The 235067-nt window shown below is 41.2% G+C and overlaps 3 protein-coding genes and 1 non-coding gene across 5 annotated transcripts; 1 reads left to right on the forward strand and 3 right to left on the reverse strand.

Annotated features, from left to right (window-relative positions):
• Positions 1-67688: 67688 nt before the first annotated feature.
• Positions 67689-118035, reverse strand: fbxw10 (F-box and WD repeat domain containing 10; the record flags this gene model as incomplete). The annotated part of the gene is given in 14 exon segments (XM_060938885.1): positions 67689-67717; positions 67720-68412; positions 70277-70509; positions 70663-70821; positions 73331-73473; positions 85075-85229; positions 85361-85482; positions 89739-89942; positions 94326-94435; positions 94568-94678; positions 97771-97898; positions 109018-109218; positions 113018-113131; positions 117519-118035. Coding segments are annotated over 14 exon segments (2919 nt in total), but the record flags the coding sequence as incomplete, so codon positions are not given.
• A 3174-nt stretch (positions 118036-121209) lies between these two features.
• Positions 121210-121280, reverse strand: trnag-ccc (transfer RNA glycine (anticodon CCC)). The gene has a single exon. It is a non-coding gene; the product is annotated as a tRNA-Gly (tRNA).
• A 3454-nt stretch (positions 121281-124734) lies between these two features.
• Positions 124735-193494, forward strand: unc13d (unc-13 homolog D (C. elegans)). Its single transcript, XM_060940310.1, has 34 exons — positions 124735-125129; positions 132429-132473; positions 132648-132698; positions 134447-134494; positions 134862-134969; positions 136241-136300; positions 136423-136489; positions 136678-136846; positions 138216-138260; positions 138372-138443; positions 138594-138663; positions 140507-140611; positions 146835-146927; positions 148940-149040; positions 149266-149383; positions 158285-158406; positions 158933-159023; positions 159137-159193; positions 160143-160240; positions 164301-164352; positions 164475-164605; positions 167421-167541; positions 172876-173028; positions 174136-174231; positions 174415-174621; positions 177519-177593; positions 177783-177862; positions 179686-179791; positions 184652-184723; positions 186995-187078; positions 187698-187818; positions 188240-188363; positions 188607-188809; positions 192818-193494. Exons 1-34 carry the CDS (start codon positions 125073-125075, stop codon positions 192919-192921), a joined length of 3306 nt encoding a protein of 1101 aa, XP_060796293.1. The 5' UTR covers positions 124735-125072; the 3' UTR covers positions 192922-193494.
• A 5220-nt stretch (positions 193495-198714) lies between these two features.
• On the reverse strand, positions 198715-232414 carry unk (unk zinc finger). Of its 2 annotated transcripts, XM_060940311.1 has the most exons (15): positions 232089-232414; positions 231041-231250; positions 226769-226945; positions 223782-223912; positions 223273-223408; positions 222031-222148; positions 221434-221518; positions 221071-221276; positions 218089-218151; positions 215485-215644; positions 209726-209824; positions 209361-209546; positions 207847-208028; positions 206164-206424; positions 198715-202760 (listed from the first exon to the last, which is right to left on the reverse strand). In XM_060940311.1, exons 1-15 carry the CDS (start codon positions 232226-232228, stop codon positions 202599-202601), a joined length of 2316 nt encoding a protein of 771 aa, XP_060796294.1. In that variant the 5' UTR covers positions 232229-232414; the 3' UTR covers positions 198715-202598. The 2 variants fall into 2 exon arrangements, with proteins under 2 accessions (XP_060796294.1, XP_060796295.1); XM_060940312.1 differs by lacking the exon at positions 209726-209824.
• Between the last annotated feature and the right edge of the window lie 2653 nt (positions 232415-235067).

Below are 235067 nucleotides of genomic sequence, written 5' to 3' on the forward strand. Positions count from 1 at the left end.
TGTGCCTATAACTTTTTCTGTGGTTTACTCAGTGTCCTCAAGACATGCTGCTGAGCATTTCTTTTGCTTTCCAGATCCTTTTCCACTCCATCCTGTGTGGTTAATAATCCTGTGTTTAACACTGACCCCCTCTTCCAACATTTCTATAACTGGCAACTTAGTAAAGTGAAGGAGTAATTAATGTTGGCGCTGTTGATGACAGAATCAATCCTCTAGCCATTACAGGAGCTGGTTTTGGATAACGTGTTCTGCTGTACACAGTTGCTGCCAAAATGGTTTGGTGAACAGAACTAAGTGCTAAATTCAGTTTGAAACATTTGACACTTAAAATAACTAATAAAAAGAGACCACTTATTTTTTAAAGAGTTCTCAGTGTAGAACTTTTGTTCTCCCTCCTTATATGCCTTGGCTAAATGATTTATCATCTGAACTGGTCCTGAACCACTGACGCTTTTGTTTCCTCTCGGTATGAAACTTAAGAGAATCACTTCATTAAGATTCCTCTCTACGACTCCACGAAACTTCTCCTCCTGCTGTTTGTTGAGTCTAGCTCTGCTGCCTTTATTGCTGTGTTCACATTTTGCTCTGTGTTTATTGTCATTTCACACTTTGCTTTCTGTGGATGTGGAGACGCTGAATTCCTCTTACTATCATAAGCAGAGCCAGCTGGTAGAAATGTGCTAGCAGAGGCTAAGCCGCCCTGTCTTTAAAAGACAAAGATTGTTTGTTATCCACATGAGATTATTTGCTGCTATTATAATGCACAAGTTACTTCTGGTAAAATCGTGTGCTCTGATTGGTTCCTTGGCAGGAAAAATTTTCCCCTAATGCCCGTGGACAATTGTAGATTTTCTTTCCAAGCTTTCAACGTTGCAAAATAAATAAATAATAAAAATAAATAAAATGACAAAAAAGATGATTTGGAAATCAAAACGAAATAAAAAATGGCCAAAAGACAAACAAGAGTCACCAAGTTATTCAAGAAATGAGCAACAAAGAGCATTCAGAAACTGCTAACCGCTAACAGAAATTCAGTTTTGAAACCGCTAGCCATTTATTCTGCATGCGTGACTCAACTATGTTACAAATATCACGTGACTGACTGAAAGCAGCATCACGCCTCATTATAATGACCGTCTATTTTAATCTCAGAAAAAAAAAAATCCATACAGTATAATAAACTCAACTTTGCTTGCTTGGTCCTTACAGGAAAATATCAGACCAAGGTCTTTTTGTTCGTACTGTCAAGACCTCAGTCTGACATTTTCATGTAAAGACCTCATGCTCAGTTAATAAGCCATTCTTAACAAATATTTTAAGTTGATTTTTTTTTGGTGGAATCAAGATGCTGGGGCTGATTTCTTTTTAGCCCAGACTGTGCTTTGAACCAAAAGCCTACCATGATTTGTTTTCAGAGGAAACACTTAAAAATTAATAACGTGTGTGTGTGTGATAAATTGCCACACATCATTCTTATTAATGCCATTGATAAGACCTCCTTCCTAGTACAGTATAATGCATTGCTCATTCCTAATAGGTTCATTTTCAACTTATTGATTGATATTAATATTTTAATAATTTCTTCACATCTAAGACCATGGGCAGCCATCCCTTGTCATTAATATATTAGAGTCAAATAAATGTCTTGTGATTAGCTAAGCGCTGGTGCTGATCAACAAGACTTTTACTAAGGTATTCAGTGTCTTCTTGTCTGTTATTTTTCAGCTAATAAATTGATAATATTACATTGGTTGCATGTCATTTTAATACCTTTCAAAGCAATTTAAAAAGATCACTTTGGTTTATTAGCATTTCCAAAGTGCCGATAAAGCTTCTCATCCCCAAATTATGATAAAATCCTAAATGAGGATTTTGTGTTGATTGAATTTACCCAGGTAGACCACACTCACTGCTGTGGCTTACACTCAAAGTCCATGACCTGCACTCAAACCAAAATATTAGGCCTGAACATTTGCGGCCCTTGTTCCATGCCAGAGCTAGCGTTAACAGCCTTTCCATCATTCAAGGCATGTTTACATGACAAGGTTGCAGCCACTGGACCACTGCCTGGAGTTTATATGTCATAAATGCCGAACGTAAATGGTTTCATGCATGACCTTGGGCTTGTGTACTCACTGATTGTAATAAACACTCATGCAGTCCTCAGCTTTCGGCCAAACACGTTGAAATTTATGGCTTGAATGGAAAATATTTTAGAGGAATTATAAATTGGGATTGATTTTACTGAAAATTATTTTCAGAGTTTTTCTTATTCAGGATATGTATAAAAAAGTAACAAAAAAGAAAAAAAAAGAAATGTAATGTTGTGTTTGAACACAAATCTTAATTATCTTTTTAATAATAATAATAATAATAATAATAATAATAATAATAATGCAAAAAAGAGTCCAGGAAATTCTGTGTAATTGCTCTTTTTAACTAGGATTATTCACAAAATTTCCTCAAGTTCAATTTTCACAGCAACATGAATATCCAGTGCCAATTATTCTACTTCTTTTTTTTTAATTCTTAATCTAAAACTTTGTAGCACCATTCTTTTTTTTTTTTTTTACCTGAAATGTTCAAGGCCTGTGAATAGTGGTGAATTAATTTGCATGGTTAAGACCAAACATATGCTGAGGGCTTCTGTGGGAAAGTTATGACTTGGACAGGAAAAAAAAAAAATTAAAAAACAGACATTTTTCCCCCCTGAATTTACACCACCTGGATTTTTACAATACAAGCTTTCAAAATCAAATCCATGCCATATACAACATATTAAAATATAATGTAAAACCTCAAGTATGAATCTTTAATAGCATCACAATGCATTTCTTTTCTTTCAAGTATAATAATAATAATAATAATAATAATAATGAGACTGTCAATGACGGTGTAGCTCACTCTAGTCCAGAAGGAACTATCTAAAGTGGGCCACCTTGCACAATAAAGGTTGCAAGCTATATACACTATATAAAAGATATATAGAAGCGATATCCACCCTAGGAATCCCGACCTATTTACCAGAAAGAATCCAAAACGGCAAGGAATTGACCAAGAAGAAGCATTTTTTGTTGAACTGCTCATTAACCCTTTGATGCAAAACATGGGTCAAAAGTGACCTGGCTGAGTTTTTATCTTCTATATCTTTGCAATAAATTAATTCCATCGTTCAGTATTCAAGGTATTCCTCAATTAACTTGTTTTTGATCATCATGCATCCTTATTTTATTTTTTCCTTTCTTACTTTTTGAATAAAAACCCTTTTTGTATCACTACCCTTCTAATGCACAACATGGGTCAAAAACGACCTGCGTTCATTTTCCAGGTTATTTCATGTTTGGCTGAGTGTTTCTATGATATACTTTTGAAATAAATTCATTTTGTCATTTACTTTTCCAAATATGCAGTAAATATCTTGTTTTTGTTTAGCACAAATCATCATTTTTATTTTTCCTTTCTTAAGTTATGAACAAGCACAGCTTTTGTAATTCTACATCAAGTTTACACACATGGGTCAGAACCGACCCGCATGCATTTACTCCAGCATTTGGTGGGAACTGTGAATTGTGCTTGTGTCAGACATTTCACAGCTCAGCACAGCGCCCTTTGCCCATCTAATACATGGAAGTAATGTTTTTCAATTGTTCTAACATTACCTTAGAAAAAAATGGATGATGTTTAGGTTACCTTGAGAGTGAGTAGATTACTTGTCAGAAAGTTACAGGTAATTACTATTAGCTACCGAGCTGTTGACATATTCTACTTTAGTTAGCTAATTTTATTGTAGTTGGCTTAGCTAATGACATAGTTAATAAATAGAAAGAATCAAAATAAGTGAAGAATTGAAGGAGAATAAGCGATTTGTGTGGAAACTGCTCTTTAGGGATTGATTGATTAATTACTCCATATCTTCATTATTAATTGCAATTATGCAAATTTGGGTAGAAGCTATATGCACCCCAGGCAGACCTACCTTCCTACCAAAAAGAATAAAAATCATTGAAGAATTGAGACAGAAGAAGCAATTTTTGTGAAATGTGGACGACACCGGACGGACGATGGACAACACATGATGGCATAAACTCATCACCTGTTGGCCGGATGAGCTAATAATAATTTATTACATTTATATAGTGCTATATATGTACACTTCAGAGTGCAAGTCAGAATCTAAGAAGCATGAACTGAGTTAGATAGAAAGGTTTTCAATTGTTTCTTGAAATTGTTAAGGTTTTTGTTGTTTGTTTTCTCCAAGCATCATGAATTCATGCTCAGGTCTCGGTGAATCAGTTTTATCTGATCTAACAGTTACCGTATATCCTAGAATGATCCTGCAGAATCAGATGCCTAAAGTTAGCTGGCCACACTTTTAGAGATAAAACCTCACCTGCTCATCATGCAATAACACGGGACCCACCCCACAGCCATCTCAGCAGACACTGACCAGCTGCTACTTTTGTTGATACACTGCTGGGAGACACTGGGTTCGAAAACAGTGCCAATTTGGAAGCATGTACACTACCGTTCAAAAGTTTGGGGTCACTTTGAAATGTCCTTATTTTTGAAAGAAAAGCACTGTTCTTTTCAATGAAGATCACTTTAAACTAATCAGAAATCCACTCTATACATTGCTAATGTGGTAAATGACTATTCTAGCTGCAAATGTCTGGTTTTTGGTGCAATATCTCCATAGGTGTATAGAGGCCCATTTCCAGCAACTCTCACTCCAGTGTTCTAATGGTACAATGTGTTTGCTCATTGCCTCAGAAGGCTAATGGATGATTAGAAAACCCTTGTACAATCATGTTAGCACAGCTGAAAACAGTTGAGCTCTTTAGAGAAGCTATAAAACTGACCTTCCTTTGAGCAGATTGAGTTTCTGGAGCATCACATTTGTGGGGTCGATTAAATGCTCAAAATGGCCAGAAAAATGTCTTGACTATATTTTCTATTCATTTTACTACTTACCGTATGGTGGTAAATAAAAGTGTGACTTTTCATGGAAAACACAAAATTGTCTGGGTGACCCCAAACTTTTGAACGGTAGTGTATGTCTGATAGAGGAGCATGGCATTATTTATCATCCTGTTGCCACACTGGCATCAACCGGAAGTAAGTAAGTAATCCTCAAACGATTTTTGTCAGCTGTGCAAGAATCAAAAGTAACCACTGCATTGAAATATGAAGCAAACTGACTTGTCTCCCATGGGACGAGTTTGTATTTTATTTACTTATTGACTTATTTTAATTGTTATTATTATTTTGAATGAGGATTTTTGCACAGCTCTACACAGATGAAGGTGTATGTTGATTGTGGAAAGGCCAGAGGATGTTGGCAGGGCTGTACCTCCTTTCCAAAAAGCTGTTCAAATAAATGGAGATCACGTAGACAAGATGAGAGGAAGTAAGTTTGGCACCGCATTTCAACACTTTCCAGATATAAACATAAAGAGAGAGAGAGAACCAATGGGCATGCTAACCACCAGACCACAGTGTGTTATTGCTGCAGAGGGAGGTAAGGGTGTTAAAGAGGTCTGCAATGGCGTTCGACTTTTTCTCACCAATATATTCACAGTGGGGAAAAACACTTTGCAATTCACTGAAGTGGTATTGTGTTGAATACATCACTCTGCTCTGCTGATGTGTGTGTGTGTGTGTGTGTGTGTGTGTGTGTGTGTGTATAGGTTAATGTCAGAGTACATAACAATTACGCATGACACAGTGCAACAGGCATATTATAAGCAAAGTGTATTTATATAAAGGCTAGACCATGAAAAATGATAGAAAAAGAATAAAAAATAAAGATAAGCCAATGTCAGATCAGGCTTTGAGGTCATTGCCTTCAAGTCGAACATATCGGCGTCTCAAATCTCTGGCACTGCACTCGAAATCATTCACATGTGGGAAAGCTTTCAAGACAGTTGGGATTCATTTTGTGAGGCCAAGCAGGCGATCAGGGCTTATGGCTTGAAAACATGGTGAGGTGATGGCCATTGGACCACAGCGCTGTTGAATTCCCAATTCTGATTGGTCAGAAAGTGTTGACTGATTTGCTCTGAGAGTAGTTACAGCTGCAAGGTTTATATCAATACACTGTTGTTTCTATAGTAACAACTTACTGTGTACATGCTTCACATAAACTGAATAGAAAAATGTAATTTTTGGCATGGTGGAGTTTTTGTAAGGAGATATTTCTGTTGATCGAGCTTTTTTTTTTTTTTAAGGAATCTTGAAGTTTTCCACCACTGGAAAGTCTTCACAGCAAAGGACTTGGTGCTTTGTGGTTTCTTTGTAACATGACCAACCGTGTTGCTGGTTTTTTTTTTTTTTGTCTTATTAACGGTGTAGTGGTGCAGTGGTTAGTACTTGCACTGTTGCCTCACAGCAAGAAGGTTCCGGGTTCAAACCTCATGGCCTGTGTGGAGTTTGTATGTTCTCCTCATGTCTGTGTGGGTTTTCTCCAGGTGCTCTGGTTTCTTCCTACAGTTCAAAGACATGCAAAGGAGGTAAAATACCCAGCCATTGGGGTTGCACAAGCCAGTGCATACTTAGTGCCAGTCCCAAGGCTGGATAGATTGGGGAGGGTTGCGTCAGGAAAGGCATCTGGTGTAAAACCTATGCCAAATCAAAGATGTGGATCAGGATGATTTGCTGTGGCGACCCCGAATGGGTGCAGCTGAAAGAAGAACTTTGAAAGAGAAAGAAAGAGCAGCTGCTTACAGTTATAGTGACTGTCTTTATATTATATTCCATAACACTAACTGTAACTATAAATGGATAAAAAGTAATATCTACTGGGCACCACTATGATGTAGTGGTTAGCACTGTCGCCTCACAGCAAGAAGGTTCTTGGTTTAAGCCCAGTGACCGATGGGGGTCATGCTGTTTGGAGTTTGCATGTTCTCCCCGTGTCCGTGTGGGTTTCCTCCGGGTGCTCCGGTTTCCCCCACAGTCCAAAGACATGCAGGTTAGGCTAATTGGTGGCTCTAAATTGAGCGTAGGTGTGAATGTGAGTGTGAATGGTTGTTTGTCTCTGTGTCAGCCCTGTGATGACCTGGCGACTTGTCCAGGGTGTACCCCGCCTTTCGCCCGTAGTCAGCTGGGATAGGCTCCAGCTCGTCTGCGACCCTGCACAGATAAGTGATTATGGATAATGGATGGATGGGAACATATACTGTATGTCATTCTTTAATTAAGAGTAATTGTACTTCTTGCTGTGGTATAAGAGGGATAAAACACTTTGGGCCAGAAAGCAGTTTAATAGCATGAGGCCACAATTAAAAGAAAAATACCGATGGGTGTGGCCAGTTCTGTGGGTGATCTACTAACAATGAACAAATTAATGAATATAGACACAACAAATTCATGTTAATAATGACCAGTGCAGTGGACCAAAAGCAGCACAAATTAGCACTGGGTCGCAAACAGGTGTGTGACTCCTTCTAGTTAGAGGTTCCAGGTCATCTTTGATTTCCTCCAGCAAATTAAGAATAATGTGCCTTAGCAATCGATATGTTCTGATAATTTCTTCCTCTTGCGTTCAAAATAAATTAACACCAGTGGAGAAATTTCTCTCCCTCCCACCACACGGTCTCTGTTCTCGACACCGCTGCCTCCTAGTGGCAACTATTGCAGCCATGTCAAGCACAAAATGAATTAAGACTTTTTCGGCATTAAATAATGATGCAATTAGCAGTAAATTGAGTATTGAAAACCTTACTAAATCATGTTGCATGATTTATTTAAATGCTCTCCTTCCCCCAATTTTGCAGTCTGAATGGGAAACTCCTACAAGTATGGCACAATGGTGTAGTGGTTAGCACTGTCACCTCACAATAAGAAGGTTCTGGGTTTGAGCTCAGCGGCCGACGGGGGCTTTTCTGTGTGGAGTTTGCATGTTTTCCCCATGTCTGTCTGGGTTTCCTCCATCAAAGTGAATCATGCCAGAATCTGGTCTTCCCAGGCAGTTTCCTGTCCCAGTACTAACCAACTCTTTTATGGGTATGGCACTGATCTCTGTTTTGATAGCCCTTGGCCTCTCGCCTATACAGCTAGGGTTACGGGGGGGGGCTAGTCCTCTGGTAACCGCGAGAATTTAACTTCCCCACTTGCATCTGTATTGCAGCATGCCTTGCCAGATGGTAGTTGGTACCATTTTTATGATGGTCTTTGGTATGACCTGACCACAAGTAGAACTCGCGATCTCCCGGTTGAGAGGTGGACATGCTAACCACTAGGCCAACTCACGGTGGGTTTCCTCTGGGTGCTCTGGTTTCCCCCGTAATTCAAAGACATGTGCTGCAGTTAGGGCTGAAGTGCTCTTGAGCAAGGTTCCTAACCCCCAACTGCTCCCCGGGTGCTGTAGCATAGCTGCCCACTGCTCTGGGTATGTGTATGTGCTCATTGCTCACTTGCGTGTGCATGTGTGTGTTCACTGCTTCAGATGTGTTAAATGCAGAAGATGAATTTCACTGTACTTGAGTGTACATGTGACAAATAAAGGCTTCTGCTTATTATTATTCTTTTTCTTCTACTGTGTATATATGCAATGAAGCCAGATGCAAAAATAGCTGTCTGCACCTTTCCATCACTAAGGCTACTGTCACACTACAGCTCATGATGGGTTTGCAAATACTTGTTGATGAAAAATTGGTAGCATTGGCACCAATCGTGCGATGTATGGCAAATGTTCTCTGAGTTTCGCAAGTTGATTGTGATGTATCTCCACCTCGTGAGTGGCCAAAAACATCATGAAAAATTCCAGTTCATGCATTGAAATTTGGTGGTGATGTTTTTGTCAGCAAACTATGCAGCAAATACTCACAGATGGGTTTGGGAATACTTCCCAAAGATCAGGGAAGCTTTGCCACCAAACACCTCATTTTCATCAATGACCCATCGCAAAGCATCACAAGCTGTAGTGTGACCATAGCCTAACTTTTCACTGTGTATCTTTAGTAAATCTCGACAGTAGTTTTTTTTTTTTTTGGTTGCCTTTTTTAAATGCCAAAAGAAGATTTGTGCTGGGGCAAAACATTAGTAAATCTGGAAGTGTTTTATTCCTTACTCAGCATACCATACTATGGCTTAAGAAAGTATGCCATAGAGATTCTACTTAATTCCTACACTTTATCACTTTTACAGTATGTCCCGGGATTTATACAAAAGCTGGAGACAGTAACCAGGCCTGTGTCACATGTTAACCACTCACTTTAACTAAGCGTCCATACCACCAGCAAAGAAAGTGAGATTATACAGAAGGCTGAGTGGACAGATGTCATGCTAGCTGACGGGGAATGAAAAAGAAGTCCAGACATCTCCGGAGATCAAAACCACTCTGTATTTACATTTTTGTCCCCAGCAGAGATCTGTCTGAGAAAAGGCCCACGTGTGCTTGGGTTTATTCCCAAGTGGACTGGATTTTCCCACTCTGGTATTGTTTATAAAACACTGTGGGCCCAAACACACTGTGCCCAGGTTGGGTTTCAAGTCCTGTAAACTCTCTATGTGGAGAACTTTGAACACTTTGCTTAACTTTGTTTAGAGAAGGACGTACAGAACATCTAGCATCCAATTAAATATGTGCATTCCTATAGTTTCTGAATTGAGAATGCTGTATGTTGGCAGTTGTGTTGCATGTAAGGAAGGAACAACGTTGGTGCCTTCACTCTGCTTTCACTGGCTGACCACAGACATCCAAAGGAGGTGATAAATTCTAATGCAAACATTTTTGTCCTGTGATGTGAAAGGGTCTCTGCTATCAGTGCCTGTTTATTCTTTAAAATTTCTCACATGTGATCTGTATCAGTTTCATTAAACCGTTTGATCTGATGAATAAACACAGTTTGAGAGGTTGGTTTTGGCCAGCGCAGCTTCAGAACGTCCACAGGCTTGGTATGCGAAGACCTCTCTGTTTCACGGACCCTGGGGAAAAATGGGAAATATTTCTTTAATGACCAGCCTCATGCTGATTACAGCTAACATTTAGGGAGATCACATTCTTCCCAATTCTTCCACAAAAAAAAGCCATCAGTTACAAAGCAAGAAATATGAAATAACGCAAATCATATTTGAGAGTGAGAGACTGAATTTGAGCTGAAATTATTACATTGTAAAAATCACAGAAGGGTCCACCAGGAATAGTGTCAATAGTTTTATTGTTCCTTCCATCACAGATCAAGTGGAAATAATATGAAATTTAACAAAAAACATTGTGATCACAGCAAGTGTGTCAAATGTCTAAGAAAACAAGGGCTAAAACCATTGTTTGCATCCTTCCTGTCAGTTATTGTAATGATGTCAAAATAAATAAATCAGGATTGAATTTGAGTGGTGCTTTTACCATGTATTACATTTCATAGCAAATTTAAAATTTATATATATAATTTAAAATTTGCTATCAAATATATATATAAAGTAGTAGGCATCCATTTGTCTTGGAGGACAATGGTGTAGCACTAGGTGCTGCTGCACTTTCTAGAGTGACTGAAGAGGTCGACTCTGGAGTGGCAGTCTCTCGCGCATCCCTTTCAGCTTTCTGCAAGCCATTTCTCACGCAAGCCCTCCAAGACTCCCATGAGGCTGTGATGTTCTCCTAGGTGTTAGGGTTGATACCTGCCAATTTCAGGTCCCTTTTGCACACATCCTTGAAGCAGAGGTGAGGTCTTTCAACAGGACGAGTCCCTTTGCACAATTCCCCGTACAAGATGTCCTTGGGAATGCGCCCTGAGTCCATACGGTGCATGTGTCCTAGCCACCTGAGACACCTTTGGATCAGCATGTTCGAGGACCTCTGTGTTGGTCAGTCTGTCCTGCCAAGAGATGTTTTAGATGCACCTGAGGCAGCGGAGTTGGAAGCTGTTAAGCCATTTTTCTTGTCTGGCATATGGTGCCCAAGACTCGCTGTCATACAGTAGAGTGGAAAGAACACAGGCATGGTACATGCAAAGTTTGGTGTTTGAAGATAACTGGTGGTTGAACCAAACTCTCTTGTTCAGTCTTGCCATGATACTTGCAGCTTTACCGATTCTTGCACCAACTTCGGCATCCAAGGAGATGGAACTAGTGATCGCTGAACCCAGATACGTAAAGCTCTCAACTGCCTCTACATTGCTGTCATCAATGGCAGTGGCTGGAGGAGAGTCAGCACCCTGCGCGAGAATGTTAGTTTTCTTGATGCTAATCGTTAGCCCGAACTCTTTACAGGCGTAGGAGAAGCAATCCACCAATTGTTGGAGGCCAGCCTCAATGTGAGACAACAGTGCCGCATTGTCAGCAAACAACAGCTCATGAATGAGGACCTCCTTAACTTTCATCTTAGCGCAGAGCCTGGCAAGGTTAAAGAGCCTACTGTCTGTTCTGGTGTGGAGATAGGCGCCCTCATCACAGTCACAAAATGCGAAATCAAGGAGCATGGAGAAGAATATCCCAAAGAGTGTTGGTGCCAGAATGCAGCCCTGCTTTATTCCACTGCCCACTGGGAATGAATCAGAAGTTGCTCCATTGAAGTGGACTGTGCTTTGCATGCCATCGTGGAAAGATATAACCATGTTGTAAAGTTTCGGGGGACAGACGATTTTCTTGAGGATTGCAAAAAGACCACTTCTACTGACTAAATCAAAGGCCTTTGTAAGGCCGATGAAGGCGATGTAGAGAGACTGCTGCTGTTCCCAGCACTTCTCCTGAAGCTGGCATAGTGAGAAGATCATTTCCACTGTAGATCTACCACCTCTAAATCCACATTGTGACTCTGGATAGACACGCATAGCAAGAGGTTGCAGGTGTCCCAAGATGACATGAGCAAATACTTTCACGACGATGACAAGGAGTGAGATTCCGCGGAAGTAGTTGCAGTCAATGCAGTCACCTTTGTTGTTGTAGAGGGTGACAAGAAGTGAATCATGCATGTCTTGTGGGATGCAGCCCTCCTCCCAGCAGAGACATAGCAACTCGTAGAGGTATGGCAATAGGGTCAGCATACCAGACTTCAGTACTTCAGGTGGAATGCCATCATTCCCTGCAGCCTTCCTGCTAGTGAGATGGTTGATAGCTTTACTAAGCTCATCCATAGTTGGCAGTTGGTCAAGTTCCTCCATGACGGTGAAGTTTGGTAGGGAAGATAGGGCAGTAACAGTGACCACGTAATGTGTGCTGTACAGCCTGAGGTTGTGCTCAACCCAATGTTGAAGTTGCTTGTGTGGGTCTGTAATAATATTCCCTGCTTTAGACTTGGGGGGGGGGTTAGTGGGCATAGGACCTGTCGCTGCTTTGATGCCCTCATACATTCCCCTTGCATTCCTGTTTGCAGCTGCTGTCTCAATTTTACAACACAACCTAAGCCAGTAGTCATTTGTGCAGCGGTGTGTAGTCTGCTGTGCAACACTCCGTGCAGTCCTGAGAGCATTGCATGTGGTGGGGCAGGGGTTTTGTTCGTAGGCCAGCAGTAATTTCCTTTTCACTTCAGTTACTGGTTGCATAACTTGCCAAGAAACTGCATACCAGTCTGCATTTCTGTGCTCCTTTTGCCCGTATGCTGTAAGAGCCAAGCTATAGATGGCATCGCAGAGCTTGGACCACTTAGAATCAACAGCAACATCACTGGCCATGGTGTTCTCCATAGTTGTGTTGAAAGAATCTATGAACTTCTGCTTTTTCATGGGATCAGCGATGCAGCAGGTGTTGATGTGAGCTAGGCCTTTGACTTTGACATGATGGATCTTTTTTGGCCTCAACTTCACTTTGCTGGCAACAAGGGGATGGCCTGTGTTGCAATCGGCGCTGTGATAAGCGTGGGTGAGGAGGACATTGCATAGGTCACGCCGCCTAGTGATGACAAGGTCTAGCTGGTGCCAATGGTGGGACCAGGGATGGCACCAGGAAGCCTTGTGGCTCTCCTTGCACTTGAAATATGTGTTGGTGACACACAGGCTAGGGAAAGAGCACAGTTTGAGTAATCACTGCCCATTTTCATTCATCTTGCCAATGCCATGGACACCTAAGCGCACAGGCCAAGATTGATTGTCGGCTCCCACCAGGGCATTGAAGTCACCTAGGAGAAACAGGCTTTCAGCAGTGGGTATCCTGGATATGGCAGCATCTAGTGCTTCATAAAACTGATCTTTGGCCTCTGGAGTTGAGTAGAGAGTCAGAGCATAAGCACTGATGATGGTTACAGGGCCTGATGATGTGGACATGCAAAGTGTGAGGAGTCTCTCTGTACTGCCGGATGGACTTTCAATAGAGGCAGTAAGTGGGTTCTTCACAGCGAAGCCAACACCGTGATGCCTTGGCTGATCTAGTGGCAGACCTTGCCAAAAGAAGGTGTAGCTGGACTCTCTGATGGAACCGCTATCGGGGAGGTGGGTTTCTTGCAAGCATGCGATGTCGATGTTCAGTCATGCCAGCTCCCTGTCAATGACCGCAGTCTTGCTCGCATTGTTTATGTGCTCAAGGTCTTCAGTCAGTTCCTGGGACATAGTATGAACATTCCAGCTTGCAAAGAGAAGAGCTGGAATCTTCTTATATCTTTCATTGTTGCCTGATGCGGATTTGCAGCCTGCTTGTCAAGGGTTGCTCTAAGCCCCATGCATCCAGTGGAGCAGGCAAGCCATGGCGGAACAGCACCTTACTGGCTGGGGACTGCCCAGCTTGAGGCAGGTGGTAGCTGTTCAATGAGATGCGATGACCTCTCCCACCATCAGAAATGACCCCAGCGCTTTGTTCCTATGCCAATTGGATAGAAGCTTATCACCGGTAACTGCCACATCCTGTGTTTTGCTGATATCTTGCGACATCGATGTAGTGTCCTCTCCATGTGTGCTACATTGCTTGGGCAAGGTTAGGGAAATCTTGGGCTGCCCACATGTCAAGATTCCCCTCTCGGCATTGCTGATATAATCCAAAGGAAAGAGTGAACCAATACATTTTGGTACCAGCTCAGCTGCAAGAGTTGTCAGAAGGGGATGCACTACATCGTCCAACTGCCTTAGGGGCTCCACTCTGGATTTTTTTCACCCTACCAGGAGCATGGAGCTCCAGCCGACATAGCTCTAGGGGTCACAGGGACATGCAAACCTCCCCACCATGTTAAGGTGGTGATCCCAAGCAAGGCAGATTTTTATATATATATAAACGTACATCATATGTGCAAGATGATTTACAGGACAGTCTCAACCTGTTTGCCATCGTGTTCAACATACAAAAACCAGCGAGCAACAGTACCATTTAAAGCCCGGACACACATTTCAAGGGGAATAGATGAGACCACAGTCCTTATTCTGTCCTTGAGGTCATTGATATCACAAACTTTCCTGCTACACATGTTCTCCTTCACCATACCCATAACCAGAAATCACAGGGTGTCAAATCAGGGGAGTGTGGCCATGGCAATGGTCCACCGCGACCTATCCATTGACCTGGAAATGTGTGGTCAAGATAAGCACGAACAGTATGGCCAAAATCCGGCAGTACGTGATCATGTTGGAAATACCCCGCCAATCGGATCTGTAGTGGAAGTTCATCAATGGCGTATTGCTGCACCATCTGTAAGTAGACGTCTGACATCACTGTAGGGGTGTCAAAAAAGTAGGGCCCAATTATGCCAGCAGCGGTCATGGCGCACCACACATTCAGGAGAAAAATAATCCATTAGTGTTAACATAATTTTGACTAACCCTGTGTGTGTGTGTGTGTGTGTGTATATATATATATATATATATATATATATATATATATATATATATATATATATATATACAGTGTTGCTTGAAAGTTTGTGAACCCTTTAGAATTTTCTATATTTCTGCATAAATATGACCTAAAACATCATCAGATTTTCACACAAGTCCTAAAAGTAGATAAAGAAAACCCAGTTAAACAAATGAAACAAAAATATTATACTTGGCCATTTATTTATTGAGGAAAATGATCCAATATTACATATCTGTGAGTGGCAAAAGTATGTGAACCTTTGCTTTCAGTATCTGGTGTGACCCCCTTGTGCAGCAATAACTGCAACTAAACGTTTGTGGTAACTGTTGATCAGTCCTGCACACCGGCTTGGAGGAATTTTAGCCCATTCCTCCATACAGAACAGCTTCAACTCTGGGATGTTGGTGGGTTTCTTCACATGAACTGCTCGCTTCAGGTCCTTGGATTAAGGTCAGGACTTTGACTTGGCCATTCCAAAACATTAACTTTATTCTTCTTTAACCATTCTTTAGTAGAACGACTTGTGTGCTTAGGGTCGTTGTCTTGCTGCATGACCCACTTTCTCTTGAGATTCAGTTCATGGACAGATGTCCTGACATTTTCCTTTAGAATTTGCTGGAATAATTCAGAATTCATTGTTCCATCAATGATGGCAAGCCGTCCTGGCCCAGATGCAGCAAAACAGGCCCAAACCATGATACTACCACCACCATGTTTCACAGATGGGATAAGGTTCTTATGCTGGAATGCAGTGTTTTCCTTTCTCCAAACATAACGCTTCTCATTTAAACCAAAAAGTTCTATTTTGGTCTCATCTGGCCACAAAACATTTTTCTAATAGCCATCTGGCTTGTCCATGTGATCTTTAGCAAACTGCAGACGAGCAGTAATGTTCTTTTTGGTGAGCAGTGGTTTTCTCCTTGCAACCCTGCCATGCACACCATTGTTGTTCAACATTAGCCAATGTGAGAGAGGCCTTCAGTTGCTTAGAAGTTACCTTGGGGTCCTTAGTGACCTCGCCGACTATTACACGCCTTGCTCTTGGAGTGATCTTTGTTGATCGACCACTCCTGCGGAGGGTAACAATGGTCTTGAATTTCCTCCATTTGTACACAATCTGTCTGACTGTGGATTGGTGGAGTCCAAACTCTTTAGAGGTGGTTTTGTAATCTTTTCCAGCCTGATGAGCATCAACAACGCTTTTTCTGAGGTCCTCAGAAAGCTCCTTTGTTTGTGCCATGATACACTTCCACAAACATGTGTTGTGAAGATCAGACTTTGATAGATCCCTGTTCTTTAAATAAAACAGGGTGCCCACTCACACCTGATTGTCATCCCATTGATTGAAAACACCTGACTCTAATTTCACCTTCAAATTAACTGCTAATCCTAGAGGTTCATATACTTTTGCCACTCACAGATATGTAATATTGGATCATTTTCCTCAATAAATAAATGACCAAGTATAATATTTTTGTCTCATTTGTTTAACTGGGTTCTCTTTATCTACTTTTAGGACTTGTGTGAAAATCTGATGATGCTTTAGGTCATATTTATGCAGAAATATAGAAAATTCTAAAGTGTTCACAAACTTTCAAGCACCACTGTGTGTATATATATATATATATATATATATATATATATATATATATATATATATATATATATATATATATATATATATATATATAATCCATGTACGACGAGATTGAGTGGAATAACTGTTTTATTCTATCCACATTTACTGGATTTTGAGAAACAGAACATTTTTATTTTTTGCAAACTTGATAAATAAAAACTTTATACAAAATGTTCAACAAAATAATTTCTGCTTAGAATGTAAACAAACCGGCGAAATGACAGGAGCAGTTTGTGAAAAATGCTATAATAATAATTCTTGAAAAAAAAATACATCCTTACCATCAAATATTTTTAGTCCATATTTTGTTGCTATTTTTGTATTTTTGGGGCCTTCTTCTTCTTCTTTAGGGTTTTTTTGGTGATTGGCAAACCAACTTAAAGGTGCATTACCGCCACCGACTGGGCTGGAGTGTGGAATGGGCGATATGGGGGGGGGGGGGGGGGGGTCACTATATTCTTTTAGATAATTCTGTTTCTTTTAAATACTTGATAACAATTTTGGGGTTTTGTTTTCGAGTATAGTTTTTATTTTGTCCTCGGTTGGTTCAGCAGGATGTGCCACCATTTTTTGTTTTTCTCTACTCATATGAGTTGATAGCCTAGTAGTAAAGTCGCCAATCAGAGCACACGATTGCTGAGATACAGTGATTGTGGGGATTTATATATATATATATATATATATATATATATATATATATATATATATATATATATATATATATATATATATATATATATGTGTGTGTGTGTGTGTGTGTGTGTGTGTGTGTGTGTATCAAGGTCAAGACACTATTGAAAAATCCTTCTCATATGCTTTTACCTAAAAAAAAAAATCTGGCAACCTTAGAGTGATAAACTCTACACAGGTACTGTAATTGTCATATTTTCAATGAAATTGACTTCATGTGTGTAACCTGATTCTGAATATACGCAACTTTCCCCATCTAAATACTGATGTAACCTTTCATGTCCCTGAATACAGCCCTAGACAAGCAAAATATCAAAACATCTCATCTGGCATCATGCTAGGACAGCAAAGAACTGTCTGGATCAGCTTCAGGTACACAAACTGGATTTGATTGTTGTTTTATGGAGCACAAGTCGACCATGAAATTTTAGTTACTTGTGGGTTCTGAATCAGTTAATCTTTTTTCCCCCTTCAAGAATAAACTTGACACTACTGGTTCAACATTGGTCCAATTATCATTGCATTTTACAGTTGGTGCAGCTTTGTATGTGTTTTAGAAAGTTAAAGAAGAAATTAGTAATATGTAATGGATTGCTCAGCAGTTACAGTCATATATTCAAAAATATTAAAGCAGGTTTAACAAATTATTTCTGTTTGATTCATTATCCCATCTGATACCGATCTGGTGAGATCATTGGCTTTCCTTAGCCTTCTCTGGAGATTTAAAACCCAAAAATATATTCTGGCAATCAGATAAGTCTTAGAGGTACTGACCTGTGGAAAGGATTTGGCTCCAGATCTAAGCCTCCTCAACACATTGTGTTTTTATAACACCTACAAAAGTCTGGCTTCAGTCACATGAAGTGAGACGATGGTTTGCGTCATGCGAGAACCATCAAAATGTGGACATGTCGCAGTATCACAGACATATCACATTATTCCCATTAAATAAACATATATACAGACAATCCAGTACAACTCCGAATCAGAAAAAAGTTGGGACGGGATGGAAAATGCAAATAAAAAGAAAGCAGTGATTTCTAAATCTACTTTGACATGTATTTCATTTCAAACAGGATGAACCCAAGAAATTTCATGTTTTGTCTAGTCATTTGTTATTATACATTCATTCCTGCATTTCAGTCCTGCAACACATTCCAAAAAATTTGGGACAGGGGAAATTTAGGTCTAGTCATGAGGTAAAACAATTAAATAATGATGTGATTTGAAACAGGTGATGTCAACAGGTGATTATAATCATGATTTGGGACAAAATCAGTATCCAGGAAAGGCTGAGTCTTTGAGGAGCAAAGATGGGCCAAGGATCTCCAGTTTGTCAACAAATGTGTGAGAAAATTATTGAAATGTTTAAAACCAATGTTCCTCAAAGAAAGATAGAAAGGGATTTGGATATTTCACTCTCTATGGTGCATAATATCATTAAACAATTCACAGAATCTGGAGGAATTTCAGTGTGTAAAGGGCAAAGGGCTCAAGCCTAATCTGAACCCCCATGATCCCTCACTGCATCAAGAACCGTCATTCATCTATAGCTGAGAGAACCACATGGGCTCGGGATTACTTTGGCAAACCTTTATCAAGCTGCAATACGGAGTTACATCCACAAACACCAGTTAAAACTTTACTGTGCAAAATGGAAGCCTTATGTTAACTGTGTCCAGAAGTGCCATCAACTTCTCTGGGCTCGGAGGCATCTCGGATGGACCATCACACAGTAGAAATGTGTATTGTGGTCAGACAAATCAGTATTCCAGGTCATTTTTGGAAGAAATTGACACAGTGTGTTGTTTTAGTTGCTTTTATGCAGCATCCTATTATATTTGACAACAAATAAGCAAACAGATGAATCTTCTCCAGTCTGTATTTTCTATCCCATTTTCTTTTTTGGGCTTAAAAGCATGCATAGATGTCGCTAACACCTCTACTCAAGAATAATCTGGCAAAATTGGTAAAAGGTGTGAACTATATAGCTACAAATCTATACTATAATAAAAATGTTTCATAATGTGAATGGGGAGGTCAGAAAATTGACTTTAGCAGCTGCATAATTATCAACTCTGAATACAGTCCAATCTGATTTAACTAATTGGATTTGCTCTGTCTCGGGAGAAAATAAAAGTAAGATGTAGGAATCAGCAAGTATGAGAATGTCGAATTATGCTCCTCCACCTGTTAACACAAGCAATAGAGAAGAAATTTAAGCCCTGGAGAAGCATTCTTTCTCAGCTGAGTGGATGTTTTAAGGTTTTTACAATTACCGTGCACATATTGACCTTCACAGCTCCATTTAAGAAGATTCAAAAAGAAATGTCATGTTCACAGGTATTTTCCTGAGGTAGAAAAAGCAAGGACATTTTACAACATTATACTTTTACCAGAAAAAAAAGGTTCCTTAAGAGTTTCTTGGATGGATGTTTCACTTCCTAAAGGGTTTCAGTGCGAAATTATTTTCCAAAGCATAGAAGACAAAGTGAAGAAGCTTTAAACGTTTTTGATTTTAGTTCTTTCACCTGGGAACTGAAGCTAAACATTTTTTCAAAGGTCTTGTATGACAGTTTTATACTAGAGCTAATTCAATAAACTCTCCACAGTCAGTGGATAACTTTCTAAATGCCCGGTCCCACAACAGTGATAACTACAGTATAACTATACCTGTAATAACTACAACTCTGACTCTCCCTCTGCCTGAGTTTAGTTCCAGTCTGGAGCAGAAACACCACAACTATAATCCCCACTATAATATCACTTGGTCCTGACACTCAGGGAAATAAACGCATACAATTTAGGAATAGTCATGGAAGTTTTTTCCAAGTAGTAGCACATTATTCCGGGTCATACTGTACAGCTTGGACTTCAAAACAACCCATGCACACACTCCGGTGGTTGATAAAATATGGATACCGTAGGTCACGGATTACGGAAATATAATAAAAATGGATACAAAATACAGAGTGGTTATGGATTTTAATACGGATGCATCACGGATGCTAATAATTTACGGATTGGTCACAGACATTTTGATAGATTGGTTACAAATTTCATATGGATGATGCATCAGGAATAAAAATTAAGACGTCTAAAACAATTAAATGTTTGAACTGACAAAGTTCATAATTAAAATATCTTACCTGCTGTAAAAATATGTTTACTTTATTAATTTACTCTTGATAGTTCATGGAAAATCACATATCCGTGAATAAAAGATCCGTGGTTTGTATTATTTTTTTTTATTTTCTGTGAATCCATATTCCGTGACTTCATGATGCAACAAGGATGTACAAAGATGCCCAGGGAAAAATATCATGTGCCCAGACAACATCACATGTAAACAATTACCTGATTGGTCAGATGTTTTATCGGATCAGGTCCAGGCCTGGAAAAATCGCTTCAGAAGCGATCTCACCGTTACGGATAACCCCAGGCCTGGGCTATAGGGATCATTATCGGTCTGGTGTGAGCACCAACCACATAAACTGCAGGGGACTCATTTATTTATAGTTATCATTATAATTGTAGTTATCGTTCTAGTTATTGGTATTGTGGGACTGGGCTTTAATGTGCTCTACAGCAGGGGTTCTCAACCTTTTCTACTTTAAGGCCCACCTGTTCATACTTGTAACAAGTCGGGGCCCATTAAACAGTGATGCAACATCACTCCCTGTTACAGATCTGAGCCCAGGAATTAAATAAGCGCAGTAAAAACAAGCTGTTTTTAATTGTAGGTATGATGATGATGATGATGATGATGATAGTTTATTTCAAACATGTAAACAAACAATGAATAAATAAGCAGATAACAAGAAAAGCAAAACAGCATTTGCAACAAGAACACGTAAAAAGCCACTAAATTAGAAAATAAACCTTAAATAATATAGGTAATAATAATATATCAAAATCAAAACAAAAGAAACAAGACAAAAATACAAACAAGGATGCACTAAGCAGTTTTGAGTTTACATGTCCGAAAAGGAGTGGGCTGAAGTAAAAACTTATTTAATCCTACCCTTCTACTTAAGTCAATATAAATTGATTATCAAGCTTCCTTATATATATATACACACACATATATACATACACTGTATATTACTCATTACTTCAACTATTCAGATATCAATTCTCTATGACTATATCATCTCATCTCATTATCTCTAGCCGCTTTATCCTGTTCTACAGGGTCACAGGCGAGCTGGAGCCTATCCCAGCTGACTACAGGCGAAAGGCGGGGTACACCCTGGACAAGTCGCCAGATCATCACAGGGCTGACACATAGACACAGACAACCATTCACACTCACATTCACACCTACGCTCAATTTAGAGTCACCAGTTAACCTAACCTGCATGTCTTTGGACTGTGGGGGAAACCGGAGCACCCGGAGGAAACCCACGCGGACACGGGGAGAACATGCAAACTCCACACAGAAAGGCCCTCGCCGGCCACGGGGCTCGAACCCAGAACCTTCTTGCTGTGAGGCGACAGCGCTAACCACTACACCACTGTGCCGCCCCTATGACTATATCATATAATTAATTAATTATATATGTATATTCATATGTCTACACACAAGTTTACTACAAATGCCACACTCACAATGGAGAACAAAATAAAAACAAAACAAATGGACAAAGACTCAAAAAAGAAAAAAAAAGAAAATTTACACAATAAACAGCCAGTTATGATTAATCCCCTTCATCCTTATACCTTGTGAAAATCAAATTTTTGTACATCTTTTTAAACCGCTTCATGTCTGGACATCCCTTGAGGTCCTCATTTAAACTGTTCCACCGCTTTACTCCACAAACAGAAATACAAAAACTTTTCTTGGTTGTGCGTACCCTATAATTTTTTTAATTTAAATAAACCACTTAAATTATAACTCCAATCTCTTTCAGTGAACAGTTTTTGAATATTATGTGGTAGTTGATTATTGTTTGCTTTGAATAATATTTGTGCTGTTTGATAATCCACCAGATCTGCAAATTTCAGTATTTCTGACTGTAAGAATAATCTATTTGTATGATCCCGATAACCATGTATGGATAGGTATGGTATTTAAAACTGTATGGATGTCCCAGAAGCCAACATAAACCCATGCATGCAGGTCATTCTCAGTCAAAAGGGATTAATGATCCTAAAGAGGAGTCTGGTCCATCAACACAAGAACTTACTGCCTTGTTTGTGTTCAGCAAACAAGCAAGTTATTAAAACCAAGAAGTACTCAAAAGAAGTGGATATAGAAACCACTCAATGGGATTAGATCCTTACACATATTAGTAAAGAAGGATTTTTCCTATGATTTGGAAAATTACCCCTCCATTCAGTTCCCCGAGATTTCAAACTACCTGGTGCTGCAGACATCGTTCTACACGACACACAAATGCAGGTGTGATATTTACAAAAGCAAAACACAAAGCAGAGTATTTAAACAGCATTATAAACATGGCTAGTAACAAACATGACAGTGATAATGATAATACTTCGCAAAGCCTCTGTGAAAACAGCTTCCGTATCTGTCCGTGCTTGTTGTGCTCAAATCAGTATCAGGTGTTTCCTATAACGACTGGGTCCCAAGCGCACGTATAACACGCTCTGTGAGCGTGTGCGACCGGTTGAGCTGCGCCAGGCTCAAGCGAACAAAGGCATAACAGTCAAGTATTCACCTACCGTGTGACCACAACTTTTAGCTCACATATATCGCCACCAAAATGCCTCATTTTCATCAATAACCCATCGCAAAGCATCGCAAGCTGTAGTGTGACCATAGCTCAATGAGGCGGATGTGACGTCAGATGCAGCACAGCAATTGTACCCTACTCCAAGTAAAAAATTAACCTCAACTTGGAAAAAAAAATTCATGGCCCACTGGATGGCGCTTCATGGCCCACTAATGGGCCACTGCCCAGTGGTTGAGAAACACTGTTCTACAGTATTTATGAAAGAAAAACTGTCTTTTGTAAAGTAATACACGTTAACCCTTTAAGGTGAATTTGAAGAATGCTTGAGGTGAGCCTAGTGTTGTAGTCAAGACCACCTAAACCGAGACCAAGTCATGACCAAGACCAGAGTGTATCGAGACTGAGACAAGACCAAGACTTTGAGGGGTTGAGATCAAGTCAAGGCCAAGACCAAAGCAGGGCGAGACCAAGTCAAGACCAGGACCAGACTGAAGTGTGTGAAGGGGGTGGGGGAGGGGTGACAGCCATTAACAGGAAGAAAAATTTTGAATTAGGAATGAGTCACGTTATTGGTCGCATTTAAAGCAGGAAGTTTTACATCCAATCACCGTAATGATGTTAACAAATAAATCAGACAATACACAGGCAATTTAGTGAAATCCACACAGTTGTGGTCTTGAAATAAAATCCTGAGTCTCTATATCTGAGACCGAGACAAGACCGAGTAAAAATTTGGTCGATTCCAAGACGAGACCAAGACCTCCAAAAAAGTGGTCTCAAGTACTACAACATGATGTGTCTGGTGAATGTTCTTATTTCTGACGAGTCATATCCTCTAATTAATAGTCGACTGATCATAAAATAAGAAACTTTCTGACACCTGATATATCACAGCATCTCTGATTAAACCCTCCTTTTCCTTTTCCACTCCTTTTCCTGAACACCTTTAGCAATAAACCTATTTGAAGGAAGTAAAACGTTCTTCCTGCTCGTCATGGTTTCCTCGGATCACTTTCAGCTTCTCCATGTCACACGTGTCAACACGTACACCTCAGCACTTCAGGCATGAGGAGCCTGACATTTTTAACTTATCAAGATCAGATCAGGTTACCAGCTCCGCTTTATGAATAGGCTGTTTTTTTTTCTTTAACGGCTGCACATACAGAGTAGTCATGGACGAATTATGAGAAGCCAGTGTCTGAAACACTTCCATTAGATTGCAAGTCATTTATCTGGACCCCTTTCATATTCCTTTTCCAGATTTTTCCATCAGGTGGCCTTCTCTGGTTTGCTGCATGGAAGAATTTCAAGATTCTCCACTCTTTGTCTCTTTCCAAACAGCACTTTGGCCAGTAATGTCTTCATTTAAGCTCTAATTGATAAAACTGACCATGAGTGTTGATGAGTGCTGAGGGATCAATTATTCGTTTTGCAATCAGGACTGAATAAATGCTACTGTTTATGTGAGGAAATGGTGATCTGTAATGTGTTTTTCCAACTCTCTCGCCTTTTACCTCGCTCACTCACTTTCTTAATTAATTTCTGTTCAGCTGTTAACAGATGTTGTGAGACAAAGGCCATGAAATCTGTTTCATTAAAAGTGTTATGGGTGACGAGGGAGAACACTATAAACCAGAAAAGCGTGAAGTAGCTCACGGCCAAAAGGACACAGCCATGAGAACATTTGCACAGAACAGCGAGACGAGAGGGCAGGTCTTCGGTGATTTGCGGGATTTGGGAAAGTTCCGTTTACTGGGTTCCTCTAACCAAGATAAATAACTCTAAAATAGATATGAATCTGCAAACGAGCTTTTAAAATCATCGGGATGGAAAATCTGACGTCCAGAAATGTGGTCAGAGTGTTATATTAATATATAATCTCTGATTCTTATATAAATGTCTGGCTAATAGAGAGGGGAAAGGTTAATACTATTCTAAATTCTTCCCTAAAATAATGTTATGGAAAATAAATATTGAAAATCCACTAACTGGGGCAGAGCTAGGGCATGCCCTTTGAGGAAATGAATCAGTGATCAGGTGGGATTATGTGGCCTGACGGGAAGCAGAATTGCTATCACTCTGACATTGATTTTCCCAAAACAATACTGTTTTATTCCTATTAAAAATTATTAGTAATTATTAATGACCATTTTAATTATAGGGTGGCACGGTGGTGTAGTGGTTAGCGCTGTCGCCTCACAGCAAGAAGGTTCTAGGTTCAAACCCAATGGCTGACGAGGGCCTTTCTGTGCGGAGTTTGCATGTTCTCCCCGTGTCCGCGTGGGTTTCCTCCGGGTGCTCCGGTTTCCCCCACAGTCCAAAGACATGCAGGTTAGGTTAACTGGTGACTCTAAATTGAGCATAGGTGTGAATGTGAGTGTGAATGGTTGTGTATCTCTACACTGTAAAAACGATAACTATTAATTGTTGATCTCATAAAAGTTTTCAAATTCATCTGACTCAGAAATAAAGCCTTGACATCTTCAACTACCAAAAACTCGCCTCTCCAACAAACTTCTCACTATTGTTAGCTTAACACGCATTTTAATAACAGGTAAACAGCGATTTCTGAGTTGAGATAGGTTTCGTTTAGGCCCTTGATGGAAACCCCGTAGTGGCCCACATGAGCTGTGTGGGTCACTTGCTGGTCGGACATTTTGAACTCCGACTCAACTTGTGGGACAACGTGGATGCGAGTTTCTTAAAATACTTCAAGCATTTACGTTTGGCTAAGCAGGTAAGTGTTGTTTTACTAGACTAGGAATTTTAACAGTTAAGCACAATCAACTGTTTCAAACAAAATATGGGTTCATTTTGTCCGACCACCAAAGTTAGCATTGTTAGCTAGGCTACAGATGGCACTCCAAGCTTAGTTACCCTAAAAAGAATTCTTCCACAAGCACAACTTTATGTTAACTTTAATATGTTAATACAGTGGCATGCAAAAGTTTGGGCACCCTTGCTGAAAATGTCTGTTACTGTGAATAGTTACATGAGCAGAAGATGAACTGATCACCAAAAGGCATAAAGGTAAAGATGAGACATTTCTTTTCAGCGTTTTATGCAGGATGTGTATTATTTTTGTTTTGTACAATTGGAGAGGGCGGCATGGTGGTGTAGCGGTTAGCGCTGTCGCCTCACAGCAAGAAGGTCTGGGTTCGAGCCCCGTGGCCGGCGAGGGCCTTTCTGTGCGGAGTTTGCATGTTCTCCCCGTGTCCGTGTGGGTTTCCTCCGGGTGCTCCGGTTTCCGCCACAGTCCAAAGACATGCAGGTTAGGTTAACTGGTGACTCTAAATTGACCGTTGGTGTGCATGTAAGTGTGAATGGTTGTCTGTGTCTATGTGTCAGCCCTGTGATGACCTGGCGACTTGTCCAGGGTGTACCCCGCCTTTCGCCCGTACTCAGCTGGGATAGACTCCAGCTTGCCTGCGACCCTGTAGAACAGGATAAAGTGGCTAGAGATAATGAGATGAGATGAGACAATTGGAGAGTGAAAAAAGAAAGGGAACACCATGTGAAAGTTTGGGCACCCCAACACATTTGAGTTCTCAGGTAACTTTTACCAAGGTTCCAGACCATAATTAGCTTATTGAGCTGTGGCTTGTTCAAATTCTTTGTTAGGAAAGGTCAGATGATGCAGATTTCAAAGCTGTATAAATTCTCTGACTCCTCAAACTTGTCCCTAAAATCAACAGCCATGGGCTCCTCTAAGCAACTCCCTCGCATTCTGAATAATAAAATAATTGATGCTCACAAAGCAGGAGAAGGCTACAAGAATGTAGCAAAGTGTTTTCAGGTAGCTGTTTCCTCAGATCATAATGTTATTAAGAAATGGCAGTTAACAGAAACAGTGGAGATCAAGGTGAGGTCTGGAAGATGAAGAAAACTTTCTGAAATAACTGCTCATTGGATTGCTAGAAAGGCAAATAAAAACCCTTGTTTGACTGCAAAAGACCTTCAGAAAGATTTAGCAGACCCTGGAGTGTTGGTGCACTGTTCTACTATGCAGAAACACCTGAACAAATATGACCTTCATGAGAGAGTCATCAGAAGAAAACCTTTCCTGCGTCCTAGCCACAAAATTCAGCGTCTGAAGTTTCCAAATGAACATCTAAGCAAGCCTGATGCATTTTGGAAACAAGTCCTGTGGACTGATGAAATCAAAATGGAACTTTCTGGCCACAATGTGCAAAGGCATGTTTGGAGAAAAAAGGGTTCCAAATTCCAGGAAAAGAACACCTCTCCAACTCTGAAGCATGGGTGTGGATCGATCATGCTTTGGGGTTGTGTTGCAGCCAGTGGCACAGGGCACATTTCATTGGTCGAGGGAAGCATGGATTCGAATAAATACCAGCAAACTCTGGAAGCAAACATCACACCATCTGTAAAAAAGTTGAAGTTAAAAAGAGGATGGGTCCTACAATAAGATGATGATCCAAAACACACCTCAAAATCTACAATGGAATACCTCATGAGGCCCAAGCTGAAGGTTTTGCCCGGGCCCTCACAGTCCCCTGACCTAAACATCATTGAAAATCTGTGGATAGATCTCTAAAGAGCAGTGCATGCAAGACAGCCCAAGAAAATTGTACAACCCCGATTCCAAAAAAGTTGGGACAAAGTACAAATTGTAAATAAAAACGGAATGCAGTAATTTAAAAATCTCAAAAACTGATATTGTATTCACAATAGAACATAGACAACATATCAAATGTCAAAAGTGAGACATTTTGAAATTTCATGCCAAATATTGGCTCATTTGAAATTTCATGACAGCAACACATCTCAAAAAAGTTGGGACAGGGGCAATAAGAGGCTGGAAAAGTTAAAGGTACAAAAAAGGAACAGCTGGAGGACCAAATTGCAACTCATTAGGTCAATTGGCAATAGGTCATTAACATGACTGGGTATAAAAAGAGCATCTTGGAGTGGCAGCGGCTCTCAGAAGTAAAGATGGGTAGAGGATCACCAATCCCCCTAATTCTGCGCCGACAAATAGTGGAGCAATATCAGAAAGGAGTTCAACAGTATAAAATTGCAAAGAATTAGAACATATCATCATCTACAGTGCATAATATCATCAAAAGATTCAGAGAATCTGGAAGAATCTCTGTGCGTAAGGGTCAAGACCGGAAAACCATTCTGGGTGCCCGTGATCTTCAGGCCCTTAGACGACACTGCATCACATACAAGCATGCTTCTGTATTGGAAATCACAAAATGGGCTCAGGAATATTTCCAGAGAACATTATCTGTGAACACAATTCACCATGCTATCCACCGTTGCCAGCTAAAACTCTGTAGTTCAAAGAAGAAGCCGTATCTAAACATGAGCCAGAAGCGCAGACGTCTTCTCTGGGCCAAGGCTCATTTAAAATGGACTGTGGAAAAGTGGAAAACTGTTCTGTGGTCAGACGAATCAAAATTTGAAGTTCTTTATGGAAATCAGAGACGCCGTGTCATTTGGACTAAAGAGAAGGACGACCAAAGTTGTTATCAGCGCTCAGTTCAGAAGCCTGCATCTCTGATGGTATGGGGTTGCATTAGTGCATGTGGCATGGGCAGCTTTCACATCTGGAAAGACACCATCAATGCTGAAAAGTACATCCATGTTCTAGAGCAACATATGCTCCCATCCAGATGACGTCTCTTTCAGGGAAGACCTTGCATTTTCCAACATGACAATGCCAAACGGGCGGCACGGTGGTGTAGTGGTTAGCGCTGTCGCCTCACAGCAAGAAGGTCCTGGGTTCGAGCCCCGGGGCTGGCGAGGGCCTTTCTGTGTGGAGTTTGCATGTTCTCCCCGTGTCCGCGTGGGTTTCCTCCGGGTGCTCCGGTTTCCCCCACAGTCCAAAGACATGCAGGTTAGGTTAACTGGTGACTCTAAATTGACCGTAGGTGTGAATGTGAGTGTGAATGGTTGTCTGTGTCTATGTGTCAGCCCTGTGATGACCTGGCGACTTGTCCAGGGTGTACCCCGCCTTTCGCCCATAGTCAGCTGGGATAGGCTCCAGCTTGCCTGCGACCCTGTAGAAGGATAAAGCGGCTAGAGATAATGAGATGAGATGAGATGAGATGAGACAATGCCAAACCACATACTGCATCAATTACAACATCATGGCTGCGTAGAAGAAGGGTCCGGGTACTGAACTGGCCAGCCTGCAGTCCAGATCTTTCACCCATAGAAAACATTTGGCACATCATAAAACGGAAGATACGACAAAAAAGACCTAAGACAGTTGAGCAACTAGAATCCTACATTAGACAAGAATGGGTTAACATTCCTATCCCTATTCCTATCCCTATTCCTATCCCTCAGTCCCCAGACGTTTACAGACTGTTGTAAAGAGAAAAGGGGATGTCTCACAGTGGGAAACATGGCCTTGTCCCAACTTTTTTGAGATGTGTTGTTGTCATGAAATTTAAAATCACTTAATTTTTCTCTTTAAATGATACATTTTCTCAGTTTAAACATTTGATATGTCATCTATGTTCTATTCTGAATAAAATATGGAATTTTGAAACTTCCACATCATTGCATTCCGTTTTTATTTACAATTTGTACTTTGTCCCAACTTTTTTGGAATCGGGGTTGTAGAACTGGAAGCCTTTTGCAAGGATGAATGTGTGAAAATCCCCCAGGTAAGAACTGAAAGATTATTAGCTGGCTACAAAAAGTGTTTACAAGCTGTGATACTTGCCAAAGGGGGTGTTACTAAGTACTGACCATGTCAGGTGCCCAAACTTTTGCTTCAGGTCCTTTTCATTTTTTCGTATTTTACGCCTGTAAATGATGGAAATAAAAATTTAATCTTGCAGAAAATATTCAAGAAATGTCATCTTTACCCTTATGCCTTTTGGTGATCAGTTCATCTTCTACTCACTTAACTATTCACAGTAACAGACATTTTCAGCAAGGGTGCCCAAACTTTTGCATGCCACTGTATGTTGTAATGCACTGTGTGTATTTAGGATGCATTTTTTAATTGAATTATGGTGTACTTTTGTTTGAGGAGAAAATGATCCACATGAGCACTTGGGTAAGGTGGCAGGTGGGAGGGGAGGGGGGTAAGGTGGTGGGGTAGAGGGGAGGGGAGGGGGGTAATGTGGCGGGGTAGAGGGGAAGGGGTTAAGGTGGCGGGGGGCAGGGAGGGTAAGGTGGCGGGGTAGAGGGGAGGGGAGGGGGTAGTTGTTGCATGAGCAGGGATTGTGTGGTGGAAGGAGAGGCAGGTGACCTGGTTATGCAGTTAGCAGTAGCTGCGCAGTGAATGCAAACGCTGGGCTATTTGTCAGTCAGAAATGTTACAATTCTGCAAGATCCAAGCCAGTGTATAGTGTCATGCGTGAAACTTGCTGATTAAAGCGAAGGGGTATCTGTAATTGCTTGATTATTTGAGATTAAACTAATGTATTCTTTTGAAAATTGATTAAAATTATCAAGTTAAAATACTAAACAGGCGGCACGGTGGTGTAGTGGTTAGCGCTGTCGCCTCACAGCAAGAAGGTCCGGGTTCGAGCCCCGGGGCCGGCGAGGGCCTTTCTGTGCGGAGTTTGCATGTTCTCCCCCTGTCCGCGTGGGTTTCCTCCGGGTGCTCCGGTTTCCCCCACAGTCCAAAGACATGCAGGTTAGGTTAACTGGTGACTCTAAATTGACCGTAGGTGTGAGTGTGAATGGTTGTCTATGTGTCAGCCCTGTGATGACCTGGCGACTTGTCCAGGGTGTACCCCGCCTTTCGCCCGTAGTCAGCTGGGATAGGCTCCAGCTTGCCTGCGACCCTGTAGAAGGATAAAGCGGCTAGAGATAATGAGATGAGATGAGAAATACTAAACATTTTCTTATACTAGTTTCACTGAGATGTCAAGGTTCTTTTCCTTTTATTACAAAATTAATACTTTGGCTGCTGCTCAGCTTAAGAAAGCAATTTGAAGACATCACTCTGGGCTGTGATCACCTAAGACTTTGACTTTATTTTGTCAAATGTTTTTGAACCAAGTCTGACTATTTCCCGCTCTTTATTTCACTCTTATTTTCAGACTTTGTTACTTCGGGTGGTTGTCTCCTCCGAAGAAGCCAGACAAACACAGCTTGCTGTACCAGAATCTGTCAGTGGACTGATTGATGTACTGAAAGACAGACTTGGACTTGAAGGTGATTTCTCACTACAGTTTGAGGATCCAGATTTTGGAAATGCATTATGCAACTTGACAATAATGTCTGAATTACCAGCTGAGCGTGCAGTTCTGCATATTATGTGTGACTGTAATTCATCTCTACTTAACTAATCCACTGACCATTCGACTGGTTCAGTCTCCGCTCTTGACACAGCCAGTGTTCACTCTGAGCATTTCAGACTCTATCCAGAGCAATTTAAGGCATGTTGCTGAGCGGCCCTCTCCATTCCCGATCCCTAAGTTCTCATATGATGTTGAACTGAAATTGCGTAAGGGTAATGAGATGTATGAAAAGTCAAAGAAGGGCCTTGACGTGACAAGAGACATTAAAATGGACATTTTGGATAAAATTGCACAGGCAATTTTTGAAATCAAAAGCTACCCTGGCAAAGATGAACTTCAATCAGTTGCCTCTTCCCTGATTCTTAAAGAGCTAGGTAGCATCACAGGCTACGAAGGATGGAAAACAAGCATCTAGTACAAGCTTGGAAACTACAGGTCAAAGCTGCACCAGGCAGGCTTCAACGAGGTGGATGTGAACAGGAAAAGAAAAGGTGGAGATGAGGATGACCGCCTGTTCACCCTGAAAAAGCCCAAATATGGAGAGGTCAACCATGTTCCAGATTATCCACAACACCATGATGATTCTACTCTTGAAGAAGAGAGTTGCTCTGGTTGATGAAATGAAGAAGAAGAAAACGAACCTGACAATGATGCGGCACAAGATGGAGCTGACATTTTCCCTTAGGCGGAGAGCGGTGGTAGAGGGGCAGCCTATGGTATCCGAGGTCCAGGAGAGATGGCCTGCGCTGTTTTCCTTTGAGGAGGCAAGATTGTGCTCATTTATTTAGTAATTTTATTATTCAAATGCTCAATGCAGTGTGTGTAATTGGGTAGGTCTAATTTTACCACATTGACTATAACTGACGAAATGCGCAATCTGTTATAAGTTATATTGGCAAGCTATACTATACCCTGCCCTACCACTCCACTACAGGCCACTCCACACACTCCAACTCACTACACTATCAGCCCCACAATTCATCATAGAATTTGTCCTCCCAAGGAGTATGTCCCCTAATCCAACTTTTAAACTGGAAACAACTGATGTGTCATAGTCAGATTAATTGTTAGTCCTTAGGATTTGTCTTTACAGATGCCAGTGAAACTTAATGAAACTTTTTTGCCAAAACTTAATCTCATCTCATTATCTCTAGCCGCTTTATCCTTCTACAGGGTCGCAGGCAAGCTGGAGCCTATCCCAGCTGACTACGGGCGAAAGGCGGGGTACACCCTGGACAAGTCGCCAGGTCATCACAGGGCTGACACATAGACACAGACAACCATTCACACTCACATTCACACCTACGCTCAATTTAGAGTCACCAGTTAACCTAACCTGCATGTCTTTGGACTGTGGGGGAAACCGGAGCACCCGGAGGAAACCCACGCGGACACGGGGAGAACATGCAAACTCCGCACAGAAAGGCCCTCGCCGGCCCCGGGGCTCGAACCCAGGACCTTCTTGCTGTGAGGCGACAGCGCTAACCACAACACCACCGTGCCGCCCCAAAACTTAATGATATACATTTTTATAGAGTAATTGTATTATAGCTTCCTAGGAATTTTCTGTTAAGAAAAAAACCCTAACAGAATCATTATTGTCCAATTATATTATTTTATTGTTTGTGTTCATATATCTGAAGAATTTAATAGAATCACCAGCAAAGACCTCCTGGGGACTTTCACTTCATCCCTTGACAAATATGCACCTCGCCTGCTTAGACTGTACCGGGCTAGGGAAGGCAGGCTTTGGTCAGAAGATGGAACACCTCCTTGATAACCTTGATGAACAGGTAAGTGATGTGCCTGAAGCTAAAAGCATTCATAAGTTGAGGGAAAATAACCTGTCATGCTTTTCAACTGCCAAACCTTGAGCACTTGCAGTGTTCAATAGCCAAAGAAGACGTGACCGCCCATGCCTCTTTCCTTTGCTGAAAATATGAAATATTTGCCCGGGATTATGAAGAAAGCATGAATATACTTTTTTTCATTCCAGAGACAGAAAAGCTAAAAAATGCTTTGATGGACATGCATCAGTAAAAACTGATGGGACCATTGCTTTGGTGTTCTGAATTGAAGCAGAAAATAATCACAATATTTTTTATTTGTAAAAGTATAAATTAATGCAGGATTGCAGTGGAATTTCTTTCCCTCTTTTCTTTTGCATTTTGTATAAATTCACTTTGGCACTATACTAATTGATATGCTTGTGTGCTTTCCACTGGGTACTGTTAGACATCGGACATTGTGTCTCACCGAAAGACAGCAGCACTGAGGGGCCTGCCTATTATTGTTCGGGATGACACCACTAAATTATTCTTGAAATGTTTGGTGAGTAATAGCAAGTTTATTTATATAGCACATTTCCTACACAGGTAATTCAATGTGCTTTTTTTTAAACTTCCACAAGCTGAATGGCAAGGGCCATTTAGCATGTTACTAAAATTTAGGTTGGAATAAGAAGAAATGCATTTTGTCTTTCAGTTTTCTTTAACACTCAATCATGTGTTTGTTACTTCTCTTCAGGACACTGGCCCTGAAGAACGAGTGCTCAGAGGCGTGTCTGTTGCCATCCTCCCTGTCCTCTAAGGCCCTGTCCACACGGCAACGGATTCAGGTGAATCTGATAAAATTGTTTATCGTTTCAGCCTGGCGTCCACACGGCACCGGCGTTTTGGGTGCCCCAAAACGAAATCTTTTGAGAACGGGTTCCAGAGTGGAAAAATCTGGCAACGACCCCGTTGCGAAGTCGTCTGGATGAGTAGAACGGATTTGTTTACGATGTCGTCACAACCACATGACTGTCAGTGCTTCACGCCGGGTAGAAGTGTAACAAACTCGATGCGAGTTGTCAACAAATCCTATAACTTGGTTCATGAAACGCGCTTACAAAATATTTTCACTGTGAATATTTATTGTGTAATGGTGCAAAGTGAGAGAGAGAGAGATAGAGAGTGAGAGAATAGCCCTTAGGGCAGAGTCTTTAGTCCAAACACTGCGGAAGCAGTACCAAACCGCGCACCGCCCGTGTGCTTTCTAAAAACAAAAACAATCCCGCCAGCAAAAATAGGGAAAAAAAAGGAGCGATCTCACCTCTTCAGATGTTGGTTTAAGTCCGACAATACATTCCTCAAAAAGGGCGTAGAAGAACAAAGTAATCCATCAACGTGTAGCATTCAATTTATTCTGGACCATTAAAGAATTCTGGAGGATCTCAGAATGTTGGCGTACCGGCTTCCATCTACCCCCGTTCATTCCTCTTTCCGCGTCTTTCGTTTTACGCTACTGATTAATAATCAAAACTTTATGTGGCTGATGCTACAGAAGAAGGGGTTTATGCGCATGCGTCTACTTCTTCTATTGTTCTGGTGTCTCTGATGGGACCATCTTACAGCGCACGTAGTGGTGTGGCATGTGTATTGCATTGTTTTCAGCAAGCATTACGTTGCCATATGAACCTGATATTTTACTGATCCGTTGCCCATGTGGACGCGATATTTAAAAAAAAAAAAATCTCGTTGCCGTTGTCATGTGGATGTAGCCTAAGACACTGATGCTGCCATTTCACCAAATGTGCGAGATATGGCTATTGTGTTGGAAGGGGCCATTGTGCTACATGACCTACCAGACCTCAGTACTGTCTTTGCATAGCTCTTTGGCCTTTTGTATGCCATGAACATTGATTATCCAAAGGAGATGAGGTATACCTTTGAAGCACTTCAGACTTTTTTTTTTTAGCTTGGCTCTCGATGTTCACAGCACATAAGGGGTCTCAAACCAAAGCTATTGCTGTGAGCTAGTCATTTTAAGCATGCAAATCTCTGCCTCTGAAACAAAGATTCATGAAACTTTTGGAGATGTCAGCTGCCAGTTCACAAGAGGTTCATATAGCGTGTTTCCACTGTTCATGTTTGTTGGTGGTGCTCAAGTAAAACTTTGGTGTATGCACTATCTTGCATGTGCAGTCATTTTAAGCATGCAACTCCAGTTTGCCTGTGAAATATACATTTTTGGTATTGTTGGATGTCAGTTAACAAGAGGCGATGGAGTTTTATAATTTTGTTTTATTCTTAAATTCTTTGATTCAAAGACCTTTAAATGCATTTGAAAAATACACATGCTGTGCGACATAATCCAAATTCAAGACGTTTTTGGATGCGTTTGTCACAATCATTTTACAAGATTTGTAAGAGGCACATCACCAGTGTTTTGCCTGTTCAAGTTTGTTACTAAAATTTCAATCTATGTGCAATTTTAAATTGTCTAGTTCATTGTGATTAGTGCTCATTTACAACTTCAAGATACATTTGGACAGGCAATTATTTTATTTATGCATGTCCTGTTCACTACGATGTTTACCAAGAGGAATAAACATAGTGTCAGGTAACTTAATGCTTTGTGCTCTTCATTTTATTTAAATATTAATTTATTTATTACAGCAACATGAATTTTTATCGATTTATAAAGCAACATTTCTATCTCACTGAATCAAGAATTGTGTGTTTATTCAGCAGGAATTTCTGTATTTGTTGAAGATAGAAATACATGTTATTGAAGCAAGAATTTCATGGTTAGCCTCACAAGAATATCAAAATTATGTGAACAAGAAAATTAAAGTCTGCAGAACTCTTGTCTCAACTTGAAAACTAGTCAAAGTCAACAACGGTAGTCAAAAGTTGAGACAATTCAAAAATCTATTGCATCATGTTGCCTTGATAATTCGAGTTTTCTCAACATTTCTGTTTTTACAGTGTGTGTGTGTCAGCCCTGTGATGATCTGGTGACTTGTCCAGGGTGTACCCCGCCTCTCACCCATAGTCAGCTGGGATAGGCTCCAGATCACCCCACAACCCTGTACAGGATAAGCAGCTATGGATAATGGATGGATTTTAATCATATTTTTATCCATTCATAGTTACATTTAATGTTGTGGAATGTCTGTAAAACAGGTTCCTGTTCTCATGTGCAGTGCATTATAAACAGCCATCTCTCACAAGCTTCTCTTTTTTTACAGTGTTATCGCTACCTGTTACAAAACAGGAGATTAGAAAAATAACACTTTCTGACCAATCAGAATTGAGGATTCAAGAATGCATATTCAACAAATGGGAGAAAAGTCTCGAAAGGTAAATTTAAAACAATGCAGGTTCAATTTATGCCAAAAGTGTCAAGGTTACAAAGTCCAATTTGTTTTATTTAACTCATTTGATAATTGAGTCTACATCTTCCAAATTCTGCATACGGTTCATAAAAATATTTATATTATTTATATAAAAAGGGAGTGATATTTAAATAATATTGGCTGACTTTTAGGCAGCAAGATGGTGTAGTGGTTAGCAATGTTGGCTCACAGCAAGAAGGTCCGGGTTCGAGCCCAGCAGCCGACAGGGGCCTTTCTGTGTGGAGTTTGCGTGCTCTCCGTGTGGGTTTCCTCCGGGTGCTCCGGTTTCCCCCACAGTCCAAAGACATGCAGGTTAGGTTAACTGGTGACTCTAAATTGAGCGTAGGTGTGAATGTGAGTGTGAATGGTTGTCTGTGTCTATGTGTCAGCCCTGTGATGACCTGGCGACTTGTCCAGGATGTACCCCGCCTTTCGCCCGTAGTCAGCTGGGATAGGCTCCAGCTTGCCTGCGACCCTGTAGAACAGGATAAAGTGGCTAGAGATAATGAGATGAGATGTTCTTAGAAATTGTGCGAAAGGACTTTAGATTTGTGCTAAAAGACTGTTGTGCTAAATTACCAGATACCATATTGAATATTCTATACTTTTTCATCTCACTGATTATCACCCTGATTGTGCTTTATGGTGTTAAAGGGGAACTGAAGTCATTTTTAAACTTGCTTTATTTCTTAATTAACGCGTTATTCAATTATGTGACTCTAAATTGAGTGTAGGTGTGAATGTGAGTGTGAATGGTTGTCTGTGTCTATGTGTCAGCCCTGTGATGACCTGGCGACTTGTCCAGGGTGTACCCCGCCTTTCGCCCGTAGTCAGCTGGGATAGGCTCCAGCTCGCCTGCGACCCTGTAGAAGGATAAAGCAGCTAGAGATAATGAGATGAGATGAGATTCAATTATGTTTTCGGTTTCAGTAACCTTATATCGTGACTCATATTGGCAACTAATTGCAATTAAATATTATACTTATCGGCCTATTCGGTTTTTATCCATGTTGAATTTAGTTCGTTCGGTCCACGGCAGGCGTCGCTTATCCGCGCGATCTTCACGAGACTTGTGCGAGACTTCGAAACGTGAAGTGTCAGCCAGGTGTCAGTGCCGCCATTTTGAAAACTGTTTTCCAAATGAAATATTGCACAAAAACGAGTTTAAATGACGATTACTGCCGACTTTTTTCAAACTTTCCTGATTGCTATCAAAACAAACAAAACTTCCGGCTTGATTACATCAGCATTCGAAAGAGGGCGCGCGCGTCTTTTAACAGCGTTGGCAGATGTTGGTCACTTTGATTTGCGCTGTACGTTTTACTTCCGTCCTACAATGTCTCGCACAGGTCTCAACGAATCTCGTTTACGCCCATTGCTTTGACATATGGACTGATATATTACAGAGTATATTTCAAACACTCATAACTTGCTATAGCAGCGACAAAATAGCGATCAAACATGCATTCCGATATTTAATAAAATGAGATAAATAGAGGTGGCATGGTGGTGTAGTGGTTAGCGCTGTCGCCTCACAGCAAGAAGGTCCGGGTTCGAGCCCCGTGGCCGGCGAGGGCCTTTCTGTGTGGAGTTTGCATGTTCTCCCTGTGTCCGCGTGGGTTTCCTCCGGGTGCTCCGGTTTCCCCCACAGTCCAAAGACATGCAGGTTAGGTTAACTGGTGACTCTAAATTGACCGTAGGTGTGAATGTGAGTGTGAATGGTTGTCTGTGTCTATGTGTCAGCCCTGTGATGACCTGGCGACTTGTCCAGGGTGAACCCCACCTTTCGCCCGTAGTCAGCTGGGATAGGCTCCAGCTTGCCTGCGACCCTGTAGAACAGGATAAAGCGGCTACAGATAATGAGATGAGATGAGATAAACAGAATTTTGATCATAAAAAATTTGCCTTCAGTTCTCCTTTATGCATAAATGCTGCATACGTATTACATACTCTAATCTCTGTCTTCGGTAAAGTTCTTTGGTTTCCTTCATGAACATGAATCACACAGCAATTTTACAACCACAACAACAAAATAAGTAACAACTCAATGGATCATTCAATATTGTTTATTTTATCCAATCATTTGCCCCTTGTTCTCTTTAAGGGTGCCAACAATTCTAAAGTTGACCATCTAGCGAACCAAAGAATTACATCCTCACAGTGGGGATTATTCACATTTAAAAAGAAAAGTGTATGTGTCGGGACATGACATGAAATCAGAGTCTTCAGACTGACGAGAGAAACTCAGTATGATTGGGTTTGGGATGATTTTGCTATTTGCTCCTGATACACAAGTCCCAGGGCCTGCGTTGACCTGTAAGGGTTGAGGAATAAAAGGAAAAGGGTGAAGAGTGTTAGGAAGAGCAGGATGGACTGGACTGTGTATATGAGTAAGTAAAAAAAAACAAAACCACAAAATGAAACAAAATGAGAATGTTAAGGTTTTCCAGTCCTGAAGGTTTTTCCTGTGGCTTCACTGCATTCCTTCCTTTATTTTAGTGAATAATTCCAAATGAACTGCAAACTCCATTTAATTTAAAATGTCAAAGAAGACACTTCATCTCGAAAACTCATCCCCAAAAGATTTATATTTTCCGACAGCAAAAGAACTGCAGTCTTTACTGAATACCTCTGCAAGAACCACACGAATGTCTGTAAACTTACAGGCCTGTAAAACCTCTTTATATTCTATGAACTTTCACTGGGTAGAACATTGTATCCATCAAAGGCGCCTGGTTAACAAGTCTCCTCAGATAGGACGAGTGAACTCAGGCACGTTTTACTGAGACACAGAGACTCTGCAGCTGTGGAAAGACCGGACTCTTCGGCGTCTATAAGTCCATGTAAATAAATATTAAAAACACGAGTCTCAGGCCACATTAAAACTGAGATGATCGGTGAAGATGAGATGAGGATCCGTGTCATGGATTTGCTCCACATTGGCTCAACTACAAGCTATTTTACAAAACAGACAATAGAGGATGTGTCTTATTGCACGGCATACCATAGAGTCAAATGAAGAGCTGTTTTTTAAAATGGTGTTTTGCAACTTGGTACTGTCCCAACTGCCACTGACAGAAACATGCGTTTGGATGTTTTTTTTTCCTTACTCTTTTTGTTTTCCACAAAGACTCTGTATTAGAGTGTCATCTTTGCATCTGATACTATAATTACAGTAAAAGAAGATATCGCACAACTAAATTCGTGGCTATTGGCACTGGCTATAAACCCAATACCAGACACTGAAATCATTATATTTTAGTGGTCTGATTTGATTTGATTTTTGCTGTAAGCCTTTTACAATGACTTTACTAGAATTTAACTTTTTTATTACTTTTATATTATTTTAATTGTTTGTTCTTATGTTTTTATGTATTATATATATATATATATATATATATATATATATATATATATATATATATATATATATATAAAATTTTCCTCCTCTTTTACTGCAGTCATTTAATGCATTACTATTATTTGAAAATTTCTTTGTTTGAAGTTCATTTTATATATTTTACTCATATTTTATGACATTATGTTTCTTTATTACATCGTACTGTAAAGCTCCTTGAGTTATATTTAAATGTAATTTTTTTTACATATACTTGTATATTACATGTACATGTTTTGTTTTTAAATGTAATATTATTTTTTCTGTCATTGCCATAATTTATTTAGGCATATGTGCATTTATTGCATTTTATATATATATATATATATATATATATATATATATATATATATATATATATATATACACACTACCGTTCAAAAGTTTGGGGTCACCCAGACAATTTTGTGTTTTCCATGAAAAGTCACACTTTTATTTACCACCATAAGTTGTAAAATGAATAGAAAATATAGTCAAGACATTTTTCTGGCCATTTTGAGCATTTAATCGACCCCACAAATGTGATGCTCCAGAAACTGAATCTGCTCAAAGGAAGGTCAGTTTTATAGCTTCTCTAAAGAGCTCAACTGTTTTCAGCTGTGCTAACATGATTGTACAAGGGTTTTCTAATCATCCATTAGCCTTCTGAGGCAATGAGCAAACACATTGTACCATTAGAACACTGGAGTGAGAGTTGCTGGAAATGGGCCTCTATACACCTATGGAGATATTGCACCAAAAACCAGACATTTGCAGCTAGAATAGTCATTTACCACATTAGCAATGTATAGAGTGGATTTCTGATTAGTTTAAAGTGATCTTCATTGAAAAGAACAGTGCTTTTCTTTCAAAAATAAGGACATTTCAAAGTGACCCCAAACTTTTGAACGGTAGTGTGTGTGTATGTATATATATATATATATATATATATATATATATATATATATATATAGGACATGGAAAATCAAAACCGTGACACATACACACACACATCGTGAGGAAATCGATGAACTGTTTTCATAAATTTGGGGACTTTTTGTTTGTGAATGTGTCGATATAATAAAAATAATATCACACATTGACATGAAGATATGAAGTTTATCTTCTTGTGTTGAAAATATTTTCACTCATTCGTATCGCTCACTTGTGAATATGTTCATCGCTTGAAGATAAACTTCAGATCTTTGCGCAACCGTGTAATATCCTCGATATTTGTTCCCAGGATAAAGTTTTGGCTCATTAGGATCTGAGAGTAGCAGGGTAAATGAATACTATTTGTAGATCTGAAGTAAAAAGTTAGCATTTCTGCCATCTTATTAAAGGAAAAGTCCACCCTGAAATGCACACTGAAATACGTTTGTGATGTGTTTAGTGTATCTGGTACTAATTTGTTGGCTGATACTGTATTTTCCTTGCTCCTATGAGAAGTTAGTGGTTCTCAAACATTAAGGACAACGGTCAGGTTTCGGTGTTAGTGCCTAAAAACAAAAGAGTAAGAGTTTCTTTTCTCACTTGCCATTTTCTCAAGAAGTTCAGTGTCACATAAATGAGAAATCCATTGTTGAGGCAGTTGAGACATTGGACTCAAACTCCCAGAATGTAATGCAGTTACAGTATACAACACATTTGCAGAGTTACAGCAGAGACTCGTCTTGAGTAAGATTGTTCCGATGATGGTATTATCATGAAAGTTGAAGGTTTGCAAGTTGATCTGTTTGAGTAGAAGATTAGATTAGATTAGATTAGATTAGATTAGATTAGATTAGATTAGATTAGATTAGATTAGATTAGATTAGATTATTCACTTTATTCATCCCACATCGGGGAAATTCACGTGTTACAGTAGCAAGAAAATGTCATACAGATAACAAATAAAACTGAAATAAAAAATTGACAAACGAAAGATTAAATACAGAGGGCTATTTGCATTATCTACCATGAAAAAGTATAGAAAAATTGCCTTAAAGTATAGAAAAATTGCACATTACAGGTAGACTCTGTATATACCGTATACACACATATATACATAAATTATATATATATATATATATATATATATATATATATATATATATATATATATATATATATATATATAAGTATGCATAAAAATAGTTTAAGGCCTATATTATTGCACATAATTGCATCAATGAGAGATGGCAGAGGTAGTAGTGGTGAAGTAGTGCAAATATAACGACAAACAGGTTATTGGTGCTACATTACAAGTTGTGGGTGTTATACAGTCTGACAGCAGCAGGTATGAATGACCTGCGGTATCTCTCCTTCTTACACTGTGGGTGTAGCAGTCTACTACTAAAAGAGCTGCTTAAAGCCCCCACAGCCTCATGTAGGGGGTGAGAGGGGTTATCCATGATACAGAGGAGACGGGGAGGTGAGATACTGCATCACTCTTTTTCTGTAGACATGAAATGAGGGCTAAATCTCACTGCACCACTATCAGGAAGTAGATGAACGGCATTGTGGGTCATGTAGGAAAACTTTACTCAGGCCCTTAGCTCCTCCTGGAGCATAGGCCATCGATGATCTCCCTCCTCCATCTCATCCTGTCTTGGGCTAGCCTCTCAAGCGTGTTCCAGGTGTGGCCCCAGCTCTTCATCACAGCCTCAACATCAAACCTCCAGGTGTTTTTGGGACGTCCTCTTTTCCGCTTGCCCTGGGGATTCCATTTTAAAGCTTGCCTTGTAACACTGTCTAGATGTTTCTTCAAGGTGTGGCCAATCCATTTCCATTTACGCTGACAGATTTGTATTTGAATGTGTTCCTGACCTGATCGTTCCCAAAGATCTTTGTTTGTTACTCTGTCTGTCCATCTTATCTTCAGAATTCTCAAACAGTTGTTAATAAAGGTTTGTAGCTTGTTGCTAGATTTCTTTGTAGTTCTCCATGTCTCTGATCCATACAAGAGGACACTTTTCACATTGGAGTTGAAGATCCTGAGCTTTGTTTTGTGGAAGATGACACAGGAACGCCCCACTTTCTTTAACAAGTTAAAAACCACTCATGCCTTGTTGATCCTGACTCTGATATCTTCGTCAGTTCCTCCATTCACACTAACTGTGCTACCCAAATACACAAATGATGACACTTCTTCTAGGTGTCTATCATTGATCTTAATTGGCCTATTGGAGGTGCAGTTAATTTTCATGATCTTGGTTTTATCAACATTCTGTCTTAGCCCTAGTTTAAGGAAAACCTTAACCAAAGTGAAAATAGACCAACATGCCACCAATGAACAGATTTCATTAGAAAGTAATGGATCTTGGTTGCTGTGGAAGATCACATACTAATTATAAAGATTAGTATTCTAGTCATTCCAGGTGGATTTTTTTTTTTTTTTAACCACAAGAGCATTTCTTAGGAGTGGGTTAAGATCATAAAAAGCCACCTTTCTAAATATTAGTATGTTCTACCACTTTGACCACAATGGGCAAATGTGTTTCTTTTCCTTTTGTAGAAACACATGAAAAGAAAAGTCCTAAGGTTCCGATTTGAGCTTCCCATCAGCTATTTACTAAATTAAACATTTTTAGCATTGACGCTAAAGTGAAAATTTACCTCAGCAATGTATTTCTTCTGCCTTACACCTCAGGATTTTGCAAGTCGTTCAGAAATACCCAAGTTCCTAAAACGAACGATGAGTAAAAAAGGTGGAGCACAAGTATTAAACCAACCAATGTTCATAAAAATGAGCTAAAATGGTGATTTTGGTGGCTGTTACATTCATCACAACCATCTCTTTTCATTTCTTTCCACTCTTACTTGCACACATATCAATGTTCAGGAGCTTCTGAAGCATGGAAATGGCGTCTGGGTTTCTATTTCCATCAATATTGTTTCCATATTGTTTGTACTGGTATTTTTTAAGATGAGAAGAGCACAGGTTGGTTATTTTAAAATAAATGTATTCATGTACTGCTCTAAAATTAATAAAAGAAATGGGTTAATAAAAGTAGGAAAAAACAGAACACAAATGTTAAGACATGACAAATGAATGCCTGTTTGTTTAGTGTTTGTGATGTTAACTACAGGACTGGTCCATTAAAGAATGTATAGCTTTGTAGATAGCTATAGCGCTCCAAATATATATATATATATATATATATTTCCCTTTATGTACACAATAGCAATGCATGAGACATATAAAATGCCTTTACTTTTTTGCTAATGTGTGATAATCTAGAGCTCGGCTATTGAGGGGTGCAGACTCATTAAGAACAGATGTGAAAAGACTTCCTGTTTTGAAATGAGATACCTGGACTTTCACCTCCAGTGAAGATCTTCAGCCGGCTGGATCAGTTTAAGCAGAATTTATAGATGCCTGCTACAATGAAGAAGTAAAAGTCAGTATATACAGGTACTAGTCTACTGGTTTAATGCCCTGTAGGCCTTCTCCTGACATCTATGAGTATTAATCTAATTTAATGGGCTGCTGTATGACATAGCCTGGTGCGGTTAGATCCTTTGAAGATGGTCCAAAAGTGCACAGACAGTAACAGATAAAAATAAGAGGGCTCTATTCATGCCATATGCAGAGCTGAACACAGAAGACTGATATTCATGCTTCAGTAGTTTAACCCTGCACCTCACAGACAGGCCATCAGTTATGTGCGAAGTAGAGGGAAAAGATTATATGTGCCAGTGTTAGCTTACCACAATGTAGCAGGATAATTTATACTACTACTATGATTAGTACAACCAATAATAATAATAATAATTATGTATATATACATATACAGTACCAGTCAAAAGTTTGGAAACACCTTCAAATTCAATGTTTTTTCTTTATTTTAATTAACTAAAAGACACTTTGTGTCTTAAAGTAATGACTGACTGTTATTTCTCTTTACTTAGTTGAGTGGTTCTTGACATAATATAGATTACTACAGTTGTCGAACAGGGCTATTTACTGTATTTTTATTATTTACTCTTTACTGGTTGATGGCGTCAAATGCATTAAGAAGGCAAGAAATTCCATTTTTGACAAGACACACCTGCTAACTGAGAAGCATTCCAGGTGACTCCCTCATGAAGCTGGTTCAGATAATGCAATAGTGTGCAAAGCTATTATCAAGGTAAATAGTGACGACTTTGAAGAATCTAAAAGATGAAACGTTGGTTTTTTTAACACTTTTTTGTTTACCATATAATTCCATATGTTATTTCATAGTTTTGATGAGTTCAGTATTGTTCTACAATGTAGGAAAAAAAATAAATAAATAAAAACATTGAAGGTGTTTCCAAACTTTTGACTGGTACTATATATATATATATATATATATATATATATATATATATATATATATATATATATATATATAAAATATATGAGAGAGAGAGAGAGAGAGAGAGAGAGGATATTACGCAGTTGCACGAAGATATGAAGTTTATCTCCGAGTGGTGGTGAATGTATATATCACGAGTGAGTGAAAATATTTTCAACATGAGAAAATAAACTTAACAGCTTTGTGCCATTGTGTAATGTTCTTTATATTATATGGACATATCCACAAAATAATACGCAAGTTAATCGAAATAATTTTAATTTTGAACTGGCTCGCCATTTTGACAACACACATCTAGTCAGCAGTAAAACACTGGGAGTGACGTCATCGGAGTGAAATATCAGGAAATATTATACATACAGGACATTTTTTTGATGTAATATAAACATCAGTTCTATTCCCGGGCGGCACGGTGGTGTAGTGGTTAGCGCTGTCGCCTCACAGCAAGAAGGTCCTGGGTTCGAGCCCCGGGGCCGGCGAGGGCCTTTCTGTGTGGAGTTTGCATGTTCTCCCTGTGTCCGTGTGGGTTTCCTCCGGGTGCTCCGGTTTCCCCCACAGTCCAAAGACATGCAGGTTAGGTTAACTGGTGACTCTAAATTGGCCATAGGTGTGAGTGTGAATGGTTGTCTGTGTCTATGTGTCAGCCCTGTGATGACCTGGCGACTTGTCCAGGGTGTACCCCGCCTTTTGCCCGTAGTCAGCTGGGATAGGCTCCAGCTTGCCTGCGACCCTGTAGAAGGATAAAGCGGCTACAGATAATGAGATGAGATAATGACTGACAAGTTCTATTCCCTTCTAGCAGGTTTCATTCATTTGGTTTGATAGCATGCAATATTGTAAGCATATTGCTTATCCTTCGTGTATTACATCACTCTACCTAATAGAGAATGAGCATTAAATATGGTTTATGATATTGCATGGTTGTCCAGACAATATGATGTCACACATCAGACCTGATATGAATATCCAATGAGAAAGTTTTCTGCTGCACATGCAAAGAAGCATTTCTTTGTTTACCAGGAAAGAGAAAGACGCGTTGAACACCCAAAAGGCTACCAAAACTTCATTAGATATTCTTCACGCATATTTACAAGAGAAAAACATACCAACGGACATCAAAAACTGGAAAAGAGACACATAAGAGACGTAAAACTTCTGCGCTAGTGAGCGACTGACAATTTGTAAACAAACATGGCCGCCAGGTTTGCTTCATTAAATATGGAAGATTTTGAGAGAATTTTGAAAGTCACATTGAACATCTGAAAGGAATGTGTATGTGTAATAATAATAATAATAATAATAATAATAATAGGCTTTTTTTTTCATTGTCTATCAGATATATTCCATTCAGCGACTCATCTTTGACTTGTTCAGTATCATGCTCGCTGAATGGAATATATCTGATAGACCACTAAACACCAGCCAATATTATTTAAATATGTCACTCAGATCCGCCATGTATTTTGTATGAAAAATGTGAGTTTTTCAACACAAGAAGATAAACTTCATATCTTCAAGCCAACATGTGATTTTCTTTTTATTATATCGACACATTAACAAACAAAAAGTCCCCAAATTTTTCAAAATAATTCATTGATCTCCTCATGAGTGACAGAGAGATTTATGTCACAGGTTTGGTTCTTCATGTCCCGGATGCAGTTAGTATGAAAAATACTGTACAAGTGGTGTATTTCCCAGTAAAACGCTCATGTCTATGTAATATATTTGTATATCCTGTATATTCATGCTGATTAGAGAAACTGAGAGTTGGAAAAATCAGTTTTAGTCAGGGCCGGAGTGGGCCCTGTTTTCAGCCCGGGAGTTTAATTCACATTCAGGCCACTTTGAAATGGAGGAGGAATTTGAGTACATTAAAAAAGATAAAACAAATAACTGTTCTTTCACAATGCTTTTTATTTGGTTTAAATTCAGGTAGTGACAATGTATGTTGTTCGTCATTCTCTGCATTACTTTAGGGTTAATAAAACTTCCATTACACGGTAGTTTAATGACCACAAACGTAATGCAGAGACCGACGAACGATTTCATCTAGTATGAGACGGGGCGCCACTTAAAATTGGATGGTGTGTGGCCGCATATACATTTATCTGTGTCACCAACATGTCCCAAAGTTCCTTAGTGAAAATATTTGAAAACACATCCAAAGGACATGCATCTTCAGAAATCGGCATCTTCGGCCCGGGTGTGGGAATGAACTTTTACGTCGGGGGCGAAATCCAGCTGACTGCCACTCCAAATAACAAAGCAGCGAGTATGGCTGATTGTTTTGCGTTATTTAAGACGAATTACACAACACATTTTTAGTCACATAGTCTTAAAATAACGAAAGCACCCATCTCGCGTGCATTTGAACCAATGCTTGTGCATTACATGCCGCATACGCCTCGAAAATAATGGCAAATCAACAATGCTGGGTACTCAGCAACCGGCAGATAAAGCATGAGGGCGGCATTAGGCAACTCAAAAATGGTTAAATGAAATGTAGGCTAAAGCAAGTGTTCGATTCTGCTTAGAATATTGGCATACGCATACACCTCTTCTAAGTTATATATTTAACAACAATTATTTAACATCAAATATGACTTCGAGGCCTATGTGCTCATAACCACAATGTGCGCACGCCTGTGGAAATGCACGGTGTGACAGCGAGATGAAATAGGCTGGATGAGGAAATAACGCCCAACAGCACATTTGGGACCTGTTCATCTAAAATTGTTAATAACTGGGATGTAAAGCAATGTCCGGTTCTTCTTAGAATTAAGACATACACCACATCTATACCGTGTAAATTGCGAGATTTCACATGACATCAAAAAGCTGAATTGACATCGCAAACTATCGACACATTATAGGCCTAGCATAGACTGATAAAATCGACAAACAGGGCTATCATACTCCATATCTTTCGTAACCTACCAGCTGGTCTTGAGAACATATCTGTCAATTTGGCACCTTTTGCTGCCACCTCCTTCCTTTTTTTAAGCTTCGCCCTTTCGGTTCCACCTGGCCTCTTTCTGCCCTCCATCACTGACGCGCGCTGTTTCGCGCCAATGTTGTTTAAGTTCCCCACAATACAGAGGAGGAGTCTTGGACCAAACCAACTGCAATAGAGGGGAGGGGAGAATTTCCTTATTTGGTAGCGCCTATTTAATCTGCTGCGATGCTGTCGGCGTCTGGGCTGCCATGTGAAAATGCAGAGTGCAGTTGAATTGATGATTAATGCAAGAATAAGATCAGTGACCAAAATTAGTGAAAATTATTTTCCCCATGCTCCAAGCAGGCCACCATTGATGGTTTGGGCCGGGGATGGTCCCGGCTAAATATAGGGCCACCCCGGCATTGGTTTTAGTTACGAATGTCATTGTAATGGTCATTTAAATCCAAGCACGAATGCAAAAAGTGTGTCTTCCAGAGAAATTTCGACTTTCCAGAAAATGACAAAGTGCAGCTCGTAGTTTCAGATCACTGACTGGCAGTACATGCGTATAAAAAGTATGAAATGATTCCTAATAAAGGAATGAGAAATGATAAAGTGGGCAATTAGGGATGTGGAAGTTTCACTTGGTGCTCACATTAAAGGAGAGCAGAATATTTATCTTTTTCTCAGTGGTCGTGGCTGATTGCTGTTTAATGAGGTAGAAGTTGGGGCCTCTGACCGCATGTATCTTTCTGGTTGTTTCTTTCACTCTGAGGTATGGCTCCATTGAACCCCAGCCAAGTCGCCTCTGGACCAGGTCAGGCCTAGTTTAAGATCACAACCCGGAGTTAAATCCTCCCTCTCAGTCCTGGAGATACTCAAGATGCAGTGCTTTTTTAGCTGATAGCACACAAGGGCAGGAAATTTGACTTTGAATTGCAGCCTGAGAGTGTGTTTTAGTTAAGCCTGTATTACGACATGCTATCTTTGTGTGTTATGTTGATGCATTTTTAACTCCTACACACCAGCTTTGCTTTAGGATTAAGTGTGTGTGTGTATGTGTGTGAGAGAGAGAGCGCGCGAGTTTGAGCTTGAATACATGCTTTCTAAACCATGAACTGTGCTTTTCTTATCAGATGCAGCTCCTTTCCACCTCTCCTTAGCCAAAGCAATCATCAGCGGCTAAAGTGCTCATGGCTAATTGCTGGTTAAAGCAGGATTAAGAGCTGGACTGAGGCCCTGAGGAGAAGCTGATAAGACTTTCTATTACTCCCCTCTCCATCACCACAAATCATGTACTAGCAGACTTGTACTGTACCTCCTCAGTATTCACACCTTCGTATTATGGCTATTCTCAAATCTATTGCAGTGCACTGGTGATATATTATGACTGCACAGGATATTTATTCTTTACTTTTGGAAAGGGTGCCAAAACATATGGACAGACTGATCTAACTCACTATACTGAAGCATACATTACAAAAAAGTGAATGCTCTAGTAGGTTCTGTCTGCGGAATTCTTTGTAGTTGTGCCTTTTGTTGTTTTTTTTCCACAGATTTTCCGTTAGCCAGCTAGCAAACATGAGCAAAGCTGACAGGATTTCTGTCAGAATTTATGAATAAATTTTCATAAATTCTTCACTGTTGTCATGTTCACTTGGTTTACAAGTTTAAATTCAGGAAACAGAATTCCTGCAAGGATTTTAAATCATTCAGAAATATTTATAAACTTCACTTGATAGTGCTCGCCAGCTAACTAACATGAAAACCTGACAGGATTTCTGTACGATACAGTTTATTCATAAACTTTCATAATTTTGCGACTGTAATAAGCTAACTGGAAAGGATTCCTGAGAGTGCTGTAAGTCATATTCATAAACACTTATGATCTTCTATGATGATGCTAATCAGCTAGCGATAATGAGCTAATTGAGTTTTGAATTTATAAATACAGTTTCATAATCCTTGCTGCTAATATTTACACATCTTACATTATTTAACATGAATTATATTGGGAAAAGAACGCTGGAGATGGAGTTGCCAGGTAGAAGGAAAAGAGGAAGAGCAAAGATGAGATTTATGGATGTGGTGAAGGAGGACATGAGGACGGTTGGTGTGGCAGAAAAAGATATGGAGGACAGGAGGAGATGGAGGGACGTGAGCTGCTGTGGTGACCCCTAACAGGAACAGCCAAAAGAAGAAAACACTAACATGAATATGAGAGGAATTTTAAGTCATAGTGATAATTATTCTATCCACATTCACTGGATATGAGCAATCGTGCACTCTGATTGGCTACTCTACTACTAGGATAGCACCTCATATACCGTGACTAGAGAAAAACAAAATGGCGGCGTGTGTTGCTGAACCAACCGAGGGCAAAATAAAAACTACTCGAAAACAACCCCCCCCCCAAAAAAATATATAGAATAAAAGTATTTGATGGTGAGAATCTATCTTTTTTTTTTATTTTTCAAGAATTATTATTATCGCATTTTTCACAAATTGCTCCTGTCATGTCACCGGTTTGTTTACATTCTAAGTGGAAATGATTGTGTTGGACGTTTTGTATAAAGTTTTTATTTATTGAATTTGCAAAAAATAAAAATGCTCCGTTTCTCAAAATCCAGTGAATGTGGATAGAATAAAAGTTATTCCACTCAATCTCGTCATATATGGTTTATTGCTGGGTTTCAGTCACGTGACTTTTCTTAGCGGTTTTACCGGAAGTGAAATAGCTGGTGGTCTAAATGGCTGCCGTAGTGCAAACAACTAGCGATAACTTATCAGAGGACGCTTATAATCTAGAAGCCACTGCTGGATTTAGATATATTCAGAAGATTGCTATGTGCAATGGAATCGACCCTGACAGTCTGGGAAAGAAGGATTTGTCATACGATCTTGAAAACTACCTTTCAGCCGAGTTCCCCGACATCTCCAACTATCTGGTGTTGCAGACGTCCTTCTACACCGCAAAACAGGTGGAAGAGTATGGAAGCTTACAACTTTTTTGTATGTGGCTGGGTAAAGGACCTCGGGATCAAGTCGCTGCCCAATGAATCCTGTATTGTTTTTGCCCGTGTAAGTATGTTTTTTTTAAGCTTTTCGTTCGCGTCTTTACAACGAAGCACTGCAAGTTGAAGTGTAAACAAACAACAGTTCACTTGATTCTCATTTGTGTTGGCTCTTATCTCTCAGCTAAATCATTCACAAAGATCATCAGAAACCCCTTTAAAGACCTGGATCTTAGTTAAACAAGACGGAGAAGTGATCACGGCGCATTGTAACTGTACGGCTGGGGAAGAATTTTGTTGCGACCTTCATGCATATGGACATTGTGAGGAGTAAACAAACGGCTGGGGACTTTAGCGCTTCATGACTAAAAAAAGTACCGTAAAATAACAATGCATAGCAAGAAAAGTACTTGGAAAACACTAAGGACAGAGCTGAGAGGGAGATACAAACCTTTCACCAAGTGATCACTGCAAACTCGAGCATACGTTGACTCGGCTCCCTTCGATTTCAGCGAGAGGTTCAAAAGCCACCTTTCTCCACGTCTTTTTGTGAAATCCTGTGTTCGTTCATCCTTTTTTATTAGTTCACAGGGAACCCTGAAGAAACCTTTATCAGGTTCACAGTTTGATCGATTCAAACAACCTAAACAATGCAAGCGTAAGGCATTTTTCATGCAAGCAATGCACCTTCTCCGTACAAACGCTTTGTCAACTGAGCTTTGGTAGACCACCAGCTAAAGCTTTGAATAACTAATGAGGTGGATATGACGTCATGTGAAACCCAGCAACAGCCAACTCGGTGCTATGCACCGCATACTGAGTAAACTCCTCTCAACTCTGAGGTGATGCATTTGAGATGACTACCAACGGGACTGAAAGGATTCTGCTGACTGACAGATAACGCCGACACTGAATTCCCAAAAACATTTACCATAATTAAACAATGTCCATGACTTTTGCTCCTATGTCAGAATGGTGCTATTCTTTAAGATCATCACTGAGTTGGCCAAAATTGATCCCCAAAGTCCTGCCATCTGCTGTTAGTTCCACTAAAGCGACAAGAAATCGTAAGAACAGTACAGCTGGAGTCATGTACAAACAACTGTTCTGCAGGACCTCCACATCTCAAAGATCATTCCTGATAAAAACAATGAGAATTTGGAACACACTACTACAAGAAACTCACCAACTCAAACTCACACTGTCCTCCTACAAGTCCCTCCTCCTGCAGTATCACACCTTATGCTTACAGTCTGCTTCCAACCCTGACGATCCACGGACATGGAGAACAAGATGTATTAAGTGCAATTCTACACGTAGCCTTATTAGGCCTTTAACTTGTTGTTTATAAATATTTATATGTTGTTACTAGGCGGCACGGTGGTGTAGTGGTTAGCGCTGTCGCCTCACAGCAAGAAGGTCCGGGTTCGAGCCCCGTGGCCGGCGAGGGCCTTTCTGTGTGGAGTTTGCATGTTCTCCCCGTGTCCGCGTGGGTTTCCTCCGGGTGCTCCGGTTTCCCCCACAGTCCAAAGACATGCAGGTTAGGTTAACTGGTGACTCTAAATTGACCGTAGGTGTGAATGTGAGTGTGAATGGTTGTCTGTGTCTATGTGTCAGCCCTGTGATGACCTGGCGACTTGTCCAGGGTGTACCCCGCCTTCCGCCCGTAGTCAGCTGGGATAAGCTCCAGCTTGCCTGCGACCCTGTAGAACAGGATAAAGCGGCTAGAGATAATGAGATGAGATGTTGTTACTAAGTCAGTCATCATCGTTATGTAATCTTAGTTTTATGTACGGGTCCACAGTAATTGGCTTTAGCTGTTGCGGTTTCCCCGCCTTATTTTTATCATTATGGTAAAATTATTTAAAATTTGTTGACCTTAAGGCGTGGGCGGCACGGTGGTGTAGTGGTTAGCGCTGTCGCCTCACAGTAAGAAGGTCCAGGTTCGAGCCCAGTGGCTGACGAGGGCCTTTCTGTGTGGAGTTTGCATGTTCTCCCCGTGTCTGCGTGGGTTTCCTCCGGGTGCTCCGGTTTCCCCCACAGTCCAAAGACATGCAGGTTAGGTTAACTGGTGACTCTAAATTGAGCGTAGGTGTGAATGTGAGTGTGAATGGTTGTCTGTGTCTATGTGTCAGCCCTGTGATGACCTGGCGACTTGTCCAGGGTGTACCCCGCCTTTCGCCCGTAGTCAGCTGGGATAGGCTCCAGCTCGCCTGTGACCCTGTAGAACAGGATAAAGCGGCTAGAGATAATGAGATGAGATGAGATGACCTTAAGGCAAAGCTAAATAAAATAAAATGATGCACCAGAGTTGCAATGAAATCACTTTGCCACATGATGTAATTTATAAGCATTGATCTCCTGCCAGAACAGGATTATTTATCACACCAAGATTTCTAAAGATTGACCTGAGTTTTGATCGGAAGGATCTTGCTGCAAGGCAAGTGATATAGCCAGCCATTGTGCTAACAGGATATCTCAACAGCTAACTTAGCAGACAGCACAAATGTGCCTTAATAAATTGTTACTGAAACCAGAAAAATGTAAAGCTCGATCTGTGAACTAAAATAAATTAAACATGAGGGAACTGTCACTGTTGAAGCGTAGCTCTGTCCATATGTATACGCTAGCGATATATTTATGGTCTTGTAGCTAACTAGCCAAGTAATGCTCGTTTCACTCTGAAAAATTTTGAGGTGGGAAATATACAAGAGGGTTACCACAGGAACCAGAACCTGGAATGTCCAGGTGATGAGCAAATCGCTTATATATAAACGGCCCTAGCCGTTCACATATAAGCGACAAAGCGATGGACGATAAGCGAATCGCTTCCTGTGTATACACTACTTAACTCTTATTCATGTGATATTGCTTATTATTATACATACAGGACACTTTTTTAATGGAATAAAAACATGTGTTCTATTCCCTTCTAGCAGGTTTCATTCATTTGGTTTGATAGTATGCAATATTGTAAGCATATCGCTTATCCTACGTGTATTACTTCACTCTACCAAATGGAGAATAAGCGTTGAATATGGGTTACGATATTGCATGGTTGTCCAGACAACATGACGTCACACATCGGAGACATAAAACCTCCGCGCTAGTAAGCAACTGTGACGATTTATAAACAAACATGGCCGCCAGGTTTACTTTGTTAAAAACGGAAGATTTTGATAGAATTTTGAAAGAGAAGACGTGTTGAACATTCAGAAGGAATGTATAATAATAATAATAATAATAATGGCTTTTTTTTTCCATGGTCTATCAGATATATTCCATTCAGCTACTCGTCTTCGACTTGTTCAATATCATGCTAGCTGAATGGAATATATCTGATATAACATGAAAAAAAAGCCAGCCAATATTATTTGAATATTAAATTTCACTGCAGTTTATTTGTGTTTATTATAAATGAAGCTAAATTTACAATGAGAAAAAGATTTGGTTTTGGAACTAAAATTGCTTCTTTTCTATTGTATCACATTACTCAGTACTAAACATATCTTTCCTTGGGTTATGCAGTCAACTTTATGTGGGGTCACACAAACTCTTGTTTGCAGAAACAGTATAAATTTATGAGATTTTTCTTATCCACTTCTTTGCATTGTGCTTTTTATGTGCACATTTAAGAGGATATTAAAATGTTTCCTTTTCCTAAATGAAGCGCTCAGTTCAAACTATAAACTGTATTATAGATCCATGTGAATGTCGGATAACAAGCAAACCCTGTATGTTAAACATGAGGGACATTATTTCAGATTGCTTGCCTGGCACTCTGACAAGCTGTCAAGAGAAAGAAAGAGTTGTGTCTCATTGTGTTAGCATTAAATTTTCAGCTCTGTTTGGGGGCAGGAAACAGGGGCACGTTCTGCTTACCGTAACCTTTCCTGTGTGAATCGGCCGCTTGTTCCTGCTTGCCTTCTACCACTGCTCCCTTAAATCAGGACGTTTTATACTGGTCACCTTTGACCCCTCCATCTCCCTACCTACATCTCTGAGAACGGTCGTGTTACGCCGCCCGCCGTGGCCACCTGAGCAAGTCTGGGTCAGGACGACGACGCAGGACTGAGAGCTATTGTACAGAGCTGTCCAAATCACTTACTATGTACAGAAGAGCATGCTAATATTGCTGTTCCACTTCAGGGTGGATTTTTGTCTCAAATTAAGCTCACTAATATGATCAGCTCGGGCTGTGTTTAATTTTGAAAATTTAAAGTCAGGTTTTGTTTCTGATGCAAATGTAATATTTCTCGCAGGATGAGGTCGGGAGTTGGCCATAATTTATCTACTTGTAAATGGGACAACCTAGACAGCATGTCTGATTAGATTAGATAGATTAGACAGAGTTAGTTCAGAACTGAAAAGAAGTGCATTAACAGCAACCACGTATTTAAAAAAAATGCTTCAGTGCTACTTCATGTTGTAATGACACTAATTAAAAATTACACTATTCAGCCATCAAGACCAAAATGAATGCAAAGCAAAATGAGTGGATACTCATATTTCTAAAAGCTAAAATGAACTACTTGTTCATAATTAATGTGCGATTCTTTAAGCAATGTCGTCTATATGACTTCTGTAATCTGCATCTTTCGTCAAGGAAAGTGAATGTAGTGTATATTTAAAACCTGTTTTAGGTGTTCCTTAAACTCTCATTATGTGCCATAAGTAAAGAATAAAACATTTGTGGGTGGGCCATCAGAGGGAAATAATCAACAATTATTATCTCCACTCTGTTGATCAACCAAATTAGCACAACTTGTCATGTTACAGAGAAACCTGAAAGCTCAAAGTCATTAAAAATTCACTGTCTATTAAAAGCACCAACACTGGAGACGCCTTCCATCCATTCGTTATCTGTAGCTGCTTATCCTGTCCTACAGGCGAGCTGGAGCCTATCCCAGCTGACTACGGGCGAAAGGCGGGGTACACCCTGGACAAGTCGCCAGGTCATCGCAGGGCTGACACATAGGCACAGACAACCATTCACACTCACATTCACACCTACGCTCAATCTAGAGCAGGGGTGGGCAATTATTTTTTCCACGGGGCCACATGAGAAACAGAAAATTTTGTGGAGGGCCGGACCAAAAGGCTGAACTAAATTCTGCAGAATATTAATTGTATTTCTTTATATAAAGCAGTAAATAACATTGTTTTTACAAGCTGCTAAGACTGGTAAGTGTATGGAAAAAACGAGGTTGCCTTACAAAAAAAATATAATTTATTCAATCAAATTTCCCAAAACGGGCGGCACGGTGGTGTAGTGGTTAGCGCTGTCGCCTCACAGCAAGAAGGTCCGGGTTCAAGCTCCGTGGTCGGCGAGGGCCTTTCTGTGCGGAGTTTGCATGTTCTCCCCGTGTCCGCGTGGGTTTCCTCCGGGTGCTCCGGTTTCCCCCACAGTCCAAAGACATGCAGGTTAGGTTAACTGGTGACTCTAAATTGAGCGTAGGTGTGAATGTGAGTGTGAATGGTTGTCTGTGTCTATGTGTCAGCCCTGTGATGACCTGGCGACTTGTCCAGGGTGGACCCCGCCTTTCGCCCATAGTCAGATGGGATAGGCTCCAGCTCGCCTGCGACCCTGTAGAAGGATAAAGCGGCTAGAGATAATGAGATGAGATGAAATTTCCCAAAACAATGGTTACAGCCACATTCACCCCAAAACACAATAAAGACATCACAATATTGTGTTTCTACTCCAAATATCAAGCAAGATACATCATATTATAATAATGATGCCCACATTTGTAGTCTAATCACCTCATTTGGTGTTTTTCATTTGGTAATGCCGACTCAAATTATAGTCTTTGAACACGGCGATCTGCTCTCCGCAAACTAAACACACGGCTTTATCTCTGACTTCAGTAAATAAATACTTAGCGGTCCATGTTTTGTTGAAAGCCCTGCATTCGGCATCTACCTTTCTTCTTTTTGGGGGCTAAAGTCTTCTTGTGACGTCGATTCGGTGTAGGAATCAGATCTACAGATCGGCTCGGGCTCCAGCGCCTGCTGGTGACGTCACACTATGTGATTGGCTGGACCGTTTGAAGGATGACGTACAAGTTTGTGGTTGGTCTGGACAAATTACAGAAGTAGTTATCGCGGGATTAGGTTTCGTGGGATTTCATGTCATGTTCATGTCGCGTGCATTGCGTTTTTGTTGAACACAACTTCAAAATAAAAGCAATGCACATTCAGTCCATGTATGAGGTAAAATTAGAAAATACATTTATTTTGTAATTTCTAATTAACCTTACGCGGGGGGCGGCACGGTGGTGTAGTGGTTAGCGCTGTCGCCTCACAGCAAGAAGGTCCTGGGTTCGAGCCCCGGGGCCGGCGAGGGCCTTTCTGTGTGGAGTTTGCATGTTCTCCCCGTGTCCGCATGGGTTTCCTCCGGGTGCTCCGGTTTCCCCCACAGTCCAAAGACATGCAGGTTAGGTTAACTGGTGACTCTAAATTGAGCGTAGGTGTGAATGTGAGTGTGAATGGTTGTCTGTGTCTATGTGTCAGCCCTGTGATGACCTGGCGACTTGTCCAGGGTGTACCCCGCCTTTCGCCCGTAGTCAGCTGGGATAGGCTCCAGCTTGCCTGTGACCCTGTCGAAGGATAAAGCGGCTAGAGATAATGTGATGTGACCTTACGCGGGCTGGTCAGAATGAACCAAAGGGCCGGATGTGGCCCGCAAAATGCCCAGGTCTGATCTAGAGTCACCAGTTAACCTAACCTGCATGTCTTTGGGGGAAACCGGAGCACCCGGAGGAAACCCACACAGACAGAACATGCAAACTCCACACAGAAAGGCTCTCGCCGGCCACGGGGCTCGAACCCGGACCTTCTTGCTGTGAGGCGACAGGACTAACCACTACACCACCGTGCCGCCAAGATTCCTTCCAGAAATATTAAATAAATATCTTTCTCTCTCATATATATATATATATATATGATGAGGTGCATAGCACCGAGTTGTCTATAATCCATGTACGATGAGATTGAGTGAAATAACTGTTTTATTCTCTCCACATTTACTGGATTTTGAGAAAGAATATTTTTATTTTTTGCAAATTCCATCAATAAAAACTTTATACAAAATGTCTAACAAAATAATTTCCGATTAGAATGTAAACAAACTGGTGAAATGACAGGAGCAATTTGTGAAAAATGCTTTCTTGAAAAAAAAAAAACTTTCTTACCATCAAATACTTTCACTCCATATTTTGTTGGGGTTTTTTTTGGTATTTTTTTGGGTTTTGTTTTTAAGTAGAGTTTTTATTTCGTCCTCGGTTGGTTCAGCAACACGCTCCACCATTTTGTTTTTCTCTACTCATGGTATATGAGCTGATAGCCTAATAAGAGAGTAGCCAATCAGAGAGTGTGATTGCTCATATCCAGTGAATGTGGATAGAATAAAAGTTATTCCACTCAGTCTCATCATACATGGCTTATAGCCAACTTGGTGCGATGCACCTCTTCAGCTATCAGCTCATGTATGACTCGATTTCGTGGAATAACTGCTATATATATGTAATACTGTTTATCTCATTACAACGGCACCTGTCGAGGGGTGGGAAATATTAGGCAGCAAGAGAACAGTCAGTTCTTGAAGCTGATGTGTTGGAAGCAGGAAAAATGAGCGAGCGTAAGGATCTGAGTGACTTTGACAAGGGCCAAATTGTGATGGTGAGATGATTGGGTCTGAACATCTCCAAAATGGGACATCGTGTGGGCTATTCCTGGTATGCAGTGGTTAGTGCCTAGTAAAAGTGGTCCAAGGATCCAAAGGACAACTGGTGAACTAGTGACAAGGTCATGGGTGTCAAAGGCTCATTGATTGGCATGGGGCAGGAAGGCTCGCCCGTATGGTTCAATCCCACAGAAGAGCTTCTGTAGCACAAATTGCTGAAAAAGTTAATGCTGACACCTTTCTGTTTTAGCTCACTGCATACCGGGAACATACCACAAGATGTCCCATTTTGGAGATGCTCAGACCCATTCATCTAGCCATCACAATTTGGCCCTTGTCAAAGTCACTCCTTATACTTGCCCATTTTTCCGGCTTCCAACACATCAACTTCAAGAACTGACTGTTCTCTTGCTGCCTAATATATCCCACCCCTCGACAGGTGCCATTGGAATGAGATAATCAATGTTAGTCACTTCTCCACCTGTCAGTGGTTTTAATGTTATGGCTGATCAGTGTATAAACAGACTCAAATCTGTTACGATTTAGTAAGTTTTAAAAAAAGACACAGTTTTTACAAGTCAGAAACTTGCCGTTATTAATGACCTGATTTGAATTTACTTTGCATTAAGGACAGGACAAAAAGTAAAAGTAACAATGAAAAGAGGAAAGAACAGTAGACTAATGGGAAATGGGCAAAATATCAATTGTGTGGTTTCAGAAATTGCAAAATGGCAGCCTGCTAAATAAAACTACTAAAGCGAGAAAGGGGTGACACAGGGAAATATAATGACATGTTACTGAATGAGCCTGGCAAATTATTTCTAAGTCGCAGGACTGATAATGCTGTTTTCATTTGAAAATGGCTCCGTGGGCTGTAAGTGGATCAACAGCTCCCCCTTTAGGCTGTTGTTGTAATGCAGAAGTAAATCTAGGCAATGTACATTATCACCACAAGAGGGCGCTCATTGACCATTAGAATGCATGGATATGTTTTTACTCCTATTGCCAGAAAGGGTTAAAACAGAAGAAGAGCTGTTCCGGAGGCATGTGTTAGTTCTCTCAGACACCGTAATGCATGTTTAATATTTAAATTCAGATAAAGGTGAAAACTCGGCATCTGTGTCCGTGGTCCTTTTATTTTACAAGTTACCACAGCTGTAATGATACATCACACAATCCATATCATGTTTACCAATATTATAATTAATTGCACTGGGAAACAATTTGAAAAAAAATATTCTGTTGAGTTAGATTTTTATGCTGATTAAAACTAAAATTGGCATGCTGATTCCAAAATTGCAGTCAGTTTTTTTCTAGCACGTCAAGTTTTTTCTCCACAGCTTACCCTCCAGATAAGCAAAATTCCACTGTCGTAAGACTATTTGAAGGTTATGGAAGAACGTTATCAGGGTAGATGGGATGTACATATGATGGCTGACTATTGTTGGAGCATCGAACGCGATAGTCCGCAAGTTGAACACTCCAGAAAGAGCTCATCTCATCTCATTATCTGTAGCCGCTTTATCCTGTTCTACAGGGTCGCAGGCAAGCTGGATCCTATCCCAGCTGACTACGGGCGAAAGGCGGGGTTCACCCTGGACAAGTCGCCAGGTCATCACAGGGCTGACACATAGACACAGACAACCATTCACACTCACATTCACACCTACGCTCAATTTAGAGTCACCAGTTAACCTAACCTGCATGTCTTTGGACTGTGGGGGAAACCGGAGCACCCGGAGGAAACCCACGCGGAGAACATGCAAACTCCACACAGAAAGGCCCTCGCCGGCCACGGGGCTCGAACCCAGGACCTTCTTGCTGTGAGGCGACAGCGCTAACCACTACACCACCGTGCCGCCTCCAGAAAGAGCTATAAACGTAATTTTTTACTTTAACTACTACACAGGTGGTGTAGTGGTTAGCACAGTTGCCTCACAGCAGGAAGGTTCCGGGTTCGAACCCAGCAGCCGGTGAGGGCCTTTCTGTGTGGAGTTTGCATGTTGTCCCCGTGTCTGTGTGGGGGTGCTCTGGTTTCCCCCACAATCCAAAGACATGCAGTAGGTTAACATGGGGTGGCCTTGGGCTGAGGTGCCCTTGAGCAAGGTACTGAACCCCTGACGGTGCTCTGGTGTGGCTGCCCACTGCTCTGGGTGTGCGCGTGTGTTTACTGCTTCAGATGGGTTAAATGCAGAGGATGAATTTCACTGTGCTTGAAGTGTGCATGTGACGAATAAAGGGTTCTTCTTCTTCTTGCACACAATTATAATTACAGTAGCCATAGCCTTTGTAAAAACATAGTGTTAAATAAATATTGCAGTCATGCCTGTTTCTTTCATATTTCATTGTATGTCAGTATTTGTAAATTTTTATAAAACAAGCATCTGTTAAGTACAGTATTTTTCATATTTTTTTAAGAAAACGGGGATCCTATAGTTCAAAAACTTGACGTGATAGAGAAAAACTGAGATCAGTTTTGGATTCTGCACCCAAAAATTAGTTAAAAACAGCTGTCAGACCTAACTCAACAAAAATTGTGTTCCCCAGTGTTGTTAATTTTCCAAAATAATAAACATCTATTTAAAAAAAAAAAACTTTTTGCCTCTTGATCTCAAAGCTGCCCTTGATTCAGTAAATTGTGACAGTTCCCATTTGTCAGCTATCAGGGCTACAGCTTTAGATCTCTACGTTTTAATACATTGGAGAGGAATTATCGATTATTTTAATTTTGTATCATTGCACGCCTTCCTAACATCAAGTCTGATTTCTACCTAAATGAATGGAACAATCACACATACAAAATACCGACTGATTACACCAACCCAGTGGAGCAATCCTGACTCTGAATCAAAACATGAGCTGCGTTCAAATTTAGGAAACTGCGGTTCATGGGTTTTCTTTAAACTTTGAAAATTTTTTGTGTAAGCATACCAAATTGTTCAATTTAAATACCTAATGCTTTAGCTGTATGTGATGTATGCTCTTCAAACAAGTTATTAGCAAGGATGTAAGGAGCAACTAGGAAGGTAAGGATGTGTAGTTATAAGTTACCATTATATACAGCTGACTTGTTGGTTAGCACGCTGTACATAGCTAGCAGCTAGCTAATCAGCTGCATATGGCAATTAAAATATTTGCAATGGAGCACCTTATATAGGCTGCAGTATGATTTAATAATTTAAAAAAGCATGGGTTTGCCTCCTTCCACACACTGACCCCCAGAATATAATATTATTATACATACAGGATATTTTTTTCCATGAAATAAAAACATGCATTCTATTCCCTTCTAGTGGGTTTATTGATGGCATGCAATATTATCATATTGTTTATCCTCCATGTATTATGTCACTCTTCCCAATGGAGAATGAGCGTGCAATATTGTTATAATATTACACGTTGTCAAGCCAACACGATGTCACGCGTCAGAGCTCATGTGAATATCCAGTGACAAAACTTTTCTTCTGCGCATGAGCACAATCATTTCTTTGTCAGACAGGAAAAATAAAAGACGAGGTTAATCCAGTGCTACTGCTAGGATTAAGCACTAAATAAATACACTGAAAACTGAAACTGAAGCCGCGCTGAACACCCGAAAGGCTACCAAAACTTAATTAGATATTCTTCACGCATATTTACAAGAGAAAAACATACCAACGGACATCGAAAAACTGGAAAAGAAGACATGTTGGAGAAGTAAAACACTTGCATAGAGCGTATTTGCACGCTGTAACTTTACGGCTTACCTTCACTTTAGCCAAGGAATAGGGACAAAACATGCATGACAGTGCTATTGTACATACTGTACATAAAGTGAGCTCCATGAAGAAAATGGTTTGCCAAAGTTGGAGTGGAAGAACTCAAGTGGCCTGCACAGAGCCCTGACCTCAACCCCACTGAACCCATTTGGGATGAAGTGAAACTCCGACTGCCTGCACCTCAGGCCTCCTTAACCAACCTGACCTTACTCATGCTCTTGTGGCTGAATGGACACAAATCCCTACAGCCATGCCCCACATCTAGTGGAAAGCCTTCTCTGAAGAGTGGAGTTTATTATAATAGTAAAGTGGGAATAAATCTGGAATGAGATGCTCAAAAAGCACATAACTGTGATGGCCAGGTGGCTACAAAAGTTATAGTTATATACTCATAGTATAGAAAACCATGGATTAACAAGATCAAGTGTGAGCTACTGCTCCCTTACGTATCCCCCCCCCCCCCCCCCCCCGCTCTCGCTTGCATCAGAATGCAAGCAATCGAAGGAATAGGACACGGATTATGAATGTTGACTTCAGCAAATAATGAACCCTGAAACAACTAAGTAAAGAGCCGTGTCTCTCCCCAGGGATTTCACATAGCATCCTGGTAAACTGTCATTCTGAAATAGCATTTTGCTTCTTGAAATAGCGTCAAAATCCACACTATGTTTCGTAAATACATTCAGTCGAGAACAGGAAGTCGATGTGCGACAGACCTGAAAACGGTAAACACGGTATAGAACCCCAAGCTGAAGTTTGATACCAAGTGGCTATGATTTGTGGTTGCTGAGAAAAAGAGTGTTTCAGATGGACGGAGATACGGATGGACGGACAGACAGACAGAGGTAAACCAGTATACCACACACACACACACACACACACCCAGAACGGGGGTATGAAAAAAAATATCTAATGAAAAGTGAAGATTTTAATTATTGGTCTAAATTTTGTAGTGTTTGGAAGTCTGGATCTTACCATCAGGCCATTATTAAAAAATGTTCTGTTTCCGGTCCACCGGCCGGGTGAGTGCCGTTTGTGCGGTTGAGATTTATTTTTTTTTAACGCCACTTTTTTGACATTTTTTTCGGGTTCGTAAATCTAAAATCGAACTTGACATTTCCGCATTCCCAGGGCTTTCCACTAAGCCCATGTTTACATTAGACCGTATCAGCGGATCATCAGATTAACGTTTTTAAAACGATTAGTGTGCACACAGCAACACCAATACACGATTCGCGTGCACACAACAATACCAATACACGGATACGCTCGGCTCCGCAGGCATCCTGCGCTCCAAATCACTCCGCCCTGAACAGCGAGTGCCCTCTGGAGGGTGCGCACTCCGGCCCTGCGCAGCTCACAGAGCGCGCGAGTATAGCGCACGAGCAGTGATTCGGGACTGAGCCGCTGTGTGTGTGATCCCAGCGCATATCACTTACCACTTGCAAGTGGAAGGATGGCAAGCCTAAAGACAATCATAACTACACAATGGGCAGTATTTGCATCAGTATTTGCAGTATTTTCATACTTTTATACTCTTTAATGAAAGGTGATACAAGGCGGAAGTCCGCGCCGTTTTTCAGCAGTTGCGTCACATGACCAACGCCAGCGAATCAGGAAGGTGGATGTCACAGTGACGTTGTCCAATGAGGACGCCAGCAAGAGCTCAGCACAGCGTATTCGCGTATCTCAATGTTTACACAGCACCGGACCAGATACGATCTAGATTGAATACGTGGACGCTGGCGGATTCCCGTTTCCCGGCGTTTCCAGGTGGTTTAATGTAAATGGACAGTGCATCCGCGAAGAAAACGAGACAGATACGGTCTAATGTAAACGTAGCCTAAGGCTCATACTAGCCAGCCATGACAAGTAAACACAAAATAAACTCCTGTGCACGCAGTTCCCAGGATTAAATGTATTTTCCACAGACCATTTATTTATTCACTTTACTCAAATACAAAGTAAAATAGCAGTAAATCTTCTTTCTTTTCTTGCGTATTGCATCATGAGGCGTTCCTGGCTTGTAAATCTCTTATTTTCGGTGCATGACACATTCACGCAGCTGAGCATGCTATGAATTAACAACGACAACGGTCTGCAGTGGGGCGACACAATTACACACTCAGCGAACATTTCTCCATTTGTGTATGAAAATACACTCCAACCACTCAGTTTGGGTTCATTTACAACCAACGGTGTCTTGTGATGCCAGCACGTAATTGAACGACAGAAGACTGGTTTACCGGAGACAAAATAAGCGTTATCTCTGCTTCTGTTCCCTCCAACACACTACTGCCTCCGCCGAGTGCGCGCACTCTGAACTGAATCAGCTCTGCGCATGCGCCGTGCAGCACAAAAAAAATGGCAGCCACCATGAAGGAAGGAGATCCGGAGTTTTCAAACATTTGCTTAAGTGTGAAATCGCAAAATGGTATTCTAGCGAAGAACAAAATAGTAAAGATTCAGAAAAACAAATCATTCAGTGATCATTTTAATAGTGTAATTTCATCCGAACTAGGCCTAACGGTCGATTTAGAACTACAAAAAGTCCGTGTGTCGGACATTTTAAGTACCTTTGTAAAAGTTTTGCAAATGTTGCAGTCAGCATTTAAAATGCTAACTTAAAGTTTTTGTACAAGTTTCAGTTGATTAAACTGTCATTTTATTAAATGTGCCTGCTTTTGTAATAAAATGTACTGAAAGAAAAAGCAAACACGGCATTGCGATTTCTTATCCATCCATAAATTAAAAAAAAAAAATCCCTCCCTCCCGACTGAAAATTTTTTTGCTCACCCGGTGGACAGGAAACGATTTTTTTTTTTTAAGGATGGCCCCAATGGTGTCATTATTATACCCTCATATAGTGCTAAGCCTGAGCATTTTTTAAAATATTTTATTTTTATATGCTTACTCACCTCCACCATTTGCTGAAAACAAACTTTTGTCCATCAATTCCAATGAAGTTTATTTATCATCGGGCCAGTATGTCAAGACACATGTACGTTGAAATATTTATGTCAAAGCTCAGATAAATCACCTACTCATGAAAATTTCTTATTCCAACTGTGAGACACATGGACAAAGACTTACTTCATCGTCATTGACTCGTTTATCATAAACGTAAATAGAGTTTCACTTTGTAGCCCCACAAAAAGAGCTGAAATTGCATCACTGCAAAGAGAAGCTGACGTTTAAGAATAACAGTCTGGAGCCTCAGCATCATCCAGCACCAATCGAAGCCCTACACCACATCCCTCCTGTCTTCTGGCTTAATCAAGGGCTCTCAGTTCAAATTAAAGTTATCCAAAGCAGACACAGTCAACAGTGCAACAAAACAATTATCAATCCCATTCCCTTTGTGCTATCTATTCAGATAAGCCAGGAGCTAATCATGATGGCTTCTGGCTTATTGCCCCACCTCATTATTGCTCATATCTACTTACATTTCTGATCTTTGTCAGTTGGTGAGGTCAGAACAGGAATTCTGGTTTAGTCTCCAGCCAGAAAGGAGGCCTCATGGTTTCAGATGATCAAAACAGATGTCACTTCTAATCTTGGGAAATTTTTGATATTGTTTTGGATTGAAAGAAGGAAATAGTTTGTCCATTCAGTCCAAGAATTCTGAGTGTTTACATGTGTGCAAATGTGTATTAGCACGATTCAGTCATGTCATGATGAGACAAAACACCATCCCATTAACTCAGCTTGATTAACCCTATCTGATGTTTCACTGGAATGGAAAACTTTTCACTCATGCGTGTCATTAAATCGTGCAGAAGCAGGTTACGGAGATCTGTGAGCTAAGCAGATGTGGTTGGATGCAAGTGTGAATTGGCTTTATTCAGACGTTTTCGTGAGACGTTGGTGTTACCAGCAGCCAGGATCTTTAAGTCAAACAAGCCAAACCAAGAAAATCCATACTCTGTTACAAAAACAGTCTAAGGAAAGAAAAAGAAAAAAACATGGTTTCGTGCATCTAAAATGCAAGGGTTCGAAGAGATCTGACAAGAACTGTTTCCAATTTTTTTTTTTTTTTTTTTGCCAAATGAAATGTTTGAATTCTTGGAATCTCTAGAAGCCAAGACTAGACCTGAGGTTGGGTTGCACCAATGATGATGGGATTCAACAGAGTTTAGAGCTACCGTAATCAAGGGTTTGTTTAGGATTTAGTTATAATTCAAGTTTAATTTTAAATCTCACGTTAAAACCTTAACCTCTGATTAAACCCTTGACATATCTTGTTATATTTGAAAGTGTATCTTTTCCCCTATATAATGCACTATTTAGTACCCCCCCCCCTTTTTTTTAGTAAACTGGAGAATACACATTGAACCCATGAATGATTAAAATGGAAATGCTGGGAGTGAGCAGAGACAGGGTGAAGCTAGTCCTGGTGTGGAAAACACCATCATACCAAAGAGGTTTTTAAGGCCAGTTCAACTATCCATCCATCCATTATCCATAACCACTTATCCTGTGCAGGGTTGCGGGCAAGTTGGAGCCTATCCCAGCTGACTACGGGCAAAAGGCGGGGTACACCCTGAACAAGTCACCAAGTCATTGCAGGGCTGACACAGAGACAAACAACCATTCACAATCACATTCACACCTACGCTCAATTTAGAGTCACCAGTTAACCTAACCTGCATGTCTTTGGACTGTGGGGGAAACCGGAGCACCCGGAGGAAACCCACGCGGACACGGGGAGAACATGCAAACTCCACACAGAAAGGCCCTCGTCGGCTGCTGGGCTTGAACTCAGGACCTTCTTGCTGTGAGGCAACAGTGCTAACCATACCACAGTGCCACCCAATAACAGTCAGTAGAATCAAAATAAAAATGTATGATAGCTCTTGACATGTGATATTGACCAAATAGATCAGCCAAAATAACAACTTTTAACTTAATCTTGGTGAATAAGAATGGTGTTTCCATTCAAAAGACATTAGGGAGGGTGAGACCACAGCACCTGCCAGACCATGACAAACACCAGCCTCCATCTTGCCCCTTCACTCAGTTGCATTGAATTGTGTAAGACTCATGTAGTGAATTTGTTAGTGAAAGTGACTTAAAGCAGTATATATAGATTAATGAACAGCTTGACTCATTTGCAGGTGAGCAGAATCAGGTGTATTTACAATATATTGAATTTGGAATCATTACATTACATTAGAGGCATTTAGCAGGCACTCTTATCCAGAGCGATGTACATCATACTGTATCCAGAGCAGCCTGGGGAGCAGTTGGGGGTTAGGTGCCTTGCTCAAGGGCACTTCAGCCATTCCTGCTGGTCCAGGGAATCAAACCAGCGACCTTTTGGTCCCAAATCTTCTTCTCTAACCATTAAGCCATGGCTTCCCCAATCACCAATATATTCTATTATACAAATACCTTGGTGTTGCTTCTATCAGGTGAATGTTTCCTCACCCAACTCCAGAGCTTTACTGGGAACAACTTTAGCTTTCTGTTTCCAGGATGTCCTGCCCTGCTTCTTCTTCTCTTCCACTGAGTGTGTAGAAGTGTTAGCCTGCATCTGCGCCTGCTTGTATTCCTCGAGCTGTGTGTCTGTCCTGAGCTGAAAGCCTCCGCTCTCTCGGAATGGATCCAGTAGATCCTGGGATTGCTTGGATATTCCTGGAATATCAAAATCAAAATGGTGGACTGCATGCTTCAATTTACTCCACATGAAGGGACTTCCACAACTCTGGATATCTTCCTGGGCATGGGTGGTGGTACAGGTGCTGACTTGGCACACTCCACAAACTGTCTGGAGTTGCTTGGGTTCAGGAAAAGTCTGGATTAATGATGAAGATGGGCTGCTGGGATGCAGGGAATGCTGGAGGTCGAGGTCTTGAGTGTGGTGTTTCAGAGGTGTGTGTATTTTCAGCATGGCTTTAAATGAGGGATGTTTAGGGGCTGAATGTGGCCGTTTCGAAGCTTTCGGAGCTAGAGGAGGAGATGAGGATCTGGTTAGAGGAGGACCCCAGGCGTCTCGTACTGCAGCGTTCAGCTCCATGTTGGAGGTGGCCAGGTCTTTGCACTCAGGCTGACTGCTAGGACGGACCTTTAGGAGAACCCGGGTGGTTGTGGTGGGGTGATGGGGGCCTCTCTTCTTCACACGCTCTTGCACAGCCCTCTCACTGGGGGTCATCACACACTTCTGGGCCGCGTATTGCTTTTCTGTGAAGTATTGTGCAACATATGGGTTTTGATGTTCTTTTTGATGTCTCACTGACTCAGTTTTATAATTGTAAATCAGTGATCATGATCTCAATTGCAAAGTTCTGTTGAGTTCTCAAATCTCATTAGTCAAAAGGTATTAGCAGTGATTTATAACAAGGTCTATGTAAATGATCAGTAGTGTCTTACAGCTGGTACTGCTCTCTGAGCTATTGTTATTTAACAGTTATTCCACAAAATCAAGTCGTACATGAGCTGATAGCTGAAGAGGCGTGTAACACCAAGTTGTCTATAAGCCATGTATGATGAGATTGAGTGGAATAACTGTTTTATTCTAGCGACGTTCACTGGATTTTGATAAACAGAGCATTTTTATTTTTTTGCAAATTCAATAAATAAAAGCTTTGTACAAAACGTCCGACAAAATCATTTCCGCTTAGAATGTAAACAAACAGGTGAAATGACAGGAGCTATTTGTGAAAAATGCGATAATAATATGTAATTCTTGAAAAATAAAAAAAGATGAGTTCTTACCATCAAATACTTTCGTTCCATATTTTGTTGCTTTTTTTTGTATTTTTTGGGGTTTTGTTTTCAAGTAGAGTTTTTATGCTGTCCTCAGTTGGTTCAGCAACACGTCCACCATTTTGTTTTTCTCTACTCAGGGTATATGAGCTGATATTCTAGTAGTAGAGCAGCCAATCAGAGTGTGAGACTACTCATATCCAGTGAATGTGGATAGAATAATTAACAACTATTTGCCGAAGGTGAAGTGAATATCGGTGAATAATAATCGAAATTAAGTTGAGGTTATTATTCACTGATATTCACTGAGCCTGAGGTGGATCATTGTTTTAGTGTAAATACACAGGTGATTATTTAAAAAGATATTAAAATATTATTTATTTCCCATTTCCAAAAAGGCATGCAGATGTAATAAGGGTGCAGTGCAGACTTGTGTCACTTATCTATGCCGAGTCACATAAAATACTTTGTTTTGAAATCGTCTCGTCTCGTCTCGTCTCGTCTTCTTCCGCTTTATCCGGGACCGGGTCGCAGAGGCAGCAGTCTAAGCAGGGAAGCCCAAACTTCCCTCTCCCCAGACACCTCGGCCAGCTCCTCGGGAAGAACACCGAGGCGTTCCCAGGCCAGCCGAGAGACATAGTCCCTCCAGCGTGTCCTGGGTCTTCCCCGGGGCCTCCTCCCGGGGGGACATGCCTGGAACACCTCCCGAGGGAGGCGTCCAGGAGGCATCCGATAAAGATGCCCGAGCCACCTCAGCTGATTCCTCTTGATGTGGAGCAGCAGCGGCTCTACTCCGAGCTCCTCCCGAGTGACTGTGCTTCTCACCCTATCTCTAAGGGAGCGCCCAGCCACCCTGCGAAGGAAACTCATTTCGGCCGCTTGTATCCGCGATCTTGTCCTTTCGGTCATTACCCAAAGCTCATGACCATAGGTCATGACCATAGGTTATTGTTTTGAAATCAATAAAATAAATCACAACTCCACCTTACCTTTGAATAGTTTTAGACCAAATTTTGTAGCATCTTTAGTGCTTTTAGGAACAGCATTTTCTTTCATAATCTGTAATTCTTCCTCACTTTCGGTGACGAAGCGATTGGCCACCATTTTGCTGAGTCACTCAAGATGATTGACCAATCAATGCGCGTGATTTTCTATAATCACCTGTGTATTTATTCTAAAGACAATTAGTCAACATCTTCTCTATGTACCAAATAAATAGAAGTGGTGCATTTACTGTAAAAGGTGGTGTCTCTTGAATATTCATCACATATGACAGATTTGGTTTAGCATAGAACAATCCAAGAACCTGTTGTAATTGATGGACAGGGACAGTACAGACCATAGGAGTGTTGCATGCTGGGAGCTGAGAGGCTCCTCATCTGTTGGGAGAGAGACGGTGTTCTGGGTCTCCTCTTATTCTTCTTTGATGTAGATGAGCTTGGTAAATCCGGGTACTGAGGATCAGGAGGTGTGGCATGAGTGACGTATTTCTGCTCCATCTGTGCACTGTAGTCCCACTGCTGCTCTGCAAACTGCAGAAGCAAAACATGACGGTTGCTGTTCACCACGATACTGAGAGAGAGAGAGAGAGAGAGAGAGAGAGAGATCATCATATACTGTATATGGCAGAGAATATGACAAAATGTCCCAATGATGGTTTTATGTGTATATTTATATGTTTATGCTCAGTATGTGTGTGTGTGTGAGATTTCTGGGCAAACTCACGTATTATGATGTGCGTGTAAAGAACGTATAGGGCTTTCATCAGTGTCAAGTCTGATGACTCTGAGACAATCCCCACTGAACAAGTTAAAGATCCGGATCCTTCCGTCCATACAGCCGGTGATGACTCGAAGGAAGAGGGAAGCCAGCGTTAGCACTTCCCTACAGCAACACAACACATAATATTGTATAAGCAACTATTCCACAGCGGTTTTAAATTCTCAATTCTGACTGGTCAGAAGGTGTTGATTCATTTTCTTGAACAGAAGTTCTGACAACAGATCTGCCTGCAGAGCAGATCTTACATGGGAACTTGTATGGCAGATGCTCAACATCAACAAATTAACAATCATGTGTGTTTGAAGTTTTCTGTAAGGAGACATCTAACATTTTATCTCCAGTGGCAGCACTGTGTCAGAGGTAGAGCTGGAAATTAAAACTTTCCAAAATGGGAGAGTCTTTAAACTGGTGGCGTTTAGGATTTACAGTTTCTTAGTGACATGACAAGTTGCATTATCTTATTCACCTTATTGACAAAGAAAAAAAAGGCTGGAGAGGAAAAGACTGTCGGTGTTTGTGATTAAATAGGTGATAATAGAAACAAATTGGTTTTGTGGATGTTATACAACATTAAACATAACTATAAATTGATAAAAAGTATGATGTGTTGCTATTTAATTAATAAAATATTGGTAGTGTTAGTATAAAGCAACTGGGGATATGCTGTTATAGGGAAATAATCAACGTTTGTGTGGGAACAGTAACCCAATGGGCCATATGCATATCCCATCTTTGACTGGACTCGGCAGACTGTGCGGAGGAGACCACCATCTGGTGGTTCAACAGGCAGGACGGCGGACCCAGCAAAGCATTTGTGGAACGCGATCAGGGCACAGTGCAACACCTAGAACACTGTTGGCCATCTACTGCTTCCCAACCTAGCTCCAGCCATCTTTATTCTGTCTTGCCTCTGGACCCAGTTAGGTTGGGATGAGAAAGTAAGACTGATGACTGCGCAACTCTCCCTTACTCTAATCTAAGTCATGCGCAAGTCATGATCCATCCATCCATTTTCTACCGCTTATCCGGGTCCAGGTCACAGGGGTAGCAGCCTAAGCAGAGCTGCCCAGACCTCCCTCTCCCCAGCCACCTCCATCAGCTCTTCCAGGGGAATACCGAGGTGTTCCCAGGCCAGCTGAGAGATGTAATCTCTTCAGCATGTTCTGGGGCTGCCCTGGGGCGTCCTCCCAGTGGGGCATACCCAGAGAACCTCTCTTGGGAGACGTCCAGGGGGCATCCTAACAAGGTGCCCGAACCACCTCAACTGATTCCTTTCGATGTGTAGGAGCAGCGGTTCTACTTTGAGCCTCTTCCGAATGACTGAGCTTCTCACCCTATCTCTAAGGGAGAGCCCAGCCACCCTGCAGAGAAAACTCATTTCTACCGCTTGTATCCGCGATCTCATTCTTTTGGTCGTGACTTCAAATTCAAATTCAAGTCCTGTGGCGATGGGGAAGTGGCAAAGCAGCAGTTGTGGAAACACTGGAAGCTAGAATCACGAACCTGCATACAGGCAGCCCAGGGCATAGGGTCACTCTCTGCTGGAATGAAGGTAGGGGTTTGGCAGCCCCCTGGGTGTTTGAGCAGCCCTGTTTAGGATTTGCTCTGCTCACCTCCATGGAGGAAGGGGCTAGAAAAGGTGTCCCAAACATAGCCTGCTTCACCTCACCCTGGCCAGCACACCGCAGCTGGTGGGGATCCCACTCAGCCATCGAAATACAGCAAAAAGATAGTGAAGGTATTCAACTTTGGCACATGGAATGTGCACACTCTACTGGGGGCTGGGATTCCCAGCATTAACACTCTTCTGCAGAAAGCCCAAGCCAGATGGACCGACAGTCAACTGCCCAAACAGTTGTTATATGGAGAGCTGTGCCAAGGCAAGCACTCATCTGGGGGGCAGAAGAACACTTCAAGGACAATCACAAAGTGTCCCTCAAAACCCTAGAAATCAATCTCGACTCCTGGGAGTCGCTTGCTCAGGATTGTCCAGCATGGTGAGCAAAGCTCACCAGTGGCATACATGCAGCAGAGATGAAACACATCGCTGGGGCCCAGCAGAAACAAGCTGCGTGGAAGGCTCGAACTATCACCATCCAGACTACAGCATCTACCCACCTGTGCCCAACATGTGGGCATACCTCCAAAGCTCGGACTGGCCTCATCAGTCACCTCCGGACTCACTACCGCCACCCACCAAATTTAAGTTATCTTTGACCCTGAATGATGAACCTTATCACATCCATCCATTATCTGTAGCCGCTTATCCTGTCCTACAGGGTCGCAGGCAAGATGGAGCCTATCCCAGCTGACTATGGGTGAGAGGCGGGCTACACCCTGGACAAGTCACCAGGTCATCGCAGGGCTAACACATAGACACAGACAACCATTCACACCTACGGTCACTGTACGGTGCTGTGAGGCGACAGTGCTAACCACTACACCACCGTGCCACCCCTCATCACATCCCATCTTTGATTATTTTCCAATATCAGCATGATCCCAAGTGTTTTATTCCTTACACATACAATATGAGTCAATCAGCTGATATTATTATTTGATATACTTGTTGAAAACCTATAAAACCTGGCGTTAATCAGACAGGACTCACTGTGGATGTTGGAAAGTGATAAGACACTTTTTGAATTCATGGTCGGTGCTCCATACCATTACCAAATTGTCTGATCCTCCGGACAAGATGTGAAACTGGTCAAAGAAGAGACACTTTACAGAGCCCTGGTGACCATGTATGACCTATAAACACAAACACACACACAACTGACAGATCTAAATACAGTGTATCTAAATACAGTACAGTGCATTTAGATCTGGATGGTGAAATCTGTGACATGCTGAATGTAGACAGTCCAGACTCCAGCACTTCAGGAAAATGGGATAGAATGTGAAATAAGATGTGAAACATTAAAATGCATATCTGAATATACAACCCCAATTCCAAAAAAGTTGGGACAAAGTACAAATTTTAAATAAAAACAGAATGCAATAATTTAGAAATCTCAAAAACTGATATTGTATTCACAATAGAACATAGACAACATATCAAATGTTGAAAGTGAGACATTTTGAAATTTCATGCCAAATATTGGCTCATTTGAAATTTCATGACAGCAACACATCTCAAAAAAGTTGGGACAGGGGCAATAAGAGGCTGGAAAAGTTAAAGGTACAAAAAAGGAACAGCTGGAGGACCAAATTGCAACTCATTAGGTCAATTGGCAATAGGTCATTAATATGACTGGGTATAAAAAGAGCATCTTGGAGTGGCAGCGGCTCTCAGAAGTAAAGATGGGAAGAGGATCACCAATCCCCCTAATTCTGCACCAACAAATAGTGGAGCAATATCAGAAAGGAGTTCGACAGTGTAAAATTGCAAAGAGTTTGAACATATCATCATCTATAGTGCATAATATCATCAAAAGATTCAGAAAATCTGGAAGAATCTCTGTGCGTAAGGGTGAAGGCCGGAAAACCATACTGGGTGCCCGTGATCTTCGGGCCCTTAGATGGCACTGCATCACATACAGGCATGCTTCTGTATTGGAAATCACAAAATGGGCTCAGGAATATTTCCAGAGAACATTATCTGTGAACACAATTCACCGTGCCATCCGCCGTTGCCAGCTAAAACTCGATAGTTCAAAGAAGAAGCCGTATCTAAACATGATCCAGAAGCGCAGACGTCTTCTCTGGGCCAAGGCTCATTTAAAATGGACTGTGGCAAAGTGGAAAACTGTTATGTGGTCAGACGAATCAAAATATGAAGTTCTTTATGGAAATCAGGGACGCCGTGTCATTCGGACTAAAGAGGAGAAGGACGACCCAAGTTGTTATCAGCGCTTAGTTCAGAAGCCTGCATCTCTGATGGTATGGGGTTGCATTAGTGCGTGTGGCATGGGCAGCTTACACATCTGGAAAGACACCATCAATGCTGAACGGTATATCCAGGTTCTAGAGCAACATATGCTCCCATCCAGACGACATCTCTTTCAGGGAAGACCTTGCATTTTCCAACATGACAATGCCAAACCACATACTGCATCAATTACAGCATCATGGCTGCGTAGAAGAAGGGTCCGGGTACTGAACTGGCCAGCCTGCAGTCCAGATCTTTCACCCATAGAAAACATTTGGCGCATCATAAAACGGAAGATACGACAAAAAAGACCTAAGACAGTTGAGCAACTAGAATCCTACATTAGACAAGAATGGGTTAACATTCCTATCCCTAAACTTGAGCAACTTGTCTCCTCAGTCCCCAGACGTTTACAGACTGTTGTAAAGAGAAAAGGGGATGTCTCACAGTGGTAAACATGGCCTTGTCCCAACTTTTTTGAGATGTGTTGTTGTCATGAAATTTAAAATCACCTAATTTTTCTCTTTAAATGATACATTTTCTCAGTTTAAACATTTGATATGTCATCTATGTTCTATTCTGAATAAAATATGGAATTTTGAAACTTCCACATCATTGCATTCCGTTTTTATTTACAATTTGTACTTTGTCCCAACTTTTTTGGAATCGGGGTTGTATTAGTGCATCTCAATTAATTAGAATATCATGAAAAAGTTCAAAATTTCCCATCAGTTATTTAACAAAGTAAAAATTTAATGCATTCTCATAACACATAAACTAAAATGTTTCAAGCATTTTTCTTTTTAATTTTGATAATAATGGCCTACAGTGCAAGAAGAAAATCTCAAAATATTCAAGTATGTCATTTTGAGTTTGAGCAAAACAGTATAAATACTGTGTATCTCTCAGTCTAGTTCAGTACATGCAACCACAATCATGGGGAAGACTGCTGACTTGACAGTTGTCCAGAAGACAATCATCGACACCCTCCACAAGGAGGGTAAGCCACAGAAGGCCATTGCTGAAAAGGCCGGCTGGAAAAGGTGCACAAGCAACAGTGATGAGCGCAGCCTTAAGAGGATTGTCAAGAAAAGTTGATTCAAGATCATGGGAGAGTGTCACGAGGAGTGGACTGAGGCTGGTGTCAGTGCATCAAGAGCCACCATGCACAGACATCTTCAGGAAAGGGGCTACAACTGTCACATTCCTAATTTAAGCCATTCCTGAACCAGAGACATCAGAAGTGTCTTACCTGGGCTAAGGAGAGAATGAACTGTTGCTCAGTGGTCCAATGTCCTCATCTCATCTCATCTCATTATCTCTAGCCGCTTTATCCTTCTACAGGGTCGCAGGCAAGCTGGAGCCTATCCCAGCTGACTACGGGCGAAAGGCGGGGTACACCCTGGACAAGTCGCCAGGTCATCACAGGGCTGACACATAGACACAGACAACCATTCACACCTACGGTCAATTTAGAGTCACCAGTTAACCTAACCTGCATGTCTTTGGACTGTGGGGGAAACCGGAGCACCCGGAGGAAACCCACGCGGACACGGGGAGAACATGCAAACTCCACATAGAAAGGCCCTCGCCGGCCCCGGGGCTCGAACCCAGGACCTTCTTGCTGTGAGGCGACAGCGCTAACCACTACACCACTGTGCCGCCCCGGTCCAATGTCCTCTTTTCAGAAAATGTTGCATTTCATTTGGAAATCAAGGTCCTTGAGTCTGAAGGAAGAGTGGAGTGGCACAGAATCCAAGGGGTTTGAAGTCCAGTGTGAAGTTTCCACAGTCTGTGATGATTTGGGGTGCCATGTCATCTGTTGGTGCTGGTCTACTGTATTTTATCAAGTCCAAAGTCAACACAGCGTCTACCAGGAGATTTTAGAACACTTTATGCTTCCATCTGCTGACAAGCTTTATGGAGATGCCGATTTCCTTTTCCAGCAAGACTAAGCACCTGCCCACAGTATCAAAACTACAACCAAATGGTTTGCTGACCATAATATTACTGTGCTTGATTGGCCAGCCAACTCGCCTGACCTGAACCCTATAGAGAATCTCTGTGGTATTGTCAAGAGGAAGATGAGAAACACCCAACCCAAAAATACAGATGAGCTGAAAGCCACGATCAAAGCAACATGGGCTTCAATAACACCTCAGCAGTGCCACAGGCTGATCCCCTCCATGCCACACCGCATTGATGCAGCAATTCACGGAAAAGCAGGCCTTTCAATTACATAATTTGGGCTACACCCTGTATTTCTGAATTTAGGCTTTTTCTATTGTGATGCAGGGTAATTTGGTCTTTTTTGCACGCACAAAGTGCTGTTTTCCCAGCGCTCTGTGTTTAAACCTGCTGCTGCTTTTTTTAGCTACAAAGTTCTGAATAAATAAAGAAATCTATGAATGTTATTTTTACCTTTATTGCAAAATGTCTACAGCATGAATCCCTCTTGATGTACATGTACATGACAAAAATAATTAGAATACGGTTAGTTAGTATTTAAAAGATGTGTTGGGGCCTGAGGAGAGCTTGGAGGAAAGGAGCCTGTGAATGAAAAAGCAAGTTATGCACTGTTGCCATCGAAGAGACATACCTGTTGCAGACCTGTGACACAAAAGGTTTTTTAGTCACATCACAAGAATTGGCAGTGCAATTCACAGTATGTAGTCCGGTAAAAGATCTTAGTTTAAATGAAAGGCCAGTGTCTAAGACTATCATCAACAAGAGGACCAAGCTCCAAGTCACTGATTCCACCCACACTTACACAACTGTGTGTATTTAAGATGCAAGCTGTATCTTACAGTGGTGCTTGAAAGTTTGTGAACCCTATAGAATTTTCTATATTTCTGCATAAACATGACCTAAAACATCATCAGATTTTCACACAAGTCGTAAAAGTAGATAAAGAGAACCCAGTTAAACAAATGAGACAAAAATATTATACTTGGTCATTTATTTATTGAGGAAAATGATCCAATATTACATATCTGTGAGTGGCAAAAGTATGTGAACCTCTAGGATTAGCAGTTAATTTGAAGGTGAAATTAGAGTCAGGTGTTTTCACTCAATGGGATGACAATCAGGTGTGAGTGGGCACCCTGTTTTATTTAAAGAACAGGGATCTACCAAAGTCTGATCTTCACAACACATGTTTGTGGAAGTGTATCATGGCACAAACAAAGGAGATTTCTGAGGACCTCAGAAAAAGCGTTGTTGATGCTCATCAGGCTGGAAAATGTTACAAAACCATCTGTAAAGAGTTTGGACTCCACCAATCCACAGTCAGACAGATTGTGTACAAATGGAGGAAATTCAAGACCATTGTTACCCTCCCCAGGAGTGGTTGACCAACAAAGATCACTCCAAGAGCAAGGCGTGTAATAGTCAGTGAGGTCACAAAGGACCCCAGGGTAACTTCTAAGCAACTGAAGGCCTCTCTCACATTGGCTAATGTTAATGCTCATGAGTCCATGTGGCAGCGGGGGCGTGGTGAAGCGACGGTCTGTGATAGGAGGGCGGAGCCAGGGAAGGTGAGTGGCAGAATCGCTACACCTGACGGTAGTTAACCTGTGTTTTGTGTGTGTTTTCCCAGTAACCGCTCCCTATTTAAGGAGGCAGAGGGAGAGCAGAGGGAGCGCAACCTGGGACCAGATGCAGAGTGTGTGTGTGTGTGTGTGTGTGTGTGTGTGTGTGTATGGACTTACTTAGACTGAAAAGTTGTGGAAATAAATAGCCTTCTCTGCCTCAAAGCGTTCTCCTGCCGTCCTCTGTGCTCCACCCACACCTTATTAGTGCTACAGTGGTGCCGAAACCTGGGAGAAGGTGGAGCACCAACTTTGCAGCCCCATGGAATCCTCCCCGTTCGCGGACTTGGTCCACGCCCTCGCCACGGCTCAGCAGAGCCAGCACCAGGCACTCGTCACGCTCCAAAAGGAGCAGGAGCGACGCTTTGAAGCCCTGGTGCTGGCCCAGCAGGAAGATCGAGAGGCGTTCTGGCATCTCCTTGCGTCGGCGGGGTCCACCAGCACCCCGGCCGCGGGCCCGTCTCCCCTCACCATGACCAAGATGGGCCCGCAGGACGACCCCGAGGCATTTATCACCTTGTTCAAGCAAGTCGCCGAAGCCTCGGGGTGGCCGATGGAGCAGCGCGCGGCGCGCCTCCTCCCCCTCCTCACAGAAGAGGCGCAGCTGGCCGCACTACAGCTCCCCGCCGACTGCCGGCTGGCCTACGCCGACCTTCGCTGGGCCGTCCTCCAGCACGTGGGGCGCACGGCCGAACAATAGCGCCAGCGCTTCCGTGCGCTGCGGATGGAGGAAGTCAGCCGGCCATTCGCGTTCGGCCAGCAGCTACGGGACGCCTGCTGGCGGTGGCTGAGGGCCAACGATCGCGACGCCGAGGGAATCATCAATCAGGTGGTGCTGGAGCAATTCATCACCCGCTTACCAGCCGGAACCGCGGAGTGGGTCCAGTGCCACCGCCTGGTGTCGCTGGATCAGGCCGTAGGACTGGCGGAGGATCATTTGGTGGCTGTTCCGGTGGCAGGACGGCCAACGACGCCGTCTCTTCTCCCCTCTTCTCTCTCTCTTTCTCCCCCCCCTCTGTGTCCCGTCCTCGCCCCATTCCCCCACCACGGAGGCGGGGGCCGGCTCCACCCCAGCTGGCCCGCCGCGCCCATGGTGCCCTCCCGTTTCTCCCTTCTGTGTCTGTCTCTCCCCCCCCTCAGGTGAGTGAGCCCCAGAACACAGCTGCAGAGGGAAGGCCCGGGCCGGTTTGCTGGCGCTGCGGGGAACTGGGCCACCTGCAGCAACAGTGTGCAGCTATGGAGGTGGGGGCGGTGGTGCGGATCCCCGACGCGCCAGAAGCTGCCCTCGATCGGGCCGGAGCATATCGCATACCGGTAAGTGTACAAGGGGCTACATATCAGGCATTGGTGGATTCGGGTTGTAATCAGACCTCGATCCGCCAAAGCCTGGTGCAAGACGAGGCATTGGGGGGAGCACAGGGGGTGAAGGTGTTGTGTGTGCACGGGGATGTTCACAGATACCCGTTGGTGTCGGTCCACATATATTTCAGAGGGGAAAAATCTATAGTGAAGGCGGCGGTTAATCCTCGCCTTACCCACTCTTTGATTTTGGGGACTGATTGGCCGGGATTTCAGGGTTTAATGGCATGCCTAGTAAAGAGTGGGTCCTGCCGGTTGACAGGGTAGGGTCCCGGTGTCGCTTTGGCTGGAGCTGCGGTCGCAGAGCCGTCTACGTCATCTCCGCGACAGAGTAAGGAGCCGCCGGCTCCTCCTCTTTCTATTGGGGAATCCCTTGCGGATTTCCCACTAGAACAATCGTGAGACGAGACTCTGTGACACGCATTTGACCAAGTGAGAGTAATCGATGGTCAAACGCTCCAGTCGAACGTCACCCCGTCCTTCCCCTATTTTTCCATTTTGAAGGATAGATTATACTGAGTGACGCAGGACACTCAGACGAAAGAGTGAGTCACCCAGTTATTAATTCCAAAGAGCCGCCGGGAATTGGTATTCCAGGCGGCTCACTTTAATCCCATGGCTGGACACCTCGGGCAGGATAAGACACTAGCCCGGATAATGGCCCGATTCTATTGGCCGGGGATTCGCGGCGACGTCCGTAAGTGGTGTACGGCGTGCCGCGAATGCCAGTTAGTAAACCCAGCGGCCATTCCAAAAGCGCCCTTGCGCCCCCTACCATTAATCGAGACCCCGTTCGAAAGAATTGGGATGGATCTCGTCGGGCCATTAGATCGGTCAACACGAGGGTACCGCTTTATATTGGTTCTGGTGGACTATGCAATGCGATACCCGGAAGCGGTGCCTCTTCGCAATATCTCAGCATGCAGTATTGCAGAGGCCCTCTTCCACGTCATCTCCTGGATTGGAATCCCGAAAGAGATTCTGACTGACCAAGGCACCTCGTTTATGTCACGAACACTGAGCGAACTGTATGGGCTACTGGGTATTAAGCCGATCCACACCAGCGTTTATCACCCACAGACGGACGGTTTAGTTGAACGGTTCAATCGCACCCTCAAAAATATTATCAAAAAATTCGTAAGTGAGGACGCATGTAACTGGGATAAGTGGCTCGAACCCTTGTTATTTGCAGTGCGAGAGGTCCCCCAAGCCTCCACGGGGTTCTCCCCGTTTGAATTATTATACAGGCGTAAGCCGCGCGGCATCTTAGATGTACTGCGGGAAAATTGGGAGGAGGGGCCTTCACAGAGCAAAAACGAGATTCAGTAAATTATGGATCTGCGCGCAAAACTCCACATGCTCACCCACCTAACTCAGGAGAATTTGCGGCAGGCCCAGGAACGGCAAGTCCACCTGTACAACAAGGGCACGCGCCTTAGAGAGTTCACTCCGGGAGATAAGGTACTCGTCCTGTTGCCCACATCGAGCTCCAAATTAATCGCCAAGTGGCAAGGACCCTTTGAAGTCACACGGCGAGTCGGGGACGTCGACTATGAGGTTAGGCGAACGGACAGGGAGGGGGCACTACAGATCTACCACCTCAATCTGCTAAAACTCTGGAACGAGGAGGTCCCCGTGGCGTTGGTGTCGGTAGTTCCGGAGAAGGCGGAGCTGGGGCCGGAGGTTCAAAAAGGGACATTGGCAGCACGTACCTCTCTGGTCCCCTGCGGAGACCACCTCTCCCCGACCCAACTCATGGAGGTCGCCCAGTTGCAGGCCGAGTTTTCGGATGTGTTCTCGCCCCTGCCCGGTCGCACTAACCTCATAGAACACCACATAGAGATGCCCCCGGGGGTGGTAGTGCGTAGCCGCCCTTACCGGCTACCCGAACACAAAAAAAAGGTGGTTTGGGAAGAACTTAAGGCCATGCTCGAAATGGGCATCGTCGAGGAGTCCCACAGTGACTGGAGCAGCCCGGTGGTCTTGGTTCCCAAGGCCGACGGCTCGGTCCAGTTCTGTGTGGACTATAGAAAAGTCAACGCGGTGTCTAAATTCAACGCGTACCCAATGCCTCATATTGATGAGCTGCTCGATCGACTAGGCACGGCTCGCTTTTACTCGACACTGGATTTGACGAAGGGATATTGGCAGATCCCCTTGACTCCATTAACCCGGGAGAAAACGGCCTTTTCCACACCGTTCAGCTTACACCAGTTCATCACACTTCCGTTTGGGCTGTTTGGGGCGCCCGCTACATTTCAGCGGCTGATGGACAGGGTCCTCCGGCCCCACGACACCTATGCGGCCGCTTATTTAGATGATATTATCATTTATAGTAATGACTTGCAGCGACACCTGCAACACCTGAGGGCCGTCCTTAGGTCGCTGAGGCGGGCGGGACTCACTGCCAACCCAAAGAAGTATGCGATTGGGCAGGTGGAAGTACGGTATCTGGGCTTCCACTTGGGCAACGGGCAGGTGTGTCCCCAAATTAATAAGACAGCAGCGATTGCGGCCTGCCCGAGGCCCAAGACCAAAAAGGGGGTGAGACAGTTCCTGGGGCTGGCTGGCTACTATCGTAGGTTTATACCTAATTATTCGGACGTCACCAGCCCGCTGACTGACCTCACTAAAAAGGGGGCGCCAGATCCGGTCCAGTGGACGGAGCAGTGCCAGCGGGCTTTCTCTGAGGTAAAGGCTGCACTGTGTGGGGGGCCACTTTTACACTCCCCTGACTTCTCTCTCCCTTTTATGTTATAGACGGATGCGTCGGACAGAGGGCTGGGGGCCGTTTTGTCCCAGCAGGTGGAGGGGGAGGATCGCCCGGTCCTTTACATCAGCCGGAAGCTGTCAGTGCGTGAGGGGCGCTACAGCACAATTGAGAAAGAGTGCCTGGTGATCAAGTGGGCGGTCCTCGCCCTCCGTTACTACCTGCTGGGGCGCCCTTTCACCCTCTGTTCGGACCACGCGCCCCTCCAGTGGCTCCACCGCATGAAGGATGCCAACGCGCGGATCACCCGTTGGTATCTGGCACTCCAACCCTTCAACTTCAAGGTGGTCCACAGGCCGGGGGCGCAGATGGTCGTGGCGGACTTCCTCTCCCATCAAGGGGGGGGGGGGGGGAGTCGGCTGCAGGCTGGACGGGCGCCCGGCCTGAGTCGGGCGGTGGGGGTATGTGGCAGCGGGGGCGTGGTCAAGCGCCGGTCTGTGACAGGAGGGCGGAGCCAGGGAAGGTGAGTGGCAGAATCGCTACACCTGACGGTAGTTAACCTGTGTTTTGTGTGTGTTTTCCCAGTAACCGCTCCCTATTTAAGGAGGCAGAGGGAGAGCAGAGGGAGCGCAACCCGGGACCAGATGCAGAGTGTGTGTGTGTGTGTATGGGCTTACTTAGACTGAAAAGTTGTGGAAATAAATAGCCTTCTCTGCCTCAAAGCGTTGTCCTGCCGTCCTCTGTGCTCCACCCACACCTTATTAGCGCTACAGTCCACCATCAGGAGAACACTGAACAACAGTGGTGTGCATGGCAGGGTTGCAAGGAAAAAGCCACTACTCTCCAAAAAGAACATTGCTACTCGTCTGCAGTTTGCTAAAGATCACGTGGACAAGCCAGAAGGCCATTGGAAAAATGTTTTGTGGACGGATGAGACCAAAATAGAACTTTTTGGTTTAAATGAGAAGCATTATGTTTGGAGAAAGGAAAACACTGCATTCCAGCATAAGAACCTTATCCCATCTGTGAAACATGCTGGTGGTAGTATCATGGTTTGGGCCTGTTTTGCTGCATCTGGGCCAGGACGGCTTGCCATCATTGATGGAACAATGAATTCTGAATTATACCAGTGAATTCTAAAGGAAAATGTCAGGACATCTGTCCATGAACTGAATCTCAAGAGAAGGTGGTTCACGCAGCAAGACAATGACCCTAAGCACACAAGTCGCTCTACCAAAGAATGGTTAAAGAAGAATAAAGTTAATGTTTTGGAATGGCCAAGTCAAAGTCCTGACCTTAATCCAATCGAAATGTTGCAGAAGGACCTGAAGCCAGCAGTTCATGTGAGGAAACCCACCAACATCCCAGAGTTGAAGCTGTTCTGTACGGAGGAACGGGCTAAAATTCCTCCAAGCCGGTGTGCAGGACTGATCAACAGTTACCGCAAACGTTTATTTGGTAGTTATAGCTGCACAAGGGGGTCACACCAGATACTGAAAGCAAAGGTTCACATACTTTTGCCACTTACAGATGTGTAATATTGGATCATTTTCCTCAATAAATAAATGACCAAGTATAATATTTTTGTCTCATTTGTTTAACTGGGTTCTCTTTATCTACTTTTAGGACTTGTGTGAAAATCTGATGATGTTTTAGGTCATATTTATGCAGAAATTTAGAAAATTCTAAAGGGTTCACAAACCTTCAAGCACCACTGTAAATACGCAGTCGTGTCCTGAGTAGCTCTTTTATTCAGTCTTTTACCTGATTTAAATCATATGACACTAGGTATCAGAGAGATATTGCAGTTGAGGTCAGATAATGTGGGATATCGGGCTATTTTTAGGTTTTTAAATGATATAGAAATTATTAGGAGAATTTAGCACAATAGGGTAGGAAACAAGTCCAGAAGGTGGCGGTAATGCACCGAAAAGCTTTTTGCCAACCACCATAAAAGAAGAAAGAAGCTTTACCTAATGTGGAAATCCCGCTCTGGTCATTGGCATGCGAGTCTCGCTCCTCCACGAAATTATGGCGTGCTGATCGCAGTTGATGGAGAATTCATGCTCTGCGCAAGGCTTACAGCTCGTTCGACGAACTCGGAACAACATGGGAATGGTGCGGATTTCACGTCAATTACGAGAAATACATGCTAATTTTGGTGTTTTTAAAGAAGAAAGTCAAGACATTGGCTTTTATGCAGCCAAGTTTATTTAATCAACATTTCGGGGGGTTTTTTTGTTGTTTGTTTGTTTGGTTTTTTTACTTTTGGGAGCATATTTTGGCCGCTTGACCTTAATTTGGGCGCCTTTTTTAATTTGGGCGCCTACGATGTTATCCGTCGAAGGTTTCATGTAATTGAAAGGCCTGAAAAGGAGAACCAACCAAGTATTGAGTGTATAAATGAACATACTTTTCAGAAGTTGGACATTTCTGTATTGTAAATCCTTTTTTTGATTGATCTTAGGAAATATTCTAATCATTTGAGATACTGGATTTCTGATTTTCATGAGCTATAAGCCATAATCATCCAAATTAAAATATAACAAAAGGGCTTGAAATATTTCACTTCACATGTAATGAATATAGAATATTTTTTGAAAGTTTAACTTTTTGAATTAAATTACAAAAAAAAAAGAACTTTTTTCCACAATATTCCAGTTGTTTGAGATGCACTAGTATAGTGACTATAATAATATAATGGTATAGTGCCGTACAGTATTAGGGGATAATTAGGTCTTCGATGGGAAACTTTTGTCATGTGACTAAAATAAAACATGACGTCCTAAGCATTTTAATGCTTTGAATTTTAGATAGTGAACCTTCAGAAGAGTCGCTGTCTCCATGTCCCACATCTTGATCGTTCCTCCCTCACAGCCGCTGATCACCAGAGACGAGTTGGTCTTCACACACACTACAGGCTTCCGGTGACGGAACTTCATCCTGTCACAGCACTGACCCATCTGCAGGCACCACACTGACACCAACACATTATCAATGTTTCAAATTTGCTCTACCCCATGTGCATCAAAGCCCAAGCAATGTGTGTGAATATAAATGTTACAGGAGCTGACAGGAAAGTGATGTGGCTTGTTAAATATATTTTACCTTTGACTTTGCAGTCTCTGGCTCCAGAGACCAGATGGTTTCCATGCAGGTCGAGGCAGGTGATGGTGCCTGTGTGTCCAGACAATATCATCACGCATGCACCGGTTTTCAGGTTCCAGCATCTTCCAAATAAAACATTTGTTTTGAAAATAAATCAGTCTTTACTTTTTAATTTCTATGGATTATAGAAACAAGACCATCAATGACAGCGTAGCTCACTCCGGCTCCGTCTAGTTCAGAAAGAACGATCTAAAGTGGGCCACCTTGCACAATAAATGTTGTAAGCTATAAACACTATATACAAGCTATATATAGAAGCGATATCCACCCTAGGAATCCCGACCTATTTACCAGAAAGAATCCAAAATGGAGAGGAATTGACCGAGAAGAAGCAATTTTTGTTGAACTGCTCATTAAGGTTTAATTAGTCCATAACTTCATTAATAATTGTAATTAAGCAAATCTGGGTAGAAGTTATATACACCCTTGGTACCCCTACCTTCATGCCAGAAAGAATCAAAATTGGTGAAGAATTGAGGGAGAAGCAATTTGTGTGGAAACTGCTCGTTAGGGCTTAATTACTCCATATCTTCATTATTACTTGCAATTATGCAAATTTGGGTAGAAATTATATGCACCCCATGCAGTCCTACCTTCCTGCCAAAAAGAATAAAAATCAGTGAAGAATTGAGAGAGAAGAAGCGATTTTCATGAAATGTGAACGATGCCGGATGGACACCGGATAACACATGATAGCATGAGCTCATCGCCTCTTGGCCAGATGAGCTAGTAACCAGAATAGCTGAAACTTATCTTACAATTTAGCACTCTGGAGGTCTTTCACATGACTTCATCATAACTGTGGGTTTGTTTACACGGCCATGTTGCCGAGCAAGCTTTGTGTTTGACAATGACCACCACAATTGTGGCACAGGTGGCTCACTCATTGGTTAGGACTTCATTGCCAGGACAGAAGGCCATGGCAGTGTATGTTTATGGAGGAAGTGACAGATGAATTAACCAATCAGATTTTGATTTATAATGGGTGGGACTAAAAATGTATCCCTCTGATTTCTCGAAGGGGGCGGCACGGTGGTGTAGTGGTTAGCGCTGTCGCCTCACAGCAAGAAGGTCCTGGGCTCGAGCCCCGGGGCCGGCGAGGGCCTTTCTGTGTGGAGTTTGCATGTTCTCCCCGTGTCCGCGTGGGTTTCCTCCGGGTGCTCCGGTTTCCCCCACAGTCCAAAGACATGCAGGTTAGGTTAACTGGTGACTCTAAATTGAGCGTAGGTGTGAATGTGAGTGTGAATGGTTGTCTGTGTCTATGTGTCAGCCCTGTGATGACCTGGCAACTTGTCCAGGGTGTACCCCGCTTTTCGCCCATAGTCAGCTGGGATAGGCTCCAGCTTGCCTGCGACCCTGTAGAAGGATAAAGCGGCTAGAGATAATGAGATGAGAATGAGATGATTTCTCAAAGGCCAACGCTAGCTTAACTGTGAGTCGGAAAGCAAGTAACACAGGCTAACGACCGAGAAACTAAGATTTCTGTCTCCAGACTCTTCTTCCATGCACACATAGCAATGTCATAATTTCATATGAATAAAGTTTTGTTTTGGTTCTTTTTTTGGTGAACTTCATCAAATCCCTCTATTGTAAAATATGTTAATTTGTTAGTTGTTGCGTTTAGTCCTGGATATGACTTTAAACTGCAACCAGTGGTGAGTCTCGGGTCCAGGAGGACTTGAGTATTGGGGAAAGTGGAGTTACCCCTTAATCACCATTGCTCCCAGGTCCGCTCTGACCTGGAGTGGTAGCACCTGCCTGGGTTCCAGCTATATAAATAGTACATCACCAATAAGGTGCTGGCAGCAGGGCGCTTTTCAATGCAATGTGGCAGATGAACCCAACAGGGCCAATGGCACACCGCCAGATGACATATGGCCAACAGATGGCATCACTCGGCAAGTCAGTTGTCACTGCGGGGAAACTTCCATACCCGTCAGGTCTGTGGGACTTTTGCGTACCACTTGACATCAGGTCTGGAGGTCCAGAGAGACAACACGATGGGGGCATGACATTGTTTGTCATATTTTACTGTGCAAGGTGCTTTGTTAGGAGAGGAGAATAGTATATGAGAGGTCACAAGGCCAGGCATTCCGTGGTGGCTTGGCTGGGCCATTCATGGTGCCGGTGCGGGCAACTCTTGCCCCTTTTCCACCAAAGCAGTTCCAGGGCTGGTTCGGGGCCAGTGCTTAGTTTGGAACCGGGTTTTCTGTTTCCACTGACAAAGAACTGGCTCTGGGGCCAGAAAAACCAGTTCCAGGCTAGCAACAACTCTCTGCTGGGCCAGAGGAAAGAACCGCTTACATCAGTGGGGGGGGGCGGAGTTGTTAAGACCGACAACAATAACAAGACCGTGAAAGATCGCCATTTTTAAGCGACAAGAAGCAGCAGCTGTACAAACGCGAAGTCATCCATTATTATTATTATTGTTGTTGTTGTTGTTGCTGCTGCTTCTTCCGCGTTGTTTTTGCTTTGATATTCGCGCCAAGGTTTATGCAAATGTAGCGACGTAACTGACGTATACAGCGACGTAATGACGTATACAACGACGTAACTGACATATACAGCGACGTAATGACGTGTCTTTTCTTAGCACCACGAGCGATGGAAAAGCAAGCTGGTTCTCAGCTGGCTCGCAAGTTGAACGAGTTGAGAACCAGCACCAGCACTGGCCCCGAACCAGCCCTGGAACTGATTTGGTGGAAAAGGGGTATCTGTCACTCTGGTACGGGTCTCGCAGCCCATCTGCATTTCTGCGCATCCTAATGAAGCAGTCATCATTGCTAGCAATGGACAGATGGCGAATTTGTTGGGTTCCACTATTTGTTGGGTTCCACTATTGTATGTTAATGGTTCCTCTATTGTTTCTGATGGGGCATTAATTAGTCTAACACACCTGTGGACATCATCATGCTTGGGAAGTCTGGAAAGGGGTAAGCTGGCTATGTGAATCCTGCATGGACAATATTCATTAATACAGTAGATCTTTTATTTTTTCCAAGATATGATTTTTTTTTTAATGTAAGAACGTTTTGACACACATTCGCTGTTTGTATCGGATCAAATATTAAGTGCCCGACTATTATAGTCTGTTTTATCTCACACAGTGTAATGTAGCCAGCTGACTGAACAGTATGTCGCCTACAGTCTGTATTTTTTTTTTTTTTTAATCATGCTTGGGATGTCTGGAAAGGGAAATGCCAGAATTCTTTCCCCTGTCTCCGTGTGTTGATCGCCCGGTCATTCATTGTTTTCCAGAATAAATGCTGACCGATAGATCGACTCTCCACCTCCTCTGCATCATCTATTAGCCACACAGAGACTTTTAGTTATTATTAAAGTAACTGACTGGTTATAGTCGGTTCCACACACTCGCCCCAGTATTTTTCACTCAGACTTAAATATTCATTTCCCCGTGTAATTTACTGAGTTACTTTTAAAATCAACATCGACAGCTACACACAACGGAGCGACCTGGCAGCCTGATGCTAATCCCTTACAGAACCCTTTGCCCTGTTGCTTTTTTGGTGTCTGGCTAAGTTTTGGCTGAACTCAAGTCCCAGCTCTAATAGGTACGGTTCACTATATAGATGTTAACTCTTGCACAGACTATTAAAAAGCATCGTATCAACTCCCTTCACTACAGAGACAAAACTCAGCTTTAAATATCTGTTAAGCCGGACAGCTCTAAAACTGTCAGACTGTATATGGCTGTGAAATGGCTCCTCTGTTGCCCCTTTTCCACCAAAGCAGTTCCAGGGCTGGTTCGGGGCCAGTGCTTAGTTTGGAACCGGGTTTTCTGTTTCCACTGACAAAGAAATGGCTCTGGGGCCAGAAAAACCGGTTCCAGGCTAGCACCAACTCTCTGCTGGGCCAGAGGAAAGAACCGCTTACGTCAGCGGGGGGGCAGAGTTGTTAAGACCAACAACAATAACAAGACCGCGAAAGATCGCCATTTTTAAGCGACAAGAAGCAGCAGCTGTACAAACACGAAGTCATCCATTATTATTATTGTTGTTGTTGTTGCTGCTGCTGCTTCCCCGTTGTTTTTGCTTCGATATTCGCGCCAAGGTTTATGCAAACGTAGCGACGTAACTGACGTATACAGCGACGTAATGACGTATACAGCGACGTAACTGACGTATACAGCGACGTAATGACATGATTCCCCTTAGCACCACAAGCTATGGAAAAGCAAACTGGTTCTCAGCTGGCTCGCAAGTTGAACGAGTTGTGAACCAGCACCAGCACTGGCCCCGAACCAGCCCTGGAACTGATTTGGTGGAAAAGGGGTATGTGTCAGTGTAGTTAATCTTACCGGATGCTGAGATCGTAGCTGGCACTGATCACCAGCTCTCTCTCATCACACACCAGCACTGCTTTCACACTGCCTGCATGGCCGTGCATCACCGGGGGAACCTCCTTCAACAGCGTTGTGTCCAGTAGACGCACAAATCGGTCCTTAGAGCCCAGTGCCACCACCCTGCCTCCGCTATAATGGACCACTCTGCTGGCGTCTTTTCTGTGGTGAAGGACAAGAAGATCAATAACTGACTGACTAATTATTATTACTACAGTGAACAGATGATGGCTAAAAAGATGATCATATGCGAAATATTGAAAACATAATTATCACAGGAGATTCAGTAGTTTTACTGAACTTTATACTACAGCGCTGTTGAATTCTCCATTCTGGTTGGTCAGAAGGTGTGGATTAATTTCCTATAACATCAGCTCTCACAGTAATGCAGCTACAAATCATAGTATATTAATACACTCATTCTAATAGGTTATAATTTATACAATTACAACTGACTCAGGATCTTTTATGATGAGGAAACCAGAACATCAAGGCTGTAGTTGCTCATCTGTCCTGCCATCAAAACCACCCTGATGACCAAAACATCAAACAGAACTGAAATGTGACGATGTGAGAGAGAGAGGACCGACCTCCACCACTAACTGCTTACAACAGGAACATCAACAAAGGATTAAATTTTGTTCCCCGAGGGAAGATCGACCCAAAACATCCATCAGAACTGGAATCAGATGAGAAATGAGAGCGGAGATACAATTCTAGTCAGAAGGAAATGTGTTAAGTTGACCTAATTATGAATTTGTGAGCAAAAAATTTGCAGTACAATGACCAAGTGTTGTGCAGAAGGTCGAGTTCTTTGAAATAAAATAATCAGAACTGAAATCCATTGAGAACTGAGGGAGGAGACACGATTACCTGAAAATAAACAAAGTTGGAAGCAAATTGTTTACAACTAGAAAATCAACAACCAACCAAATTTTGTTCCTCAAGGGAAGGTTGACCCAAAACATCGATCACAACTGGAATCGGATGAAAAATGAGAGAGGAGATACAATTCTAGTGAGAGACCTAATTACTTGGCCAAAGTACTAACTCATTAGCAAAAAATTGACAAAACAACGAGCAGGTTTTGTGCGGAGTGATGAGTTCTTTCAAACAAAACAATCGGAATGGAAATCCGTGGAGAACTGACAGAGGAGATACAGTACGATTTAACTGAATTGTGGACGACGGATGCCACGCCACGGCAACAGCTCATTGACCTTATGGACAGATGAGCTAATAAATTGTCAACATGTTCTGTAATAAGTAAAAAATGTAATCATTATAAAATTGTTGTGTATAAAAGGAAAAAAAAACATTTTGGGATGAACTTTGGGTTGTTTAAACAAAGTCTGCTTCATCTTAGGACACGGTGTCTTTGAGTTTCCTATTACAACAAGCCACCAAGTGATTTATTTCTTACACGTCGTTGTATCATTTCTGAAGCCTGTAGTACAACAAATGTATGAACCTCTGACTCCTTTTTATTATAGCTGTCACTGTAATTAGTTTTGTGTTGGAATTATTATGGTATGGAAGTATATTTGAAATTCAAACACTTGTATGTATCGCTTGGAGCACTTTTGTGGAAATGGAAAGTGATTTTATTATATGTACAGTATGTAAAACCCTAATCCCAAAAACATTGTGGAAAATGTAAATAAAAACAGAATGATTTGCAAAACCATAGACACCTTAAATTTCATTGAAATATATAGTGAAAAGGCAAAATATGAACAAAATGGTGTATATTCAAGTCAACTTATATTCAGTTAGTACATTGTTAAATAATACTATATTAATATTATATTATTTTATCCACATTCACTGGATATGAGCAACCGCACACTCAGATTGGTTACTCTACTACTAGGCTATCAGCTCATATACCGTGAGTAGAGAAAAACAAAATGGCGGAGCGTGTTGCTGAACCAACCGAGGATGAAATAAAAACTGTACTTGAAAACAAAACCACAAAAATTATCAAATATTTAAAAGAAACAGAAGTAGCTAAAAGAATATAGTTAGTGCACCCCCCCCCCCCATATCTCCTGTTCCACACTCCAGCCCAGTCTGTGGCGGTAATGCACCTTTAAGTTGGTTTGCCAACCGCCAAAAAACCCTAAAGAAGAAGAAAACCCCCAAAAATACAAAGAAAAGCAACAAAATATGGAATGAAAATATTTGATGGGAAGAACGTATCTTTTTAATTTTTCAAGAATTATTATTATCGCATTTTTCACAAATTGCTCCTGTCATTTCGCTGGTTTGTTTACATTCTAAGCGGAAATGATTTTGTCAGACATTTTGTATAAAGTTCTTATTTATCGAATTTGCAAAAAATAAAAATGCTCTGTTTGTCAAAATCCAGTGAAGGTGTATAGAATAAAACAGTTATTCCACTCAATCTCATTGTACATGAATAATAGACAACCCGGTGCGACGCACCTCATCAGCTATCAGCTCATGTACGACTCGATTTCGTGGAATAACTGTTAAATATTAAACACTGTAGCACAGCAATACATGTTGTCCAACTTTGTTGGAGGTGATATTTCCGCCTCTGTTTGTTTGTTTGACTGTTTCCAATGTAACTCAAAAAGTAATGAATGGATTTTGATGAAATTTGGAGGAAAGGTGACCAAGGAACAATTGCTTAGATTTTGATGCAAATCCAGATATGTACTGTATGTGGATCAAGGATTTATTTTGTCTTTTCCCAACGTAACACAAAAAGTAGTGAACGGATTTTGATGAAATTTGGTGTACAGCTTTAGTATTATCCCAGGTTCAAGTGATTTGATTGTGATGTTGATCCATGTCCTAGATTAGTAAACATCTGGACATATATGTGGCTTGGCGGAGGTATGCACCCCGTTGGGTTAGCCTGGGCCCGCCCATCCTAAATGTGACGCAACACGAGGGCCTGTTGCGAGCTTAGTCTGGCAGGTCAAGCTATCTCCAGCTCTTCCAAGCTCCCGAAAAATCGGGAGCCAATCAACTTTGAGCATCTCCAACGGCCCTGGGTAGAGGCGTGTTCAAGGCAGTGACATAGTAGAACTGCGACCGGAAGCCATAGATTGTTTACAGAATCTATGCCGGAAGCGCTTTATTCACTAGAAACATTACGAACATGGAGCAGCGGCAAGCCTTTGACATAGCGGTAGATGCTGTATTGAAAGCATTCAACGGGAAGTTCTCATTGAAAACGGAGCAAAGAGCAGCCCTGGAGGTATTTATCTTCTTCCTGTTACTCAAGCAGTTTCCGTCGCGTCACATACGTCAGAGGAAAGAGTGATGTGATTGGTTTAAGCTTCGTCACAGCCTTTTCTGGCTTCGACCAGTAGCAAACTGAGGCATTTCAGGGAGGCGGGTCAACCATGCCTTTGGGAAACGGTTGGGCTTAATATCTTTGCCAGACCAAATGCTCGCAGAGCTTTGAAGTCACGTTAGCCAGACTACCCGTTGGGTGCCTTTATAATTTTATACTTTTTTCACTTTAAAGGTAGACTGCCTTACAGATTTTTCAAGTTTAAGTCATAAAAAGAATTTTCCCGGCACCCAATTATTTTTGTTTAGTGACTGAAAGCTACTGAATTTGAAATCACAGACTTCCAATTTTATTGTTTTTTTTAATAGAACAATTAATGAATTTTGGGCCACGTGGCCTGAAATTTTCCGCAATTTTTCCTGCTTCCCCATGACCCAATTCAAGATACTACGTCATGCATCACGTGGTGGGCTTTCCCCGTTCACGCAAGGCATTGTGGGATACAAATTTGAAACAGGAGAGAAAAATGGAGGACGTGAGTGTGCAAATGAAACGTGAAAGACCGACTACAGTAACGGAAAGCAAGAAGAAAAAATGTTATGTTATATACGAAGGAAAGGAAACGCAGGACCAAACTAATAAATATGGGCGCTCAGCGAGCACCTCGGTGTGATCAGCTGTTCGTTTAGCGACAGAATGATGGAACTGTCAGTGCACACTCAAAGGGAAACCTGTAGATGGCAGTAATGCAACACTGTGGATGCCAGCTGCTGTAAAACCCAAAAGAAGAAGAAGAAGGTAAACCTGCGCATGTGCACATGGACTTCCTCTGTCTGCTTGACTGTGCGAAGCGAGCGATTTCATGCACATTATTTGCTTTAATCCCCTCAAATTAAATAACTTCCCAGCCACAGAATGGCCTGATATTTTGTGAGATATTACAGAAATAAACAGATATCACAATGACCACATTTCAGACAGAACTAAATGTCACAGATTTTATGAAATCAAAAGGCCGTCTAGTTTTAAGGATATGTTCTTCCTGTGTATAATTATGTTTTTTGCAGACATTATATAAAGCTACACTTAGTATTATTATTATTATTATTATTATTATTATTATTATTATTATTGTAGTAGTAGTAGTCATTATAACTAGCATTAGTATGCACTGTTGATAAATCTTTGCTATTAAGGTACTAAGCAATTGATAAGAGTTGAAGCTGTATTTTCACGACACAGTCAAATATTAAATGCTCAGTTCTCCACTGTACCTGTCCAGCATGATGAAAATGTTGTAGACTCCACAGTAGATATTCCTTTCCTCCATCTCCACAACCTTGGTTTTAATCTTTGCATAGACTGACTCAAAGCTCCTGGCATCCTGTCAGAATGTGCATACACACACATTACCACACACACACACACACACACACACGTTGTGACAATACCCATAATAAGGTATTGTCTGATATAGCTACTTAGGGGAGTACTAATTCTCCAAAATATTAGTGACCTTATTTTTTGGGAAACTCTTCTTAGGCTGGATGTAAGCCTCTTTTATTCCGATGGGCACTAGGACCTCACAGATCCTGGCATAGACAGGGTTTACTACACAACGGATTCCCTATAAAAGAACACATCATATTAGTGCCTGGTAAATAAACAGACATACAGGTACACTGTCAGAAACAGGGGTACAGTAGGAGTCTATTTCTGTCTCCCAAGGTACACGCTACACTAATGTACCCTCTGGGGCTCATGATTGGGCTTCAAGGTAACTATGTGTACCTTTTTAGGGTCAAAAAGGTACATATATGTCCCCAATCAGTATATAAAGGGTACAAATATGTACCTTAGAGGGTTCGGAGTCAGTGACAAGCCGTTGTACCGCTAAAGGTTCAATCCATCCATTGTCCGTAACCACTTATCCTGTGCAGGGTCATAGGCAAGCTGGATCCTATCCCAGCTGACTATGGGTAAGAGGCGGGGTACACCCTGGACAAGTCACCAGATCATTGTAGGGCTGATGCAGAGAGACATACAACCATTCACACCTACAGTCAATTTAGAGACAACAATAACCTGCATGTCTTTGGACTGTGGGGGAAACCGGAGCACCTGGAGGAAACCCACACAGACGCGAGGAGAACATGCAAACTCCGCACAGAAAGGCCCTCGCCGGCCACGGGGCTCAAACCTGGACCTTCTTGCTGTGAGGCGACAATGATAACCACTACACCGCCATGCCACCCTGAAGGTACAATGATGTACTTTATTTTCTGAGAGTGTAGGTAGGTAGGTGCTTGAAAGTTTGTGAACCCTTTAGAATTTTTTATATTTCTGCATAAATATGATCTAAAACATCATCAGATTTTCACACAAGTCCTAAAAGTAGATAAAGAGAACCCAGTTAAACAAATGAGACAAAAATATTATACTTGGTCATTTATTTATTAAGGAAAATGATCCAATATTACATATCTGTGAGTGGCAAAAGTATGTGAACCTTTGTTTTCAGTATCTGGTGTGACCCCCTTGTGCAGCAATAACTGCAACTAAACGTTTGCGGTAACTGTTGATCAGTCCTGCACACCGGCTTGGAGGAATTTTAGCCCATTCCTCCGTACAGAACAGCTTCAACTCTGGGATGCTGGTGGGTTTCCTCGCATGAACTGCTCGCTTCAGGTCCTTCCACAACATTTCCATTGGATTAAGGTCAGGACTTTGATTTGGTGCATGCATGAAGGTGCATGACCCACCTTCTCTTGAGACTCAGTTCATGGACAGATGTCCTGACATTTTCCTTTAGAATTCACTGGTATAATTCAGAATTAATTGTTCCATCAATGATGGCAAGCCGTCCTGGCCCAGATGCAGCAAAACAGGCCCAAACCATGATACTACCACCACCACGGTTCACAGATGGGATAAGGTTCTTATGCTGGAATGCAGTGTTTTCCTTTCTCCAAACATAACACTTCTCATTTAAACCAAAAAGTTCTATTTTGGTCTCATCCATCCACAAAACATTTTTCCAGTAGCCTTCTGGCTTGGCCACGTGATCTTTAGCAAACTGCAGATGAGCAGCAATGTTCTTTTTGGAGAGCAGTGGCTTTCTCCTTGCAACCCTGCCATGCACACCATTGTTGTTCAGTGTTCTCCTGATGGTGGACTCATGAACATTACACTGTAAAAAAAATATTTGTTGTTTTAACTTAAAAAAGTTAGTGCAAGGGCTGCCTTAAAATTTTGAATTCACTGGAATTCACATAGTAAGTTAAATTGTTGTGAACTTACTATATTAATTTCAGTGAACTCAAAATTTTAAGGCAGCCCTTAAGGCAACCCTTGCACTAACTTTTTTAAGTTAAAACAACAAATCATTTTTGGACTCATGAGCATTAACGTTAGCCAATGTGAGAGAGGCCTTCAGTTGCTGAGAAGTTACCCTGGGGTCCTTTGTGACCTCACCGACTATTACACGCCTTGCTCTTGGAGTGATCTTTGTTGGTCGACCACTCCTGGAGAGGGTAACAATGGTCTTGAATTTCCTCCATTTGTTCACAATCTGCCTGACTGTGGATTGGTGGAGTCCAAACTCTTTAGAGATGGTTTTGTAACCTTTTCCAGCCTGATGAACATAAACAATGCTTTTTCTGAGGTCCTCAGAAATCTCCTTTGTTCGTGCCATGATACACTTCCACAAACGTGCTGTGAAGATCAGACTTTGATAGATCCCTGTTCTTTAAATAAAACAGGGTGCCCACTCACACCTGATTGTCATCCCATTGATTGAAAACACCTGACCCTAATTTCACCTCCAAATTAACTGCTAATCCTAGAGGTTCACATACTTTTGCCACTCACAGATATGTAATATTGGATCATTTTCCTCAATAAATAAATGACCAAGTATAATATTTTTGTCTCATTTGTTTAACTGGGTTCTCTTTATCTACTTTTAGGACTTGTGTGAAAATCTGATGATGTTTTAGGTCATATTTATGCAGAAATATAGAAAATTCTAAAGGGTTCACAAACATTTTTATTTATTTATTTCGCATTTAAAAATAATAAATACATAACAATGAAATATAAATGAGATATAACAGTGCAAGGGAAGCCAAAAACTTATGCTTATATAAAGGCCTCCCTTTATCAAATTATAACAATTTAGATAAATCAATTAAACAAAGTAAATATATAGATAATGAATAAATAAAACAATATCAAGAAAACACAGTACAATAAAGAATAAACTTTCAAGCACCATTGTATGTAGGTGGATCACTAGATGTAATATACTGTAAGTATAATGAGTATAAGTATAGGGGGCACGGTGGTGTAGTGGTTAGCGCTGTCGCCTCACAGCAAGAAGGTCCGGGTTCGAGCCCCGTGGCCGGCGAGGGCCTTTCTGTGCGGAGTTTGCATGTTCTCCCCGTGGGTTTCCTCCGGGTGCTCCGGTTTCCCCCACAGTCCAAAGACATGCAGGTTAGGTTAACTGGTGACTCTAAATTGAGCGTAGGTGTGAATGTGAGTGTGAATGGTTGTCTGTGTCTATGTGTCAGCCCTGTGATGACCTGGCGACTTGTCCAGGGTGTACCCCGCCTTTCACCCATAGTCAGCTGGGATAGGATCCAGCTTGCCTGTGACCCTGTAGAACAGGATAAAGCGGCTACAGATAATGAGATGAGATGAGATCATCAAATCTATCACCTGCAAAATCACGGCCTGTTCCTCCACCATCTTTTTCACACTCTGCTCTGCTACAATCTCCTCGGTGAGGTACCGCCAGTGCTGGGAGACGCATTTACAGCTCTGTAGTGTATCCTTATCCAACAGGCCTGAAACAGACATCACACACTTTATGGGACGAGGACTGTTTACTACACCACACACTCATACAAAGGTGAAAAATAAGGAGGCTCATTTTGGAAAAATAAATAATCCATTCTCAGGCCGAGGATCCACTTATCATGGTTACGCTTGCAAAAGACCAAGCTTGTAGTACTCGAGTCCAACTCATGCCCTAATTTTTTTAAGGACTCGTGACTTGATTTAGACTCGAGCACTGATGACTTGGACTTGGACTCGGACTCATGCATTAACTGCACTTGGACTTGTAAATTGGAGACGAGTACTGGGATTTTTTTCTTTATTTTTTGTAACATGCCATAATAATTTGGCATAAGATATTTATATCTACATTATTTTTATCATAATTTCATGCAAGAGAATGCACATTCACCTGTTCATACGTCATGTTCAGGAACAAACTAATGTTAATGGCGCTAAAATGCCTGGAGAGACGCCGCTAGGATTGTCCACTTTGCTTATACAGACTTCTCGTGCAGTGGGAAAAAATGCACTGCTATGTGTTCCATATGTAGAAGAACTATCGAGGAGACGACAGGGACAACCTCGAACTTCAATCGTCATTTGGCGAGACCACACCCAGAGAAGGAAGTGACATGCTGTGTTCATTGCTCTGTTGATAGTGGGGCTTGCTTGCTGAGTGATGAACTCGCTAGTGTTAACCCTCTCTCAAGTTATTTGCCCTGTTGATAGTGGGCGGGGCTTGCTGAGCAATGAACAAGCTTTTTATCTGTAGCCTGTTAACTAAAATGGGGCAGTCGATCAGGAACGTTAGTCCGACACAGTAGCAGAGACACTTTCACATAAAGGCAGCAACAGCCACCATCAAATGGTGCTATTGGAGTCTTGTTCTCGGACTCGACTCAGATCAATAGTGGACTCAACTCGAAATCTTCTTTAATGACTTGGACTTGAACACTGGGGAGTTGAGACTGGACTCAGACTCGAGGTTTAGTGACTCGACTACAACATTGGTGAAAGAATACCATTCCCCAATTGTGTGTTGATCTAGGAAAACCTATCAGTGTCATTGTGACCGAGTTCTCACAAACAGCCCAAAATGATGACCAAAATTGATTCTGAAGCTGATATTTTATTCTTGAACTGTTTTATGATGACTAATCTGGATCATATTAGCACTAGAAATTAGTGTCTTGCCTTAAGAAGTGATCTGAAATCATTCTAAATGATTCAACACTCAACCTTTCCAATATTGTGTGTCCAAGTGTCCATCTTGGTAACACTGCAGTTTTTCACACATTTGCGAGCAGCTGCAGAACAAACCGAGGATCTTGTTGCTAATGGTGGGTCTCCATCACACATATGCCTTTCTGTCTAGCGCATGGTGAGCCTTTAAAGACATTAAATTAACCTGTGAATGGTTAATAAAGCTATGCCAAGGTGAGCACACAGAGCTGAAAGGATCTGACAGTCAGCACAAAGGTCAAGATCTGAGAAACCTGTTCATCCTCAACACTGGAGCAAATAGTATTTGAGAGAATAGAGTGACGCAGAGGTCACTGTGCTCATGTTACAATAAACTCTTATGCACTACACAATATATAACAAAGCCAGTAATAAAAACCCCAGCAGAACTATTGTGTCAGTGTCACTGTAACTACCAATTAACATCTCTGCAGTGGTGGTCCTGTGGTGATCCATTAATTAACCAACAGGGTTGAGGGGGCTAATACATTGTACTTTGCAAGAGGTTGGTTACACTTAGCAATTGGATCCATGCAGAGTGAACTTCATGGGAGGTTTTCATGTTAAAATGGTGAAAGAATGGATCTTAAAGCATACACTACCGTTCAAAAGTTTGGGGTCACTTTGAAATGTCCTTATTTTTGAAAGAAAAGCACTGCTCTTTTCAATGAAGATCACTTTAAACTAATCAGAAATCCACTCTATACATTGCTAATGTGGTAAATGACTATTCTAGCTGCAAATGTCTGGTTTTTGGTGCAATATCTCCATAGGTGTATAGAGGCCCATTTCCAGCAACTCTCACTCCAGTGTTCTAATGGTACAATGTGTTTGCTCATTGCCTCAGAAGGCTAATGGATGATTAGAAAACCCTTGTACAATCATGTTAGCACAGCTGAAAACAGTTTAGCTCTTTAGAGAAGCTATAAAACTGACCTTCCTTTGAGCAGATTGAGTTTCTGGAGCATCACATTTGTGGGGTCGATTAAATGCTCAAAATGGCCATAAAAATGTCTTGACTATATTTTCTATTCATTTTACAACTTATGGTGGGAAATAAAAGTGTGACTATTCATGGAAAACACAAAATTGTCTGGGTGACCCCAAACTTTTGAACGGTAGTGTATACGCAGAGCCATGGCCTCACTTTTGTTTATAAATGCCTTGAGACCTCAAGATTGGCACAGGAATAGTTTTAAGCATGAAGAATAAATCTAATATAGTAATTTTTATGATTAAAGTGATTTATATAGGCAGCAGTCTGAGTAAATGACCTTGACGTCCATAACGTCACAGCAGGAAGTCTATCGGTCTCATCGCCATTTCCGCTACACTAAGGCCCTGTCCACACGGCAACGGATTCAGGTGAATCTGATACAATTGTTTATCGTTTAGGCCTGGCGTCCACACGGCACTGGCGTTTTGGGTGCCCCAAAACACAATCTTTTGAGAACGGGTTCCAGAGTGGAAAGATCTGGCAACGTTGCCGTTGCGAAGTCATCTGGATGAGTAGAACAGATTTGTTTATGATGACGTCACAACCACACGACTGTGAGTGCTTCACGCCGGGTAGAAGTGTAACGAACTCGATGCGAGTTGTCAACAAATCCTATAACTTGGTTCATGAAACGCGCTTACAAAATATTTTCACTGTGAATATTTATTGTGTAATGGTGCAAAGAGAGAGAGAGAGAGAGAGAGAGAGAGAGAATAGCCCTTAGGGCAGAGTCAATCCCGCCAGCAAAAATAGGGAAAAAAAGGAGCGATCTCACCTCTTCAGATGTTGGTTTAAGTCCTGCAATACATTCCTCAAAAAGGGCGTAGAAGAACAAATTAATCCATCAATGTGTAGCATTCAATTTATTCCGGACCATTAAAGACGCCGCCTTCCGCGTAGAATCATACGTCATCCTCGCCACCATATTGGATGGGTCAAAGCAGAGAATAAAGATGCCTCATTCATGTGGTGCGTTTAACTGTACCAACAGGTTTACCGTCCAAACGAGATCACATGGGATTACCTTTCACAGGTGAGACTGGAAAAATACTTTTCATTGTATTTGGTCATTATAATGTAATTTTACGAACAGATTTTTCTGACTTTGTGGCTAATATGAAGTCTTGCGCATAATAGTTTATGCACATGCGTCCTTACTTCTTCTATTGTTCTGGTGTCTCCGAAGGGACCGTCTTACAGCACCCCTAGAGGTGTGGCATGTGTATTGCATCGTTTTCAGCAAGCGTTGCGTTGCCATATGGACCTGATATTTTACTGATCGTTGCCCATTTGGATGCGATATTTTTTTAAATAACATCTCGTTGCCGTTGTCGTGTGGATGTAGCCTAAAACACAGAGCTGACTGCAACTCTGATCCTCCATTTTGAGCTAATATATCGCCATTCCATGTACAGTGGTGCTTGAAAGTTTGTGAACCCTTTAGAATTTTCTATATTTCTGCATAAATATGACCTAAAACATCATCAGATTTTCACACAAGTCCTAAAAGTAGATAAAGAGAACCCAGTTAAACAAATGAGACAAAAATATTATACTTGGTCATTTATTTATTGAGGAAAATGATCCAATATTACATATCTGTGAGTGGCGAAAGTATGTGAACCTTTGCTTTCAGTATCTGGTGTGACCCCCTTGTGCAGCAATAACTGCAACTAAACGTTTCCAGTAACTGTTGATCAGTCCTGTATACCGGCTTGGAGGAATTTTAGCCCATTCCTCCGTACAGAACAGCTTCAACTCTGGGATGTTGGTGGGTTTCCTCACATGAACTGCTCGCTTCAGGTCCTTCCGCAACATTTTGATTGGATTAAGGTCAGGACTTTGACTTGGCCATTCCAAAACATTAACTTTATTCTTCTTTAACCGTTTTTTTGATGAATGGTTTGTGTGCTTAGGGTCATTGTCTTGCTGCATGACCCACCTTCTCTTGAGATTCAGTTCATGGACAGATGTCCTGAAATTTTCCTTTAGAATTTGCTGGTATAATTCAGAATTCATTGTTCCATCAATGATGGCAAGCCATCCTGGCCCAGATGCAGCAAAACAGGCCCAAACCATGATACTCTGACCACCATGTTTCACAGATGGGATAAGGTTCTTATGCTGGAATGCAGTGTTTTCCTTTCTCCAAACATAACGCTTCTCATTTAAACCAAAAAGTTCTATTTTGGTCTCATCTGTCCATAAAACATTTTTCCAATAGCCTTGTGGCTTGTCCACGTGATCTTTAGCAAACTACAGACGAGCAGCAATGTTCTTTTTGGAGAGCAGTGGCTAGCTCCTTGCAACCCTACCATGCACTCCATTGTTGTTCAGTGTTCTCCTGATGGTGGACTCATGAACATTAACATTAGCCAATGTGAGAGAGGCCTTCAGTTGCTTAGAAGTTACCCTGGGGTCCTTTGTGACCTCACTGACTATTACACGCCTTGCTCTTGGAGTGATCTTTGTTGGTCGACCACTCCTGGGGATGGATAAAAATGGTCTTGAATTTCCTCCATTAGTACACAATCTGTCTGACTGTGAATTGGTGGAGTCCAAACTCTTTAGAGATGGTTTTGTAACCTTTTCCAACCTGATGAGCATCAACAAGGCTTTTTCTGAGGCCCTCAGAAAATTCCTTTGTTCATGCCATGATACACTTCCACAAACATGTGTTGTAAAGATCAGACTTTGATAGATCCCTGTTCTTTAAATAAAACAGGGTGCCCACTCACACCTGATTGTCATCCCATTGATTGAAAACACCTGACTCTAATTTCACCTTCAAATTAACTGCTAAATCCTAGAGGTTCACATACTTTTGCCACTCACAGATATGTAATATTGGATCATTTTCCTCAATAAATAAATGACCAAGTATGATATTTTTGTCTCATTTGTTTAACTGGGTTTTCTTTATCTACTTTTAGGACTTGTGTGAAAATCTGATGATGTTTTAGGTCATATTTATGCAGAAATATAGAAAATTCTAAAGGGTTCACAAACTTTCAAGCACCACTGTAGATGTGTTGCTGGCCGGTACAGCAACATGACAGAAGGTGGATTTACATTGCATTCATGGCCCAAGAATGTTCAAACTGCAAAGATTTGGACGCGTTTTGTGAGAAGTTCACGGGCACATTGGGCAGCTACGAAGTGATCTCTCTTCTGCTCTGCACATTTTACTGAAGACTCGTACGAGACCTCTGATCTGAGGAGCGTTGGCTATAAGCCCGTATTGAAAGAGTGTGCAGTATCAACAATTAAAGGAAAAGAAAACTACAAAAAAAAGGAAAGTATTTATTTTATTTATTTATTTATTTATTTTTAAAGGAAAGTGAGTTCAGTTGCACCAGTCCTCCCGGAGTGAGCCAAGGGTTGTTGCTAAAACCCAGGATGGAACGGGACATGACATATCGCTCGGGCAGTGACCTCCCTCCAGTTGTTGCTAAAACCAGTGAGATCCCGTTCCGTCCCAGGTTTTAGTAATTGCCTGAGCCGAGCAGTAATGGCGGAGTACTCAGTATGAAGAAAAGTGAATGAGTGGAGCAGCTGTCTCATTTCTAAACTGGATATTGCTGCCATCTCACCCTTACATGGAAGAAGTGAATGAACAGAGAACTGAACAAACAACTGAAAGTCAGATTGTTTCAAAAACAATCGGGCACAATATCGGCCTTCAAGAAGCGAGAATACAGACGGGTAAGCTCCGACTCTCATTTGGATAAAAAAACCACGTTGTTTCCCTGCATTTAGATTAATACATGTAACTTGTATTGTGTGTTTAAGTTACCGGTATAAGATTATTTAATTCACTAATCAGTGAAGTCAAATCAGTCTTAGTTGAGCAAGTCGGTAATGGTATTTCTTACTTTCACCATAAATTTTTATTTATATGATTTTGGTCGATAGCTGTAAAAGGCCTCGGCCTTAAAACCAGTTATCGCAGTGATGTCACGCGCTCAGGGCTGGCTGGCTCATCAAGGCAGCTCCAATGCCAACTTTGCGGTCGATTTTAACTCTCAAAAATATATATTTTTTATTCCCATTTATGCAGCATGCAAGAGTCAAGGATGGAGATACTATCCACTCAGAAATTTATTTAAAAATAAAGGCTCTGCGTATCTCCTTTAAAGATTCTGAAGCACTGAAATGAGCACAATTACTTATATGAATAAGGAGTAAAACACTTGAAAGAGTGCTGTTATAGGAAAATAATCAATAACTTGGTGGTGTGTGGCAGCCAAACATTCAGCCAAACATTATATCACACAAGCTGCTGTTGTACATTTATATATTAATTTAAAGGTGCCATGTTACTGAGAAACGATTAAACTCCTCAGGCCTGAAGACTTTTCCATGGTGAAAAAATTTAACTAATATATATATATATATATATATATATATATATCTCGTCTCGTCTCGTCTCGTCTTCTTCCGCTTATCCAGGACCGGGTCGCGGAGGCAGCAGTCTAAGCATGGAAGCCCAAACTTCCCTTTCCCCAGACACCTCGGCCAGCTCCTCGGGAAGAACACCGAGGCGTTCCCAGGCCAGCCGAGAGACATAGTCCCTCCAGCGTGTCCTGGGTCTTCCCCGGGGCCTCCTCCCGGGGGGACATGCCTGGAACACCTCCCCAGGGAGGCGTCCAGGAGGCATCCGAAAAAGATGCCCGAGCCACCTCAGCTGGTTCCTCTCGATGTGGAGGAGCAGCGGCTCTACTCCGAGCTCCTCCCGAGTGACTGTGCTTCTCACCCTATCTCTAAGGGAGCGCCCAGCCACCCTGCGAAGGAAACTCATTTCAGCCGCTTGTATCCGCGATCTTGTTCTTTCTGTCATTACCCAAAGCTCATGACCATAGGTGAGAGTCGGAACGTAGATCGACCGGTAAATTGAGAGCTTCGCCTTTTGGCTCAGCTCCTTCTTCACCACGACGGACCGGTAAAGCGACCGCATCACTGCGGAGGCTGCACCGATCCGCCTGTCGATCTCACGCTCCATCCTTCCCTCACTCGTGAACAAGATCCCGAGATACTTAAACTCCTCCACTTGAGGCAGGACTTCTCCACCAACCTGGAGAGGGCAAGCCACCCTTTTCCGGTCGAGAACCATGGCCTCGGACTTGGAGGTGCTGATTCTCATCCCAGCCGCTTCACACTCGACTGCAAACCGCCCCAGTGCATGCTGAAGGTCCTGGTTTGAAGAAGCCAACAGGACAACATCATCCGCAAAAAGCAGAGATGAAATCCTGTGGTTCCCAAACAGGATTCCTTCCGGCCCCTGGCTGCGCCTAGAAATTCTGTCCATAAAAATTATGAACAGAACCGGTGACAAAGGGCAGCCCTGACGGAGTCCAACATGCACTGGGAACAGGTCTGACTTACTGCCGGCAATGCGAACCAGACTCCTGCTCCGTTCGTACAGGGACCGGACAGCCCTTAGCAAAGAGCCCCGAACCCCATACTCCCGAAGCACCCCCCACAGAATACCACGGGGGACACGGTCGAATGCCTTCTCCAGATCCACAAAGCACATGTGGACTGGTTGGGCAAACTCCCATGAACCCTCGAGCACCCTATGAAGGGTATAGAGCTGGTCCAGTGTTCCGCGACCAGGACGAAAACCGCATTGTTCCTCCTGGATCCGAGGTTCGACTATCGGTCGAATTCTCCTCTCCAGTACCCTGGAGTAAACTTTCCCTGGGAGGCTGAGAAGTGTGATTCCCCTATAATTGGAGCACACTCTCCGGTCCCCTTTCTTAAAAAGAGGGACCACCACCCCAGTCTGCCACTCCAGAGGCACTGTCCCCGACCGCCACGCGATGTTGCAGAGGCGTGTCAACCAAGACAGCCCCACAACATCCAGAGACTTGAGATACTCAGGGCGGATCTCATCCACCCCCGGTGCCTTGCCACCGAGGAGCTTGCAAACCACCTCAGTGACTTCGGCTTGGGTAATGGACGAGTCCACCTCTGAGTCATCAGCCTCAGTCTCCTCAGTGGAAGACATGACGGTGGGATTGAGGAGATCCTCAAAGTATTCCTTCCACCGCCCGACAATGTCCCCAGTCGAGGTCAACAGCTCCCCACCCGCACTGTAAACAGTGTTGGCAGAGTACTGCTTCCCCCTCCTGAGGCGCCGGACGGTTTGCCAGAATTTCTTCGAGGCCGACCGATAGTCCTTCTCCATGGCCTCCCCGAACTCCTCCCAGTTCCGAGTTTTTGCCTCCGCAACTGCCCGAGCTGCAGCACGCCTGGCCTGCCGATACCCGTCGGCTGCCTCAGGAGTCCCGGAGGTCAACATGGCCCGATAGGACTCCTTCTTCAGCTTGACGGCATCCCTTACTTCCGGTGTCCACCACCGGGTTCGGGGATTGCCGCCACGACAGGCACCGGAGACCTTGCGGCCACAGCTCCGAACAGCTGCGTCCACAATGGAGGTAGAGAACATGGTCCACTCAGACTCAATGTCCCCCGCCTCCCTCGGAAGCTGGGAAAAGCTCTCCCGGAGGTGGGAGTTAAAGACCTCCCCAACAGAGTGCTCGGCCAGACGTTCCCAGCAGACCCTCACCATACGTTTGGGCCTGCCAGGTCTGTCCAGCTTCCTCCTCCGCCAGCGGATCCAACTCACCACCAGGTGGTGATCAGTTGACAACTCAGCCCCTCTCTTCACCCGAGTGTCCAAGACATAGGGTCGGAGATCAGATGACACGACTACAAAGTCGATCATCGACCTCCGACCTAAGGTGTCCTGGTGCCACATGCACTTATGGACACCCCTATGCTCGAACATGGTGTTCGTTATGGACAAACTGTGACTAGCACAGAAGTCCAATAACAAAACACCACTCGGGTTCAGATCGGGGAGGCCGTTCCTCCCAACCACGCCCCTCCAGGTGTCACTGTCATCGCCCACGTGAGCATTGAAGTCCCCCAGTAGCACAATGGAGTCCCCAGTCTGAGCACCCCTCAGTACCTCTCCCAGGGACTCCAAGAAGGCCGGATACTCTATACTGCTATTTGGCCCGTAGGCACAAACAACAGCAAGAGCCCTCTCCCCAATCCGAAGGCGCAGAGAGGCGACCCTCTCGTTCACTGGGGTAAACTCCAACACATGGCGGCTGAGCTGGGGAGCTATAAGGAAGCCCACACCAGCCCGCCGCCGCTCACCATGGGCGACTCCAGAGAAGTGGAAAGTCCAGCCCCTCTCGAGGAGCTGGGTTCCAGAGCCCAAGCTGTGCGTGGAGGTGAGCCCGACTATCTCTAGCCGGTACCTCTCAACCTCCCGCACAAGCTCAGGCTCCTTCCCCCCCAGCGAAGTGACATTCCATGTCCCAACAGCCAGCCGCTGTGTCCGGGGGTCAGGTCGTCGAGGCCCCTGCCTTCGACTGCCACCCAATCCACACTGCACCAAACCCCTACTGCTACCTCTGTGGGTGGTGAACCCACAGGAGGTCGGGCCCACGTCGCCTCTTCGGGCTGAGCCCGGCCGGGCCCCATGGGCAAAGGCCCGACCACCAAGCGCTCGCATACGAGCCCCAACCCCGGGCCTGGCTCCAGGGTGGGGCCCCGGCTGCGTCCTACCGGGCGACGTCACGGTCCTGGATTTTTTCTCCATAGGGGTTTTTTGGTGAACTGCTCTTGGTCTGGCCTGTCACCTAGGACCTGTCTGCCTTGGGAAACCCTAACAGGGGCATAATGCCCCCGACAACATAGCTCCTAGGATCATTCAAGCACACAAACCCCTCCACCACAATAAGGTGGCAGTTCTAGGAGGGGCAGGATATATATATATATATATATCCTGTATATATATATATATATATATATATACACACTACCGTTCAAAAGTTTGGGGTCACCCAGACAATTTTGTGTTTTCCATGAAAAGTCACACTTTTATTTCCCACCATAAGTTGTAAAATGAATAGAAAATATAGTCAAGACATTTTTCTGGCCATTTTGAGCATTTAATCGACCCCACAAATGTGATGCTCCAGAAACTCAATCTGCTCAAAGGAAGGTCAGTTTTATAGCTTCTCTAAAGAGCTCAACTGTTTTCAGCTGTGCTAACATGATTGTACAAGGGTTTTCTAATCATCCATTAGCCTTCTGAGGCAATGAGCAAACACATTGTACCATTAGAACACTGGAGTGAGAGTTGCTGGAAATGGGCCTCTATACACCTATGGAGATATTGCACCAAAAACCAGACATTTGCAGCTAGAATAGTCATTTACCACATTAGCAATGTATAGAGTGGATTTCTGATTAGTTTAAAGTGATCTTCATTGAAAAGAACAGTGCTTTTCTTTCAAAAATAAGGACATTTCAAAGTGAACCCAAACTTTTGAACGGTAGTGTATTTCCCAGGAAAACACTCACATCTAGATAATAAAATGCAGTAAAAATATTATTTCAGGAATTCTCATTCATTCATTCATTCATTCATTCTCTACTCCACTTATTAATTGTGGGCTATGGGTGAGCTCTAGCCAATCCCAGCTGACATCGAGCGAGGGGCAGGGTCCACCCTGGACAAGTTGCCAATCTACCACAGGGCTAACACAGAAAGAATCAAACAGCCATTCACACTCATGGGCAATTTCAAGTAGCCAGTTGATCTCATCCGCATGTCTTTGGACTGTGGGAGGAAACCACAGCACCTGTAGGAAACCCACACAGGAATGAGGAGAACATGCAAACTACACACAGAAACACCCCAGTCAGCTGTGAGGTTCAAACCCAGAACCTGCTTGCTGTTAGGTGACGGAGTTAACTACTGCACCACTGTGATGCCTTTCATGCAGTTTAAGATCTGCAAACGAGTGCACTCTGACTTTAAAAAAAAAAAATCTGCTACTACTACATGTTTCTTTTCTCACCTAAAATCTTCTTGGCGAGACTGACTGGAAGTGCCCGAATGAAGTCTCGGTGCTGGCTGACTCCTGACATGGATCTGGAAGACCTGGGGACCACCATGAGTGCAGGATCCTCAACATCATCCCAGTATGCATCACCACCGCTCTTCAACCTCTGACCCCTGAGCATGACTTTGTCCTCCTCATTCCAGCTGGAATCCTTGGCTGTGAAAAAAAAAAAAAAAAAAAAACATATGTTGTGAACACTGACATATTTGCAGTATTTGTGGTTACTTCTGAAAATATTCATATCAGGATTGAACATTTGTCCCTAGTAGTTTGTTCACGCTACTTTCTGAAGAGGTCGCAATCATGCATGTCAAAACTGGGCGCAAACCAACTAGCTAACAAACATGGATGTGAAAGACAAATAAGCTCCAGTGTCTCATTAAAGCTCAGGTGATGAAGGAAAAGGAATTGAAACTGTTCCTGGGTGAGTCTGAATATTATTATTTATTTATTTATTTTTCATTCATAAGAAGTGTAAATGGCGGCACGGTGGTGTAGTGGTTAGCGCTGTCGCCTCACAGCAAGAAGGTCCGGGTTCGAGCCCTGTGGCCGGCGAGGGCCTTTCTGTGCGGAGTTTGCAATGTTCTCCCCGTGGGTTTCCTCCGGGTGCTCCGGTTTCCCCCACAGTCCAAAGACATGCAGGTTAGGTTAACTGGTGACTCTAAATTGAGCGTAGGTGTGAATGTGAGTGTGAATGGTTGTCTGTGTCTATGTGTCAGCCCTGTGATGACCTGGCGACTTGTCCAGGGTGTACCCCGCCTTTCACCCGTAGTCAGCTGGGATAGGCTCCAGCTTGCCTGCGACCCTGTAGAACAGGATAAAGCGGCTACAGATAATGAGATGAGATTAGAAGTATAAATGTCTTTGAATTAAAAGGGAGTCATTCAAATGATTTTTCATGTAACAGTCAGTTGTGTTCAATACTAAAATTTTATCATAGACGTAATTGAACAAATCATCATAGGAGAATCATCAAGCTGCATGAGTGAGGGGTTCGGGGAGACCAGGGAGACGTGGGACAAGTTTTTAGCTTTTGTAGATTGTGTGAAATTATTTGCAGGTAGTGTCACATTCATATTGAATGTGACACCTTCACTTTTTCTGTCATTATTTTTTTGTGGGAAGACATGAGACATTGAGAGGAGACGTGAGACATAATGCTGGGAGACTTGGGACAAAAATAAAATACCTAGGCATATATGTTTAATTTTTATTTATGATGAAAACGTTTACCATATGAACACACAATACTGGTACAGTGATAGAAAAAAGTCAGTTTACCCCAAACCTGACTCGACAAAACAGTTCCATTCTCAAGAAGGAATGAAATAAGCTTCATCCTCATGCAGGTACACGTCCATATTTTTAACAAAAATGTTTTTAAAAAATGTATATATGTAAACCACAAGAAAAAACCTGTACCATAATGAACTGTCCCAGCTCTCCCCATCTGGCCATTTAAAAAAAAGTCCTTAAATGTTTTTCCTCAGAATTGTGCTAAACTCACTGGCACTTTATTAGGAACACCCCTACATCCACCTGCTGTTTGATGCAGTTCTGTAACCAGCCGATCCCTCGACAGCAGCACGATGCATCACATCATGCAGGTACAAAATCAAGAGCTTCAGTTCATGTTCAAACATCAGAACGGGAAAAATTGTGATCTCACAGTGTGACTTTCTTTCACTGTGGTATGGGTGTTGGTTTGAGTCAGATGGACTGGTTTGAGTATTTCAGAAGCTGCTGATCTCCTGGGGTTTTCACACACAACAGTCTCTAGAGTTTACACAGAATGGTGCAGAAAACAAAAAACACTGAGTGAGTGAGCGAGCGACAGTTCTGTGGGTGGAAACAAACGCCTTGTTGATAAGAGAGGGTCAGAGGGAAATGGACAGAATGGTTTGAGCTTTTTTGCCAGGAAGGATATAGTAACTGATATAAATCACTCTTTACAACTGTGGTGAGCAGAAAAGCATCTCAGCATGCAACAGCAGAAGACCAGACTCCTGCAGTCAAGAACAAGTTCCTAAAGTAGTCGGTGAGTGTATAGATGGTAACTCTAGGCTACATACTTTAATTCCCAACAAATCCCAATTCATCAGCATACATTATACCACAGAATGGAGATGGAGGCGAAGTAGAAAATACAAAAATATTGAACTGCACAGACCTTCCTGCAGTGTCCAGCTTCATGGCTCCAAAATGTTTTCAGTTGCTCCAACTAAAAACATTCACATCCCAACCATTCCCCCTCTCTTCTGGTGTACCCCAAGGTTCTGTGCTTGGACCTCTTTTATTCATTATCTATCTCCTCCCTCTTGGTAGTATTTTCCATAAATTTAACATCCAGTTCCATTGCTACGCGGATGACATCCAGCTCTACCTGTCCACCAAACCCACCTCCTCTTTCCCACCCACCTCCCTCTCCAATTGCCTACAGGAACTCAGATCCTCGTTCTCCCATAACTTCCTTAAACTTAACAGTGATAAAACTGAGGTCCTTCTCATTGGTACTAAATCCACCCTTTCAAAAATAAACAGTTTCTCCATTTCCTTTGACAACTCCTCAGTTTCCCCCTCCCCCCAGGTTAAGAGTCTGGGTGTCATCCTTGATAGCACTCTATCATTCCAGTCCCACATAAATAATGTCACTCGGTCAGCTTACTTCCATCTACGTAATATCTCACACCTGCATCCATCCCTCACACCCAACAGTACCGCTATCCTGGTTCACACCCTGGTTACATCCCATCTTGACTATTGTAACTCCCGTCTTTTTGGTTTACCTGACAAGTCCATCCATAAACTGCAACTGGTTCAAAACTCTGCCGCCAGAATTATTTCCAGAACCCCCTCCTTCAGTCATTATCACACCTGTCCTGCAGCAACTGAGTGGCTTCCTATCCAATTTCACATCATCTAATATATAGATTTAGGCACTGCCTAAAAGCAGAGCTCCCATCTGTTTCTGGGTTGTAGAATTTTCTTATATCATAGCCAGTCTCTTTTGTTTTATTTCTTTACTGGCTAGCACTGGCTACTACATGGTGTGTATGACTGGTAATTACTAACACTGGCCACTAGGCGGTGTGTATGACTGGTAATTACTAACACTGGCCACTAGGTGGTGTGTATGACTGGTAATTACTAACACTGGCCACTAGGCGGTGTGTATGACTGGTAATTACTAACACTGACCACTAGGCGGTGTGTATGACTGGTAATTACTAACACTGACCACTAGGCGGTGTGTCATTCTCATCTCATCTCATCTCATTATCTCTAGCCGCTTTATCCTTCTACAGGGTCGCAGGCAAGCTGGAGCCTATCCCAGCTGACTACGGGTGAAAGGCGGGGTACACCCTGGACAAGTTGCCAGGTCATCACAGGGCTGACACATAGACACAGACAACCATTCACACTCACATTCACACCTACGCTCAATTTAGAGTCACCAGTTAACCTAACCTGCATGTCTTTGGACTGTTGGGGAAACCGGAGCACCCGGAGGAAACCCACGCGGACACAGGGAGAACATGCAAACTCCGCACAGAAAGGCCCTCGCCGGCCACGGGGCTCGAACCCAGAACCTTCTTGCTGTGAGGCAACAGCGCTAACCACTACACCACCGTGCCGCCTAGGCGGTGTGTATGACCGGTAATTACTAACACTGGCCACTAGGCGGTGTGTATGACTGGTAATTACTAACACTGGCCACTAGGCAGTGTGTATGACTGGTAATTACTAACACTGACCACGAGGCGGTGTGTATGACTGGTGGTACACGTACGTATACGGACAAACCACAAAAAATCGACTCGATGGGTTTACCATTTTTTCTTAGGTATGGTGCTCCGCTGGAGCTCCGCTATAAAATCCTACTTTTTACCTTTAAGGCCATCAACACCTTCGCCCCCCCCCCAGTACCTTACTGAGCTCCTCTACACTAACATACCCAGCCGTACTCTCAGGTCCTCCTTCTCCATCCAACTCACCCTCCCACCTGCTCGCTTGTCCACCATGGGGTCGAGTGCCTTCAGCCGCTCGGCCCCCCCACCTTTGGAACTCCCTGCCACAGGACATACAGTGGTGCTTGAAAGTTTGTGAACCCTTTAGAATTTTCTATATTTCTGCATAAATATGACCTAAAACATTATCAGATTTTCACACAAGTCCTAAAAGTAGATAAAGAGAACCCAGTTAAACAAATGAGATGAAAATATTATACTTGGTCATTTATTTATTGAGGAAAATGATCCAATATTATATATCTGTGAGTGGCAAAAGTATGTGAACCTCTAGGATTAGCAGTTAATTTGAAGGTGAAATTAGAGTCAGGTATTTTCAATCAATGGGACGACAATCAGGTGTGAGTGGGCGCCCTGTTTTATTTAAAGAACAGGGATCTATCAAAGTCTGATCTTCACAACACATGTTTCTGGAAGTGTATTATGGCACGAACAAAGGAGATTTCTGAGGACCTCAGAAAAAGCATTGTTGATGCTCATCAGGCTGGAAAAGGTTACAAAACCATCTCTAAAGAGTTTGGACTCCACCAATCCACAGTCAGACAGATTGTGTACAAATGGAGGAAATTCAAGACCATTGTTACCCTCCCTAGGAGTGGTCGACCAACAAAGATCACTCCAAGAGCAAGGTGTGTAATAGTCTGCGAGGTCATGAAGGACCCCAGGGTAACTTCTAAGCAACTGAAGGCCTCTCTCACATTGGCTAATGTTAATGTTCATGAGTCCACCATCAGGAGAACACTGAACAACAATGGTGTGCATGGCAGGGTTGCAAGGAGAAAGCCACTGCTCTCCAAAAAAACATTGCTGCTTGTCTGCAGTTTGCTAAAGATCACGTGGACAAGCCAGAAGGCTATTGGAAAAATGTTTTGTGGATGGATGAGACCAAAATAGAAATTTTTGGTTTAAATGAGAAGCGTTATGTTTGGAGAACGGAAAACACTGCATTCCAGCATAAGAACCTTATCCCATCTGTGAAACATGGTGATGGTAATACTATGGTTTGGGCCTGTTTTGTTGCATCTGGGCCAGGACAGCTTGCCATCATTGATGGAACAATGAATTCTGAATTATACCAGCAAATTCTAAAGGAAAATGTCAGGACATCTGTCCATGAACTGAATCTCAAGAGAAGGTGGTTCATGCAGCAAGACAACGACCCTAAGCACACAAGTCGTTCTACCAAAGAATGGTTAAAGAAGAATAAAGTTAATGTTTTGGAATGGCCAAGTCAAAGTCCTGAGCTTAATCCCATCAAAATGTTGTGGAAGGACCTGAAGCGAGCAGTTCATGTGAGGAAACCCACCAACATCCCAGAGTTGAAGCTGTTCTGTACGGAGGAACGGGCTAAAATTCCTCCAAGCCGGTGTGTAGGACTGATCAACAGTTACCGGAAACGTTTAGTTGCAGTTATTGCTGCACAAGGGGGTCACACCAGATACTGAAAGCAAAGGTTCACATACTTTTGCCACTCACAGATATGTAATATTGGATCATTTTCCTCAATAAATAAATGACCAAGTATAATATTTTTGTCTCATTTGTTTAACTGGGTTCTCTTTATCTACTTTTAGGACTTGTGTGAAAATCTGATGATGTTTTAGGTCATATTTATACAGAAATATAGAAAATTCTAAAGGGTTCACAAACTTTCAAGCACCACTGTACAACACTCTGATTTCATCATCTCCTTCCAATCTTGCCTCAAAACCCACCTTTTCCAACAAGCATATTCCCTTTAATCTGTGACTGGAATGACCCCACCGTTGCACTTTATTTCTGTTTTATTATGTTTTGCACTATTTTGATTGTTACGTTTTTCATTTTATCGGTTGCTTTTATTATTGTCTTTGTACGGTGACCTTGAGTGTCCTGAAAGGCACCTATAAATAAAATTTATTATTATTATTATTATTATTATTATTATTATTATTATTATTATTAAAAGAAGTAGGTGACTTACTCTAGGGGCAGCATCTAACTTCTGATGTCACCTAAAACCTGATTGGTTGAAATTAATTTATAGGAATACAACCCGGTTCCAAAAAAGTTGGGACAAAGTACAAATTGTAAATAAAAACGGAATGCAATGATGTGGAAGTTTCAAAATTCCATATTTTATTCAGAATAGAACATAGATGACATAGCAAATGTTTAAACTGAGAAAATGTATCATTTAAAGAGAAAAATTAGGTGATTTTAAATTTCATGATAACAACACATCTCAAAAAAGTTGGGACAAGGCCATGTTTACCACTGTGAGACATCCCCTTTTCTCTTTACAACAGTCTGTAAACGTCTGGGGACTGAGGAGACAAGTTGCTCAAGTTTAGGGATAGGAATGTTAACCCATTCTTGTCTAATGTAGGATTCTAGTTGCTCAACTGTCTTAGGTCTTTTTTGTCGTATCTTCTGTTTTATGATGCGCCAAATGTTTTCTATGGGTGAAAGACCATAGAAGACTGAAAGACTGCAGGCTGGCCAGTTCAGTACCCGGACCCTTCTTCTATGCAGCCATGATGCTGTAATTGATGCAGTATGTGGTTTGGCATTGTCATGTTGGAAAATGCAAGGTCTTCCCTGAAAGAGACGTCGTCTGGATGGGAGCATATGTTGCTCTAGAACCTGGATATACCTTTCAGCATTGATGGTGTCTTTCCAGACGTGTAAGCTGCCCATGCCACACGCACTAATGCAACCCCATACCATCAGAGATGCAGGCTTCTGAACTGAGCGCCGATAACAACTTGGGTCGTCCTTCTCCTCTTTAGTCCGAATGACACGGCGTCCCTGATTTCCATAAAGAACTTCAAATTTTGATTCGTCTGACCACAGAACAGTTTTCCACTTTGCCACAGTCCATTTTAAATGAGCCTTGGCCCAGAGAAGACGTCTGCGCTTCTGGATCGTGTTTAGATACGGCTTCTTCTTTGAACTATAGAGTTTTAGCTGGCAACGGCGGACGGCACGGTGAATTGTGTTCACAGATGATGTTCTCTGGAAATAGTCCTGAGCCCATTTTGTGATTTCCAATACAGAAGCATGCCTGTATGTGATGCAGTGCCGTCTAAGGGCCCGAAGATCACGGGCACCCAGTATGGTTTTCCGGCCTTGACCCTTACGCACAGAGATTCTTCCAGATTCTCTGAATCTTTTGATGATATTATGCACTGTAGATGATGATATGTTCAAACTCTTTGCAATTTTACACTGTCGAACTCCTTTCTGATATTGCTCCACTATTTGTCGGTGCAGAATTAGGGGGATTGGTGATCCTCTTCCCATCTTTACTTCTGAGAGCCGCTGCCACTCCAAGATGCTCTTTTTATACCCAGTCATGTTAATGACCTATTGCCAATTGACCTAATGAGTTGCAATTTGGTCCTCCAGCTGTTCCTTTTTTGTACCTTTAACTTTTCCAGCCTCTTATTGCCCCTGTCCCAACTTTTTTGAGATGTGTTGCTGTCATGAAATTTCAAATGAGCCAATATTTGGCATGAAATTTCAAAATGTCTCACTTTCGACATTTGATATGTTGTCTATGTTCTATTGTGAATACAATATCAGTTTTTGAGATTTTTAAATTATTGCATTCCGTTTTTATTTACAATTTGTACTTTGTCCCAACTTTTTTGGAATCGGGGTTGTACAAACCACCCCGGGGCGGCACGGTGGTGTAGTGGTTAGCGCTGTCACCTCACAGCGAGAAGGTCCGGGTTCGAGCCCCGTGGCCGGCGAGGGCCTTTCTGTGCGGAGTTTGCATGTTCTCCCTGTGTCCGCGTGGGTTTCCTCCGGTTTCCCCCACAGTCCAAAGACATGCAGGTTAGGTTAACTGGTGACTCTAAATTGACCGTAGGTGTGAATGTGAATGATTGTCTGTGTCTATGTGTCAGCCCTGTGATGACCTGGCGACTTGTCCAGGGTGTACCCCGCCTTTCGCCCGTAGTCAGCCTGCGACCCTGTAGAATAGGATAAAGCGGCTAGAGATAATGAGATGAGAGACAAACCATCCCAAGTCTCCCCCGCTGTCCCCTACATGACAAAGCAGCTGGAGGGTTGGGAACCACTGTCCTAGAACATGTCAAAGTAAGGAAACCATGGTTGTGAATTCTTCACAAACAGGAAGAACTCCAGGAATAAATCGAATCAAAGCTGTGAATTGATTCGTGATTCGAGTCGTTCAAAGAACCGATTCCTTCGCAAACCTGGTTGTTACTAATGATGGATGGATAGGTTTGCGAAAGAATCGATTTGTGATTCGACTCGCTAAAAAGAGTCATTCAGGGAACCGATTCTTTCGGAAAGTGATCCGTCACGAGTAACAACCAGTAATTAAGTCTAATTAGCATTATTAAGTTGTTATTAGAATATTTAATATAAGTAATATTGCTAACAAATAAAGTATTTGTAAAATTATGATTCTTTTACCTGTGTTACACAGCCGGAAGTTCAAATTGCTCTTCTCTCGCGCGATCAGCACACGCACCAGATTCCCCAACATGTACAGGAGCTCAGAGTCGCAGGAAGTCAGGAGCCCCAGGATGAAACTGGTCTTGGTTGAGTTCGGGATGGTTTTAAACCATTCCCAGGTGTTTAATACTTCCTTTCCGAGTAATTTAGCATCCGGAGCTGAGCTCCAGTTGCAGTTAGTCACCATGTCCCGGGCTTTGACTCGATTCCTGCTCCTGGTGTAGGTGAAATCTTTCCCTAAAGTCACCTGGAGAACATTCTGGACATTTTCCAGGGTCTCCACACTCTGACAGCGGACTAAAACCCCTGTAAGGAACCTCTGCTTTGCAGTCTCTCCTGCTGTTTTGAGCCACTGTGTTGAAGTGTACAGTCTGGATGTGTAGTTGCAGGGATTAAAGTCTCCACTCTTCTCTGGTTTACAGTTCAGTCTGCTGCTCTCCTCATTTCTTCTGTCGTCTTCCAGCATCTCCACACATTACAAAGCAGACAGGATCAACACTGAGCCTTTTAGTCCAAGTCTAAACAGTCAGAATCAGAACCAGAACCAGAATCATGTGATTGACCAAACTGGTTGGTGTCATACAGAAAAGGGTACTTTATACTTACCTTAAATAAAGGATATATTTATACCTTAATATTTTTTAAATATATATTTTTTTTTAAATAAGTTTTTTCCACCTCCCATAGTTTGCTAGCTGCCTCCACACACTAATGTTATGGTAGTTATAGCTGTTGCTAGGCAACAAGATATATACACACACAGAGACACACAGAAAGAGAGAGAGAGAGCAAGAGAGAGAGAGAATTATAGGGGAACAAAATGATTCATTTTTATTTTTATTTTAGAAAGAAATAGTCAGTAGAAGAAGAAGAAACCTTTATTTGTCACATGCACACTCAAGCACAGTGAAATTCATCCTCTGCATTTAACCCATCTGAAGCACTGAACACATGCACACAAGTGAGCGCACACACACACCCAGAGCAGTGGGCAGCCATACTACAGCGCCCAGGGAGCAGTTAGGGGTTAGGTACCTTGCTCAAGGGCGCTTCATCCCAAGGCCGCTCCATCCATCCATCCATCCATCCATCCATCCATCCATTATCTGTAGCCGCTTATCCTGTTCTACAGGGTCACAGGCAAGCTGGAGCCTATCCCAGCTGACTGTGGGTGAGAGGCGGGGTTCTACCTTCTACCAACTTCTTGATAAAGGCCATTTAAAATATGCAGATCATTCATCTGACCTGTCAGTGTCACGCCAGGGCAAAACCAATGTTCCCAAATGAAAGTCCATAGATGACTTCCTATTCATGGTTAATAGTAACCATGGCCTTATCTTGCTCCGTGTTTCAGATATAGGCCATTGAAAATATGTGACCTACGGTAATATTGATCTAGATCAAAGGTCAAGAGGTCAAAACTATAAATATTCGTTAAAACATGTTTTTTCTATGGCACAGAAGTAAGGCTAGCTCAAAGACCATAAAAAATAGACAAAAGTCTGACCTTTTGCTATAGAGTCACCTAATTGACAAGTTCAAGGTCACGTAACTCAGTGAAAATACATCAAATCGCTTAACCAATGCGAAGTATTTTGAAGCCTCCCAAATAGGTTCTCTGTACCCAATTTGGTCAAAATTCATGAAAAAATGAGGGAGGAGTAGCAATTTAATGCATAAGTGACCTTTGACCTAATTCTGGCAAAGGGTCAAGGTCAGAGGTGAAATGAGTGCAAAAAAGTATTAAAGTATAAGGGCCATGGAAGATAGCATGAAAGAATTTTGTCTAGCTTGTCCTGGTGCTGTACCAGGTGGTCCTATTCATAACCATTCCTGAACATTTTATGATGTCATAAAATGACATCATGTTGCATCATGCATGATACACATGAGATCACAGATGGTCACTACCTACCTATATGCACACCAAGTTTCATCCAGATATCTTGAAAACTGAGTGAGAAATGACCCTTGTCTAACTACTCCTACGATGTGTACACTAAACCTAAGCAATTTCAAGATCCCACTTCCACTTCAGTGGAAATGGGATAATAAAACAAGTCCAAGACCAGGACTAGCTGAGATCAAGTCTTAAGAGGTTCAAGGCCAAGAGTCAAACAAGTCCACACATTAAAATATCTGTATTATTGCCACGCAACAGTATTGGTGGTAATTTGGTTCAGTACATTCATTTAGCAGATACTCCTATCCAGAGGGACATACAATATTAACCCAGAGCAGCCTGGGGAACAGTAGTGTGTTAGGTACCTTGCTCAAGGGTAGGTCACCCATTCCTGCTGGTCCAGGGAATCAAACCAGCAACCTTTTGGCCCCAAAGTTGCGTCTCTAACCGTTAGGCCATAGCTACCTTACCCTAACCTGGTTCAGTGTAGCTTAACTATAAACAATAAACGGTACACTGAACAATGTGCAAGACAGGACAAAATGGGCATGAATGAGATGTGCAATTAATACTGAATCTCTCATCTCATCTCATTATCTCTAGCCGCTTTATCCTGTTCTACAGGGTCACAGGCAAGCTGGAGCCTATCCCAGCTGACTACGGGCGAAAGGCGGGGTACACCCTGGACAGGTTGCCAGGTCATCACAGGGCTGACACATAGACACAGACAACCATTCACACTCACATTCACACCTACGGTCAATTTAGAGTCACCAGTTAACCTAACCTGCATGTCTTTGGACTGTGGGGGAAACCGGAGCACCCGGGGCCGGAGGTATTCATCCCCCCTTGGTGTTTGTCCTGTTTTGCTGCATTACAAGATGGAATTAAAATAGATTTTTGGAGGGTTAGCACCATTTGATTTACACAACATGCCTACCACTTTAAAGGTGAAAATTGTTGTTTTATTGTGACACAAACAATAATTAAGATTTAAAAAAAAAAACAGAAATCTGGAGTGTGCATAGGTATTCACCCCCCAAGTCAATACTTTGTAGACCCAGCTTCTGCTGCAATTACAGCTGCAAGTCTCTTGGGGTGTGTCTCTATTAGCTTAGCACATCTAGCCACTGGGATTTTTGCCCATTTTTCAAGGCAAAACTGCTCCAACTCCTTCAAGTTAGATGGGTTGCGTTGGTGTCCAGCAATCTTCAAGTTATGCCACAGATAAGTTGTTTCCATAGGGCCGGACTGTTCAGCTCAAGAGGGAGGATATCAGTTGAGGGTTATACCTGTTAAAACTGTTAATATTATAGTCAGACTGTCTGTTGTTGCCCAAATGAGGATGGGTTCCCTTTTGAGTCTGGTTCCTCTCGAGGTTTCTTCCTCATGTCGTCTGAGGGTGTTTTTCCTTGCCACCGTCGCCACAGGCTTGCTCATTGGGGATAGATTAGGGATAAAATTAGCTCATGTTTTAAGTCGTTCAAATTCTGTAAAGCTGCTTTGCAACAATGTTTATTGTTAAAAGCGCTATACAAATAAACTTGATTTGATTTGATTTGATATCCGGTCCCAAAATGGAGGAAAGCAACCCTCAGTACGTTAAAATGATCACATCTTATCCACATAATATTGTTCTTGCTGGACAGAGGAAAATGCCATGCACAATAAATAATAATAATAATAATAATAATAAAATAAATTTCAGATCAGTTTTGCTGCTTGTTTCTTTGTGAGAAAAGTGAGTGCGCCGCCCGGGAATCGAACCCGGGTCGCAAGAATGGGAATCTTGCATGATACCACTACACCAGCGGCGCGCTGAGCAAAAGGCTCACCGAAACCCTCCAAGACAGCACCATATCAGTATCAGGCGGTTAAATGGTTCCGATTATTTTCTTAATTTTCTTCTCTTTTTTGTTGTGTTCTGACAGGCTCACCACTAAAACCACAGATTTCAGTTCCTGCTCTTAAGAAAAGCATCTCAACCCAGGATTTTTATCGCTATTTTCATTTAGCATAATGTAAACTAATAATATTGAGGCTTTACAACACTGACCTTTAAGGCGAGTTAACTAAATTTATCCCAGATAGTTTTCTGTTTAACTAGAAAGTTTTTAAAATTGCTTAAAAAAAAATTTTAAGCTCCTGGCTGCTTTTCTGCTTGAAATAAAATGTGCAGTTACTCCGCGTCGCCACATGATGTCGCTGCAGCTCAAAGCTGCATGAAGAAGCTGCTGAGTCTGGAGTTACAGAGAGAGAGAGAGAGAGAAAGAAAGAAAGAAAGAACCTGCAAAAGAAGAAGAAAATAAATGTTAAAAAAGAATAAGAAAAGGAATTGAATTAAAAATAAAATAATATGAGAATATATGCAGAAACAAAAATAAAATAATAATACAATAAATAATTTTCTCCATTGCTTTTGCTATTCCCTTTTGGTTTTCCCTACTGACTTTTTTTCCCCCTTTTCCTCTATTGTTTTTTTTTTTAATTTACTTGAGTGGCCAAGCTGTCAGTTACTTTTTTCCAAGAGACTATCAAATCATCCTGGCTGTATGAAAAGTAAACTGTTGAAAATACGATTCAGTTTGTTCACATACAACCAAGGTACACATTTAAACCAGGTCCATTCAATGATTTTTTTTTTAATTATTATTTTTTCAGTGCAATTTCAAAACAGGGACTAGATTCAGGATTTACTGGTCGTACTGATGACACTGTGGCCCAAACCAGCATCCTGAATCAATTTTTGTAATATACAGTACTGTGCAAAAGTCTTAGGCCCCCTATTTTTTTCATACAAACTTTGTTATAGATTTATATTTTATCACTTCTACATTATCGAGAGAGGTAACCCAGCACAAGCAAGCAGCCGTCCGCTCCTGCAGCCATGAGGGCGCCGGTCACGCACCCGCTTGTCACACTGGGGGTGAAAGCGGTGACCGCGGGAAGTGGGGGAAGGAATGTGCGGAATGCGAGAGCATCTCACAGCAGTGACCTTCAGGGGGAGAGATGTTGTCCCAGCAACGGCCTTGGCTGAGGCCGGTGCTGTCTCAGGGAGCTGAAAGTAGATAAGATTGGGATTGTTTGGTCTTGCGAGCAGACGCATTTTTTGCCCGTCCACTCTGATCGTCCATATCTGTCCAATTTGGTCTCCGAAATACTTTTTCTTTGCAAAGCCAAAAGCTTCTCCAAGATGACAACCATGTTGTGGTTCAAGTTCTGAATAGCCACAGTCTGAGTGCCGACAGCTCTGCCCACCGCTTCAATCATATCGGGCAGCTTTGTGGGGCTTTGAACAGCTGTCACCATTTTCTGATTTCCTCGATAAACCAGGGCAATGCCTAATCCAATCAGCAAAAGTCCTGTAATCATGGTTCCGAATAGGTAGGTATCTTCAATGTCCTCCACAGAAAGAATCACCAGGCACACGACCCGCCACCGCTCCCACACATCCATCGTGTAACCAGCCGTGAAAGTTCCGGCAGGACAGGCGGGTTCCCCCGAACCCAGGCTTCTCGTTGAGAAAATTGTGTCAATTTCGTTAGGAGACCAGTTTATCAATTCCATGTTTTTTTTTAGTTTAGAGAGCAATGCGGAGAGAGTCTCTCAAAAGTATAGACAGACGAGACAAAGGAGCACAAGCAGGGAAAAAAAGGAGGGAGAGCAGAGAAAAATGCAACCGCCTTCCGTGGAAGCACGGAGAGAGAAAAAACATGCAGATACAGTGCATAGATAGATAGATAGATAGATAGATAGATAGATAGATAGATAGATAGATAGATAGATAGACAGACAGACAGACAGACAGGTGTGCATTATTGATCCCTAAGATGAAATGTGGGGGAAAATAAAATGAAACTCCATATGGAAACCCGAGCACAGACTCAAACCCATAATTTCTGCACTGAAAAAGGGAATGTAGAAGCTCTGTGCCACCGAGTACCCACATGCTTTCCTGATCATGTGGCGTTTGGATGGCGTGGAAGTTTCATTTTCAGATATTCAGTACTGTGCAAAAGTCTCAGGCACGTGTAAATACAACAGTAAGCCAGCAGCAGTAAGCCATAATAAATTAAACAAAGTCAATATTTGGTGTGAAACGACCCTTTGCTTTAAAAAAAAAAAAAAGTAGTAGTCTCCGGTCCAGTGAGTTGCAGTTTTATGTGGAAATGATCTGTAGGTTTCCTGAGCATCTTACAGAACCAGCCACAGTTCTTCTGGACACTTTGACTGTCACACTCACTTCTTCATTTTACACCAAAACCCAGCAGCCTTCATTATGGTTTCTTTTTTAATCTGAAAAGGGCTCTCTATACTGCTCAGATACAAACTTTTTTCCCTGTAACATTTAATTTTGTCCCGGAAAAAAAAAAAAACATTTGGAACTCTAAAATGTTTTGTAATATTTTGACTCGATAATGTAGAAGTCGGCGGCACGGTGGTGTAGTGGTTAGTGCTGTCGCCTCACAGCAAGAAGGTCCTGGGTTTGAGCCCCGGGGCCAGCGAGGGCCTTTCTGTGTGGAGTTTGCATGTTGTCCGCGTGGGTTTCCTCCGGGTGCTCCGGTTTCCCCCACAGTCCAAAGACATGCAGGTTAGGTTAACTGGTGACTCTAAATTGAGCGTAGGTGTGAATGTGAGTGTGAATGGTTGTCTGTGTCTATGTGTCAGCCCTGTGATGACCTGGCGACTTGTCCAGGGTGTACCCCGCCTTTCGCCCGTAGTCAGCTGGGATAGGCTCCAGCTTGCCTGCGACCCTGTAGAAGGATAAAGCGGCTAGAGATAATGAGATTAGAATGAGATGTAGAAGTCATAAAATAGAAATCTATAACAAAGTTTGTATAAAAAAAAAACAGGGGGGCCTAAGACTTTTGCACAGTACTGTATAGTGCAATAATTGATTCAGGATGCTGGTTTGAGGCCACGATTTAGGCCAATTGTGACTAGAGGAATGTCTGGTACCAAGGAAAGCTTTCATACAAGACATGTCTTTTTATTTTCTCTCTACAAATCGACCTCCATCATCTGACCACAGCATGATTTCTGAATGTTGGAGCTTTCTGTGCTTCCTTTTCACTCTTTCTTATTCTGATCTGTATCTTCCTGAAACATAACACACCTCCTACATGTGTTTTGCATGCAAAGACGTGACATTGTGAATAATACAGTATATGATCATGTGGTATTTCATTTGCAAAATTCTCTTATCTCTAGAGATAAGACAGACAGTTCTCGATGCAGTGCATAGCACACAGCGTGAGGCGAGATTCGCTTCAGTTCAGGCGAGCAGAGGCCTGTGTGTGGTGATGGAGGAAGGAAGATGGAGAAAGAGTGGTGAGATAGACGAGGCAGAGAGATGACAAGCTCTGAGTCACATGAAGAAGGCGCTCGAAGTCACAGGGTCGACCTTAAACAGGAAACATCAACTTCCGCAAGAGTTTCTCACTAAAGATGTACGGCAGCTTTTCAGATCTCGAGAATGTTGCTCTGAGACAGGGTCCGCTCAAACCGATTGGTTGAAGCTGCATTGTTGTGTTTGTGTTGTTGGGAAACTCTGGATTTCAGGAGGATTTAGAGTCAAACAGGAAGACAACTAGAAACTTTTTGCCAACATGATTCCAGCTCAGGATGGTTCCACCACTGATAGACTGCGTGTTCCACCACAGGAGGCAAGTGTTTAAAGGTTTTATTCTTTACACAAGCAGAAGAATCAAAAATAAGGATCTGAGATGTAAATATGATCAGATTAGCAACAAGCTACACATAAATGACTAAATGACAGGTGCAGTACCAGCCTGGGCATTTTATTTCCATTTACACACATTTATTTTCCATCAATGTGATGCATTTTTCTACAATTTAACCATCTTTCCTCTGAGACCAAGCACAATGAAAATCCTAAACACTGTTACAAGCTTCCTGATCATCATGAACGAGGAAGTGCAGCCAACCACCAGGGCTCCGCTTGTGCATTTTCATGGTCATGTTCTGCAAGTTGGTTGTGGAGGGAAAAAAAACCCCAGCAGTCATAACAGTCCTCATAATGGATAATATAACACTAATATACAGTACCGTACACTGATCTTAGGTGTTATATACGTAGGTGTAAATGGTTGGCGACTCTTGTTATGTTTCCAAAGCAGCAGAAGATGAATTTGCTGGAAATTAAAATTTCCTTCCAACTCTGAACGTTAATGCTCAGTGAGGTGATGTTTAGTCTCTGATATCCGCTTCTTTAGGTTGACACTGGAGCTAAAAGGCTAATACAGCTAACTAGTTCTAGAGTATTGCATTGGTTCTCAAAGTGGTGTCCATGAAGCGTAGTTTGCGATTTTTGTATTCAGTTAAAGAGAAGGACATTATTATGTATATATTTTTTATTGAGTCATTAGAGTTACTCACACATTAGACATTAGACACATTATTTTTCTGATCCTTTGTCACAAAAATAAAAATTATAATAACAGTAAAGGCCAAAAATGTTCTCCAAGAATGCCCCCTTTTACAAGAGTGCCAGATAAAATTCCTAGGTGTAATCATCAACTATCGATTGACCTGGAAAGCTCATATCTCTATGTTAGTCAAAAAAAAAGTATTGGGATTATGGGAAAAATTAGCTATCTCCTTACTCATCATTATTTACAACAGCTTAGCCGACCTGTACATCATCTACTGAAACATTGTACGGGTGTGTGCTTTTCACACTTCATTATACCCTATCTTTTCCCTTCAAAAAAGTTTGTACGGATAGCCACTCATTTTGGATTTTACACCCACTCATCACCTCTATTTCTGCAGCTAAAAGTTTTATATTTCAATTCCTTAGACATTTGAAAACTTTCTAAACCTTAACACACAGGTACACAACTACCATACCGCCAAAGGAGTCAACTTCAACTTATATTCCCCTTGTCAGAACATCCTTATCCCAAACAAGTGTACAATAGAAATGTGTCAAAGTCTGGAAATGATGGACGCAACCTGACACTCACTGTATCCCTCGGCCAATAAAGCCAGAATTGAACTCTACTTTTCTCACTCAAAACTTTTCTTTTGAACTCTTTTGGCAAGATGAATAGATATTTTTGTATTCCAGTTAAATTTAAGATCCTACTAGCACTGTTTTTGCCATCCAAACTGCTCCTATTGCAAAAGGATAGTGATGACCACAGCAGTGGTTATTATACTTTTCCTTGTCAAATAAGATTTGGCTGAGGTGATGCTCACCTAATCAGTACCTCATTAAGTAAAATGAGGTGCTTGTGTTGGAATTCCAGTACAGACACTGGAATGAAATGGCTCTCATACGTAGATCTTACCCTCCCCGTCAGAATTTCTGCTTCTCTCCTTGGGTTTAAAAGTGCCCTTAAAAATCACCTTCTATCTTGCCCTAGTAACTTTTGACCAGCCTAATCTTTTCAAAATGATCGTTATCTCTGAAAGCTTATATACGTGTGTGTGTGTGTGTATATATATATATATATATATATATATATATATATATATATATATATATATATATATATATATATTTGAAATTCACTTGTACTGATGTTGTCCATTAAACTACCTATTTACACATTTTGTCTCCTTAGCTATTAGTTTACTTATATATAATATTTTATAGTATTAATAATTGATGGCATGTTGATAGCATGTTTATTTATTCATTTTAATCATTATTAGTTTGATTATTGTTACTTTTAGACCTATGGTGTGTTAGATGGGGAGGATCTACAGTAGTATAAGCCTTATAGGTTTCCTTCCTTCGCCAGCAGGTAGTCTTTTATTGTCATCATTGTTGTTGTTGTTGTCATTGGACTGGTTGATAGTATTGACTGAAATTGAATGGGTTTAATCCAAGCTTAAGTGAATAATAACTTTAAAAAAAAAAAAAAAAGAAAAGACTAATATGAATAATGTTAGCTTGAACTTAATGTGTCAGATTTTAGGAAAATCTCTAAACCTATCTCTATGACTGTAATAAATAGACAAAATATTGTGTTCACATTTAAATAAAACATCATGGCTTCTTAAAGTTTTTTTTTTTAAGTTAGTATAAGTTTACTTGGGAGAGAGATACAGAGCGTTCATTGTGATGCTTCCTCAATAATTTAAAGAGCTTTGTGTTGCGATGCTTTCAGGAAACTCAACCATGGTCTTGAACCTCTTTGACTTTATATTCATTTAAATAATGTTCATCACATAAATCTGTACTGTTGTGGTCCATGGAATTTATTTTACACTTAACAGGGTCTCTGGGTGCAAAATATGAGAACTACAGAAATAATAATAATAATAATAATAATAATAATAATAATAATAATAATACATTGCACCTCTGGTGCAAAAGAATAAAGAGAAACCACCATGTTTTGGCTCATTTCATTTCTGCAAAATTGGCTTATTTTGGGATGAGGAGGAAATTGGGAACATTTGATATTCTCAAGAAAAATAATCCCTTCACATTAACAATTTAGAACCAGATTCCAATAATTTACAGAACAATACAATTTCAGTCCAGTGTCCAGATTATTTAAGATGAGAAACTACCAAAGAATGTTTTTTGAAATGGATTCATGAAGAAGATATCTGTCTTAGCCATTCGTCGTTCATAAAACCAAATGTATTGCAGTATGTAGGTTTGCTGAAGTGTTGATGAGAATGAATTGAAAAAAATCTATATCATTTTCAATCAATCAATCAATCAATCAATCAATCAATCAATCAATCACCAACTTTATTAAAGTGTCAAACTTATAGCTGGTCACAAGTAGCCTGCTAATTGGGGACACTAGCTAATTTGATTTAAAAATAATCAAGTGTTTAAAAAGAAGGGGAAATGAAACAGAAGAAAAGTAGATTTTAAAAAATAGATTTGGATGTCAGAAGTGTTATTTGTTCCCGAGGCAGAAGGCTAACATGATGATTTTTCATGAGCCACGTGGACACATGAAAGATTTGAACTTCCCAAAAAAAACCCAGAATTATTTATTTATTTATCTATCAATCAATAATATTTAAACAGGCGGTCCAATTCAGCTAAGGCTGGTTTAAATGGAGGCCTGTAATAAAACTAAATGACATATACGACACCTAAAAAGGTCTATATATATATATATATATATATATATATATATATATATATATATATATATATATATATATATATATGTGAATATACAGTATATGAACAATATTTAACAGGCTATGAATACACATGTATCCAAACTAACTACATAAATTAAGTCTGAGACTCTTCTCGAATTTAGGGAATGAAATAAATGTTTGGCTTATGCCCAAATTCGCCCTTTGTTTCAGAGTATAATCTCACCTGGATATTGTAGATTTGTACCCAAGAGCTGCTGGTGACTGTCTTGTACTCATTTGCTAAAACCCTCAGTACTGTTTGTCCTGATCTTCTCCACCTGAATACTGTAACAATTTATAATCTCATGATCCGGTGTCGCCCAGAAGATGGTGGATTCCCGTTTGAATCCGGTTCCTCTCAAGCTTTCTTTCCAATGTTTTTTCAGGCAGTTTTTCCTCATCACCGTTGCCTCTGGATTATTCATTCTGGGTTCAGATTTCTGTAAACCTGCTTTGTGACAAAGCCTATTCTTAAAAGTGCGATAAAAATATTTATTCTATCCACATTCACTGGATATGAGCAATCGCGCGCTCTGATTGGCTACTCTACTACTAGGCTATCAGCTCATATACCGTGAGTAGAGAAAAACAAAATGGCAGAGCGTGTTGCTGAACCAGCCGAGGATGAAATAAAAGCTCTACTCGAAAACAAAACCACAAAAAAGCAACAACATATGGAATAAAAGTATTTGATGGTAAGAACGTATTTTTTTTCAAGAATTATCGCATTTTTCACAAATTGCTCCTGTCATTTCGCTGGTTTGTTTACATTCTAAGTGGAAATGATTTTGTCGGATGTTTTGTATAAAGTTTTTATTTATTGAATTTGCAAAAAATACAAATACAAATGTTCTGTTTCTCAAAATCCAGTGAATGTGGATAGAATAAAACAGTTATTCCACTCAATCTCGTCGTACATGGATTATAGCCAACTCGGTGCTATGTGTCTCGTCACCTCATGTACGACTCGATTTCATGGAATAACTTTTATATAATTTAATGAATGTTCTGTGATATCAGAATCATATTGTCATATTTCCCAGCCCTGTTCACACAGTGTATCTTGTGTTATGTTATACTAATATTATATTACAACATATACAGTGGTGCTTGAAAGTTTGTGAACCCTTTAGAATTTTCTATATTTCTGCATAAATATGACCTAAAACATCATCAGATTTTCACACAAGTCCTAAAAGTAGATAAAGAGAACCCAGTTAAACAAATGAGATGAAAATATTATACTTGGTCATTTATTTATTGAGGAAAATGATCCAATATTATATATCTGTGAGTGGCAAAAGTATGTGAACCTCTAGGATTAGCAGTTAATTTGAAGGTGAAATTAGAGTCAGGTGTTTTCAATCAATGGGATGACAATCAGGTGTGAGTGGGCGCCCTGTTTTATTTAAAGAACAGGGATCTATCAAAGTCTGATCTTCACAACACATGTTTGTGGAAGTGTATCATGGCACGAACAAAGGAGATTTCTGAGGACCTCAGAAAAAGCGTTGTTGATGCTCATCAGGCTGGAAAAGGTTACAAAACCATCTCTAAAGAGTTTGGACTCCACCAATCCACAGTCAGACAGATTGTGTACAAATGGAGGAAATTCAAGACCATTGTTACCCTCCCTAGGAGTGGTCGACCAACAAAGATCACTCCAAGAGCAAGGTGTGTAATAGTCTGCGAGGTCATGAAGGACCCCAGGGTAACTTCTAAGCAACTGAAGGCCTCTCTCACATTGGCTAATGTTAATGTTCATGAGTCCACCATCAGGAGAACACTGAACAACAATGGTGTGCATGGAAGGGTTGCAAGGAGAAAGCCACTGCTCTCCAAAAAAACATTGCTGCTCATCTGCAGTTTGCTAAAGATCACGTGGACAAGCCAGAAGGCTATTGGAAAAATGTTTTGTGGATGGATGAGACCAAAATAGAAATTTTTGATTTAAATGAGAAGCATTATGTTTGGAGAAAGGAAAACACTGCATTCCAGCATAAGAACCTTATCCCATCTGTGAAACATGGTGATGGTAATACTATGGTTTGGGCCTGTTTTGTTGCATCTGGGCCAGGACAGCTTGCCATCATTGATGGAACAATGAATTCTGAATTATACCAGCAAATTCTAAAGGAAAATGTCAGGACATCTGTCCATGAACTGAATCTCAAGAGAAGGTGGTTCATGCAGCAAGACAACGACCCTAAGCACACAAGTCGTTCTACCAAAGAATGGTTAAAGAAGAATAAAGTTAATGTTTTGGAATGGCCAAGTCAAAGTCCTGAGCTTAATCCCATCAAAATGTTGTGGAAGGACCTGAAGCGAGCAGTTCATGTGAGGAAACCCACCAACATCCCAGAGTTGAAGCTGTTCTGTACGGAGGAACGGGCTAAAATTCCTCCAAGCCGGTGTGCAGGACTGATCAACAGTTACCGCAAACGTTTAGTTGCAGTTATCGCTGCACAAGGGGGTCACACCAGATACTGAAAGCAAAGGTTCACATACTTTTGCCACTCACAGATATGTAATATTGGATCATTTTCCTCAATAAATAAATGACCAAGTATAATATTTTTGTCTCATTTGTTTAACTGGGTTCTCTTTATCTACTTTTAGGACTTGTGTGAAAATCTGATGATGTTTTAGGTCATATTTATACAGAAATATGGAAAATTCTAAAGGGTTCACAAACTTTCAAGCACCACTGTAATCTTTAACAATTATTCGCAGAAGGTGAAGTGAATATCGGTGAATAATAACCCAGACGAAGTTGAGGTTATTATTCATCGATATTCACTGAGCCTCAAGTGGATAATTGTTTTAGTATAAATACACAGGTGATTATTAAAAAAAAATTAAAATAATCTGTAGCCGCTTTATCCTGTTCTACAGGGTCGCAGGCAAGCTGGAGCCTATCCCAGCTGACTACGGGCGAAAGGCGGGGTTCACCCTGGACAAGTCACCAGGTCATCACAGGGCTGACACATAGACACAGACAACCATTCACACTCACATTCACACCTACGCTCAATTTAGAGTCACCAGTTAACCTAACCTGCATGTCTTTGGACTGTGGGGGAAACCGGAGCACCCGGAGGAAACCCACGCGGACACGGGGAGAACATGCAAACTCCACACAGAAAGGCCCTCGCCGGCCACGGGGCTCGAACCCGGACCTTCTTGCTGTGAGGCGACAGTGCTAACCACTACACCACCGTGCTGCCCATGTAAACTCATATTTAAAAAAATATTTATTTCAAATTTCAAAAGCAGCATGTAAATGTAATAACTTTGTCACTGATCTACGCCGAGTCACATAAAATCGATAAAATAAATCACAATTTCACTTTACCTTTGAATAGTTTAAGACCAAACTTCGTAGCATCTTTAGTGCTTTTAGGAACAGCTTTTTTTTCATCATTTGTAATTCTTCCTCACTTACGGTGACGAACCAATTGGACGCCATTTTGCCGAGTCACTCAAGGTGATTATCGAGAAATAGTCTGAATTTCTCAACCAATCAGCACACACAATTTTCTATAATCACCTGCATATTTATACTAATATATTATATTTATACTTACGGATGATGCTGAAGTAAGACATGTCATGCAAGTAGAACCTCAACAGAGCAAAAGTTAATTATTAATCTTCCCGAGAACCCTTAAGGAACCCATTTTTCTGTATCTGAATTCACTAACAGTTTTGAATGAATGGCTTTTGTATTCAATTGTAATTCTACAGTCACAGATTAATGAGATATTGTTTTCCACATCCATCTTCCTCTTTTTATTTCCCCCTCTCTGGCTGAGCAGGGTCACTCGTCTGGTTCAGGATCAACTCGAAGCAGACAGAGACAGGTACACATTCATTCTGCTAGAGATATTTCATTCATGTATCCTGTATAACAGACCACACAGAGGTCATTAAGTCATATGATTAAGTGGAACTGTGAGTAGAGTTACTGTGGCATGGTCCATATTGTTAACTGTGTTTAGTTCACTCACATCTGTCTGGGCATCTGTCTATTTCAGGGCTCTCCTGCACGAAAGCTGGGCATGACGAGGAAACTGAGGGACAGAAAGGTAAACGCAGAAGCTCAAACGGTTTTCAAGATCAGGTGCATCAAAGTCAACTTTTGGACCTTCCTTGGAAAAAAATGTCTTACTCTGAGTTCAGATGAAGACCGTATTTATGATTATTTTATTGAGTGTAAACATCTATAAACATCAATATTACTGTATAACATACAAGAGAGAAATACATGTTCAGTCTGTGAAAATATAGCTCCAGTAAAATGACAAGTGCAGTGTAATACAACAAACCTAACAAAAGAACGAGACATCAATGAGGGCGTCGCTCACTCCGGCCCCGTCTAGTCCAGAAGGAACGATCTAAAGTGGGCCACCTTGCACAATAAATGTTGCAAGCTATATACACTATATACAAGCTATATAATTAACACAATTTTGAACAATATTTCCCAGTACTACTTGTGCAGTCCTTCATGTGGCTGAGTTTTCTGATCATTTTTAAAGGTCCCATGGCATGGTGGTTTGTTGATGCTTTAAACGGGCTCGTGGAGGCTTCCGGATGTTATATCCGCAGCCTTTCTCGAAATGAACCCTCGGCACGTAAATATAGCCTCCTGGGAGAAAGCCCCATTTCAGCGCTTTTCCCAGTGCGTCGTTTTGCTAATGAGAAGCAGGAGGCGGGGAAGGGTAGAGGGTGGGGGCGGGCCATGGGGGGAGGGGGAGGGGCTTGACCAAGCTGCGCACACACATACTCGCTGCTATCAGCGCCTGTAGCCACGCTGCTAAGACAAAACCCCGTTCTCCCTCGGACTCCTTTCGTAAACTCAACGTGACACAGAGAACAGAGAGTGAGAGTGTTCGGAGTGGTAGTTTACGAACGTATAATACCCTAGGCTTGAACGCGCACTCCATAACCAAAGAGGATAGAAGCAGCAACTACAGCAACATATCGCTTATCCAACAGAAGACCTGCATTGCGGAGCAATAGTCAAACATAAGCTCATAAGTTACAGTCAATTTCCAGACTAAACTCAGTTTAACAGAGCATGCTGCATGCTCTTTAGTTTTGTAGCGCAGATTACCTGGCTAACTGCAGGAAGCGGTTAGCTGCACAGCTAATGTAGCCATTGCTAGGCTAACGCACCGATTTTAAAACACGGCAAAATGACTTAACAGTTATACACTTACTTGTTCGGTGTTTGTGGCTGATGCGGCAGGGATGCTTGGTACGGACCCAGGCTTCAGTGACAGTTGATGTGCAAAACCTGCCCTGTACTGTCCCAAGTTGTGGAAACATTCCTCAGGAAAATGCTTCCGACAAACATACACCGTCTTAGGTAGACTCGACAGCGTATTATTGAAGTAAATAAAATTAAGCCACTGCGTCTTCAGGGGCTCTCCCGTCGGCAGTAAAAACAGACTCCTTTCTGTGTTGTCACATCCATGTACAGCACAATTTCCATGTTTCGCTCGCTTAGGTGATGCCATGTTGTTGTGTCCTCTATGGTCTCCTCACTACAACTGGGCGGGGCAATCCATACAGTGGGTGGGAATCCAGAGGGGGGGCGTGGGGATCATCTCCCTTGCTGACGTAGTAAAGGGAAGAGTTTATCAACGCGCCGTTTTGATGCGCCATTCTCAAATGTTGGGCATAGTTTGGTTTACACATTATGAAATTTCTAGCCACTGGGGTGACTTAAGAAGGTCAGAGGAACTCATTTTAACGTTAAAAAACCTCAGAAAGTGAAAATTTCATGCCATGGGACCTTTAAGGCTTTGGTGTCAACTTGTGATTTCAGGATCCTGAAGATCCAGAAGAAAGGCAGAAAAGGCACAAAGAGTTTGAGGTGAGTGAGTATTCACACAATGTGCACTTTAGACACACTCGTGTTTTATTCAGTGATTCCAGTGAAATGATCAACACACTCAGAAAACAACGTTTTGACAAAATCATGGAGAACGTTGGGTTCAACATATTTGTGTTGTCATGGATTGAAATTATGATTAAAGTACAGACTTATTTTTACAGAATTGTGTCACTGTATGACTTTTGGTGTAAGAAATGTGTTATATACATACAGATAATTATAGATGTAGTAATGACATGACCTTATGTAAAATATATCCGGGTGACTGCTTCCTGAGCACATTTGGTTTTACGGTGTAGAATTTGTACATCAGGCTGAGGATTAATAAACTAATACATCATTTCAGCTGAAACCGCTGTACAAGGAGCTGCTGTACACCATCAAACACAGACTGGGAAAGCCGACCAGCAACACCGAGTACAGCTCCGCCCAACTCCACAACTATATCAAAGAGGTGAGCTTACAGTGACACACACACACACACACACACACAGGACCCCAGTACAGAAACAGACATACACTCTCAGTACAGTGTGTTGTTGTTACACTATATTGAGTGAAGTCAGGTATTATAGACACATTTCAGTCCTTTGTGTCTGTATTTTGTGACCAATCCTGAAAAATACCATTAACTTTTCAATCATATTATATATTTATGAAATCCTATGTGGTATTAGTTTCAAAATTGTTCAGTGTTCATGAATTATAATAATTTATTTTTAATTACATTGTTATTTATTATTTTTAGGGGATTTTATATCTGACTACCGATTATTTTCTATTATATATAGAATGACTGTGTGTGTGTGTGTGTGTATATATATATATATATATATATATATATATATATATATATATATATATATATATATATGACTGTTAAATTTTATATATATATATATATATATATATATATATATATATATATATATATATATATATATATATAAAACGGTTATTCCACGAAATCGTAGGCACGTAGCACCGAGTCGGCTATAACCCATGTACAATGAGATTGAGTGGAATAACTGTTTTATTCTATCCACATTCACTGGATTTTGAGAAACAGAGCATCTTTATTTTTATTTTTTGCAAATTCGATAAATAAAAACTTTATGCAAATTGTCCGACAAAATCATTTCCACTTAAAATGTAAACAAACCAGCGAAATGACAGGAGCAATTTGTGAAAAATACTATTATAATAATTCTTTTAACATAAAAAAGATATGCTCTTACCATCAAATACTTTTATTCCATATTTTATTGCTTTTTGGTATTTTTTGGGGTTTTGTTTTTGAGTAGAGTTTTTATTTCATCCTCCGTTGGTTCAGCAACACGCTCCGCCATTTTGTTTTTCTCAACTCTTGGTATATGATCTGATATCCTAGTAGTAGAGTAGCCATTCAGAGCACGCGATTGGTCATATCCAGTGAATGTGAATAGAATATATATGCATTGTACTATTTTTGTTATTTATAATTTATTATTATTTTATCTCAAGATTTATTTTACTGAATTATTTTAATCCTATGGAAAATATAAAATGACTCCATAAAAGCTTTTTCTTTTTTGTTTTTTTACATTATTATTATTATTATTATTATTATTTAGGGTTTTTTGTTTTTTTTTTTGTAAAGACTGTTAGATGGAAAAGCTTCTCGTGTAATTCGTGTTAATTCATGATGTTAGTGCATTCAGTAACATCCATTAAAATGTCTTCCAGGCCTTTGGCATGACAGACGCTGAGCACAAGAGCTTGTCTGAAAAAGTGGACAGTGCAATGGTGATGAATGAATTTATGAAATAACTAATTTTACAATACCATGAATCAGTGTTTTGGTGTGATTCCGTGGAATGTGTGTGTTCTCTCACATTCACTGTTCACCCACTGGTTGATTTGTACAGCAACCGGTTTACTGCCTGAAGATCACTGTGAAGGAGGCTAAAGGGATTCTGGGAAAGGACATCAGTGGTATGAGCTCATTTCCTCTCTGTGTACAGATACAGATACAGATACATGTACAAGATCATATGATCTCACTTGTGATATGTTGTAAGTCATAAAATTAGCACAGTAAAGACTTCCTCCTCTGAATGAGTTCATGTGAGGTCCGGTGGTGATATTTTTCCTCCCTGTCCTTATTTCCATGTGCGTGTAAGGCTTCAGTGATCCGTACTGCCTGCTGTGCATCTTACAGAAAGGTCAAGAGCCTCACAGCAGCAAACCGCAGAAGGCTGTGGTGAAGGACTCGGCCCAGCAAGGAGAAATCTTCCAAACGGACGTAAAGAAACAAACTCTCAACCCAGTGTGGGATGAAACCTTTAAACTGTGAGTGGAAAGAAAAAAAGAAAAGAAAAGAACTCTTTCTATTCACATTGTTTATATTCACCAGCCACTTTAATAGGAACTTGTTCTTGTGGGTGGTAAAAGAGAGCAACTGGACTTGTTCTTGATTCTAAGATCCCTGTTCTTGGCTGCAGGAGCGGAACCCAATGTGTTCTTCTGCTGTTGCATGCTGAGATGCTTTTCTGCTCACCACAATTGTAAAGAGTGATTATATGAGTTACTATATCCTTCCTGGAAAAAAAAAAGCTCCAACCAATCTGGCCATTTTCTGATCTCTGCCCTTTCTTATCAGCAAGGCATTTGTTTCCACCCACAGAACTGTCCCTCACTCACTCACTCGATGCTTTTTGTTTTTTGCACCATTCTGTGTAAACTCTAGAGACTGTTGTGCATGAAAACCCCAGGAGATCGGCAGTTTCTGAAATACTCAAACCAAACTTAAACCATTGGGCTCAAACCAACACCCATACCACTGTGAAAGAAAGTCACACTCTGAGATCACAATTTTTCCCGTTCTGATGTTTGAACCTTGTGAACATCAACTGAAGCTCTTGATTTCCATCTGCATGATTTGATGCATCATTCTGCTGTCAGTGAACTGGCTGATTAGGGAACTATGAAATAACATAATGGAACATATGTGCAATTATGTGTTAAACAAAAAAAGTATCCAGCGTTTACCTTGGTGATGCTTTCCACGCTATTGTCATTATCTTAACCAGCTTCATGAGGGAGTCACCTGGAACGCTTTTCAATTAACAGCTGTGTCTCATTAAAAGTTAATTAGCGGATGAGTTTCTTGCCTTCTTAATGCGTTTGAGATCAAACAGTAAATAAAAATACAGTAAATAGCTCTATTACACACCACAACTGCAGTAATCCATACAGTATTATCCTCCTAGGGCCTAGCGGTCACATACGTGGACAGCACTTTTTAGAAATTCAGAACAAGAATCCACATATGTGGACATACTTTTTCTCAAAAAGTACATCTTATCAAAGATGATGCTTAGTTTTTATTCTAATCAGGTTCTAATAAGCCCAAATAGCAAAAAGAAATAAAAAATGCACGTAAAAAAACAGCTTGGGTCTTAGGAGGTTAAATCAAGAACCGAACAACTAAGTAAAGAGAAACGACATCCATCATTACTTTAAGACATGAGGTTACTTTTAATTCATCAAAATAAAGAAAAAAACATTGAATTAGAAGGTGTGCCCAAACTTTTGACCGGTACTGTAACTGATGTTGGTGTGTAGTATAGAAGCAGGTTACTCTTCTGAAGACTAACATGGTTTATGATCCCATGAGTGAGTTCATCACAGGCTTCCATTCTCCATTTCTTTCCTTCAGGGTTTTTGAAGACATCAATTCTGCCAATTTTCATCTGGAAATGTGGTGAGTAAAAATGCAATGTGGGCCAGCGTATCAGTTTTGTTCTAGCTGAATCACTGTGGTTAAATGAGGTGGAATGTATTTGTATTGACTCAAACTCCGCTCACTGTACAGGGATAAAGATGAGGAGGTGTCGCTTGCTCAGAAACTCGATGAGTTCCGGACAAACTTTCACGGGCTGAAAAGGTCACGCTGCCACTCGCATGTCTTTCTCACACACACACATGCACTTATCAACCCACGACCAAGCTGACAATTGAAATAGTGAAACTGATTTACATGTGTGGCGGAAACATGTTTTGATTTGACTTGCCTTCTGATCTCATTTCATTACAGGATGATAAAGGACGCCAAGAAAGAAAAAGGGCAGGACGACTTCCTGGGAAACGTTGTCCTCAGATTGCAGGTAGATGTGCACTGATATGAAAAATGGCATGCACTGAGCGACAAGTTTATTATGCATAACCTAGACTCTGACTTACCATGAGCCTCAAATAGTGCTAATTGAATAGAATGCATTTTTACAAAGTAAGTTACGTTTCAGTCATTTACAATTAATAACAGTGTAAATGACATTTACGTGGAACTTGTATTTAAATAAGGATTTTGCATGTGCTGCCTGTTCTAGATGGCTCTAGATAGAAAATCGGAGATGTGCATAAAATGGAAAGCAACTGACAAAATTTAAATTTCAAAATGACAGAATATAATGAAAAGAACACAATAAACGAGACCGTCAATGACAGCGTAGCTCACTCCGGCCCCGTCTAGTCCAGAAGGAACGATCTAAAGTGGGCCACCTTGCACAATAAATGTTGTAAGCTATAAACACTATATACAAGCTATATATAGAAGCGAGATCCACCCTAGGAATCCCGACCTATTTACCAGAAAGAATCCAAAATGGCGAGGAATTGACCGAGAAGAAGCAATTTTTGTTGAACTGCTCATTAAGGCTTAATTAGTCCATAACTTCATGAATAATTGTAATGAAGCAAACCTGGGTAGAAGTTATATGCACCCTAGGTACCCCTACCTTCATGCCAGAAAGAATCAAAATCGGTGAAGAATTGAGGGAGAAGAAGCGATTTGTATGGAAACTGCTCATTAGGGATTGATTAATTACTCCATATCTTCATTATTAATTACAATTATGCAAATTTGGGTAGAAGCCATATGCACCCCAGGCAGACCTACCTACCTGCCAAAAAGAATAAAAATCAGTGAAGACTTGAGAAAGAAGAAGCGATTTTCATGAAATGTGGTTGACACTGGACAGACGACGGGCAACACATGATGGGATAAACTCATCAGCCGGATGAGCGAATAAGTAGTATATAAACAAGAAATAAAACACAACAACCCCGAGTTATAGTTAAACAGCACATCCTTTATCGCATAGCACTGTATGTTATGTTCAATAATGTTCCAAATATTACATTTTTAATTTATTAAAGAATGACATGTTTTTTTAAAATCTATTTATAGGTGCATTTAATTTTGTAGAATGTCCAGAAAAAAAGAAAAAAAAAACGTTCTTGTTATCATGTGCATTATAGCAGCTATAAACATCCAGTTCCTCACGGACCAACATTTTTTGACCAATCAGATTTGAGCATTTGAGAACAGTACTGTGGTATATATATTAAAAAAAAAACGGTGTACACAGTACTGTACAAAAGTCTTAGGCACCCTATTTTTTCATACAAACTTTATCGATTTCTATTTTATGACTTCTACATTATCGAGTCAAAATATTACAAAAAACATTTTAGAGTCCCAAACATTCATTTTCCAGCACAAAATTAAATGTTACAGGGGGAAAAAAGTTTGTATCTGAGCAGCATATTCCATAAGAGAGCACGTTTCAGATGAAAAAAGAAAATATAATGAAGGCTGCTGGGTTTTGGTGTAAAATGAAGAAGTGAGTGTGACAGTCAAAGTGTCCAGAAGAACTGCGGCTGGTTCTGTAAGATGCTCAGGAAAACCTACAGATCATTTCCACATAAAACTGCAACTCACTGGACCTCAGACTACCGTTTGTTTGGGTTTTTTTAAAGTAAAGGGTCGTTTCACACCAAATATTGACTTTGTTTCATTTATTATGATTTACTGATTACTGTTTATAGTATTTTTTTATGTTGAAACATTTCGTTTCATTATATTTAAGAGATTTTTGGTCTACATGTGCTTTAGACTGTATTCCAATTTAAATATAATGATATTATCCTGGCCAATATGCATTATAGGACCTGTACTGTACAGAGGACAAATGGTACATCCTCCAGCCTCGGACAGAGACGTACCCAGACCGAGGGCAGTGCCACATGCAAGTCCAGTTAATCCACAAACAGGTGAGTGCCATTACTTATCGACTCGGTAATACATTTATCAAATGTCATGAAATCATGTGGGCCAGAACATGAACTAAAAATATCCAACCATAATGACTTCTAGCACACACAAGCTAAGTTTATATTGCCATCTTAGAGCCTTCTCATGCTTACAAGGGAAAATTATGGATGCAGTAAAAACATACCCCAAATGACCCTACAACCTTTCAAAAAGGGGGTGGAGCCAAACCCAAATACCAGCTTGAAACAAGCAAACTAATGCAATTCTTTGCATGGCATTATTGTGAATTGCTGATATTGCATAATTATTGTGTCTAGAAATACATTTGAATATTGCAAACTGCAAATTTAAACTCATTCATGAAATGCAGCTCTATACAGTGTCCCAGTATAGAAGGAACAGTATTTAATGGTACATGAGTAAGATTAAAGGGGAACAGAGGGCAATATATAGAGTAAATATAACAATAAAACACACATTAACGAACCTTATTCAAGACTTACAAAAGTTTTTTGTTCTAAGGTTGGAAAGTTATAGTGTTTTGAAAGTAGCTCGAGCAAACTATTTCCACAGTTTGAACAGCCCACCATGATATTAATTTTATCCAATCAGAATGCACGTTCATTTTCTCTGCGTAACACTCATGACGTATGTATGTGCCCAGTTGTGTTGGCTCATTGAGGTTGGGAATAGCACGTGTGAAATACCTGTTTCTGCCTCTTGCGACGATTTCGCAAGTCCACGGGTGGCGCCTATCTCATTGCAGCAAATAAATTCTGCTGGACTCGTGAGCAACTCCACGTTACATTTTCCGCACGAGCACCACGCCGTGTCACCTGCATGCAGACGCTCTGCCCCACGCTCGCCATGCCCATGGTCAGCATCAGTCTCATCCAGGCCCGGCACTGTGGGGGGGCGAAAGGGGGCGTCGCCCCCTCGTGGCTACAGCCCCGCCCCCTCAACAGAGACTCAGATCACTTAATTGTTTTCTTAATTGTTATTGTGGGTGTATGTGAGAAATGCTGACACAGCCGCGCACACACAGACCTGTGATAAGGACAAGGGGAGGGGTCGTGCGGGTGGGCGGGGGTTTTACATGTAGTCTACACTTACAAGTGCACTGTCTCTGCAATATGCAGTCAGTTTACGGGAGTAGTCTTTCCCCCACCGAATTAAACGAATTCAATCACAATATTGTGAATCCATTTTCTTTCTTTGTAGGCTAAATTTATCTCCGTTTATGTTGGTGTATGTGTTCATATATGGTCCGCTTTGTGCGCAAATAGCGTAAGAATATGTGTCGTTGACGTCACCCCCCATGCAGCAGGGGTGAAAATTCATCACTTCAGAGTGTTTTGTCCCCTACACGCCTAAACTGGGATCGCGGATTAAGTGGTTAGCGTTGACTCGGTGCGAGTCAGGAAGGCTATTACTGGTGCAGCCGCGGGGTCTGTTGATTTTTTTAAATTATGATTTTGGCCGCCGAGCCAAGTACCTTAGACTTGCATTGACGTTTTATTTTCATGCCGCGGAGCTATTTGTATGTATTTTAAATTTAAAGGACTTGCCTGTAGGTTTGTGTGTGTTGTTTTATGTTTGGCATCTTTCCGGTTGTAACGCGTGTCTGTGAGAAAATCGGAGGGGAGGGTTAACAGGTGGGCACGGGTGTTGATAAAGCGCAACTGTCCTGGTAATATGTCACATGATTTTCCCGTACTAAAGCAACCTTCGGGGCCGTGGTTTTGTGGTTGGCGCAGTTAATTGTTTGAAACACGTTGTCAGACCGCCATCACTACTACACACTATATGAAAAATATTTGCCCCCTTGCGATTTCTAATTGCCCCCTTAGTAAACTGTTCCTGGCGCCAGGCCTGGTCTCATCCTCGCCGTCATCCGAGCTTTCTTCTCTTATTTCATCACCGGAGTCGAGAGTACCTCTCCTAGGTTCAAACTGGTACCCTTCTAAGCCATAGCCTGCTTGCAGTGTGTCTTGCGGGATCTCTTCGTATGATTCGACAGAGCTGTCGCTTTCACTTGATGCACCCGACGCCATGATTACACACTTATCTCCTCTATTTCAGAGAGTTCCGCTAGTGCAGAGGGTAGTGCTGACGTCACGGTCTTTTAAAAATGGCGACTCTTGTGCGGTTTAGCGTATAAAGTATTATATTTACAATTACCAAGATATTTCGTTGTTTTCTAGTATATAAATTTGATAGAATACTTAAGAATACGTTACTTTGTCACATCAACAACTGTATATATTATATTTGGTACCCCTTTAAGGAATAATGATTAAATTAGAGAACAAAATGTGCAGTGTATAAAACTAAAACAAATGCCTTAAAGATATTTAAACATCTTTTTCATTAGTTTTTTTTCTACTGCTTCAACTTCTTCTTTACCTTTTCGTCTCAGCAAATACAATTTTAACTTGTAAATCAGACTAATGTACCATAGATGCAGCTGTTTCTGTATTTTTAGCTTTAGCACCCAGCTGTTTATCTGTGCTTTCAGCATGACACTTATTCTTACTTTATCTGTGTTTTGTAGCATGAGCCACACAAGCAAATTAAAATATTGCATAATTATATGCTATATATTACAACCCCAATTCCAAAAAAGTTGGGACAAAGTACAAATTGTAAATAAAAACGGAATGCAATAATTTACAAATCTCAAAAACTGATATTGGATTCACAATAGAACATAGACAACATATCAAATGTCGAAAGTGAGACATTTTGAAATTTCATGCCAAATATTGGCTCATTTGAAATTTCATGACAGCAACACATCTCAAAAAAGTTGGGACAGGGGCAATAAGAGGCTGGAAAAGTTAAAGGTACAAAAAGGAACAGCTGGAGGACCAAACTGCAACTCATTAGTTCAATTGGCAATAGGTCATTAACATGACTGGGTATAAAAAGAGCATCTTGGAGTGGCAGCGGCTCTCAGAAGTAAAGATGGGAAGAGGATCACCAATCCCCCTAATTCTGCACCGACAAATAGTGGAGCAATATCAGAAAGGAGTTCGACAGTGTAAAATTGCAAAGAGTTTGAACATATCATCATCTACAGTGCATAATATCATCAAAAGATTCAGAGAATCTGGAAGAATCTCTGTGCGTAAGGGTGAAGGCCGGAAAACCATACTGGGTGCCCGTGATCTTCGGGCCCTTAGACGGCCCTGCATCACATACAGGCATGCTTCTGTATTGGAAATCACAAAATGGGCTCAGGAATATTTCCAGAGAACATTATCTGTGAACACAATTCACCGTGCCATCCGCCGTTGCCAGCTAAAACTCTATAGTTCAAAGAAGAAGCCGTATCTAAACACGATCCAGAAACGCAGACATCTTCTCTGGGCCAAGGCTCATTTAAAATGGACTGTGGCAAAGTGGAAAACTGTTCTGTGGTCAGACGAATCAAAATTTGAAGTTCTTTATGGAAATCAGGGACGCCGTGTCATTCGGACTAAAGAGGAGAAGGACGACCCAAGTTGTTATCAGCGCTCAGTTCAGAAGCCTGCATCTCTGATGGTATGGGGTTGCATTAGTGCATGTGGCATGGGCAGCTTACACATCTGGAAAGACACCATCAATGCTGAAAGGTATATCCAGGTTCTAGAGCAACATATGCTCCCATCCAGACGACGTCTCTTTCAGGGAAGACCTTGCATTTTCCAACATGACAATGCCAAACCACATACTGCATCAATTACAGCATCATGGCTGCGTAGAAGAAGGGTCCGGGTACTGAACTGGCCAGCCTGCAGTCCAGATCTTTCACCCATAGAAAACATTTGGTGCATCATAAAATGGAAGATACGACAAAAAAGACCTAAGACAGTTGAGCAACTAGAATCCTACATTAGACAAGAATGGGTTAACATTCCTATCCCTAAACTTGAGCAACTTGTCTCCTCAGTCCCCAGACGTTTACAGACTGTTGTAAAGAGAAAAGGGGATGTCTCACAGTGGGAAACATGGCCTTGTCCCAACTTTTTTGAGATGTGTTGTTGTCATGAAATTTAAAATCACCTAATTTTTCTCTTTAAATGATACATTTTCTCAGTTTAAACATTTGATATGTCATCTATGTTCTATTCTGAATAAAATATGGAATTTTGAAACTTCCACATCATTGCATTCCGTTTTTATTTACAATTTGTACTTTGTCCCAACTTTTTTGGAATCAGGGTTGTATTATTCTATCCAGATTCACTGGATATGAGCAATTGCGTGCTCTGATTGGCTACTCTACTCCTAGAATATACCATGAGTAGAGAAAAACAAAATGATGGATCGTGTTGCTGAACCAACCAAGGATGAAATAAAAACTCTACTCGAAAACAAAACCCCAAAAAATGCAAAAAAAAAAGCAACAAAATATGGAATAAAAGTATTTGATGGTAAGAATGTATATATATATATATATATATATATATATTTTTTTTTTTTTTTTTATCTTTCAATAATCATTATCATCACATTGTTCACAAATTGCTCCTGTCATTTCGCTGGTTTATTTACATTCTAAGTGGAAATGATTTTGTCGGCCATTTTGTATAAAGTTTTTATTTATCGAATTTGCAAAAAATAAAAATGCTCTGTTTCTCAAAATCCAGTGACTGTGGAGAGAATAAAACAGTTATTCCACTCAATCTCGTCGTACATGGTTTATAGTTAACTCAGTGCTAAGCGTCTCATCGGCTATCACCTCATGTACGACTCTATTTCGTGGAATAACTGTTAAATATATTGACAACATATTGATGTGTGTGTGTGTGTGTGTGTGTGTGTGTGTGTGTGTGTGTGTGGTGATCATGGAAAACCAAAAAGATATTTGCACTTTGAGAAACCAGAAATAAATTTCACCAAAAGTATGTGGGATTAATTTATATGCTGTTTAATCTTAGTTACTTTGCTGTAAAGATCAGATTGTATAAGCAGCCATTTTGACAAGTACGGTGTTAGAAACAGTCAGTGTGTTTAAAGGCGTGTAAAACCTTCACTAGCTCGAGTAAGTGTGGTTTCCTCATAAGGTGGGTATCAGAGTTTGATCAAATTGGTAAACAGCAACATGACATCAGTTCAGTGTGAATTACATTCCAGATACTCAGTCGGAATGAAACCTGTAAATGCCATTTTCTCCCTTTTGGGCAGCACTTTAACCTGCTGTAAATTTGCAAAAGACAAGCAGACAGTATTTGAGGTCAGAAACGTCCATGGTAGTTTCAGTTTCAAAGCTGAAGAGAAAATATCACAATTTCACCATGTGGCGGGATTTCCCTGGGTTTCAATGTCTGAACCAGGTACATTCAATACAATGACAATGATTTCACAATTTCACTTTGATTAAAAAAAAAAAACGGAATGTCAAGTTTATAGTGCTTTTAACAATAAACATTGCCGCAAAGCAGCTTTACAGAATTTGAACGACTTAAAACATGAGCTAATTTTGTCCCTAATCTATCCCCAATGATGAAGCCTGTGGCGACGGTGGCAAGGAAAAACTCCCTCAGACGACATGAGGAAGAAACCTCGAGAGGAACCAGACTCAAAAGGGAACCCATCCTCATTTGGGCAACAACAGACAGCATGACTATAACATTAACAGTTTTAACATGAAGTCAGTTTGGTTGATGTTATAAACTCTTCATTGATGGAAACTTGAGAGCAAAACTGTTCATGACAACTGCAGTCCTAAAGTTAGCAAGTCAACTGTAGTCCTCAGCCATAAAAGCGTTACTGTAAGAGTCCAGAGCGTCCTCCAGGTGTGACTTTCAACTGTCCATATGGGGCCGTCCTCCACAGGAGCGATGTGATAAAACTCCAACCAGACACAGGGCACCAGGATGGATCAAGCAGGTCCGAGGGGCAGAAGAGGTTCAGCATCTCGATCCCAGGACCAACATGTAACTCAGAGGGACAGATTGGGGGGGGGGGACACAGGTTGGAATGGTACATTGTCAGAAATAGGGGTACAGTAGGAGTCCATTTCTGTCCCCCAAGGTACAGTCTACACTAATTTAACCCCTACGGCTCATTATTAGACCTCAGGGTAACTATGTGTACCTTTTTAGGGCCAAACAGATACATATGTTCCCAAGCAGTATATAAAGGGTACAAATAAGTACCTTTGAGGGTACTGAGCCACTGACAAGCTGTTGTACCACTAAAAGGACAATAATATACTTTTTTTGTGATTGACAGAGAGACGATGATTTGAGCGCCGGCCGAAGTCTGTATGTGAATTATAGTGGCATGTTACAGCAGTTTGTGCAGGCGTACATCTCCAAACAACAGGTATTTACCCCAACTCACTATTTACACTCTGAACCAGATCGTCATAACCTCATAGTGAACATTAATCAGTTGATTAAAGACTGAAATACTTCATCATCCATCCATCCATCCATCCATCCATCCATCCATCCATCCATCCGTCTGTCTGTCTGTGTGTATCTGTTGATCTGTCTATCTAACAAAACATTCGCCCACCCACCCATCCATCCATCTTTCTATCTAGCTGTCCATCCATCCACTTATCCGTCCATCCGTCCATCTGTCCGTTCATCCATCTGTCTGTGTAGCCATCTATCTGTCTATCTAACAAAACATCCATCCATCCATCTATCTATCTACCTATCTGTCTGTCTGTCTGTCTGTGTATCCATCTATCTGTCTATTTAACAAAACATCCACCCATTCATCCGTCCATCCATTCATCTGTCTCTCTATCTAGCTGTCCATCCATTTTTCCATCCATCTGTCTGTCTGTCTGTCTGTGTATCTGTCTATCTAACAAAACATCCATCCATCCATCCATCCATCCATCCGTCTCTCTATCTAGCTGTCCATCCATCCATCCATCTATCTATCTACCTATCTGTCTATCTGTCTGTCTGTGTATCCATCTATCTGTCTATCTAACAAAACATCTATCCATCCATCCGTCTCTCTAGCTAGCTGTCCATCCATCTGTCCATCCATCCATCTATCTCTCTACCTATCCATTCATCCATCCATCTGTCTGTCTGTGTATCCATCTGTCTATCTAACAAAACATCCACTCATTCATCCATCCATCCATTAATCTATCTCTGTATCTGGCTGTCCATCCATCCATCTACCTATCCATCTATCTGTCTGTGTATCCATCTATCTAACAAAGCATCCATCCATCCATCCATCCATCCATCCATCCATCTGTCTCTCTATCTAGCTGTCCATCCATTCATCCGTCTGTCTGTCTGTGTATCCATCTATCTGTCTATCTAACAAAACATCCACCCATTCATCCATCCATCTATCTCTCTAGCTGTCCATCCATCCATCCATTGATCTGTCTGTCTATCGAAAATTATACATCCTTTTTCAGTTGTACACTGGGTAATTCAACTTTTTGTACTTAAATGTACTTCTATGTAAAACAAATAATGGATGGATGGACAGATGGATGGATGGATGGATATAGATAATTCACCGGACACTCAGCATTCTTATCACATTAAATCCTGAATCTACTGATTCAAAACATGTGTCTCGTGTGTTTCTATAAAGACTGATTGGTCGTGTAATTTAGAGACATTTCATTAAAAACTACTTTTGAATGATGTGTCCATGAACTGAGTAGAATATTCAGCAAGTCTGTTCCTTAACTCACTGCACTACAGCTCTGAAGATGTGCTGAATAAAACTTTTGCTGTGTCATTTCAGAGTAGGAAGTACTCAGTGCTTTTGGTTTTCAGTATATCTGTGGAAAAATTATTTGGTTTTACTGACTGATAAGTTTGACTTCAACAGTGTACAGTATACAACACACACACTGTACAGATAAACGGTACCAAACACTGTAATCTTTAAACTGATGTCACTTGCTCAGAGCATTTTTTAAGGATTTTCCACTAGGAGACCAACTGGTCTGGGCAATACAATCACGGGTCCCAGAGTCCATGCGGCTGCACCGCTGCGGCATATTCTGTGATGCAAATTACCGCATTATGAATCCTCGTTTCAGCCAGCATAATATCAACATAGTTAATGCAGTGCCAAGTTTTCCTTGTTAAATGTATACTTACATGGTACTTGGTTAATTAATTGCAACTGATTGAACCAGATGATAAGACATAACTTGGTTTAAAATTTGGTCTCCCAGTGAAGCTGGTTTGGCATTGACTAGGAGACCAAATCTGGCCACTGGGAGACCATTTGGTCTCCCAGTAACTATGTTAAAAAATGCTCTGCACTTGCGTGTGTGTGTAACTGCCGTTCTTTTTTCCTTGACTGATAATCTGTGTGTTTTCGTCTGTGATTAGGATGGCGGTCCCTGGAAGGGTGAGCTGTGTGGAGAGGGCAGCACGCTGCTGGAGTACTACGCCACTCAGAATGATATTTCACCTTTTCTGCAGGACCTGGCGTGAGTTTCTGTATAAATACACTGATTACAGGAGTACAATCTAAAATGAAAAGGAATGAAAGTTGTTGATTAATAAATACACCTGTCTAGTGTCTAATAAACACATTTATGCAAACTCACATAATAATAATAATAATAATAATAATAATAATAATAATAATAATAATAGAGGAGCTTGATAAAAATCTGATGTGTGTGTGCATTTGCGTCTGTGTGCACGTACAGGAAGTGGGTGGCTTACAGTAAACTGTATCAGAGCTTGGAGGTAGACTCGACGGTGCTGTTTCAGCAGCTGACGAGCATCGAGTACCATTGGGACCAGCAGGAACTCCCGTACCAACAGGTCAGAGGCTCTCAAATCAGCTGAGATGTAAAATAAAATCACAAGAGCAAAAGGAAATCATTACAAGACTACAAATACAGTTAGGTCCATATATATTTGGACACTGACACAAATTTTGTTTTTTTACCTGTTTACTGAAACATATTCAAGTTATAGTTATATAATGGACATGGACATAAAGTCCAGACTTTCAGCTTTCATTGAGGGTATCCACATTAAAACTGGATGAAGGGTTTAGGAGTTTCAGCTCCTTAACATGTGCCACCCTGTTTTTAAAGGGACCAAAAGTAGTTGGACAATTGACTCAAAGGCTATTTCATGGGCAGGTGTGGGCAATTCCTTCATTACGTCATTCTCAATTAAGCAGATAAAAGGCCTGGAGTTGATTTGAGGTGTGGTGCTTGCATTTGGAAGATTTTGCTGTAAAGCCAATATGCGGTCAAAGGAGCTCTCCATGCAGGTGAAACAAGCCATCCTTAAGATGCGAAAACAGAAAAAACCCATCCGAGAAATTGCTACAATATTAGGAGTGGCAAAATCTACAGTTTGGTACATCCTGAGAAAGAAAGAAAGCACTGGTGAACTCATCAATGCAAAAAGACCTGGACACTCACAGAAGACAACAGTGGTGGATGATCCCAGAATAATTTCCATGGTGAAGAGAAACCCCTTCACAACAGCCAACCAAGTGAACAACACTTTCCAGGAGGTAGGCGTATCAATATCCAAATCTACCATAAAGAGAAGACTGCATGAAAGTAAATGCAGAGGGTTCACTGCACGGTGCAAGCCACTCATAAGCCTCAAGAATAAAAAGGCTAGATTGGACTTTGCTAAAAAACATCTAAAAAAGCCAGCACAGTTCTGCAAGAACATTCTTTGGACAGATGAAACCAAGTCAACCTCGACCAGAATGATGGAAAGAAAAAAGTATGGCAAAGGCGTGGTACAGCTCATAATCCAAAGCATACCACATCATCTGTAAAACACGGTGGAGGCAGTGTGATGGCTTGGGCATGCATGGCTGCCAGTGGCACTGGGTCACTAGTGTTTATTGATGATGTGACACAGGACAGAAGCAGCCGGATGAATTCTGAGGTATTCAGAGACATACTGTGTGCTCAAATCCAGCCAAATGCAGCCAAACTGATTGGTCGGCGTTTCATAATACAGATGGACAATGACCCAAAACATAAAGCCAAAGCAACCCAGGAGTTTATTAAAGCAAAGAAGTGGAATATTCTTGAATGGCCAAGTCAGTCACCTGATCTCAACCCAATTGAGCAGCATTTGACTTGTTAAAGACTAAACTTCAGACAGAAAGGCCCACAAACAAACAGCAACTGAAAACCGCTGCAGTAAAGGCCTGGCAGAGCATTAAAAAGGAGGAAACACAGCGTCTGGTGATGTCCATGAGTTCAAGACTTCAGGCAGTCATTGCCAACAAAGGGTTTTCAACCAAGTATTAGAAATTAACATTTTATTTACAATTATTTAATTTGTCCAATTACTTTTGAGCCCCTGAAATGAAGGGGTTGTGTTTAAAAAATGCTTTAGTTCCTCACATTTTTATGCAATCATTTTGTTCAACCCACTGAATTAAAGCTGAAAGTCTGAACTTCAACTGCATCTGAATTGTTTTGTTCACAATTCATTGTGGTAATGTACAGAACCAAAATTAGAAAACTGTTGCCTCTGTCCAAATATTTATGGACCTAACTGTACATGACTTTTGGATCAATTTTTATTTTATTTTTATTTTGTGGTGCCATTTGATCAACGATGGATGTAATAACTAAGGAATAAAACATGTCGGAGCATGCTGTTATAGAAAAATAATAAATGACAGGATGGTCTTATGAAGAAGATTTATCGTTACCACTGAGAAGTTGATTATTTTCCAGTAACAGCATGTCACAAAGTGGTTTCTTCTTCTTGCACCACTGTTGAGGCGACTCTTCGTTCACAAAGATCCTAATTTTTGTAGCCTTTGAGAAGGAGGAGGTTCGTGACTCACTCACCGTAAAAACTAGCACTCGTGGAGATTCTTCCAGGTTCAAAAAATGATCAAGATTTATTTACATAGACACCAAAATTCTCTGTGGTTGACTTCAAGCAAAAATAAAACAAAATTAACTTAAAATTCAATAACTTAGCGGTCAGCAATCTGTGTCTTCCACACAAAGACAACATACACCCCACCCTCCACCCCCACCCCACATCGATCACCCCGTTATGCAGACTGAACGACCCAATTAGGAGAAGGAAAGACCGATCCAACGTATTTATATTATTTACTCATATTTCAAAGCTTAAGATTTAATGACAAATTACTTTTCTATCGTTACAAAAAATAAACAAAATATCCTTAGTCTAATAATAATAACAATAATAAAATAATAATGATAATTAAATATTGTCAATCGGCTTCAACAACAACAGTGATTTGCCTATTTATAATGATAAATAAATGAATTATTTATGATAATAAAGTCCTTAGAAATAATGAATTAATTATTTCTTAATAACAGGATAACGCGGCTAGAGATAATGAGATGAGAGGAGATTATTTATTAATTAATAAAGATAATATAAATTAATGATGTATAAGTTGATAAAGAAAACTTTTTAAATATGATAATTAATTAATTATAGACAATTAATTAATTATGAATAATAAAAATAATTAGATTTTTTAAAACTGAAATGTTGTAATGTTTATCTTTTTTAAAAAAAATTATTTATATATTTGATGTTGCAGAACCAAGTTAGTTCCGGTTATCACTTGTGCTAAAACTATAGTCATTCTCTTACCAGCGACTTCTTTCCCACTCGATGTTACATTAAAAAAATTGCTTGTCATGTGAGCAAGACCTTCCTGTGGTGGAAAAGAGCTTACCTGAACTTACAGCTTTACCTCTGTGACGTACAAAGCGCTGACACTGTCGACTCCTTACAGAAACCTTCACCATATCGGCAATTACGATTAGAGTACCAGTCAAAACTTTGGAAACGTCTTCTAATTCAGTGTTTTTTTCTTTATTTTTATTAATTAAAAGGCACTTCTTCATGTCTTAAAGTAACGATGGATGTCGTTTCTCTTTACTTAGTTGTTCAGTTCTTCACATAATACTGTATGGATTACTACAGTTGTGGAACAGGGGTATTTACTGTATGTTTATTATTTGCTATTTACTGTTTGATCTCAAATGCATTAAGAAGGTAAGAAACTCATCCACTAATGACCTTTTGACGAGACACAGCTATTAATTGAAAAGTATTCCAGGTGACTCCCTCATGAAGCTGGTTCAGATAATGACACTAATGTGCAAAGCGTCATCAAGGTAAACACTGGATACGCTGAAGAATCTAAAATATCAAACATGTATTGTTTGGGGGGGGGGGGTTAAACACTTTTTTGTTTAACACATATTTAACAGTTATTCCACAAAACCGAGTCGTACATGAGCTGATAGTCGATGAGTCGCGTAGCACTGAGTTGTCTATAATTCATGTACGATGAGATTGAGTGGAATAACTGTTTTATTCTCTCCACATTCACTGGATTTTGAGAAACAGAGCATTTTTATTTTTATTTTTTGCAAATTCAATAAATAAAAACTTTATACAAAACGTCCGACAAAATCATTTTCACTTCGAATGTAAACAATCTGGCAAAATGACAGGAGCAATTTGTGAAAAGTGCTATAATAAAAATTATTGAAAAATAAAAAAAGATATGTTCTTACCATCAAATACTTTCATTCCATATTTTGTGGCTTTTTTGTTGTATTTTGGGGGTTTTGTTTTCGAGTAGAGTTTTTATTTTGTCCTCGGTTGGTTCAGCAACACGCGCCACCATTTTCTTCTTCTTCTTTAGGGTTTCTGGCGGTTGGCAAACCAACTTAAAGGTGCATTACCACCACCAACTGGGCTGGAGTGTGGAACAGATGTTGGGGGAAAAATTATATTCTTTTTGCTATTTCTGTTTCTTTTAAATACTTAATAACAAAGTGATATATCTGACTTGATGCACGCCACCAGTTTGTTTTTCTCTACTCACGGTATATGAGCTGATAACCTCGTAGTAGAGTAGCCAATCAGAGCGCGCGATTGCTCATATCCAGTGAACGTGGATAGAATAATTGCATGTATGTTCCTTATGTTATTTCATAGTGTTGATGTATTCTGTGTTGTTCTACAATGTAGAAAATAGTCACAATACTGAAAAACCTATGAATGAGTAGAGTAGGGGTGTACAAACTTTTGCCTAGTACTGTACATGTTGCCATACAAGTCCCTGTGTAATGGATTATACCGTAATGTATTAGAATGAACGCATTAATATAAACCTGTAATTTGAGGCTGCGTTATTGTCAGAGCTGCTGTTACAGGAAATTAATCAGCACCTACTGACCAATCAGATTCAAGAATTCAACAGCACTGTGATGCAAAAAGATGAGAAGGCAAAACAGGAGTGTCCGAAGATGAGTCAACTGTCATCATGTGCAGAATTGATTCACTCAGATAAAATTATTTTATTTACAACTTCTGCTTTTGTCTATGCTTTCAAAAAAGTCCCTTTATTTACATTTGTAAATTTTTTCTTACACATTTACGCCTTATAGTTTCATGTGCATGGAAGAATTATTTGTATGACCTCAGATGTCTCCAGATGAATTCTGGAAAACAGGCAAATAAAAAAGGTGAAAAATCAGGGTTTGACCAAAATTGAGTTGTTGTGCCAATAATACACTATATCGCCAAAAGTTTGTGGACACCTGACCATCGTACTCTGTGCTCATTGAACATTTCGTTCCAAATTTAGTCTGTATTTATTGTTATAATAACCTCCATTCTTCTGGGAAGACTTTCCACTAGATTTTGGGGCGTGGCTCTGGGGATTTGTGCTCATTCAGCCACAAGAACCAGTAAGAACCAGTGGCGAGCTGTTCCTATTAGAGCTGGGACTTGAGCTCAGCCAAAATTTAGCCAGACACCAAAAAAGCAACAGGGTAAAGGATTTTGTAAGGGATTAGCATCAGGCTGCCAGGTCGCTCCGTTGTGTGTAGCTGTTGATGTTGATTTTAAAAGTAACTCAGTAAATTCCACAGGGAAATGAATACTTAAGTCTGATTGAAAAATACTGTGGCAAGCGTGCAGTGTAGAAGAAGAGTCTGGAGACAGAAATCATAGTTTCTCGGTCGTTAGCCTGTAGCTCTCGATAGCACTGGCTTGATCGCTTTATTAGCATTCACTAACACTACTGATGAATGCTACACTGGCTGGAAGGTGACTTCACTGCTGCACTGACGCTGCCGACTCGCGGTTAAGCTCGCATTGGCCTTTGAGAAGGCTGAGGGCGATAAATTTTTGGTCCCTCCCACTATAAATCAAAATCTGATTGGTTAATTCATCTGTCACTTCCTACATAAACACACACTGCCATGGCCTTCTGTCCCGGCAATGAAGTCTTAACCAATGAGTGAGCAGCTCTAAACTCTTCTCAGCCGAGAGACAAAAAAAAAAAAAAATCAACTGGATAACTTGATTTTAATGTTTTCAGGAAAGTAACCCTTCATTTCTGAAGCAAAGTTGATAGAAAATGAGGTCAAATTAGAATTAGAAGAGAATAATTATAATGTAAGAATTAAAGAAATTAAATGTCACGTTTGAAATGCTGATATATTTGGGCTTCTCTGAAGGCCTAGAAGACCCTGACGGTTCCCCTCTGGTGAGATCAGGCACTGATGTTGGATGAGGAGTAATGTCCAGGGTGGAGTCGGTGTTCCAGTTCATACTAAAGGTGTTTAGTGGGGTTGAGTTCAATCAGGGTTCAGTGCAGGACACTCGAGTTCTTCCACTCCAGCTTTGGCAAACCATGTCTTCATGGAGCTCACTTGGGCCTCTTAGTTCCAGTGAAGGGAAACTGTAATGCTCCAGCATGCAAAGACAATTGTGGACGTCCAGTTTTGTTGGAATAGTTTGGGGAAGAATCACGTATGGATGTATTGTTACAGTGGTGCTTGAAAGTTTGTGAACCCTTTAGAATTTTTTATATTTCTGCATAAATATGACCTAAAACATCATCAGATTTTCACACAAGTCCTAAAAGTAGATAAAGAGAACCCAGTTAAACAAATGAGACAAAAATATTATACTTGGTCATTTATTTATTGAGGAAAATTATCCAATATTACATATCTGTGAGTGGCAAAAATATGTGAACCTTTGCTTTCAGTATCTGGTGTGACCCCCTTGTGCAGCAATAACTGTAACTAAACGTTTCTGGTAACTGTTGATCAGTCCTGCACACCGGCTTGGAGGAATTTTAGCCCGTTCCTCCGTACAGAACAGCTTCAACTCTGGGATGTTGGTGGGTTTCCTCACATGAACTGCTCGCTTCAGGTCCTTCCACAACATTTCCATTGGATTAAGGTCAGGACTTTGACTTGGCCATTCCAAAACATTAACTTTATTCTTCTTTAACCATTCTTTGGTAGAACGACTTGTGTGCTTAGGGTCGTTGTCTTGCTGCATGACCCACCTTCTCTTGAGATTCAGTTCATGGACAGATGTCCTGACATTTTCCTTTAGAATTCGCTGGTATAATTCAGAATTCATTGTTCCATCAATGATGGCAAGCCGTCCTGGCCCAGATGCAGCAAAACAGGCCCAAACCATGATACTACCACCACCATGTTTCACAGATGGGATAAGGTTCTTATGCTGGAATGCAGTGTTTTCCTTTCTCCAAACATAATGCTTCTCATTTAAACCAAAAAGTTCTGTTTTGGTCTCATCCATCCACAAAACATTTTTCCAATAGTCTTCTGGCTTGTCCACATGATCTTTGGCAAACTGCAGACGAGCAACAATGTTATTTTTGGAGAGCAGTGGCTTTCTCCTTGCAACCCTGCCATGCACACCATTGTCGTTCAGTGTTCTCCTGATGGTGGACTCATGAACATTAACATTAGCCAATGTGAGAGAGGCCTTCAGTTGCTTAGAAGTTACCCTGGGGTCCTTTGTGACCTCGCCAACTATTACACGCGTTGCTCTTGGAGTGATCTTTGTTGGTCGACCATTCCTGGGGAGGGTAGCAATGGTCTTGAATTTCCTCCATTTGTACACAATCTGTCTGACTGTGAATTGGTGGAGTCCAAACTCTTTAGAGATGGTTTTGTAACCTTTTCTAGCCTGATGAGCATCAACAACGCTTTTTCTGATGTCCTCAGAAATTTCCTTTGTTCATGCCATGATACTCTTCCACAAACATGTGTTGTGAAGATCAGACTTTGATAGATCCCTGTTCTTTAAATAAAACAGGGTGCCCACTCACACCTGATTGTCGTCCCATTGATTGAAAACACCTGACTCTAATTTCACCTTCAAATTAACTGCTAATCCTAGAGGTTCACATACTTTTGCCGCTCACAGATATGTAATATTGGATCATTTTCCTCAATAAATAAATTACCAAGTATAATATTGTTGTCTCATTTATTTAACTGGGTTCTCTTTATCTACTTTTAGGACTTGTGTGAAAATCTGATGATGTTTTAGGTCATATTTATGCAGAAAATTCTAAAGGGTTCACAAACTTTCAAGCACCACTGTACATTACAGGTATTTAGCAGACACTCTTATCCTGAACAACATACAGCACACCCAGAGCAGCCTGGGGAGCAGTTGGAGGTTAGATGTCTTGCTCAAGAGCACTTCAGCCATTCCTGCTGGTCCAGGGAATCAAACCAGCAACCTTTTGGTCACAAAGCTGCTTCTCTAACAATTAAGCCATGGTTTCCCCATGGGCTCTACCGAACCATACTTTCACCAAAATGATGTGAAAATGTTTTAGGTTATTTTCTAATCTTGCTCTTGTTGTCCTGAAAAGATCATATAAGCAAGGAACCAGAGGTTTTTTTTTTTTTTTTTCAATCTAACTCAGTGGTCAAAACAATTAGATCATCAAAACATGTCTAAAATCTCACTAGCTAAGTGCCATTTCCGAATGATTTGATCAACACCCATAATAGTTACACCCTGATGCTGGGTGTCAAAATGTCTCCAGTGTCACATCATCATCAAAACAGAGAAGAGCACTGCACAGTGTGTGTGTGTTTAAAATGTTTAAATAACCTAATTTAAAAAAAATGCTACTAATAATATGAAACATAGCCAGCAAAACAAAACTGACTGAATTAATCAGTGATTATTTCCCCAGTGATGTAAAATGGCACAGAGATTAGTTATGCAAAGAAATGCTGACGAAGTTTTGGTTAGTAAAACACCGTGATTGAATTTTGCCTCAAGTAATGAGACAGAAAATGATGCTGATGGTCAAAGTGGTATATCGACATTTCGTATTGTAAACTCACAGTGTAATTCTTTACATTTTGACAGTAATGTTGTTTTTCCATCAGTAGATTCGGTTATAAATGTCGATGCAGGCAAGGCGGCTTTCGGTAGAGTTGGAAAGAAATCATTAAGTGTGATTTTTTTTTTTTTTGGTATTCACTTATTCACACGTCAGCAACCACATTTTAAAAATGTGGTTCAGGGTTGAGACGCATACACACAGAGGAACATGAACATGTTGTAGATTTGACCATGTGAAGGGTTTTTCCAGAGTGTTTCTATTTTACTCTGTATGACCTGTATGTAGGAGTGTGGCTGTAGGTGTGCACTGAGATGATGTGCATGCTGTAGCTGCAGCTGACACCGATGTTGGAATAGTTGCATCTGAAGTGTTGCTATTTTCACACTTTTTCTTGCATGAGCACTGATGTGGTTAAAGATGGGCATGGTGTGGTGCAAGAGCACTTACGCCGCTTTACACCTCTCTTTCAGTATTTACAATAGAAGTACGTTGTAATTTTCTGTGTGTGTGTGTGACAGAAACAAGAGCTGGGAGACTCTCTGCACGGCTTCCTGCAGTACGGTCTGTGCCTAGTGTCCAAGTACAGAGATATCTTTCCCCCGACGCCTAAATCCACACCTCGGCTACACACACTGCTCAGGTACACCACTGACAAGACCAGGGCATTGAACCAGATGTCCCCATAACGTTCATGAGGAAAACTGCATTTTTTTTTTTTATAGAAAGCTGCAGATTGAGGTCTAGCATAGCATTCACTAGATGAACGAATAATTTTGTGTGTGTGTGTGTGTGTGTGTGTGTGTGTGTGTGTGTGTGTTTTATATACTACTGAGGACCAACTGTCCCCACAAGGATAGTAAAATCTGACAATTTCAACCTTGTGGGGACATTTGGATTGTCTCCACAAGGAAATTGCTGTTGTTGTGTTGTTTTTTTAAACAAAAATTAAAATATAAAAAAATAAATTAAAAAAAAAGAGCCCAAAAGTTTCCTTTTCATTACTGAGGTTAAGGTTAGGGTGAATTTGAGGTGCAGGCACAGCATTAATTAACTGCAATAATAATCATGTCAATGGAAGTTCCTCACAAGGATAGTAAGACAAACGTGTGTGTGTGTGTGTGTGTATGTGTGTGTGTGTGTGTGTGTGTGTGTGTGTGTGTGTATAGGGTTCTGGTCCAGATCTGTAAGACTCGAGCTTTTCAGAAGCTCAACCCAGCGAACATTGCCTTGCACGACGAGGTCATTGATGCAGTCCTGGTAAGAAACCATTCCATAATAAAGTGTGAAGTAATAAATCAGCACCACTGATATTACTGATATTGCAGCTGATTTTAATCCACTACATGATCTCACTGCTGGATTTCTCACAGACTGGTACTGAGGAGTGGTTCAACATTAAAAAAGGACTACACCAGCCAATGACAAAGGTGACATACTGAATACTTTGTGCTTATTTCATTTGCTATCCCTCGCTGGCTGAAAGGCCCGAAGAGGTTTATGTTGTGGTGATGTCCGTCCATCCATCCTGGGAAGCTTCTGAAATCAACTCTCACAATTTTTGGAGGAATTTCATGAAACTTGACAAGAGGCATCGTTATATGTCGGTAATATGCATATTCTAATTTCATTAAATTCGGTCACATTTTTACCAGTTACAGCCCTTGATTAACAAAATTATACTTTGACAATTTCACGAGAGTGTGTTTTCCTTCTGAAATCAACTCCTCTCACAATTTTTGAAGGAATTTCATGAAACTTGGCAAAAGGCCTTGTTATATGTTGGTAATATGCATATTGCGATTTAATTTCGTTTGTGAACATTTTACCAGAGTTTTGACCCTTGATTAAATAACTTATACTTTGACAATTTCATGAGGGTGTACGTTCTTCTGAAATCAACTCCTCTCACAATTTGTGGAGGAATTTCACCAAACTTGGCAAAAGGCTTTGTAATATGACAGTTATACGCAGATTGAATTTTCATTTAATTTGGGTAAATTTTCCCAGAGTTATGCCTTCGATTATTAACAAACTTGTACTTTGGCAATTTCATCAAGGTGTACTTGCTTTCTGAAATCAACTTCCCTCACAATTTTTATCCCCCGCTGGCCGAAAGGCCCGAAGGGGGATTATGTTGTGGCGATGTCCGTCCGTCCGTCCTGGGAAGGGTACTCACCTCCTGAAATCAACTCCTCTCACAATTTTTGGAGGAATTTCACGAAACTTGGCAGCATTCTTTGTTATTACAATTTCGTTCAATTCAGTCGCATTTTACCAGAGTTATGGCCGAGTTGCCAGCGGGGGATGTTGTGTTCTCAGAGGGCTCTTGTTTTTGTTGTTGAAGGTTGATGTAACATTCACGCTGATCTGTTACAGGATTTGCTGGAGACAGTTAGCGCCTTCTCTCTATTGATTAAGGAAGTGCAGGAGGACATTCGTCTCAGCAAAGATGTCTGGAACAGAGTGTTTGTCAGGTAACAAGTTGGTTTGTAGATAGAGTTATATGAATATTATTAGTCATATTCTCCATTGATATGACACCATAGAGTGCTAATCACTCACAGGAAGGGATTGTGTTTGGAGAATGAATGCAGCAAATTAATTTAATAGATAGATAGATAGATAGATAGATAGATAGATAGATAGATAGATAGATAGATAGATAGATAGATAGATAGATAGATAGATAGATAGATAGATAACACATTGGTTGCTGTCATTCATACCACTTGGCTGATATTTAACAGTTATTCCATGAAATTGAGTCATACATGAGCTGATAACTGATGAAGAGTGTAGCCCAACAAACCTCCCCAATGTTCCCCCAACAAACCTCATCCACCAACCCACCTCTAGCCCCAACCACAAAACAAAGAAAGAAAGAAAGAAAGAAAGAAAGAAAGAAAGAAAGAAAGAAAGAAAGAAAGAAAGAAAGAACCCTTTATTCGTCACATGCACACTTCAAGCACAGTGAAATTCATCCTCTGCATTTAACCCATCTGAAGCAATGAACACACGCACACACACAAAGCAGTGGGCAGCCACACCAGAGCGCCCGGGGAACACACACACACACACACACACACACACAGGTACAACCACACCCAACTACACCCAGAGCTTCATGCAGCACAATAATATTAATTAATAATAATTCTGACAGAAATAATTGCACCATCACAGAGTTTTATTTATTTTAATTATGTGACAGAGGAAGTGAAAAGCAGAGAAGACTTAATGGAAGAAAGCAGTATTTTTTTTTTAAAGGAGAGGGTTAAGAGCCATCACCCATATGGCTCGTCATTGTCTTCACCTCTGTTAAGAAAAGGTAGTGTTCATGAACCATAGGCGTACATCCATTAACTAGCTCCACGAAAGGTCAATATTTTCTTGTTTGGTCTTGGCAAAGCCATTTTCCGGATTCCCAATGACTCTTAACTCAATTGCTCACACCAAACTGTTTGAGTTTTCATGCCTTAAAGATGCATTAGGTACAATGCAAACTTACTTTCAAAGCTCACTCGATATTCAGTTGCTTGAAACCCAAGTTAAAACACTACACTCTCAGAAAATAAAGTACATTATTGTACCTTTAGCAGCACAATGGCTTGTCACTGGGGCAGTACCCTTGAAGGTACTTATTTGTACCCTTTGTATACTGCTTGGGAACATACATGTACCTTTTTGGCCCTAAAAAGGTACACGTAGTACCTTCTTACCTAGAGAACCAATAATGAGCCCTAGAGGGTACATTAGTGTCGACTGTACCTTGGGGGACAGAAATGGACTCCTACTATACCCCTATTTCTGACAGTGTATAAATCAAATTCAGCTCATGCTGATTAATGTGAATGATCAAGGATGCCTTTGCTGTCTGGTTTTTCTTCACAATGCCACCTTACAAGCTTTTAAGCTCTAGTTTCAGCACTGTTTCTTGCATGGGACTGACAGGAATCCCGTGTGAACACAAATATTTCCCCTTCCCACAACACAGTTTTCCAAACAGGTTTTCTCAGCTACAATACACTTGCGCTGAAGCCATAGCTTTTAAAAATGACATATTTTTAATCAGGTTCAACATATTTTCCAAATTATTTGCACAAATAAAACATGAACGTATTGTGTGTCATTTGATTCCTTAATCCGACTCATTCAACTAAATTAATAAGAGTATGTCAATGCAGACACGAACTTTCAAGATAATAAAGGGAACAACTCACATAGACTCACTCAGTTCCTCTAATATTGATGCTGTATTGGAAAAAAAATAGAAATCCATTTTGTAGATAAACTGTAAAAATAGAGAAAATATTTCCACCCACAAACCAAAGGGGGTACAAACTTTTGCAAGCAAATGCATTCATAGTATAGCTAGAGCCTTAGTTACAGTGTTTAAATCTGCAGTATAAAAATTATACTGTACCATTTATCAGCACATCAATCAGAATAAAAAAAAAAAATAAGGGCACTTTTATAAAATTATATATGATTTAGGTTGGCGGCACGGTGGTGTAGTGGTTAGCGCTGTCACCTCACAGCAAGAAGGTTCTGGGTTCGAGCCCCGTGGCCGGCGAGGGCCTTTGTGTGTGCATGTTCTCGCCGTGTCCACGTGGGTTTCCTCCGGGTGCTCCGGTTTCCCCCACAGTCCAAAGACATGCAGGTTAGGTTAACTGGTGACTCTAAATTGAGCGTAGGTGTGAATGTGAGTGTGAATGGTTGTCTGTGTCTATGTGTCAGCCCTGTGATGACCTGGAGACTTGTCCAGGGTGAACCCCGCCTTTCGCCTGTAGTCAGCTGGGATAGACTCCAGCTTGCCTGCGACCCTGTAGAACAGGATAAAGCGGCTACAGATAATGAGATGAGATGATTTAGGTTTTAGGTTTCAGTGACCAATTATTATGTCCGGCAACTTTGTTGGAGGAGGTTATATTTTTGCCTCTGTTTGTTTGTTCTCAATGTAACTCAAAAAGTAGTGAACAGATTTTGATTAAATTATGAAGAAAGGTGAGCCATGGGCTGAGGAACAATTGATTAGATTTTGATGCAAATCTAGATATGTCTGTGGATCCAGGATTTTTTTTTTTGTATTTTCCAAACGTAACTCAAAAAGTAGTGAACAGATTTGGATGAAATTTGGTGCACAGCTTTAATATTTGCGTAAGTTTAAGGAATTTGATTTTGGTGTTGATCAGGATCAGGGTCCACATCCCAGATGAGGAAACATCTGAATATTCTAATACATGGCGAGGTGGAAGTATGCACTCTACCGAGTGCACTTCTAGTTAGTGTGCTTGCTCAAGCACAAAGCAGCACAACATGCTCTAAAATCTTTCTTTTAAACTATACCAAACACACTCTCTGTAAATCAACCGAGCACGAGTTGTACATCATGTAAAAATAAATAAATAAATACATTTTAAAAAGATTTTTGAGAGTGTGAAGCCTCATGTCACGCTGCGAGCTCAGCCATTTAAAACTGTTTTAAACCATGCCCAACAGACTTTATATAAATCAAGCCAGCACCAGCTGTGGATCATATAACACAAATATTTTAGAGTGCGGAATCTTATGTCTGATACAATTACTGTTGGTGACGCTCTGCTACAGCTGAGCAAGCATACTTTGCATTTTCTCTGTGGAAATGCAGTCTCGTTTGAATTTTGTTTCCATCCATCCATCATCCGTAACCGTTTATCCTGTGCAGGGTCTTGGGCGAGCTGGAGCCTATCCCAGCTGACTATGGGCGAGAGGCGGGGTTCACCCTGGACAAGTTACCAGATCATCGCAGGGCTGACACATAGACACAGACAACCATTCACACTCACATTCACACCTACGGTCAATTTAGAGCCACCAGCTAACCTAACTTGCATGTCTTTGGACTGTGGGGGAAACCGGAGCACCCGGAGGAAACCCACGCGGACACGGGGAGAACATGCAAACTCCGCACAGAAAGACCCCCGTCGGCCGCTGGGCTCAAACCCAAAACCTTGCCGTGAGGCGACAGTGCTAACCACTACACCACCGTGCTACCATGAATTTTGTTTCATTCTTTTTCTAACTATGATTTATGGTACTGTAGCACGGTGGTGTAGTGGTTAGCATGGTTGCCTCACAGAAAGAAGGTTCCGGGTTCAAACCCAGCGGCTGGCGAGGGCCTTTCTGTATGGAGTCTGCATGTTCTCCCCGTGTCTGCGTGGGTTTCCTCCGGGTGCTCCGGTTTCCCCCACAGTCCAAAGACATGCAGTAGGTTAACGTTGGGCGGCCTTGGGCTGAGGTGCCCTTGAGCGAGGTACCGAACCCCTGACTGCTCCCTGGGCGCTCTGGTGTGGCTGCCCACTGCTCTGAGTGTGTGCACATGTGTTCACTGCTTCAGATGGGTTAAATGCAGAGGATGAATTTCACTGTGCTTGAAGTGTGCATGTGACGAATAAAGGTTTCTTCTTAACCACTGATATAACCATAACCACTGATTATACAGTCATTTAATAATGAAATAACTTGAATCATAATCTTCTGTCTGTTTCTCCTCAGTGCTGTGCAGTTAGATGTATTTACAGTAGTGTACCAGAAACTCGACTCTCTGGTGAGAAGTTTCACTGAGTCCTTGTTAATGAGGATATAATCATATTTAGTAATGTTAATCGATGAGTGATATTGATGTTTTTTGTAATAAAGAGTATTTCATTAAGATGTGTGTGTGTGTAGCTGGCAGAGGAGCTTCGAGCGATGTTGGATCAGTTGGAGAATCATATGGATCAGTCTTTGGCTAACGGTCTGTTTCCTGTGTATCTGAGCCTGCAAGCCATCCACAAAGAGAAAGCCTATCTACAGAAGAGGTGAAACATTTATATATTAAAGCCATATGGGGCACGTGGGAACTGTTCCATAATATAGACGTTATTGCAGTATTTGGGATATGAGTGCTTCAGGACATCGGCTGAGAACCAAAGCGTCCTTCTACCACACTTGATCAGCAGTTCTCTGTATCGGAAGCTCCAGATCTATTAAATCTGGAATTAATGTGGATTTTTTTAGATCATATGTAGAGATTTGCGATGCAGTTGGCCAACTAGGATGGTGTGGACTGGTCATGAAGGATGATTTTAATATCAGGCTGCTTTCCAACAAACTGATTACATATATTTATATTTACTGTTTTAGGATTTTTTGTAAGACTCACTTGAGTGTATAGTAAAGTTTGATTTAGAAAATATATATTTGAGATATGAAGGGACTTATAGCTCCCAAAATGGAAATTGAGCTCAGGATTTAAACCTTTAGGGCACTTTTACATTTCACAACATGGAAAGGTTCAAGTGGGGTGCATACTTATGCAAACATTTTATTGAAATACAGTACTGTGCAAAAGTCTGAGCCACCCTATTTTTTTTCATACAAACTTTGTGATAGATTTCTATTTTATGACTTCGACATTATCGAGTCAAAACATTATAAAAACATTTTAGAGTTCCAAACATTCGTTTTTCTCCAGGACAAAATTAAATGTTACAGAAAAAAACCCCCAAAAAGTTTGTATCTGAGCAGCGTATTCCATCAGAGACACTTTTCAGATTAAAAAAGAAAACATAATGAAGGCTGCTGGGTTTTGGTGTAAAATGAAGAAGTGAGTGTGACAGTCAAAGTGTCCAGAAGAACTGTGGCTGGTTCTTCTGCTCAGGAAAACCTACAGATCATTTCCACATAAAACTGCACTCACTGGACCTGAGACTACTATTGTGCTTTTTTGTTTTGTTTTTTTTTTAAAGCAAAGGGTCATCTCACACCAAATATTGACATTGTTTCATTTATTATGGCTCACTGATTACCGTTTATAGTATTTTTTAATGTTGAAACATTTCATTTCATTATATTTAAGCCATTTGTGGTCAACAGCATTTCTATGCATGTGCCTAAGACTTTTGCACAGTAATATATCTCATCATCTCTAGCCGCTTTATCCTGTCCTACAGGGTCGCAGGCGAGCTGGAGCCTATTCCAGCTGACTACGGGCGAAAGGCGGGGTTCACCCTGGACAAGTCGCCAAGTCATCACAGGGCTGACACATAGACACAGACAACCATTCACACTCACATTCACACCTACGCTCAATTTAGAGTCACCAGTTAACCTAACCTGCATGTCTTTGGACTGTGGGGGAAACCGGAGCACCCGGAGGAAACCCACGCGGACACGGGGAGAACATGCAAACTCTACACAGAAAGGCCCTCTCCGGCCACGGGGCTCGAACCCAGGACCTTCATGCTGTGAGGCGACAGCGCTAACCACTACACCACCATGCAGCCCCTATATATATATATATATATATATATATATATATAGTTATAGTTATTCCATGAAATTGAGTCGTACATGAGCTGATAGCTGACGAGGTGCGTAGTAACGAGTTGTCTATAATCCATGTACAACAAGATTGAGTGGAATAACTGTTTCATTCTTTCCACATTCACTGGATTTTGAGAAACAGAACATTTTTTTTTTTGCAAATTCAATCAATAAAAACTTTATACAAAACGTCCAACAAAATAATTTCTGCTTAGAATGTAAACAAACCGGCAAAATGACAGGAGCAACTTGTGGAAAATGCGATAATTCTTGAAAAATAAAAAAAGATATGTTCTTACCATCAAATACTTTTATTCCACATTTTGTTGCTTTTTTGCATTTTTGGGGGGTTTTGTTTTTGAGTAGAGTTTTTATTTCATCCTTGGTTCGTTCAGCAACATGCTCCGCCATTTTGTTTTTCTTCTTTAGGGTTTTTTGGCGGTCGGCAAACCAACTTAAAGGTGCATTACTACCATCAACTGGGCTGGAGTGTGGAACAGGAGATATTGAGGGGGAAAAAACTATATTCTTTTAGCTATTTCTGTTTCTTTTAAACACTTGATAACAAAACTCCCATTTTGTTTTCTCAACTCATGGTACAGTATATAAGCTGATATCCTAGTAGTGGAGTAGCCAATTAGAGTGTGCAATTGCTCATATCTACAGTAGTGAATGTGGATAGAATAAATATATATAAACCCTGACCATTTATTTATCAAATGTAGTGAACTTTTTAAAACGTACTGTAGAAGCGTGACAAGATGTTGCTACGCAGCAAGAACACAGCTTTCAGTTCATGAAAAAAGTGTGTTTACAGCTTATCACAGTCTCTTATTTGATGACTAGAACACTCGGGGAGAAAATCAGTGCCTTTCCAACACCGAGGCTCCAAATTATTTTGAACATCAGTTGAACTGATTGTGTATAAAAACCAAGAAATACATGAGCAAACAGAGACCATGCCCCTGATCAGCACTGTCGTACAGCACCAGCTATCTTTCCTCCATTAGAAGGCAGGAGAAAGACTGAATACAGCAGTATTGCCTGTTTGTTCCACAACATGGTCAGTGAAGCAGGGGGTGGCAGAAATTCAGCTACCTGCAGTATATCGCCAAGCGTGTCAACCAAGAAATTCAACTCAAAGAGCATGAATTGTGTAATGCTGCCAAGGATAGAGTTACATATCAATCTGTGGTTAAAGACGCCTCTCGTTTCTCCAATTTAGGATGAGATGAAGCCGATCTGGATTATAAAATCTCATATGATGGAAACCCCAACTTCAGAGATGCTTTTTTTTTTCTTGTTCAGAGAGAAGATACTGGAGTTGATGAGCTTCCATGAGGATTTCCGTGACGCTCTGCCGTACTGGCTGAATCAAGCATTCAGCACCACGATGGAGCGAGTGGAGAAAGCAGTGCAGGTGGATCAGGTAATCCTGTGGTCATTTACTAAAGGATCTGCTGTAGCCAACATAGTGAGGGCTGATGAATGCTAAATTGGCATTATTATTATTATTATTATTATTATTATAAGACCATTGTGATTGAACCTTTATAGCCTTATCATAGGCATGAAACTATGGGCAAGACATTCAACATTGCTATGTTTTTCAGTTAAAGGGTTTCAAGTCCACAGTCATGCCATGTCATGTCTCTTTCTTGAATAAACTGAAAAGCTACACTTCCCATTTTTGTGTGAAACCACACACAGTTTACAGTTCTGTTTTTTGTCCCTTTGTGTGTTTTAAATGAACAGTGCATGCTTAGTGTATGTACTTCTAGTTTCCTCCCAAATATACAACATTCTTTGTATTATTACTTATGAATGTTGGTGGTGCTGTTGCTCTTGGTTCCACATACAGTCTGTAAAGAAACAGTCAACTTTAAACCATGTAAACAAAATAGGACAATATATACTGATGCCAAAAATCAAGCTGAATTTATTTTGCATTTTTCCTAGAAAGAGAGGAAGGGTGTAACTCCAGTTTTCTGTTACCCTGTTTATACAAGCTGACTCTGAGACTGGATAGTTTTCTCACATCAACACACCACTGTGATCGGTATCGTCTTGGCCTGAATATCTTCAGATTTTTCAGAGAATGTCTTAAAATGAGGGAACCATGGAAATGCTACACTAAATTTACTAAAATAATATTAGATTAGATTAGATTAGATTAGATTAGATTAGATTAGATTAGATTAGATTAGATAAAACTTTATTGATCCTTTTGGGAGGGTTCCCTCAGGGAAATTAAGATTCCAGCAGCAGGGATGAGAATTTTCTGCCGATTGGCGGATTTCCGACTTTTTCAGACCAAAATGATCGTTTTTGAGATCGATGTAAATCCGTTGAGATTTTTTTTTTTTTTGGGGGGGGGGGGGTATGATTAACGATCTGTGGTCACCTTATAACGCAGACATCCCAAGTCTCCCAGAAGTTCCGGGAGTCTCCTGCATATTGATAGAAGCGAGCAAGAGCGTGCGTGCTCAACATTAAGGTCTGCATCACGCATCTTAGAATGTGTGCGCGCCAGGGGGTGCGCGAGGGAGACTGTGTGCAGTGTTGCCAGATACTGCGGATGTTTTCCAGCCCCAAAATATGGCAAAGTGCTATTAAAACCACCCAATCTGGCAACACTGCCTGTGTGCCTGTTCATGTAGTGCATGCCAGACAAAGAGCATCTTGATTGGGTTACTCAGCAAAATAAGCCAATCAGCTTTCAGTGTGGGCGGGCTTTTATCTCTTTTCTCGAGGACCGGAGTTTTCAGTTGTATTGAGTCAGTGCAGCCTACAGGATCGGCATGGCAGAGACAGCACGCGCCCCAAAAAATGTATAGAGGGCTCCGAGATGATGCTAAAAATAGTAACACTGCGCGTGCGCGGCCATCTTGGAAGTCACTCGCTCCAGAGCGCTCATAGAGTACACATCATAGGCCAAGTTTACATTAGACCGTATCTGTCTCGTTTTCTTTGCGGATGCACTGTCCGTTTACATTAAAACGCCTGGAAACGCCGGGAAACGGGAATCCGCCAGCGTCCACGTATTCAATCCAGATCGTGTCTGGTCCGGTGCTGTGTAAACATTGAGAATACGCGGATACGCTGTGCTGAGCTCTAGCTGGCGTCGTCATTGGACAACGTCACTGTGACATCCACCTTCCTGATTCGCTGGCGTTGGTCATGTGACGCGACTGCTGAAAAACGGCGCGGACTTCCACCTTGTATCACCTTTCATTAAAGAGTATAAAAGTATGAAAATACTGCAAATACTGATGCAAATACTGCCCATTGTGTAGTTATGATTGTCTTTAGGCTTGCCATCCTTCCACTTGCAAGTGGTAAGTGACGCGCATGCCCGACATGCACTGAGATCACACACACAGCGGCTCAGTCCCGAATCACTGCTTGTGCGCTTCACTCGCGCGCTCTGTGAGCTGCGCAGGGCCGGAGTGCGCACCCTCCAGAGGGCACTCGCTGTTCAGGGCGGAGTGATTTGGAGCGCAGGATGCCTGCGGAGCCGAGTGTATCCGTGTATTGGCGTTGCTGTGTGCACACTAATCGTTTTAAAAACGTTAATCTGATGATCCGCTGATACGGTCTAATGTAAACCCCACCATAGAGTACACATTTAGCGATTCGTTTCCGCGTTAGAGGGCTTAGAAGCTTGGATTTAAGAATTTAGACATCTGAAGTGATGGAGCACTACTGTGAAAGTTTGGATAAGCAGGCACGGGAGCGTTATGCTGAGAAGGTACGTTTCATTGGGAATGTAGATCCATACACTGTTAGTGAGAAGGAATGGAAAGCTGACCCCAGCTTGTTGCCGCATTTAACAAACATAGATCTTGTGAACTATCTAGTGTTTCACCCAAGTCCATTTTGTGAACTAAAGAATTTCCAGAACTACAGGAGTATGGAAGCATACGATAGATTTGTGTCCGGTTGGGTCTGCGATGTGTCGGTGTTTACTGCTGAAGACGGAGAGACAAAAGTGATCAGAGGGAAAGTGTTACACTCGCAGAGTCTATCCCAGCCTAGTCTACACCCCTGGATAATAGTTGACAAGAGACATGCTATTTTGTGTGCACATTGCAACTGCATTGCTGGACTTGGGGAATGTTGCTCCCATGTTGCTTCCCTGTTGTTTTATGTTGAAGCAGCCACGAGACTGAGGGAAAGAACGACGGTCACACAACAGCCGGCATACTGGATGCTACCGGTAACTATGAAATTAAAATAACTATTTTAGTAACTATTTTAGTAACTATGAAATTCAAGACAATATTAACCTACCTGTCACAAAGTGATCAGAACAAATCCGGATACAGTCAAGTTGTCCTAAATTTGATCGGTTAATGGCAGCCAGCCACTGTCGTCTCCTCCGCTCACTTTTCTCCTGTGCTGCAATTCCCTGGTTAGTCACGACTTTAGGGAGTCTGTGGAAGCTTTTGCCACCCTTTTCCCCTCGGTTACTACAGCCAACAATGACGCACGTATTCGGCATTGTCACCCCTTTTTGCTTCGCTGGACAACAACAATGCACTGACACAGCGACCTTTGACTTCCAATATGGCCGCCGCCGGGTGCGCGCTGACCTCGAAGCACTCTATATCAATTACATATAAGTGTGTATCTTTTATAAATGGGGTTAGCTTATCTAATGTAGCATGTTGGGGAGAATCATAGTATCATATCCATATTTCTGATGAAATTTTAAGTATGATAGCATGTATAACTCTCCTACTTATTGCTCATTTCATAGGGGGACGGAATTGCTGGGAGCGTCTGCCCACATTGTTTAGGCCGAGATGAACTTATAGTTTTTGATTTAAAAAAAATTTCCAATATGTAATGCCCATTGTACATGCCTGTTCTTTAATTCAAAATCACCATCTCGATCTTCAGATTGACCATATGGTATCTGTATTACATTACACAACATCCTGTCCAGATAAAACCTAGTTAGTACACACAACAGTTGAAAGGGAAGTGATGAGTGATGTTGAATGTTGCCTGCTTAATATGCAAGAGCTCCTGCTACCATGAGAACATCAGAAGAAAGCTTAAGAGAATTATATGACAGAACTTTTTTCTGGTTTGCACTTCATTTTAAAGGATTAGAGTATTCAAAGACATGAATAGCTAAAATGCAGAAATATAATACTGTAGAGCTCGTTTATATTAAAAGGTGCATTGATTTTTTTTAAATCAAATGTGAATTGATTAAAAACAAGTCTCTTGTACCATAATCATTTTCACCTGGGAGTCCACCAAGAAGGGGAATTTATTTCCAAATAAATTGCAAATTTTTGCTGATAAAATTAATGGTTTTGGGGTAAAAAAAAAAAATAGCCAAAAATCATTACCCCCCCAGGCCCCGCCCTGGTCCCGCCTCGGTTTTTTCAGACTTTTAAAATATTTTTCATTCTCATCCCTGCAGCAGCATCATTACAGATAAACAGAGAAAAAGAAATAGAGAAAACTTCTAGATACATTCTCAATGGCAAAAAAAAAAATTTGATGAAATGTAGTTTTAATGACTGTTGTGTTTGCTGTTATTTCCTTATTGATGCCTGAAAGCTTAATAATTTTAGTTTCTCTCATTACCACAAGCTTTTGTTGGTTGTTTTTAACATATGATGCATGAACTCAAACAGGTTTTCCTCCAGAATTGCCCTGTATTTAGTGCCATCCATCTTTCCTTCAGTCCTGACCAGCTTTCCTGTCCCTGCAGATGAAAAACATCCCCACAGCATGATGCTGCCACCACCATGCTTCACTGTAGGAATGGTGTTCTCAGGGTGATGGGTTTGTGCCACACATGGCGTTTCCCATGATGGCCAAAAAGATCAGTTTTAGTCTCATTTGACCAGAAAATCTTTTTCCATGTGTTTGGGGAGTCTGCCACATGCTGTTGGGCAAACTCCAAACGTGTTTGCTTTAAGTAATGACTTTTTTCTGGCCACTCTTCCATAAAGCCCTGCTCTGTGGAGTGTACGGCTTAAAGTGGTCCTATGGACAGGTACTCTCATCTCCGCTGTGGATCTTTGCAGCTCCTTCAGTGTTATCTTTGGTGTCTTTGTTGCATCTCGATTAATGCCCTCCTTGCCCGGTCTGTGAGTTTTGGTGGGCGGGGCCTTCTCTTGTCAGGTTTGTAGTGGTGACATATTCTTTCCATTTTGCTATAATGGATTTAATGGAGCTCCATGGGATATTCACAGTTTGGGATATTTTTTTATAACCCAACCCTGATTTATACTTATCCACAACTTTGCCTCCTTAGTAGTGTTGCAGAGTCAGGGTCCTTGCAGAACAGGGTGATTTATACAGACATCATGTGACAGATCATGTGACACTTTGATTGTACACAGGTGGGTCTTAATCAACTAATTATGTGACTTATGAAGCGAATTGGTTGGAGCAGCTCTTATTTAGGGGTTTCATACGAAAGGGGGTGAATACTTATGCACACTCCAGATTTCCGGGGGGGGGGGGGGTCATCTTAATTACTGTTTGTGTCACAAAAAAAAAAAAAAAACATTTTCACCTTTAAAGTGTTCGGCATGTTGTGTAAATCAAATAGTGCTCACCCTTCAAAAATCCATTTTAATTCCAGCTTGGAATGCGACAAAACAGGGCAAGCACCAAGGGGGATGAATACTTTTGCAAGACACTGTGAATGTAGGCTGCTTGATAAATATGTGTATCTCTTGATGCATTCTTGATTTATTACTGAAATTTAGAAAAGTGTGTGTGTGTGTAGTTACAGCCTCTGCAGACTGGAGCCGTACCTATAAAGCACAGCACCTCAGCCGTGGACCTGGCAGCGTGTCTGCAGCCGATCTGTCAGCTTTGGGAACAACTGAGCTGGCCCGACTCAGAGGAAGGCTTCATGCTCATGGTGAAGCTGACAGAGGTGAGAACACATACACACAAACACACACACCTTTATCTTACTACACTTGTGAGGACCTTCTAGTGACTTAATTATTAACACAGCTAATTAATTCTATGCTACACCTACATCTTCTGGCTTTTGGCCACCTCACCAATTGCATGTTCTTCAACCGTGATATCAAGACAGCTACCAAAATCATGGTTTACTGAGCAACGGTTCTTTCCACACTGCTCTGGCTGTGAAGTCTGGACCCTGTACAAACACCAGATCCGAAAAGTCAGACGATTTTTCAAAAAAAAAAAAAGCTGAGAAGCATTCTGGGCATTTCTTGGAAAGAGTGTGTCCTGAATACAGAAGTCCTCAAAACAGCTGGACTTCCCTCCATCAAGACGGTGATCGAACACTACCAACTGCGCTGGCTTGGCCATGTCTGAAGGATACCAAACGAACTACTCCCCAAGCAAGTCCTCTCATCTGAACTAAAGGCCACAGAAAGAGAGAGGCACCCAAAAAGCGCTTCAAGGACCGCGTCAAAAGATCTTATAATACTTGACTAATGTTCGACCTGAAGAACTGGGAAGTAGTTGCAGAAAACCGAAGGCTTTAGAAAACGTCCTGTCTTTCTGGCTCCATCAAGGCTGAAAACGACAAGAGACATCATGCCGATGAAAAATGCCGCCATCGAAAGAGAACAACAGAGAGCAGTCGGCATTGGACCGCCTCCTCCTACCCCCTGCCCTCATCGTCCTCAACTGTTTCGCTCGCATCTCGGACCCTCAAGTCATCTCCACTTCAAGCAACCTGCGCCTTGATCTTGGAAAGGATACTCAACCTCGAGCTAGGCCAATGACAGCAAGGATGACGACACCTAAATTTAATCCTAAACTTTACTTCAAGTTTTTAGGACATGAAATTAAAGCTGTGGGGTTTTATTGTGGGGGGAAAAAAAACATATTAATGTCCCCACTAAATCAAAACCGTCATCTATTCCTATTCTTCTGAGGACATTTTGTCCCAGTGATACCTGTTTCCTCCACAACAAAATCCACAAACTTGTGTTTCTTCACTCATATTGTGTCATGTGATTGACAGTTGCTCATGCTGATGTGTGTGTGTGTGTGTTAGGACATGTGTAAGATTGCATCCATGTACTGCCGTTTGCTGAAGGCTCGGGTGAAGGAGCTCTCCGAGAACTGTGACCCAAGCACTGCTGTCAACATGGTAAGTTACAGGATAACCAGAAATAACCATCCTCTAACAAAAAAAAATCCTCTTTAATCAAGATTCCCTTTTCAGGACCTGTTAAAAATTTCTGTGTCCGGATTTCTGGACATCTTCCTGGTGTTCCATGGAATAGCTGTTTGTGATGGTCTGATCTCTCTGCTATCTGTTCTATGTCTTTAGCTGTGTGTTGTGGTAAATGATCTCGAGCACCTACGGTCAGTGCTGGCCCGCCTACCTCAGCAGCTGAACTGGGCGGGGCTTCGGGAGCGGACACGGAACGTGATTGGAGAAAACCAGTTCCAGAACACACTCCCGTCCCAGTTGCAGCACACACAGGCCGCTCTGGACCGAGAGATCCGCTCGGCTGTTGACACTCTCGGCCGGAAGGTAACGTGCTTTAGAGAGCTGCCACTTTAAAGGTGTAGTTTGAAATTGTTAAACATGTCTCTAAACCTTTATAATAAACAAAATCCATATAAGACATATCAAAGATACATCAGAGTAACTCTCATTGTCAGTATAATCATGTAATGCTTTTGGATAGACTTTTGTTTCAGGTATTTCTGAACATTTTTCTGGCCCTGAAACTAGCTCTGCTGTTTTTACTTTGAAGGCAATTTATGAAGCTTCTCATCTCATTATCTGTAGCCGCTTTATCCTGTCCTACAGGGTCGCAGGCAAGCTGGAGCCTATCCCAGCTGACTATGGGCGAAAGGCGGGGTTCACCCTGGACAAGTCGCCAGGTCATCACAGGGCTGCACATAGACACAGACAACCATTCACACTCACATTCACACCTACGCTCAATTTAGAGTCACCAGTTAACCTAACCTGCATGTCTTTGGACTGTGGGGGAAACCGGAGCACCCGGAGGAAACCCACGCGGACACGGGGAGAACATGCAAACTCCACACAGAAAGGCCCTCGCTGGCCATGGGGCTCAAACCCAGATTTTTTTTGCTGTGAGGCGACAGCGCTAACCACTACACCACCGTGCCGCCCTTTATGAAGCTTTTTTTTCTTTTTTTTAACCCCCAACACATGGGTTGGGGTCAGCTAGGAAATGAGCACAGTACTAATCAGGAGGATATACCCATCCATTACTTGTTAGAAATCTGAGTTTAGTGACTTCCTGTAAATTGAATTCTTCTTGAATTTTACCTTTTTTTCCCAGTTTGTAATAAATACAGTGCTGTGCAAAAGTCTTAGTCACATGTAAAGAAAGAAATGCTGTCAACCAAAATGGCTTAAAAATAATGAAATGAAATGTTTCAACATTAAAAAAATACTATAAACAGTAATCAGTGAGCCATAATACCGTAAATGAAACAAAGTCAATATTTGGTGTGAGACGACTCTTTGCTTGAAAACAAAACAAAACAAAAAAAATAGTAGTCTGAGGTCCAGTGAGTGCAGTTTTATGTGGAAATGATCTGTAGGTTTTCCTGAGCATCTTACAGAACCAGCCACAGTTCTTCTGGACACTTTGACTGTCACACTCACTTCTTCATTTTACACCAAAACCAGTGGCGCAGATACGTTTTTTGAACTGGGGGGGACAAAGCTGCCAGCAAACCAACGCCACCCCCACCCCCAACATGTGTTGTCAACATGTGTTGACTTTCTAACTATGCCTGTGTGTTGCGTGAGCGGCAGTCAGTCAACAACTCTTCGCAAAGTTTCCTTATGAAACAATATGCTCGCTGAAATTATGGCAGGGAACGCCAGATTAAACATTAAAACTGCCTTCTGAGCACTGTATCTACAGGCTACCACCGAAAGAAGGAGGCTACCAGAAAGGATTCTCTACTCCGTACGATTTTACTTTCACTACGACATTACTTTGAACAGACTATCAAAAAATTGCAAGGTGATATGATAAAGTAAGGCACAGTTTACTTACAGTCGTTGTTTTTTGAAAAAACGATGCAATCGTTTTCTGCCTTTTCAGTTTGGCACCCTTCATCGTGCCGTGTTGGGGTCCTGAACTAGGAGCTGTCCCCGATATGCCTGTCAAACTTGTTGTGGGTAACCATAGCAACCAAGCTCGAGCTCGCAACCTGTGCAGTCTGCGCAGCTCAACCAACCGAATATCAGTCTTTGTTTTGTTTTATGTGAGTTGTTGCAACTATGTATGTACTGCTGTGCACCTCAATAAACCGAATGGTAATTAGTCTTTTGATTTTTCCGTGAGGTTTGCCTTATGCAAAGAAAGACAGCATAGACGTTTTTTCCTCCCTATACTGTAAGTGGGGAGGACCGAACGAGGTGAATTTAAATCTGGGTGGGACGAATCCCACCCGTCCCACCCTCTATCTGCGCCCGTGACCGAAACCCAGCAGCCTTCATTATGTTTTCTTTTTTCATCTGAAAAGTGGATTCTTTAAATACTATTGGCTGGCTTTTCTTCTTGGTATATCAGATACTGTATATTCCATTCAGCTAGCATGATACTGAATGAGTTGAAGACAAGTAGCTGAATGGAATATATCTGATAGACCATGAAAAAAATGCCATTATTATACATACACACTCTGTTGCGAGTCGGCGCCGTCAGTGCAGCAGTGAAGTCACCTTCCAGCTGGTGTACTGTTCATCAGTAATGTTAGTGAACGCTAATAAAGCGGTCAAGCCAGTGCTATTGAGAGCAAGTAGCACAGACTAATGACTGAGAAACTAAGATTTCTGTCTTACCGTTGCTATGGGGGTCACGTGATGGTGCAAAGCCTCTATACCACAGCACTGTTATGTTCTCAGTTCTGATTGGTCAGAAGGTGTTGATTCATTTTCTGTAACAGCAGCTCTGACAATACTTCTTGCTGCAAGGCAACGTTTTCTTGATGATGTTTATTTAGCATATTTGGAAGGAGTCTCCAGTGTCAGAAAGTTTATAGATGTGGGAAAGTCTTCAGGATGGAGGAGTTTACATTCTGTGGTTTCTCAGGACCATGATCAGGATTTTATTTATTTATTTATTTTGGTATTTTTTTAAAAAGAGAGCAAGAGAAAAAGACAGGCTCTTGAAGGAACTGTTGTTTATCGCTGCTATAATGGAAGTGGTTAACTTGTTTAATGGATGTTCCAAAAACAAAAATGTAACCATAAAAGAGAAAAAAATATGAAGTGTCAACAAATACAGTTGCAGTCATAAGTTTACATGCACATCATCTTGGACATAAACGTCATGGTAATATTGGGCTTTCAGTGATTTCTTGCAATCAGTGCCGTCTTGTAATACTGTGTGTGTGTGTGTGTGTGTGTGTGTGTGGTTTCTGTCTGTCCAGCTGCACACAGACATTGAGGATTACGTGCGCAAGATGGCCACACGACACCGGCTCCCTTCAAGATCCACAGAGGATGTATGTCTCATAATTCTTATTTCATTTTGTTAACGTAGAAATAAAAGCAGAAATAAAAGGCTCTTTGGATCATTCGGTGGTTGTTGGTTTTCTCAAAGGGATCCACTTGGAACCCATGTTGTTGTGTGGTTTATGTAATCCACAGCTTTGTGAATGTTATTTAAAGAAGTGATTGTGCTCTGTCTCCAGGCTGTGAACCCTCTGATGCGGTATCTGGAGAAGGAGTTGCAGTATATGAATGAAAATCTGGTACAGGAGAACTTTAACAGGTTGGCTTTATTTATATCCGGTGACTGATACCATATCTGGAAAAACAAAAATTTATTGAAGAAAAAAACTGAAAAAATGTGTTTAATTTCATGAGCAAAATGTTGTAATAAAGAAACTGGTCACACACAGAGCTTGAGGGTTTTCTCGTTTGACTAACTTGAGTTATTTATGTGACTGTGATTAAAATAAAATGAATTTTGAAAGAGGTTTTTAAGGATTATTGCTTAAAAAATCAAGCTATTTAATTAAATATGACATATAGCATATTAATATGGACATGAGTGTTTTAGTGGGAAATACGCCACTCATATTTTTCATCTGAGCTCCATCCGGGACATAGAGAACCAAAACCGTGACATAAATCTCTATCTGTCACTTGTGAGGAAATTGACGGATTGCTTTGATAAATTTGGGGAGTTTTTGTTTGTGAATATGTCGATATAATAAAAAGAAAATCACACAAGTTTATCATGTCTTCACTGAAAATATGTGGAATAATTTGGCCAAATGAATCTAATATTTCTTACAGGATGATTATAAATCAAAGATAAGATTATTCAGCTTGTTTTTAGATGCTTTTATTCATTACAAGTCTTCAGTTAACTGACTCTCGTGGCAGATAATTTTGCTTCTTTCTAGAAACAGATGCTTAAAAAATGCTTGAAATGACGATCCATATCAAGCTAGTACAAATGCCAAGAAACAGATTTAATAATCATAATAATCATGTGTGGTTTATTTTAAGCTTGTAATAGGGAATACTCGATAAACACTGACTATACTCAAGACATTTTCATTTGCTATGATTATTTTTGCAGCTTATTTGTTGCAGTGTAGATTTACACAAATAAAGTTGTAGTTTGTTCAATGGTTTATTTCTGTTTTATATTTCAGACACATGAAATATCTGTATTGCAAAAAACATTTATAAGTAATATATTGCCATTTATTCTATCCACATTCACTGGATATGAGCAATCGCGTGCTCTGATTGGCTACTCTACTACTAGGATATCAGCTCATATACCGTCAGCAGAGAAAAACAAAATGGCGGAGCGTGTTGCTGAATCAATTGAGGATGAAATAAAAACTCGACTCAAAAACAAAACCTCAAAAAATACAAAAAAAGCAACAAAATATGGAATAAAAGTATTTCATGGTAAGAACATATCTTTTTTTCATTTTTCAATAATTATTATTTTTATCATCACTTTTTCACAATTGCTCCTGTCATTTCGCCAGTTTGTTTACATTCTAGGTGGAAATGATTTTGTCAGACGTTTTGTATAAAGTTTTTATTGGTCAAAATTGGAAAATAAAAATGCTCTGTTTCTCAAAATCCAGTGAATGTGGATAGAATAAAAGAGTTATTCCACTCAATCTCGTCGTACATGGCTTATAGACAACTCGGTGCTACGCACCTCGTCAACTATCAGTTCATGTACGACTCGATTTCATGGAATAACTGTTAAATATCGCCCTGACTGTAAATATGAACTAGGGATAGGACAGAGGATATGACAGAAAGATCATATCTTGATATATTTGTACGATACACAAGCTGCCAATCAAATGGTTCTGAATTCATAACATTTTTAGTTAAATTTCAAAAAATAGGTTGATGTTAAATTCTCTAGAATTAGAAAAGCAAAGAAAGAAGTAAGTATAATAAATGTCTGAGTTTATTTTACAGGAGAACGGGTGAATGTTTATTTTGTGCATCTTTTGGTGAGCACACTGTTTCACTGTTCATTTGTCCTGGAAAGGAAAGCATGACTTTGAGCCAGCATGTGACTTATGATTTTTGTGTGTGTGTGTCCAGTTTGCTGACGCCGTTGTGGACGAGCTCGGTGAAGATTCTGCACCAGGTCTCACAGCAGGAGGACGGCAACATGGTGTACTTTCAGAGACTGCAGTTTACTCTACAGGTGTGTCCCTCCTGGATCACGTCTCAAGTCAAACCCCATGCACTATGTTCCTGAATATATTCGGAATACGTTCTACTCTTAAAAATGGCTAAAGAGAAAAATACCAGCAAGGAGTCATCTTTTGAATAGCCCTGAGACACAGAATCATGTTTTGTAAGTAGTACTTCATACCTAAGACACAGTAGCCTGGGCCCGCCCATCCTAAGTGTGATGCAACACGAGGGCCTGTTGCGAACTTAGTCTGGCAAGGCAGGCTATCTCCAGCTCTTCCAAGCTCCCGAAAAATGGGGAGCCAATCAACTTTGAGCATTTCCAACGGCCCTGGGTAGAGGCGTGTTCAAGGCAGTGACGTAGTAGAGCTGCGACCGGAAGCCATAGATTGTTTACAGAATCTATGCCGGAAGCGCTTCATTCACTAGAAACATTACGAACATGGAGCAGCGGCAAGCCTTTGACACAGCGATAGATGCTGTATTGAAAGCATTCAACGGGAAGTTTCTCTCCATTTCTGCTCATGTTATTATCGTCCTTTTCCTCTTCAGCTCCTCCTTCTTCCTGTTACTCAAGCAGGAAAGAGTGATGTGATTGGTTTAAGCTTCGTCACAGCCTTTTCTGGCTTCGACCAGTAGCAAACTGAGGCATTTCAGGGAGGCGGGTCAACCACGCGCTTTGGGAAACGGTTGGGCTTAATATCTATGCCAGACCAAATGCTAGCAGAGCTTTGAAGTTGCGTTAGCCAGACTAAAGACACAGAGGATCTATTCAACCACAACATTATTCACAAAATCTGCTTCCTATAGGGACTAACTGGTTATTGTCCCAGATCCTCCTGAGGTGTATTTCAGTGTATAAAATCCAATCTCAATCCCTCTGATCTACTAAAAGTCCACTTGTAGACACCTTGTATTAAAATCGCTTGTATGATTTACATTCTGTGGTGTGTAAATACCAGAGGGGAACCGTCAGGGCGTTCTAGGTGTTCAGAGTAGCCCAAACATATCAGCATTTCAAATGTTATATTTAATTTATTTCATTCTTTTATAATTTTATTATAATTATTCTCTTCTAATTTTAATTTGGCCTCATTTTCTATCAAATTTGCTTCAGAAATGAAAAGGTTATTGTCCTGAAAACATTAAAGCATTAACATGGGGTGTTTTGCATTAATCAGTCAATTAGAGTGTGCACTGCTGTGTATTAATGGGAATATTAAGGAAATATTCGTTTACATTTGCCGTGTAAACAGCTCAATAGGAATACTGTGCTTTTCAGAATAAGAGCAAAAACTGGAATATTAATTTTGTGCATGTAAGATGTCACCTGATAGTGAGGGCAAAGCATGTTCGATAAGGATACAACAAAAAAAAAAGAGAAACAAAAAGACAACTGAAAAATTCACTAAATTGAGAAAAAAATATATTTTCTGTTTGTTTTTAATACTTTAAATATGCCATCCATAGGGCGGCACGGTGGTGTAGTGGTTAGCGCTGTTGCCTCACAGCAAGAAGGTCCGGGTTCGAGCCCCGGGGCTGGCGAGGGCCTTTCTGTGTGGAGTTTGCATGTTCTCCCCGTGTCCGCGTGGGTTTCCTCCGGGTGCTCCGGTTTCCCCCACAGTCCAAAGACATGCAGGTTAGGTTAACTGGTGACTCTAAATTGAGCGTAGGTGTGAATGTGAGTGTGAATGGTTGTCTGTGTCTATGTGTCAGCCCTGTGATGACCTGGCGACTTGTCCAGGGTGTACCCCGCCTTTCGCCCGTAGTCAGCTGGGATAGGATCCAGCTCGCCTGCGACCCTGTAGAACAGGATAAAGCGGCTACAGATAATGAGATGAGATGAGATGAGATGAGATGAGATGCCATCCATACAAAACTTTTTACTTTTTTGGGGGCAGCAAAAAGCCAAAAGTTTGCCCTCAGTGCCAGGCTTTTAAAATCAACCTGATCCAAAGCAGGTGAATTCAGTCCAATCAGCACATTCATGAACATTAATAAACTCCTTCTGTGGTTTCACCTTAACAAACAACAGAGCAGTGGTGACGTGCAAAAATGCCTCTTGTTAGTGAATTGAGTGACTGATTCATTTAAAATATATATTTTATCATAATTTTTTTAACATGGCATATTTATTACAGGTCTCTCAATCCAATAGTCTTTGTGATGATTAAATCAATATTATTATCCATACAGGACACTTTTTCAGTGGAATAAAAAACGTATTCTCTTCCCTTCTCTTGGGTTCCATTCATTTGGTTTGATAGCATGCAATATTGTTAGCATATCGATTATCCTACGTGTATTATGTCACTCTACCCAATGGAGAATGAGCGTTGAATATGGTTTACGATATTGCATGGTTGTCAAGACAACATGACATCACATGTCAGAGACGTACGGTAAAACTTCCGTGTTAGCAAATGACTGTGACAATTTGTAAACAAACATGGCCGCCAGGTTTGCTTCATTAAATACGGAAGGTTTTGAGAGAATTTTGAAAGAGAAAGACGTGTTGAACACCCAAAAGGGAATGTGTATGTATAATAATAATAATAATAATAATAATAATAATAATAATATTGGCTGTTTTTTTTCGTGGTCTATCAGATATATTCCATTCAGCTACTCATCTTCGACTAGTTCAGTATCATGCTCGCTGAATGGAATATAACTGCTAGACAACGAAAAAAAACCCAGCCAATATTATTAAAATATTTTTGAGGTTTTGAAATTGTCTTTATTATTTTTCTTTCTGCAAATGCATTTTAAATAAGTCACACGCATCTCTGATTTGAGAAATGTTTTCATATTTTATTCCCTTTCAATTTGCACTCTATCATATATTTTTACTTTGCTTTGACATCATTATTGCTCTGGTGACAATTTTCTTTTCTGTCTGAAGAGAGTTCTTCTACATGAAGAATGAAGAATACCTTAATGGGGTTCAAACTAAGCAGTTTGGTATTTGGAAAATCGTCCTCGATTACACACATCATACAGTAGTAGTACAACCCCGATTCCAAAAAAGTTGGGGCAAAGTACAAATTGTAAATAAAAACGGAATGCAATGATGTGGAAGTTTCAAAATTCCATATTTTATTCAGAATAGAACATAGATGACATATCAAATGTTTAAACTGAGAAAATGTATCATTTAAAGAGAAAAATTAGGTGATTTTAAATTTCATGACAACAACACATCTCAAAAAAGTTGGGACAAGGCCATGTTTCCCACTGTGAGACATCCCCTTTTCTCTTTACAACAGTCTGTAAACGTCTGGGGACTGAGGAGACAAGTTGCTCAAGTTTAGGGATAGGAATGTTAACCCATTCTTGTCTAATGTAGGATTCTAGTTGCTCAACTGTCTTAGGTCTTTTTTGTCGTATCTTCCGTTTTATGATGCGCCAAATGTTTTCTATGGGTGAAAGATCTGGACTGCAGGCTGGCCAGTTCAGTACCCGGACCCTTCTTCTACGCAGCCATGATGTTGTAATTGATGCAGTATGTGGTTTGGCATTGTCATGTTGGAAAATGCAAGGTCTTCCCTGAAAGAGACGTCGTCTGGATGGGAGCATATGTTGCTCTAGAACCTGGATATACCTTTCAGCATTGATGGTGTCTTTCCAGATGTGTAAGCTGCCCATGCCACACGCACTAATGCAACCCCATACCATCAGAGATGCAGGCTTCTGAACTGAGCGCTGATAACAACTTGGGTCGTCCTTCTCCTCTTTAGTTCGAATGGCACGGCGTCCCTGATTTCCATAAAGAACTTCACATTTTGATTCGTCTGACCACAGAACAGTTTTCCACTTTGCCACAGTCCATTTTAAATGAGCCTTGGCCCAGAGAAGACGTCTGCGCTTCTGGATCATGTTTAGATACGGCTTCTTCTTTGAACTATAGAGTTTTAGCTGGCAATGGCGGATAGCATGGTGAATTGTGTTCACAGATAATGTTCTCTGGAAATATTCCTGAGCCCATTTTGTGATTTCCAATACAGAAGCATGCCTGTATGTGATGCAGTGCCGTCTAAGGGCCCGAAGATCACAGGCACCCAGTATGGTTTTCCGGCCTTGACCCTTACGCACAGAGATTCTTCCAGATTCTCTGAATCTTTTGATGATATTATGCACTGTAGATGATGATATGTTCAAACTCTTTGCAATTTTACACTGTGGAACTCCTTTCTGATATTGCTCCACTATTTGTCGGTGCAGAATTAGGGGGATTGGTGATCCTCTTCCCATCTTTACTTCTGAGAGCCGCTGCCACTCCAAGATGCTCTTTTTATACCCAGTCATGTTAATGACCTATTGCCAATTGACCTAATGAGTTGCAATTTGGTCCTCCAGCTGTTCCTTTTTTGTACCTTTAACTTTTCCAGCCTCTTATTGCCCCGTCCCAACTTTTTTGAGATGTGTTGCTGTCATGAAATTTCAAATGAGCCAATATTTGGCATGAAATTTCAAAATGTCTCACTTTCGACATTTGATATGTTGTCTATGTTCTATTGTGAATACAATATCAGTTTTTGAGATTTGTAAATTATTGCATTCCGTTTTTATTTACAATTTGTACTTTGTCCCAACTTTTTTGGAATCGGGGTTGTAGAAATGTGTAAAGCACATCGTCTGTCTTAAATTTAGTGAAATAGCCACGATGTTAATGTTTGCCAAGAAGGAGTTGGATATGTGAATACTTTAGACTTTTAAAAGGATTCAGTTGCTTGCGTCCGGCGCGTTGATGCAGTGCAGCCATTTTGCACTGAAGTCATACCCCACGTCAAACACTGATTACTTTCTGTATGAAAAATGCCATGGTGTTGATTTTAAAGTTAAATCTGAAACTGTGTGTGTTTGGCAGTGTCTGGAGCAGTGTTTTCATGCTGAAGGGAACGGACTTCCGCTCAAAACGCTGCACACAGATGAATATAAGGTCAGCAATGAACCAGCGTGGGTTTTTTTGTTTGTTTGTTTTGTTTTTTGAGTGAAAACTAAATATTTTATGTCAGAATTTAAAATCAGAATTAAATTCAGTCCAACATTAGTTTTTGTTGTTGTTTTGTTTTTCGTCTACTGTAATATGACCTGATTCTCTGATGGTGTATTAGAGCCACACTCTTAGAAGGAATGTGTTCAAAAATTACATCAGTTATGTGCAGCCCTCGAGTTTACACGTTTTGTGTCCGTACGTCAGCTGTTTGACACAGTTATGTGTAATTTTATAATTAACATGTGTGTATTTGTACACAACATTCAGTACAGTGTGCGTCACTGATTTGTTTTACACAGCACATACTGTAAAGTGTTAATATTACACACTTTTACGTGAACTTTCATTAACACAGTGAATGCGTCAGCGTCAACATAACAAACATCCCACAGCTCCGCCACTGACGTGTCAGGAGGTAACACAAGTCGTGTGAGTTTTAACACATCCTTGCTAAAAGTGTAAAAAAAAAAAAAAATTCTGAATTTCCAAGATTAAAGTCATACATTTATGAGAAAGAACTCTGATATTCTCTGAGATTATAAAGTCATATATCTGCAAGAAAAAACCCTCAGATTATCTGAGATTAAAAGTGTAAATTTATGAGAAAAAAAACCTCAGAATTTGTTTTGTTTTTGTTAAGGTTCTACATCATTTCACTTTGCAAGGTTGGATCAACCTCATCACACCACAGACACAATAATTATCAGAGAATTTCTGAGGGTTTTTTTTTTTTTCTGGGAAATGTAAAACTTTAATCTCAGTGATTTATTTTTCCTCATAAATTTACAACTTTAATCTAAGAGAATTTCTCAAGGTTTTTTCTTGCACTTTAATCTTGGAAATCTTTATTTTTTTCTCACAACATTACCCCTCCCCCAGCTCCATTTTTTTTTTTTATCTACAATGGCCCTAAAACATCATCATACGATTAAGATTATGTGGAAAAAGTAATTTTAAAAAATTGAGAAAATTGATTTACTTTTCGGGTCAGTTTCATGCTTTTCCTTCACTACATTAGTTTGAAATCAGCCAGTTACTTCACCCTCACTTGTTCACATTTCTACAAAGGTACAAATATATTTTTTCATTAAAGGAACCTGACTAAAAGAAGAGTGTGTGAGAGTAATACTCAGTCCTGATGACTGGTTGTCTGTACATGGGTTTGATTAGATGCTTTAGAGTTAAAATGCACAGAAACACGATTGGATTGGAAAAAGGAAAACGAAAAGGAAAAGACACAAGTCTTGATGGAAAATTCTTCTGAGTGCTTTATAATGTAATTGAGAATTTTCAGCGATAATCAGGTAAAGAACAAATCCCCTGAAGGGATACTGTAGTGAAATAAAAAAGGTGATGCCAAGATTATTACGAGGTGCTTGTTTCTGTGGTTGGTAGAAGAGAGCAACTGGACTTGCTTGAAAAGTCTTGAAGACGTTTCGCCTCTCGTCCGAAAGGCATCATCAGTTCTGTCTGTCTAATAGGGAGTATCAAGTATTTATCCTCTCATGGATCATAATAGAATCCAAATCAGAATGCTGATGGCTGCATTGAAGGTGGCTGATAGATGTCATAGACACCCACCTCTGTTCAGTGATGGTCGTTCCAGGCTGACAAAATTGAACGATCCTCTCTGGCTAAGATGTCTGCCAGTTTTCTGGAAGTCCTCTCATACTCCCGCACTAGTCGAAGGGAACTCATCCCAAAGTGTGTAGAAACATATCTGTGAAGATACTCAGTCGTCCAGGTAACTGGACAGAAAACTGGCAGACATCTTAGCCAGAGAGGATCGTTCAATTTTGTCAGCCTGGAACGACCATCACTGAACAGAGGTGGGTGTCTATGACATCTATCAGCCACCTTCAATGCAGCCATCAGCATTCTGATTTGTATTCTATTATGATCCATGAGAGGATAAATACTTGATACTCCCTATTAGACAGACAGAACTGATGATGCCTTTCGGACGAGAGGCGAAACGTCTTCAAGACTTTTCAAGCAAGTCCAGTTGCTCTCTTCTACCAACCACAGATTACTATGTACCTGGACGACTGAGTATCTTCACAGAGAGGTGCTTGTTTGTTTGTCTTGTTTTGTTTTTTTATTCAGTGCTAAATGATGAGCATATAGTCGATATGGTGGTGTGAAATTGTGAAAGATAACTTTAGAATAAATGATAATTATAACTGACGACTGAGTTTCTATCCTTCGCTCCAGGCTCTGCATAACCAACTGATGCTCAACTCCATGAGCTGCCAGCAACTGATGGAAAAGTTTTTTGAGAAGAAAGTGTGGGAGCAGGTAGGGTGTGTTTACTAATGGAGTTATAACTCTCTCTCTCTGTGTTTGTGTGTGTGTGAGAGAGAGAGAGATTTTTTTGCCTTTATTTTGCACTATATTGCCTTTACTTTGTATTATTTCTTCCACCTATTTATTGTTGTAATTTGGCATTCATGGTGGACAGCAAACTAAGAATTTCATTGTGCAAGAGGACATGTTCCTTACCGTGCATATGACAATAAACACTTTGAATTGAATTGAGAGAGAGAGAGAGAGAGAGAGAGAGAGAGAGAGAGATAGAGAGATAGATAGATACAGAAACAGAGAGACAGGCAGATACAGAGGGAGAGAGAGAGAGATAGATTGGCAGATACAGAAAGAGAGAGAGACAGAGATGCAGACAGAGAGAGAGACAGACAGAGACACAAACAGACAGAGAGAGAAAGAGACAGACAGACACGGAGAGACAGAGAGAGAGAGAGAGAGAGAGAGAGACTTATTATTAGTTACTAAGTGCCTTTAGTTTTATATTTCCTCAACTGCATTTGTCAGAATTTTTTTATCTGAGCACAGAGCTGTAAACGATGATATTTTCTGTAAGTTGCCAACTTCCCAAACAGAATATTTGTGTTCTCAACAGAAAGTGTGTCACGGTGAGAAATACGGCGCAGTAACGCTCATCACCTCGTTCAAGCGCTCCGAGTCGAAACTGTACGTGGAAGTGCTGAATGCAGTGAACCTCATCCCCCTCGACTCCAACGGTACACAGCGATGCAGCATGAGCCTGCTTTCAGAGTTAAACAGCACACAGCAACACCAAGAGATGTTTTATCAAACGCCATATTGGTCCTTCTGGACAGAAACACGATACAAACCTTATCTTTCTTTCAACGTTAGGAGTCAGAGTTCTGCTCAGAGAACATTTTACTGGAAATGATCAGGATGATGTTTATGGCAAGCTCACTTCCTCACCACTTAAATTTAGTATAACCGTGCAATTCCAGCACATTGAAGTCATGGAAATGTACTTTTTCTCATTTTTGCTCATCATCATTACAGTGAGAGAAAGAGAGAGAGAGAGAGAGAGAGCATTTACTCCTTTGTTCAGGTAGAACTGATCTGAGTCTCATGCTCCTATCCAGGACAAGAGTGACAGTGATTTTTTTTTTCTTTACTCTTCAGGTTTCAGTGACCCGTTTGTTCAGCTGTCTCTGGAGCCAAGGCATATTTTCCCACAGGTGGAGCCACGATCGACTAAGGTCAAGACCCGTGACCTCAACCCGCTGTTTGAGGAGTGCTTTGAGTTGTAAGTAAATCCTTTAAGTAAAATCTTTAATAAGGACAAGTTTACTGGATTTGGTAAGAGGAAAAGTAATCTTGAACAAGGGTGCCAATAATTATACTTCCGACTGTATGCTACAGATGGGTAGAGATTTATTTTTAAATAAAGGGCATTTCTTTGATACATGTAAAATGTCCACTGTAGTCCTGTGTGTGTTGGTTTAGTGCTCATGGTGTTAATTGACCTCCTGTGCTGCGGGGGGCGCAGTGCTGTGTCTTTAGAGCAGTGTCAGTCGCCCGGAGCATGCCTGTTGGTGACGGTGCTGGACTATGATGCCCTGCGCAGTGACGACTTCGAAGGAGAGGCGTTTCTCTCTCTGAAGGCGGTGCCTGGAGTTGCAGGAGGAGGAGGAAGCACAGACCCCAACCCTGCTCAGATCCGCCTCCCTCTGATGCACCCCAAACCGAACAGTACGAATTTCCTTTCCTTAATTACGCTTACGCATGTGCTGACGGCTCGGTCACATTAATTATCTCTACAAGGCAAATTCACATTGTCCCAGGTGCAACAGGAAAGTGTTCACAAGTTAGTCCAAGGAAACAAATCTGGCTGTGCTCTGGGGGTGGGAGGGGCATGCTCTCGCTCACCTGTCAATCACAGTGACATGAGCCAATTGTAGGTACCAGCGAGCTCATGCTTTCCTCAGAGTTATGGTGTCTCACGCAGCAGTTCACAAAGATGCAGTTGGCTGTTTTCATGTGTCTCAGAGGAAACGCGTCTTCGTCCCTTCACCCCTTCGCCCCATTGCCCCGCCCAGTTATTAGCGGTCATCTTATAGGAGAGACCTGACACAGCCTTCATCACAAAGAATAAATCAATAAAGTGACTCAGCTTTGCAATGGACACAAGCGATGTTATTTTAAATTTGAACAAAAATAATAAAATAAGGAAATTTAGAACACAGGTTTTCTCATATCGGCTTCTCAGTGGCCATTTTTTTCACAACATAATATTCTGTGTTGTTATTTACAGTATTGTCTGATTATTTACACGACACAAGAGTAAGATTTTTAAAGCGGCTCGACTTGGAACACAAAATGGGACCTTTGGGTTCTCACTGGTTTTACTGGATTCTTTTCAAAAGTATTATTTTTTTATGATATAAAATAGTCAGGTAGTTTTTTAAACTGAGGTAATTAACAGTTATTCCACAAAATCGAGTCGTGCAGGAGCTGATAGCCGAGTTGTCTATAAGCCATGTACGATAAGATTGAGTGGAATAACTGTTTTATTCTATCCACATTCACTGGATTTTGAGAAACAGAGCATTTTTATTTTGCAAATTCGATAAATAAAAACTTTATACAAAACGTCTGACAAAATAATTTCCTCTTAGAGTGTAAACAAACCGGCGAAATGACAGGAGCAGTTTGTGAAAAATGCAATAATAATTCTTGAAAAATAAAAAAGTTACATTCTTACCCAGGGCTTTGAACCGGTTCAAGGAACGAAAACGAAAACCGGGAACTTTTTCTATTTCACATGGAACAGAAACGAAACCAGAAACTTTATTACTTTTGATGTTCCGGAACAGAAACGCTTATTAAAAATAATGGTAACCGGTTAATACCGGTTTTTATTTCGTTCCTCAAAGTTTCCGTAGCCTACAAATAAAAAAAGTCATTCTTCTCCTGCACAAGTTTCTATGACCCGCTGGGGTTCACTTCCTGTGTGACGTTCGCTGACTGAATGGAGAGAGCGGGAAGGTGGACTACTATCACGTCTCCATGTGATAATAAGTGAGTAAGTGCATTACTGAGTGTCTGAGCAAAGAAGAGCCTGAACGTTGCAACCTCCCTATTGGCTGTTTGTAAAAATGTATCAATTGTTGCCCTTCCCACGGGAATCATCGCGGGCTCGAGAGACGAGACCTGACGAGTTAGTTCGTTGGTAGCAGAACAAAATGTCTGGACACAAATCGGGTTTTCAGAAAAGGAAAGAAAATAAACGGAGGGTCGAAAATACAAAAAAGGAGGCAGAAAATGCAAAACGAGTTTTAAGGTAGGACAAATGGTTACTTTTCTGAGGCAGCCCGCCGTGGCTGCCTGCAGGCTTATTGATTATAGCCCATTTAGTTAAAATAGTTGATATAAAATGTTTATAGTTATGTGATGGTTGTCTTGATTTAGACTGGTGTTTTTTTTTTTTTTGGGGGGGGGGGGTTGCGCGATGTTGCACCCGGGTCCAGATTAGGGCAGAACCGGCCCTGGCTACATTTCAGGTGTAGTTTGTTTTATGTATGTATGTACTTGCGTAGACGTGTACTTGGTCTTCCAATATGGCGCCTAACAAAATCTCGCGGCGCGGTGACGTCATGCGGTAGCCCTCTATAGGGCCTGACTAGCCTTTGGTAACACACTAAACGAATTATCTTTCATTTTTGGCACTTTTTCTGTTTGTGTAGATGGGAAGACATACTGAGAATCCAAATCGCCAACATTTGAAATAATAATTGTTTTGAATTATTTCTTGTCTTATTTAATGAAGGTTGTAATAGAATTAGCCTACATTTGGCTTAAGCTGGATGAGACAGAGACATAATTTTATAACCATTTGTTAAACCGCTGACAGGGAACGTAATTAACCGTTCCGGGAACGAAATTTTTTTGTTCTAACCGGTTCGGGAACGTCTATTTAATGGTGGAACCCAAAACCGGAAACGTTAAAATTCCGTTTCTGTTCGGAACGAACCAATCGGAAAAAAATTCTGGTTCAAAGCCCTGTTCTTACCATCAAATACTTTCATTGTATATTTTGTTGCTTTGTATTGTTGTGGTTTTGTTTTTGAGGAGGGTTTTTATTTCGTCCTCGGTTGGTTCAGCAACACGCTCCGCCATTTTGTTTTTCTCTACTCACGGTATATGAGCTGATATCCTAGTAGTAGAGTAGCCAATCAGAGCGCGCGATTGCTCATATCCAGTGAACGTGGATAGAATCTCATCTCATCTCATTATCTCTAGCCGCTTTATCCTGTTCTACAGGGTCGCAGGCAAGCTGGAGCCTATCCCAGCTGACTACAGGTGAAAGGCGGGGTTCACCCTGGACAAGTCGCCAGGTCATCACAGGGCTGACACATAGACACAGACAACCATTCACACTCACATTCACACCTACGGTCAATTTAGAGTCACCAGTTAACCTAACCTGCATGTCTTTGGACTGTGGGGGAAACCGGAGCACCCGGAGGAAACCCACGCGGACACGGGGAGAACATGCAAACTCCGCACAGAAAGGCCCTCGCTGGCCACGGGGCTCGAACCCGGACCTTCTTGCTGTGAGGCGACAGCGCTAACCACTACACCACCGTGCCACCCCCGTGGATAGAATAATTAAAGTTAACAGACTGATACAAGGGGCGGCACGGTGGTGTAGTGGTTAGCGCTGTCGCCTCACAGCAAGAAGGTCCTGGGTTCGAGCCCCGGGGCCGGCGAGGGCCCTTCTGTGCGGAGTTTGCATGTTCTTCCCGTGTCCGCGTGGGTTTCCTCCGGGTGCTCCGGTTTCCCCCACAGTCCAAAGACATGCAGGTTAGGTTAACTGGTGACTCTAAATTGACCATAGGTGTGAATGTGAGTGTGAATGGCTGTGCGTCAGCTTGTCAACTTGTCCAGGGTGTACCCCGCCTCTCACCCATCGTCAGCTGGGATAGGATCCAGCTCGCCCGTGACCCTGCACAGGATAAGCGGTTACGGATAATGGATGGATGGGATTTTTTTTTTTAACATCTTCACTGGAGGCGGCACGGTGGTGTAGTGGTTAGCGCTGTCGCCTCACAGCAAGAAGGTCCGGGTTCGAGCCCCGTGGCCGGCGAGGGCCTTTCTGTGTGGAGTTTGCATGTTCTCCCCGTGTCCGCGTGGGTTTCCTCTGGGTGCTCCGGTTTCCCCCACAGTCCAAAGACATGCAGGTTAGGTTAACTGGTGACTCTAAATTGAGCGTAGGTGTGAATGTGAGTGTGAATGGTTGTCTGTGTCTATGTGTCAGCCCTGTGATGACCTGGCGACTTGTCCAGGGTGTACCCCGCCTTTCACCCGTAGTCAGCTGGGATAGGATCCAGCTCGCCTGCGACCCTGTAGAAGGATAAAGCGGCTAGAGATAATGAGATGAGATCTTCACTGGAGGGAAGCCTTAAATTGTCCCTAACAGAGAGCTTACCAATGAGTGAAACACTTAGAAAAAATATTAACCTTCCAAAGAACCCTTCAGGAACCAAATGTGCTTGTTTTTTTTTTAAAGTACTTTTCAAGGTTTGTATACATTGTTGCATTAATGTGATTTATCTGAGAAAGCTAGAATCCTTCATCATCCTGGGGGGGGGGGTATGGAAAGCACTGAGATGTTTAAGAAAGGGGAAATGCTGGATAAACTACTACTTTATTATTATTATGACATGTTAACAGAAAGCTTTCTCTGGGTGTTTCCAGGTGACTCGACCCTGAAGATGCTCGAGGGCAGAAAGGGCGAGCGAGAAGCTCAAGCCTTCGTCAAACTGCGCAGACAGCGAGAGCGCAAATCTCAAGAGGCCTGACATCGTGGAAATGAGAAGAATAGGCGAGACAGGTTTTGGAAATGATCATCCCTGTGGTTATTGTTCTGTATTTATCTGCATGCATTTATGTGATGGTGTTTATTAGATAGTGTTGTAAGTGAATTATTTTAAAACACTGGTCCTTAAGTCTGGCCCCTGGAACACCAATGCCTTGTACATTTTAATTACTCCACATCCATGTGTAAAACAAATCCCATTTAAATAGGGCTTTAGTTACATATTTTAACCTTTTATTTTGTATTTGTTGAAATTCTCATGTGTAGTAATGTCACACACACTGCAGCTGTGGTGGACGGAAGGTTTCTGAACTCAAACACACTCATTCATGAACAGCGTGATGAGGAGGAGAGGTGTGTGTGTGTGAGGAGAGAAAACAGAACATGATGAAAGGCGGGACATTGTTACTCCAGGACTGTGATTAGGAATCATTTTTCTAAAGTATTTTAATTAATTATTATATTAATACAAATGGTATTGTGACATAAAATCTCTCTGGGTTTTCCTGTATAGTGTGTCTGTACTTTTAAGTAAAGTTTTGCTATAAATATACAAGTGACTGAGACGTGTTAATCCAAAAATATACATTTATTTATTTATCATTTTGTAGAAAATCAGAATGAAATACTGAATGGTTTCGAGCAGATGATGACAGACCTCACAGTGAAGCTCTGATCCGGAACAAGTTCAATGTAAACTCTTTGCACAGCTCCAGCGTCACTTCATCGCACCAGCTGCCGATGAGCCGAGTGAAGCTTTATCATCAGCCAGAAAACACTACTGTGCGTTTTCTGTCTGTATTCATGACAGAAACTAAGGAATGTGTATCTCAACCTGGTCTTAAATCACCACTCCACTCATCCTACATGATACCAGCTGATCCAAAATGGCTAATTCAGTCCGTTTCCCACTCCGTGCTTCTACGCTGTTCTCTAATGAGCGGGTGGAGTCAGTGCACAAAGGACACCAAGTCAAACTTCACGATTAGACGCCTGTCCATACAAAATACCAAAAGCTTTGAAGACTTGAGCTTGCTTTCAGTAATGCTTCATGTACTGCAGATGTTTAAAGCGTTATCAAATGAAATCCCAGACTGGTGTAGACGATATACGCATATCATGAATGTTCAGTCAGGAAGAGAGAGAACAAGAGATGCACCAAGTATTCCTGAATGTGATAGGATACCGATATCATAGCCGCGTATCAGCTGATTTGAATAATCGAGTCTGATCTCCAAAAGCTTCTGTAGCTCTGAACACAGAAAATGAAAAATCAATCAATTATTTTTAAATCACAGTGCAGACGGTTAGAAATGAGTTTGCTCTGGTCACATCTCTGACAGTAGATCAAGAAGCTTTATTCTATCCACATTCACTGGATATGAGCAATCGCGTGCTCTGATTGGCTACTCTACTACTAGGATATCAGCTTATATACCGTGAGTAGAGAAAAACAAAATGGTGGAGTGTGTCGCTGAACCGAGGACGAAATAAAAAACTCTACTCGAAAACAAAACCCCAAAAAATGGAATGAAAGTATTTGATGGTAAGAACGCAATTTTTTTTTTCTTCAAGAATCATCGCATTTTTCACAAACTGCTCCTGTCATTTCGCCGGTTTGTTTACATGCCAAGCGGAAATGATTGTCGGCTATCTTGTATAAAGTTATTATTTATCGAATTTACAAAAAATAAAAATGCTCTGTTTCTCAAAATCCAGTGAAACGTGTTATTTCACTCAGTCTCAGTGCTACGCGCCTCATCGACTATTAGCTCATGTACGACTCGATTTTGTGGAATAACTTAAATATAACTAGTCTTGCTAAAAGTAACAATGAACAAAAATTGACATGTTCTGCTTTAAACATTTTTTTAAATCATAATTAACAAATTGCTGTGATTAAGAGGATAACACTTCAGGACATCCTGCTATTGGAAAGTAATCAACTTCTGAGTGGTTGGATCACACCACTGGGTCGCTGATTATTTTCTTACAACAGCACAGCCCCAAATGTTTTCCTTACTTTATTTAAAAATAAAATGCTTTATAAAATATGTAGAACTGTCCCAATGTCGGAGACTAAACTTTCATTTTCAAATCAAACAGCCATGTAGTATTCATTTATGAAACACAGGCCAATATTAAAGTATACTGTCTAGAGGATATTATACAGTGGCACAAAGATATGAAGTGGTGAATGGAAAGAAATATTTTTCAACATTAGAAGATAAACTTCATATCTTCATGCCATTATGTAATGCTCTTTATATTATATGGACACATCCACAAAAAAAAAAAGCAAGTTAATAATTTTAATTTTGAACCGGTTCGCTATTTTAACAATGTGCATCTAGTCAGCGGGAAAACACTGGGAGTGACGTCATCGGAGTAAAATATTGGGAATTATTATACGTACAGGACACTTTTTTGATGGGAAAAACAAACAAACAAAAAAAACCTCCCCAAAAACCATGCATTCTATTCCCTTCTAGCAGGTTTCATTAATTTGGTTTGATAGCATGCAATATTGTTCGCATATTGCTTATCATACGTGTATTACGTCACTCTACCCAATGGAGAATGAGCGTTGAGGTTTGATATTGCACGGTTAAGACATCATGATGTCGCACGTCAGAGACGTACGGTAAAACTTCCATGCTCGCGAGCGACTGGAACAATTTGTCAACAAACATGGCCGCCAGGTTTGCTTTGTTAAACACGGAAAATTTTGAGAGAATTTTGAAAGAGAAAGACGTGTTGAACACTCGAAAGGAATGTGTATGTGTAATAATAATAATAATAATAATAATAATAATAATAATAATATTGTCTGGCTTTTTTCATGGTCTATCAGATGTATTCCATTCAGCTACTGGTCTTCGACTTGTTCAGTATCACGCTCGCTGAATGGAATATATCTGATAAACCACACACAAAAAAAATAAATAAATACAAAAAAAAAAAAAAAAAGCGCCAGCCAATATTATTTCAATATGACAAAAGATCCGCGATGTATTTCGTCTGAAAAATGTGAGTTTTTCAACACGAGAAGATAAACTTCATATCTTAAAGCCAACGTGCAATTTTCTTTATTATATCGACACATTCACAAACAAAACGTCCCCTAATTTATCAAAACAATTTAGCATAGATTTCCTCACGAGTGACAGAGATTTATGTCGCAGTTTTGGTTCTCCCTGTCCCGCATGGAGCTCAGATGAAAAATACGAGTGGTGTATTTCCCAGTAAAACACTCGTGTCTGTATAATACAAATAAATATTTGCAGACTTCATAATAGTTTTACTGCTGAAGACATGCAAGTTTCTATTAAATACATTTTCCCATCATTATTGTAACTGTTCAGAAATCACACTCTGTCTTAAACAGTATGAACTTAAACACTGAAATGGAATATTGACCTGAGTAAATTAGTCCTGCATGGCTGTTTTATTTAAAATGGAATTAATGTTTTGCACATTTCCCCCATCATTACTGTTTGCCTACAAATAATTAAAAATAAAGTACTGAATGGCCAAACAAAATAATGGTCTCAGACTTTTTTTTTTTTGGCCTAATGTACTACTTAATAGATTAGTAACCTCTATTATTACACATGCCAGGCTCTATGAACATCCATGAGCACACAATTTGGAACCGGACCCACATCTTCCAGCTAAAACATGAAAACTAGCTCATATCTTGATTTGCACAGTCGCAATTCTCATTGCTTTATTACATCAGCAATGAAACGGTCATCAAAACTTTACACGAGCTCACCATTACGCAGGTTTGGTAGCTAAAATATCTAGGACTCTTGAAATCTTCCAATAACGTGCATAAACTGTGAAGTTTAGTGACTTCACTAACAGAACTCATCCCCAAACTGCTTTAAAATCACACATACTGAAAAAATCCGTTAGAAAATACGCACTGTGCTAACAAACGCAGCCCAAAGTCAGCCACCTGAAAACGGATAACGACTTCCAAATTTCATTCTGAGTTCAGAGCTACTTTAATATGTGCCTTGAGATAATTACACTACCGTTCAAAAGTTTGGGGTCACTTTAAAATGTCCTTATTTTTGAAAGAAAAGCACTGTTCTTTTCAATGAAGATCACTTTAAACTAATCAGAAATCCACTCTATACATTGCTAATGTGGTAAATGACTATTCTAGCTGCAAATGTCTGGTTTTTGGTGCAATATCTACATACAGTGGCGCTTGAAAGTTTGTGAACCCTTTAGAATTTTCTATATTTCTGCATAAATATGACCTAAAACATCATCAGATTTTCACACAAGTCCTAAAAGTAGATAAAGAGAACCCAGTTAAACAAATGAGATAAAAATATTATACTTGGTCATTTATTTATTGAGGAAAATGATCCAATATTACATATCTGTGAGTGGCAAAAGTATGTGAACCTCTAGGATTAGCAGTTAATTTGAAGGTGAAATTCAAGTCAGGTGTTTTCAATCAATGGGATGACAATCAGGTGTGAGTGGGCACCCTGTTTTATTTAAAGAACAGGGATCTATCAAAGTCTGATCTTCACAACACATGTTTGTGGAAGTGCATCATGGCACAAACAAAAGAGATTTCTGAGGACCTCGGAAAAAGCGTTGTTGATGCTCATCAGTCTGGAAAAGGTTACAAAACCATCTCTAAAGAGTTTGGACTCCACCAATCCACAGTCAGACAGATTGTGTACAAATGGAGGAAATTCAAGACCATTGTTACCCTCCCCAGGAGTGGTCGACCAACAAAGATCACTCCAAGAGCAAGGCGTGTAATAGTTGGCAAGGTCACAAAGGACCGCACGGTAACTTCTAAGCAACTGAAGGCCTCTCTCACATTGGCTAATGTTAATGTTCATGAGTCCACCATCAGGAGGACACTGAATAACAATGGTATGCATGGCAGGGTTGCAAGGAGAAATCCAGTGCTTTCCAAAAAGAACATTGCTGCTCATCTGGTTTGCTAAAGATCACGTGGACAAGCCAGAAGGCTATTGGAAAAATGTTTTGTGGATGGATGAGACCAAACTAGAACTTTTTGGTTTAAATGAGGAGCGTTATGTTTGGAGAAAGGAAAACACTGCATTCCAGCATAAGAACCTTATCCCATCTGTGAAACATGGTGGTGGTAGTATCATGGTTTGGGCCTGTTTTGCTGCATCTGGGCCAGGACGGCTTGCCATCATTGATGGAACAATGAATTCTGAATTATACCAGCGAATTCTAAAGGAAAATGTCAGGACATCTGTCCATGAACTGAATCTCAAGAAAAGGTGGGTCATGCAGCAAGACAACAACCCTAAGCACACAAGTCATTCTACCAAAGAATGGTTAAAGAAGAATAAAGTGAATGTTTTGGAATGGCCAAGTCAAAGTCCTGACCTTAATCCAATGGAAATGTTGTGGAAGGACCTGAAGCGAGCAGTTCATGTGAGGAAACCCACCAACATCCCAGAGTTGAAGCTGTTCTGTACGGAGGAATGGGCTAAAATTCCTCCAAGCCGGTGTGCAGGACTGATCAACAGTTACCAGAAATGTGTAGTTGCAATTATTGCTGCACAAGGGGGTCACACCAGATACTGAAAGCAAAGGTTCACATACTTTTGCCACTCACAGATATGTAATATTGGATCATTTTCCTCAATAAATAAATGACCAAGTATAATATTTTTGTCTCATTTGTTTAACTGGGTTCTCTTTATCTACTTTTAGGCCTTGTGTGAAAATCTGATGTTGTTTTAGGTCATATTTATGCAGAAATATAGAAAATTCTAAAGGGTTCACAAACTTTCAAGCACCACTGTAGGTGTATAGAGGCCCATATACAGCAACTCTCACTCCAGTGTTCTAATGGTACAATGTGTTTGCTCATTGCCTCAGAAGGCTAATGGATGATTAGAAAACCCTTGTACAATCATGTTAGCACAGCTGAAAACAGTTGAGCTCTTTAGAGAAGCTATAAAACTGACCTTCCTTTGAGCAGATTGAGTTTCTGGAGCATCACATTTGTGGGGTCGATTAAATGCTCAAAATGGCCAGAAAAATGTCTTGACTATATTTTCTATTCATTTTACAACTTATGGTGGTGAATAAAAGTGTGACTTTTCATGGAAAACACAAAATTGTCTGGGTGACCCCAAACTTTTGAACGGTAGTGTACGTCATCGTCGGTGTTGGGTCAGTCAACGACATGTTTTCACAGTATTCGAAAAAATCTGATCCAACAGCGATCCAAATAAATAAATGAATATCAGTCTCATATCAGCACGGGGTGTCCAATTCATGCGTCCTGAACATTCATACACTCTCGTTCATCTCAACTTCCATGAAATAATCCGAATGGCTATTCGGACACTTCCTGGCCCGTCTGGGAAAAGTGTGTGGAGCGGCAAATTCGGTTTTTACACAAACTGAAAGTTGTAAATGAATCGCAGATCAATGGATTGGAAATACAAGTTGAAATAATACAGTGCTGATGATAAACAAACAAACATTCATATGGCTGATATTTTGGTTCCCACGATCCCAGCATTTTTCCTTTTAATAACAATGAAAATTCAATTAAAAAAAAAAAAAATACAACTAGTCATTTGTTTTGGGCTTCTGAAAAGAATAAACCAGCACTAGCCAACAGCCATATATGAATCTGTGTGCGTCTATAGGAGGACGGAAACAAGGAACAGCTCTCCGACTGGTATAAGGACAGACTGTAGAGCTGGAGAGTGAAAGCTGTAGAGATGGAAAGTGTGGCCCTGGAGGGGCAATTTTATGATGATTTCAAAATTGCGCCACTTTCTTGTGCTGTGTCTGAAATCGCTTCATTACTCACCTCACTCACAGGGGGCAGCAGTGAGGGAGGTACAGGACAAATAAATAATTAGCTTCTTATAAAAATACATACGTACTAAAGTGTTTTTTTTTTCCCAATAAAACATGCCATAAAAGTTCCTATTCGCATTCAATGGTTTAATTTATACCGATATATAAAATCAGCTGCTTTGGTGTCCATTTTGACTCAAAAGAAATCTCTCTGCAGTGTGGTACTCGTGTACCCAAGATTTATAGTGCACTATGGGTAATACCACCATGCACTACCCAACAAACACTGAATTCAACATTACACAGAGCTGCACCCAAAACAGTGCACTCGAAGGTGACTGCGTGAGCCGAGTCGACATATCAGCCTTCACACCTCACCTTTAAAGCTTTCCTCAAAATCCATTTTAAAAGGTACGCTATGTCAAAGTTGAAAGACGCACATTAAAAGGTGAAAAGCCCCCCCCAAAGTGTGTGCGATTTAACTGTTGTGCCTCTTGTTCAGGATTGATGTGTGCCCGATTGCGGTCATGAAAGCAAAACAATCGAGCGTTAATAAAATCCAACTTAAGGCCAGAGGTCTCTAAAGTGAGCTCGATGAGGAGTCACAGAAAAGGATTTGGAAAAAGATGAGAGGAGATATGAAAGGTAGTGTTGGATAGGAGTGAGATAAAATAAAAGGTCAGTGCAGAAAGTGTCACTGCTGTAGATGCGACAGTGCATTTTAAACGTTCGTACTTGCCCGTATTTGTTTCAGGGAGCGTGCATGAGAACTACGAGCTGAGGTAAAAAAAAAAAAAAAAAAAAAGAAGTTTTACTCAACCATTTCAAACCTCCTCCTGGAGATCCAGCTTTCTGAAAAAAAAAAAAAAAGCTTACAAAAGTGATAACCCTAGAAACGACATACTGGAATTATAACAATTCATCATATCGTTATATTTAAACGAATAACTGGAAAAGCAGCCAGACGCACCAGTCAAGCTTAAACTTAGTTGTAATTCAGGGCCTTAAAATCAATTAATCTGTCCTTAATTAAAATAAACTAACCGATTTCCAAACCACATTGAGACCAATCTGAATCCAGAATTCAAAAGCATATTAAGGGATGTTTACTTGAAGTAAAATATACACAGTACTGTGCAAAAGTCTTCGGCACCTGATTTTTTTTTTTTCAGACAAACAGTGATAGATTTCTATTTTACGACTTCTACATTATCGAGTCAAAACATTACAAAAACATTTTAAAGTCTAAACGTTTGTTTTCCAGCACAAAAATAAAAATGTTTGTATCTGAGCAGTGTATTCCATAAGAGAGCACTTTTCAGATGAAGAAAGAAAGCATAATGAAGGCTGCTGGGTTTTGGTGTAAAATGAAGAAGTGAGTGTGACAGTCAAAGTGTCCAGAAGAACTGTGGCTGGTTCTGTAAGACGCTCAGGAAAACCTACAGATCATTTCCACATAAAACTGACCTCACTGGACCTGAGACGGATTTATATTTTTTTAATGCGAAGAGTCGTCTCACACCAAATTTTGACTCATTTATTATGGCTCACTGATCACTGTTTATAGTATTTTTTTTTTAAACATTTCATTTCATTATTTTTAAGCCATTTTTGGTCAACAGCATTTCTTTGCATGAGCCTCAGACTTTTGCACAGTAATATATATGAAATTAGGTAGATTTTAATGTAAATTAAACAATCTAAACAGATGTGACAATAAAAAGTGGCCTAAAAGTTTTCTTCTCTTGCATCTGGCTTCTCAGTTGAAGCTTTGAAACGGGCTTTTCAACTAATTTAATAAGAAAATCATCAAACTATAGCAATAAAGAAAAGTCAACTGGCTGACTTAATCCAAGATTGTACCGTGTGTGTGTGCACGTGTATTTATTCTATCCACATTCACTGGATATGAGCAATCGTGCGCTCTAATTGGCTGCTCTACTACAAGGCTATCAGTTCACATATACCTTGAGTAGAGAAAAACAAAATGGCAGAGCACATCAAGTCAGATATATCCCTTTCTTATCAAGTATTTAAAAGAAACAGAAATGGCTAAAAGAATATAGTCATCATCCCTCGGCCCCCACCAAATATCTCCTGTTCCACACTCCAGCCCAGTCGGTGGCAGTAATGCACCTTTAAGTTGGTTTGCCAACCACCAAAAAAACTCTACAGAAGAAGAAAATGGCGAAGCTGAACCAACTGAGAACAAAATAAAAACTCTACTTGAAAACAAAACCCCCAAAAACACAAAAAATAAATAAAACAAACCCCCACACACACACAAAATATGGAATAAAAGTATTTGACGGTAAGAACGTATCTTAATTTTTCAAGAATTATTGCATTTTTCACAAGTTGTTCCTGTTATTTCGCCGGTTTGTTTACCTTCTAAGCAGGAACGAATTTGTCGGAAGTTTTTATTTATTAAATTTGCTAAAAATAAAACTGCTCTGTTTCTCAAAACCCAGTGAATGTGGATAGAATAAAAAACAGTTATGCCACTCAATCTCGGTGCTACACGTCTTGCCGGCTACCAGCTCATGTACGAATCGATTTCATGGAATAGCTTAAATATACCCACAATTTATTTATTTTTTAAAATTTCTACACTGAAACTATGCTGCTTGGTGAAACTTTTCGTCCTACCAATGTCCATTCCCACCTGGCTACGATCAAACCTACACGTAACTGATGCGACCGGCTGCAGGAGCGTTGGATTTGTTCTGGAACTGAACTCTCTCTCCAGGAGGAGGATGATGAAGCTCAGAGTGATGCTCAGTGCTAAGCGTAACGCATGCTTCAGGGTTATATGGCTGTTGATTAGGACTGGGGTAGATTCAGGCTCTGCTGACGCTCGGAGCACACGGGGCATTCGGCCGAGGCCGCGCAACGTTCACAGCACACGCCGTGCTGACACGGCAACGCCACGGAGCCCAACTCCTCACACGACACGCAACACAACCGCTGCTTCCTGTACACGGCCTGAAAGACAAAAGAGAGACAGAAGGCTGATTAAGGTCTCACTCACTCAGCACACAAACAGCTCCAATATTTCAACTACAATACTGTATCTTCTTCAACTTCCTCTCATTACATCACAAAGTTCTTGGAGAAGTCAACAAGCATGTGGTTAAAACCATAGACATATAAACATAGACGCCGCCTTCTGCGTAGAATCATACGTCATTGTTACGCCCCCATGGATGTAGGTACAGCAAACAAAGATAAATGCTCACATGTCTAGGGATCTAACAAACAATCCTAACATCCAGAGACCCTAACCTAATGTGTGCGGTAGGGTTGGGCGGTATCCAAATTTTGATACCTTTAAACTGTCTCTGTGTTTTCCCGGGGTATACGGTATTACCGAGAAAAAAATAATATTTTGTTTCGGCCTACTGTGTAACGTGCGTCTATGCCTCAAATGTACTATTTAAAAGCAGCATAGCGAATTGTGTGCATTGTGGTATGGATTAAGCAGCAAAGCGAATTTTGTGCATTGATGAATGGATTAAGAGATATTTCAAAGCATCACGCAACTCTTCCTTCATCTTGAAAATAGCATTCAACTGTCGTTTACACGTCTGCGTTGAAACGCCATTTGCAGCACTATTTCACCTACTCCATCAAAAAAAAGTACACGATGAGCAGGATCATACCCTTTCAAGCATGGGAAATAAAAAAAAAAAAGAATCAACCAACACCCAAGTCCGTTTAGACTGCGCGATAAACCATATTCTTCAGCGCAAATGAGGCGAACCTAATTCAAATGCGTGATAGCTGCACAAGGCAAAATCATATGGGCCCACGTCATGCCATGGCGGGGAAATTAATAATCAAATGGCCTTACCTTGCTTAAAACGTTGTCTTGATCACATAACTCCTTACAATTATTCCACTTAAATCCATACGGTTTAACACACCCAACAAAGATAGCAAGCGCATTGCTAATTCCCACCAGAAACCGAACAGTTTACGCTACGATGTTTTCTTCCCTTTCTTCAGTAGATGACATTTCAAACGTTTATTACCCACATCCCAAATGTCATACGTTATATTATTTTACCTTGTTGTTACTCATGTAACCTACTCAAAACACAACTCATTGGAGAGATCTCGTGGAAGTGGAGTACCCCAGGCTATGGTGTGCCTTAGGGGACATATTAGATTTTTCGTTTGGTTTGAAACCAAAATACTGCCACACTGCCGATGTTGTATTTTTTTTTGCCACTAACTCGTTATCTTGACTTGCCATCTTTCAACCGCGGTCTCAGTCTCTCTTTTTTTTTTTTTTTAGATAGGACAGTATAGAGAGACAGGAAATGAGCGGGGGAGAGAGAGACGGGATCGGGAAATAACCTCGGGTCGGAATCGAACCCGGGTCTCCGGATTTATGGTACGGTGCCTTAGCCATCTGAGCCATGACACCCCCGGGCTCAGTCTCTTGCGAAGCTTTCTGTCAGACTCCAAAATGTCACGCAGGGTTGCCATGGTAACGACATAAACAACCCTGCACGCGATGAGAACTTCTTTAGGAAATTGATAGAATTAGTGAAAATACGATCACACAGTTATTCGGGATGATCTTCAATTTATTATTTTATATTATGACCTCATGTACTCCATATTTATTTAGATATTATATATTTTTTTAAAATGACGGTAATGAGACCGATACCGTTGGTACTTTTGGATACCTCGGGATACCTTCTTACCGTAATACCGCCCTACCCTAGTGTGCGGTTAACGTGACAGTCAGTATGTACAACACTAAAGTGTGTGCGTATGGGTGTGTCCCAGGGGGAGAAAAGGCTTACCTCAGGGGGCCAACGCAAGCAAGGCCCAGTGCCGACCAGCTCAAGCGATTAGTTGTCCATTCAAAGATATTAGAAGTAAAACTCCTCGTCTAAATCCACAAGGCCTAGGCTGCTGAGGAAAAGCTGCTCCCATCATTCAACAGATGGAAACAAGAAGTCGTGGTCTCTCCTTCTCTTCCTCCACTTCCTTATATTGACACCCCAGCCCAGCAGCCAGCTCCCCCTGGGGGGGGTATGAGGTGTGGAAATGCATTGTGTAGTGTCTGGTGCATCTCCTGCACTTTCCCTACACTTCGCCTACCGTAACATCATCCTCGACGCCATATTGGAGATTCTTCAACCGTCTCTGGTATAGCGTCTAGACAGTAGCCGAGAATAAAGATGCCTCATTCATGTGCTGCGTTTAACTGTACCAACAGGTTTACCGTCCAAACGAGATCACATGGGATTACCTTTCACAGGTGAGACTGGAAAAATACTTTTCATTGTATTTGGTCATTATAATGTAATTTTACGAACAGATTTTTCTGACTTTGTGGCTAATATGAAGTCTCGCGCATAATAGCCGCTCGGTGAAACCTGTCTCCAAACAACGAAGTATTTCCTTCGTAACTACGCTGATTGTTGTTAGTTGCTTAGCTAACTTTTCACATACTATGTAGGTTTCCCAAAAATAAAGAGATGAAAAAGCAGTGGGAGACAGCTGTGCGACGGGAAGGGTTTTCTGCTACTCCGTCATCCATGCTGTGCAGTGAACACTTCAGAACGGAGGATTTTGACAGAACAGGTCAGACAGTCAGGCTCAGAGAGGGAGCTGTTCCTTCAGTCTTCAGTTTCCCAGCTCATCTCCACCGGGGAGGTGTAGAGTTATAAGCAGTGAGAATTAGAGAATACAGTGCCACACTATGATGAGCGTTTTTGAACGTATGATGAATGTTTTTAACCTTTCTGAATGGGAAGGAATCAGTGATGTATTTTGTTTTGGTATGATGTTAGAACCTGGCCGAACTCAGTTTGGCGGTCATTCAGCTCACTTTATTCAGCGAGAGCAGGTCTGTGTGGTGACTCAATAAATAAAACAGTACATTTTTATTTTCATTCACTATTTCCAGTTTTTCCACTATTTCCATCATTTATCATATTCAGTCTTGTAGGTTGGTTATCGTGGCCTCAGGTTTTGGTAGCTTGCTACGGTATGCTGACTGATTAGCTTACCTGAGCTATCTATCGCGTCTCTGTCGCTAGTTTGCAGTGTACAGGGTATTTCGCACACTGTTTATAACCATCACATTAAAAGTTATATGTGTTGTTTTGATGCCTGTTTGTTTCCCAAATATATACATGTGTGTTAATGGGTGAATAAAAGGCATCGAGTTAAATATTATTGTAGAAAGGGGCTTTATGAAGTTCAGTCCATTTACTCGCATTGGTTTACGGGGAAGATTTGCCACATCCAATATGGCGGACACTCTGACGTATCCCAGCAACGGGCCACCAGCTCAATGCGGCGTCTATGTTTATATGTCTATGGTAAAAACAGTCTGGGAATGGGTGTGTCTGTGTTCTACCTGTTCCACCGTGCGTAAGCAGGTGCAGATCTGAGTTTGCAGACTGCAGATAGAGCCGAGAGGGAGTTTGTGTAACAGCTGGAGTTGGTGAAGCTGCAGTCGGGGATTATCAGAGCTGCGTAAGCTCTCCAGCGCCTCCTCCAGGAGCACGACCTGTTCCTGTGCCTCCTCTTCAGCCTGACGCGCTCTCTCCGCCTCCAAACCCAACCGGCCCGCCAGCAACCGAGCCTCTTCAGCGTCTGCCTTGAGCACCGCCCACGACTAAACACGATAACGCACCAATACACACCTGTGTTACTTCAGCACACGGACAGACCACCTCCAAACATGTCAAGACTTTCTTCAAGTTTGTCAATAAAATAAAGATACTGTGATTCACAATATCGACATGCAAGGGCTCTGCGAAGCTTTCATTTTTCTGGCCCAGAAAGTAAGTTCTCCTTAAAGAGCATCTCATCTCATTATCTGTAGCCGCTTTATCCTGTTCTACAGGGTCGCAGGCGAGCTGGAGCCTATCCCAGCTGACTACGGGCGAAAGGCGGGGTTCACCCTGGACAAGTCGCCAGGTCATCACAGGGCTGACACATAGACACAGACAACCATTCACACCTACGCTCAATTTAGAGTCACCAGTTAACCTAACCTGCATGTCTTTGGACTGTGGGGGAAACCGGAGCACCCGGAGGAAACCCACGTGGACACGGGGAGAACATGCAAACTCCGCACAGAAAGGCCCTCACCGGCCACGGGGCTCGAACCCGGACCTTCTTGCTGTGAGGCGACAGCGCTAACCACTACACCACCGTGCCGCCCAATAATCAATGTAATTCTCCTATTTTATATTAAACTTTGGTCAAATATCTGTGACATTTTGTGCAATTTTTTTCCCTTGCGCAATAAAAGAAAAATTCAGTTGAAATCAAGCCATTTGAGGCGAATTGGTCCGCCTCTGAAAAAACTTGGCATTTGGATTTCCCGGCAAACATTGATTTTCATGACGTCGCGTGTGGGACGCCTCCCTCTGAATCCTACATCAGCGCTGGTTTGTTTATGAGAAAACGACCTGGTGGTTTTCTGCAAATTTCTTCAACGTTATCGCGTAATTATCAAAATGGTTAACAGATGTATCGTAGGAGGGTGTAGCAACACCAATCATGATGGGATTAGTACTCATCGTGTCCCAAAAGACCGGACAATGAGAGAGAAATGGGAGCGCTTGGTCTACACAGGCTGTGCACTGAAACCGTGCAAAGCTCTCGCAGCCTGCTGGCGCTTCCACAGGTGACGTCACGAATCTGGCTCCGGACTCCCTTGGGATTTTTCCAGACGCGTTTTATTATTTAATTTTTTTTTCTACTGTAGACAGATGGCCTTGTGCAAAATAACCCTTCTGGATGAGTGTGTAAAGGGACATACTTTCATATAAAAAACATGAACTTGGTCCAGAATATGCACTTTAAAAGGCAATACACGAGGCATGTGCAACTTCAACAAAGGGTAGGTTTGGTTTGCAGGCAGCTTGGGATTGTTTTCACTGAAACTTCAGTTCACCACACATTTAAAAAAAAAAAATTTTATTAAAACGGCTCCTTTAAACGACCGACACATGATTATTAGTCTGCAGTCTATTCTAAGTGATGCAGACAAACCCGTGCTCGAGTAAATGCTTTCTTCAAATCCTACCTGAGACATCTGCCTCCAGCTGTGGTCCCAGTGCTTCAGCACCCTGTGAGCCTCTTCCACTTCCTGTTTGAGACGCGAGGCCTCGGAGAACATGGTTCCGGTGGAGAGCAGGGCTGGAGGTGTCCCAGGAGAACAGCCCAGGGGGAAATGCTCCCAGATACTGCTGCTCATTCCATTCAAACCTACACAACGCATACAGAGAAGTCACAGGAAACATGCATCATACATAAATACACACACTGTGTGAAAAAGTTCATCTGAAACCTACCGAAATAAGGAATGAAACATATGAAGACGTACTGTTATAGGAAAACCATCAACGACCAGGTGGTGTCATATAATCAGTACGTCCTGAAGTGTTTCATTCCCCTGAAATCACGGCAGTTTGCCAACAGTGTCAAATTTTATTATATTAATGAATGACGCCATACTTTGTAATCCATTTATGGAACCAGAACATCATCTGTCCTACCATCAAAACGACCCTGACGACCAAAACATCAAACACAACTGAAATGTGACGACGTGAGAGAGAGAGGACCGACCTCCACCACAAACTGCTTACAACAGGAACATCAACAAACGACTCAATTTTGTTCCCCGAGGGAAGATCGACCCAAAACATCCATCAGAACTGAATTCACATGATAAATGAAAGAGGAGATACAATTCTAGTCAGAAGAAAATGTGTTAATTTGAGCTAATGACTAATTTATTAGCAAAAAAATTGACAACACAACGACCAAGTGTTGTGCAGAAGGTCGAGTTCTTCCAAATAAAACAATCAGAACTGAAATCCATTCAGAACTGAGGGAGGGAGGAGACACGATTTAACTGAAAATAAAGTTGTAAACAAATTGTTTACAACAGGAAAACCAACAAACAAATGAAGTTTTGTTCCTCATGGGAAGATCGACCCAAAACATCGATCAGAACTGAGAGAGGAGATACAATTCTAATGGAGAGGCCTAATTAGTAACTTGTTAGCAAAAAATAAATAAATAAATTTGACAAAACAACCATCAGGTTTCGTGCGGAGTGATGAGTTCTTTCAAACAAAACAATCGGAACGGGAATCTGTGGAGAACTGACGGAGGAGATACGATTTAACTGAATTGTGGATGACGGGCACCATGCCGTGGAAACAGCTCATCGGCCTTACGGACAGATGAGCTTTAAAAAAAAAAAAAAAAAAAAAGCGCACCTTTGGACTATTACAAAGTGGACACTCCTTCCATAAATGTTAAATAAATGTCTCCTTACAGAAAGCTTTATATCGACTGTTTTATATATGCTTTTATCCCCTCAGTGAGCTGTTAGAACAAGTGCACGTTTAATATAAACGTATTGTTTAAATTACAGTCGGGACGACCATCCGAGCTGCTGTTATAGAAAATTAACCAACACCTTCTGACCAATCAGGTGCAAGAATTAAAAAGCGCTGTGTTATCAGGGTAATACAACTCCTACTAACTAAGTACTGCATATTCATCCCAAGAAGTAAGTATACAAACCTAAAGAACTATGAGATGGTCCCAAAAAGCTGCTCTCTGATTGGGCGGGTGGTGGTAACTGGGCAGACAGAAATGGAGAAGCGTGAGCTCTGATTGGAGGAGAGGGAGAGGCGGATCTGAAAGGGGAGGGGCTGCTGAGGGATCCAGGGATGTTAACAGGAGCTGAACTCTGAAGCTGACTTCCTCCTGTTTAGGGAAATATTTCAAAGAATACATTAACACCAATCCACGATGCTCGAGAGAATAAAATATTTTCATAATGAAGCCAAGATAGGAAGCTCTGCTTAATATGCATGTGACTTGGTCATGCGAACCTACGGTGTTCAGTTACTGTTAACCCTTTATGACGAAGGGTTGATGCTAACCTAACATGAGTCCCATACTGGGCATGGAGCTGCTCTCCAGACTTTTCTCCAGAGCAGACACTCCAAATGCATTCAGGTCCAGATCATCCAGTGCAGACTCTGATCAAAAAGGAGATATATTAAAAAAAAAAAAAAAAAAAAAAAAAAAAAACACACACACACGAGTCCTTAAAGCCTTCTTTGCTCATGCAATAAAACAGCTTCATGCACATTAATGCACTTGCTGAAAAAAGTTGAGTTTCTCCAACGACAGATCATTCACAGGATTGTACGATGGACGAACTACAAAATCTAAGCCTAATAAAAACGTTTTATATTATAAAACACTAAAATAATGAATGGTTAATATAGAGTGAAGCTTTCAGAAGAGACGTTCATTTCGTGTTTAGGGAATGAGTCTCCAGTGTTAGTGCTTTGCAACAGAAGGAGGAGTTTGTTTATTTTTGGTTTCTTCTCAACATCAAGAGAGGGGGAAAAAAGAGAGAGAAGCTGGTGAGTGACTGTTATACCATGCGCACAATATCATAAGTTATAACAGGATTTAACTCCGGGGTTCTCAACCCGTTCTGCTTTAAGCCCCACCTATTCATACTTGTAACGAGTCGGGGCCTGTTAAAAAATATCTCCAATTATTTTGGCTTATCTACACTACCGTTCAAAAGTTCAGGGTCACCCAGACAATTTTGTGTTTTCCATGAAAAGTCACACTTTTATTTACCACCATAAGTTGTAAAATGAATAGAAAATATAGTCGAGACATTTTTCTGGCCATTTTGAGCATTTAATCGACCCCACAAATGTGATGCTCCAGAAACTCAATCTGCTCAAAGGAAGGTCAGTTTTATAGCTTCTCTAAAGAGCTCAACTGTTTTCAGCTGTGCTAACATGATTGTACAAGGGTTTTCTAATCATCCATTAGCCTTCTGAGGCAATGAGCAAACACATTGTACCATTAGAACACTGGAGCGATAGTTGCTGGAAATGGGCCTCTATACACCTATGGAGATATTGCACCAAAAACCAGACATTTGCAGCTAGAATAGTCATTTAGCACATTAGCAATGTATAGAGTGGATTTCTGATTAGTTTAAAGTGATCTTCATTGAAAAGAACAGTGCTTTTCTTTCAAAAATAAGGACATTTCAAAGTGACCCCAAACTTTTGAACGGTAGTGTATTCTAATAGAATCTAATAATCTATTCTAATGCGTATGACTGGAATGCAACATCACTCCCTGTTACAGATGGAGCCCAGGAATTAAATAAAAACAAGACGGCAGAGTCATCTATATCTCCTGCCCTGTATGCCAAGTTTCAAGATATTGTCACATTTTTTGAGTTCTGCTGCAGGAAACCAACCCTACCTCTTTACACTGACCTCAGCAGCATAAGCTTAAAATTTCTCACATTTCTTAGTATCAAAAGGCACATATACATTACTTAACCAAACACATATACCAACTTTCAAGACCAAACCACTCAGTTTTCAAGTTCTGCTCCGGAAACAAAACCGACCCCTGAGACTAACCTGAGAGCCCAAGTCTGAAATTGTTTCCATGGGAACATGAAAAATTAAAATTTCTTAGTATGAAAAGGCACATCTCTGTCACCTTGTTAACATGTACACCAAGTTTCAAATCCGTATCGTGAATAGTTTTGGATATGTGTTCCGGAAACAAACACTGCTCTTAGAAACTAAGTCAAAATCTATTTTTTAATGTAAAAGTTTGAAAAATACTTTTTTCAAAAAAATCCAAAATAGGAAAAGGCAACAGCTCACACGTTGCTTGATATGTATACAAAGTTTCATGAAGATATTTTCAGTAGTTTTAAAGATATGGCCCAGAAATGAAAACGTGACCGGACAGACGGAACCCGTTTCTATAGATAGTTTTCACATGACGTCACAGAGTCGGGGATTCCCTGGTGGCGGCCACCTTGGGGGGCGAGCTTACCGTACGGGTCACTGAGCACACATTGTAACGCGCGAGTTACATTCATTTATATATTATTTACATTTATAGTTACATTATTACTATTTAAAGCTAGCAATGGTGCACACCTGTTGTATTCACGGCTGTCGTAATAGGTCAGATGATGAAGTCAAGCGGAGCTTTTATGGAATTCCCACTGTACGGGAGCACGAAGGCGAGCAGACAAAGAAACTCAGCATACAAAGGAGGAATCTATGGCTTGCGAGAATCAACCGCAAGGATTATCAGCCTTCCAAACACAGCAGAGTCTGCTCCGATCATTTTATAAGTGGTAAGTTGTTTAAATAAACAATCAATTGTGTTTAAGTTTGTTTTTGGAAACCAAAACATCATGTAAACAATCTCTAGAGAATGCCTAACTGGAACCGCTGAGTGTACGTTTACATTGTAATGTACACTAATATCGCTCATGCAAGGGTCATTTTTGAAAAACATTTTAGGTCTATTCTGTATGATTTGATTTGTGTTTAATCAACTTATTACGGTTGCATAACATTCAACAGTCTATTTAATGCTACAATATATAAAGTTGTATATATCAGACAGCCTTTAAAGTTTGATGAAGTCAGTTTCAGGCTTTGGTACTGTAATACCACTAATGGATGTAAAATTTGTCTTAAATCAACTCGATATTATACACACACACATTTATATGCAGTGTTGAGAGCTCTAAAATTCCAATGTTTACATACCTTGGCTGTAATTAGGACATGGCTGTCACTGGTTTTTATATGGCGGACTTCGCGGACCCAGCCACAGACAAAATAATTGTATGACTCCAGCGACTTGTATGCTTTGAGGTCGTCAAGTGTGTAGGCACTGAGTATTCACGAAATAGTTCACAATATCAGGGTACGATATGGATGGCAGCCCTGCACAGTCACTGGAAAATGCTTCTTTGTCCACTTCGTAGGGGTCAATTCCCCCAATCAAGGACAGTTTGGCTGCATACCGTTGTCGTGAGATGTCGTCCAATGTATCTATATACTTCTGTTTGCTTGAGTTTGCCAACATTGAGCTTTATTTTAGAAAACTGACTATATAACTTAATAAATTCGTCTGCGATAACGTAGCCGGTAGTGGCGATGGTCTGTTTTGTTTGCCCCGCAAGATGGCCGCTGGGGGGCGTTCCCCGGGATGCCGTGACGTCAGTGAAAACTATCTATATCCGCCAAACTTCGTTTGGGCGGGGGATAATAATTTGTATTTGTACATGCACAACCCCACCAGCTCTGCTGATCAACTTATCGTGTTTAAATAAAGTCATTCATTCATTATGAGTTGGAAAATTATCCATCTGTTCAGTTCCCCGACATCTCAGACTACCTGGTGCTGCAGACATCGTTCTACACGGACACACAGACGAAAAACTGGAAGAGCACGGAGGAGAATAACCTTTTTATATGTAGCTGGGTTAAAGATCTGGAAATCAGGACACTACAAGATAAATCCTGTATCGTTTTTGCCCAGGTTAAGTAGGAGTTTCTGGGCTTTTTGTACGAGTCTTTGAGAAGGTTGCTAGGACGCTACAAGTTTTAGTATCGGGTGCAAACAAATGACAGCCACTCAATTCTCAATCCTTCCTGCTCTTCTCTTCTAGCATTCATCACAGATCCATATAATTTACCCACAAATTTATTTATTTATTCATTCAGCCCGCTGCACGTGCACACGCATGCCCGGGTTAAACGTGACAAAATGAAGGCGTGTTCTTAATTTACCCACAAATGTATTTATTCCACTTGAAAAATACACGGCAAACCTATGGAATCAATTTTGTGCCAAAATGTTCATACAATACTTTTGAAATATCAAACAAAAACGACAAATCAAAATACAAAAAAAAAGAACAAAAAGTAAATTTTTTTAGACTGGCAAACAAATTATTCATGTAATCGTGCAAAATATCAGTCTATTACTCTTCAGAAACCTTTTATTTTTGTTCCGCGTCTTTCTCAGTCAGTGCGTTTACATGCACATAGAGAAAATCGAATTTCTGCCGTAGCTCGACTGAAATCGAAGTTCTAAATGCCGTGGAAACACCTTAGCTCGGCTGAAATTGAACCGAACTGGATTTCTCGTGATTGAGCTACGCGACCTAGATTATGCGATTGTAGCCGAGCTACTTAGTGCATGTAAACCCTATCAAGCTACTTAATTCAGCACTGCCCCTTCCGGAAGTGACGAGACCACAAGCGGGAAACACAACAGCCTCGGTCGAGGAGAAAAAAAAAAAAAAAAAACTGCCTCGGTCGGCATGACACTTCACCTTAGCCGCCACTTTATTAGGAACACTTGTGTCTGGGCATGTACGCACCCATTTCCAATTAGTTGGTAAGTTATTAGCATGTTAGCAGGCTAACAGTTAATATGTTCACCATTACAGATCAACTTCAACTTAGTGGCCATTTTATTAGGAACACTTCTGTTCATACATACAAACTACAAACACTTCTTGTGAACACGGAACTGATAACTTTGTTTATACTCTTGAATAGCTCTTCTTCATGATGACAACCGGAAGTGTACCAACACGATGGGGCGTGTAGCGCCACCTGTGGCTCGGGTGCACAATGTACCTCACACAATAGCTCGATTTCCTTGTGCGCATGTAGGATTGGATTTCTCTGGCACCCCTGCTGGGACCCTTAGCTCGATTACCGACAGTAGCTCGATTTGGATGTTGATTCTGGCGGGCTGTTTGACGAGTGACCGATCCATTGACGGTAAACAAGGATCGAGTGGACTTCAGTGGCGACTATGATACTGAATTAATTCAACAAAGTGTAAATTCAATATCATAGTCGTCACTGAAGTCCACTCGATCCTTGTTTACCGTCAATGGATCGCTCACTCGTCAAACAGTCCGCCAGAATCCGAGTAGGGAATGGCTGAGTGTAGCTGTCAGTCAAACACAAGTTAGCCAATGGGAATGCATTCCTGGACAGCCCGCCCACACGTGAAGTTTGTGCCAAAACTGCAAGCAAAAAGTCAGGGAGCGCAAACGAGAAAGCTGGAATCGCAACCAAAATAAATTACGTCAAACAAAACTGAGAAAGACGCGGAACAAAAATAAAAGGTTTCTGAAGAGTAATAGACTGATATTTTGCACGATTACACGAATAATTTGTTTGCCAGTCTAAAAAAATTGACTTTTTGTTCTTTTTTTGTATTTTGATTTGTCGTTTTCTTTTGATATTTCAAAAGTATTGTATGAACATTTTGGCACAAAATTGCTTCCATACAAACCAGCTACCGGATTTGGGACGTGACGACATGCTGAACTATTTAGCATTTGGCTTCAAACTTGAAAAAATTCCATGGTCCACTAGATGGCGCTCCACGGCCCAGTGGTCGAGAAACACTGATTTAATTTGTCTCATAGATGTTCCACAATATTAAATGCAACTATAAATGGTTAAATGCGTCATTCATTAATAAATAAAAAATGCAATCAGTGAAAAGTTGCTGCTGTAAAAGATAAATCGAGAATAATGAACGTCAGAATGGTAACAGTAACTCTGCTGCATCTCAGGCTGCATCTCTCTACCCTGTTGTTGATTATTTTCCGATGGAAGCATGTGGACAGAATGAAACAGCACATTTTCCACCAAATAACACCAATAGAAGAAGCGGTATTGGGCTATAAGAGAGACATCACTCATATCCTTTGGAACACACTTCCTCATTAAATAATATTGAGGACAACGCGTCCGACTCTTATTCTCGCATTCCTTATCCATTAGCAGCTCTGAGGTGCACCGACCTACTACAGACTCCACGGTGTCACTAGTTGGGTAGAAGGGCAGTGCGTTGGCGTTCATGCTAGATGATGGTGCTGGGCTGGGAGGAGTCGCTGCCAGGCTGGAGGGCACACTGGAGGACAGACTGAGGGGGCTGCCCACCGGCAGGAACACAGACAGCTCCTACAACAGCAGATTATCAAAAACATAACCACCGCTTACAAGGGGAGGAGGAAAAAAAAAAAACACTTAAGAGCAATGTAACAGCTGTAAATAAGCAAAGCTTGAAATTACAGTGTCTTGCAAAAGTATTCATCCCCCTTGGTGTTTGTCCTGTTTTGTCGCATTCCAAGCTGGAATTAAAATGGATTTTTGGAGGGTTAGCGTCATTCGATTTATACAACATGCCGACCACTTTAAAGGTGCACATTGTTGTTTTATTGTGACACAAACAATAAAACAGAAATCTGGAGTGTGCATAAGTATTCACCCCCTTTTGTATGAAGCCCCTAAATAAGAGCTGATCCAACCAATTCACTTCACAAGTCACATAATTAGTTGATTAAGATCCACCTGTGTGCAATCAACCTGTTCTGGAAGGACCCTGACTCTGCAGCACTACTAAGGCCAAGTTTACATTAGACCGTATCTGTCTCGTTTTCTTCGCGGATGCACTGTCCGTTTACATTAAACCGCCTGGAAACGCCAGGAAACGGGAATCCGCCAGGGTCCACGTATTCAATCCAGATCGTGTCAGCTCCGGTGCTGTGTAAACATTGAGAATACGCGGATACGCTGTGCTGAGCTCTAGCTGGCGTCGTCATTGGACAACGTCACTGTGACATCCACCTTCCTGATTCCTTGGCATTGGTCATGTGACGCGACTGCTGAAAAACGGCACGGACTTCCGCCTTGTATCACCTTTCATTAAAGAGTATAAAAGTATGAAAATACTGCAAATACTGATGCAAATACTGCCCATTGTGTAGTTATGATTGTCTTTAGGCTTGCCATCCTTCCACTTGCAAGTGGTAAGTGATATGTGCTGGGATCACACACACAGCGGCTCAGTCCCGAATCACAGCTCGTGCGCTTCACTCGCGCGCTGTGTGAGCTGCGCAGGGCCGGAGTGCGCACCCTCCAGAGGGCACTCGCTGTTCAGGGCGGAGTGATTTGGAGCGCAGGATGCCTGCGGAGCCGAGCGTATCTGTGTATTGTTGTTGCTGTGTGCACGCGAATCGTGTATTGGTGTTGCTGTGTGCACACTAATCGTTTTAAAAACATTAATCTGATGATCCGCTGATACGGTCTAATGTAAACATGGGCTAAGCAAGCAACATGAAAACCAAGGAGCCTCCAAACAGGTCAGAGACAAAGTTGTGGAGAAGTGTAGATCAGGGTTGGGTTATAAAAAAAAAAAATATCCCAAACTTTGAATATCCCACAGAGCTCCGTTAAACCCATTATAGCAAAATGGAAAGAATATGTCACCACTACAAACCTGACAAGAGAAGGCCCCGCCCACCAAAACTCACAGACTGGGCAAGGAGGGCATTAATCAGAGATGCAACAAAGACACCAAAGATAACACTGAAGGAGCTGCAAAGAGCCACAGCGGAGATGGGAGTATCTGTCCATAGGACCACTTTAAGCCGTACACTCCACAGAAGTGGGGCTTTATGGAAGAGTGGCCAGAAAAAAAAGTCATTGCTGAAGAAAACATGCTTGAAGTTTGCCCAACAGCATGTGGCAGACTCCCCAAACACATTTATTTTCTGGTCAAATGAGACTAAAATTGATATTTTTGGCCATCATGGGAAACGCCATGTGTGGTGCAAACCCAACACCCTGAGAACACCATTCCTACAGTGAAGCATGGTGGTGGCAGCATCATGCTGTGGGGATGTTTTTCATCTGCAGGGACAGGAAAGCTGGTCAGGACTGAAGGAAAGATGGATGGCACTAAATACAGGGCAATTCTGGAGGAAAACCTGTTTGAGTCAGCCAGAGGTTTGAGACTGGGATGAAGGTTCATGTTCCAGCAGGACAATGACCCTAAACATACTGCTAAAGCTACACTGGAGTGGTTTAAAGGGAAACATTTAAATGTCTTGGAATGGCCTAGTCAAAGCCCAGACCTCAATCCAATTGAGAATCTGTGGCATAACTTGAAGATTGCTGTACACCAACACAACCCATCTAACTTGAAGGAGTTGGAGCAGTTTTGCCTTGAGGACTGGGCAAAAATCCCAGTGGCTAGATGTGCTAAGCTAATAGAGACACACCCCAAGAGACTTGCAGCTGTAATTGCAGCAAAAGGTGGCTCTACAAAGTATTGACTTTGGCAGGGTGAATACCTATGCACACTCCAGATTTCTGTTTTTTCATCTTAATTACTGTTTGTGTCACAATTTATAAAAACAACAACAACAAAAAACACCACAAACAAATTTTACCTTTAAAGCTGTAGGCATGTTGAGTAAATCAAATGGTGCTAACCCCCCAAAAATCCATTTTAATTCCAGCTTGTAATGCGACAAAACAGGACAAACACCAAGGGGGATGGAATACTTTTGCAACACACTGCATGGGAAAATGTTTATTTAAAAAACACCCCACAATCGTACCGGCTTGCTCTGTAAACCAGTTTCTTTATTGCGATGTTCCATTACATATGTCTTCTGTTTTGCCTAAAAGAACAAATGAAAAAAGAAGAATGTAGATTATTGGATTAAAAAAAAAAAAAAAAAAGTTGAGTCGAGCTGCACGAGACATTGATATCTTTTCAGTACCGAGTAGAAATGTTTAGATTCTACTTTTCTTCTTCTTTCAGCTGCTCCTGTTAGGAATCGCCACAGCAGATCATCCAGTTTATAATCCGCATTTGATCTGGCATACAGAGATGTCCACAAGCACCAGTGACTGCACCTCCTACTTGACTGGGGGGGGCGGCGGCACAACCCTTGCCTTTCAGTGTTCAAGTTCAAGCGATTTATATCGACTCCGCTGCCCATAATTTGCTGCAAATCCAATTATTTCACCATGAAACTGTCTTCGATTCGGGTCCAACATAACCAGAAGTGACGCCATATTTTTGATCAATTCTCGCGCTCTGATTGGCTGAGCTGGACCACACCGTAGCAGACAGGAAAGACGCAGTTGGTGGTTGTTACAGACGATTTCACAAAATGCCACCGAAGAAGAAACTAAAACCTTCCGTGGGCCAAATAAATAGAAAGTCTGTTTTCTGCAGGTTTGTCCATATAAATAGGAATTAATATTTTCATATCGAAGAATTGTTATTTTCACACCCAGAAGCTACCCAGAGTGCTGAAGTTCCCACTGAGACGTCTGGTCCCTCAGCTAAGGCTTCATACTTTTAAAAAGTGCAAATAACTATGTGCAAACACGCTGAAATTAAAACTGTACAATACACAATACCACACCAGAAGCACATCAAATACATTACACATGCACCAAATAAGCTCACCATGTAGTTATGTTACAGAGCCAGGCAGCGTACTACAGAGGGGAACTGAAAAAGCCAAGCACACGCACATCTGGAGGGAAATTTCATATAGAGTTTGCAAGTATTTTACAGGGAAATGGTTCGTAATTTATTTGCTGAGAATGCACCAGAAGCCATATAAATTTCAAATTTTTCTGGTGGGGGGAATGCCCCGAGACCCTCCTAGCATTAGTGTCGCCGCAAATTCCAAATCTGCCCATGACTTTTTTTTTTTTAAAAAGCTAGCTACTGGAGAAACCTGGACATAGGTTTTACACCAGATGCCCTTCCTGATCTATCCAGGCTTGGGACTGGCACCAAGCACGCACTGACTTGATTTTTTTAAGATTCCACTTTTGATTCTTTGATATTTTACCAGGATTTGGATACGTACTGCTAATAATAATAATAATTTCAATTTATATAGCGCCTTTCACAAACCCAAGGATGCTTTACACAGGAGTTACCAACAAAAAAAACAAAAAAAACAAAAAAAAACAAAGAGTAGTGTGAGGTAAAGAGAAAAGTTTTCAAGTTAGCTTTGAAGGAAGAGAGAGTGGAACAGTCACGAAGCGATTGTGGTAACGAGTTCTAAAGTTTAGGAGCAGCAACACTGAATGATCTGCCGCCCATAGATGCCAGTTTAAAACGTGGAACAGTCAGAATGATACAACACCAAAAATAAGTGAAGATACCGTATTTTTCGGACTATAAGTCGCAATTTTTTTCATGGTTCGGCTGGCCATGCGACTTATACTCCGGTGCGACGTATATATGTTGTTTGTTTTTTTTTTCACCGCGGAATAACTGGAGCTGATGCTGAGTCTGACGACAGCCACGCAGAAGAGGAGGAAACGGCGCTTCGTCTGCCGCTGGAGTTGGCAGAGTTGTTCAGAAGCGACACCGAGGATGAGGAATTCAATGGATTTGCTGATTTGGAGTGAAATCGTCAGCTTGATAAACTTGATTGACCTGTGTTTTATTATTAATGATAGGCCTATAGTTATTTAAATAAGTTATGTAGTGATTTAAGGCAGTGCTTAATTTGTGAAGTGGGAGGTCCCAGAACGCAGGAGGTGGGTGGGTCCGGCAACTCAAAAAAAAAAAAAAAAAGGCGGGGGATGGTTTACTATAACTTTACGCACATGGGCTTATTGTGTGTGTAAAATAATAATAATAATAATAATAATAATAATAATAATAATAATAATAATATCAGACATTATGATCTTAGAAAACGCTTTAGTGACAAACAGTTACAGACAGTAATATGTCGTGATATTATATTATAAAATATTAATTTTTATTAGTCTATATATTAAATTATATATTACATTTATCTTCTAAAATAACAGACTGTACTCATCACAACCGGTTTATTTCACCATTGGAGATCAGATCACACAAGGCATGAGTTAAATGACTCATTTTAAGGATTTAAGTAGGGGATTTAAAAGCGGTGGTGGTTGTTTTTTTTTTTTTCACTAGACGGTTGTTTTTACTACCGTACCTGTCTTTGGAGATGATATACCTATAGCCTACTTGACCTCTGATTTGATGAAATAAAATTCGACAAAAATGAAGAATGACACTCCTCGATGATGACTACAGCTTTAATAACACAGATGAAAGAGCCATGGGGCGATAATAAGCCCTACCGGTAAAAATATTCTAAAAGCAAACTGATTAATGCATCAGTAATAGGCTACTAATATTAGTTATAATAATAATATAGGCTATTAGTAATAATGATAGTGATAGTAGTAGATATTTAAAATAATCAGACTAGGCTACTTACAGGGCAAAGGGCGCGTTATCACTGCTCAGCTGTTCGTTTATTAAATAAACAATGCAGTCGCGCAGTAACCACGCGCCGCTTATCAGATACAATCACAGATTCTATGGATAGAATAACCCTTCAAAAAAGTGCGACTTATAGTCCGGTGCGACGTATACATGTTTTTTTCGTCTTCATAATGCATTTTTTGGCTGATGTGACTTAAACTCCGGAGTGACGTATAGTCCGGAAAATACGGTAAATCTGAGCCTCGCCTCACAAACTCGACTTCTCATTTCTGTAAATACACACATTTCTCCATACCTGATCCTCCCTCTCAAAGCCCGGCGCTTTCCCATAACCCCCCTCTCCTGCCCAGATGGAATTGAGAGGATCCAAATAGGAGGTCTCCTCATACAGAATCCTTCCCAGAAGGCTTTGCTCCGTGTTGTCTGTGATTGCTGAAGCGAGGGCTGAGGAGGGAGAAGAGCTGCACTCTGGGAAAGGCTGATCCTCACTTATACTCGCTTCTGAAGAAACAAAACAAAGAAAAAAAAAACCACACACACACACAAAACAGACCTTATTTACACACACATCATGCGACCATGAAATTTCACCTCACAGCGGTCATAGAAATGACACACTCTGCTCAAGCTGTAACTGGTGTGATACTGGAGTTCTTACTCTCGAGGTGGGCGAAAGCACAGAACGGCCCTCTGGGGCAGCTGCCACTCTGCTGCATATCATTACATTTGCTGGATTTGTAGATCTGCACACATAGCCAAAGCTGGTTAGTCAGGGCTCGACATTAACGATAGTCCGACTGTCCGGGACAACCAAATGTTTAATCCGGACAAGTCAACTTTGCATCTGTCTGTCTGACATGACGAGCAGAATTTGTTGATAATCACTATTTTTATAGAAATTATTCAAGAGTTACATCAATAAAGTTCCAACAAAACTAGTTCAATGCCCTCAGCGATCCGGCCGTGTTCTTGTTTACGAAATTCCGGAGTAGCCGAGTACGGCAGGTGCGCATATAAAAATAACCGTGTCATAATATCTAATTATAGAATATTAGACTCTGAATTCATCGAAATGGCAATCAATTACAGTGCCTTGCAAAAGTATTCATCCCCCTTGGTGTTTGTCCTGTTTTGTCACATTCCAAGCTGGAATTAAAATGGATTTTTGGGGGGTTAGCACCATTTGATTTACACAACATGCCTACAACTATAAAAGTGCGATTTTTTTTTTTTAATTGTTACTGGAGTACAGTACCTCGGGGTGGAACTGCTGCTCTGTACGTGTGTGGCAGTACTGGCAGCTCTCGCCGCTTTCACACTTACTCGGGTCACCCCACTCATCACTGTGCTTCACTGAGGGACATGGCAAGGCTCTGCAAACACACACACGATTCAGTGTACAAGTACGTTCATTTTATATACATTAGTATTAGCAGTATTTCTGAAGACAGGTTTGCTGTTGTTGAAGCTTGCTACAGGTAGCAGAAGTAAAATTCACATCATTGTTGTATTCTGTGAGTTTATCATCAAGTGTATAATTAAATAAATGGCTCCAAACATGTCTTGCTGATGCAGAACAACATTCTCAGAACATTCCTGGTGTGCAAATTATCCTAATGTGATTAGAGTTTATTTAGAATGTGGGTCAGAACCTCCCCCCCAACAGAATTTTTAAAATCAATATACAGTGCACAGAGTTAACCTGCTGAAAATGTAACATTCAGCTCTTTAGCTAAAGTTACCAACGCAGCCATGCATGTTTACTGAAACGTTAGCTAAAGCAGCGCACAAACTGCTGCATTTTTTCATTCTGAAGAAAAAAAAAAGATAAACTGTGAGCTCCTGTTCACTTACGTATCGAAGGAATAGGACTCTTATTATGAATGCTGACTTCAAACAATGAACCCTGAAACAAGTAAGTAAAGAGCCGTGTCTCTCCCCAGGGATTTCAAACAGCATCCTGGGAAACTGTCATTCTGGAATAGCATTTTGCTTCTTGAAATAGCGTCAAAATCCACCCTATAAGTTTCATAAATACATTCAGTCGGTAAACAGGAAGTCGATGTGCAACAGACCTGAAAACGGTAAACACGGTATAGAAGCCCAAGCTGAAGTTTGGTACCAAGTGGGTATAAAAAGGAAAAGTAAATAACTGAATGAACGCACACATGCACAGACCCAAACTATTTGTAAGCAGCTCATTTCTAACAGCCACAAACCGAAGTTAACCTTTTTCCACGGCTCAGTCTCAAAAGTTCCAACATGGCATTACGTTCCACCCTGCAGAGCGAGCGGACAGAATTAATCGTTTTCTGATTCTGTGTGAAGTGAGAAAAATGGTTATGGTTTTTTTTTTTAAAAAAAAAGTTAACTTTAATATAAAATATTTTTAGCAATTAAAATTCAAATACAAGTCATTTGACGGCCCGAGTGAGTTTTATCTTCTCAAGCTGATCATAACTTTTATCATCATCCTGTATTATTCTTTGGTACATACCTGTATTTGTGTTTGTGAGGGCAGCGTCTACGGTCTTTGCTGTTGTGATAGTACGGGCAGGCGTAACCTTGGCGACACAGACGAGGAGGCTTTTTACACAGCTCGGTCTTATAGTGCGACAACACATAGCTGTTATCTGCAGACAGCGAGAAGGAGAGAATCACAACCCACTTACTCAGTTTATTAACGAGTTCTTCTGGTTATCAGCTGAATTGACTGGTGACCTGCATTCAATTCAATAACTCAAACAAGCAGTATCCTCTGAAATGAACGTCAGCTTGGACCTAAAGTTGACCTGTTCAGGGAAAGATCAGGAATAGAAAGCTGTTCGGCTCTAATAAATAAACAAAAATAACACCGTAGACATTTTACACTTAATGGTGTCCTGCTTTAAATATACAACATTTATGACACTTCAAATAATCTGGATCCAGCTGGACTTAAATTTGATCTTTAGCCTAACACGACTTTACAACAACGGAGCGTGTCAATCAGCCGGCGGTTCTCACCCTGCCATCGCGGCTCCTCGCTCAGCGTCTTCTCTATAAGAGCAGCGCTGGCCACTAATCCGGACTGTCCATCCCCGAGTCCGCTCTCCATCAAACCGGATCCAGTCTGAGCCTCCAGAGCCTGGACCTCTCTGCACAGCACACATAATAGTCATGATATAAAATATAACAATTATTCACTGAAGGCGAGGTGAAGAATAACAGAGTCGAAATCCAGGTTATTATTCACCGATATTCACTGAGTGAGGCAGATGATTGTTTTAGTACATGGGTGTCAAAATTTGGCCCGCAGTGTAATTATATTTGGCCCGCGAGGCAATCCCAAATGACTACTCGTCGGATTTGTGTATACAGCGCATTCACCGCTAATACTACAAATCCCATAATGCTCTGCTGTTGTTTTGGCGCAAATCTGTGTGTTACGGAGGAGCTATTGGGATTAAAATCAATGAATGGTACAACCACAGGAAAGGAAATCTTTGAGGAGGTTTCCAAATGTGTAACTGAAATAAAGCTGCCGTGGGATAAACTCGTGGGATTAACGACAGATGGTGCGCCAGCGATGTGCGGTAAAAAGAGTGGACTGGCGGGCAGGGTTCGGGAGAAGATGCGGGAAGAGAACTGTGCAGGTGAGCTAACTGTTTATCACTGCATCATACATCAGGAATCACGGTGTGGCAAAGCCCTAAAGATGGAACATGTTATGACCACAGTAACACAAGTAGTTAACTTTATAAGAGCCAAAGGTCTGAATCGCCGCCAGTTTAAGTCTTTTCTGGAGGAGTGTGGATCGGAATACGCAGACGTGCCGACATTGATGAACTAGCATCCAAGAAGAGATGCCAGGTATCGGGCTTGAGCACATCAGATTAGATCAGTGTGCAGCAAACTGAGCAATAATTAACCTTTTCTTTATGCACTTTTTCTTGCTACTCCAAGGCATGGGCTTGAATGGTTGATTGATTTATTATTGTTGTTTTATTTTTAAAATTATTAGCCTGTGGAAAAAGTTTATTTTGATATTTAAATCAGAAGGCTGCAAATAGAAAAGAGGCATACGATTTTTATTTAAATTTCATTTAATAAATTAATGCCATTGATGTGTTTTTTTAATTTGAAATTCGATTTAGCATGTCTGCACTATTGTTATATATTGTATAGTAATAAGCGTTGCTTGTTCCATATTCAAACGTTAAAGCAAAACTTGTTTGGGTCCATATTAAAAGGTTCATTTGTTCAATGTTGGCCCGCGACTTTGTTCAAGTTTTAAATTTTGGCCCACTGTGTATTTGAGTTTGACACCCCCGTTTTAGTATAAACACACATTCTATCCACATTCACTGGATATGAGCAATTGCATGCTCTGATTGGCTACTCTACTACTAGGCTATCAGCTCATATACCGTGAGTAGAGAAAAACAAAATGGTGGCACGTGTTGCTGAACCAACTGAGGACAAAATAAACTCTACTCGAAAACAAAACCCCAAAAATACAAAAAGAAAAGCAAGAAAATATGGAATGGAAGTATTTGATGGTAAGAATGTATTTTTTTTCTTTTTCAAGAATTAGCCTATCGCATTTTTCACAAATTGCTCCTGTCATTTCACAGGACCGTTTACATTCTAAGCAGAAATTATTTTGTCGGACATTTTGTATAAAGTTTTTATTTATCGAATTTGCAAAAAATAAAAACGTTCTGTCGATCAAAATCCAGTGAATGTGGATAGAATAACACAGTTATTCCACTCAATCTCATTATACATGGATTATAGACAACTCGGTGCTACGCGCCTCGTTGCCTATCAGCTCATGTACGACTCGATTGAGTGGAATAACTTAATTTCAAAATATCATTTCAAATTTCAAAAGCAGCATGTAAATGTAATAACTTTGTGGCGCAGACTTGTCACTTATTTACACCAACTCACATAAAACACTTTGTTTAGAAATCGATAAAATAAATCACAATTCCACCTTACCTTTTAATAGTTTTAGACCAAACTTCGTAGCATCTTTAGTGCTTTTAGGAACAGCAATTTCTTTCATCATCTATAATTCTTCCTCACTTACAGTGACAAAGCGTTTGGACGCCATTTTGCCGAGTTGCTTGAGGCGATTATCGAGAAATAGTTCAAACTTCGATGAGTGTATGCGATTTTCTATAATCACCTCCGTATTTATAGTCATCTCAGCTCATCTCATTATCTCTAGCCGCTTTATCCTGTTCTACAGGGTCGCAGGCAAGCTGGAGCCTATCCCAGCTGACTACGGGCGAAAGGCGGGGTTCACCCTGGACAAGTCGCCAGGTCATCACAGGGCTGACACATAGACACAGACAACCATTCACACTCACATTCACACCTACGCTCAATTTAGAGTCACCAGTTAACCTAACCTGCATGTCTTTGGACTGTGGGGGAAACCGGAGCACCCGGAGGAAACCCACGTGGACACGGGGAGAACATGCAAACTCCGCACAGAAAGGCCCTCGCCGGCCACGGGGCTCGAACCCGGACCTTCTTGCTGTGAGGCAACAGCGCTAACCACTACACCACCGTGCCGCTCTGTATTTATACTAATTATCATAATCATTCAAATGATTTTTTACGCCGTTTTGATGGGCTGAGCAAACTGCAAATAACTGCAGACAAAAAATAGGTCTGCTCATGCAGTTACGTCACACTTGTCAACATGACTCAATTTCTTTATCATCGTTTAACTCATCGCACAAATTTTATCATCAGTATTTAAAAAAAATAATTTGAACGATAAAAATTTTGTACTTGGTTTTCACAAAATATCATGATTCGTTAGTGTCTCACAAGCAATTATTTGCCTTTATCTTTGACATCAGGAAATAATTAATTGCTTGCTCAACATTACCAAATCACAATATTTTGTTCCCTCGTCCAATAATTGCTTATTATTAACTCAACAGCCAAAGTTTAATCAATCAATCATTCTATCTAAGAAAGCTGTGTTATACCTGATATCATAGACGGGACATCGTAAATCATGAGAGCCGTGAGCAAAGGCACAGTGGGGGCCATTTTTACTGCAGTGGCCTTTCGTATCCGTCTCATGAATACAGGAGCCGGTCTTATAGTAGCGCAGGTGGTAGCGCCGCTCGGTGTCTCCGGCTGTTCGGTGCAAGAAAGGACATCTGGACAATAATAAAACAAGACAAAGAAAATGCAAATGGTGAGAGATAAAGGGACAAGGCTGATTGAATTGGAGAGAATCACAGAGCACGAGGTCTGTGTTTAGGCTGCAAAATATTACACAAAATCAAACCAACTAACAAAAAGCGTCAATTTTGCACCGATTCAGGCTGGTAAAACGGATTAATAGGTGTGAAAGCATTAATATAATGCCCTTGACTAATACTGTACAATGGCAACAATATAACTACTGGAGATTTGAACACTAAACGATCAGCCATTTTAAGAACATTAGATTAATTTAAAAAACAACAAAAAAAAAAAAACAGCATTTTTCAACCAAATCTCCCTCCACCACATCTGCAGCTCAATAACGTCATAGTATTTAAAGCAACATATTTCTCTGTACCGAGAAAATGAGTGAGTTTATTTACCCTTCAGACTCTTCACAACTTTTATTTATTAAAGCTAGACTGCTTTTCAGATTTTAAGTGTAGGTCATAAAAATAATTTTCCCGACACCCAATTATTTTTGTTTAGTGGATTGAAAGCTACTGAATTCGAATCACAGTCTTACAATTTTATTATTATTATTAAACTAGAACAATTAATGAATTTAGGGCCACATGGCCCTAAATTCTCCGCTATTTTTTCCTGCTTCACCATGACCCAATTCAAGATACTACATCATGTACCACGTGGTGGGCTTTCTCTGTTCACGCAAGGCATTGTGGGATACAAATTTGAAACGAGAGAAAAATGGAGGACGTGAGTGTGCGAATGAAATATGAAAGTCCGACTACAGTAACGGAAAGAAAGTGAGAAGAAAAGACGTTATGTTCTATACGAAGGAAAGGAAACGCAGGACCAAACTAATAAATATGGGCGCTCAGCGAGCACCTCGGTGTGATCAGCTGTTCGTTTAGTGACAGAATGATGGAACTGTCAGTGCACGCTCAAAGGGAAACCTGTAGATGGCAGTAATGCAACACTGTGGATGCCAGCTGCTGTAAAACCCAAAAGAAGAAGGTAAACCTGCGCATGCACACGCGGACTTCCTCTGTCTGCTTGAAGCGAGCGATTTCATGCACATTATTTGCTTTAATCCCCTCAAATTAAATAACTTCCCAGCCACAGAATGGCCTGATATTTTGTGAGATATTACAGAAATAAACAGATATCACAATCACCACATTTCAGACGGAACTACTGCGACTTGTGGAACATCCACAAGTTAGTTTGTTACTAACTTGCATTATCGCAGCTATAAAGAGAGTTATTCCACGAAATCGAGTCGTCCCTGGTGAGGGACTTTGCTGTGTGGTGCAACAGGAACCATCTGCAGCTCAACACCTCGAAGACCAAGGAGCTGGTCATTGACTTTGGGAGGTCCAGACCAAGGTCACGACCAGTTCTGATCGAGGGAGTTGAGGTGGAGGCTGTGGATTCCTACAAGTACCTCGGGCTGTGACTGGACAGCAAGCCAGACTGGACTTGCAACACCAATCACTTATACAGGAAGGGACAGAGCAGGCTATACTTCCTTAGGAGGCTGCAGTCCTTTAACATCTGCAGGAAACTCCTGTGGATGTTCTATCAGTCTGTGGTCGCCAGTGTCCTGTTTTACACCGTGGTGTGCTGGGGGGGGGGGGGCAGCACATCCAAGGAGGACACATCCAGGCTGGACAAACTGATCAGGCGGGCCGGCTCTGTGGTCGGCAAGAAGCTGGACTCTCTGGTGACGGTGGCAGAGAAGAGGTCTATGGACAAACTACTGAACATCATGGACGATGCCAGTCACCCTCTGCACACCGTCATCAGCAACCAGAGGAGGCTGTTCAGTGACAGAATGCTCCTTCCCAAGTGCAGGACGAACAGACTCAAAAACTCCTTTGTCCCTCACGCCATCAGACTGTACAACTCCTCTCTGGGGGGGAGGAGGGGTAACAGGAGGACAAAGGACGGGAAGGAGCAGTAGCCTAGCCTGACAATAAGCAACACCGGACAATGTGCCATATAAAGTGCAATATCTCTCCTACCGCCGCCGCCCCCCTCCCCTCTTCCTCTCTTCCCCATATCTTATTCTTTTATATTTGTATATGTAAATACTTAATTTATTTTAATTTATCTAGAAGTTTTCTCTATTTCTTTTCTCTGTTTATCTGTAATGATGCTGCTGGAATCTTAATTTCCCTGAGGGAACCCTCCCAAAGGGATCAATAAAGTTTTATCTAATCTAATCTAATCTAATCTAATCTAATCTAATCTAATCTAATCTAATCTAATCTAATCTAATCTAAATGAGCTGATAGCCGATGAGGCGCGTAGCACTGAGTTGTCTGTAAGCCATGTATGACAAGATTGAGTGGAATAAATGTTTTATCCTATCCACATTCACTGGATTTTGAAACAGAGCATTTTTTTTTTTGCAAATTCGATAAATAAAAACTTTATAAAAAACATTGAACAAAATTTCCATTTAGAATGTAATAAACAAACCGGTGAAATGACAGTAGCAATTTGTGAAAAATGCTATAATAATTCTTGAAAAATTAAAGTTCTTACCATCAAATACTTTTATTCCATATTTTGTTGCTTTTTTTTTTTAGTTTTATTTTCGAGTAGAGGTTTTTTTCGTCCTCGGTTGGTTCGGCAACACGCTCCGCCATTTTGTTTTTCTCTACTCACAGAGAAAAACATAAGCTGATATCCTAGTAGTAGAGTAACCAATCAGAGCGCACGATTGCTCATATCCAGTGAATGTGGATAGAATAAAAACTCATTCCCTCACCAACCTCTCTTTTCTTTGCCATGCAAGTCACCATATACATAGTTACTATAGAAACGACAACGCATTAGAATGAGTGCATTAATATCACCCTGTAATTTGCCTGAATGCGAGAGCCTCTGTTGTAGAAAATGAATCAACACCTTATGACCAATCAGAATCTAGGATTCAACAGCGCTGTTGTACAAACAGATTTAAAGACTTAATTTCACCCCCCCACCACCTTTTAACTGCCCTTTAAAAGTGACTTCCATTTCAGCAAATCAGTCTGCAGGAAACAGTTTTCTGGGCTTTTCACATGGCAAGGAACCCTGTCAAAATGTTCTGTCCACAGTATTTGCTTATATGTTACAGAGAGAGGGCAGAATGAAAAACACTGGAGTGTTCCTTTAATAACACATTTGGGAATTTTCCCCAAAAGTGTCATACGGGTTGTTTTACAATCAGGGTACGCAAGCTAAAAATCACATTTAACACTTATCTTCAATATCAAAAGGCTTCACTAAATTGTTTATTGTTGCCCTGTGATAGCTCTATTTACCATGCAAAAAAAAATTGGGTGATAATGTTATTTTTGGTGAATGTATGGCAATATATGTCATATTTAGCAAAATTACTCGTTTCATTTAGAAAAAGTGCTTTTTTTGACCACAGGTAGCTCCAAAAGGGATGCACTTACATCATTCTTTATACCATAAAACACATATTTGGTTCCATATCATTGGAAACATAGTTAAGTTAAGTTTTAATGTTGAATGCCAGTAAGTTTTCAGACTATTTTGATCAAATTAGTCTGTAATTGTGTCAAAAAAAAAAAAATGTCCTCTCCGAGACAGCTAACTTTTCAATATAAAATAACATATCCAAAATGATTATTTTCATCCTAAAATGTGGTAAAGATATTGGGACATAAATATTAGCGACAACTAACACAAAGCTTACAGCCTTATATTTAAAAGCACTATGGAAGTAGTGGATTCTAAATTGTCAAAAAAACCCGTCCTCTCCGAGAATCACTTCATTTGTTTCTCCCATCTTATAGCAGATTACACAAAACTACCATACACATGTCAAAAAATGACCTGAAATCTGTTCTTTAACTTGTCCTTCACTTAAAAACTGGTACAAGAACTAATTTGAATCAATTTGAATTTTGGACCCCTGTGACACAAACTTTGTACCCTGATTGTAAAACAACCCAAACCACAAACAGCAACGTAACACGGACAGTTAGGCTTAATGCCGCCATGCTTAGATTTTGCACAAATCAGTGACCGCAAGAAGAGCAGCAGGGGTGCCTTCTTCTTACTCGTCTCCGTCGGGGCAGGTGCCTGTGCCCTCATCGTACTTGGCGCAGTAAACATCAGGGCTGTAGTTAAAAGCACCGTCCCGCTTGCGGACGGGCCGTCTCCGTCTCTGGTTCAGGAAGTGCCAGTGGAAACAGGTAAAGGGCCGATGCTGAGTGCACTTGTGCTGCACGAACAGAGGACACTGCTCCGTCCTGAACTCCTTCAGATATCTGAGAGGGAAACCAGGGGGCGGGGCCAATACAGACATGAATATGCAAATATTAAACATGCAAGTTTTTTTTTTTTTAAGGTTTACTCATCATAAATGGTTGTATGAACGTTTTTGGCCCAATTTGTCAAAACACAACACTCGCAAAAATCACACCTGTCCAAACATCATCTCAACACGCTCTTCTGTCACGTGTGGGCGTGTCTAGTTTGCATATTATATATTACATATTCATAAGGTTGTAAAAAAAAAAAAGCTGCCGTGTTGTAGTTTCTTGGGCATTTTAAAACATATTAAACGATGTATAATTGTTAAAGTACATGTGCAGACATATTTAAAGTGACTTTCAGTATTCTTTTTTTCAAAAGCAGCTTCACTTATGTAGCTAGCTAAGAACTGTAGCATCTATTCTGTTGCTAAATTCTGCTGTATCTTTAAAAAAAAAAAGGTATTACAGGCTTTAAAAACTTTTATTTAATGACCGAGTACGCTATAAAAATTACACAACACAGACACACAGCGGTGAAGGAAAGAAACACGGCTACCGAGCGCTCAGTGTTTTGCTAGCTAACTTCAAAAACTTGCTAGCGGTTTTTAGGCCGAATTCCAAACGACTGCTTCCAGGAAGCAAAGTGCACTCGGTAGTGTACTGAGCAACATTACGTCACGCAAACTGTAAGGCGCTGGTGTAGGCAGTGTGCAGTGGTTTGGGACGGGGCTCTGCAGGCCTCCCATTAGGACAGCTGGGATTTAATAAACAGTGCTGCTTGTTCTCATTCCGACACGGCACCGGGGAGCGGAACCGGTGCGCGCGCGCGTGTGTAATGCCGTTAACGTACGTGTAGTGCTGCGGTTTCTCGGTTTGCGCGTGCAGCGCGTTGGCGGAAGAAGACAAAGGCGGTGAGGAAGAGGAGGATGGTGAAGGTCCGAGGCTGCTTCCCGATGCGCTGGCCTGCACAGGCGCTTTGGACATCTTCATTTACAATATAAACATCACCGCGAGCAAACTATTTAGCTAAAATTGCTAAGAGCGCCGAAGTCTGCGGTCTTTTTTGATGTGCGCATGCGCGGAGTATCCCTTTTTTTTCTTTGTTAAAGGAACTTCCGGGTTCATGTTGATGACGTGGAAAATAAATAAATAAACAAACAAACAAACAACAACAACAAAGCCAGACTACAGTAGCAGGACAATATTACTTTTATTTATTTATGGGTTGTTTTACAATCAGGGTACAAAGTTTGTGTCACAGGGGTCCAAAATTCAAACTGGTTCTTGTACCAGTTTTTAAGTGAAGGACAAGTTAAAGAACAGATTTCAGGTCATTTTTTGACATGTGTATGGTAGTTTTGTGTAATCTGCTATAAGATGGGAGAAACAAATGAAGTGATTCTCGGAGAGGACGTTTTTTTTTTTTTTGACAATTCAGAATCCACTACTTCCATAGTGCTTTTAAATATAAGGCTGTAAGCTTTGTGTTAGTTGTCTCTAATATCACATTCACACATCACATTATCTGTAGCCGCTTTATCCTTCTACAGGGTCGCGGGCGAGCTGGAGTCTATCCCAGCTGACTACGGGCGAAAGGCGGGGTACACCCTGGACAAGTCGCCAGGTCATCACAGGGCTGACACATAGACACAGACAACCATTCACACTCACATTCACACCTACGCTCAATTGGACTGTGGGGGAAACCGGAGCACCCGGAGGAAACCCACGCGGACACGGGGAGAACATGCAAACTCCACACAGAAAGGCCCTCGCCGGCCACGGGGCTCAAACCCGGACCTTCTTGCTGTGAGGCGACAGCGCTAACCACTACACCACCGTGCCGCCATGAAAATAATAATTTTAGATATGTTATTTTATATTGAAAAATTAGCTGTCTCGGAGAGGACTTTTTTTTTGATGCAATTACATACTAATTTGATCAAAATAGTCTGAAAACTTACTGGCATTCAACATTAAAACTTAACTATGTTTCCAATGATATGGAACCAAATATGTGTTTTATGGTATAAAGAATGATGTAAGTGCATCCCTTTTGGAGCTACCTGTGGTCAAAAAAGCACTTTTTCTAAATGACATGAGTAATTTTGCTAAATATGACATATACTGCCATACATTCACCAAAAATAACGTTATCACCAATTTTTTTTTTATTTTGCATGGTAAATAGAGCTATCACAGGGCTACAATAAACAACCAAGTTTATTTAGTCAAGCCTTTTGATATTGAAGATAAGTGTTAAATGTGATTTTTAGCTTGCGTACCCTGATTGTAAAACAACCCGTATATAAAGTCTCCTCCCCACACACACTTTTTTTTCATACAAACTTTGTGATAGATTTCTATTTTATGATTTTTACATTATCGAGTCAAAACATTACAAAAACATTTTAGAGTCCAAACATTCTGGGTTTTTTTCCAGCACAAAATTAAATGTTACAGAAAAAAAATTGTATCTGAGCAGTATATTCCATAAGAGACACTTTTCAGATGAAAAAAGAAAACATAATGAAGGCTGCTGGGTTTTGGTGTAAAATGAAGACGTGAGTGTGACAGTCACAGAGTCCAGAAGAACTGTGGCTGGTTCTGTAAGATGGTCAGGAAAACCTACAGATCATTTCCACATAAAACTGCACTCACTGGACCTCAGACGGATTTATTTTAAAGTGCATATTCTGGACCAATTTCGTGTTTTTTTTATATGAAAGTATGTCCCTTTACACACTCATCCAGAAGGGTAATTTTGCACAAGGCCATCTGTCTACAGCAGAAAAAGATATAACAAAATGCATATGGAAAAATCCCAAGGGAGCCTGGAGCCAGATTTGTGACGTCACCTGCGGAAGCGCCAGCAGGCTGCGAGAGCTTTGCACGGTTTCAGTGCACAGCCTGTGTAGACCAAGCGCTCCCATTTCTCTCTCATTGTTCGGTCTTTTGGGAAACGATGAGTACTAATCCCATCATGATTGGTGTTACTACACCCTCCTACGATACATCTGTTAACCATTTTAATAATTACGCGATAACGTTGAAGAAATTTGCAGAAAACCACCAGGTCGTTTTCTCATAAACAAACCAGCGCTGACGTAGGATTCAGAAGGAGGCGTCCCGCACGCGACGCCACGAAAATCAATGTTTGCCGGGAAATCCAAATGCCAAGTTTTTTCAGAGGCGGACCAATTCGCCTCAAATGGCTCGATTTCAACTGAATTTTTCTGGTATTGCGCAAGGTAAAAAAATTGCGCAAAATGTGACAGATATTTGACCAAAGTTTAATATAAAGCGGCTCGAGATAATGAGATGAGATATGCACTTTAAAGCAAAGGGTCGTCTCACACCGAATATCGGCTTTGTTTAATTTATTATAGCTTACTGATTACTGTTTATAGTATTTTTTTTAAACATTTCGTTTCATTATTGTTTAAGCCATTTTTGGTCTACAGCATTTCTTTACATGTGCCTAAGACTTTTGCACAGGAATGTGTATCAAACTGGAAAAAAAAAAAAGGAAAAACTCAAGAAGAAGCCAATTTACAGGAAGTTACTAAGCTCCTGTATAGTGTTGCTATATCTGAAAATATTGATGAAAGCTTTATCTTACTTTGGAAGAATGTATTGTTTGGTCTCTTGGGGAAAAAATACACAGAAAAACACTTATGTGGACATTATTATTATTATTATTATTATTGTTATTATGGCCAAGTTTCATATCCATAAATGTAAATGTACAGGTATGAAACTGCTTTATTGCCTTCAGCATGTTCAAACAAGGCAATTATTCAATTCAACACTCTCCAAAACAAAAACC

Source organism: Neoarius graeffei, chromosome 14, assembly GCF_027579695.1.
Source record: "Neoarius graeffei isolate fNeoGra1 chromosome 14, fNeoGra1.pri, whole genome shotgun sequence".
Taxonomy (NCBI): Eukaryota; Metazoa; Chordata; class Actinopteri; order Siluriformes; family Ariidae; genus Neoarius; species Neoarius graeffei.

Bases quoted from the DNA above. Each gene is read 5' to 3' on its own strand.
- unk (XM_060940311.1), bottom strand. From the start codon at position 232,228: ATGAAGATGTCCAAAGCGCCTGTGCAGGCCAGCGCATCGGGAAGCAGC. The intron at 221,277-221,433 runs GTAAGAACTCCA...TTGTTTCTTCAG, and splicing joins TGCTTTCGCCCACCTCGAGA to AAGCGAGTATAAGTGAGGAT. The intron at 208,029-209,360 runs GTTTGTATACTT...TGCGTTGTGTAG, and splicing joins ACCATCTCATAGTTCTTTAG to GTTTGAATGGAATGAGCAGC.
- unc13d (XM_060940310.1), top strand. From the start codon at position 125,073: ATGATTCCAGCTCAGGATGGTTCCACCACTGATAGACTGCGTGTTCCA. The intron at 184,724-186,994 runs GTCAGCAATGAA...CCTTCGCTCCAG, and splicing joins TGCACACAGATGAATATAAG to GCTCTGCATAACCAACTGAT. The intron at 187,819-188,239 runs GTACACAGCGAT...TTTACTCTTCAG, and splicing joins CATCCCCCTCGACTCCAACG to GTTTCAGTGACCCGTTTGTT.